General features: G+C 39.7%; 15 protein-coding genes across 38 annotated transcripts; 6 read left to right on the top strand and 9 right to left on the bottom strand.

The window, feature by feature from the left end:
• The first annotated feature begins 3,387 nt into the window (after positions 1–3,387).
• On the top strand, positions 3,388–11,804 carry gprc6a (G protein-coupled receptor, class C, group 6, member A). Of its 2 annotated transcripts, none has more exons than XM_086154869.1 (5): positions 3,388–3,654; positions 4,651–5,457; positions 6,997–7,212; positions 7,550–7,673; positions 8,295–11,804. In XM_086154869.1, the coding sequence occupies exons 1-5, from the start codon at positions 3,394–3,396 to the stop codon at positions 9,404–9,406; spliced, it is 2,520 nt and encodes an 839-aa protein (XP_086010995.1). In that variant the 5' UTR covers positions 3,388–3,393; the 3' UTR covers positions 9,407–11,804. The 2 variants fall into 2 exon arrangements, with proteins under 2 accessions (XP_086010995.1, XP_086010996.1); XM_086154870.1 differs by having other exon boundaries at positions 3,545–3,654; positions 4,713–5,457.
• Positions 11,805–16,098: 4,294 nt separating this feature from the next.
• Positions 16,099–27,569, bottom strand: kpna5 (karyopherin alpha 5 (importin alpha 6)). 4 transcript variants are annotated; one of them, XM_086154867.1, is made up of 14 exons: positions 27,481–27,569; positions 25,033–25,166; positions 24,363–24,464; positions 24,136–24,235; positions 22,668–22,762; positions 21,400–21,531; positions 20,731–20,819; positions 20,555–20,654; positions 20,304–20,467; positions 19,565–19,643; positions 19,341–19,466; positions 19,125–19,252; positions 18,761–18,939; positions 16,099–18,095 (listed from the first exon to the last, which is right to left on the bottom strand). In XM_086154867.1, the coding sequence occupies exons 2-14, from the start codon at positions 25,159–25,161 to the stop codon at positions 17,908–17,910; spliced, it is 1,611 nt and encodes a 536-aa protein (XP_086010993.1). In that variant the 5' UTR covers positions 25,162–25,166; positions 27,481–27,569; the 3' UTR covers positions 16,099–17,907. The 4 variants fall into 4 exon arrangements, with proteins under 4 accessions (XP_086010993.1, XP_086010991.1, XP_086010992.1 ...); XM_086154865.1 differs by having other exon boundaries at positions 27,461–27,567; XM_086154866.1 differs by having other exon boundaries at positions 27,451–27,552.
• Positions 27,570–28,021: 452 nt separating this feature from the next.
• On the top strand, positions 28,022–58,467 carry zup1 (zinc finger containing ubiquitin peptidase 1). Of its 4 annotated transcripts, none has more exons than XM_086154863.1 (11): positions 28,022–28,111; positions 33,623–34,070; positions 34,154–34,258; positions 35,557–35,652; positions 35,769–35,878; positions 38,580–38,748; positions 47,267–47,455; positions 48,759–48,924; positions 49,508–49,668; positions 55,933–56,153; positions 58,287–58,467. In XM_086154863.1, exons 2-11 carry the CDS (start codon positions 33,632–33,634, stop codon positions 58,332–58,334), a joined length of 1,704 nt encoding a protein of 567 aa, XP_086010989.1. In that variant the 5' UTR covers positions 28,022–28,111; positions 33,623–33,631; the 3' UTR covers positions 58,335–58,467. The 4 variants fall into 4 exon arrangements, with proteins under 4 accessions (XP_086010989.1, XP_086010988.1, XP_086010986.1 ...); XM_086154862.1 differs by lacking the exon at positions 58,287–58,467 and having other exon boundaries at positions 33,623–33,875; positions 33,984–34,070; positions 55,933–58,270; XM_086154860.1 differs by lacking the exon at positions 58,287–58,467 and having other exon boundaries at positions 55,933–58,270.
• Positions 58,468–61,230: 2,763 nt separating this feature from the next.
• Positions 61,231–69,513, top strand: LOC147229402 (amine sulfotransferase-like). 9 transcript variants are annotated; one of them, XR_015106786.1, is made up of 9 exons: positions 61,233–61,457; positions 61,629–61,790; positions 62,148–62,365; positions 64,306–64,432; positions 64,505–64,599; positions 64,689–64,869; positions 67,824–67,993; positions 68,675–68,748; positions 69,292–69,513. XR_015106786.1 is itself a non-coding variant. In XM_086154856.1 (8 exons), exons 2-7 carry the CDS (start codon positions 61,634–61,636, stop codon positions 67,946–67,948), a joined length of 903 nt encoding a protein of 300 aa, XP_086010982.1. In that variant the 5' UTR covers positions 61,233–61,457; positions 61,629–61,633; the 3' UTR covers positions 67,949–67,993; positions 69,270–69,513. The 9 variants fall into 9 exon arrangements, 5 of the variants coding, with proteins under 5 accessions (XP_086010983.1, XP_086010982.1, XP_086010981.1 ...); XR_015106785.1 differs by having other exon boundaries at positions 69,270–69,513; XM_086154856.1 differs by lacking the exon at positions 68,675–68,748 and having other exon boundaries at positions 69,270–69,513.
• Positions 69,514–71,382: 1,869 nt separating this feature from the next.
• On the bottom strand, positions 71,383–77,460 carry rwdd1 (RWD domain containing 1). Its single transcript, XM_086154858.1, has 7 exons — positions 77,271–77,460; positions 76,801–76,866; positions 74,041–74,171; positions 72,772–72,915; positions 72,514–72,646; positions 72,364–72,426; positions 71,383–72,206 (listed from the first exon to the last, which is right to left on the bottom strand). The coding sequence occupies exons 1-7, from the start codon at positions 77,341–77,343 to the stop codon at positions 72,097–72,099; spliced, it is 720 nt and encodes a 239-aa protein (XP_086010984.1). The 5' UTR covers positions 77,344–77,460; the 3' UTR covers positions 71,383–72,096.
• A 2,087-nt stretch (positions 77,461–79,547) lies between these two features.
• On the bottom strand, positions 79,548–92,375 carry LOC147229400 (WD repeat-containing protein 26-like). Its single transcript, XM_086154852.1, has 14 exons — positions 91,847–92,375; positions 91,166–91,265; positions 90,957–91,013; positions 89,247–89,383; positions 88,930–89,027; positions 86,844–87,000; positions 86,533–86,671; positions 86,291–86,431; positions 85,473–85,592; positions 83,485–83,630; positions 83,098–83,176; positions 82,848–82,977; positions 82,534–82,728; positions 79,548–81,503 (listed from the first exon to the last, which is right to left on the bottom strand). Exons 1-14 carry the CDS (start codon positions 92,179–92,181, stop codon positions 81,481–81,483), a joined length of 1,857 nt encoding a protein of 618 aa, XP_086010978.1. The 5' UTR covers positions 92,182–92,375; the 3' UTR covers positions 79,548–81,480.
• A 2,821-nt stretch (positions 92,376–95,196) lies between these two features.
• adcy3a (adenylate cyclase 3a) lies at positions 95,197–126,658 on the bottom strand. Of its 2 annotated transcripts, none has more exons than XM_086154849.1 (21): positions 126,498–126,658; positions 124,001–125,184; positions 121,695–121,844; positions 117,781–117,911; positions 112,352–112,463; positions 111,697–111,824; positions 111,139–111,297; positions 110,557–110,722; positions 110,295–110,414; positions 109,643–109,785; positions 109,193–109,354; positions 108,344–108,431; positions 106,953–107,069; positions 106,390–106,667; positions 104,872–104,953; positions 103,636–103,794; positions 103,252–103,398; positions 102,499–102,612; positions 102,160–102,286; positions 101,079–101,203; positions 95,197–100,482 (listed from the first exon to the last, which is right to left on the bottom strand). In XM_086154849.1, exons 2-21 carry the CDS (start codon positions 124,673–124,675, stop codon positions 100,303–100,305), a joined length of 3,363 nt encoding a protein of 1,120 aa, XP_086010975.1. In that variant the 5' UTR covers positions 124,676–125,184; positions 126,498–126,658; the 3' UTR covers positions 95,197–100,302. The 2 variants fall into 2 exon arrangements, with proteins under 2 accessions (XP_086010975.1, XP_086010976.1); XM_086154850.1 differs by lacking the exon at positions 126,498–126,658 and adding an exon at positions 126,353–126,443.
• A 10,529-nt stretch (positions 126,659–137,187) lies between these two features.
• Positions 137,188–165,897, top strand: LOC147229398 (IgGFc-binding protein-like). Its single transcript, XM_086154848.1, has 35 exons — positions 137,188–137,321; positions 137,410–137,537; positions 138,391–139,049; positions 139,387–139,820; positions 140,566–140,729; positions 141,541–141,717; positions 143,703–143,922; positions 144,582–144,827; positions 145,104–145,205; positions 145,893–146,040; positions 146,861–146,981; positions 147,107–147,430; positions 148,319–148,490; positions 149,238–149,335; positions 150,445–150,575; positions 151,256–151,425; positions 151,708–151,922; positions 152,016–152,210; positions 153,218–153,406; positions 153,904–154,337; positions 154,838–154,956; positions 155,601–155,797; positions 156,707–156,845; positions 157,360–157,542; positions 157,735–157,880; positions 158,387–158,730; positions 159,988–160,211; positions 160,779–160,920; positions 162,310–162,646; positions 163,319–163,435; positions 163,544–163,645; positions 164,074–164,269; positions 164,536–164,799; positions 164,896–165,044; positions 165,421–165,897. The coding sequence occupies exons 1-35, from the start codon at positions 137,276–137,278 to the stop codon at positions 165,613–165,615; spliced, it is 7,227 nt and encodes a 2,408-aa protein (XP_086010974.1). The 5' UTR covers positions 137,188–137,275; the 3' UTR covers positions 165,616–165,897.
• A 687-nt stretch (positions 165,898–166,584) lies between these two features.
• LOC147229397 (dysbindin-A-like) lies at positions 166,585–173,014 on the bottom strand. The gene is made up of 10 exons (XM_086154847.1): positions 172,824–173,014; positions 172,026–172,079; positions 171,600–171,650; positions 171,454–171,514; positions 170,228–170,360; positions 169,811–169,943; positions 169,651–169,673; positions 169,155–169,301; positions 168,436–168,564; positions 166,585–167,773 (listed from the first exon to the last, which is right to left on the bottom strand). The coding sequence occupies exons 1-10, from the start codon at positions 172,877–172,879 to the stop codon at positions 167,514–167,516; spliced, it is 1,047 nt and encodes a 348-aa protein (XP_086010973.1). The 5' UTR covers positions 172,880–173,014; the 3' UTR covers positions 166,585–167,513.
• A 1,289-nt stretch (positions 173,015–174,303) lies between these two features.
• On the bottom strand, positions 174,304–183,421 carry LOC147229396 (uncharacterized). 2 transcript variants are annotated; one of them, XM_086155868.1, is made up of 8 exons: positions 183,325–183,421; positions 181,698–181,859; positions 180,704–181,331; positions 180,115–180,253; positions 179,300–179,472; positions 178,168–178,317; positions 177,684–177,922; positions 174,304–177,056 (listed from the first exon to the last, which is right to left on the bottom strand). In XM_086155868.1, exons 2-8 carry the CDS (start codon positions 181,740–181,742, stop codon positions 175,812–175,814), a joined length of 2,619 nt encoding a protein of 872 aa, XP_086011994.1. In that variant the 5' UTR covers positions 181,743–181,859; positions 183,325–183,421; the 3' UTR covers positions 174,304–175,811. The 2 variants fall into 2 exon arrangements, with proteins under 2 accessions (XP_086011994.1, XP_086011995.1); XM_086155869.1 differs by having other exon boundaries at positions 177,702–177,922.
• Positions 183,422–185,403: 1,982 nt separating this feature from the next.
• On the top strand, positions 185,404–193,232 carry LOC147229395 (uncharacterized). Its single transcript, XM_086155865.1, has 8 exons — positions 185,404–185,942; positions 187,851–187,963; positions 189,161–189,264; positions 189,654–189,828; positions 189,904–190,012; positions 190,412–190,497; positions 191,093–191,163; positions 191,343–193,232. The coding sequence occupies exons 1-8, from the start codon at positions 185,475–185,477 to the stop codon at positions 192,692–192,694; spliced, it is 2,478 nt and encodes an 825-aa protein (XP_086011991.1). The 5' UTR covers positions 185,404–185,474; the 3' UTR covers positions 192,695–193,232.
• Positions 193,233–196,813: 3,581 nt separating this feature from the next.
• On the bottom strand, positions 196,814–200,409 carry LOC147229394 (calcium homeostasis modulator protein 5-like). Its single transcript, XM_086154846.1, has 2 exons — positions 199,744–200,409; positions 196,814–198,480 (listed from the first exon to the last, which is right to left on the bottom strand). The coding sequence occupies exons 1-2, from the start codon at positions 200,284–200,286 to the stop codon at positions 198,061–198,063; spliced, it is 963 nt and encodes a 320-aa protein (XP_086010972.1). The 5' UTR covers positions 200,287–200,409; the 3' UTR covers positions 196,814–198,060.
• A 326-nt stretch (positions 200,410–200,735) lies between these two features.
• Positions 200,736–203,777, bottom strand: calhm6 (calcium homeostasis modulator family member 6). The gene is made up of 2 exons (XM_086154845.1): positions 203,184–203,777; positions 200,736–202,580 (listed from the first exon to the last, which is right to left on the bottom strand). Exons 1-2 carry the CDS (start codon positions 203,727–203,729, stop codon positions 202,146–202,148), a joined length of 981 nt encoding a protein of 326 aa, XP_086010971.1. The 5' UTR covers positions 203,730–203,777; the 3' UTR covers positions 200,736–202,145.
• A 1,924-nt stretch (positions 203,778–205,701) lies between these two features.
• On the top strand, positions 205,702–214,984 carry cnot10 (CCR4-NOT transcription complex, subunit 10). Of its 4 annotated transcripts, XM_086154839.1 has the most exons (20): positions 205,702–205,885; positions 206,459–206,550; positions 206,927–207,088; positions 207,163–207,313; positions 207,895–208,034; positions 208,783–208,866; positions 208,943–209,026; positions 209,539–209,656; positions 209,765–209,914; positions 210,493–210,695; positions 210,883–211,004; positions 211,459–211,638; positions 212,473–212,553; positions 212,645–212,758; positions 212,845–212,975; positions 213,392–213,424; positions 213,597–213,632; positions 213,675–213,724; positions 214,236–214,311; positions 214,632–214,984. In XM_086154839.1, exons 1-20 carry the CDS (start codon positions 205,870–205,872, stop codon positions 214,772–214,774), a joined length of 2,166 nt encoding a protein of 721 aa, XP_086010965.1. In that variant the 5' UTR covers positions 205,702–205,869; the 3' UTR covers positions 214,775–214,984. The 4 variants fall into 4 exon arrangements, with proteins under 4 accessions (XP_086010965.1, XP_086010963.1, XP_086010964.1 ...); XM_086154837.1 differs by having other exon boundaries at positions 207,898–208,034; positions 213,389–213,424; positions 213,597–213,724; XM_086154838.1 differs by having other exon boundaries at positions 213,597–213,724.
• A 326-nt stretch (positions 214,985–215,310) lies between these two features.
• Positions 215,311–225,112, bottom strand: tcaim (T cell activation inhibitor, mitochondrial). 4 transcript variants are annotated; one of them, XM_086154840.1, is made up of 11 exons: positions 224,607–225,112; positions 224,412–224,514; positions 222,428–222,560; positions 221,619–221,769; positions 221,291–221,540; positions 220,458–220,580; positions 219,636–219,733; positions 219,389–219,480; positions 219,094–219,326; positions 218,745–218,876; positions 215,311–216,086 (listed from the first exon to the last, which is right to left on the bottom strand). In XM_086154840.1, exons 2-11 carry the CDS (start codon positions 224,444–224,446, stop codon positions 215,861–215,863), a joined length of 1,473 nt encoding a protein of 490 aa, XP_086010966.1. In that variant the 5' UTR covers positions 224,447–224,514; positions 224,607–225,112; the 3' UTR covers positions 215,311–215,860. The 4 variants fall into 4 exon arrangements, with proteins under 4 accessions (XP_086010966.1, XP_086010968.1, XP_086010970.1 ...); XM_086154842.1 differs by having other exon boundaries at positions 218,745–218,858; positions 224,607–225,111; XM_086154844.1 differs by having other exon boundaries at positions 222,448–222,560; positions 224,607–225,104.
• Between the last annotated feature and the right edge of the window lie 3,601 nt (positions 225,113–228,713).

Genomic DNA, 228,713 nt, shown 5'->3' with positions numbered 1-228,713 from the left:
CATTTACATACTTCTTAAGTACACGGGGATAAAACAAGTACTCTGATATGTGGTGTATAATAATTGACTTTGCTATGCTGGTAATTGTATTAAATTCAGGCGATGCAGCTCCATTTTGTCCACCACAATACTTCACATAAATCTCACTTTGTCTTCTGAGTAGAATGAATTTCAATTAGCTGTTATATGGACACACGGACACTTTCAAAGATAATGATTTCTAAATGCATTATTGACTATTTTTGAGGTTTCAGGGAACATATTTATGATCCAACAAAAAGGATTCAATTAATATTCTGAACACCTCCTTGTAGGTGTCCCTTGTTGCACAGCTTAACATTAACATGAACATAAAATGCCCAAATTTGAATAGTCCTTTGTAGTAAAGAGGTATTTATTCCTTGTGCATTGTGAGAATTTTTTTAACACAAGTAAATATCAAAGGTGAAGGAAAATGGCATTTCTTTTTGAATTACCGAACACAACAGTCTCACAGTTAACACTAACCCAACCTGTCAGAGAAGGATGTCGTAAAAGCCTCCAGACTATAAATGCCAGAACTCACAAAAGCATTTGGCACGATGCCTTAAAGTTGGATTTTTTTTTGGATTGTCTTTAACAGGACATCAGTGTTTGACCCTCTTACTGAAACACCAGAGACAATGAAAGCATTACATGCTTGCAGGAGGGTTGAACAGGAGTAGAAACGTGACCATAGGCTTTATCTCTCAGCTTAAAAAGAGTCTGGCCCCAGACTTTGGACTGTGATCAGCTGAAACGTGACCTTCTTACAATGTTGGAGGGTTTCAGAGCAAGGCCCAAATCATGTAGATGTCAGTGTTAGGGGCCACCCTCAGCACCATGAATGTGGCGCACATTTGCGCTTTTAAGTAATGAGCTGTTCCCCTACTTGATTTGTCAAGATTTTGACAATTTTCCTCTCCAAACCTTTTTGTGTCCACGCCCTTCGTCACCGGTCTATAAGAACCATGGCTCAAAACATGCTTGGCTGCTTATATTTGCTCTCTAATCATGGATTAAGCATTGAGTGTTACATCCGACCAATCACATTGCTCCCCAAATGATCAAATCACAGTGTGCGAATGCCACCAACTTGTCTTCTCCCCAGTGGGTGCAATTAATTTTATTGTCAAGTCATTGATTATTAATTTAATATTGATATAAGAGGAATGGTGATTAATTTGTTCTTTTTTTTTTTTTTCTTTTTCAAAAGAAAAAGTTGACACATATCTCAAAAGTGCAGGCCATGCCTGCAGGGGTACATTGCATATGATGGTCAAAGATTCTTATACATGAGAACTATCTTATAGATTGCCAAATGAAGATGTAACTCAGGCATGCAAGGGAAAAAACACCTTTTGCAATCGAGGATTTTGTTTACCAGAGAAAGATGTGCCACCTCATCGTCATGTAAATACCTTTACAAGGAAGAACCAATAAGTTGATGAGCAGGGACTCTGCCTCCTATCATTCATAAGAGGGCAGGGCAGCAGGACAGAATGCTATAGTAGTTAACAGTGAATGAGGAAGCAGGCGGACTTTTTTGTCGCCAAATAAATATACTTAAAAGGGTATCACTTTACCAGGAGTGAGGAGGAGTAGAATAAAGTGAGGCAAGGAAAAAAAGATCTGGAGAAACATACAGTAGCCAACAACATGGACTTGCTTTCTTGTGTTCTCTGCATCACACTTGTCTTCTTTCCACAAATGGGATGTCCCTTTACAAATTTGAGCAAGGAACCCATAGCTACAGCTCCAGGAAACATCATTGTTGGAGGAATTTTTCCAATTCATCAAGATGTAGACAAAAAGAATGCATCGTTTGCGCCTCACCGGTACTCCTGTATCAGGTAGGTTGTTTTTTGAGTCCTTACCACAGATCTCTTCAGCTGCAGTAACCAACCAGCTTGAAGCCAAGAAAAGAAAATAAGAAATTAAAACAGCTAATTATGCATTTATGAATGAACTTAAGTTTCTTGTATGAGGAGTTACTCTACCTCAGACACAGCTAAGAATAATTTAATACAACAAAAATATAATCTTATGTGAAATTTTTCAAATCAAGAAATAGTAATTGAAATATTAATTTAGAAAGACTTTTGTCAAAAAGGATCTGATGAAAATTTCCTGTCAATATTTTGAATTATTAATTTGCTCAGGGAGACATAATTTCAAAGAAAGAAATCTTCATAATCTTGAACAGTTCAAGGGCAAAACAATGTTTGAAACAAAAACAAATAAGATGGTGCAGTGACCTGTGTTAAATCCATGTCAGTTATCTCAGGTTTCAGTCACATCGCACCTCTCCCAGAACAGGGGAACATACCATAGTTCTATTTAAACGCCAGATGTCTTTCTACCCATACAGTTAAATACATGCTTGTTCACATACTCATAGACAAATTACCTTAAAAATGAGTCAAGTCTTTTTCTTCTTCTCCTTTCGGCTTTTCCCCCTCAGGGGTCGCCACAGCAGTGTCCACCTCTCACACCAACTACCTTCATATCTGCTCTCACTATGTCCATAAATCTTCTCCTTGGTCTTCCTCTAGACCTCCTGCCTGGCAGCTCCAATTCCAGCATCCTTTTACCAATATTTTCACTATCCCTCCTCTTTACATGACAGAACCATCTCAGTCTGACTTCTCTGACCTTCTCTCTAAATCATCTAACATGTGCTGTTCCTCTTATAGACTCATTCCTTATCCTATCCATCCTCATCATTCCCAGAGAGAACCTTAGGATCTTCATGTCTGCGACCTCTAGCTCTGCCTCCTGTCTTTTTTTTCATTGTTACTGTTTCTGCCTACTGTCTTTTCTTCATTGTTAGTTTCTTTTCGTCATGGTTACTGTTAAAAACGGGTCAACAGTGTGGCTGTAAAAAAAACAATATAAATAATGGTAAATACATTCCTGCATTTAATTTAATACTAGAATATGGATATTTACAAATACAATGAGAGAAATTATTGACCTGGAAAGGATAACACAGAACACATTTTGATACAGAACATAGCAATCCATTTCACATTGTGTTGATTGGTATGTGCCGTATATGTTACTAATAATTTGCTAAACATTTTATATCTATTTAAAAAACAAACAACCGATAATATATGTCATCAGTGATAGAATGTTGTGCTGGATTGCAAAATATCAAAGTCTGCACTAATAATGAGAAAATTACAATCCAACAAAAATTTATTTTGATGTCTACTTATTGAGATCAATGTTATAATCCACCAGCTATATGGGCTAAAAAAATTTGAGCCATTAGTGCACAAGACATTCATAACACACTGGATATGATCATATTTTAATTGATAATGTTCCCATAGGTATCAAGAGACAGGTCTTGCTCATTCTTTGGCTATGATCAATGCCATAGAGGTGATGAATAAATCCCCTCCTCTGGCTGATATCAATATCACTCTGGGCTACTGGATCAAGGACTCCTGCTCTGATGTCAGCACCGCTCTGAGGGTCACGGCAGAATTCACCAAGCAGGGCCACTGTGGCACAGGGGCCAGTGCCTCCTCGTGTAGCCAGCCGGTCATGGCCATCATCGGAGCCTCCTCCTCCGAACTGTCCATCACCATTGCCAGGCAACTGACCCTTGAGATGATTCCACAAGTACGTTTTCAAAATCTGCCTGTCCTTTCACAAATGAAAAAAGGGGACTCCAGCAGCAAGAGTTTGATTGACGCAGGTTTATCTCTTGAAGGGTACGGAACAACAGGACAGTGTTGGATTGGCAGCCTTGAATTTGACCTTATTTGATCATAGGTTTTCTGCTGATGCATCACTGACCGCAGTGACATGAATCTTGTTAAATAACACACATAGCTTTGGTATCAAACACTTTTTCAGGTTCTTGCATTCAGACACCAGGAATGTATAAGACTTACATTGAATATCAATATTTTGAATTTTCTAGTTATTTTATGACAACAACAAGAAATAAGGGCTGCATAAGCTAGAGCTTTTTGTGGCTTCCCAAGTGTCTCCTTGACTTTGGACATATTGTGTTAAAGGGTAGTAGTTTCATTAACTTTTGTTTCATCCATTTGACATTTTGCCATAGTACTGTTTTAAAAAGGCATTGCGAATAAAATGGATGATAGGAAACATGTCAAGAACTGCAAAAGTGCTGAAAAAGCAAGTAAGATAAGAGTCTCAAAGATAGATGATTTTACTATTTTATAATTTTTTCGGTGAAAATAATGAATGAATAGAGTGAGGAGCTTAATTTTGTTTGCATCTTCACAATTACTTAGTTGTTAATACCAGAAGCATCAACTTTAGGTGCAGTGCACAAGGTTTTAGTATGCCTCTTATTTGTTTTGGTCTTTTTGTAAGTTGTGTTTGACTGCGTCACAGGACTCAACTATACAGTTGAATGCAATCAGTCCAAAAGTATGACCTATCCAAATTGTAAATTCTGATAATGGTGTTTATTAATCCAGGCCCAATCAACATTATTTGATTTTACCAAATATTGGTCCTTTGGACCAGACCTATTTACTGTTATAGTTCAGACCAAACTAAGAATTCTGAAGTTCTGGATAATCAGAAATCAAAGGTGTAACTCCCATGAAAAATAAACGTCATTACTTTTTGTTCCTTCAGATCAGTTATTCATCGTCAGCTGTGATTCTGAGTGATAAGAACCGCTTCCCTGCCTTCCTTAGGACGGTTCCAAATGATGAGCATCAGACAGCTGCCATGGTCAGTCTACTCAACATCTACAGGTGGAACTGGGTTGGAATACTGACCACAGATGGAGATTATGGACGTTCAGCTCTTGACAACTTTGTGTCTCACGCCTCTGAAAAGGGAATCTGTGTCGCCTTCAAGTCAATCCTTCCTCAGTCTGTAACCGGTCAGGGTGTGTTCTCTGCCATCAGTCAGGCAGCTGAAACAATCTCCCTGAATCCCAAGGTAAAGGTCATCTTATCTTTTGTTAAGCCCACTCACATGGCATACCTTTACACAGAGCTCAAGAATAAAACATTAAGCATGGGTCTAAAGATGGAGTCGATGAGAAGAGTTTGGGTGGCCAGCGATAGCTGGTCATCATCCTCAAGCTCTATCCAGGGAAACGTAACTCTCCATGATATTGGACACATTGTCGGCTTCACTTTCAAAAGTGGAAATCTTTCATCACTGAATAAGTATCTGGACAGGTTGGGGAAGGCCAGACCTGAGGACATCAGGAACAACTCCTTCCTGCAGGAATTCTACATGCAATTCAATGACAGTGCTGCATCTGGAGCCAGTGAAGTAGCATCTCAAGCCATGAGGACTCTCAGGCAACATGTTTTTGCTGACAGGGCCTTAAGTATTGAAATGGCTGTGAGTGCCATCGCTGGGGCGGTGGCCTCCATCTGTAGGACCAGAGACTGCAAAACACCAGGCGCTCTGCATCCCTGGGAGGTATGCTCTTAGTGTGAGAGAGCAAGTGAGTGAGTGTCTGAGTTTTAATAGAAACCAAAAAATGATTAATACCTGAATTCATAATAGGGTGAGGATAAGGGCTTACTATTGCAGACAATTTGGGATTATTCTGAAGTTAAATGTCACGCTTAATACCACGCCTCAGCATAATTGCAAACCATACATGTTTTAGTAAATGGGTAGTTCTTCCCATTTTTTTCTCAGGAAATAATTTTCTGGCAAGAACTTAAAAATCTTCCACAAAAATGGTCTTAAGAATCTAAAACAGATAGTCATGTCATTTTATCAGTGGTCGCTGATTGCATTAGAATTTCCATAAAACTGGATGAACATAATTGTTATTCATCGACAAGTGTAAACTATTTGGGAAACTTTGCTTTTTGCACTCGTAAAATTGTTTGTTTACGTTCTAAAATTATTCCGCATTTGGATTTGTCCTGACTGGCCATCGATTGCTGGTCTGAAAATGCAAGCAGCTTAATGTTAGGCCTGTTTTTTTGCCAACATCGACATTAACATTACTGTGATTGCAGCAAAACACACTTTGTTGAAAATCTGGCAAATAAATCACTGTCAATTTCTTAATAGCTATTTTCACTCTGTCATTACCTCCATTGTAACAGCTCATTTAAACACAAACTAATGGGAGCATTAGTCAGCCATAGTCATTAATTTCTATAGAAACTAAAGCCTTTGCGTGGTGAGCAGTAAAGCACTCTGACAGGCATCAGAATTAATTCTAGTCACATTTTGTAACAAAATATGACACAGACTAATACCAGCTAATTAGAACACACAATTGGTCTAATCAAATTGATCAGATACAACAACTCTGTAACGTAGTTACCCTATTTCATCTATTAAGAGTGTCAGTCATTTTGGGAGGCAGTGCCAGTGAGACTACATGGTAATAGTCTTCCTGCACCTTCTGTCAGAGTACAGTAACTTATTTTATGATTGGGAGGGGTTTAACTTAACTGTTAAACTTAAACAGCGATGTAGAGATGAAATGTCTGTTAACAATCAAAGAAGTGCAAGATCTATATCGATAAATATGCTGTTAAATACAATCATTATTGAGATAGATGTCAAAGTATTGTTTGAAAGAATATTAACATTCAATAATATCAACAAGCATAATTACCATGTGCTTATTTAAACATAGCATATGTAAAAAATGACGCTAAAACTGAGAGGAGTGAAAACATTTTTTTTTTACTGGCATTTCACATATACATTCAGTGTACCAGCATGTTGGTTTTTTTTTTAAATCCAAGGCACCTCCATCTTTACCATTTTAGTTGACCACTTTTATAATTGTCAAATCTTATCATGGCAACTAGACAATAATTTTAAAAAAGGCTCTCAGATGAGAGTTGAAACATCTTCAGGGAGAGAAAGTACGTCCAGCTGCTATGATAAGAATTATCAACAATTGACTATGACTTGGATTACTCAGAGCCTTCCTAGACAGACTGCTTTTGGAGTTTGAAGATAAATATTTGATTTCCGTTGCAGGTGCTAGAAGCTCTGAGATTGCAGAAGTATAAACTTGGAGACAACAGCTACATGTTTGACCAAAAAGGAGACCTCAATTCAGGTTATGATGTCACCATGTGGAGGTCATGTGATGGGACGATTTGTATCAACGATGTTGTGGCTGAGTACAATCCACACAGCAATAGCTTCACCAGCACAAAGTCTAGTACCACCAAACAGTTTCAGGATCTGTGGGTGGGTTCTTATTCTGCTATTGCTGAGTTGTTTTGTTATATGTACACATAAAACACACACACACACACACACACACACACAAAGGTGATACATACAATGTTGGGTCCTTTTTTGACAAATTATTCAGTGAAAAGTTCTCAAGGATTGTTTTAAATTGCATGTCAAAGGCCTTAGATGAATATGCAAAGAATGTTATTCAATTGCTAACTCAGCCACCTGAATTATTTTTTTTTGTTTCCCAAAGACACACTCCTAACAAACCCATTCAACCCAAAAGAAAAAAATGAAAATAAATAATAATGATATATTTAATGTGGTCTCGTTTTGCCTTCAACAGCTAGTAAAGTCAAAATGTTCCAGGAGCTGTAACCCTGGAGAGTTCAAGAAAACAGTTGAAGGTCAACACACCTGCTGTTATGAGTGTAGCAACTGTACTGAGAACTACTACTCCAACCATTCAGGCAAGACCCTGTCCTACACACACACCCACCCTTACACACACCTTATATTGTAATTACATGCTATGAGAAGCGCTGGTATGCAAGAAAAATGCTATGCTAAAAAAGTACAAATGCTGTCTAAAGGCCATCATTGGCTAACTTTCAGATCCTTGATTTTATTAATTTTCTTATTAAAAAAGTCTGGCTTAAGAGAAGTTTTTATTTATTTGGCAGATAGCACATCTTGAAGTATGTGATATCACAGACTCTGCATTTAATGCTACTTGGTTGAAACTAGACAAATATTCCTGTTTATTTGAAGCACTAGTTACCGAATTACATAAGAAAACATCAAACCCAAGTTAAACCTGCAACATGAAATCATTATTTTCAGTGATTATATCATGGTTCGTCAAGATCCATCAATCTCTCTTTGAAGATTCTCAGTCATCCAGATCAAGACCTAACTTCTTTTCTTGAAGATAGCCCCTCACTAGAGGGGGTCTTACAATTTCTAATTAAAGCAAGAATTACTTATGTTTATGAACCAATGGTCTTGAGAATTGTCTTTTAGATTCTTCAACTTTGAGCTGTACACACCTGTGAGACAAAACTTTGCTCTATTGCCCATTGTTCTTCTAGATATGGACCAGTGTTTGAGCTGTAACTTGGACACAGAGTGGTCTCCTGAGCGAAGCTCCTACTGCAGACCAAAAATGCTGACCTTTTTCTCCTGGCAGGATAGCTTTGCCATAGTGCTTGTAACGCTCTCAGCGCTGGGCATCCTCCTGGTTTTTCTGGTATCGATATTGTTTCTACTTCGACGAGACACCCCTGTGGTGAAAGCAGCCGGGGGCCCACTGAGCCAGGTCATCTTGTTCTCACTTGTGGTCAGTTTCATCAGTGCTATACTATTTGTCGGCCGTCCCAGCAGCCTTCAGTGCAAGACCCAGCAAGTACTCTTTGGCATTAGCTTCACTCTGTGCGTGTCTTGTATTCTGTGCAAAACTTTGAAGATCCTGCTGGCGTTTCAGTTTAACCCAGAGTTGCAGCATGTTCTGCGGAGACTCTGTCACCCTTGTGTTATTGTCACTGTATGTATGGCCTTACAGACTGTGACATGCATCTGCTGGCTGGTCCTCAAAAGCCCATACAGGGAAATTATCAGAAAACAAACCACTCTACTGGAAAGGTGCCATGAGGGGTCGCATTTGGCATTTGGGGTGATGCTAGGCTACATAGCTCTTTTGGCCTTTGTGTGCTTCATTTGTGCCTTCAAGGGCCGTAAATTACCACAGAAATACAACGACGCCAAATTCATCACCTTCAGCATGCTGCTCTACCTCATTTCTTGGGTTCTCTTTGTGCCTGTCTACATCAATGCCTCAAGACTGTACCGGCCTGCTGTGGAGATGGTTATCATTCTCATCTCCAATTATGGCATCTTCAGCTGTCATTTCCTTCCGAAATGTTACATAATCCTTTTCAAGAAAGAAGAAAACACACAGGCTGCCTTCAGAAATAATCTGTACGAATATTCCACCAAAACAGGACTTTCAGCCTCTGTGTCAGGCAGCTTAGAGACCAGCAACAGCCAGCAGGACATTGTCCCATCCCTATCCTCCTCCATTTCTGCTGCTTATCCCCTCTCTGCTGCTGGACTGAATGACAACAGAAACAGCACCACTTTTACAGTTTTCCACAGAGGTTCACACACACGACAAAACTATCGCAGGAGAACCAGCAGTATATAGGCACTTTAAATCCGCAGTGAACAGCTCATTTCTGCTTTGCTTGATTTTCGTTCCGGGAGCTTTTGTCTCAGCGGCATGTTTGCTATGTTTTTTGTGGGGCTGATCGCAACGCAGGCAGGAAGTGGAATGAGTGTAGCTTGTATTTTTAAGAGAAAATCCACAGAGATCTCAAAATATTCCAATTTTGTTTCTGGTTTATTCCCACGGACAAAAAAAAGACACAGTAAGCTAATTGAAAGTAGCTTATCATTAATGGCAGCGGTTTGCAACTGATCTGTTCTGCATTTAAAAATAAAGATTGGGTCGCTGAAGACTTCTTTGTTTCAAGTGAATATTCAAAAATCCAATCTGTAGCACTGAATGTAAGTGAAATTTAGTGTCTTTCTGCACTAGTCCTCAACAGTCTGGCTCAAACCCTGGACCCCTCTGTCTCTCCAGTGGACCCTGGAGTACATTAACACACCAGAAAATGGGAGCTAAGTGGGCTGCTGTTATTACATATATTTAATGTGGCTGTTCCCAAAGGACTTAGACACTTAAATGGGTACTGTTTTTAACCTCACAGCGTACAGTGTATAGAATTAATCCTGTTTAGTGTAGTGAGGTCCAGGACCTCTTAAAAGTGAAGGCTTTAAGGCACCAAAAAAACCAAAACAATTTCAGCTGCTCTTTAATCAGAAGTACATCGCCCCATTAACTACATCATAATAAAAGTATCCTCTTCTCCTTTCCTTGGCATCTTCATCTCAATATAATTTCTTTATTGATTTTTTGTTAATCAACCATTTAACATTTGCATAGTTTGAAAGCTTAAGAGCCCATCTGCCTCTCATAGTAATGTTGATCAAAGCCAAACCTTGGGATAAATAGTCTAGCTCAGGGGTGGGCAAACTATGGCCCGCAGGCCACATCCGGCCCGTTGGTATTTTTAATTTGGCCTGCCAAAGACTGGTACAAAATTCATACTTGATGTGAATGATTGGATCAGTGAATGTGGTAGCTAAAACAGGAGATTATTTATTTTTGGAGCTACTTGAGAACACTTGAAAATTTCCTGAGCTGAATGACACAGTTTGGCTTTGTGGTTTAGCCTTAACTGAGGACATACTGATACACATGAATGAGCTGGATGGGAAACTGCAAGGGAAAAACCAGTTTGTGCATGAAATGCATGCAAACGTCAGAGGCTTCAAAACCAAGCTGGTATATTTTCAAAACAAATGTCAGATGAGTCTGATATGTACTGTTAACAAATGCAGGTTCTTTTATATGTATCGTAAGTCAATGCGGCCCCTGAGCCAAAAGGTTTGCCCACCCCTGGTCTCGTTGGACTGGATTGTACCATTTGAAAGTGGGGGGGATGAATGTCGTGGCTAAATGTTGTATTGTGTTGCTTTATCAATGTAAGCGGTTTTAATCCCTTACTTCTTTGACCACAATGGTGAAAGATGGTCTTTCTCATTATTCTAAATGGGGGAATGACTCAATTGACTTTTGGAGCATTTCTGGAATGTGTGACTTCCTCAAAACGTAACATCAGGGTCAAATTTTCTAAATATTTTATAAACAGGGCCAAAGAAATCCATAGAAGAAGGGTTAGCTATGTATTTCAAGTTTGAGTTTAGCCGCAAGTATAAATCTTGAAAGACTGGACTTTGCACAATTATTAGGTGACACAGATGCACTGTAGGAGTGCTCACTCTGTGAACCATTTTAGTTTTTTGCCTTTTTTTGCACTAACAAAGAAGTATCACACCGGTCCGTCAGACGGCGGAGATCACATCTTCAGATAAATTGCCAACATTCAGCAGAAAAATTATACTGTACTATACAGTTATATTAGATTGTCTCTATGTAAGTGGGATTTTGAGCAGATTAAAACCAAAATAAATCAAGCCAAAATTCAAGTTTTTGCAGCATATGAACTGACCATTATTGTAGTGATCACAACATGACAACTGGAAAGGACTTGTTGTTTAAACCCTCCTTAAACAAGTGTCTGTAAAGTAAATCCATCACAATAAGCTGAATGGTGTGATGTATCCAAAAAGAGTAAGACTCCCTCCACTGAAAAAAACCTTGAATAGATTACGTAAAGATAGTGTAAATACTGTTTGTTTGTGTGTAAAAATGGTTTCTTCTGTCAAAACAGACCACTCAATTTTATTTTATATTAACACCTTAAAATGTATGTATGGAAACCTAAAGAGTATTCTAACACTGGAAAGAGAAATATTTATGATTCTGTTTCTGGTTATTGTTTGATTGCCAAATATTTTTACATATTCTGTTACTCTGTTATTATGCTCATGGCATTGTGTAAAGTTTCTCCTCTTCTGGTTCTCAGGGCTAATTCCTTCCCCCTGCCCAAACCACTTATTGTGTTTATTTAAATGACATGAAGGATGCAGTTTAATCCCTGTCCTCAGATGGGCTTGTTTTATGAACACAGTGATAATAAAATTTCAAAAAATTGTTTTATTTTGTCTACTGTAGTGACTGTGAGTGACACCATGGAGGTAGAAAAATTCCGTAGAAAGATCACAAAGCACTCGGTTCCTATTGATCAGTCAAAGGTTTGTCGAGACTGCTGTTAAATTAGAGAAGCTCGTCTTTATTTCCTTACACTTTCCTGGTGAAGTGCGCATCACTCAACTTCCTTGCTGGTCGGAAAAGGGCCAGTTTCCATGCACTGGTGCACGCAGCACCAGTACGCAGTCCATCTCCCCTGTTTTTGTTGTCTTTCAATGGTCAACTTATCCGAGGTGAACATGCTAATTTTTTGTGTGATTTCTTCGTAAATTAGTTTCTTGAAACCTACCCTAATTATTCAACCGATCCAAAGCCAGGATTTTATTGTACCTCATTCTTTTTGCCCTTTTCCCTGCACTAAAGGTGTTTCACATTCCAAACAGCATTGCCTCTGGGCTCAACATATGTTGTATATGGATAGTAATTCTTCATCTTTTGTGGTGCTAATTTTTCAGACAGGAATCTGTTGTTCTGTTTGAGAGTGAGACACAAGACTAATCTCACCTAAATGCTTTGTGCAATGACTTCTATCTGGAGGGATAAGTAAAAATGAGGCAAGAGCAAACAATATGTTTCCTGGTCTGCTTGACACAATCTGTGTTGTCACACAAATACTGAAGTGATACCTGATTTCTTCCATCATTTAAACAAACAGTGCGGTCAGTTGTTTTTTTAGTCTCATCTTCAGATTGTTTAATCACTCCTGAATTATTCCTTTTACAACAGAATAAAACAAATATATGTTCAATATTCATAAATTGGAAAATGTCATTACTTCCTTCCCTTGTGGATTTCAAACATCATGTGTTATGTGGAAATAAGGGGCTAACATAAAACTATTCTGTTTTTATTTTAAGCAGTCAGTAGATATTAATATCACAGTTGCTGTTGCTGCCGACAGTTTGACCTACTTTAATCTAATAATAGCTTCTTAATTCTGTTGCTTTTAATCAGACTGACATTTCTTGTTATCTGTGATGGGAGGAAACAAAAGTGAGCACTGCAGGTTCTTGTCAATGTGTGTGAGAGATGTGTGTGTGCGTATGTTTAGGATTGTCTTTGACTCTGGGTTAAGGGTTGAAAATTTGTGGTACCTGATGGTTTGTTGATTTACTGTCGAGTGTGTCACAGGCAGCGGGCCTGAAGGGGTTCAAGAAGCCTGAGCCTATATTTGTCAAAAGGGAGGCTTCAAGTCTATTTTAAGTGTGGATAGAGTATCTACCTCCTGGACCCAAATGGGAAGGTGATTCCTCAGGAGAGAAGCCTGATGGCTGGAAGCTCTGCCTCCTGCTCCAAACTTTAGTCAAACATCAGCTGGCCTGAAAAGGTGGAAACAGATACCTGAGCTTCTCTATAACAATGCAATAGTGTCTAGCTGTAGATATAAGTTCAGAACTTCAGGCGAGAAAAGTATCAGGATGATGGGGAACTTTTTTTTCCTTTGACTGAACTGCATCCCGAACCATCGAGACGAAACTGCAATTTGAGCATCTTGAGAGGAATTTGTTTAGGTTGATGCGAAGTAACTTCTCTCAGAGCGTTTATTTTCCTTTTTTGGGTGACATTAAATAAGTCAGCAAATGGCTTTGAAAACCCCGACTAGTCTCCTCATCTGAAGTGAATGTTCTCACGTTTGGTTCTGAATCCAGTCAGCCCTTTCCTTTAGGCACAATGAAATTTCCAACTCATGTTCAATGACTTCATCTGTTCATTCAAATGTTAAAGTCAAAGAGCATTCTCCTCATATCTATGTTGGTATTTGCCAACAGGTGTCACACCAGTGAGACAACACAAGACACTTTATTCAGGCTAAAATAGCATTTGACACAATCAAAAGACTGCAGTCAGCGTGTTTGTGCGCGTTAGTAAACAGCCCAGGGCACGACCTGTCGTCGGGTTTCAGCTTCACTGAAAAATTCCCAGCCTTCAACTCGTCGATCTGGTTGAGCTACTGAATGAGAAGATCACAAAAAAGGGAAAGGGGACCTCACAACTATTATCAAATATTACATAGCTGCAGAAAAGAAAAGTTTCGAATGGATCGTTATCTGCTCTTTTCTTCAATCGGGTGAATGTGTGTTGTGTGCCGCTCAATGCAGAGTCAATGAAAGGGTTGACCAGGAGCCAGAGCTCAACAGAAACTTGACTTTCTGTAATGCTTACCAGGAATGTTAACTGCAGCTAAGCTGTAACTGGATATAAGAGGGGAAAGTCCAGAGTCTCCTCATGTTTTGCAATAGATGCTTGCAGATATTTTTATGTTAAATAATAAGCACCCCAATGGCATTTTCTAATGCATCATTTAACCTGTCAACAGATGACATGATTTTGCATCAAAACATCCCAGTGTTTTTATTTAATTTTAGATTACAAAAGTTGCCACAACAATAAAGCAAATTTCATAAGTCAAGAGGCGATGATTATTAACGGTGGTAAAGTAAGTAATGACTCAGTTATAATAGAGTAATGATTATGTAAGCGTTAAAAGTGCAAAACCTTTAAGCAGAAAGATGATTTGAACATTTTGACCATTTCTGACCATGAGGAAAAAAAAAAAGACTTATTTCTGTAATTGCTGAGTTGCTGATTTTATGTCCATAATTTAGCACTTTCAACATATAAATGCTGAATTATTTTACACCTACCCCTCTTAACTTATAAATGATTATTCTATCAAGATGTTAATAGTAAGAGGGAGCCTCTCAGTCATGCATACAGTTCATTAACTATTGTAAGAAATGCAAGTAATATTTGGTCAAGTAAAATCTTCAAAAGGGCTCCAATACCACCATCATGAAAACCCTCTTTCAGTCCATGAAAATGCAAAACTCTTTTCATTTCAGATGCTTCTTACTTCTCTATGAAGTCCAGTTTCAGTGTTTCTGGCACAGGAAATTGACCTGCTAAATGCAAGACCAGGGTTGGCTTCAAAATGTTTGTGACATCACAAATCTCAAATGTAAGTTGGCATTTCAAATCAGATTCCAAATCAGGCTCAGATTATCATAAAAGTAACTTTGCCCGGGATTCCCTGTAAACGATGATGCTGGATATCGCTAAAAACCACAATTGGTATTTTTTGCATTTCATATGATGTCAAATTCAGGTCTTTATTTGGCATTGTCTGTAGAGCTAGAAAATGAATATGACAGGGTTCTGAGATAAGAACTGTGGTACTCTATGATGTCCAGAGTGGCAGAGAAGTATGTAAGTCAGGTGCAGGACATGTATGCTTGCTGTGAGACAGCGGTGAGATGTGCTTTAGGTGTGACAGAATCAGGAATCAGCTCAGAGCCCCTTCTTGTTTGCAATGGTGATGGAAAGGCTGACAGATTAATTTAGACATGAATCTCCATGGACCATGATGTTTGCAGATGACATTGGGATTTATAGTGAGAGCAGGGAATAGGTGGAGGAAATTCTTGAGAGGTGTTATCTGGAAGGAGAGGAATTAAGGTTAGCTGCAGCAAGACTGAACACATGTAAATGACAGGGACCCAAGTGGAACCATGAGATAGCAGGGAGTGTAGATGAAGAAGGTGGCGGATTTCAGGTACCGAAGGTCAACAGACCAGAACAACGCAGTGTGGAAGATAATTTGAGAAATAGGTGGAGGTTGGAACAAATGGAGAAAAGTGTCAGGCTGTAATAAAAGAGTATCAGTGAGAATGAATGGTAAGACATTGTGAGACCAGTGATACTCTATGGTTTGGAGACAGTGGCATTCAAGAGAAGACAGGAAAGTTTTCTTTCGGAGTAACAGGGATAGAAAGAATCAGGAATGAGTGCATCAAAGGGACTGCGCATGTTAGATGTTTTGGAGAGAAGGTCAGACTGAGATGGTTTGGACATGTACAGTGGAGGGACAGTAAATATATTGGTAGAACGATGGTGAGGATGGAACTGCCAGCCAAAAGGCCTAGAGGATGACGTAACAGAAGACTTATGTCGTGAAAGAGCACATGAAGTTAGTTGATGTGAGAGAAGAGGATGCAAAGGATAGGGGGGATAGTCACTGTCGCGACTCCTGAAATAAAGGAGTAAAAAAGCAAATAGTAGAAAGTAAAAACAGAAAACTGTCACACATCTGTGACTAAACTGTAGTCAAAGTGCTGTTTAAGATCAGGCACAGAATGCCAAAAGTTCCCACAGACAGACACTAGTGTTTAAGGTCTGTACCCAACAGATTAATTTAATAGTTCTTGTTACACAATATCAAGTGTGCATCCCCCACACAGAGGGCAGGCAGCAGTACAAGCAGCCAAAGCCAGCGTCGCTTCCAGTCCTGTGTGATCCAGTCGCGGTTGCACAGACTGCGGTTAGAGGCGGGAATTTACCACCTCTGTACATGGCCTGCTGGAGTTCTAACATTGGATTTCTACTGAGAGCCACAAGAACACAGCAAATTAATTCCCAAACAGGAGAAAACCGTCACACTACCGAAACCTAAAAAAAAAAAAAAAAAAAAAAAAAAAATTAAAAAAATCATATACAATCATACAAACCAGAAATATTAGAAAACTATACACAATTGAATGTGCTTGATGTAATTTCTGCATTACAAATTTTTTTCCCATTTCTTTGTAAATATAGATCAATTTGCTGTTCGGTTCTCCACCAATTAACGTTGCTGTACTCAAATGTGCACGCATGAAAAAACTGTTATATTCATGTTTTGAAGATAAAGCCTTCCAGTAGGAAAATAAACACTGTGCTTCCATCGAACCACTTCCACTGAACCACAAAGTCAGAACATGGAAAAAAATAAAATAAAAGCTCAGGAGGAGACAAACCTCATTGAAATGAAACAAAAATTATCAAGGAGAAGCAGTAATGAGACAAAACTGCGAATCACACCTTTCCATGGTTTCCACTTAAATACTTTCTTTACACTTACATGTATATATTATATACAAAACCCCCCAAATCATTCGACTACTCCCACCAGATCAAGAGAAACAATTGCAGGCGGCAAATATAATTTAATCATGTGCTAGTTCAGACTGGAGAGCTAGAAAACAAAGCAAATATCTGGTTTGCTAGTATAACTGATGCTCAAACTGCACTGTAATGGCGAGCATCGCTCTTGCCCTGATACTGCTGTCTGAAATCAAGGACATTTAAAATAAGTAGCAAGAACACAAGCCAATCCTTATGCAGAAACTAACTCATGCCAGTTGTCCGTTTACAGAAGTCAAGAAGCCATCTGTTGGAGCTTAGAGCTGGAGAAGACAAAGAGGAGCGACTCGACGGCTCTCAGGTGATGAAAAAAAAAAAAAAATCACCAGTTTCCAAGTGGCTTACAAGTCAAATAAATACAAGAGAAGATGACGAAGCCTTCGAGGGCAGTCGCTTCGGAGCTAGAAGTATGACATATGACAATACCAGAAAGTACAGTAGAACTGCTTTTACATCCACCAACTGCTTTCGGGCTTCTGACAGCTCATCCTCTCCACTCATTCCTATGCCAGGGGTTTGACTTTAATTTGAGCCGTGATCAAGTCTCTTCATTGAGGCTTTTCCTTCCTTTATTTTCTCTTTGAGGACTGAAGAGGTAGTTTCACATTCAAATAGGGATATGGATTCTGATTTGGAGTCTAGATTCTAACAGTAACATAAATTTATATCATTTGCATGACAAAAATGATATCACAGGACTTCAAAAGAAAGCCAGACTGAAGAAGACTTCGCTCTGAACATGAGTAGTCCTTTCACAGCGACAGACAGGCGTCAGCACTCTTAAACCGCATTGATGAGCCTGTCTTTCTCTCACATGTCATCTCATTATTCACAATTCTCTATGTCTCTCCAGAGTGGGTGGTGCTGCGAAGGCATAGTAGAGGTGAAGGTCTGGCGGGGAGCTGGTGGAGCTGGCCCAGGAGAGACAAGGTGAGGACCCAGCAGGGTGCGATATCTGCCGGGGGTTTCCAGACCAGGAAAAGGGGAGGGGCAGTGAAGGTGAGTGTAGGTTAGAGCTGGAAACCTTCCATGGGTCCTTCCTGCTGCTGGAAGATAAACTGGCCCTGGTTCTGATCCACCTGTGGGGCCAGGCTGGCGTCTTCCTCCTCCACACCAAAGTAGTGTTCAATCAGGTCAAAGGCCTTCTGATAGATCTCCTGGTTTTCGTGACTCTGCAAGAACTCGATCTTGTCTAGGCCTAAAGGAAGGAAGGAAAGTACACACACGTCTGGCAGATTAGACAGTCTGCTGTTTTTATACCTAAACCAAATTTTGTAGCCACATCCCTGTATAAAAGCCTTACCAAAATGATACCACTTGATAGTGATTTATGTTGTGCAATATTTGAATCTCTTGTCACTGGTGTAATGATGTATGACTTCTTAAGGGACGAAGCATATAAATCTGCACGATATAAGTTGGTCGCATTTTAGCAGAATGTGAAAGGGATTCACTGTTTGTGCTGATCACAGTGGTTTCAAAGGCCTAATTGAGTTTGAAATACAATGAGATACTGACCAGTGTTGAATTTAGAATGCCTTGCTTGCTTGAGCTGCAGTACTCTATATAATAACATCCTATTAAGATCAATGTGGCTGAATTTGCTTGCTAGATTATTGGAGTGATAAGCTTATCCTGTAAACTTGTTCACTTCTTTCAGTTATTCCATCTACACAGCGTTGCAATGCCACATGTCTCAAAAGCACCAGTTTACAAATACAGTTTAACACATTAATACTAGAAAGTAGCTCAAAATAGGTGAGAGAAAGTTTTTCTGATAAGCATTCAGTCCAAATATTGATTCAGAAAACAACAACAGTACAGTATGCAGAAAGGCTGGGTGTGGAGAGTTGAAGGATTTACCGTAAGCCTCTTCGATAAGGGCACAGTAAGGGTTGATGCCTGTTCCATTCTGTTTGGCATCTTGCTCTCCCAGTCGGAGGATATTTTCCAGGCCGTTCAGAGACACCTGAACAATCTTAGAGTCCATTACCGTCAGTAGGTCACACATTGGCTTGATGGTATTTAGAGCAACCAGGTACCTGTTCACACAAAACAAATGCAACACAAAACTTTACACTTGAAACACCAGGCAGTCAAATTTGAGGAGACGGTTTTCAAGTGCTGTGAATGTATGTTATATTTTTGTTGTTGGAACCGATGTTATCCCTTGTTTACGGGCCATTAGTCGAAAGAAAATCAATGCAGTTCAGCTTGGCAAAGATACCTAATCTGCACAGGAGTACCGCCAGAGGTGGCATTAGTGATGGCCCATGCCGCCTCCTTCCTCGTGCGAAACTCCGCCTTCTGTAGGATCTCAATCAGCACTGGGAAAATGTTGGCATCGATCACATTCTAACAAGAGAAGAGATTCTGTCAGCCCAACAGAAAAGCCATGAGTGACCAGACATGACACGATTAATCCACGCAAAGTGGCTGTTACCTGAATCTGGGCTCGGTTCCCCGCTGTGATGTTGGAAACGGTCCAGCACGCCTCCTTCTTGATGGACTCCTTGGGACTGCTCAGCAGGTGTAGTAAACAAGGCAAAGCTGAACAGTTTAAGATCACCTGTAAAAAGTAAGAGAAATATTTATTTGTAACAATTCTTAACGTAATCAAATGTATGCAGTTTACTACAAAGCAGCTAGGAGACTATGATTCTTTACCTGGGTCTGAATATCATCTCCTGTCACAATGTTGCCCACAGCACGCAAAGCAGGGGAAACTACCTTGTAGTCACTGTGCCTGGAAAAAAATACACATGTTGAGGGAAAAGCTTCAGTTTAGCTTTAAGTTAATTGTTTTGCTATAAAAAAACAGACAACACTTGTTCTGGATACAGAACTTTGCCTTGGTCATAATGAATACCAAAACATAATCTTATATTTCTGCCCTAAATGTTGAGTTAACCAAGAACAGGCAAAACCTTTAATAAAACCATCTGATACTGCCGTGATTGACAACAGGAAGAAGAAACCGAAACAGTATTGTTCCCAGAGACAGTTAAATGTTGGTGTATCTGCACGGATTGGATATCTTGTCTGAGATAAAAAAGTGACACTGTGCTGTAACTAATGCCAACATGATGCCCCTCCACCCCAAATAATGAAGTGACAAATAAAAAAAAAAATGTTTTCACTTTTTAGAGAACATGGTGACATTACATTTATGGACTATTGTCAGGGTTGTTTTGTTATTAATGTGTCTCTAGTGATGTGGGGCTGCCACTTTTACTGTTGTTGTTTCCAGTAATAATTAGTTATGAGGTATTATTTTAAGGGCCCAATGTGTGGTTTTTGGACGAAATAAAATGCCTTGGTCTATTACTGCTTATGTCTTGCAGGGTAATATGTTTGTTCCTCCACTGAAGCGTCTCCTGAAATGCGTTTTTATCAAACTTCTCACATGAGCAGCTCCACCAGCCTGCGGCAGACTCCAGAGTCAATGACGGTCTGTATTTTTTCATTGGGGCCATCGGACAGGTAGGACAGAGCCCAGCAAGCATCAGCCAAAACATCCGGATCGCTGCTGAACAGCAGCCTGGACAGTACACTGAGACAAGGGGACACCTGAAACAAATGTGATTCACAACAAAGAACTGAAGCATAAGCAGCATATAGAAAAAGGGACACCCTTTCAGTTTTATTTAGACGAACCTTGGAGAAGTCAGGTGGTGGGTTTTTCCCCCGGCACAGGTTGGAAAGAGCCCACACTGCATTACGTGTAGTTGTGAGACGGTTGGATTTAGCAAGCAGCCTGGAAATGAAACAAAAACACATGCTATATCAAGTGTATCAAATTTCAACTTAAACAGAAAAGAAAGAACACTTACTGCTGTAGGGATGGCAGGATGCCGCAGTTGAGCACATAGTCTCTGCATTCCGCATTATCTCCAGCTATGTTACCCAATGCCCACACTGCCTGAAATGTACCCCACAGACAGCAAATGCAGATCAGCATATAAGTCTAAGATGGATAATTTATGGATGCAGTTAGCGTTTCTTAAAACTCCTAATTCTAAATTTGAGACTTACACTGACAGGTATCTGTAGCCAAGCACACTGATTCTTGCAAAAGATATGTTCACAGTATTTGTAATTCAGGCAAAAAGTCAACAGCATGTTTGGGAAAGTCCCTGTATTTTCAGTTCAAGCCAAACCGCCAGGTGCGTGTTGTTAAGACTGGGCAAGAACAATGAACTATTTACAAAGGTGTGTACACAGCACACTGTTTATAGATGAGCCAAGAGATGGAGTCTACAATGCTGATTGATTTAAAGGTTTGAATAGTTGAGTGAAGTGAATAAGTGTCTAAACAGTGCTTAAGTTATAGACAAGTTACCCAGGAATTACCTGCATCTATTGGCTATGATAGTCTTAATTCAGCAACCTTACTTTTTTTTTCTTGTCGAAATCTTCTTGTCTTGGCAACTGGCCATGAATTTCTTGATATAGGTAGCTAATATTTGCTACAACATGTAGTTATCTTGCGGGGTTCTCACCTGCTCCTGGACATCCTCGTACTCAGAATTCAGCAGCTCAATGAAGATCGGCACAGCTCCTGTTTCAATCACCACCTTGGTGTGCAGAAAGGTACCTGAGGCAATGTTGGTTAGTGCCCAGGCTGCCTCGAACTGATGGAAACACATATGGCAATTTAGTCATTCCAGTGTGAGACATTTACTGGTAACATTGGTGCACAGATGGTGCTTTGGATAAACTTAAAACAAAAATAGAACAAGTTCAGTTTGAGTGACAAAGCTGTAACATGCCAATAACTTGTGTAATTAAGCACAAGCTTGCATTCCACCATGTGTAAATGTGGGCAAATGTCAGTGTGGAACTTACACAATGCTAAAATTTAGGATAAGATAGTCTTTTATGAGTTCTGCAGTGGGGAAATTCACAAGGCACAAGGGTTGTGCCGACTGAAAACATTCCAAAGCGGCGGATTTAGGTTCCAAGTTCTCTGTAAGCTAGTTAACAGAGTGCATTGTTTTTGGAGGACAAGGGGCAAACAGTCGCCCCTCCTCCCCCTGCCCTGTAATCTGGTTACCTCTTTACAGGGGCAGAGAATTTCTTTCTCCCTTTCCAATTATTTAAAAGTATGTGCTAGCGTCAAACATCTTTTCCTGACAAGGAAATGGTCTAGATATTTCTAATATTTCTAATCCAGTGGAACAGATGCGGTTTGTGTTTAAAATCATTTTGGAAGAGCATTGCTGTTAAAAGTCATTCTTGCGGAACTTTAATCAAACAAATAACAATCTACTACTAACCCAAACAACTACGTATTTGTCAGAGTAAGGAAGTCAGAGATTGACAGACATCAAAAACAAATGACTGCGTTACAGACTACATTTAATTTTTGCAAGATTAGCGCATTATATTGATTTGCATTACTAGAAATCATTTAATCTGTTTTGGGTACATATGCTTGTTAAAATAACCAAATAGTTTGAAGGTTATTATTGCATAAAATGAGGAAGTACCATCCTATCACTCCATCAGTCACATTTAATATTTGCAGTTCAATTTTCCAATGCATTTAATTTTATAGTGAAATAAAACCGGTCATTTAAATTCCAAAAAAATACAAAGTGATACATTTTTAAAGGCAAAGTAGCAGTTCTAGGCAACATCACAAGAGCCATTATGTCTCTCCTACTTCGACCCTGTGTGATTTATCTGACACAGAAAATCTCTGATGAGATACATCAGACTTTAAATGACAGATGTCTAATATGAATAATATAAGTTAAACTCTTACCTGCAGAGTGCAGTTTTCACCCCTCTTCAGGAACTCCACAAAGCGGGTAACAACACCAGGGGTAGAAATCACCTCATCTATGGGAGGGTTGGGCTCTATACAAACCAACACAGCCGTTCATTGAAAGTCATGTCAATTTTGGGGTAAATAAATAAATAAATAGAAAAATCTGGCGACACTTGCTTTCTGCAAAAACTATGACTATTTTCCTCGCATTCTGTTATTTCATTCGAAAAACTCCATACAATCAACATTATGATGGGCAGTGTAATTTGCTCTGTCAAGCATCTACCATGACAGGGTTCACAAGAGAAGCCTCCTCTACAACCCTATTCAGCCCCAAAATGGACTGTTCACACTACCCTCAGGTTGGAGGTACTCCTGAGGAGCTGACAGTAGTTAACAACCATGGACTACCTCAGAACAATCAGTTGTACTTGACTACGGTAATTACATTTTTGATTTGCACATATGTAAATTGCACAGTCATTCATCAAATTAGCACATAGTTCTTTCTACATGATATATTTTTAATGGGCTGCCTTTTTAAAAAGGGTTTTATTTTGTATTATTATTATTATTATTATTATTATATATTTTACACGTCTATTTATACTGTTTGGCATTCACTATAGACAGAACAAAGACATTTCAGTGTGCAGGGAAACGTGTTTCCTTACTGTGCACATGGCAACAAACACAGAATCTGTCTATAGTACAAGGGCACCCCATATCAACATTACTGTGCTGCTACAGTCTAATGTTTTCATTCAGGGGGTTACACTGTGAATCCTGTGTAATCTGTTTGCATTCTTCCTAGAATTAGTGTCCCATGATGGTGCGGATTTAGAGTTTGAAATGCCCCTCGCACCAAACCTGCAGTTGATTTAGGAGTGTGCCAAATCACTTTCACAGTGCTCATGGTACACATCTTCCAACAGATCAATTACTTAATCTATACCAAGACTATCGTTCCTACCCCTATTTAGACCTAAATATCTGTATAAATTTTCCAAACTATCTGTATAACTCACGCAATCGTCTAGGTAAAATGCCGTAATAATAAGATAAAATGTATTGATAGGGGAAAATGATTTTGTCACAGCAGCGTGATGTATCAGTTGTGTGTCAATAAATATGAATATAAATATAGAGAGACAATTAGAAAATAACAAAAGAGACAATAACAAAAGAAAAAAACATCAACAAATAGACAGCAGAGAGAACAACAACAGCATAACATATTTAAGGTATATTGTCAATATATTTCTAATTCCTTTAATTTTTGAGGGTCTGACGCAGAAGCCAACAAGCTATCCTTGGTTTCTACCCTTCAGCAAAGGAAATAAGACTGATCACTTCATTTATAAATATTGATGTATTGATTTACTCTATCATACTTTATTCATCAAGACTTCATATTGACCATATTGTATAAATATTAAAATTCCTCAAATGCAAAACAAACCTTTGGAGAGTAATTTCCGGAATTTCTGTGTAGCTATTAGCTGCTGGTCTGGATCTTCAGAGAAAATCATCTGTATCATATCTGGAGTTATGACTCCGTCCTGCAAAGGTAAGTACTGACAATTAACTTTCTGATACAGGGTTAGAACACAAATTAGAAAATACAGTAGAAACTTGTTCAAGATGTAAGACTAGATGAACACTGGAAAAAAAAGAAAGAAAAAGTACCCCCGAAACTGGCACTGTAGAGCTGACATCTGGGTCCTGGATTGGACATTCTAGCATTGATTCATCACTTGAAGGTACACATACATTTCTCCTCTTGAATAGCTGTGAAGAGAAGAGGGAAGGGCAAACATCATATGATTGATCTATAATATGTATTTAATGGTCAAGAGCAGGTGGCTGTATCCCAGTCACAGTTTTGTCAAAGTTAGTGCAATTTAGAATGAAAACATTTTAGGTAGTATCAAGAAAATGTGTCGTGGAAAGCTTACTATCTTTGGGTATGGTGGTTGTGATGTTCTACTGTATCTTGACATTGTGTAACTGTATTCTGGAAACTTTGTTTTTTGGTTACAGATTAAGAGGTTTAAGAAAATATCAGTTAAGGCACAATGTAATCACCACTGCTTCTTTTTTTGTTTTGGGGTCTCAGTTTAATTAACAGGACATTGTGATCCTTTTCAAGTTAATGGTACAAATAAATACCACAAATTGCAATAGCATACTGCAAGGTGCAGCACTGCACCCTGGTGTTACTAGCTTGAAATGTTTGCAGAAAAATTTGGGCATGGAGCTTCAGATGGAAGTTGGTGGGACAAGAAATGGATAGGTATTCCTTGTTAGAGCCACGTTCTACACACATAAGACAGTAATTGAGTGTTTCACTGCTTACCTGCTCCTCCCTTTTCTGTTTGCGTAGCTGGATGCCTTCTTCCTCTCTTCTACGACGCATCTCCTGAGGGTTCAGTGCTTTGTTCTTATAGCTCTTCATCCTGTAGTTGTCTTTTCCTGGGCTTGCCATCTTTTCTGAAGACATCAGGGAGAGGGAGATACTGCTGTGATGTAGATGAACTTGTGTATCAAAACCAAAAATAGACAAAACTCATTTGTCTGTTCACATACAGTGCTTCATGTGATTGCAAAGATAAAAGATCTAGCTATATTTGTTGATGTTTATTGGACAAAAATGCGGTTTCATATCACTCACTATAATCTCAAACACTAGAAATGACAGGTTTCACTGTATACCTAAAACCACCAACAGTGTAAAGTTTACCTGCTAATAAAATGTGTTAATTTTCAAGGTGCTTTGTCATTAACACACAGACACATATAGTTGGTCAGAATGTTGTCTCCCCGTGTCAATCGCATTCCAAACTGTGCCACGCTTTCCTGACTGAATGACGCTAATTGAGAGAGAAGAGGGAGGGGCAGCCACAGAATAATCCATTTCACAAACCTTTATATAGAATGAAGTATTCATCTACATGTTTACATTTTATTTATAACTTAGCTAAAGCTTTGGAAGACATGACTGCAGTTTATAAACTTTCACAATCAGGTGTGTTTATGCACAGGAGAATAGCCTGGAAGTCAGCTAGGAGTTTTATCTATCTATCGCAGTTAGTTTTGATGATCACAATACTAAAATGAATGCAAGGCTTTGGGCTATATCGCCAGAAGGAGAGCTGGATAGCTTCCCTTTGTGAGGAGGCCCTGGATCTCCTTCAGCTATGGTGGGGCTCCATACCAACACTTGCCTGCATTCATTGAAATCACCAAATGCACTGCCTGATTTCCATCCCTGCATTGCATTTTTTCTCTCCATACTGGAGTGCAGTTTATGGTTATGGAGGAGCTCTATCACAAACAGTAACAGAGAAAAATGTGTTGCCATAGCAACAGACTTTTCAACCCTGAAGTGCGAAACAAATCGTGTATTCAAATTACTGTATTCTCAGCACTGGTAAATTGTACCATTATGTTGACAATTTTTTGTCTGATACACTTACAGGAACAAAAGACAGGATGATTCCAAGATTTTATCAACAAAAAGTTGCATACACTTAAAGACAGCTGCGGGGCAATTTTTAACACAGAACAGCAAAATTAAAAACAAGTTTTTGATAAAAATCTAAATTGTACCTTAATCTTACTGTATTATTTCCTGAAAATTCAAATAGAGGGATGACTCCAGTAAGAGGCCACCAACACAGCTTAATTACTCACTTTAAACATCTGCACTTAGGTGGGAAGTGGTTGACAATGTAAAGTATGTTATGCATTTGAAATGACATTTCCTAAGTAACTCCAGTGTGTATTTGCCTCGCTAAATTGTAACTTACGGAAGACATGAAAATAATTATGATCGTAAAGTAATCAATCTTTCATTATTTATTGGGAAAAATCTTTGTATCCCAGTCTTTCTTTTAAAATCAACTGATCTCTAGGTTTACCCATGATAAAGGACTGGCGCTTCTAAATAACCTTAATGTAATCTGTAGTCAGAGGAGCAATTTCTTAACTGTTTATGTCAGCATATAGTTTGATGCTGTATTAAGGGGCCGTTTTGTATGAATTTAAATAAAACTGCCATTACTACACAGATGGTCCCTGCTTATAACAAGTGCATCTCAAAAATAAAAAATATGTCAGTACTTATATTTGCACCATATGAGTATTCCCCTGTTTATTCTAACACGAGTTCCTTACCCACAACACGCATTACAGGATCAGATTGGTTTGACCCAAGTCCACTGCGTAGATCTCGAGTGGAATAGAAGCACGTCTATGACCAATGAGTATGTGATTCTCGGTATGAAGCCATACAGCGCGTTGCAACATAAGAGTCTTTCAAGGCAAATTTGATGGAAGGACATGTCAATCGCATGCTGTCATTATATAATTTGCTGACAAGCGCTCTCTCCGCAGTCAACGGGGAATACGGTTCCCACCTCGTCAAACAGGAAGGAGGTCATGCTTCTTTCCATAGAGAAGCTAATGGTACATGCTAACGATGTGCTATTGACAGTTACAGGCAGAAAAAAAAACTGCACAACGTAACTGGTCTTTGACATATTAAACCAAACCCGAACTAAAGGCAATTTAGTAAGTCCCCCCCAGCAGCTTGAAGATGCTTTTATCATATTTCTAAATATAACCCCACAAAAGGGTTTTAGGGCTATTCCTAGACTGTTTCCAAACTAGCATCACGTCTGCCACCGCTGTTAATGCTGCGTTTGGTCGGATATTTTGAGTATTTTAAGATACAATAACGAATAACATCACACTGAACAACACACATACGCACCGATGCTTACCCAACGAAGATCTAATGTACCTGAAAACCGCGTATGGTTGTTTAAAAACTACAACCTCTGGTGCTCCCCCTCTGCTGCCCGTGAGAGCAAAATGGCGTCTTGTTAAAACTTTCCCATCAAACCCTTCGCGTCAACAACATTCACGCCACCTCCTTCAGCTGGGTGAAATTGAAAAAGAAACTGTCGCTTTGAGTTCCGTTTTCTGTGAAACAAATCAAGGCGTTTCAGTCAAAACGAACCGGCCCCGGATAATGTATATTCAAAATAAAGAGAGAGCCTGTCAAATATCGTTTTTTTTTCACACACTCAAGCCTGTGAGTATAGACAGCAGATGAATGTATGGATCCGAGTCATAACTGGATTTAGAAACGCTGTTTAAATGTTGTCTCTGTTTGCATTTCAGACGGTAGAGCGACGTTACCAACGTTGGAAAATATACTAAGCAACGCGATTCAATGACACGCAATCCTGAGACGAAACCCATATAATAGAATTGGATTTTATAATTATTTTACTTTGAAAGGGCAAGCCGGAAGTTGTGCCGTTCCTGTTAGCGGTAACTTTTTATATAGTTACTTTACTGGAGCCGAAGCTTGGCGGTTCATCAGGACTAAAATACGCCCATTTCTTCCTCCTAAATGATAAGTGGACGTAAGTATTTGCGGGATGGGATCAATGAATACCTGTCTCAGACTGCTTGTCATGACGAGATAAACTCTTGCTTCATCAATTGTAGAATGATTGATTCGATGTCGCGGGCGAACACTGTTTCAAAGGTGACCCCCCCCATTCACCGGCTATTCAGTTCAGCTCTTGTAAATATTGACATGGGTGTCACCACTAACAATCCAAACAGTTACATTTAAAGAAAGTTTCACATTAAAATCGATGTCACGTAAATGTCCTGCGTTTCCTGAACTCTGAGTAGTGACTGTCGTATTTCGGTTCTGCATTGAAATACACGGTTTGAAAGAATGAGTGAGAGAACAGAATCTGAACAGGAGTGAGAGAAGTATGGAGATATAAAGACAGCCTTTTGGAAGCGTCTTCTCAGGTTGTTATTTGCAGTTGTGCAATCATTTTAGAGGATCTATGTGTTGTGTATCGCCCCCACTGAGTGCTTCTTGTGTGTGTGTGTGTGTGTGTGTGTGTGTGTGTGTGTGTGTGTGTGTGTGTGTGTGTGTGTCAGCCAGCCAGTGGTTGAACCGAGGTCACAGCTTCTGGGTGGAATTCGTTTTCCCAATTCCGTTTGGCTCCTTATTCTGTTGGAATGGGTGGCATTGGGGCCACAGATGGGACGATTCTCTTATGATTGTGGGCTTTCTTATTTAGTTGGCTTCCTCCAGAGGTGGTAGTGTGTTTTTCCAAATCATCTCTTGGTGTTTGACCCCCCAAGGCCCCATCCTGCCTTCTATTGTGCAGCTGCTCTCCCGCAACACACAGCAGATATCTTAAAAAGAGTCTCCATGGAGTTAAACTGCATCCAGCTGCTGGGGTGAGGGGGGGCTTTTTTCCTTCCCATGTATCTTATTTATATATATTTTTTTTTAAATAGATATTTTTCTTTCCAATGAGGTCTCAAGATGGCTCGCGATGGTGCAACCCACAGTGATACAAATACAGTCAGAAGTTTTCATGGCTGAGCCATGATAATGATAATTTCCCCTTAATGTAATCAAATTATGAACATTATCATATATAAATATATATATGTGTGTGTGTGTGTGTGTGTGTGTGTGTGTGTGTGTGTGTGTGTGTGTATCTATCAGACACAAGTATCAAAAAATCATTGCTAAAACTGAGAATGGTATGGAAGATATTCTTTTCGTTTCGGCTTTTCCCTTTAGGGGTTGTCACAGCGAATCAACCTCCTCCAACTAACCCCCTTCTCTGTATCCTCTTATCTCACACCAATTTCATGTCCTCTTTCACTACAACCATAAATCTTCTCTTCAGTCTTACTAGGCCTCCTGCCTGCCTGGCAGTTCCATCCTCAGCATCAATCTACCATATATTCAGTATCCCTCCTCCGTACTTGAATAAACCATTTCAGTCTAGCATCTGACCTTTTCGCCAAAACATCTACCATGTGCCGTTCTTTCTATGGTATCATTCCTGATCCTATCCATCCTCATCAATCCCAAAAAGAATCTCAACATCATCTTCTTCTTCTTCTTCTTCTTCTTCTTCTTCTTCTTCGTCCTCTTCTTCTTCTTCTTCTCTTGGCTTTTCCCTTCAGGGGTCGCCACAGCGAATCAACTTTCTCTATCTAACCCTATTCTCTTTGTCCTCCTCTCTCACTCCGTCCATAAGTCTTCTCTTTGGTCTTCCTCAAGACCTCTTGCCTGGCAGCTCCAATTCAAGCATCTGTCTACCAATACATTCACTATCCCTCTTCCGTATATCACCGAACCATCTCAGTCTGACTTCTCTGACCTTCTCTCCAAAACATCTGACATGTGCTTTTCCTCTGATAGACTCATTCCCGATCCTATCCATCCTGGTCAATCCCAAAGAGAACCTCAACATCATCATGTCTGCAACCTCTAGTTCTGCCTCCTGTCTTTTCGTCATTGTAGCTACTTCAAGGCCATACAGCATCGCTGGTCTCACCGCTGTCTTGTACACCTTTCCTTTCATCCTGGCCGATAATAATCTGCCAGGATGAACCATACAACAGTCCCCCCTTTTCAGCTTCCACCACTTTGTCCTCTGCCCTGTCTTTGTCCTCTTGATCTTCCTTGTCACCAGAGTCATCCTACAAACCACCACCCTATGCTGGATCTTATGCTACTTTGCAGTCACTGATGTCTTTCAGATTACCTCGTCTACACAAGATGTTGTGTACCTGCATGCTCCTACTTCCGCTCTTATAATTTACCCCAAGTTCCTGTCTTTTCTGGGAAAATAGTGTTCACTAAAGCCATTTCCATCCTTTTTGCAAAGTCTACCACCATCTGTCCCTCTGCGGTCTTATCCTGTATACCAAATCTGCCAATAACTTCTTCATTACCTCCATTGCCTGCACCAACATGCCCAATGAAGTCTGCACCGATTACCACTCTCTCATCTCTGGGGGTATCCTGCATCACTTCATCTAGCTCATTCCAGAATTTCTCTTGTCCTCTAACTCACATCCCTCCTGTGGGGCGTAGCCACTAACAACATTGAGCATCACACCTTCATTTTCCAGTTTCAGACTCATAAGTCTATCTGACATTCTTTTCACTTCCAGAACATTCCTAACAAACTCCTCCTTCAAGATAACTCCTACTCCATTTCTCTTCTTGTCAGTACCATAATAGTACAACTTAAAGCCTGCTCCTAAGCTCCTAGCCTAACTACCTTTCCACCTGGTCTCCTGGACACACAGAATATCCACCTTCCTTCTCTGCATCATGTTGACCAACTCTCTACCTTTTCCTGTCATAGTCCCGATATTCAAAGTCCCTACTCTCATTCCCAGGCTCTTTCCTTTCCTCCTCTCTCTCTGCTTCCTAACACGCCTTCCTCCTCTTCTTCTTGTTCTTGTTCTTTGACCCACAGTAGCCCAATTTCCACTGGTACCCTGAAGGTCATCAGTACGAATGGCGGTCGTTGTTAACCTGGTCCTCGACAGATCCGGTATGATATGGTTATGGTTGACTCGCATGTTTGGTTTAGGTTTAGTCTTACGCCGGATGCCATTCCTGACGCAACCCTCTGCATTTATCTGGGATTGGGACTCGCTCAGGGAGACGCTGCTTCTTGCCCCTCCAGGGCAGGCTTGGGGAAACAGTGCCAGTGCCGCCCTGAGGCTGCATTGATCTCAGCATCTTCATTTAGGCTATTTCGACCTCTGCCTCCCATCTTCTCTTCAATGCCACTACCTCTAAACCACGCATTGCTTTGTATACCTTTCCTTTTATTCTGGCTGAAACAGTTTTATTTTACATTACCCCTGACTTTTCTCCAGGTGTTCCAACCTATTTGAACCTGTTTTGTCGCCTCGTTTCCACACTACCCATTGCTCTAAAGCAGGGGTCGGAAACCTTTTTGACGGGGAGAGCCTTAAAAGCCAAATATTTCTAAATATATTTCATTGCTAGCCATATAGTATTTTTAACGTATAATAAATATGTTTAATGTGACTTCTGGTGCTGCATGGATTTGTTCGAAGTGTCGCATTATATTTGACCGTTTCATTGATGCAATTTTATCAATGCATGTTAGACATACCGCAGAGCCAAATGCTTATTCCATTGTTCACACAGCCTGGAATGCACGGTAGTCATTGTCTTTTTTTTTTTTTTCCTTTCACCATCTTTTCTGCTACAAGGATAAAGTACTTGGCTATCTGATAAAATTGATTTCTTCACCTTTACAATGACACGAACATGCTCTGAAGCCATTGGTTCCCGATCTGACCAGCAGGTGTCCTGTGAAATTTATCCTCAAATCTAATTCCTGTTTACTTTAAAATGACAGTATTATGAAGAAATATCAGAAGTATTTTAAAATCAGTTCCAAACTGTTTTTTGTTTTTTTTTCCATCTCAAAATTGTCTGGGAGCCATATGTTGTCACTGGAAGAGCCATGTATGGCTCGCGAGCATAGGTTCCCGACCGTTGCTCTTAACTGCTGACCATAAGCACTCAAAATCCTCCCTAGCCTCCCTCTCTAGCTCTCACTCATACACACATAAGATACACAGATTGAATTTAATTGTCTATAAGAATAAAAAAACAAGTTTGCACAGCAGTCCTTGTCATTGGTTGATTTATACAATGACCACAGTGCGCTGGGCCAGGTCACTGTGCGTAGGTTACTAGACCAACCAGTAGGCGGCACTGTTTACAAGGACAAGATTTCATGCTTCAAAGTCCCTAAAAAAAGCTAAATTAAATACGTCCGAGGTTCCTAGGCTTTATTGGCCAAACTTAATTTTAACACACACACAAAGGTGCAGTATTATAGCTAATTCGGAGCTACGCACCGGGATTGATGTTCAATTACACACTAACCAGTGAATAATGGGAACCGTCAAAATAGTGTTTTGGAAAACAACACCATATTCATGATTCGATTTTTTCTCTGACCTGTGATCCTTTTACAGGCTGCCTCTCCAGCTCATTCGCAGTCTCATCTCTTGGCACTGAATTCTTAATCTGTTACATTCTTTGTTCTTGCGTACCCATGCGGTTGATTTGCCACTTTCTGGCCCACATAAACAATCTGCAGTCTCCCTCAAAGTAGCTTAGATTTGTTCATGCTTTGTGCTTGATGCCGGGATTTGTTCATGCTCCAAGGATTTATAACAAACCACAGGTAGAAAGTTAATATACTCTCACGATCAAGTCATGTAACACAGAAGAGCCTGCCATATAATAAAATGCAGAAATCAGAATCAGCCTTACTGACCAAGTTTGTTCACACATACAAGAAATTTTGGCTCCAGTTAACAGCCACACCTTGAATGAGGAGTGGGCAAACTACGGCCTGTGGGCCACATCTAGCCCGTTGGTCTTTTTAATGCGGCTCGCCAAAGATTGGTACAGAAATCATACTTGATGTGAATGAATGATCAATGAATATAGGAGCTCAAACAGGAGATTGTTTCATTTTTGGAGCTACTTGAGAATTTTTACTGAGCTGAATGACACCGATTGGCTTTGTGATTTAGCCTTTACTGTGGACATACTGACACACATGAACGAGCTGGACGTGAAGCTACAAGGGTAATGCATGAAATGCAAGCAAACATTAGAGCCTTCAAAGCCAAGCTGGTTTTATTTTCAAAGCAAATGTCAGACAATGTTCAGACAAATATCCGGCGAGTCTGATATGTACTGTTAACAAATGCGTTCTTTTTTATTTATATGTATCATATCTTGTGCTAACCTGGCCCGTCTGTCAAATTTCAAAAGTCAATGTGGCCCCTGTGCCAAAAAGTTTGCCCACCCCTCCCTTTAACCGACATGAAGGTCAACGATGTCTAGACAAGAACATTGTAAACAACACAAAATGTAAAGTGCAACGTGCAAGTACAGTAAAAGGTGACAATTCACATGAGTAATATTATCAATGAGGTAGGACAAAAGTTTTCTGAAAGGATAGACCACTGAATATTTATCTTGTCTCAAATGGCTAATACCCAACTAAACACCTCCTCTTTGTGTATAGCTTGCAGTCATGCTGACTTGTGAGATCTGTGGCGAAGAGATCATGTGGGAGGAGGATATGAAGTCTCATCTTCTCCTCAGCCACCTGGAAAATGAGTTGAACTGCCCACTGTGCTCTCTGTCTGGCGTATCCTACGATGAACTTTGCTTCCACATAAGCTCTGCGCACCCAGAGAACCAAGCTGGAGCCCAGGGTCGAACCCAGCTCTCAGCCAGCTGTTCTGCTGGAGTGGGCACCTCCTCAGCTATCAACAGTAAGCCCCCAACATCTCAGTTCTGTGTGACTGCTCGCAGCTGCGCTCCTGCTGTCGATGTAACAGCGGACTCTGTGCGACCTGAGGATAATGTCAACTCAATGTCAGCCAGGGGTCTTCGAACATCAGTGTACGATGCAGCCATTACCGCTACAGAGTTATGCTCTAAAGTTACACGTTCTTCACCAGAAAAGGGTAATTGACTTTTTTTCCACCTTTAACTCAACCTCTAAAATCCTCGCTTGAACTATAAGGTAAAGGTGCTTTGTTTTCAACAGCCCCAGAGCAGTTTTCCTGTCCCATGTGCGATTTGGTCTGCAGCAGCAGCTCCATCTTGCAGGAGCACGTTGAGCTGCATCTGCAAGAGCAACACCCCACTGAAGGTATCTGTGCTGACGTACAGATCTAAACACTATAAAATACCTCCATTCACAAACACACATTCTATGGAATGTAGTAAAAAAGGTCAGATGACACGAACATAGTCAGATGATACAAACATGTTCCAAAAACGTCAATGCTCAAAACATCATCAGAGATGAAAAGATTTGCAATGATTCTATAGAGAGGGCAGTCTGTGCAACAGGGAACCTGGGGTAATGGCATATTGTTTGTTTTCTCAGAACCAGATGTTGTTATTTTGATGCTAATCAGCAAATTTTTGCACACAGTCATTCTAAATGAAGATGACTCCAAATGTAATCTCTGTTTGTTATCTTGTTTCATTTCCACATTTCCCATGCCTGTGTGTGCCAGTGATTGGTGTATCGCAACCAAATAGAGGAACATAGAGATGATAACATAATTTTGCAACTGGCACACTGTGGCCCTGATAGTGTTCGGATTATTGCTGAAAAACAAGTTTGTCAGATGAGATACTTACTTCTGGAAACAAGTAGAGCTATGAGTAGAATGGAATGCACACCCTCTACACGTGTTCAGTCCAGGAGTTAAGATCTGTCCATGTACAACGGGGTAAAGAGTGACATACTTTGAGCAAAACATGTTATATCTGCTTTAACCCCTCGCTGTTTTGAAAAACAAATCCCACGCTTATCAGATCAGCTTTCCAAAGGCCGCTCCAACCAAATGTGAGGTAGTTATTGTTACCTGCGTAGGAGCAGTATAAAAACATAGGGGAAAAAATTTCTTTTGTCAAAGCCTGCAGACGATGCTTGGATGACACACTGCACCGACTTTTAGTCCAGTCCAGGCCCACTCTCCTATCATTCGGCTGAAATCTGGAGAAGATCCGACAACGTGGAGCCAAGCTACAAATGACTTGTTTTTCATGGTAGAACATCAGGATTCGCTGCCTGGCCGCGTTCATCCCATGGGACAGTGAGGCATTTGTCCATGTGTTTTGCCTTCAAAATGTAATTCATTTGGCAGAAAAAAGGAAAATGATTATAATTCCTTCAGTTTTAGCTGGAGGACCACGTTATCATTTTGGATCTCCGTTCATTCGTACAAGAAGTGTAGTTGTCAGTCACGATCACATCCTTCCATCATTTCTGACAGTGACAATACTCCTCCTGTCAAGACATAAAAGCAAACACAGACATGTCTTGATTAAAGTTGTTCTAATAACTTGACGATTTTCGCATGACAATCATCCAACCCGGGATATTTTTAACTTTTTTATAGCCAATGAGATTCATGAAAGCAAACTGTTTCATAGGAGAGAAGAGGCTTGAGTGCCCCCTTTGTTCTGTGGTCTTCAGCAACAGTTTCACTCTGCAGGAACATGTGGACCTTCATTTAGACTGTGGACCAGGTAGGAATGTTGTCACGCCGTCCTGCAACGCAAATAATTAAGATCTCACACTTTTCATTGCCTTTTTTCCTCATCCAATGAACACTCGGCCTTGTGGTTTGTCTGCACTGCTGCAGGGAGTCCTGGTTCGGACTTGAAGCTGGCCAGAGAGCTTCAGCAAGAGATGGATGAGAGGAGAAGGGAAGATGAAGCCCGGAAAGAAAAAGAGGAGTTTACAAAGCTTCAGGTCAGCTGCCTCCTAATGAGAGTGGATGAGTCGTTGCAGGAAGAACAGATTTCTCACACATCTTGCATAGTCATAAGGGGTTTACACTGCTCTTGAGTAAATAAATCCAAATTGGTGCGTTGTCACTAAACTTACTGTTTAGTCAGTATTAATGTGAACCACTTGGAACCAGAAGTCTGTTATTAATCATCTCTCTAAACACACACACACACACACACACATACGGAAACTAATTTTTAAGTTTTCCAGCAATCAAGAGTTGTTTTTTCAGTGTTCCAGAATTATCTGAAGAATATTCCCTGCAAACATTATTATGTTATTATCACTATCACTACTATACTTTGTTCCTCATTCAATATGTTTTAGTGCATTTTGTGCTTTGTGTCAGAACAATATGAAGCAATTGTGGTGACAGTATATAAAAAGAAAACAAAATAGCTGATGAATATTTTAAGAATTTTCATGTCAAAAAGTCATGTAAGGTTAATTCAGTTTCAGGTTTTTGATGCGACTGTTTACAAAAAGTTCATTTAAAAAAAAAAATTCACACAATGTTACAGAAGAGAAGTCTATCCTCAATTAAACATTCTTGAAATGGTTGTGTATTTTGAATAGATGAACTGCTTCAACCTCCCAAATGTAATGTGATGTGTTAACAAAGGTAGAACATAATCCCTGTGACATTCCAAGAATGTTCTGAGAATGTAGTCGATGGAGAAAATTGGTATGTACTGGAGCCTCAGATGATGGTGCAACTGCAACTTCTTCTCCAACAACTGCAACTGCAACAGTACACACTTACTGAAAGAGAATTTCTGATGACAAATTACAGATTGAAATGGGTTTGCTTGTTCATCGTGAATGTTTTATCAGAGTGCGTATGGGATGTTAGCAAATGCTCTGTGAATGACCCTCTGGGATTCAATGATTTATGAAGAAGCCATTTTCCCCTGGTATAATCAGGAGAAAATGTATGATGTCTAATAGTATGTTTTACTGCCATCTAAATGTTGGGTTTTCAGATAGAGTACCTATCTTTATACTTTTTTTATACTTTATACTTTTGTCGTAAAAACATCAATAATTTTGATTAATTTTCTTCTCTAAAGGGGAACTTGACTTTTATCGTCTAAAAGTGGCCGCCCCCCCAAACATACACACATTTTGGCCAATTCTAATGACAAAAAACAATAACTAATTAAAAACAGATTTATATCAATCTCGCCTCTCAGTCAGTCTAATAAGTTCTTTTGACGGGAAAGGGAGTTTTGTTTAAACATTTTACATAACCATTCTTCAAAAAAATTGGCACACTGTATAAAAAATGAAAGCTGAAAGCAGAGATTCATGGACCTATTACACACAACATAATTAATGTACAAAGTGATAGACTGCTGCTTTTGTAAATATACTCTCCTCTGAAACGGCTCCAGCAAGATGTTTCAGTTCACCTGAGACAGGGGCCTGCTCACCATTGCCTTGCATCATCTGTTCCTAGAATAATAGCTTATTGAAACTGAGCCCACAAATTGGTCAAGCTTTGAAAGTGGAATTCTTTCTTCCTCCTGTGTCTTGTATGACTTCAGTTAGCAGCCCCAAGTTGTCCATAGCTGTATTTTATAAATTCTATATGTGCCCCACTTTGTCCATGAGGGGCACATCTGGACTCTAGGCAGTCTTGTCTTGTATCTGCAGTCTTTATGATAGTGCTGTGTCGGGCTTTGCGTTGAATGGGAGGACAGGTTGTTCTCAAATCATCTCTTAAGGATTAATGATGCTTTCAGAGAAGTGCATGTTGCACCACCATTGACCAGTAACACACCCTCATACATTACAAACAGCTGGAGCAGTTGTGGTGGATCTATTATTTTTTTATCTACATGACATTGATGACTTCCAAAAACAGTTTCAAATATGTCACCCACAATTTCAAGTTCTTTTGACTCCAAACTTTGGTGGTATATTTGAGCACTGTTGATATAAAGGTTGTGAACAATGTTAAGAATAAGCCCTCCTGATGGAAAATGATTACATTTAGTTCAGGTAAAACATGAATTGTATTATCTATATACACACAAAGTATTCATGTCTTTTTTTTATATAGTTTTTCAATTTTTTGGATATCAGACTTGTACATACCAGAAGTGGACAATTCCTCAAAACAATAAACAGGTTGTTGTGCAGATGTTAAAAAATAGCTTATTTATGGCCACATATTTTGTTTGCATAGGCTGGTGAAACAATGTCACGTGAGTACCTCACTCATGCACTCTAAATATACTTTGAGAAACAAAATAAATCACCAGCAGGGTGAGTTGGTAACACCACAAAATATCCTGCTTTTATTAATACACAGTGAAGGTATATTTCATAACATAAGGAAGAGCGTAACTCTTACAAATACATGAAGCAAAGAATGCAAGTACTTGATCTTCCTTTTAGTCCTGAGTATCAGATTTGGCAACCATTACAGGAACTGGTTTCGTGATGGGCTATATATTTAAAGAGTTTAATATTCTGGAGATGAGCATTGAGATTTGACTTGCATAATGAACGTATTGTGAAGACTAGAGCTGATTTGTTTCTTTTCCTCTGTTCATGTGATGCAGGACCGCATGTAGTGTTATTTGAACAATTGGAGTCTTGTGTTTTCATGAGACTCCATCACATCAACCTGACCTTTGATGCATTTCATGTGCAGACACAGTTTGGCCTGGATGGCAGCGGGGGCTACCGCAGGCAGATGGAGAGAACCTTCGAGCTGGAGGTTGCAAGAGGCCTCTTGGCCCCCACAGAGTATCATAATAAGAGAGCAGAAATGATGGAGTCTCTGTCCTCTGGCATTGACGATGGAAAGAGCAGAACTCAAGGTCAGTATGTGTTGTGTACATCTACAACTAAACAAATAAGACAGCCCTTTATTGAATGAATACCATCTTTTCTGTATGTGCAGTTGTCATTTTTTTAATGAACTGGCTGCAGGAAGTTATTTCTTCCGGTTCTCATAACATTCGTTTTGTGTTATTTTACAACCTCGATTGTTTATGGATTGGCAGACACTCAGAATAAATTATGTAAACTAATCGTATATAAATCTGGTTGCGACTTCCAACCAAAGCACAGAAAATTAGCCGAAGGACCACTTTAAAGATAAATGTTGCAGATATAAGATATATCTTTTAAGATAGATAACGCTGCCAAAAAGTAAAAATCTATGGTCACATCGTAAATAATGGAAACAATATTTAAGACATAATTACCTACAGATAATAAATCGAAAAATAAAATATTATAAGAACATATGAAAATCAGGTGCGGTCATTTTTGGCGTGCCTACTATACAGTACCATGAATAATGGGGTGATTATTTTATTAGTAACTGCTTTAATTGTTACATATAGGACAGTAATAGAAGAAGAAAGCACTTCATTCTCACATTCAGTTCTACATACAGCACATCAATAAAATTCCATCACTGCATTTAACCCATCATGGATGAACCCCGAGTACAAGGCAGCCTCGTGAGCAGTACCAGGGGAGTAGTTAGGGGTTCACCGTCTTGCCCAACAGCACTTCGACTGGCTAAGAGGAGCACTGGAATCGAACCAGGAATGTTCGATTCCAGCTCAGGTGCCAGCAGGTTTGAGTCAATGTAAACCTTGAGTAAGATTTAATGTTGGACAGTGAGTGTCTTCTGAGTGCCAAAGGCACTTGGATGCCTTAGAGCAAGTGAACACAATCGGAAATTCATCTCAGAAATCGGACCAGATGACTGCTTTTCCCGAGCCTCTGACCTGAAGAAGGGCACTGAGTTTTTCAACCCAAGTGTTTGTTGAACTCACTGCTCATTGCTCACGTCTGTCAGACAGCTCATACTCTCCACCCCCCCTCGAAACTTTTGGAGCTGAAAAAGGACAATAAATCCATTGATACTGTTTTCTTTAATGATGAAGAAAAATGGGGTGGTTTGGTGTATTACCACACTAGTGTTTATTTATTCATTTTTAACATTTTCATTTGTACACTTTCTCCTTTAGTTGATTCAGATTATCCAGAAAATAGCAACTTTGAATTGAACCAAGCAGACACATTTGATGGCCAGTACTATTGTCGAATATCAGTCTTTCATGTTTTTTGTTTTTCCCATTTTTATTTTCATGTGTAGCTCAGCATGCTATGCCACTTACTTGCTTCTTGCAGATTTTCAAAATGTTGTTACCTGAAGTCTTAAAGACAATGACATTTTTCTTATGCTAGATATTTTCAATAGATTTTATTATACCTACTTTCTACATAGTCAAGAGGCACACCTGGAATGAGACAGTTCTTGTTGCTTGTTTTTCATGCAGCTGCAAGTATTCCAAGCAGTTATTTTGCTCAAACATTTATAGATGCTTAGTGTGGGAGTCTGATAAGGAAACCTGCCCCAATTAAATTGTAAATGTTGGTCCAGAATGGTGTCACTAATTCGGCAAGCACCCGATGCCAAAATGGAGCCACTTTTGGAACGTGCCAGAACAGATGATCCGCCCTATGGGAGCCACAGTTCATCCTGCAGCTGTAAGAGCCTGAGTGCTGACAAGTTTGAACAGGTGTAATCGCATATCTGCTAAGACTTTTCCAGCTAAACACTCGAGGTTTAGCTTGAAAAAGCCCTATCCAAACTTCCGTTCGATTACTTTTTTTTTTTTTTCTGGCAGTTCTAATTTTTAGACCTACTTGAGTCGAGAAACCTTCTCATCTTGAGGTCACGGATCTTTTTCCCCTGTATTTTGCAGGTAAATTATATAATTGACATTTACACAACATTGAATAATTTTATCTGCCTCTAAACGCCCTTAACTGAGTACGTAATTAGTTTTTCAGAATCAGAATCAATTTTATTTTTTTCCTGAGGGGCACGGGGTAGCAGCATCAAATTATTAACATCAAAATAAACTATGATAAATTACTGTACAGAAATTGTGCACATTGTGACATTGGTAAGGGACATGCGAGGTAAGCTGCGCTCTTCATTTATATAATAAGTAAATCACGAGCGGCATTACACTCGGCGGGGGGAAGTCTGGTATGGCGATGAGGGGTTTGCATGGTTGCTGGGAATTGAGGAGTTGGATGGCTCTGGGGACAAAGGTTGCCCTTCTCTTCTGGGTTTTGCAGGCAGGGTAGCAAAGTGTGTGAGCTGAGGGGAGCCACTCGAAGGCCGGGTGTGAGATGTGGGACTTGTCTGTGAGGATCTCTTTGGTTGTTGCGGTCTTGTTTAGACCAGATGCTGTGGAGACCCTAGTTCTCCAAAGTTCACCATATCCTCAGAGTCAAAGACCAGGGCAGGGCAGTCCGGTTTGAAAGTGGAGACTCAGGTCTCTATTTGAGATCTGTTGTCACTCTCAAAGCGGGTGAAGAAGGAGTTGAGGTCGCCTGGGGAGTGATGTTGGGTTGCTCCTCGGGATTGGAATGGGTGAACGACTGGGGGAAGAAGTGTTCACCGAGACCATATTTTTGATCCCCTTCCAAGCTGAGTGGAGGCCCCCTTGTGCAAAGGTTTGCTCCTCCTTGTTCTTAAAACTCAGCTTGGCAGTTCTTATGGCTTGTTTGATCATCTTATTTACCTCCTTCCTCTCATCACACTTTTCATCTCCTAGCTATCTCCATCTCACATCTTAATTAAGATCAAACTAGTTATTTTTCCTACCAGAGGACAGGGCAAGTTCTCCCTCATTATTTGGTAGTGAAAAAGTTGTAATGGTGATCCTTGCTTAAAAAAAAAGTTTTTAAATCACTGAATCTTGACAATTCCATTTTGAAATGCGTGTAAGAAGGCATATCACACTTGTGATTTTGACCCAATATTTCCTTTCAAATCAATGTTATTTTCCCATAGTGACCACTGATTTAACACCTTGAAGTAATATTGAAGCAAGGGGTTAGCATGCTATTTTCTTTCTCTTTGAATCTGTTGTGTTTAAAATTATCACAGTTTATTTTTTTCCATTGGGGAGCGAAACAGCATCTAATTCTTTTTGAGTAAAGTCTCAAATAAGGCCATTACAGCATTTATAAGAGCTAAACAAAAGTCTTATATGCTTCAAGGCTCACAAGCCATGCCTGGTGGTTATTTTGAACTGTATATTGAATCACATGTAGTTTTCAGCAATATTGTTTTGTTCCCACCTCTACTGAATAAAGCCACTCTGATCAAGACTCATTATGCAGAAAGGGTTTTATATTGTATTTGTATCTACCAAAATGTGGCTGGAGATTTTGTTGTCCAGATGCGCTGACCTTATTGGCCAAAAAGTCTTTAGTTTTCCTTGATTTTAAAGGTAATCATAACTACAATCCAGCTATGAAGGCCGGGGTCGTACACAATGATCGTTTTCATCAACAAAATATGTTACTGAATGGTATCTTTCCTCCCTCACAATTCAAAGTCGATAGAAACTGGGATAAGACCTAACAAGACAATGTTCCTGCCGATTCAATTTTTCGTGCTTTAAAGGTTAAAGAAATAGTCCAGTCATGAAAAAAACACCATTGGCATTTTAAAAAGACCAGAAAGTCCCAGCTTGACAACTTTTTTTTCTTATGGTTTTCTGATTTTCTTCCATATGTTTTGGTTTGCAGATGTCTGTAGTAGATACAAATGCCCCTGGGTCTCCCAAGATTAATAAATCAAAGATTTCTTTATCAAAATGTAATTATGATCCAGATAAGCATAATCACCAGAAATGTTACCAAAATATCCCTGAAGATTTTCCTGGACCATTTCTGAGCTCTCTGTTTTTTGACATAAGTACACTAAAAATTGAATTTTCCACAAATAAAGACTGCCATCTTGATTTCATCTGTTATTAGTTATGTTATTTTTACTCCCTAACCCTTCAATTTGGATAAAACCTTACTCTGCTCATCAGGTATTTCCTCAGTACTTACAATGTAAGTAGTTGGTCTAATTGACTTGTTGCTGTTCCTTGTGGTTTATTTTGGGTGTTTGTGAGTGGAAGTTCATTCCCCCGAGTCTTTTAAGAGGGAGATCGTCAGCCATTTATGCAGATTTATTGATCCACAATGGACAGCAGATATGATCCCTGCTCTGTATTTGTGTCCCATACGCCTAAATAGTTATCATGTTGGGAAATTGGTTGTTCTCATTACCATTTTGTAAAGATTCTGAGCTGATGTTCGAGATAAGATGTTGCATGTTGTAGGTTGTTGTCACACACCAGTTGTCTTACTTTGCCCCTAGGCAGTATCTTTTTAATGTGTTACTCAGAAAAATCCAATTCCTTCCAAATTTTGACGTACACGCTGCTTAAAAGAAAATCTTTTGCTGTTTATGATTTGTATACGCATGATCAGTTTAGTTGAGATTACTTGGCAGATTTGGGCTTTGAGGCGCCATAACATACGAGCAACTGTAAAATAGCTTTCAAAATAGGCTTAGGGTCATTACCTGTCCCAACTGTGAAGAACCTTTCTGAGAGTTTCACCGCTTCCATCAGCAGGTCATATTGATAAACCCTCTGATTATTTATTCTTATTTAAACCACATTCAGATGCATCATCGTATTACAAAGTGAAGATGCTTCTTTCTCAAAGTATCCTCGAATTGGTTTCACTATAACTGAACTTACCAGGATGTCTGTGTATATAATGTGTGTTAGGTGGTTTCTTTGATATATATACTGCTCAAAAAACATAAAGGGAACACTTGAACAACACAATGTAACTCCAAGTCAATCACACTTCTGTGAAATCATAGTGTCCACTCAGGAAGCAACACAGATTCATTTTGACTTGTTTTAAGGACATTACATCAAAGTTGGATTAGCCTGGAGTGTGTTTTTACACTTTAATTTTGAGTGTGATTCCTAATCCAGACCTCCATGGGTTAATACATTTAATTTCCATTGATCATTTATGTGTGATTTTGTTGTCAGCACATTCCACTGTGAAAAGAGCAAAGTATTTCATAAGAATATTTCATTCATTTAGATCTAGGATGTGTTTTTTAAGTGTTCCCTTTATTTTTTTGAGCAGTGTATAAATACACCTTAATAAAAAGTGTTGCCACTGTTCATGCCCATTTTTCAGATCCTCATTATTATCAACCTCTTTCTAAAGCCGCAGACCAGTTCCTCAGCATTCCCCCAGCTTTTACAAGATGTTCTCTTCTTTTAATCCCTCATGAGGGCAGGATGTTTGCGTGTATAATTACACCTAATCACATGCCACATATCCAGATGCTTATACAAACTTCTGTCAGCCGTGCAAATCAAATGACGTAACAGTTTTACATGTGATTCATTTATAGGGCAAGATGTATAGTTCAGTGTCACATACAAGGTCGAGCAGAGTTAAACACTTGTCATAGCTGTCATGCAATGAATGGGCTTTAGAGTGAGTAGTGAAAGGAAAGTGTGTCAGAGATATTTCATCCTAAGATTAGATAAGATAATACTTTACTGATCGCCTAGGGGGAAATTTTAAAATATTAAGTCTTTTTTCCTTTACAGTTTGTTGTTTAAGCTTTAACAGAGGTGTTAACATTTGGTTTAAAAGGGCAATGAAGTTACCAATAATGAATTTACACAAACATAATGTTTAAAAATCAGAATTAAATAAAAATTGACATTGTTTGGCCCTTAACATTAAGACATTTAAGTTTGATTTGGTTTATGCTGACTTTGAACGTTGTGCGATATCAAACGCAACGTCCAGTCGAAACATCCTAGAAATCACAGCGTGTTGAAGTTAAGGTGGTTGTCTGACAGACTTGGTTGTCCCATCAACCATTATTCTGTGACTTGGCCAGGGCCTCTTTGTCGGCAGCAGAATAAAATTAGCAGTTCAGACATCCCTTTCCCCTATCAACTTGTGTTCTCCTTGCCAGACAAGACGTAAAACCCTCTGGCTTGTTCTGTCTGAGACATGCCTGTGACGCCTCCTACATAAGGCGCCCAGGAGCCATTCTTATCAGATGCCCAAACCACTTCAGCTGACTCCTCTCAATGTAAAGGAATGGTTCTTCACAAAGCTCAAAACATTTCCGCCCTTCTGTCTGTGATATAATTGCCGTTGGAATTATGCAAGGCTTTCAACCACAGGTGAAGAGTTAAACAGTAATTCAGTCAGCTCTTTTTCATGCTATATTTAGCCAGTACTTTCTTTACTGCAGACCCATATGTATCTGATAATCGCTCTTGTCATAAGTTAGTATGTATTTTTATTATTTAAGATTCTTGTATTGAGATTTGATCAAGCAATGATATTAAATCCTTCTGATCGCCTTTAAAATTGCATATGAAACACACTGAGAATATATGTTGAGGGTATTTTTTTTCCCAAATATCATTGCAGACCAACATGTTAACATATAGCAATATACTGTAGGTCTGACAGTCTCCCATATTTATTCATCTTTTATTGAAATTCTTCCCTCCACATCTCCTTGGAAGGAGCTACAGCTGGCTTTACTTCTGCAACACTTACACAAAAGTGTATTTGCAGTTTACATTTTTACAGTTACCCAGTTATATTGTTTCAGAGTTGTCATTTGGTGAGTAGAAGCTAATAATGTTAAAGACTTCAACAGGCTATATTCAAACTAAAAAATGCTTAAACCCCCCTTTATTCCATCTTCATTGGAAAGGAAATAGTTAAAGACAGATAGTCTTAATGTATCTCATAAAAATATATTAAGTGTGACAAATAATCAGAAAATAAGTTTCATACATCCAAGCTGCAGATTTCACAGTGTGTAACAACACAAGGCTTTGGCACTGTTGCTGGAAAAAAAAATAAAGATAAAATAAAAAACGAGATCATTGTCGATATTAAAAGTGGAGCTTTTATAAGTATCCATGCGAGAAGTCTCATCCATTGAGCTTTTTTGCCAGAGATGATTTGGTGAATTATGCCCAGATCTCCCCAGGACAATACAGTCAAATGCTTTACACAGTTCTTCATCACATAACTCCTGAGAGTCAACACTGAGGCCGCAGGGGATGAATCATGTGCCATTACATGGACAGAGTTTACAACCATTTCATTTAGCAACTGTATTCTTTGCTTCATCCTCAAAACTTCGGTGTGGTTTTCTTGGCTTAGCAGAGCAGTTTTCTATTTCAAGACCACGCCTTCTTTTCCCTGCCTTTTGCTGCCGTGCTGAAAGAGAACATATGCCAGATTAAAGTTCAGATCTGCGACTTAACTGAACATTTACAAAAAATAAGGTGAAGAACAAGCACTTTGATGTTTTGTATTTGTAGTTCATGCCAGGCAAAAATGTTGAAAAGTGTTAAACTGATATTTTGTGCACCATTATAACCTTATTGGCTTAAATCAATATTTAGTTTTTTACTGTTCTTTCAGTAGATGCATAGCCACGCTAAGAAATCATACTTGGGCAAATGTCCACAGAAATGTGCACGTCGTATGTTGTGTAGGTTGCACCGCATGTACAGCAGTTCATTGTACCTCCTGCTCCGGGACCAGTCTCTATGTGGACCCGGAGAGCTTATCTGTTTTCCAGACCATAGTGGTCTTTATTAAAGAGATTTAACTCAGTTAAACCTAGATTTGATCATTTGACTATGCATTACAGGGGTATCAACAGAAACTCAGTAGGCTATCCTGCACTCTGTGATTAAACAACCTTTCCTTGCTCTGCTGTAAAAAACTATTTTATGTAGAAGATCCCCAAGATATTTAAGAGATTATATGGCTGCTGCAAGTTGTTAAGTGAAAAATAATTGGAATCTTGCAAGAACTTAAGGCTTCATGACATAAGAAGCCATGAGGCCTGTGGAAACAAAAACACTGATACACCGTATTCATATCTGTTTAAATCAGATAATTAACTTGAAAAATTTGAAGAGGAAAAGGCTGCAAAAGAATTACCCAGTCAGCTATCAAACTTCAGCCCAGTAGTGAAAGAATGTTTCTTGCTTTTCTCCTCAGATTTAAAAGATTTGTATTGTGAAAAACAGGCAAATTCAGTGATTCTGGAAATATTGCAAATTAGTGAGTCCATTTCTTGGTGAAGCTAGTCTATGGGGAGGCTTGAGTTTGATCCTGCCACTTGGAAGATCAAGAAGCAAAACGTGTCAGCCTTTCATATTGACAATTCACATTAAAAAAAAAAGGACGTTCTGGTAAAAAAATTGAAGACTTCTATAATGAGCAGAAATTCAGAGCACTTTTATACTTTTGTTGACAAAGAAGACAACTTTTGTGTTCGTGGTGATGAATTAATTTTTAAATATCGAACAGACATTTTGTGGTGTAGGATATGACATATTAACCTTAATTTATCATTATTAAAAGTCCACCGTTGACTGTAGTTGAAGTTCAGTTGACTTCTGATTTCCTTCCTTCTCTGTTCAGGTGTGATGGAAGCCCTGTATGAGTACTATCAAACTGAAGGCAAAGACTGTGTGCATGTGTGGCTGAGCACTGACACTGACCACTACTCCTCCTCAGCGGGGGACAAAGGCTGGGGCTGTGGATACAGAAACTTCCAGATGATGTTGTCCGCTTTGCACAAAATAGATTCCTATGCTTCCTTCTTGCAAGGTACGTGACATTTTCTCGACTCAACTCTCTACGATTACATGTAGTGATGGAATATATGAATGTGCTGACTAATGAGGTTTTTACACACTGTCCTTCAAAATACTTTCAATTTAGTTTTTGCTGCAGGCAGAGAAGGGTAGCCAGTGCTTCTTTTCACGTGCTTGTGATCACAAAAGAATTGCAGCGAGTCAGACAGGTTTCTGTTAAGCCAAGAAGGTCAGGGTGTGTCAATGAAGGAAACTCAGCTGTTTGCCCAAAGCACATTGTGTCTCATTCTGCTTCCTAGTCTAGTGATGCTGTTATTGTTGGAGAGATAAGCATCTGTCTGTTCTCTCTGTTCTGTTCGGTGGTTTTTCTTGTTTAGCATTGTAAACGAAAGAGCAATACTTTTCATTTTGATGACTAAAACACTTTCTGTTACCAAGCTCTGTTGCAATTGTGTTGTCAGTTTGACCTCACCTCACCTCATGTCACCTCACCTCACCTCACCTCACCCGTCAGCCAAGAACGTTCAGCACCTTGCCACAACATGTATTCAGAAATGCAACAGTGTCCAAATATGTTAAAATATTTCTCAGCGTACCTCTACGTCAAAACTTATGGATGCCGCAGAACTTAACTGTCGGAGAGCAAACTTCGAAAAAGCAAGTCAAAGACAGGACACAGCATGGTTATTCCTAGGTGGACTTTTGGCATTTTGCAAGGCCGTCCAGTGCAGCACATGTGCACTGAAAAGGCTTTAGTAAAGAAAAAAAAAATTTTTTTAACCAAATGAAATAAATTACACTCAGCAGAACAATTCCACAATGACAAGCGCACACAAATAAAGTAACACAAAGTACAAACAGTTATTGCCAAGCCTTTTTTGCAGCTCGTTTCACACTTGGTAATAAAACACTTCAGTGGGTGACCTAAAAGCTGCATGGTGTGAGTGCAAAACATATGGCCTCAGTGCTCTGTGTGTCGTGTCCTTGGTTCAACTCCCACCCTGCCTGGACCCTCAGTGCATGCCATTTCCCTGCATCTTTGCTTCCCACGTTCGTTTCCTCTCTCTCTTTGTCTCTTTCTCTGTTTCTGTCCCTCCCCTGGCAACAAAAAGGCAACAAAATCCCCTTTGAAATATATTTTATAAACCAATATGCACCCCAAAAACTTGAAGCATGCTAACATATACAGTATTAATGACATTGTTACTTCTAAATTAAGAATAAGTGAATATGAATGGATGAATGAACCAAATGTGTTTAGTCCTACTTTTTTTATTTTTTATTTTCTCCATTTACATGATGCTCACCCTCTTCAGAGAAAGCAGTGCCTAGTATTCCCAGGCTGCAGAGTATGATGGAGGAAGCATGGAAAGAAGGCCTAGATCCACAGGGTGCGTCCCACTTTAACCAGCGACTACAGGGAACAAGAGCATGGATTGGGGCCACAGAGATCTATGTCCTCCTCACTTCTCTGGGTATCAAGTGAGTAATAGCACAGCTGAATTGCTACTTAGGGACATTTCACTCCAAAATCAAAAATCGCCTCTTCTTCTATATTTCCCTTTTAGACAACTTGTCCCTCTCGATTCCTCCGCGAGCCGTGTGGATTTCTGCTTTATCTGTCGTGCAAGCAAATCGAAATGGCAGTGTTGTTTTAAAAAGTACATTTGGCAAAGAAATTCTCAGGAAAACAGTTGGATAATACTCACACCTTATCCTGCAGTTTAATGCAGATGGCTAAAGCCGAATCAGACAATCAGAACAAAACAAGTGGATTATGCTGAATATAACTAGATAACGAGAAGGGAAAAATGAAAAGAACACCAAACGCACAAAACAATCTGACTTAACATAAATTTGTCTCACAGCATATATGTGTATTAGTCATGGATGACTGTACTTACTGACTGTGCTGTCTGTGTTCATGTGAATGTCCTAAAACTTTTTTTACTGAGGCCTCTGTATTGTTAGAAGTTATTTTCTCCAACTCCCAGCTTTTTTCCCCACCACCCAACAATCTTTTGTTATATGTATACCTATATTTATGTGTCATATATGTTTTCAGAGCCCGCATCATTGACTTTCACCAACCAACAGGACCAGGAGGCACCCACTCCCAGCTGTTTGACTGGGTTAAGCAGTACTTCTGTCAGTCCTGTCAGAGCAGCAGACTGCCCCCCAGACTCATCCAGACCTGCCTGCCCCCACTTTACCTTCAGCATCAAGGTAAACCAGCACCAACTGCCTCATCCACCTCAGTACACTCAAGATAGCTGGTTGATTATATCTTTGCACTCATGGATGCAAAGTTCTCGGCACTCCTCACTAAGTTGCAAAATACATGGGAAATGATCAACGCACACCTTTGCTCCAAAAACAACTTTCTTGTTTTCAAGTGGTTTCATCTGTGTCAATATCAGAAGTGAGAGAAAACGAGTCATTGAAAGGCAAATATCCTTGCTCAACAATGAGTAAATCACAGTAGTGCTTTCCACAGATACATCCTTGGTTAAAAAAGATAAAACAATGTACATCTGAAGGAAGTATTGCAATAATATACAACAAAAAATTGTTTGGCAACTCGTTGTAAAAACATAAATCATAAATGTCTTTCTCGGGTCTTGCTGAGCTAGTGAAACAGCATATAAGATAGTGGATGTAAATATATTCAAATTAGCCACTGAAGCCCAAGCGGACTTGATATGGAAGTGCTCAAAGTGTACCAGAAACTCATCACCTTCAGGCAGCAGATATCTTCATCAATCCAAGTCTTTCCCAATTTCTTAACCTTGTAAAAGCCAATTGTTCAGTAGAAAAGAGGTTAATCACATCCCTTTAAGCAGATTGTACCTATGTCACATCCCTTTAACATAAACACAGTTATCCTTCAATTGCCACAAAGCGATGCTTTCAGGCTTAATGTAACACATATGCATTAATTTCTTATCAGTATCTGGTTTTGGGAGTGCAGCACCACTTGCTGAATAAAAGAGCTTTGTTACTGAAAAACATTGTAACCCCCCCCCACTCCCCGCCCCAAAAAAAAAAAAGGAAAGCAACACTACCGGCACAGCTTTGCAACGCTACGTTCATAGCTGGAATGTTACTATGAACTTCCTTTCCAATGTCGAACACACACACACACACACACACACTCATCCTCTCAGTTCAACTCAAATGAACTTTACTGGCACAGGATACATTGGATCAAATTGCCTGACCATAGATCAAATTAATTCCAAATCCAACAGAAAAATAAAACTTTTGCAGTTTCAAGGAAAATATATACAGTCTATTTATAAAATTGTAGACAGAGCTGTGTAACATTGCAGTATATTTCACCCCCCCTTTTAAAAATGTATACACAAATATCTCTATATTGACTATTTTGAATTAAATCATTTAAAATATAATTATAAACATGCAGAATTTGGGGGTCATATAGATACACAGGGAACTGTGTAACAGAGCAAATGTTGTCAACATACAAATTTAATTTCCAAAATTAATAGAAATACTTTAAGTTATCTGTAGTACTCAAAAGGGACAACATATAATTGGCCAGAGATGTGCGGAGGGTTGGTTGTTTTCCATTGGATGCCCTTTTTCTGTCATAACACCTCACAAAGGTACGAGTCTTTTTGTTGTTGTTTTTTTTTCACTATTAGTCACATTTTCGGATTTTTTGGAGCATTTGTATTCTGTGGAAAGTATCCCAGATGTCTTGGCTCTCTCGGGAGGGTCGTTAGGAATGAATGCTCAATTTCCAACTTATTCTGTGTGAAGAAGCAGCAGCAGCAGTGGGTGCAGAGTCTGTCTTTTCTCAGGAGCCAGAGCTGTCTGTGTCAGCCTTCCGTCGCTATATCAAGGGTTTCCTTAGTTTTGAAATGGTCACAGTGCTTGCGTGTTATGCCATTGCAAGTTCAATTTCAAAGGTCAAGATTTTTGGTTGTGCTCCATTTCTCTTTTTCTTCTGATAATTCTGGCTTAGTCTAACTGGGTTACTGTAAGGTTACTCAGCATGCATTTATGAACAGTGTCCATGAACCAGCTGGCTGAAGGGGCATTTCTCCACCTCCCTTATGTTGGGTAGCAGGGCAGCATTCTGTCATGTTGACATGAAACTTGAACACTCATTAATTAATTTTTGATATTTTGTAGGCAATGTCCTGATTCTGCTTTGCCAGAATTTTGATTGTGGTGTTTTTGTATATTCAGACATATCAGGAAGAATTATATTTTTCATTATGGAGGGTGACATGGAAGGAATTTTGTTCCTTCTTGGAACATAATATTTTTTCTTGGCTATATTTACCATCAGGACATGGGTCTTTGGAGAATCAGTGCAGAAGGTCAAGCCACTCTTGTGGTCCTTTTTTACTCCACCAAAACAAAGGAGCACCAGATATGCTGTAAAATGTGGGGATTTTTTATTCTCTGCCTGCTATAATGACACCAAATCACAGATGGAAACCTCGATGGTTCCAGACAATTCTTTGATGTACATATTGAATAGGACTGCAAAAGTCTTGTATCCCTGTCTTAGTACCCTGTTGTTGTTTCTTTTGTTTTGCTTTGTCTTTGTTGCACATTTAAGTTTAAAGTGCCATGTTTTTTTCTTCTGCTACCACATCAGCTACATTTTTGAGATCAACAAAACATTATTCTTATTTATGTGTGTTATTAATTAGGGTGCTGTAGGGGAAAATTTAATCTTAAATAACTAGCAGGACATAAATTTAGGACACAATATACATAAACTCTTGATGTACATCAAGTAAGATGAACATTAGTATCAGTCTGTCATCAGTGTGGCGTACTATTAAGTAAGACCTACATACATGTTTTTTTTCTTTCTGTTCTAAAGCTCACTGAGTCCCCAAATATCAATGATTTTTGTGATCTTGAGCTGTTTTGGGTCACACTGCAAAAGTACACGTTACCTGTTACAGTGGAGGGAAGAAACCGACAATATGACATGGTCACCTTCTCATGTTGAAACCTTGCTCACAGCTTGTTTTTGTCACTCTCTGGCAATGATGTGGTATTGCAAAACAGGTGTTGAAGTTCAGAGAGGTAACTGTTTTAGGCTTGCCACTATCTTTAGAAGTAACAAAAATTGCATGCTCTGAATTGCAAAATTTTTCGATCCATAAAAGTGTATTTGCTGTAGTTCATTATAAGCTCATGAAGAACAAGTGTGACATTTTCAATTACATGTAGCTGCTGCTGTTTGCCCGTGACACTGAGCTAGTTGTTTGGCCATCAGGAGTCCATTTGTTCTTCTCATGGTTTATGAGTACCATGCATTGGCATTAGTCTGAGTTTGTTGATAGATGTCTAGGTGATGAGCATCTTAAGGTAGACACAGGAATTCAGTGTGTGATAAGAGCAAACAGGCTTTGTCCACATGGCACAGACACGCCATTGCTGTCATCGTCAAGATTTATCTCACCTGATTATTTCTTGCCAAACTGGCACAAGGTGCAGCTTTCTATCAGCCGTGTTCTCAATAAGAGGCAGCCGTACTGTTGAATTAAATGAGTGTTATGAAAAAGCTTGGCAAACTTGTTGATATTTGCAGTCCACGGTTTTCAGTTTTCTCTTTTGGCAATGGAAGTAACCCTAAACCCACTCTGCTCAAATGTGGTAATTTCCTCAAATGGTGGGACTGAATGTTTATACTACATGCAAACACACACAAGCCCTACCATCTGTATTTATTGATGGATGCAGAATTGAATTATTTCACTCCATGTCAGCTGGTTGTGCTCAAAATAATTGAGTCTGCCTCTGCAGACCATGTGCAGTTACATACAAAAGTATGTGAACTATGATAAAACCATGATATAACTATGATACTATGATATACACCTGTCCAGTGGATTTGAAATGAAGCAATGGAGATTTGATTTAATACATAGGTGTAAAACTCTGGCCTGCGGGTCAAAGTTGGCCCCCAAAGCCATACCAAATGACTATTAGAGCTGGCCCGTAGGTATAGTCTATAGTGCATGTATCGCTAATTCTACAAATCCCAGAATTTTTTCTGCTGGTGTTTTTGGCACGAAAATCACAACAGGACCCATAAACACTGATATGTTCATGTGGTAATACTCGCACCCTGCTACTTAGGCAGAAAACAGCATTTTGCATGCGCCCAATATTAAGTTATATATTGTATAGTATTAAGCTATGCTTTTTCCATATTTAGTTTTTAAGCAAAACTTGTTTGGGTCCATATGAAAAGGTTCATTGTTATATCTGGAGGAAGATTTTTTTTCAATAAATATCAATGTTGAGCCGCAACTTTGTCCCAGTTTTGAATTTTGGCCCACTGTGTATTTGAGTTTGACACCCCTGATTTAATAGATACTTTTAATTGAAGTGGGTTTCTTGAAAAGTAATATCACCATGGAACAATTTAGGACTATTCACACAGTTTCTCATTTTCAGAAGCCTGTAAGTGAATGGATAATTGATCAATGGTCAATGGTTTGCTGAAAAAAAGCAGTTGACTAAAGGTCTTGTGTTCATGTTCACATTGCGATGGGTAACATCACTTGCAGATGGTACCTGAGAGTTGCTAGTGCAGATAAAGGAAGCCATTTTAAGGCAAAACTTATGGGTAACTCCATAAAATGAGAAATTCACTGAGAGCTCTGCAACACCAGAGACCTGAAAGACTACTGAAGACAGCTAAAACTGATGACCACTGAGATTCCTCTCAACTTTTATCCAACTGAAGAACACTTTTATTCTAGGAGGCTCTAAAATCTATGCTCAAAACAAGTACCGTATTCATGAATTTAAGTACAGATGGTTTGCAACGAGATGCCAATCAGTGATAGTACTTGATAGCAGGACAGCCAGATTAGATAGCAACCGAAAACATTATGCCAAGGACACTCAATGGGTTTTTGACTGATTTTACCCACAATTCACTGTTTGGCAGAGCCTGCCTGAGTTGGGGACATTTGGCATGGCCAGCTGGTGCTTAAATCTGGTAGTGTATAAGAGGTACAGAAATGACCCGACCTCAGTTGCACTCAAACACATGTTTGAGTTTTTCAGTTGACTCAATAAGGCTGTATGTGCTGATTACTGACCGAATTGCAAATATATGTTGCCAGCAGCCAATGAAAAAGAGTTGACGGGACGCAGGGAATAGTGTCAGAAGACAAAGATGACATGAAATAGCGAGAATAGCAAAAATACCCAAATACCAGAGGAGGGAGAGGGCCAAAGAAGAAAAACTGAACTTTAACAATGGGAGAAAGATTGGTAAAGCTGTGGCAGGAGCATGATTACCTTGATAATGTTGGTTGCAATGCATGCCATAGCAGGACAGATAAGTCTCCTGCAAGATTTTGATGTATTCAGCCAGCTTAAATTGTTTTGACAAATCATGTACTCTGTGATCCCTCAGGCACAGTCACTTAATGTGCAATCCCGAATCTTTTAGTCTTCTTTTAGTCTTCATGAAAAAAGCTGCTGTAACCAGTTGGTTAGTGTGTACTCCCAAGTCTTTTTAGAATCTGTAAGGAATGTTAAAGTTGTATAGCGTGTTCCCAGCTCAGGACACCTGTCCAGTTCCGGAACAGCATTTTTTAGAAAATAATTTTAACTTGACAGTCTGGTAAAGCAACTGGAAGATCATGCAGATCATTCTAAATTAGCCACCAAATAAGGTAGTGGTAAGTGTTATTCATGTAGGGGCACAAATGAAACATGTTATTGGTGTTTTTTTGTGATGGTGTGAAAGGCCAGAGTCTCTGCTCAGATTTCAGGGAAACAGCAAAACTAAGAATCCATGGCCCAGATGGATAATTATATGAACATCAACTTGTGAGTTGCTGAATGGAAGGAAATGAGATATACTTCATTGCCAAGTCAGTCACTTGATATAAATCCATGAGAGCCTGCTGTTCATTTACAAAAATGATGATAGTATATCATTATACAAGCAGGAACTTTAGCTGGCAGCATTAAAGGTCTGGCAGAGTATTTCATTGGAGGGACACCTACCTTTTATAGACGGCCATGGGACCCAGAACTCAGGCAGTCACTGACTACCAATCCTTTTCCACTAAGTAGTAAAAATGAAATGTTATTTTCTGTAGTTTATATGCAACTGCAGTATAATTGACCTACTATCCTCCTTTGCTATATATAGATTACCAAGATTTTATTCACAGGATTGCAGAGCAAGATATGAAGTTGTTAATTTAATTCACTTAGAAAGGAACATTCACTTCTGGAGATATTTTATGACAGTCCATCCAATGGATATGAATATGTGCTTTGGGATAACTACTTAGCCCATGCTGACGCATAATTTCCTCTATGATAAACTGTTCAATTCATCAAGAAATGTACTTTTGTAGATCATTTTTGGTTGAGACTAAACTGAAACCGGAGCCAAGAGTATGGCCAAAATGAGGAACCTTTTACTGTCCACATCTCCTCTTCACTCTGTGTCTTCCTCAGGTCACAGCCGCTCCGTAGTGGGCTTGGAGCAGAGGAAGAACGGAAGCCTGTGCATCCTGCTTTTTGATCCTGCTGCTTCCACATTAAACACTAGAAGTTTGATGAGCAGAGACACGGTCTCCTCAGCTGTCCGACACCTCCGAAAATTCCCGAGCAGTCTGAAGCAAAAACAGTACCAGGTGGTGGCTGTGAAAGGTGTATTATCTGCAGAAGAGAAACAGGTCAGTCTGTTATTCAGATCCATTTACACTCACTGGTCTCTTTATTACTCTCTCGTAAATACTGGGTTGGACGCTCCTCAAATTAGAAGTGCCCTAATCTTTGTAGTATGGTGGATGTATTATCACCAGTTATGTTCACACTGTCATCAGTTTGAAAGTAGGTCATGGGTCAGTCTGCTGATTATCTTGAGTACCAATACATTCAATTTTCTGTCAAGAGATGTGATATTCCTTTCTAAATGTAATTGTTTTTTTGTTCTTTGGGAATCTCAGCAGAAGCTTGATGCAATATTACTGTGCAGAAAGAGGAAGGTACTATAGTGGTTGATGTGTTCCAATGGATAAAATAGCTCTACAGGCAAGAGGAAGAATGTTTTGTGGTGGTTAACCTGCAATTATTTTGGTGAAAAGGTGGGTTTATGAGCACTGATTAACCATGGAATATATATATATACATTACATATTCGTATAGTATTTTTAATGGAAAATGTGAAGTTAACAACAGGCCAAGTTGAATGTTTGGGGTTACAGCGCCATCTTGTGAGTATGTTTGTAACCTGGCGTCTTGAGATGGTTGCTGTTTTTTTTGTCATGATGTTGGAAAAATGCCATATTCTTAAACACCTACTTACCAAGCAAACGCCCAAAGAACACATTGATTAGAATTCAACATGTGGGTTCCCGCCAAAGTGCCAGCCCAAGTTGATTTCAAAATCATGCACAAACGGGATTTACAGAGCAGTTAATCTCAACAGCAAACTTCATTACCGAGCAAAAATATACTTACCGAACTCTTCACCAGTGGAAGTCCATCCTCCTTTTTTTCCTAATGAGTTCAATGACACAGTGTTGTACAGAAGTTACATTGTTTTTTTTTTCAGTTCCAAACTCGGTTCCCAGCCAGCCAGGGAAATGATTTATGCTTTAATAAATCCTTTCCCTGGCTGGTTGGTCAAGCCTTTCCATCCTTCACAATTTCCAGCTCTTTCTCAAAAAAGGCTTTCCCACTTAATCATGACCAGCTTAGCGACTGGCTTGAAAATGTCCATTCACACATGTTATCATTGCATTTGTCTTTGTTTTGTTGACATTTTCTCTCATCCTCTATCTTTCTTGTCTTCTCCAGCCACAGACTTTTTAGGAGATTTTGTATGGATGGGCTCGGCTTTCTTCTATTGAGTTTAGCTGTATTTGCACACTGGCCTCTTGTATTTTTTGCCCACATGGAAAGGTGTTCAACCATGTCTTTCCTACCTCAGACAAACCACATCCCCCGCACATTGCAAAAAGTGAAAGGAGCCAAAGGAAATATTGATCAAGAATACAGAACTTAGAGGCACCTCTTTATTTTATTGTTTATATTCTCATGTAAACCTCAATCTTGGGGCCCTGAAGAATGACAGTGATAATAAAGTGGGCACATAAAGTACAGTATTACCAATATTTAGTCATGATAGTCATGATACTTGCATTTTTAAATACATATCCTTATATTGTACTTTATTATCTTTTTGAAAGCTAATTATTTCTCCAAAACCACATGGCTTCTCATTCTTTGAGCTCTCATATTTGGTACCTGAATCCAAAACTTCACTGTATATCAGTCACATCAAGGATTTTTCTTTTTTCCCCAATCATCACAATATATAGTGGTGTGGAGTTTGGAAAAAATCCACACACTGCAGACTTTTCCCAAATTCTACCAAGTCAATTTTTCTTTTAATCCAGCACCCATCCCTAACTGGACAGCGGATGTGCATGTGCTTTTCTTTTCTAACTAATACATAGAAGTGTCCCAAAAAGCACAACATAACTTCATGTACTCTTTTTGTACATAGACCGCCTGGTCGAGGGTTACAATGTTGGAAATAATTTCTTAGTTTAGTACAAAGTACTAACAGTACAAATGTAAAGTACCTACGTCAACATTTCAACTGAGCAATATACAGTAAGTTATAAGTGGGTGTAGCTCTTCTGTGACAACATAAATACTTACCTAAAAAAAAAAAGCTTGTTTGCAAAAAGAAGTAGAAGTTTGTCTAGGGGACTTTTCTGTTCTTGAGAATGTGCCAAGATTGTTAAATAAAAAGCACTTTTTATCTGTATATCAGCACTTTGTTTTTGTTTTAACAGATTAGCATCGCAACCTCCAGGACGTTATGTGCTGAAAGGATCCCTTGAAACCGGAATGTGAATCCTTATCCTTATAAGTGTTTCTCAGTAAATTTGTCAAATCTGACTTCATGATGTATTTAATGAATTTTCTAATTTTTTAATAAACTTTTCACTTAATCATTTTACATTTCCAAATGAACTGTGGTCTTTGCGTATTTCATGTGAATCATGAGTGAAGTGAGCAGAATGGATGTTTTTATATATACACCTGACATTGAGACAGGTTCTATTTTTCAGAAAAATGACTAGACTGTGTCACACCAATATTATACCTCTGAAGCCCCATTATTAATTGAATAGAGGTCATCTGAACATAGCAAGGGTGTTACTGGACTTTAGATTCAATACAGTAGGAGGTCCAGCTGCTCACGATTTCCAGATGTATTTTATAGAAAATATGAAAACCATGCCATAACATAAACAATTGTTCCCAAGTGTAAAATCTTCTATGAAAAAAGGCTATTTTTAGTTTTCATTCTCATTTTAATTGTAATTTTCATCCCAAAGTTTTATAAAAAAATTAGAAAAAGGTTAATAAAAGTTTTTACTACTTCCATCAGCAAAGAATCAGGTTGGTCAATTTTAAATGAAAACGCAGGCACCGAAGGTTTATCATATTATTCATTGTTTGTTTTTTTTCAATGAATATTGAAAGAGGGTAGAAATTCAAGTTCAGTTAACACAAAAAAGATTTCAACAAAAAATAACCATGACCTGAATGACTAGGAAGCCCCATAGACAAGTTTAGGTCTGTTTTAAAGTAATATCTACAAGCAATATCTAACCAAGAGCAATAAATTTTAACTGATCAGAGGCTGAAAGCAAAGCTTGTTTCTACATGATAAATAACTAAACAATGAATCAATTTTCTGAAATGTGAAAAATCTTTCAATGGCTTAATATCATTATAAATTTATTGATTTTAAAGCAATGAGCCAAAAAACTACCAAGAACAATTGTCTATATTTAAAACAACGTGTGGAAATTCGCTGAAACCTATTAACGCAGACGGATCCCGATTGCCGAATAAACCTCTGGCATTAAATCATCACAACTGCGAAAAGTCACGGTTGTTAATCAGAGCTGACCAAATGGTCTCCAACAGCTACGGGTCACCAGTGTGGGGAGTTAAAGCTGGAGCTGACGCATTGCAGCTGGAGCCACACAGGGCGATTCCTTTAAAAAAAAGGCGTAAAGATGTCCAGATGTGCAGGCACTGCTGCCACAGTTTTACAAACCCTGGCTCTTGAGATGACGCCTCACTGAGTCAAAATCATAATCCTTGAGGAGTCAGTAATTGTAAATCAATTATCCTTTTAAGTTGTATTAGATCTGCTGCTGGTACATTTAGTGTTTATAATCTGGATGACATCTGCTACAAAAGACCCTTTTCACATCAGCTATTTTGACATTTCATGGCTTTTAAACAGGTGCAACTGATAAATTGATTACAATCCAGTTGTAATAAAAGACCCAGCCATCCCCGTTGTGTGAAAAGACCAACAAGAACCCTGGGCCACCAAAGCTGAACTGGTTGGTTATCTGACGTGAACAGAGCCTTCAGCTTCCATATGGAGACATCCGTTTTCACAAGAAGCACAGCCAAGACCAGTGACACGACAAGTGTCTACCATTGCATAAAAGCACATTTTCTCCACCTGGCTCAACAGCCATATAATTCTATAATTTCCAACCTAAATTTCATTTCCGTGTATTTCAAATACACAATGATTAAAAGGATGGATTGCTTCAGTGTGATCTATGAAGGTCTAGAATCTACTAAGAATTTCGAACACTCATAAATGTCGCTTTTATCACGGTGTTTACCTAAAAAGATACATTTTTAATTGTTTGGGTTTTTTTAGATAAAAGAGTATCAAACCTTAATTAATCATTTCTGATTACCTAATGTTTCAGCTTCTAATATGCAGAAGCAACATCTCACCCTTCTGTTCTTTTTTTGTGTACATAAACTAAGTAAATAATTTGCCTTGGTGGATATTACAATTATTACATTTGCACACACGCACAATTTAATTAATGAGGGAGAAATGAAACCTTTCCAGTCTCGAGAACACTTTGAGAATGGAACGCCTACCTTGCAACATGGACTAACTTTTTGTCAATGGCATTAGCAAGTCTCTGCAACAGATGAGCTTGTGTCTGTCCCTTAGTGCCGTGTATATTTTAGGAAAAAGGACAATGAACTTTTCCGTTTTCTTTCTTTTTTGGTCATTAGTTCCTGTGACTTTATGCTAAAGTTTAGCAGCTAAACTTTGGCACTGCTTGAAAGGTATCCTATTGTTAATTAGCCCCAAATTTCTTGGCAGTTGCCATCTATTTAGCTGCTTTACTACCAAATTTATGTAAAGTCAATACCACCAAGGAGAGCATTTTGATTAACTTTATCCCCCCAGGAAAGGTAAATATGAGTTAGTATCACTTGTGCTTAGCAATGACACTCAAGTGGTGCCAACGAGAAGCCGCCATTTTGAGAGCGGCTTGTCGAGGTCACGGGGCCTCCAGCGACACCTTGGAGCTCCAGGGGTCCAAAACGGAGGATGGAATTGCTTTTCCAAATTTCACAAGTGGGATTCCCTTTACTTGTCAACATTTCAGACTCCGCTCCGTCAGTTTGGTCTCTTCAGGGGACTCTTCAGAGTTGAGCCCGCCACCCTGAGCCGAAAAACCCGGCACTCCGCGTCGCTCCACGCGTTTGTTTTGCTATTGCATAAGCAGCTGGAGGTATTTCCTGCATCAGCCTCCTGTGGCGGCTCCCGCTGGGACGCTGCGTTTCCCCGGCTTATCGGTTCACACACCCGCCGCTGGCCGAAGGGCTTCTCTAACCTCCTCCCGTGTCATCACTTTATTTGCCGAGGTGCTGTGAGAACAGGAAGCTCTGTTTGTACCCTGGCACGACCTTCTCCCCCTCTCCCACCTCCTCCCAGCCCCCTCGAAACGCCTGCTGGAGGCGCATCTCCGGGCTTCAGATCGCAAGAAGAGGTGGGACCAACAAAACGTATTTATAGCAATAAACCGGTTCATTTACTAATTGTTACAGTGACGGAGGCACCAGGCACACCGAGGACTGCGTTTCTTCAGCATCGGTCCGAAGAGTCGGTCGAATAGGTACACGCCAAACTTTACACAACTGCCATCTCATTTCCCCAGTGCTCTTTTTAAATAGGAATATTAGTTAAGAAGTATCCCAGGTGTTTATCCGCTCCGTTCCTGAGGATGAAAATGCACGTCCTTTTTTTTTTTTTTTTTTTTGTTAAATCTATTTATTCTCCTTCGCAGTGAACATGGATATAAAGGATGCGAATAGGAACAACCACGAACTGGTGTCACATAAAGGCTTCAACATTATCAGCGGGCATCACGACCCGCAGGATGTCGAGGGCATCCGCAACCTGGAACTCCGAGACTCCGACCTCTTTGTCGTCACATACCCGAAATCAGGTGAGGATTCGCGGGGGGAATGGAGGTTCCTTCGGGGCTTGCCTGTGTGTCCTGCGGCAGGAGTGCATTTGAGGTCAGTGTGATGTTTGGATTCCCGGCAGCGCAGAAGCAGGAACAGGGCTGATTAGTATGTGCAGCGTTTCCACATGAATGTCCTGCTCTTTTGTGCGTTGTAAATTGATTTCAGCAGAGAGCCGGCTATCAAGTGACTGACTAAACAAGCGCGTATTGTGAAAACATTGAAACTGGCTCAAACTTGAGGCTGACCCAATTGCTTGTCATTGCGCCCACACACACACACACACAAACACACACAGTGGGATATTTGGATTTATGTTGCCAATCTTTGCTTGACAGGGACGATCTGGATGCAGCAAATTCTGCTGCTGTTGGAGGCGAAGGGAGATTTGACCGCCGTCGCAACTGTCAACAGCTACTCCAATGCTGATCTTATCCCCTGGATTGAGCTGAATGGCAACAGACAGGCATTCATAACGGCTCCATCACCCAGGATAAGGGTCTCCCATCTACCCTATTGGTTCATGCCGTCTGCCCTGAGCCAGAAGAAGGGTAAGGTCAGTTCTCACGTCACTGGTCAAGCTGAAAGTTTTTGCATCTCTTATCTGAATCTTCTGAAGTGTTGTTTTTTTTTTTTCCCTCCTCTCATCCAAGAGGTTTCCTCAGATCTAATGAACCGGGGAGTTCAAGGAATGATCCGTCCTGATCCCAGCTTTTTTACATGTAATACAAGCCTAGACCAAAGTTGCGCTTGTAAATTGTACTACCCAATGCTGCAAGTAATTTTTCTGCGATGAATGAATATTGTTTGTGTGAATTAACAAGTATTCCTTTCAAAATGATTTGCTGCTGAGGTACTATGCTGTGAGTAAAAGTCTTGAGAATATTTTGGTTTTACGGGAATTTACGTGCTTGACGAAGCTCAAATGTGTTTCTGTATTACCTTTTAGTTTTTTTTGTTTTATAAATTAACACTTTTTGTATGGACCAATTCAGGTTTAATTAGATACTATGGGCCAATCTTTGTCCAGAAGTATTTATTGCTTTATTTGCCCAACATTCACATCAGCTAGTGGCCTCTCTACTCTGTGTGCCACACGTGCTCATACTTGGGGAAAACGGAAGCCCTGCCAAGTTTAACCGTCTGTCGAAGCATACCATTACGCTCCGTATTGGACAGAATCTCTTAAGAAAAAATTTAGTAAGGGAATAAAATGTTTCTTTTTAAACAATGACTTGAGTACATTTTTGAAATGACCCAAAAATACGTATTTTTTCCTGAATGGATACCACTCTTCGTTAAGAGGCAGATCATTTGAATAATATACCGATGGATATAAAATTATTTTAGTCTTTTTTTTATTTTAATAATTGCAACCTGTGATTCACCAGTTTGTTCACTGCCTTCGTACAATTTTCTGTCTGTTAAGGGGGGATGTTAGTGGGCTATGCTGAGGGATGGAGTCATTGGATAGCTTGTCTATTATCCTCTTCTGCCTGAACCACCTCCACAGGGTCAAGGGGGCACCTGAGGACAGAGCTGACCTTCACTTCATTATCAGCTTGTCTCGTCTCTTGTTAGCAGCTACCACATAGAAAGTGTCTGAATAGTGGCCATCATATTATTGAAGCGCTTTGCCATGCACTCGCCAAGATCTGTCTCCTCTAAAGCACAGATACATTTTGAGTCCACTTTGTTTTAGTTGAATATCTTGGTTTGGCCTTTTCATTATCTATTGACTGGATGTTTCTCTTGTTTGGGAATGATCAACTACCCTGCAAAAATCCACAACCCGCTCTTTCTGCACGATCCTGCCTAAGTCTGTGTACTTTATTTTAATTCATGATTAGACCAAAAACCACAGAACTTCTGCAGGTGATCGGTGACGGAGTTGTGGGTAGAGCTTTTGGAAGGGTGCTGGCCCACTACAGAATTTTCTGAATCGTCCCTCAAAATAGCAGGTCCCCTCCATTATGACATTTCTGTTTTAATAGAATCATGAATGGAGAATTTTAAACTCATATGATCTACCTCATACCCATTGGAGATAGTCAAAGTCTTGAATTTAGATTTTATCTATTGGCGGAAATGGCTTTCAGTGTTCTCAGTGGATATGACACTTCTTGAATTTTTGACCTTAATGGCTTCATTTTTAACCCTTCCATGCTCCATCTTCTACATTTCAAAGTTCCACACAATCAACTTTGTGGAAGGTGCTAGAAATGTTGGCCTGAATCCTCAAAAGTCATCACAGTGCTAGGATCTGTGATTGTGATTTAAATACCATCAGTATGCTTATTACCCTATCAAAATTGATTTAGATGTTTTTATTTTGTTTGCTGGATCTGTTTTTTCCGCCCTCCAGCTCGGTTGTGGCTCTGCCAATTTATTCTGTCAATACTGTGATGCCACTCTCAGATGCTGAGAAGGGGAATCATTAGAACAAAAATAAAACATTTCAGTCAATTAAGTAATGTTATTTACACTTCTCTTCAGGTGATCTACGTGGCAAGGAATCCCAAAGATGTCCTGGTGTCATACTTCCACTTCCACAAACTTGCAAACATGCTGGAAACCCCGAATAGTTTTGAGGAATTCTTTGAAAAATTCATGCAAGGAGATGGTAAAAGTTTCTCTGTGTGGTGGTTCCTAAGTAGTGGACCTCAAGGTTGAACGTCTGTGTTATTTATTGCAGTGTTTGGCTCCAGATGGTTTGATCATGTAAAGACATGGTACTCTCACAAGGATGACATAAACATGCTATTCATCACATATGAAGAAATGATTCAAGTAGGAGATACATTTACTTCACTATACATTTGTACATTTAACGGCAGTAAAAATACACAAATTAAATGATAGAAGTTGCTGTTGTCCAGGACCTGCTGTCTGCAGTGAAGAGGATCTCTACATTCCTGGGCCAAGAGCTGACCGAGGAGCAACTGGCCAATGTTGTGACGCACAGCACTTTCAACAACATGAGAAAGATCCCTCAGGCCAACTACGAGAAGGTGCCTGTTAACCTGCTCAACCACCACCAAGGACGATTCATGAGGAAGGGTAGGTTCTGGCCAGAACTCTGCGTATTGCTCAAGCTGAATAAGACAGGGCCAGCGTCTGTAATTTCTGATGAGACCGACTAAATGTATTATCATTTGATGTGGGTGACTCCCCCTGTGCAAATTTGGAAAACAGTACACATTTTGCAATATTTCCGATTTCACCAGTCAAATGTTTAAAAATAAGACCAATGATGGCATGTGGGGGGGGAAATACCTAATCAGCTAGAATTCCCCCTTAAGTCAATTAGGAAATGGGCACTAGAATAGTGGAGACAATATGACCAGAAAAGTAGAATGCACCCTAAGTGGCGCTCATGGGACATTCTGTTTCACATATGCCAACAGTGTACATAACTTGTGTCTGTGTGTGTGTGTGTGTGTGTGTGTGTGTGTGTGTGAGTCTTGTTTCCAAATTTTCATTGTGCTCAACTAAAGGGGCCTCCTCAATTTATTTCTGTTAATTAAGTGCCAGCTTGGAAGCCTTATTAAGCTTGACTTTGCGCTAACATCAATCAGCCATAACGTAAACACCAGGATGAAATTGTGGGGATGCCCCTTTGCCACCAAACAGTGGGCCATTGAGGGATGGACTCCATAAGAGCTCAGATGCTGTTCTGTCATATCTGGTTCCACGACGTTAGCGGCTGAACCCTTAAGTCCTTTAAGTAGTGAGATGGGGCTCCATTGATCAGACATGTTTGTCCAGCACATTATTAAATGCTTAATTGTGCTGAGATCTGGAGAATTTAAAGGCAGACAACTTGAACCCGTTTAATAATGCTCAAACTATCTCTAATCAATTTCCCTATCATTTTGGAAGGTAAACATTGAAAGCCCATTTCCAAGCTTGCCCATTTCCAAAGTCCAGTACATCATATTGAGACCAACAGTCCTATATATCCCTTATATTGATCATAATGCTATGTTTGTATATGTAATCTATCAAGCTCAGAATACAGAATATTTGAAGAGTCAGACTGAAAACTAGACAGACGTCTTCTTTTGGCTTCTCCCTTATAAGGGGCCACTACAGTGACTAGAAACAAATCTAAAGGTAAGTAGTGTGATGCACTACGGTGCCACACAGAAATCTGTGGGTCTCTCTTGTTGCACTCTAATTGAATAGTTTATCAAGATAGTGTACTTAGGAATGGTAACACTCAATTTTAAAATATTGTACAGTATAAGGTTGGACCAGTTTGAGTTGTTTATTGATGGCTTGCGTACCTTTTTGCTGAAGTTGCTGTTGAATGCAGTACCTGAATTTGGTATTGACTGTTCATTGTGGTTTTTCTACAATTTGTCTGTTTTTTTTATCTGAGTTTGTTGCTCTGGGTGGAACAATCCAGCACAGCCAGCTTGCTAGATTTATGTCATTACAGCACCAATCATGTTATTAATTATTAGCTTCCCTAGTAAATTATATAATTTTCACATGCCATGCCAAGAAATTATCCAGGTGGGGGGTTATGGCCCCTGGCATTATATAGATTTACGTGTAATATATGGAACCTAGAAATCTAACTTTACAAAGCTTGAGTGTGAGCATCCTTATCTTTTTGTAAGTTCTTGGACAGACCAAAGGTTTAAGTTGGCTCCGATGTAATTACTATTATCGATTTTAAACTCCCTGTCGACCAGAATGTTCAAAGTTATCATTGATATATTGAGTTATTTTTCAAGCCATGTCATGGGGTCTCATGTGCCTTTTGTTTATTTGAAAATTCTTGTTCATCACTTCAATAGGTGACATCAGACTGACCTCCAAAAACCAAGAACTCATTTCTTATCTTAATTTCAAATTTAATGACCACCTTAAGAGAGAGTCCTAATCTAATGAATGATGTCTGACATCCAAATCTGGTTAAAAGTCCCCGACTTAAGACAAAATAGGATCACACATTTTGTTGGTGGTTGAAACAAAATCTACAAAGCCAAATCAACTTTTTTTTTGTCTATGGAGCTTGAAAATCCATCAGCACAGTTTTTCATCTTTGTAACTTACTTTCTCTGATGAGGAAGCACTGTGTTTACAATCTTTAGTCAGTCAATGAGTTTATGGATGGATTTTCACAGAACTCAAGCGAGACTAACTGTCCTGGCACGCCTCGGTCTATCCTTCAGCAATTAAATGATTTTTAAGTCCTCAGATTCTCTTAGGTCTCTAGGCATATATGATTTATTCCCTGCCAGATTAGCATATTTTCACCAATTACTTTGGTGGTTGTTTTTGAGTTCCCTCTGAGATCAGCTTTCTTCTCAGACAAAATTCTTTCCACAAAGTGGTCCCTTTTTTTAATATGAAGCCACCAAGTAACTTGTCTTGTTCAGAGATGCATTTGGAAGTTTTATTTCTGAATTGACCCACATGGTCTGGATATAGTAGTTTGGTTAATCCATCCACCTTCAATGCTCAGTAATCAGAGGGATGTAGGATTTTAGTTAACACTAGTTTCTGTCTAGATTGGTTCACGTTTCAAGTAGACACACTGTCTCTGAGTACTTGGGCGGTCGAACTATAGGATGTCTGGCCGTGTCCCACATTGTTCATTGAACAATAGCACATATGCAGTTGATAATATTGTATTTAAGCGTAGAGATGATTACATCAATGAAATTCACTGACAGGTGGAAAGAAGATGCTTCACTCTAAACCAAAATGAAGCAGGTTGTGGTCAATGGGGTCAGTGTTTGGTTTCAAGATTCCATGACTTTTTTTTTACTTTGTAAACCAACCACTGACCTTGATTGCTTCCATCAAAATGAAATTTGATACAGAAATGGGCATTTTAACAGTTTGAAAAAACATAACTTCGATGTCTTCTGACTTCTAAAATCCTGGTTATTAGTCTTGTTTGAGTCATTTCTATGATTGTGCTTCTTTTCAGGGATTCTTTGCTGATTTTGGGTACATTTTTTGAATTGTCATTTCCTTCTTTCGTGTTTGACCAGGTACCATCGGTGACTGGAAGAACCACTTCACTGTGGTTCAGAATGAAATCTTTGACAAGGTCTTCCAGAGTGAGATGAAGGACTTTCCTCTGTCTTTTATCTGGGACTCTGAAACCATTGCATGATCAGCTGTCTGCCTCATGACCACCTGGCGAGCAAAGAGATGTACAGTATGTTTCCACAGCTTCTTCAACAATATGCTATTCAGAAAAGCACATGTCGATTTCTCTGCCAAACCAGCGTCTGTACGTTTCGACCTCACTCTTCACTTTACTGTGACTTCCCAAAGCATTTTGCCATGAAATCTATGCAACCCTACACTAAGGCAAATTGGTATGATTAGTTATTTTTATGAAGAAACATGTAATCTTCTAAACAGTTTCCTTCCCATTAGATTGCTTTTTGGTGGTCGTAAAATAAACATTTTAATGCAGCCTCACTGAAAAGCCAACTACTAGATACTCTGTAGGATAGGAAGGGAGTTAGAAATGTTCTTTTAGTTGGACCTCTTGCATTTGGATATTCAGGTTGTTTTGGATACATGTTATTTTTTCACAACTCATAATTTGCTCTTCACATTTTCCCAGCAAATTCTTTTGATGGGGAAAAAAATCCATCAGTGTATATATATATATATAAACTGACAAACATCACCTTTTGTAATGTAATCCTCGAGGAGCTGTTGTTAAGACTTTTTATATAAAAGTTCAACTAGTTTCCTACCCTGTACGTTGCAGAGTATTCAGTCTATTTTAATTGTCAGCACAATCTTACTTTCATTAAGCTTTATTCATATTCATCTACATTTCTGTAGAGAGATCAGGTAAACACGCTGTATTATGGCTATTCAGATACATAACCAGATCGCCGGGGGAGCCAAGACCCAAGTTAAAGTTTAAGATTGGATGTGAATAAAACACAGAAGGTAAAATAAGAATTGAACATATGATACATTCCATATCCTCCCCTACTTGTTGCGTGCATTGCTCAGGTGTGATTTAGGCATCCTCTTCAACACAGCCTTCAAATCAAACCTTTTCTTTGAACTTGCATCTGTTTAGTACCTTCCAATGGATTCAAGTCAGGTGATTGGCTATGCCATTTTGACAGCTTTATTTCCTTTCTCTGAAACCAGTTGAAAGTTTCCTTGGGTATGTGTTTGGGATTATTGTCTTGCCGAGATGTCCACCTTCTTGTCATCTTCATCCTGGTGGAGGGCAGCAGATTTTTTTTTCTTTTATGACGAACGTCTCTACATTTTTCCAATTCTCCTTCCTTCAATTATATGAAGTTCGCTAGTATTGTTTACTAATGTTGACCCCGCCCCCCCTTTTGTTTTACAATATTTTACAGTACATAATTGCCTTGGTAACTTGTGTATATGTTTGTATCAAATCTGTCTCCTCCCCTCTGTGTTGTTCTAAATACTACCCTGTTTTTGCTTAGTATTTATGTCTTCTGCTGCCAGGGGCCTGATCAAGACTTCAGATCCCAAACAAACTGTGCATCTGGTGCCAGCCTGGGTTAACTACACTCCCTCTTGATGTTTTAAAACACAACACACAACATTCAGCTCCCAAATGACAAGTGATTGTAACTTCCGCCGCCTCAGAAATGGACACAGCCCATGTCAGAACTGTCTGTTAAACAGCTGCCGTGTATTCATAAAGAACCTATTTAACAATTTGCACCAATGTCTTGTGTAAGTGTTTGGATAATGAAAATGACTGTTTGGGTTTTTCTATTGTTTTTTCCCATGGAACTGGAAAAACTGGTGATTTGATGACAGCTGTGAGTCTGACACTACCATTTTTTTGGTGATTTATTTTATACATTTCATTTGCACAAATTGCATCATTTGATTTCTATTTTTAGACATGATAACACATGACGAATCTAAGGGCAAGAAGCCACAGGCTTTCATAACAGACCACCCCTTAGTTTCAGGAGACAACAAAACATCCCAAAGGAACAGAAAGGGAAGAAAAAAAAAAGTCAGTTGACATGTTCTTCAACAACCAGCAGAGGTACAAAGCAGCACATATTCACACATGAAGAAAGTATATTTCAAAAAATGTTGTAGGCTAATATATGCACACAGTGTGTAGAAAGTACTGGTACACCTTTTTCCACTGTCTAAAACTACAGTCAATGGTATGACTAGCAGTCTTTCTTTCCCTTGCAGTTCCGACAGCCTCCTCTGGGAAGGCTTTTCACAAGATTTATGATTTTGTCTGTGGGAAAGTTTACGAGGTAGGGTGCTGATGTTGGTCGGAAAGGCCTGGCTTGCGATCCCCCCGATCTGTTTCATCCTGGGACTGAGGTGGGAGATCTGTGTGGTCCAGCTGAGTACGATTTCCAAAATCACCCAAACATGTGTTGAATATCCTCGTTTTGTGCAAGGACCTCCATATCTGTTCCCACAAAACTGTAAGCAAAACATTGTCCAAAAAAGATAAAAGAAACCCCCGTATCATTATCACTCCTTAGGTTGTCAAGATTGCGGCCAGGTATGTTGTCATGTCCTCCTGATAGCCACCAAAGTCTGAATTCCAGATATTTCACATACTGACTTGCAGCAAACGGTGTCTTCCTGCCACAAATCGGGCCATATTTGGATTTGCTGAACCACTTCAATGTCATGGCTGTTACTTGTGTGAGTGAATCACTCTCCTTTTAAAGCCAGTCAGCCACTATTCATTTCATACAGTAATCCAAGTTACCTGCGTTCCAGCCAGAGTTCAGTTAACCAACCGGTTAACCCCTGCATGACCGAGGGTCACGACAGGTCAGAGATGGAGCGGGAAAGGAAATGAGTGCTGGCTTTTTCTTTTCTTGAAGAGAATGCATTTCAGTTTAAGTCTGGTGACAAGATTGGCAAGGATTCATCCATCCTTATGCCTGATTGTGATAAACCCACCCAATATGACTCTGACCTGCAGCAGTCACATCCCTCAGAATTCCTTTTTATCCTTCATCCTATTTCAGTCGCCTGGATTATGTTGTTCCTTGGAGTCTGTATGACTGAAAATTTGAGCAAGTTCTGTTTAACATTAGCAGTGGGCTGATAGATAAAAGTCATTGACCCTGATAAGTTTCTTGATGGTGATTTTTAGATTTGAGTAAAGCAAAATAAAGGCAAGGTTCTTCATAGATCTGGAATGTAAAAGGATTATTTGAGACTCTTAACTTTAGATTTGGTGACTAGAAGCAAAATACAAAGTTGCGTGAAAACGAATTGCCCCGGAAAATACCCGCAGTACATTTGTCATGATTCTAGACTATTAACCGTGAAGGTGTCGCTTCTGCTCTTTCGTCCCGATTTTCAAACATAAAAACCATTTCAGTGATAGTTTTCCCATTAAGACAGTCTGAATGAAGCCTTACATCAAAGTTGCCAATGATTAATCGGATATCACTTTATCCCCAAACAGCACTTTCACTGTGTTTGACTCTAGGCTTCCAAGCAATCTGAATCTTCTTGTCCTTTATAGGAGCTGCAGCTTCAAACTTGAAAAAGATGATTCAAAAGCAAATGATTGAACACACTGAACAACAATAGTTTCCCAAGTTAATACTTTAATTTGGTTAATTCTCAAATTTTACTTTAAGCATTTAAACCTTATCAACGCATCAATCTGACTTACAATTGAGATTTTTGTGCCATGAATTTCTTGGATTGCGGCACAGCAGTTAGCCTCACAGCATGAAGGACCCTGGTTCAAGTCCCGCAACTTTTCTGTGTGGAGTTTGCATGTTTTCCCTGTGTCCGCGTGAGTTTCCTCCGGGTGCCTCCCACAATCCAAATACATACGGGAGGTTAATTGGGAAAATCGCTCTGTGTGAGTTGTTTGTCTGTATATGCGTCCCTGCGATTGGCTGGCGACCAGTCTAGGGTATAATGCCCAATGACAGTTGGGATAGGTTCCAGCTTCCCCCACGGTGCTAAGTGTAGGATAATGGAAGGCATTGGATGGATGGACTTTCTTATGTTTGCCTGCAGGCCGAACCTGACACTTTACTTCCCTCTAGTGGAACTATGACATAATTACCAGTCATCCAGTCCAGCATGACAAAGAGCAGCAAAGTCCAATCACACATTTGTCAGGATTTGTTATTTAGTTGTCGCTGGAGATAAACAGTCACAGCTGGAAATTAATGTTGCATTCACAAGGGTCCCAGCTCCAACTGTGGATAATATCTTAAAAAAACGCAGCACTTGTCTTCTCTGCAGTCAAATGATCCAAATCCAACGGATTGGTCCGCTGCTGCTTCAGTCCTCATCACTGCCCAACTCTAGAGGGTCGAAGTCGGGGTCGTCCTCTAAATCCAGGTCTTCAATGTCCTGGAACAGTGACTCGTCCACTTCCACATTGTTTCCAGCTGCGTACGGAGAAAACAGACATGTTATGAGATTAAAATTAATTTAAAAAAATGTAATCCTTTAAATCACAGTGGGTACAAAAGAAAAAGAGAATATCCACGTTGTGATAGTAGTGTCTCTGAAGATACAAACAATTTATAATTATCAATTCTTTACCGTCTTCGAGGAACTGAATATCTGATGTGTCAAGGTTGTGATCTCTCTCAAACAGCTGTTTTCCTGGGAGAACAGATGACATTTTCTGAAGTCAGTAGACCTGCATTATTGAATTTTGGCAGGCAAACGTCACCTGGGAGCAGAGTTTACCTGTGAGCTTGGGTTTTCCTGTTTGCTCCTCCTCTTTCTGCTTTTTTCTCCTCAGCTCAGCCATCTCTAGCTCAAACTTGGCTTTCCACGCTAGAAAGTTCTCAATGGTTACCACGGTGCCCTGGAACGCCACCTGTCAATCACAGGCACGTTTTTCATCACAAGACTAGGGAGAACCGCTTTTATTAAAACTTAAGATATCATGACTGTGTCATGACATTTAATGGAAGTATGAAAGATGCTAGGTCTTTCTTGGACCTTCTCTGCCTCCTCTGCCTCCCTCTCCTTCCGCTGCTTTTCCTCTTCGCGTCTGGTCTTCATCAGGTCCACGATTTCATTGAGCTTCTCCTGCACGGCCGTCACCAGAGTGAAAATCATCACCATGCCTAGGTTTTCTTCCGCCTGCCAAAAAGATAAATCATTAAAACCAACCGCCGTTTCAAACCGGAACTGTTTATCATCACTCCCAGGCTCTTTATGTGAATTCTGGAATTCACAGTCAGTATTTAAGTGGGTTGCGCTGGTCCCTGGGATGCATCGACAAATGACTTTCCGCTGACCATTTCATAACTTTGTTGTGAAACCTGCTTAAATGTGTCTCACTGGTTAGAAATAATGTGGTCTGCCATCGTGACTCAGGTGTGTTACCTCCTGAATTCGGTACAGTTGATTTGCGTTCAGATTTTTACGTATCCATTTTCAAAATACAAGGGATCAATTTTTTTTACACAAATCAATTATTATACCATGTGGCAAAAATTCTGGGATTTCTCATGTCAACCGACAGGACATCATCTCCTAGATGCTCATTTTGTTTGTAACATAAAAACAGGACATTTCAACATAAATTGTCATGTTGATATTTTCTTGAGTTGTTGAGTGTTGGATTTTAATATCAACCTGACTTAAATTTGTAACAAAGATATTAAGCTTAAGAAGTCCCATATCTAATTATTTTATCCGCTGAGCGTAGTTATGCTAGTTCTTTAAATGATATTTTTCATAACCTGGTTTAGATCTGAATTTGGTTACATACAAAAACCCAATACATTTCACTTTTAGCTCAAATTCACTTACAAAATATTGCAATTTAGGCATTTGAAGATCATTCTAATTGATAATATCCATTGATACTTTGGTCCGAGTAATCTAGATTTATTATAACACCGTGTGACTGAGAACCTACTTGGTTCCAGCTGTAAAAGTGTTTGAATTAAAATCAAGACCATATTTGTTGTGTTAGGATCAATATATCAAAACACAATCAAGTACAGATTCTGTACTCTTCCTGAAGCTTTTGTGTGCATTGAAAACAAAAACTAATTAATGTTTGTATTAAATTATAAACTTGAAGTTGTGATACCTGACTGAGGTGACAAATTACAATTGATAAAGGATGCACAGGGATATAACATTTCAAATGGAGTTCTCTTTTGGCAAATAAAAGCTACATCAGTAAATAAATTCCAACGGAGGGTCAACAATAGATATCTGAAAGATGGTTCTGCAGAGCCCAGCCGGACAGACCTGTTGCTGAAGCAGGTTGAGGATATCCTCAGCATCGCTGTCCTCCAGGTTCTCCTGCGAGTGGATCTCCCACAGTGGTGCCTCATCTGGGTATTTTTCTACATATGTGAACTTTAACGTTGCTTCTACAGCTGCAAGGGGAAAACAAAAACAAAAACTGAAAATCTACAATCACACTCTGATGTTTATTGGGAAAACCAGTTATATAGATCCACCTGTGTCCTTTAATAGTTTGTCAGGAACAAAAGCTGAGACACACGTTGTTGTGAAAATGTATGTGCTCATGTGCTCTTCTGTTTTTTGTCACAGATGAGAGGGCTTAAACAAATTTTTATAGCGAAATCTAAAGAAAATACAACAGGTGATTTTAAGTGATAATTACTTTTACTGAGGGTAAAAAGTTTTCATAACCAATCTGGCACTGCATGAAAAATTCTCCCGTGAACCCGATGGTTGAGCTGGTTGAGCTATGCGCTTATGATAACTTGCATTGAGTCTATCACATATTCCAAATAATGTAATTTATGATAAGCTGTAGTTTTGGCCTTAGACCTCTCCTATAGCTCCTATTTTTCCCAGGACTTTCTTACTGTAGAATCATGAACACTTATCTTAGCCAGGACAAATGCTGCCTGCAGTACTATAGATGTTATGTTGGGTTCTTTTATGGACTTTTAGGAGTCCTTTAGGTAGTCTGAACACTGATGATATCTTTCTGCAAACTTCACGACAAGTTAGACTTAAGTCTTTTCTTGATTCTTCAGGCCTGGCAGAAGACAAAGTGCAATTAATTAAATTGAACTAAGCGTCCCAAAAATGCAGCCTTAGGGGGCTCAGGCCAGTATCTCCCTGAGCTGGTCCCAAGCCCGGACAAAGGCAGAGGGTGATGTCAGGAAGGGCATCTGGTGTAGAACTTGTGCCCAAACCCATCCATCCATCTATCTATCCTTCCGCTGCTCATCTGGAATCAGGTGGGGGCAGCAGGCCAGAGCAGTGACACCCAGATCCCCTCTCCTCTGCGACATGGCCTAGATGTTCTGGGGGACCCCAAGGTGTTCCCAGGTCAGCCTAGACTATTATGCCTGAACATAGTGTTTGTTATGGACACGAGCACAGACGTCCACAGTTGGGTCCAGGAAGGGCCCCGGTGACCTGCGTCCAGCCAAGGGAAATTAGGTCCAAAGTCTTTATTCTTCATCGGTGGTCTTCTGAGCCACGCTTTGTCTGGTCCCTCACCTGGGACCTGTTTGCCTTGGGTAACCCTTCTGAGGACATAAAGCCCCGAACAACATAGCTCCCAGGATCACTGAGACGTGCAAACCCCTCCACCACGGTAAGGTGGCAGCTCAAGGGGGGGCATGTCAAAACCAAATATGGGAATCAAACCTAAGACTCTCATACCTGATTGGTTGAGGCCCGGGTTAACAACCACCGCCATTGGTGGTGATAACCAACAGGGTACCAGTGGAAATTGGGCTACTGTGGGTCACAGAAGGAGAGGAGGAAGGTGTGTTTGAAAGCAGAGAGAGAAGAGGAGAGGCAAGAGTCTGGGACTGAGAGTAGGGACTTCGAATATTGGGACGATAACAGGAAAAGGCAGAGAGTTGGTTGACATGATGCAGAGAAGGATGTCCAGGAGACCAGGTGGAAAGGTGTAAGGCTAGAAGCAGGTTTTAGGTGGTACTATCATGGTACTGACAGGATGAGAAATGTAGTAGGACTTGTCTTAAAGTAGGATTTGGGGAGTAATGTTCTGGAGTTGAAAAGAATGTGAGATAGACTTATGAGTCTGAAATTGGAAATTGAGAAGATTGAGAGACAGTGAGAAGGTGCCTGAAGAATGGAGAAGTGTGATGGTGTCCATTTTCAAGAGTAAGGGGGATCTGCAGAATTGCGGCAACTATAGAGGGATAAAGTTGATGAGCCATACAATGAAGTTATGGGTAAGAGCAGTGGAAACTAGACAGAGCAGAAGTCAGCATTTGTGAGCAGCAGCATGGCTTCATGCCTAGAAAGAGTACTAAAGATGCAGTACTTGCTTTGGGAATGCTAATAGAGAAGTACAGAGAAGGTCAGAGGGAGCTGCATTGCACTTTTGTAGACGCAGAAAAAGCATACATAGTGAATATATTGGTAGACGGATGCTGGAATTGGAGTTGCCTGGCAGGAGGTCTAAAGAAAGACCAAAAAGAAGATTTACAGATGTAGTGAGAGAGGATATGAAGTTACTTGGTGTGAGAGAGGAGGATACAGAGAATCGGATTAGATGGAGAAGGTCGATTCGCTGTGGTGACCCCTGAAGGGAAAAACCAAAAGGAATAGAGGACGAAGCTTCCCCAAAAATGTGGTTAATCACAGTTGATTAATGATCAGGTGGTTAGATTGGTTGTCATGGAACCAAAGCATTCCTGGTTTAATTCCCAAACCCCTTGCCTGTCAAAGGGTTGTTGAGTGAGACACTGAACCATTACATTTCACTGATGTTGTGCTGCATGCATAAATGAATGTGACAAAATAAAGGGCTTTCTTGTTTTTCTTATAAGACTGATTAATCACACTTTTTCCCCTCAATGAATGAAAATTCCATTTAAAACCTGCCTCTTGTATCTATGTGTTATCTTTGTGAGATATTAACATTTTTCTGGTTATATTAACTATCTGAGGGTGATAAAAAAAAGCAAAAACAGAATAAATCTCTGAGGGAGCACTGACTTTTTTCACAGGACTGTAGTTACAGCACATTATAATCATCATACTCACTTTCACCATTTTCTCCTGCATCTGATGTCACAGTGATGCTGAAACAGATGGGATCTTCTGAAAGCACTGGAGACACAGAGAGTTTCATAACATTAACTAACTATGAATCACTTTATCATCATTATATTACAATTATATCTAATTGAAAGTCAAAGGTCAGATCTAATAACGAAGATGCTAACAGTTTAGCACAGTGGTAAACTGTGCTAAACTGAGCAGTGAACAGCAGTGTACAGAAACCCAACTGTACAATGGGATTTTTAGTATCTATATTTCCTTTTTTTTGTTTTTAAGCAGGATTTGATACTGACAATAGCCTGAACTGACAGTGAGACAGAAAAAAAGCCAAAGTTGCAAATGTCACCTCAACTTTAGCCTTAACGTCACATAAATAGCAGCCGTCAGCTAACTAACGTGTGTTTGCTAGCAAGCTACTGCGCTCCGAGCGCACAGATACTATCAAGTCTCACCTGTGAAGGAGTCCGGATATATGGATTCTATAGCTTCTAGTTCATTCCTTTGCTCTTCTGCGTAGTCCGTCATTTTTTTTATTTTTTGTTTTTTTTTTTATAGAGGAGCAGGTTACCTGGTTAGAAAACTCATACCCGCTACACCGGCGCTAACACACACATAGTCACACACAGAGGCGGTTCCGCGCTGCGGCTTCGCTAGCGCGATGAACGATCACATCGTCGCTCGAACAGACTCGGACACTAACGTTTTTCATATGTTTTAAACAATCAATACATTGATTTATACACGTAAATGTTATCACTTCTGAAAATATAAAACCTTAAATATTTCTGTATTGATAATAACCGCTCCCGGTCAACGTGATCCGAGTGTCAGAGAAATGTCTTCATTTTTCTGATATCCATTATTTCTGCCTGCAAACATTTTTTCCTCTCTTAAACTTTATTGTATAAAATAAGAACACGCTAAAAATTTAGAACTATCATACAATGTACGGGCAAGATCTCTCTCTCTCACTCACACACACACATATATCTACAGATATAGATATATATACATGCACACACACACATATGTATGCATATATATATACTATATACTTTTTACTTTGACCTGAGCTATTATAATAATTGCTAATGTCACTGACAGGCTGACAGATGAGGTTAGATAGGAATCATCTGACACTGTGATCTGTAGCAGGAGCAGGTGGAGGAGCATCAAGATCAGGGGCCACAAACTCGCGGTCCGCGGGCCGATTGCAGCCCACAGGATGATAGTTTGTGGCCCTTGCCTTTACATACATACATATCAAACTCCGCACTAACATTAAACTTTCATATTAAGGCGGGAAGCAACAAACTATAGTCCCATGGGTCGTGAGTTGGAGACCCCTGATCTAGGGAGTTGGGGGTATGCCCTGGAAAGGGGAATGAAGATCAGCTGTAGCAAGATAGAATTCACGTGTATGTATGAGAGGGAGTCAACTGGAACGATGAGGATGCAGAGAGTAGTGAAGAAGGTGAAGGATTTTAAGTAGCTAGGGTCAACAGTCCAGAGCAATGGAGAGGGCAGGAAAGAGCTGATGAAATGTGTGCAAACAGGTTGTAATAGCTGGAGAAAAGTGTCAATAAGTGCTGTCTGGTTTAGAGTCAGTGGCATGGAGGAAAACACAGGAGGCAGAGCCGGAGGTAGCAAAGCTGAGGATGTTGAGGTTCTCCATGCGAGTGACAGTTAGGGTAAAGACAAGACCATTTGTTCACTTTTCCTTTTTTTTCCACGATGAGCACAAATATTGTACATTCGCGTAAACACTACATTCAATTTCAATCGAGGTCTCAACCCCAGTTAGTTTAAAGATGCCAGACACAAGTACGCCCCCACTAGACCCCGTTCGCAAACACTGTCCCAATCTTAAATGCGTCTATTGTTATCATTTTAAATTTTAGAGTTGAACAGCTCTGAAAAGTGTTTGAAATGTTTTGATCTGCACAAAACTGGTTGTTACCATCTACTCACTCAAGCTATTGTCATGATCACTGGCTCCTTCATGTTAATAGCAAAAACAAACATAAACAAAAAAATAATAATTTTGCTGACTTTATGGTTAAACATTTGTAAAATGACTAAAGTCTAAAGGATGATGTTGCTGTGTCTACAGAGAAACGATGAGTGTGTTAAGGCAAGGACTGTGAAATGGCATTTTAAAACCCTGAATACTTTATTTAAAATATGCATACATAACATTTCTCCTACAGAACAATACAGAACGGTACAGTCACTTTCGAAATAACATTTAAAATGTCAAAAGGTTTCTGGCAGAAATTACCCGCAAGCAAACAAAGTTCCTACTTTGGCTTCGTACAGCAACAAGAGAACAGAAAAGAAGCCTGAAATACTGAAGAAGCAAAGAAATTTGCAGTAGCAGAAAACTACATCAGCACATCTGTGGTCGACACAAGTGTGGGTGACATCTAAAGAGTGTGTGTGTGTGTGTGTGTGTGTGTGTAGTATCGATGGAGGAGCTGAAGCTGGTGGTGGCTGCATCAGTGCTGCTTGTTCAGAGACCCGGGCATCCCACACTCAGGAGAGTGAGGGAATTTTTGTTTCTCCATTCTTAAGAAACCGAATCTGTAAAAGCATTTAGGGGAAAAAAGAAATATCACATAGGAAGAAGGCTGCAATGCAATTTCAGCCACACTGCAAGTATTTTAACACTACTTCAGAGGGAACGGATATAAACTTTATATATTTTACAACAAAAGTGCAGCCAGGAGGAACGGATACTTTTATCTTCTTTTACATTTTGGGAAGTTAAAAAACAAAAAAACCCTGAAACACTCCTGCTATTCCCACATAGCCTCATAATACATGCCGTGACATACAATTATGCAGCACATATTACATAGAACATCATAACCTTTTGGAAACACTGTGTACAAGGTATTAATATCTTTGTTACACTGTACAAATGCTTTGTACACTGTCCTCTCAGCTCAATGATGTGTGTGTCAAACTTAAAATTCCAGGTCTGGTTGATATGCTTTCAGTTTTGTGTTGTTTTTTAAAACCATCATCATATGCCATAAGGGGACCCCATTCGACAATAGACCAACCTAAAAAGTATTGCGCGTATCCTCTGTTGTGTGATTTAGACACATTGATACACTGAATGGTGTGTGTTCCTGTGTGTCAATACATTTCCAAAAACACAGGCACTCTTTTGCCAGTTCAGGTGCTGAAGTCTTCAATAGAAATCAAAACCTTCAATGGGGCTGGAGTCTGACATTCTCCCCTCACAGTAGTTGAGTTTCCACCCAGTGGTTTCCATTGTCATTATCAATTTGAAGTTTAAAAAAAAAAAAAAAAGGCTTTAACACTTGGAGGCTTTAACACCTGCCTTATATTAAAAAAAAAAGAGTTAATGCACTTCAGTGAATAAGGAGGGAAGCAGTGAGTGTTTTACCCATAAAATGCAAAAAGCTCACGGTCACAAGTGATTTAAATGTGAGCTGATGTGGATCATTTAAATCTGAGGCCAAAAAGGGTTAGAAGAAATTATTATTTCAGTAACCCAAGATCATCTTTGAGTATTATCTTAATACAAAAATAGGACATCAACACCTCAATTGGTAACATTTCAAAACATATACATATGGTTAACAAAAATGACTAGAAATATGTTTGAAGATATTCTTGAATTAAGGCTGAATGATGGAAAACATTTGGATGGAAACCCGACTAAAATGAAACGGTGTAAAAATAAAAACATTTTAAAATGCATATTTTTGTTTACTTTGTTTTTTAGGGCACCACATGGCATAAAGACATGGGAGTATCTCTTTCAAAAATACAGCTGGTTTTGTAAAAGATAAAAAAAAAGCAAATAGGTAAATATTAAACCATAAGCATGTTACAGCTGAAGCAGAAATCACAAAAATGCAGGATGTAATAGCAAGAGGGCTACGGTCAAACAATAACACAGGCTTAAGAGCCAAGAAAGGGAAAAAAAATGAAGGCATGAAAGAATCTGGACACATGAAAAAGGGGGCGCTAGTTCTAGGAAATCTGAAGGTTTGAATTCATCAACCGCTTGATGTCAGAAGGCAGCTGAACATCCAAGTGGCAGCAAGTCTGACAACGAGTTTCCAACATAAACCATCATGTGTAATCCCGTGCAACGGTTTCATTGAATACTTTTCTTATTGTTATCATAAGCAAGGGAAATTGAACTATAAAATCTATTTTGTATTTAAAAAAAAAACCAAAACAATAGAACATGGAATTAAAATTGTAGTTAAAAGACCTGACCAGGTGTTACATCCATTAAGCTTCCTGCAGTTAGAATCTCTTTCAAAGGTTGCGGAAGTAAAAGAAAGAAAGAAAAGAACATGAGCGGCACGGACTTGGGACTGAGGAACACTAGCACACACTCACACATAAATCGGCCAGACGCCGCTCCATTACAAATCAATAAATTATGTTGCTGACGATAAATAAGAGGATGTGGGTGGTCCTGGACGGTGGTGATGGATCCGGACGTGAGGAGGTCCTGGGGCCCGGTGTCACCTGTTCGAGTCTCAAATCTCTGTGACGGGATGTCCCTTCCCCAAGGTAACAGCTGCCCATTCACCAAAGCTTTCCTCCCCTCACCCTTTCAAGTGTCAACAGATTCTCAGTGCTCCTCCACTTCATGGCAGCAGCGGATCATCAGCTATCCATGCTGGAACATTCTGTAAACACGAGCAAGATTGGGGGGGTCAGCACATGCTTCTTGACTTGCAGTCAAAGTTGCAAAGACTGCACGCTGGACACATACATGCACGCATGCACGCACACCATATGGCGAATACTTGTTTTAGGGTAATCCCCACATTTCACAAATGTTTAGTTACTTGTATTTGTGCGAAATGTTTTCTGAAATGTTGGCCTCTGTATGAATACTATAAAATCACAAGGCTTCAAAACACCACTCAAGTGTTAGTGAATCTTAGTTCAATTACTTTGATTTAACGCCAGTTATGTTCAGAAGTTTAATATTGATGAAGTTCAATCCTCCCAATTAAAGTACAACATTTTCAGGGTTTACACCATACAATTTTGAGAAACACATCAACACCTCAGTAATTATGGAGGCTCTGAAGACATGTGACAAAGCCACTGTGGCTAAGAAAACGGCACATGTTAACTCTGAAACTACTATTACAAACAACAATTTCTTTTTTGATATGTAATGATGAGGTTTCACGACTGATTCATCTCTTACCAACAACTTTATGTGAGAAGTTCTTAGAGATTGTTTTTTTGAACATAAATGTTTTAAAGGTTTTCACGTTTCTTGTGTGTTCATTTTCGGTTAAGGTTTTACCATAACTATAGGTTTATTATACACATTTTACCATAGAAATGATATATCTTCTCTATTTAACACACTAACATTAAAAATAATCCTAATTCCACCTCACATATTCCAGTGGTGTAGCTACAACTCTCCTGTCTCCCTCTACGGTTTATTTTGTTTCAGTAATTCACAATTCTCGTTGGTAGTAAAGTCTCAAAGACAAATATAGCTTTTGACTTTTCCCTAACCCCCTAAGAGATACATCAGTAGAGGCAAAGAAAATTATTCAGTTATTAGAAACTGCCACAGGTATGCATTGAGTAGTCTTGCTGTAAATTGAATATACCGGTACTCACACTAGTGACCAGCAGATTTATACCTCTCAGTACTAAAAAGACAGCGCTATGCACAATTCTTCTTACCATTGAGCCCCTCTGCCTCCTGAACATCCAGGAAAGGGGCTGGTCCCCATATTCGGACGGTGCCGTCGTCTGACGCACTTGCCAGCAGCCCGGGAAGGACGGGGTTCCAACTCACACAATTAACTGTGCGGGTGTGACCAGTCAGCTCTGCGATGGGCAGCTCACTGCGACGGTGCCAGATGTAAACTTTGTGGTCTGCTTGGAAACACAGGAAGTTCAGGCAGCTCTGATTCAAAGGGAATCTTCTTCTATTATACATGTGAAATCGTGTATTTTAATTCTTCAGTGATCATGAAAAAAGAAATGGAGCTTGCCTTCACTGCCACTAGCAATAAAGTCTTCATTGTGGCCTCCAAAGCAGGAGTGGATGGTGTAGAAGCCTTGTGTCACCCCTTGGTACTTCCTCACCAGAACCCTATCCTGCAAATCCCAAAGGTGCACTCCCTGCACACAGGTTTGAAAACACATAGACTGAGAGTTAAAAAATAAATATGATATAAGCAAACCGGAGTTCAAATCAGCATGTGTTGTGATGTGAAATAATGGAAAGAACAAAACACTCACCTGAGTTGCAACATTGAGCAGGGCTAACCTTCCATTCTTAGACACAGTGAAAGACATGATGGGATGGTCCTCCTGCACTCTGTAACAGATAATAGATGAGCATTGCCAGTACTTCAAAAAACAAACCAACCAACAAACAAGCAAACAAAAAAAGAGGAATGGCACTCACTGTTTAAACAGAAAACTTAATACTACATAATGTACACTTGATTTTGTCCTTTTTGCTGTTCAACCAGGCCGGGTGGTCAAAAAGCATTTTTACCTAATTGGATCAATGATCGGTCAAAAGTGGACCATGAGTGCATTCTAATTGGCCAACAGGGACATTCAGTGGCTAACAATGTCTATTAGAGGTCAGTATAGGCTGTAGGATGTTTTGTGACTTACATATTTCTATCTGTCAGGTCCTCAAAGTTGTATCCTCGAATGCGTTGGTGGGTGTCAGATGCGAGGACGGTCCGGCTGTCACTCAAGCACCACAGGCACTGCACCCGAACTCCTTCCCATGAGTCCAGTAGGTTACCGTCCAAGTCCTAACAGACAGTGAAACATCACTAATATTTTTCGAAAAATTCAATGGTATTTTTTCCTTACTATTTCCTTCTTTGTAACTTATTTAATTCTATCAGTTGAAAAGCTGAGGCAAACTGGGTTATTACACTTGAGTGCGGTGGTGGTTCTGATTCTTTACTTGCCAGCAGAACATTTGTGAGAGATCAAGACTTGAATTTGACAAGGTACAATGGGACGATTAAGATGAGGTTCTGTGAACACACCTCTCGAAGAATCACACAAGTGTGTTAGTGAAATTAGCTGTCTAGACTGAGGTAATGGTATATGAGAAGGTTCTGGAGTAGATAGGCCTGTGCAGAGAGAAGTGATTGAGGTTATTGTACGTGGCTTTGTGGTGAGGGCACTTTTGGTTGGCATAGAAAATTTACCAAGGGATGTCAAAGTTACACCTTCTTGACTAACATGACACAGGAGTTTATAGGCGGGCTGAGCCCTGTCAAAAGGACACTTTAGCTCGTAAAAGTTAAGCGTTATTCTGACTAAAAGACTGAAAAGAAATAGGTATTTTAATGAAAATACCCATAATACCACATAGTTACTATTGGCAGATAACCCTTTCTTTATTGACATGACGTTCTGGGCCTTGTGGCCTTTATTTCTAAAACCAGTTATGTGGACTTTGTTAAATGCAGTAAAAAAACAAGATGCGTGACTCATAAGTTATAAAGAAGTCTCCTGACTAAGAATTGGAACATTGTGTACAGTTTAGGTAATGTTGTGATGTAATCTATATTTATATTAATATTTGGGTCAAAGGATATGGTGGTGCATTTTCCCTTTAAGTATTTAAAAGTAAATAAAATAATTCTAAAAGTCATTCACGTGTTTGGGTATTTATAAATCAAGGCTTTCTGTACAAGAGAAAGGTATTTGAATTGTTGCTATATGGTCAGGATCCTGTAACAACCAGAATGCACTGGGCTTGTTGTCTTCCAATGCCATAAATAGTTTGCCATTTTTGGTAACTTACCCCAGGCCGAATCCTCCCCTCTCCGATTTAGCTCTCAGTAGAAAAAAGGAGACTGGCTGACTGGAAAAAGATAGTATGGATGTTCTAGCATCTTAAGGGGAAGGTAAGTGGCCTTGGTTATTTTTTGTGTCACCTGAATCTGACAGGCAAGAGAAAAGCTCTGGGTGCAGGCCGTGCCTGTATTTTCTCATGCTTCTACCCAAATTGTACTGATATTTGAAGAAGAGCCATGATAATTTTACTCAATGAAATATGGGTCTGTGGCTGGTTAATATGGTAAGATACATGGCAGCCTTTAATTACTAGAGAAGATGACAAAGTTAAGCCCTTTCTGAACATTAAAGTTTAATAATTGGTGGTCTGCTTGAGAACTATTAAGGAAAACTAATATTTGAAATATGAGACTCTTTTCCACAAGTACATGAATACAAACGAAAAATAGCCACCACTTGAACGATTATTTTTTCCTTTTTTCTGCTGTTAAAAGAGTTCAATTCCCTTATTCGACTGAATCAAACCTAGAAACACTGACGGCCGTTGTATGTTGATTTGAGCAAAACAACCTGCTTGGTATGTTGATATAGCTTACAAGTTTAAGACTAGACTTGTTCTACTTACAGTAAAATAGCCTAACTGCTCTACAACTTTGATTAGCTTGCCATTTTAATGTCTCTTCTCTGCATTTATTTGTGAATAAAGTCATCGTAGGACAGTTTGACTGGCAGAACTGACAGCCCAGCCCTTCCAATAAGTACGGCCTGTGTGTTATGTAAATGTGGGCTGAGTGTGTGGGCATTGACAGCACAGAGTGTTTGTTGAGAAAGATACTCACACACTGGTAAAACTGGCCCCTCTGGCCACCTGTGATGAAGCGTTTACCATCTGGATTCCAGGCCACACTGGTCAGGCTATCCTCATGAGACTGACTCATTTTTGTTCGCAGCTCTCCCGTCTACGCAGTGGAGATGACAACGGAGCATCAAACACTGCAACAAACTGACTTCAAGGTCTCAGTGGCTCATACAAGTGTGATTGAGACTAAATGTAATGAGAACACACTGTCTGCACTGACACATGGGTTGCTGCTGTTGAGGCATGAAGCTGCACCTGTCATTTCTCAATGGGGGTCAAACATTGTGACTCATCTAATGCTCACCATGTGAACCCTACCATTGTGGGTTTTTTCTTGAGCGCTTAAATAATGATTTGATTAATTGCTGACTATATAATCTATTGGCAACTGGTGTCGTGGTTATAAGAATAAACAGTTTCAATTTTCAAGACTTTGGAATGAAGTCTCACAGTGGTGGTCAAGAGGAAAATCTCCATTCCATGGAGGGAAAAAAAAATTCTATCTATAAAATGATATACCCTAATTATGAGAGCAGAAAGGTTGACGTAATTAAATAATGCTGAAACCTTTGATTGTTTAAACTGAGTTACGATGATAAAATCATTATTTCTTTTTTTTTTTTTCTTTACATTTATGACTTCAAATGGGATTATTTTTTTAGTCTGGGCTAAATATTTTTTTGTTTTACGATCTTTCTTGATTAGGACTCCCACAAAAGTTAATTAAAATTCAGACTACTTTAAGAATGCAGCATAATTAGCTAACATGCATGTGTTTTTTAGTCTTTTGGCAAGCACCTGCACATTCCACAACCACAGTTCAGAGCAGTCATCAGGACCACAGGCTATCAGGTAGGCATCGTCAGGGCTCCATGCCAAATAAGACACGCCATATGCATGCCCCTCCAGAGTCTTCATCAGCTTCAAGTGGCGGGTTTCCTGGCAACCAACAGAGAACACATGGATTGCAATTTGGACATGAAAATACAAACATTTTACTAACTGTAAAATGCGATTGGTTGTCATAAATTATTAGCTACCGTGTCAACGTGCCACAAAATGACTGTGGTGTCTTTGGAGCCAGTTGCTAATTTGGTGCCGTCGTTTGAGAACTTGCAGAACCAGACTTCATTGCAGTGCTCAGTAAGAATCTGCTGAGTATAGCAGGGGAACTGTTTCCTGTGAGTTAAACACAAAGATTCAAAGTTGCTTCATAAAACCTGACTGGATATACTGGTTTAAGAAAAAAAAAAGTTGGCTGATTATTGTATGAATGGTTACATATTAAAATATCAGATTTTCTGGTGGTGACTTAAGTAAATCATTTGCATTTCATCCAGTGAAGGGTTACCGGCTGCAGGCATGGTCTAGCAGCAGGGACACCGAGTCGAGTCCACTGTCTAACTTTGTGTTGTGGTAAAGGCAGCGCTCCCTCTGCAGCTCCACTGCCTGCTTCAGCAGAGTCTGGAGACGACGAGGGGGGAGCATCACAGATGGGGGCAGGTATGCTGCAGAGACACAGGACTAAAGTGACCAAGTAGTAAAAAAAATACTGTGTGAATCAACAAACATGGCGGTAAAGAAGGTAATTTTCCTTAAATATACCGTATATTCCGGACTATAGAGCGCACCTTTATATAGGCCGTACCAACTAATTTTTAAAAGAAAAAAGAAATTGGACATAAATAAGCCACACTTGTCTATAAGCTGTCGGTGCCCCCGTTGAAACATGAGATATCAACGGACCAAGATGTTACGGGAAAGATTTTTTTGAAAACTTTAAATTAAATAAATGACAGTAACATCTACCGGTTTATAATGCAAATGCTTTTTTTCAGAACAGATGCCAAACTTGGATACAACAACTCTAATTCTTTCTTTGACAGCCAGACTGATCACTTTCATTAGCCGCATCAAATGCATTTCTGCACATCTTTTTCATAATGGGAATGTGTGCAGTAAGTGCAAAATGGCTCATCTTAATCTAAACCCGAGCTGTGTTTTGTTATTGGACTCCTGTGCTCATCACGGATTGTCCATATCAACACCATGATCAGGCATAAAGGTGTCCATATGTGCACTTAACACCAAAACACAGTTCTCTGATTGACCTTGTAGTTATAGTTCTGGAATTGCGGCCGCAAGGCGGTCGGCGCCTGTCCCGCGGGAACCCTCGAGCCCGCTGGTGGACTCCAGTGGTGAAGGGTGCCGTCAAACTCAAGGAGTCCTATTGCGCCTTTCTGGCCTGTGGGGCTCAGAAGGCAGCTGACAGGTACCGACTGGCCAAGCGGCATGCTTCCTATGAGGAAGCAGAGCCGTGGGACTCTGGAGCAGACACACCTATATCCGGTGCTGAAGTTGCTGAAGCAGTCAAAAAGCCGCTGGACTGCCGCTGGACTGGCACACCGAGGTGGCGATCCCCCTTTTTAAAAAGGGTGTGCTCCAACTACAGGGGGAATCACGCTCCTCAGCCCCCCTGGTAAGGTCTATTTGGTGGTGCTGGAGAAGAGGATCCGCCAGCTTGTGGAACCCCGGATTCAGGAGGAGCAGTGTGGTTTTCGCCCTGGTCATGGAGCACTGGACCAGCTCTATACCCTTGGCAGGGTCCTTGAGGGGGCATGGGAGTTTGCCCAACCATTCTACATGTGTTTTATGGACCTAGAGAAGGCATTCGACCGTGTACCGCGGGAAACCCTGGGGGGGGTTCTCCACAGAAGACCCTGGACATGGTGGAGAGACTATGTCTCAGGCTAGCCTGGGAAACACCTCGGGGTCTGAGAATAAAAATGCCCACATAGCCCCGTGGATAACTGAGTCCCTTTATTGGCTATGAAAGGATAAGGAAGACTAGATGGACTCTCTTGTTGCCAACTATTGTAAAACCACCACAGAGAAATGAAGTAAAAAAAACTTTTTTTACACAGTTGGTAAATGAAGACCCTGAGTTTTGCTAAATAAATGTGACAGATTGCTGGAGGATATTTTCTCTCACATTGTGTTAAAGGTGAGTGGTCAATTTGACATGCGGCATGGGATTACAATTAAAATCAATTATGCTAACTTCTTAATCCATTTGTCAAAGCCTATCCCCATGCTGCCCCTACAATTTAATGGTATTTGTTATTTGTCTTTTGAGATTTTGCTTTTGTTCTTAAACTGTTGACTCAGACACCTGACATGTATCCGGTGTTAAATTGTGTAACTGAGTAACTCCGGATTAATAAACTCTGCTTGTGGTGAAAACAGTTGTCTGATTTGAGAGCTAAAAATGGTTATGCCATGTAGGGAACTACTGCAGTATTGCAACACTAACACAATATGTAAACAGGAATCACCCACTGTGGTAATGCTTACATGTCAATACAAGGATACACGGTACAGCCTGAGGGGGAGTGTGAAGTGTGGGGGTCGTTGGGTATGAGTCAGGCAGCACTCACTCTGCAGCTTGTCCAACAGCTTTGTTCGGGAAGAGGTGCCTTTGCCTTCCCAGTCAGCTTTGGCTCGCAGATCCTCTGCATGGCTGCACATCAGATACCTTCAAAGCACAAACAAAAGTATGTAACAGTTTTACACGCAGGCTTGTCCACAAAGGCTGATTTAACACTTTGCCAGTGTTTAGCTGGCCCATTGAACTACTGGCCCATACAAAGGAAAAACAGCATTTCCTTTATATGGAAGGTTCCAGACAAACCAGTAGCTAATCACTTCAGCCTAAGTTCTGTGAATTCAGTTTCTAGTCACATGAATTACAGACCCGCTGAGAATGTGGATGCGCTCCGTGTTGTACTTCAATGGAGTGAGCTCGGCTCGGAGAACCTGCAGTGCCTCCAAGACCTTCCCATCCTCAAGGAACTCCAGGTATTTCTGCTGCAGTAGCAAGAACTTCATGCGCTGCAGATGTGGAAATAAGAGTGAAGACATAATGTATGATCTGCTATTTTTAACTCTCCAATACCCTATTAGCTCACATTGTTTGAATATATGGCTTCATGGCAAACAGCAACGCAAGAATTTCATTCAAAAGGGACACATTTCCTTATTGCGTGTATGTCATTAAACAAGAAGATTTCAACAAGAATTCCCCATGACCTGGATGACAGAGAACCTCCTCAGACATGTCAACAAATACTTTGAATCCTTGAAATAAGTGAGTCCTGTCAGTTACTTGCATTGAGTACAGATGGACCAATATAGAGCAGCCAGTTACTTCTTCCTAACGTCACTGTCTATTAAGTGTATGTAGTTGTACATGGTACTGAAGACAGTTTAATTTCTCAAGTCAAAAGTCACTGTGAATAGCATCGCTAAGTGCAAACACAGAAAAAATATATTTAGAATGACATAATATGGGCCTTCTAAATGTCTAAAAGTCACTTTACTTGTTTCTAAGCAAGTGTTTCATAAAACATGAAACACAATTTCAGGAATGTAGCAATGTCATGTTGCAAAATGTATGTAATACTAGTATGTATTGTAAGAGAAATGGCCATTATGTGTTCATATCCCTTTTCTTCTTAATCAAAGAAAACTGGTCAGACGAGGAAAAGTTGTGAGCTGAATTATATATTTATGATACAAAAAAGGATATGTATGATATACTTTTTATTTGTTATGTAAATGCAGAGCCAGCCTACCTACAATTTGCACAATTTTGTTGTAATTTACTCACACACACACACACACACACACACACACACACACACACACACACACACAATCTGATTCTGTAAAAAGCAGGATGTTAGACTTCTCAGAGCCACCTGAGCTTCTCTTCTGCTTTTAAAGAGGCACAGTTGTTTTGATTGTACAACTTCTGCTGGAAAAAAAAAATTGAATTCAACAATTCAACAGCCATGATTATGAAGTATGACAAAATCTTGAAATAAAATCAAATCTTTGTAGTTACAGTTAACAGTTAAGACAATTTATATTTCATTGTATTTCTTATTCTTCCTCCTTTCTACTATTATCTATTACTGTTATGTTTTTACTTGAAACTTTGGCACAACAATTTCCTTCGGGATAAATAAAATTGTTCTCATCTCTCATCTCATCTCATCTCAAAAGGGTGCTCAGAAAGACCAGACCTTGGTTGTAATGAAAAAAGTAATGGTCCTGAAGTACTTGGCCATCTACTAAGAAATAAAAATGTTACTCTGCAAAATGTTTTGAATTCATTAAATCTGAAAAGAAGGAACTGTAACTTTCATTGTGTTTAACAGATTTGGTCCCAGATGTCAAGGCTTCCTTATTGTCTGGTGTTTCATTATTGACAAAGATTCATGAGAACAGAGGTCGTTTCCACACGAAGAAATGCAGATGTTCAGCAACGGCCATATTAGAACGGAGGCTTTGGCTCCATTCATCTGTCTAAAGTCTTTGTGGGTCTGTGGTAATGATCTATAATGTAAATTGGTCAAAGTGTGTGTGTGTGTGTGTGTGTGTGCAGATATGTAACACTTACCACTATAGCACTTGGAGAATGCATCAATGCCTTCAGCTCATTCAAATCACTCTCAGCCTAAATCAGGATAGAAAGAGAAAAAGCTTTAAACCTTATAAATATTCCAGCAGTCATTTCAAACACTGAAACAGCTGTTCTTTTTTCCTCATTTGGCCTAAAAAAAACAAAATTCAAAACAGAGTGCTACTACAGAGGACTCCTGATCCAACCTTGTCCCATTCCCCTTCCATGACGTGATTGCGAAACTTGGTGGCAGAGGGATGCTCCAATCTGCAGCCCGACTCTTGCATCAGGAGGTCCACTGTCTGACTGTAAACAATGCACACAGGGGAGAGGGAAAATGATCAATTCACGTCCCAAGTGCTGACCGGGGAAGGCACTCATGATCAATTCATCGTGCGGCCAATGGGACGTGAACGCCTTGTCATGTGACCAACTGATCATTAACACGATTGTTTAAAATGATGATGATGAGGTTTCTTTCAACATGTAAAAAAAAGGTTGTCTCCTGTTGGGGTGATAGGTGATGCGTTCATGTTGTCGCACTTTAAAAAAAACAAATCAACCAAAGCAAAACAAGCCAAATCACGCCAACATCACGATCAAGGAAAGCGATGACATGTGAAAGTGACATCGTGATATTAATCGAGTTAAAAAGGCCCCCCTCTCCGGATAAATGTCAGTTTTGTGTGGATAAATATAGATTGCATTCACCTGCGGGGCCTGCAGCTGCCTAATATGTACTCATGGCGAATGACGTAAGAGCGCTGCTGGTAAACAAGAGGGCAACATCACCGGTTCTCTCGAGATTTGGAAACCCCAATAAATATGACGCTGTCATCACGACCCCGACGACCGCGGGGTGTTTGGGGGGAGTCAAACTGACTTACTTCAGTCCCAAATCGTTTAAATGTTGTCCTATGAGCCGGATGACATCCTCCTCGGACTGAGACAGACGCTTCTTCTTCTTCACGCCAGAGTTGGCGTCAGGGGAGCTGCTGCCGCTGCCGCCGCCGCCGCTGTTGTTGTTGTTGTTGTTGGACACCGGCTGGGCCGGAACTCCGTTGTTGTTGCTGCTGCTGCTACTGACAGTGTTTCCATTGTTGGTGACCGGGAGCAGTCCGTTGGAGTGGGGCACACCGGCGGAGGACGACTCGCCGTTCTGCGCGCCGTTTCGGCAGGACAGTTCCGACTCCAGGTCCTGTCCCGCGCCGTTAGCCTGCATGTTATCTACGGTCGGAAGGGCGACGTGACGCGATGGGGGTGGGGAGGAGGTGAAAAACACGCTGACAACAAAAACACGGGTGGACTTCGAAAGCACCGGTGCGGTCGCCGACAGGCCCACTGACCCAGATGCAGCCCCGAACTACCCCGTCCGTTCGTCCGTCCGTCCGTCCCCCCAACCTCCCTCCCCCTGCGGCCGAGTCGCTCGCTTCGCTTCGACCGTGACACAAACCGCGGGGTACGACTCGGAGGACGAAGAGCCGTCGGCCGGGGTTATGTCGACAACCGCATTTTGTCGAATTCGTCGTCTGTTGTCGGAGCCATACCGAGTGAGCAGTTGAGGTGTCGTTCGGAGCTTGTTATTGTTGCTCTCAGACAGCTGCAGCCCTGTTATGGACTTACGCAGTGACGTTGGCGGAAATTCCTTCACGTTGTCTCCCGCGCTGTGCGTCACCACTAGGGGGCGCACAGGAGCGTCTTCCAATCCAGTCTATTTAACTTCTTTTTTCCTCTACACATCCTGTATGGCCTGGAAACTGTTACAATGACCAAAAGACAGGAGGTGGAGCTAGAGGTCGCAGAGATGAAGACGTCGAGGGTCTCGTTGGGAGTGATCAGGATGGATAGGATCAGGAATTAGTCCATCAGAGGAACAGCATATGTTATTAGATGTTTTGGAGAGAGAGAGTTAGTTAGACAGATGCTGGAATTGGAGATGCCAGGCAGGAGGTTTCGAGGAAGACAAAAGAGAGGATTTATGGATGTCGTGAGAGAGGATATGAAGGTAGTTGGTGTGAGAGAGGAAGATACAGAGAATAGGGTTAGATGGAGAAAGTTGATTCGCTGTGGTGACCCCTGAAGGGAAAAGCTAAAAGGAGAAGAAGAAGAGGTGAAAACATACCTTTTCACCAAGCACTACCCCACTAATTGCACTTAGCCCTCAACCCCCACGGAAAAAAAAACGACAAAATGAATGTACATATATATATGGTTCTGAGATGGCTATTTGGTGGAGTGGTCAATTCTGACCTCCCACTACTTGGTACTTTGGATCTTCGGTGACTGAATTTCACTTTTTGTAAGTCGCTTTGGATAAAAGCATCTGCCAAATGACTGTAATGTAATGTAAAAAGATCCTCCAACACGATCATAATTTCGTCGTTGATTCATTCCATTTAGTCAAGAAATGTGAATATATGTTTGATGCATGCAGTTCATTTCATAAACGGAGTCTCAGTTCTTGAAATTGCAGTTTCTCTAGCTCCATCTTCTATTTTAGAGTTTGCTTTTCTGTTCTTCAGCAAGTTTTACTCTAACAATCAGCGCAAAATAGAAAACTCCACAGCTATAACCCTTCACGACACATATGCCTTGGTTACTCATGTTAATCCGTAGACTGTACATCAGCAGTGAGTAGATTATCTTGAACAACTGAGCATTCATTTCTAGTGGGCTGTGTTGCTAAGATCTTTTAATCATGCTAATAGAAAGAAGGCCATACTTAGCAACTCACTTACAGAATTTCAAGTTTTACACAATAAATGCTTTTTTAATCAAGACTTAACAGAAACCATTTAAAGCTGACCATCTGCACACAAACACACACACACACACACACACACACACACACACACACACACACACACACACACACACACACACACACACACACACACCAGGAGGAGATGCATTATCAGGTGCAAGTAAGTACAACTACCCTATGAAAGACTTGAATCACTGACTCAGGCACAAGTGCGTCTGAATTTATGATAAGAAAGCTTTATAAATCATCAGAAACAGTTAGATGTATAGGGTTTTGATACAGTATAAATAGATTCATGTACATGACATTCAGAGTAACTTTTTACAACCCAAAATCTGATACTGTAGAGCTGGGGTCTCACACTCGCAGTCCACAGGCCAATTGCAGTCCTCGCAACAATATTTTGTGTTCCCCTGCCTGAAATCAAAGCTTTGTGTTATTGTTGTCCGCGTGTTTTTTCTCACATGCATCTGGGGGTTTTATGTTGTGGGTTTAAAAAAAAAAAAAAAAAACGTAAAGGAAAAGAATGAAAAAGTAACATTGCAATGTATTTTTTGCTTCAAAATTTGAAGAAAAATGTTTTTTTCATGAAAAACATCAAGTGATATTGTTAAAACAATCTTTCCTTTTCTAATTTTCATAAAAAACAAAAAAATAGCAAAAAAAAAAAAAAAAAAAAAAAAGGGCAACATTAAAAAGATTTATTTAATAACCGGAATAGCCACCATTAGCCTTTGTAAACATTATACCTCCTCTTATACATGCTACCAATCAATTTTCTAATAAATTCTAGTGGCAAATTTTCCCACTGTGACAAGTTTTTATCTTTTAACTCATCAATATTTATAGGATGTAATTACATCAATAATGTTTAAATATTCATATTTAATATTAATTCATCATGTATTTTTTAGAAGAACAGTTCATTTCAATTAACCTGTTTACCTCCTTTACATTAAAACAAAGGAAAAATTTGGACTTAGCGTTACTTCAAGGTAATGATTTTACTGGTTCGGCGCCCTTGACATCAAATTAGGCCGTATGTGGCACCTGGACCAAAATGAGTTTGACACCCCTGCTGTAGAGTGATGGCCTGTTCCCCCTCTGGAATGAGTGCATATCAACCTTTTAAATGGAAATCCTACTCCTCCTGACCCGACACAACACTTTATCTTATTGAAAATAAGATAATAATAATTGTCTGATGCACATTAAACAATAACAAAAGCACTAATTGTATGACCAGTAAAATATTCTCCAGTCAAAACAATGCAACATATGGAATAGATACCATAGAATGCCTTTCTATATTAATTTTTATTGATATAGCTGACTATCAATAAAAGGCATCAGGAATGACCAAGCCTGACTGAAACATGCTAGCTTAGCTACATTACACTCTACGGTAAATTCTGAGTTTGTAATCAGTGCACTGTTGTCCTGGAGTCGGAAATAATGACACTGAGGCAAATCTTTCATAGATGTTTTTTTTTAATCAACTGTTCTTATTATGACAAACAACTGAAATGGAAGAGGAAACATTGACTGAGAAATTCTTCACAACTTAAGATCCAGGATTAGAATTAACTGCTCAGAAAAACTAAGTTCAAGAGTATCTCTAGCTCAATCCACAGCATCTGTGAATAGGAGTCAATGTCAAGTCAAATTAATTCAAAGAAAAACATAACGCTAACAACAGCTAGAACCACAAGGGCAGATCATTTTGTCATTTGATGTCATCTGCTGGCCCTTCCGGTGAGAGCAAGATGGCATTTCAGACATCGTGTATTAAGGTTAAAAATTTTCTTGCAACCAAAACCTGGAATCAAACACAGAGTCGACGCATTATCCAAAGTGCTATTTTGTTCCCGAGCCTGAGATTTTCTTAGAAATGCAAATAAGGAAACAACCTTGGTTCACTTTTGGCTTTAACATCCAAAGCCTTTACCTCGAGCATTGGCACTTTCACACATGGACAGTATATGAAAACATAAGTGTCCTTATCGTTTCCAATAAATTAATCTGACTAACAAACACTTCATTAACTCTGTACAACAAGGACACATTCAGCCATCTTTCCCTTTTCATTAAATAGAACTAAACCTTTACATTATAACATTATAAAAATATGACTTAAAGGGGAAGGCATGATCACGAACATTTCCTTGAAAGAGGACTCTAAGTTTTGTAGGAGAAGAAACTATTGCACTTTGATTCCATTCTACTGAGACGCGAATGAATTTCATAATCAGCCGAGGCTACACTTACTTCACAAATATCACTGCTTAATTCAACGGCATGTAACTGCAGCTGAATCAAAGACTCATACATTTGACAAAAAAACTCAATGGGCAATCAAAGTAAGTGTGTGTCCTGTGTCTGCTGGCGGGCTGCTCAGTTTTGCAGGCTTATTCATCAGTTTTAGCTTGCCTTCAGCTGGTCCGTGTACTTTAACTTGCTGGTAGAAAAAGTACTTAACAGTTTTACTGAAGTACATTTAAGCGTAAGAGTACCATTACATTACTTCATCACAATGAAAAGCCCCATATTTACAGCACTTTCAAGCACTTCTGGTTTAGCAGCATAAACAAATGAGTAACCAATCAAATTAGTTAAGATGTTTGAGACTGTAGTTTTGACAGAAATGCACTGTAAATAGTTTTTTGAAGCTGCTGGAGGTTAAGGGAGGTTAAACAGATTTATACAGGGTTAGCTATTTCAATATATTAAAATCTAGATTTAATTTTGTTTTCCAAATTTGAGTGGTTTTGTCAGGAAAAAATTAAATGCACACAAACCTGTTTTTTTCAAAATGTTGTGCTTTTTTTCCTGCAATTTCTCTGGAATAAAACCTGAGAACTTCAGTTTGGAAGTCATGGAACAGCTGCAATTTGATTGATACAACAGTACACCAGCTGAAAGGCAAAAAAATATACTAGTTTAATATTTTGCAGTATGATTTACTTGCGTGTACGACTGTGGCCTGAGAAGTAACGAAGTCTTTTAGGTTTATAGGTGTATACAGTCACATAAAACTGACGTAAAGTTTAATTACTTTAAAACTTTGGAGAAATAATAGTATTTAGTTCTAACACACCACTGCTTCAAATGGCAGTTTCCTCTTTTGCCTGTTGTCTGAGGCAGGAAACGGTCATTCACAAGCAAATGACCTGACAATTTAAGAAAAAGTACATTTGACAGACAAGTATATGAGTGAGATCCAGTTTCCAACTGGTATTTACAGATTTGGACACCCAGTAAGGGACACACAATAGAATAGACAATGGTGAAGTTTGCCAGAACACCAGGGAACCTGTGGTAACACAGTTTAACATTGAGAAAAACTGCAGTGTTTTCTCAACCCTCAAAAGGCTTAAATAGAAAAAAAAGAGGACAAAGACTAAGTTATAATTGGCTAGGTGTGAATTGTCATTTTGCTTAAAGATTTTTGAACGCCTCATTTCAAGGTCATCTGCCTGATAGAAAATTTCTTGCATAAATGAAATCTTTTCAGTCACAAGTTTTTCTTCTTAGTATAGTTGTCTAATTTTAATTAAAAAAAAATCCTCTGTCTCACCTAAGATAGAGCCAATAAAAAGGCTTGTTTAATACACACATTTGATCCAGATTTTTCGGTCATTACAGATTGTGTAAGATATAATTTGAGAAAGTCAAGTGAAACAAGAAAGCTTTCTGGCCCAAAATAAACTGTTCCAAAAGACTGACATTGGTGGCGAATTTCTCCCAAAAGTAGTGCTTGTTTAGGAAAGGTTTGCTTTGAATGTGGTCTGTGAGAAAGCCAACCTGACAGACTGGCAGCCAGAAGGCCTTGATAAGCTGTTAGTAGGACAGCAAAGGCTCCAAATGATGTTTTCTTAAAAAACAAACAAACAAACAACAACTCGGAAGTCTCGGAAGTTATGCGAACTTCGCCCGCCAAGATATAATGAATGAGAAAAGAAAAAAGAAAATGTAATTCTAAAGACCAGATGGGGATTCAGTTGTTATAAAAAGGAAAACGATTAAAGCTCATATTCATTCAACGCATATTTCATTCCCCCTGGATAAGAAGAACTAAGAATCAAGATAAAATGTTATTAGGAGATGCATGGCACTCATTTGTTAAGTACAGGGGAAAAACATTCCCTTATAGTATCAGTAGACAGAAAACACAGGAAGTCATTTCAATTCTACCTGTTTGACCTGTGTTTTTAGATCTGATTACTATGCAAATAAAAAGTGCAATTAATCAGCTAATTCCAGGTAATCAAATACATAATCAGATACATTTATCTAGAGTAATATTCTATGGTAACACCAGGTGGGAATGAGGTCAATCAAAATTATGTGCAAATTACTTCAATACAGAGGAAGTTCAATTATGGCTCCTTTTGGTTGCAATATTTGAACTCACATAGTGACAATTTAAAAAAAAAAAAAAAAGTTTTTTCCAAATGGAACTCAGTAGACTAATGAAGAGGAAAATGGCAGTTCCAGCTTATCTCCTTTTTGCTTAACTGCTGTGATCTTATTACAGCACTAAAGTTGAACCCTTGAGGTTTGTGTAAACAGCAATGTGAGCCGGAGACTTGAGTTCTTAGTCTTAATTGCTACAAACAATCACTTCCTGTGCAAGGAAACCAGAAAAAGTAAAAGTTGAGAGGGACTCTGTGAGCTTTGAAAAACTTAATGTAGAGTTTGATAATTTCATGACCATAATAGTCGTACAGCTTAATCCCCTGAAAGTTGGACTCAGGACCGTCTGTCTCCTATGTTAGTGATGTTACAGTCATCCTTGACTGCACTTACTAATCTGTTGGTTATAAGATTGTTGGAACAGATGACTAGAACTAGAAAAATAAACAGGAATTATATTAAGAAGCACAGTCATAGGACAAAACAGAGATTTTCCTGCTCAGAGAATCATCAAATCCTTCAACTAAATAAAAATACAATGATCACAGCTGTGATAGGCACTTCAATCTGACCACAATCGGTAGGGAAAAAAATTGTGTTCACCACCTTTCTGTCCCTTTCCTTAAGTTTAGTTACACATACAGTACGGATGCATGTTTTCCTTCAGGGCCAATTCTCTTCTAGAAGCCAGTGGTACAGCCTGAGGTCCAGGAGCAGAGGACAGCACAGCTCTGGGCTTATTCCCAGATCAGAATCAAGGAGAAAAAAAATACTAAAAGAGTGTGGAAAAAATACACTATGAGCAACACACATCCACTCTCATATACACCCACAGACATGGTGGACAACAGGTGGCAGAGCAGTCAGAATTGTCGAGCTCCAGCCTTTCATTGTCCAGACTCTCCTCCATCTGGGCTCAGTCCATCAAGTCATCAAACAACTATTACAGAAATTGGAAATCAGTTCCAAAATTTAGGCCAGACAAAAGTCATAGTCAATATGTGGAGGAGGTGACCAGCGGCAATGTTTGTGCATGTGAGGCCAGTGTTCTGTTCTTATCAGAGAGGCATTTATGAAAATAGAGAACAGCTGTCAGTGTATCTAAAGTATACCAGTTTGGATTCCACATCTTCATATGGAGGGAGGAGTTTAATTAGTTGTCTACCCAGCTGTAAAATGTAATTTCATTCAAATGTAGTGTCTCAACCATGACCTCTATATCAGCCAGCTAGTAATGGCCTGAAAATGTATTACTGAATAATTGAAAAAAACAAACGATTAGACATTTAAAGATAAAGTTGTTTATGACATCATGTGACCATTATTTAATGTTAGGACCTCTCAAATTATAACAGCGACAACTGATGCTTTTTGGTTCCTATGTTGTATTGCTTGTTAAATAAAACTCAATGTCTTCCTTTCACTCAAATGTTAAAATATCCTAACAACATGAAAAATGTATCATCCTTAAAGGATGCCCTCAAACCAATGCTGGATTTAAAATTAAATGACCTTTGACTCAAATTAACATCTGTTCAACATTCTTTGAATTTCAAAATAACATCTGTTGCAGCTGGATGTTACAGAAAATTTGTTTAAATTGGTTCTCATATAAACACTGCTCAAATGTTAAAACAATAAATATGTTATAATTAAACACTGATCTGACTCTTACTTTTGATATTTTTGCTAAATTGTGCAGAGTACTTATGTACTTTTAACTAATACATAACAATCATACACTAATACAAGTTTAATTTGGTCCTGAATATCAGAATCTGCCACAAAGGCCAAGTTTTGGTTTGCGCTATCAACTTTATTTATTTTTTTAACTCCCAACTATTCAAGTTGATAAGGCTGGGCAAATTCAAACATCAAAACTCGTCAGTGGATCCCCAAGACACTAGAAATGTTTGTAAGTATAAGGCCTGCTGACACAGGTGTATGTGTGGTGTGTAGGCATATCAGACCTGTCAACCTTTTGGAGTGAAGTCAAAGATGAGACTTGCTGACAGGCTGTCTCAAGTGTGAGGGTATTTTATGGTTTCTATGTAATAACTTCATAGTCCAGAATCTCTATCCAATGCACCTCTCTGTATTTATCTCACATGAGATGTGATTACTGGGAGGTGATGGGTGTGTGTGTGTGTGTGATTTTGGTCCTTAACTGTCCACCACCTGGTGTGGCAGCGTGACAGAGGAGCCATTGATAAATGAACCTTGTTTGTCTCTTCCTTTCAAAAAGTATGTCAGTAGCTCGCCTTTCCCCTTCACAAAAATTGGCCCCCTCCTCACAAAACGGAAGCCGTACTCCTTGAGGATGTTATAGCAGTCTTCAACCACCTGAGGGCAACACACACACACACACACACACACACACACACACACACACACACACACACACACACACACACACACACACACACACACACACACACACACACACACACACACACACACACACACACAGAAAATGATCAAATCTAGATGTTCAAGTAGTTGTATCTTAAAAAAAGACAAATCAGTAATGGTTCAGCTTTCTGGTCTTTAAGAGTTTCTGAATGTCATAAATTATTCTGTTGCTCACTTTGCCAAGAACATCCATTCCCCTACAACGCCAGGAGACGAATGTCCATTAAATCTTTCATGGCATGACAACAATAACGGGAGAGTTTTCTGAAGCTAAAATTTAAAAGGTGTATATTAACATAAAGGACAAAGCATTATCACACTTGTAATTTTTTTTAAGATGTAATCTCCAATTTGATTTCTACTTCAATACAAAGACATCACAACTAATTCACAGTAACTACTTCAAAGGGGAACATGTGCAGAATAAAGAAAGATGACACCTTGTTGTGATCATACAAAGATCCACAAGATCTTTAAGGTCAAATGGTGGGAGAAGGGGAGGCCTATGCAGAAACTGGCAGTCTTACCTGAATATTACCCATTACCCCAGTAGACTCCATGCGACTGGCCACATTCACAGTATTTCCCCAGATGTCATAGTGGGGTTTGCGGGCACCGATCACTCCAGCCAACACCCCACCCTTATTCAGACCTGAAGTAGCAATTTGACATATCTAATATCAATGTTCCTCATTGAAGTTTATGTCAGATATTTATTTTATTGAGACGTTTCACAGCGGGGAACTCAGATAAAGCTGATTATATCAAAAACATACACAGAGCTCATAAAAATCCAAATCATTTACCTTAAATATATACTGTATAATCTCTCACACACAAACACACACACACAACGTGCGCACGCACACACGCCAAGTAAAGGCCAATTACAAATATTGTGAAGAAGACTTCGGTGTGCATTTAAATCACAAAAACATACATTCCAAGTTAACTAAGGGCATCTAGATGTAACACAGGTACATGTAAACCAAGAAGTCAGTACCACAAATTTGCTTGTAAAATGAACTGGCAAATACATACAATTAGGCCTTGTTATTGACATCGGACATTTACGACTTTTATTCAAATGCTGTTCAATGATAGGCATCATCATGGTATTTTACAGTGTCCGTTTAAAAATGGTTGGAAAGGATAGATAAGATTTGATTTCAGATATATGCGCTTTTAATAACATTGGCACATTTGGAACACGTGTAAAATTACATTATCATTGTAAAACAGCATTTTCATATAAATACTGCAAGTGCAAATTTTAATAGGAATTTGCGTGAAAAAGAGCTAAAACGATTCCAAATATACTCAGTTAAATCATTATCTGGTTGAAATGTTTTGAAAAAAAACTTCCTTGTCTCGACTAAACATTTCATTAAAGCTATTGCTCAGCTGTGCAAGGACTGTCCACTATTTTATTTGTTGTTGCAGTGTTAACATTTGGTCTTATTCAAGTTTCTAATTAATTTATGAACATTAAACCAGCCCCCCAACCAGTGATTACCAGTAAATCTGGAATAACTAGACCTAATTTTGGCCTATAAAAATGTTATTTTGCGACATCATAACAGAACTAGGACGAGGTATGACACATACCGATACGTAGCATGAAGTTGTTGAATGACTGGTAGTTGATGTTCATGAGTGTGACCTTCATAGCCAGAGCAAAGTTTGCCAGGTCCGCTAGATGCTGCCAGCGCTCTCTATCCGATTGTTCCTCCTTCTGTCAAATGAAATCCCAAATAGCTCTGAGGCAACCTTGGAACCAATACTGGCTGGATAATACAATCACACCTAACACAATAAAAATAATCTTCAAAGAAACTCTAGTTGTTATTCTGACATAACATTCAATCGTCTGAACTATATTAGTGCTGGTAGAACTGGTTTCATTTACGGTTTAGAGGAATATAAAATGAGAGAAGAATTGCTGACCTTCATCCAGTTGTAGCCATTGCTGGCATCTGGGGTGACACCTGATGCTGCCATGTAGGTGCTTCCGATGGTCTTGATTTTAGTGATGCAGCGAAACTGAGGCTCATCCAGCAGCTATAATGGACACAGACTGAAGTCAAAGTTCAATCTCATAAAAAAAAGAACAGCTGTAGAGAAGGGTACCTAGATGGTCTTCAGTGTGTCTTGTGTCTTTAGTGTAATTTATGCAGTTTGATTCAGTACTAAAATCAGTGTTAATCTGTTTGAGAACTAGCTTCTTGGTAATTATCAAAAGATACCAAAATAAACTGCAAAGGCAATATTACATTTGTTCTCCAAACCTTACAATTTGATTTGTAATATTAGACTAACGGTCAGTGCCATCATGATCTGCAAACTTTCTGCATTCTAATCATTCTGAGTGAAACTGCTAAAATTATTTTATTTGGTGGAGATGGTTTTACTCTATGAAAACAGTGGATGCACTTTATTACAAAATGGAAACATCTTTTACAAATAACTTCAGAGAATGACTGAACAATTGTAGTTATGATTGGTTGTGACGATCAATAAAAGTTCTCCACACAACCATAGGTTTAAGGTTTGAGCTGGAATGAGGGGACAAGGAATTGAAACAACAAAGACGACAGATAATCCCCCCATACAGCATTTTTTATTAATATAGTGCAGGATGCGTATTCCTGAGCACTGGTGCTTAAGCAGACAATAAAAAAAAATTGCAGAACAGCTTACACTATCGAAGTCAGAGATTATTTCATTAAGGAATCGTAGACATTCAATGCCTCCATTGTTGATGCTCTCTTCAGTGTAAAAGTCAGAAAAGTTGGGGATGGAGGCAAACATGACTCCAATCTCATCATAGGATTGGCTGTACAATTCCTGGAATGTAAGCGTAAAATTGACAGGTTGTTGAATGAACCAAAACTGAATGCAGATGAAACGATGCAAATTGGTAACTTAAAAGACTAACATGCATTTTAATGAACTGCAATTACTTTGAGAAAATAAGAGATTAACACATCAAGTAAACGAATAAGTAGAAAAACATAATGTTGTGTGAGAAATACATGGGTTTTGCAGAGAATTAAAAAAAAGCTTTGAACCTGAGACCCCCACCTCATCTCTTTTCTTTGACCCAAGGAAATGTCGAGCAACGTGTTCAGGCAGCATGTTTGTCACCAGCGCTTCGTTCCAGCGCCTCATCTCGTACACTTTCTCCTTCTGCTCATGGACTTCAATTTTCCACAGAAACAGGGTGCGGGCCAATTTCTCCACCTAGAGGTATCATTGGAGAAGGATGCGAGTGTTTGACCATTTCTAACTGGATGCTGCATCAATTAGAAACAACATTAAATACAACTTCATCACTTTACACTTAATTTTCTTTGGTGTTTTTTGGGTGTATAAGGAATTATTCTATTCAACAACACAGGAGATCCATTAAATTATAAATAATGTTGAGTGAGCAAGTAATACAAGAGGTTGGGTCTGCAACAGATCAATGACAATTACACTTTCCTCTGAGATAATCAATGGATTAATTGATGAAAACTACTTTTTTTTCCTGCTCACACAAAAAGTCAATCACATGATTAGTCAGTTGATGTTCCTCAAAGTGATCAGACTTTCATAGATATGTATAATATAATTGATACGTTGTGCTGTGTGCGGTTTTCTTTCCTACTGTGGTCTTCAGATCACTATTTTATTAGTAAAATATGCAATCATTTTCAGATAAGTGTATTTAACCAGCACATAGCTGTACAATTTTAATCTTTAATGCAAACTATTAGATTTACTGAAAACTTTAAAACTGAAGTACAGTACTGTTATTTGTCCCAAATCCCCACTATCTATGAACCATCTACATGCCATCTTACAATACCTCAGACATAACCTTGAGTTGAAATTAGCTCTAAGAAACACATAAATATTGAACAAATATCACTGAGTCGTAAATGACTATCATAAATAAACCCAATCTGTTATTTTAAATGTATTGTTCATAGAGAGTACTTCAGTTACTATTCCCAATTTCTCTGAGAGTAAGTTTTTGGATTTATACTTATTATATTAAGACAATATGCTAATAAACAATGATTTTAAAACATCTCGAGTGACGGGACTGGTTTAAAAATTAAATATCTTTTATGCTTCTAATACAATGTAGCTCCAATACATTCTAGCATTTAAAGGCAAAGAAACAAGAAGAACTAAAACAGTATAACAAAAGAATGTATAAAGGTTTACTGTGTACAAAAATACAGTAAAAACAGGAGAATGACACATGGACATGAAGTGTTTTCTTATACAGTTCAAGTGAGGCACAGTAAAGATGAGCTGAAAACTTACATGTCTAGAGAAATAATAGAAGCTGACCATCATAATGAATATCATAACTGTCATTGTGAATTTGGAGGGAACCTGGTATGACCTGGAAAAAACAAAAACATTGAGAAGGCTCATTAAGAGACAATGAAAATAGCACAGTGCGCAAACACATGGACAATACTGCACTGTTTTTAACTATTCTTAAATATTATAAATGTGATACTTTTGAACAGAATCTTTAAAAAGATATTCAGACTTATGCCTTGTCCTAAATTAAGCATTATGTTGGTAAGACAACAAGACTATCCTGATAGCAATCAGGCTTTGCAGGATTTTTCAGACCTGTAATCTTTGCCAGTCCCTGCAATCTGAATATTCTTGTCCCCTTCTCCAAGCTGTGCATCGTGTAAACCAACCACACCAATGAGCTAAACTGCAGTTACTTTACAATTGCATAACCAAATGATAAACTCACTTTACTTGCTCTGAAATCTTGTTCGGCATAAGCCCTTTGATACTTTGATGGGTTAATTTGACAGGCAGCTTAAACCATGTTATTGCACAAGGTAAGTAAATGTCTTCCCTGTGCAATTATCCATTACATAGGACTGGGCAGTGCCATGGAATTTTATACTATCAACCAATAGTACTGTTCTATTGCCTGAAGGATCTCCTGTTGTACAGGAACATTCAGAGTGATGTCCAAGTGATCCATTGTTTAATCCCATCATTACACACATATATGGGTATACAGACTTGCTTGCCATTCAGACTATTACTCTCCACACCCCTTCACTCCAACACTTCAAAAATGACTCTCTCTAGCCTGCCATTGCTCTGCACTCTCATCCCAAGAGCCTGTGTGGTCTGTGGAAATATCTAATACATTGCTAATCATGATCACTTCTTCCACCTGTTGCATTCTTTTGCAAAGCTATCTACAGAATAGTTTGGAGAAGTTACAAATGATAACAATGGCAGAAGGTAGAGCAATTGTCTTTGGAACCAAACATTCCTGGTTCGATTCCCAGCTACCCCTAGCGTGTTGAAGTGTTGTTGAGCAAGACATTGAACCCCTAACTGCACCCCTGATGCTGGTCGATGGCAGCCTACTGCTCATGGTTCATCCATGATGGATTAATTGCAGAGAACAAATTAATAGGGATTAATAAAGGATAGATTGTTATTATTATCAAATCCTTTAAAAAGAAACACTGAAAATCTTCATTCACTTTTGCAGAAATAGAAAAATACGCAGGTGTTTCTATAGACAAAATTATGGTATATTCAGCTATAAACAGCTAGATTGTTACTGATACGGCCTATAGTTTCCAGCAAAAACAAAATACTGTGCTTGACTAAAGTCACTTACAGTCATGGCCAAAAGTTTTGAGAATAGCACTTTCACTAAGTCTGTTCCTTCAGGGTTTTTAGGTGTTTGCCAGATGTTTCTATGGTTGTGTCATCCTCAAAACTTTTGGCCATGACTGTACATTTCTACAAGGTGTGTAATGACCTCTGCCTCATATCGAACCTCACCTATAATCCTGAAAGCGGGCCATGTCATAGCTGTCGAAGATGTCCCTCCAGCTGTAGATGTTGACAATGCCTGTAGCCACTGTGATAATCAGCATCAGAGTGAGCTTGACCATGTGACTGACTTGAACCAGCATGGTTGTGGCCATGAGTGCCAGTACAGCAATGTAGCTATAGTACTTGGGATTATTCAGGCAACCCTCAGGGCTGGACCCGGTGGAGGAGGATGGTGGAGACATTGTCGTGCTGACTGATATATGGGCCCGTGGCAGACAGCTCAGCTTGAGAAGAAACAGACATGTTATCATTAGCTTGGTACTTATGATCACTCCTATAAGTTGAATAAATGGTCCTTGCTAAACTGTTCTTAAGAGCCATGATTCTGATTTCTTTCCGATGTACTGGCATAAGGATTACCTGCGGATCCCTCAAAAGACAGGCATTTGTTGTAGTAAATTTTATAGTCCTCACAATTGTTCCTCCCATAGCAAATGTGACTCTTCATGCTTGAGTTTGAACACTCATATTTTTAGAATTATATATTTAGACTCAAAGACAAAGCTCACCATATCCATTATGTCAGCGATGGTAAGGATGAAGATGGCTGCCATAGCCCAAGTGTTGCGAGCCCAGCGAGTGTGGTCAATCCAGGTGGAGAAGCCCACAAGCTTTTTGGGAAAGACCTGACATGAATAAAATTTCAATTAGAAATCTATACCATTGTGCATCAATCATTGCTCTAAAAATGGAGGAATCTGTAGGTGCCTGTTAAATTTCTTGACCTCTGCTCATTTAAACATGATGTGTATTGCTGGAGATCTAAGAATGTCCAGTGCAGAGTTTTTGGGGAGGTCAGTGTAGTTTTTATGGACCCATTTCATGGGTTTCAATTTCATGTGACAATGACGGCCGTAGTAAATTTAAATGAGAATAACCCAGGGGTTTGGATAGTTTGCATTGTTTCCGACTGATATACAGTACTTGACTTTAACAACTGTGGAATGGAGCAACAGTCCATGCTAGGGTTTACAAAAATACTTTAGTATATCAAAATGTCTGTGAGAAAATTGATGAACATTTAAGTTAGTTACACTTGTTTCTAATGTTATGACAAGTCAGTATGTGGTGAAAGAAGCCATTTGGTGTTATCTGGTAGCCATTGGTGTCATGCTGGGACACGGCGAATGGTCTACAGCTGCTACCAGTTAAAAGTCAAACTAAGCGCATTACTGTGCATGTGGTTCTGTTGGCAAGTGTGTTAGGTTCTCACATTGTGATGTTTGATGTAATATTGATAGACACCAAAGAGCCTAAAGCATTAGTTATTTTGACTTTGTCACAGGCAATTTGATTGACTGACTATCCAGTATGCTACTGATGAAATGGTCTATGAGTTGCCCATGAGATGGAAGGGGGCGATCAATACTGCCTATCAGTGCATCTAAATTTCCATAACAATGTTTAATCAAAAAGTTGTGCACTGTGCCAAAATTCCAAACAGGTTCATTGTTTATAGCTTGAAATGGCCTTCTGCAATCATTTAACCTCTAGGACATACAGTGATTTGTTTTTGTCATCTAATTCTGGGAAATGGAGAAAATGTGATTCCTGAAAAACATGATGTCATTGGGGAGATTTCATACAACCACAATTTACTGTAGCAGTGAAAGTTTGTATGACTTTGTGAATACAGTCAGTCTATTTGTAAGAGAGACACATTTCCAGAACATCTGAAGACACATTTCCAGAACATCTGAAGAAACCCTCCAGCAAAATACTTTGTGCAGGGTTTTAAAGTGAACGATGAAAAAATGTTTTTTCTGATGGACAAGGTGCTCCTAACTATAGACATAAATATTCGTGATACATGTTTCAGATATATTGCATGAAGAGTACAGCAAGTAAAAATACAGGATTCCACAGATGTATTCAAGTAAAAAAATTAAATGTTACTCACTCTGGGAAATATGGCAGCCAGAGAGCAGATTGTCAGGATTAGTAGCAGGACTTCTCCTACCGCAAAAGTGATGTAGTTCGCTATCAGCCTGGTTGTTCAGAATTAAACACAAAGAATAAAAAAACCTGAGAGAAGACAGAGCCCACATTATCTAAATCCTGTATTAAGACCTGTATTAATAGGTTTTTGCAGGAATACCATGCCCTGAGGAATTAAATGTTCCCATTTCACAAGGAGCATATACTTTCATTACTTTCACATTTGTATTAGGATTTCAGTGACCGAAAAGGTATGTTTAAGAACCAAGTCATTTCTATTACTTTAGTAATATCTGTTTCAACTAGCCTGAAATTTGAAATCTCAGTGGGGACAGGACATAAATGTTGCTACTCGCTCCAATAAAAAATCAATTTAAGACTGGGGAAAGTTTCCATTTATTTGGATGGAAAAAAAATTAAATAATACAAAAGTTAATCCAAGTCCTTGAACCATTTCCAATTGAACATGTTATCCAAGTATTTATAATGAGGCAAGATGCTTCAATTTGACAACTTTTTTCTTATCTTGTTGGTGTGAAACTGACCCATTTGTCCTGAAATGATTTGAAAAGCATAAAAATGAAATATAAATGCCATAAAAGACAATTTGCACCCAATCAAATAGCAAGCATTTTTAGTTTGGCATGAGATTACTCAGCGTACTATCTAACAATTAAAAAAAAAAAAGTGTGGTTATGGAAAAAAGTTGGTACTGTACACATGCTAAATCATTTACATCTACAAGTGGATGGTGCATCAGGAAATCAGAAGTGATGTTGGAGGATCTTCCCTACTGTCCATGAGAACTGACCAGGGGTCAATAAGGGTCTCCATAGCTGCAGTGAAGAGCAGGACCACACAAGAGCAACAGAAAGCAGCACCGCTTTGCTTCTCCTTCTCCACAGAATAACGGGTTTCCAAATCTGGATCAACAAACCTCAGGGAAAGTTTGTTTGTGTGTTTCCCCTTCAGACTGATAAGACATGAAAATATCAGTATTAATAACAAGGACAAACTTGTTACAGTATCTGACTCTAAACATGCACCAACAAATGTTTTTTTTATTTGGAATTCCAAATTTCACTGTATGCTACAATTTAGAAGAAAATTCTTCTTAAATTCATGGGAAGTCCACTGACTATCAATAAAAGTAAATACAAGCAGTAACAGCTGAAATTTCCTGACAAAATAATCCCGTAAGAAATAAGAGTGTGCTTTGCAGAGGAGTGAGATGAGCAATGTCTTATTGTTCTTCACTTACGCTTGGACTGTCTCTCTCTCCAACAGAGCTTCGTTGAGCAGTTTGTTAAGCTCTTGCTCATTTTCCTGAGCATCAATTACTCTTTCAGCCAAGTCCCGTAGCCGCAGTCTTCGCCGAGGGTTCGGAAAAGAGGGGTTCACCACCTGCAATCATCAACATCATCAATAAGTGATAACTCAGCTGGTTTGCACATCTCCATAAAATCTAATGATTATGTAATCAAGAATACATAGATCTATAGAGATGGTTGTGATTAGGGAGGCATAAAATATATAGCAATTATTAATACCAATAATTACAAATTGTTGTCAAACCTGACTTAAACAGACCTGCCCATAATTCTTATCCCATTTAATAGACTTGACTTCTTTACAAATATTGTCAGGGATCTTCGGAAAAAAAAAAGCATTTTGTATTATGCTAACTTTTGACTTTTTGAAATTCTAAGAGGTGCCAAGGGGTGAAATGATTTTTTATTTAAAGTGCTGATTAATAACTTTAAATGAGACACCTATAATCAGGACATAACAGTTTTAGATTCTATACTTGGGTAAATATGAATACATCAGAAGAGAAATTATCCATATGAAGCCAGTCTCCTTTCTCCTTTCTCCTCTATTCTAATTTAGGAAATGAGAGCAGGCTGGGTTACCCTGGTGTCCAGCTCCTCAGGTTCCTCTGGTGTGGTGCAGGCAGTGTTAACACTGCCGTTACACTCTGTGGTGTTGATTAACAGTGGAGAGTTTCCATTGGAAGAGGTTACTGATAGTTTCTGTTGTGAAACAAAGACAAAAAAAATGATCACAATGAAAAATTAGTCATTGAAATTTGTAGTTCTCTTATTTTAAAAATTTGGACCACACTGTAGCATATATTTTGCATATGATAACATTTCCACACTTTGCATGACTTACAACACCGTTGATGCCATTCTTTCCCACAGGACTCTTAGGAACGACCACCAGATACGTCTCAATGCCACGCTCCCTCAGATAGTCGCAACGGTCACCTCCATTTCCTGGCTCCACATCAAACTCACCATGAAGACATTCCATGGTACTCTGGGAGATGTGGACACGGCTGGTGCACATATTCAAAGAGATCAAATGTCAGGCATGTTATTACTCTGTTAAATATTGAGATATAACCCCTGAGCTGCAATAAGGCTTTTTACGTCATTAACTGATTATTAATAACTCAATAAGACTGATATTAAGTAGAAGCTTAAACCACAAGACTGCCATCAAATTAATATTTTGATATCATATAGGTCCTATCAAACTCATTACTAAATGTCAAAATCAGTGTGCAACAAAGTGCTTTATGCCCTTTGCCCCAAACCGCTTGGATCTAGAGAAGAACAGGTGCCCAAGAGAACCTGTACAAACCCTTAGGTTATAAATGGACAAAGATAACATTTTTTAAGAGATGCTATATTGACAGAAGCCTTGAAACAACCAACAAACACACTGAACTGAGTTTGTGCAAATTCTTACCCTGGTATCCCTCCAGCCTCCATTTTGTTGGCAACAGTAACATCTGTAGACCAGACATCATACTGCCACCTTTTCTGACCTAAGACTCCGCCGAGGACTGTCCCACTATGTACTCCAACCCGCATATCAACATCTGTCTGGGTTTTTTCACGTACATACCTGGGATTCATTAACAAATTAAGAAAAAACAAACCAGCTTCAGTTATAATCAACAGTTAAGTTGGTTGTTCTGATTTGAAACCTTTATAACTATGACAACATGAATACATGCTCAGAATATGATACATCTGAGTTGGAGTGACCTGAGCTGAAGTAACCCCATTCATGCATGCGTGCATGTGTGGAATCAAATCAAATCAGCACCTAACATCAGAATCAATCAGAGGTTAATGACCTCTCAGTTGTTCTTTTCACTTTGTTTCGCAGCTGCAAGAAATCAATGGTAGTCCATCTCGCTGATCAATTCCACACTGACCACGTGACCGAGACTAGTGTATCACATAAAAATGTGTCTGACAATGACGGATCTTTAGAATGGACAGGCATGAATGCACTCACGAGATGGCCTCCACCATGGCCAGGCCCATCATGATGGAACAAGCAGCGTGGTCATCCCTGTAGTCTGGAAGCCCGCAGATACAGTAGTAGCAGTCTCCCAGGATTTTGATCCGCAGCTGGTGATATTTCTGACAAAATGGGGTAGGTACTGTCAGGACAGACTGAAAGAGGGCTGAGGCTTCTTAAGTGCTCTGCAACTGTGAGCAATGCCAAAGTATGCATAATGGCGGAAATATGATTTATAATTCACAGAAGAAATCTGCTTTAATTGATTGCTTAAAGTATCAATCCACAGCAATTGCTCTAATCTGACTGGATGTCTAGAAATCTTAGCAATAGAGTATACATATGTAATAAGTCTTATTGTCACTGCAAGACTTTTAAAAGGTGCTGTAAACTTGTTCCTCTGGTTGAAAGGGTGAGGTTTTTGCAACACAACGGTTATCTCTTGACTACTTTTAAAATATTAAATACTGATTAAATTTGTCTCTGCTTGGTGGCCACTCATACATTAGGGATCTAATCAAACCCTTTTATTTAATAATAAAAATATGATCCCATTTTACAGAAAATCACAGGATCCATAAAGAACCAGATAGGAGAAAAGGTAAAAAAGTAGTGGAATATAACTATGAAATAATATTGAGAAACTTACAGCTGCCAATTTGTCAAATCGAGCAAACAGTTCATTCAGCAGTTTGACCAGCTCTTGAGCGCTGCATGATGATGACAGTTGGGTGAAGCCCACAATGTCTGCAAACAAAATACTGAAACAGACACACATGCAAAAACATTAAATATTGCGGTGTCAAAAAGGGATGCCATCAGTTATGTGCATTGGTTTTCAATCCAAAGAATAAATTCTTTGCAGAGACATTGACACAATCGCATTGATGTTAAGCCAGAGCTCTACTGTGAGATAGCAAGCTATGTGAATAGAAATAAAAGCTTCTTCTTAGATTGTAAAACAGTTTTTGGTGAAAGGAGATATTCTATGTTTTGGATAATGTATACTTCTTCTCCTTTCAGCTATTCCCTTCAGAGGTCGCCACAGCGAATAAACTTTCTACATCTAACCCTATTCTCTGTATCCTCCTCTCTCACACCAAATAACTTCATATCCTCTCTCACTATGTCGATAAATCTTCTCTTTGGTCTTCCTCAAGACCTCCTGCCTGGTAGCTCCAATTCCAGCATCTGTCTACCAATATATTTACCATCCCTCCTCTCTACATGACCAAACCATCTCCGTCTGGCTTCTCTGACCTTCTCTCCAAAAGAGGAATGAGTCCTCTGATAGACTCATTCCTGATCCTATCCATCCTGGTCACTCCCAAAGAGAGCCGTAGCATCTTCATCTCTGCCACCTCCAGCTCTGCCTCCTGTCTTTTTGTCATCGTAACAGTCTCTAGGCCATACAGCATTGCTGGTCTCACCACTGTCTTGTACACCTTTCCTTTCATTCTGGCTGATAGTCTTCTATCACATAGTACCCCTGGCACTTTTCTCCACCCATTCCAACCTGCTTGAACCCGTCTCTTCACCTCTTTTCCCCATTCTCCGCTGCTCTGGACTGTTGATCTCAAGTACCTGAAATCCTCCAACTTCTTGATCTCCACTCTGTATAGCCTCACCGTTCCACCTGGGTTCCTCTCATTCACACACATATACTCTGTCTTGCTGCGACAAACCTACATTCCTCGCCTTTCCTGCGCATACCTCCACCTCTAGATTTTCTTCAACCTGTTCTCTGCTCTCACTACAAATCCCAATGTCATCTGCAAACATCATGGTCCATGGAGATTCCTGTCTAACCACATCTGTCAGCTTGTCCATCATCACTGCATACAAGAAGGGGCTCAAAGCTGATCCCTGATGGAGTCCCACCTCCACCATGAACTTCTGTTACCCCTACAGCACACTACACCACTGTCTCACAGCTAGCACACATGTCCTGCACCAACATACTTCTCTGCCACTCCAGCCTTCCTCATACAATACAGAGTTCCTCTTTAGGCACCCTGTCATATGCTTTTTCTAGGTCTACAAAAACACGATGCAGTTCCCTCTGGCCTTCCCTGTACTTCTCTATTAGCATTTTTAAAGCAAATACTGCATTTGTACTACTCTTTCTAGGCATGAAGCCATACTGCTATTCACAAATGCTGACTTCTGCTCTTGGTCTAGTTTCCCCAACTCCTGCCCATAACTTCATTGTATGGCTCATCAACTTTATCCCTCTATAGTTGCTGCAATTCTGCATATCCCCCTTATTCTAAAAAATGGGGACCATCACACTTCTCCATTCTTCGGGCATCTTCTCACTCTCTAAGATCCTGTTTAATAATCTAGTCAGAAACTCTACCACTACTTCTCCCAGACTCTTCCACACCCACTACCTTTCCCCTCCTCATCCTCAATGCCTTCCTCACTTCATTTTTACTAATCTCTGCTACTACAATAATCACCTCTTCTGCCCTTGCTTCTCTTTCAATTTCCACATTCATCAGCTCTTCAAAGTACTCTTTCCATCTTCCCATCACTCTTCTAGCGTCTGTCAATTAATTTCTCTCTCTATCCTTCATCACCCAGACCTGTTGTGCATCCTTTCCATCTTTATCTCTGTTTCGCCAACCTGCATAGATCATTCCCTCTTTCCTTACCGTCCATCCGCGCAAACAAGTCATCGTACTCCCTTTGTTTTGCCCTTTTTACCTCTATCTTTACCTTACGCTGCATCTCCCTGTACTCCTGTCTGTTCTCTTCAGTACTCTAAACGTCCCACTTCTTCTTTGCTTTCTCTGTATATACTCCTGCACCTCCTCATACCACCACCAAGTCTCCTTATCTACTTTCCTTCCAGACAACACACCAAGTTCTGTCCTACCTGGCGCCCTGATAACATTAGCTGTAGTTGTCCAATCATCTGGAAGCTCTCCCTGACTGCCCAGAGCCTTTCTCAACTCCTCCCTGAAAACCATACAACACTCCTCCCTTTTCAGCTTCCACCTCTTTGTCCTCTGCTCTGCCTTTGTCCTCTTGATCTCCCTTGTCACCAGAGTCATCCAACAAACCACCATCCAATGCTGTCTGGCTACACTCTCACCTACAACTACTTTGCAGTGACTGATCTCTTTCAGGTTACCTAATCTATACAAGAGTAGTCTACTTGCATGCTCCTACCTCCGCTCCTGTAAGTTACCCTATGTTCCTGTCTTTTGGAAAAAAGTGTTCACTATAGCCATTTCCATCCTTTTTGCAAAGTCTACCACTATCTGTCCCTCTATACTAAAAGGGCCCCATCACTTCTTCATCCCCTCTATTGCCTGCACCAACATGCCCATTGAAGTCTGCACCAATTACCACCCTCTCATCTCTGGGGATATTCTGCATCACTTCATCTAGCTCATTCCAGGTCCTCTCCTTCTCCTTAAACTTACATCCCACCGATATAATCCCACCAAATAACATTTGGCATCACACCTTCAATTTCCAGTTTCAAACTCATAAGTTTATCTGACAATCTTTTCTCCTCTAGAACATTCCTAACAAACTCCTCCTTCAAGATAACTCCTCTATTTCTCTCCCTGTCAGTGCCATGTTAGTACAACTTAAAGCCAGCTGCTAAACTTCTAGCCTTCCACCTGGTCTCCTGGACACATAGTATATCCACCTTCCTTCTCTGCATCATGTAAACCAACTCTCTACCTTTACCTGTCAATATCCCAATATCCAAAGTCCCTACTCTCAGTCCCAGACTCTTGCCTGTCCTCATCTCTCTCTGCTTACGAACACGCCTGCCTTCTCTCCTTCTTCGATTCACTTCAATTTTATTTGAAATGTGTTATGAAGAAATAGATTGACATGATGAAAAAACAATATACGAAGCAGGGAAAGGATTGTTTGCCAGTCTTCAGGTTGGGGCCTACCTTGACAATATTTAGGCAGAAATGTTTGTTGCCTAATGATCACATGTGTTTAGACTTGAAACTGTCTTTCAATTACATGCATGACAGGTTGAAGAGAGCAGCAAAGACAGAGAAAAGGAATTGTGGAGATTTATGCAAACTTTAAGCTAAACGTTTTCCAAAACAGGGCGGAGCAAGCATCAGGGTGAAAGAAAGAAAAAAAAGACAGAAAACTCAATGTATAGCACAATGAGAGACATCTAAAGAAATATATAAGAGCAGAAAGTAGATAAGTGATAAATAATACAATTTACATTAAATGAGGTATACTCAAATAGAAAAAAAGGATAAATCATTTTATCTCAAATGTTATTTCAGCATGTTCTACAATGCTAGTTTAGTATAATACTACAACAAACACTGCTTGGAATGCTATGGAACTTCCAAATGACCATTTGACATCCAGATAATTCTTACAGACTGCATAATTTACTTTCTTTTAACAAAAATGGCAAATGTTATGGAGAAATGTTTGTTCAAGCTATGGCAGAGAGCAGGGTATGCATAACATAATGTTTACCAAGTTACATTGTGGATAACCACTATATGTAAAATTCCTGGAATATTTCTTTGAATTTGTCTGCCTTTAATATAAAGGATATAAGTAATCTTGTGGCATCTATTATTGAATATTTGGTGGCCTGTAATAAAAATTATCAATAAATAAAATCAGTGTCTTGAGTCTTGACTGTCATGAATCACTTTGCATAGCTGACATACAATTATTTTTTAACAAGGCTTTTTATTGGTCTGAAGGTAAACACTGTGAAAACAATATGCAGTGTTTATAGTGGCATATGTAATTTATTGATATGAGTGATGAATGTATGATTTTTTTTTTTTATGTTTACTTGTGATTAATATCCCATGCTCTGCCAGGTTTCTGCAGAAGTTACCGTATTTATTTGTTTATGAAGCAATAATAATAAAATTGTGATGATGTTACATGGTCCTAGAATGAAAGAGGACCTGTGACAACTGATGAGACTATTAAAATAATTGTTTTTTCGTGTTAAACTATCATATGATCCTTGTCAATATTTCTAATGGATTATTGATCCAGCACACACGCATAGATCATTCCCGAAAGTGTAAAAATAGAGTCCTTGAATGATATTTGAGTGGGCTGTATAACTAGGCCTGGTGAAGTGGCAATCAGTTACTGATTTGCATTATTACTCGTGTTATGGTGCTTATTTTAATCTTCTGCACCATATTTTTATGCTTTTATGTCAAATCTGGGACAGTTAAAGAAATATGGCTTCTGTCAATGTGAAGATTATGATGTAGTTATGATGTTAAGATTCATCCACTGAGCAGGACAAATCTTTGTTGGTGCCAATGAATACATCAATGATGCAGTCAAATCTTAACACTTATTGGACCTGAAAAAAATCCCATTGATTTCTCCATGCCAAATAAGACATTCCACAAACATATTTTCCATTTAGGACAAACCCAGTGATTGCTTAATGTGAAAGCTTTGAAAGGAGGGGTCTCTGCCCACTATGATCAAAAACCACTGAAGAACTCTGTGTAATTTAAAGATTTCATCTCATTGCATAAGGCGCAGTAAAGCCAAGGTATCAAGTGAGCCCAAGGTTATCGAAGGGAATTCAGCCTATAAAACATGGCTCAATCTCGTTAATTTCATCTTAATCTAAATCTTATGAATAACATTTTCCAAAAGTCTTGTTTTTGTGCGCGTGGGAAGCTACAAACACTACTTTTTTTTTTCTCCATTCTGTTGTCCATTCTTATCCTTGATGTTGCTCCTGTTGTTCTCTCTGCTGTCTATCTATTTGTGGATGTCTTTTGTTTTTTTTCTAATTGCCTCTCTATTTGCATTCATATTTATTTGACACTTATAACTGTTACACTACTGTGACAAAAGAATTTTCCCTATGGGGATCAATAAAGTTTATCTTATCTTATCCTCTCGAATAATGGTTCAGAATGCACATTCTCATAGGCAACAAGATATCCAGAGTGACACATGAAAATCTAATTACCTTGCTCAACAGGCAGGTATGATGCCTCAAATATGGTGAATTAAGCTGCTGGCTTCTGAAAATTAGATTCTTTAAAGTCGAAATCTATTGTACTTGCTCATTACCTGACATTCTCGTGTCTGTACATGTACATGGTGTTGAACTGCTGCATCTCTTTTTGACTTGGCTCCTTCTTCATGTCCTGTAGCATCTCATCTGCTATGTGCTTTGGGAGAATGGACAGCAGCAATCGTTCCTGTGAAAGACATTACCAATCACACAACACTTGCATCAGAATGATCCAAAACTTGAAAAAAGAATGATAAGCAAAAACATTTAAAGATGAGTTAAACATTGCCAGTTTGCTTTAATGGCAAAGGTCAAATAGCTAAGTAAAATTATGCCTGTGAAAGTCCTGTTTGGCATCTGGATTACACGTACAGTATGTGCCGCAATGGAGTTTTACGAAATGCAACACTGAACACAAAATCCCTGCATGGAATTACACAATCTTTGAATGTTTATAAAAATGACACTTTACTTCTTTTTTAAATTTTGACTCAAACAGACAGTGAGCAGATTTAAACTAATCTCAAAAGCAGTTTTACCACTGCTGCGGGGTGGCTCTGAATGCAAAATCAGAAAATATTTCACAAGAATAAACTTACTTGATGTTTATAAAAACCAGACACTTATCAAAAGATTTTTATATAATCAGCCTGGAGGAGAGTAAGCAGTACCTGGAAGCCAACCACATGCTATACTGCCAAAGGCAGTGATACTCCAAAAAAACCACAATTCCTAATTATTCCATAAAAATAGATCTAAAACACAATTCTTGATTGTAATTCCTGTGAGCTTGATATGCCCATATAAGAATTAACATTGTCAGTCATTTTCAACATAAACAAAAAAAAACAAACAACCGACAAATTAACAACCAATGCAGCTGTTATTAACAGGTGCAGTGACAGACATTGATGCCTTCACACGCACGCACGCACGCACGCACGCACGCACGCACGCACGCACGCACATAGAGTTCATTTTAATGTCATATGTCAAGACACTACTGGTTAAGATGTGGGATGGGGGCATGTAGTAGGCTTTAATATTACCGTAACCTGCCTCTCAGAGGCAGAGAGGCAACAAACAGCTGAGCAGGCTGGCTCTGTGATTACAGCTGACATCATCTCAGGAGGCTGGTTGCCATGGTAACTAGCCATGACCGGATGCTCCACTCCTTGATTGGTTGGTGGCTCTTGTCTTGCAGCTAGCCTCTCTTTCCCTTTAGTATTCTGCAAATTTCTTCCTGCTAATGGTTTTATCAGCCCATTGGTTGGCTTGTCTTTATCATCTACGCCTCTCCTCATGGAACCTCAGTACCATTTTTCTATTTCCTGATCACCCCAGCAACTCACTTCATTCCTCCGCATTTACTCTGCAAACCCAACAAAACAAAACAAAATAAGATATTTACGTTTCATTCCACTTTTCAAATCTATCTAGAGTGCTAGCTGTTCAAAGAACATTACTGAAGCTTAGCTACCTAAAAATATTTTGGAGGGTAAGGGTTACTTTATGAAAAGATTGACCAATAACTACTGAAGAATGAGAATACACAATGCCACTGTGGCAGTGGTCTGGGTGACATGTGGAGTACAATTTCTTTATGTATAAACAAATAAGCACCATTTGAAGCTACGAAGAATGATGTACCTATGGATTTAGAATGCAACATGTAGTGTAACAACAGTATCTGTATCTGCAATATTTCATTCATTCCATCACTCAAATTGGTTGTTTGAGGTGTTGTAGGTTTTGCTATTTTCATCTGGTAGGTGTTGAGACCCCCTTGAAATATAAAAGGAACTGAAGGACAACAGATTTATTGACCTTGAAAATTTGTGAAAGTGATGCCATACCATTTCTAACTAATCTGTATTGTGCAAGTGATCAGTTCCATGAATACCGTACTAACACACCATGTATAAATTGCAAAGGGCTATGAACCAAAGAGAACAGGCATGCTACTGTAAATATGTGAAGACAAAGTTTGCGCAACAAATGACTAGTAATAGGTGGTTAATGGATGATTATCGGGGAACAGAAGCCCGATTTAATAAAGCAAGCTTATTTTTAGATAATTCCAATCAATTTGATGAAGACAGTTTGAATGAAATTGACATAATCAGCCAAGGAAATGCATACATCCACATGCTCTGCTCTCAGTAAGGCTTGTTTTCAGGATTCTCTACAGCTGAAGCAGTGTTACAAATCAATTCCCTGCTTTGAGGCACATGCCAACATGTGACACATCACAATGATGATGATTATTGCAGGCTAACATTTAGCATATGACATTTACAATGTGTATCTCTCAATTTAGTATGCCAAAGCTTTAACAAATGCAATATTACATACAGCTAAGTCAGGAGTTAATGCATGGATCTCGATAGCTTTGTAGATGTTTAATCATAAACCTGTGTTACCATTACAAAAAATATGACCTGGTGATAGCTAGCAAAAATTAAAAAGTATGAAGATATAAAAAAATACAGGCCATTTTGTGAGGAACATCAACAACAATGTACAACCATGAATCCTATTCTATCCAGCTAAGTAGAAGAAAGGTGCCTGTTTGCTTTTAGCCATAATTCTTAAGTGATAATACTCAAATAAGGGATTTTCACTCCTATAAATTTATCTTAAAAAATAAAACAAAAAAATATCTTTGTCTAATTGGTGACGTCAACAATATTACTATATAATCAACTGAATTTCACACTATGTTTTTATTATCTGATTCCTCCCCTCCTTGTAGATATATGGTTATCAAATTCAACAGCTGTATTTCACAATTTCACTCTGAATATTTGGCATCTTGAAATAAAGATTATCAGCACAGTACCTGAAAAAGGCATGATTCACTTTGCATCAAATAATAAATGTTTAAGTGATACTTAACATGGTAGGATATGACATTTAAGTGTTAACTCCTAAAAATAATGTGGCTGAAAACATTCACTTTGTGGGGCATACCTAAATGTCTTTGAGAAACTTTGTTATGACACCAATACAAGTATTGAAAACTGTGGAAAAACTCACTACAGCCATCACTTCTGTATTACATTCAAGAAGATGATAAATAAAAGGGATGGGTTGTGCTGTTTGACCAAAAAAATTACATATTAAGTAAATCAGTACCGATAATCATATTTTTTCCATGTGGAATTTCCATGTGGAAATGTTACACAAGTTGATATTTATATAGTAATAACAAAGACAATAGACGTGGCAGCAGAGACCAGACCAAAGAAGGCAAACTTAGTAGTGGTACATTTCCTTTCAACCACTAGTTTAAGACCTCATGTTACAGAGTAGTCTTGTGTAAATGGTCTAGATGACAAAATTATAAAACAGGGTCGGCGTTGATTTTTCCCCTGTTCTCAGCTGAGATTGACGGCACAGAGATGCGGCATGTATCTGACTAATCGATAGATTTACTTGGGCGACCTGCCAAAATTTACAGTGTAAAATGTTAGTTCATCCCAAACCATTTCATTTGATGAAACATCATTTCAACAGGAGTTGGACCAAGGCAGAATACCAATCTAGTATAAAGATATTTAGATAAGCACAGTCCATACATAAGAACATTAAGTAGATTGCGTTTAACCAATTCAAAAGAATAACACAAATTTTCCTGTAAATGAATACTAGTATGTATAAATTTCCACTGCGTCTGTTTCGAGTGAGAAGGACCTCAACAGTTACATTGTATAAAGAGTGACATGTCAATAAGGAAATTTGCAGCTGGAATTTTAAGAAACAGTTTAAACTCTAAGTTTAAAGCACTAAAGAAGCATGATGGATATGAGGGACCTCGATATTAAGTTTATCTGGGGGTTCACAACTGTAAGCAATTGTTCTTTCAATCTAAAATTAATTTTTATACAAGGCAAAAAAAAAGAAAAATACTGATAATGGGTGATCAGAATTCCCATGCAAACAAGTCTTTTATTGTTTGACCTCTGACCTGTTGCTGGCTCTGTTCCTCCAGATTCAGTTTGACCTCCAGTGACTGTCTCGCCTCCAGAAAGGCCTTGCGATGCTTCCGGTCAGCCATGTAATATGACATGACACCAACCATGATGGCACACACATAGATCACAATGTTGGCCAGGAGCTACAAAAAAACAAAAAAAATTTTACACAAGTAGAACAGGGACAACTGAATGTTAGATAGGTCAGGGGAGGACTGCAGGGATACTATCATAATCTTAGTAGTTTTGGGTTACTTTGCTTTTCTGATGATTGAAATATTAAAGTTCTACAGTAATAAGTAAGACAGGTGACTAACAACCAACAGTGTCAGGCGTGACAGACAACCAGTGTCAGTTAGGGGACACTCGAGATTTGTTGGACAATGGAATTTGATGCATCTGTGCTTTGAGGTAACAAAGTTCATTTGGAATTTTCAGCACTCATCATACATCTATCTGAGAAGCTCTTGGGAAAATTCCTCATATGCACAAGTTTGGAGATAACAATTAGACTCAGACCTTTTCATTTGTGTTTAATGATAAGTTGTAACACTACATTTTTTTTCTATGGTCAGAAAAAGAGCTCCCCAAAAGACCTATTCTACATAATGGCTTACCTCAAGATATAATTTGGTAAAAATGGGTCGCATTAAAAACTGCAGTCAATTACGCGTTTTGTTACCATATTGTTTATCCAGCAGAGTGCACTCCTCCCTTACTCTTTATTGGCAGTTTCCTCCACCCCTCAATTATGTCTCAAGTAAAAATCTACTCAAAAGTAATGTGATATAAATGGAAGAGTCATCCTCGGTTTATATAGTATTAGTTTTTGTACTCAAACTAATCTTTGATCATTTAGCTGATGAGCTGGAAAATAATTACGAGGACTTGGAATCCAGATCACAATGCAAATGTATTTGACTATTTCAGCAGAGCCAACTCACTCTGCTGGAATAGTGGCTACCTTCAGTTATTAAATCTCTTGGACCTTTAACACAAATGTAATTGGACCAGAGGGATCAAATTATAGAAGATAAAAAGTCCATTTTTGGAGAGTCTTTGATTCACTGAGTAGCTCAGATGAGGGCTAGTGCAGAACTCCAGAGGCTGAGGAATCAGCCTGGCTCTGCAACCATGATCGACTTTGCAAAAGTTTAAATGTGTTTAATTACAACAAGGTCTCGCCACATTGTGGATGAACGTATATCTTTTGCATATATTACTTTAATTACATAGGTCTTCGCTGAATATTCCTTCCAGTTTTATATGGTCAGTCGCTTACTCTGCCCCAATGACAAATACGAGAAAGGAAATTAAAATGTTTATAAAATTTGATGCATGGAACATTTCCTGATTTGACTCTGACTATGCTTGAAGTTGCATTTTGTCAACATGCTGGTTCTGGCTGGCAAAACTGAGAAAGGCTGTAGTAAAAGAGTAAAGTATGATGAAATCTTACAGAGGTTAACCTACGAGACATTTTAATAACTCAGGTGGAAACGATCCTCCATGTCTTAGGTTTTTTACTGGTAATAGATAATCATGTGTCACTTAAACAGCAGTTTCAGGACCAATTCACCACTTCAATAAAAACAACATGTTATCAATACAATGAAGGCAATTATCAAAATTATTATATTGGCCATCATTAAATGGCTTTCCAAAGGCATCGAGTCAGAGACTGTATTTCAAGATTAAGCATTGTGTGGCATGTTGGTAAAATGTAGCCAAATGTAAGATTTACATTCAATGCTTTTACTGAACAAGGAATGCGTGAACAGCTAATCCTTGCAAGTGAACGTGGTGCTGGATTTTTCCTCCAGCTGCTTTTCCTTCATCAGTAAGTAGGCTAAATTTTTATGTTAAAATGGAGAGGTGATTACAATCACATGAAATCTATATTTGCAGAAAAAAAATCTTTGCGTTGTGTGTGATATATTCTGTGGCCTTACTACAAGCAGGAAAGGGGGTGGCTAAAATGAGATTATCTAGTCATTTGCTGCTATATTTTTAAGTATTTTATATGAATTGGGAAAAAAATCTCATCAACCAACATGATAATTCAATATCATTATTCTATGTGAGGACAGCCTTTGGCACATGATGTGTCATTCAGGCTTTTGCTGCTTTTACTAATCCTAATTCTGAGATTTAGGTGTAATATATTTAGGGAACCATGACAAACCATAGTTCAGGACCCTCTATATCATTCAGTCTGGCAGATATAAAGAATATTGGAATAGACATGTACCTGTAGTTCAAGCTAACTGTCAACCCTCTTCTCAATAGTCAGGCTCACCTGTCTGCCAAGTGCTGCCCCCTGAATGTCCTCCTGCTGCTGCTGGGCAATGGTTACACCCAGAACCAAGGTGTGGACTCCGCAGGTTACGGTGGTGATGAGCACGATTGGTGTCAACCTCAGAGGCAGAGTTAGGAAAAAGGAAAAGCTAAAGAAAGCTTGCCAGCCCACCGTGTCACTGGCCTGGTGGAAGCGAGCATAGTTCAGACCCAAGTAGCAGAATATCTGAGCTGCTATCATCACCCACAGGGCGTACGGTACCACTCTCCGCGAGACACGATCCGGTAGGAGCCCGAAGCGGCACAACAAATAGAGGACAATGTCTGCAAGAAGTCCCACAGAGGCCACCAAGACAGAGGCGAGTTTGTCAGTTGTGTAGACCACTGCACACATAACGATGACATAGCTGTCAAAGAGGGCAGCAAACACAACCAGCACCAGCAGGGTTTCATGTCTCTGCCTCCTGAAGTAGGTCTGGTAAAGGTTCTCCAGGGACTCCGGTGCGAAGGTGAGGCGCATGAATCTGGGCAGGCACAGGCAACATCCCGAGCTGCGAACCGTGACCTCATGTGTTCGGCCCACTGCCTGCCCTGGGTCAGAGGGCAGAGTCACGGAGCAGTCCGCCGAATACTCTGCAGAGAACTCTGGCTCAGAGAAGGTCCGGTTCCGAGGCATTGTTAAGGCTCAGAGCTTTACCTGCTGTCAAAATAAATGTTGTCTGAGTTGAGGCCAAATGCTGAGAAAACGCCTAAAGTTCCATCATCTGGTTGTATCCTCTCTGCTCAGTGACTGACTTTGTCCCCTGAGAGGCCACATATGTGGCATGAATCGCAGCCATATGTTGATTGTCAGGGACTGGACAGCAAGGACATGTGGTCTTACATAGCGACGCCTCTTGTTCCTTCCTCTAATGGTCTCATTGCCCTCAGTAAGTTCTGTGTCACATGCACAAATGGTACACGCCTACTCCTCCCCAGCAATGTCAACGAGGGACGTTCTGGTTAGCTCATTCAGCATAGCCAGTTTAACTGTTTCACCAGCTCCTTTTCATCGTTGCTCGCCACACTTCTTGGAGTGTTATCATTCTTCTAGTACAGGTCACAATCATTAGCAAGTCGTCCTCGCTCTTCATCATCACTCTGGGCTGGATGGCTTTTGGTAGCCTGGCAAACCATAGTCGTCGGCTGAATGAAGACAGACACACAAGGAGGATTATAAGACATCGTGTCATCAACTGAACAACTGAGTAAAAGCATTTGCAAAAACAAATGTTCTTGGCATTCATAATTAAGCAGTGACGAAGTTAAAATGTTGCTCACATGCATATGATGAGTATTAGAGGCCGACTGTTGCATCAGGAGCCATATTCTGAACAGCCAATATCAGCCTTCTAAAATTTATTGGACTCTGAGCAGCAATATGAATTTATATCAACACTATGTGCTGAATACATATATTACCAGGTGGTGGTGTGCATACACACATACACACCTCAGCTGATTTTTTATGTTGGATTAATTTTTCAAGCTGCTTTAAAAATTCAAGTGAACAGAATGGTTGACATCCAGACAGTGTGAAGTCCAGCCTAACACCCGCCTGTCGAACTGACACCTGGTGAAGATGCTTGTTGCAAACTAATCAACAGTCGGACGGTAATAAAACTGCGGCACAATAGACATTTTGGCATTTCTCAACGACAACAGCATTCAATATACTGTACATGATAGGCATTTTAATTAGAGGGTATTTCCAATTTTGATGAATAGAGTACATTTTCTGCCTGCTTTGTCATTTACATACACACACACACACACACACACACACACACACACAGATATACGTACTAAATATGTACATCTACATATTTGGAGGTTAGACATCCCATTACTAGGTCTAGATTGTGTCTGAGAAGAGTCAATCACAAGACTATCTGAATTGAAGTGGCGGCAGTTATTCACATTCTATTGCACTGGATTGGAAACACAACTCTATACTTCTTTTTCATTCACCTATACAATTTTTAATTCTTATACGGGGGGCAATGAAGCAACACCAGGTGAAACGGTCAGATTTCGGCTTCGGTCTCTCCACGCAGGCCCCTTGCTAAATGGGCCTCTCGGGCTACGTGTTGCCCGTAGCCAAAAACACCGATTGTGGTGGTGGTGGTGGTAGTGGTGGAGGTGGGGGGATAGATAAATGAATAAAATAAGATTCAGAAAAAAAACATGTTCCTAGAAAAGATTGCAACAAAATTGGATGCATCCGATGCTAATCAAATATACAAAATCCCGGTGCGCAAACAGTGAGATGTCAGCGTCTCATCCGCAGCTGCTATCCTATCATCACACACACCTGTGTCTGATTTAGCAGTCGGCGTTCAAACCCCGGCTGGCCGGTTAGCCTTCGGCCGCGACGCCGGCGGGACGAACGCCGTGACCCCCCCTTCTTCTCCCAGATGCGGCGAAAAGAAAATCTCCGAACGTTCTGTCCCGCTTACCGTGTGTGAAAGTCAAAATTCTTGTCCGTCGGCGCCCACGTTCGCGAAGGTGGATTTGAATCCGTACCCGTCAGGAGTGTTTCCGACCCCGCGGCTCTCAAAGTAACGCCGGGGAAGGAGAACCGCCGGTTTTTTCGGTCTTGGGTGTTTTCCGCAAGAATAGTTACACTATCGAGTTACGTCTGTTAAAAAATCCACTTCCGGTTACTTTACACAATAATGCACGTATTCGCGCCAAAAAAAACCCGCCCCCCTAAACTCGCTTGGCGTTTTAGTCAGAATTATTTGGTAATTGTAAAATAAAAATAAAAAAATAAATTAAAAAATATATATATTTTAAGTAGAATAGAATGAAATTGTCATCGTCCCACAGTGGTGAAATTTTAATTTACACTACAGAAAGCGGACAGCGCGCTAGAGGTTAAATATAAAAGATAGGACATAAATACAAGTTGAAACAGTAGGATACACAATATAAGGAAAAAAATGTTAACACTCGTGCACAAATGGAATTTTGACAGCAGACAACAGCTGCTGATGATGAAACCTGTGTTTTCAACCTCATTTCCACCAGCTGAAGTGGCAGTGTATGGAGATTTAGCAGGTTCAACTATTTGGGAAGTATATGTATCTAATCCATATCAGAAGTATAAAATGTGTAATGATTTGTGCTTTATAGTCTAAAAAAAACTGTATTGAAACTGGCGCAAGTAATGTTATTCTCAAATACTGAAATTAGTGATATTGACTTTTTGATAAGTCACTTTTCCGATTAGAAATATAACAGAATGCAGTAACACTGACTCAAAGGAAATAAACAGTTATGTATGTCAATAATGGACTAATGTACATATTGATATGCGATTAACAGATCAGAAAATTTCCATATATATAAAAAGGAATACGAACGGACTGTTAGACTACTACTGTCAGATTGACAAAGGATTATTTTAATATACAAAAAATACCAGATACTGTGATATTCATTTTTTGAGAAGTTTTTAACGACTAGTTATTTGATATAGTAATGTCAACTTTATTATTCATTAACTTCTAACTTTTACACATACTTAATGAGTCATAATCGTTACATAATCTAATATTATCAAATTCATGATTTGTTCAGTGGCATTTTATAGTACTGTGATGCATTCACGAAGCCATAACTAAGAAATACACGCTAGGAGCTTTACAATAAGGGTCCCAATTGCTAATCAGTAAAGATAAAGTAGCAATTGAATTACTTACACAACGATTTTAATGTTAAGCTGTTGATCTTGAGCCATCTAACGATCTGGTTCACATCCTTTCCATTTGTATATGTTGTACATATTTTCATCAAGGTACTTTAATAGAAAATTAAATCATGAGAAAAACTTCAAATCGTTTATAACAATTCGGTTGATCCTGAAAATGACTGTTATGACAATTCAGACATTATTAAAGCCAGAAAAAAAAGTCCTCGTATGTGTGGATTTTAGAAAGCTTTTATTTTGAAAGTGATGTAAAGCCTTTCCCACTGTTTGGGACTTTTCTCTGTCAAACTTGATGCATCTCCATTTCCAATCTCCACACTTTCTCCTCCGTTTCCCCGCCTCCTCAGACCACCGACCTCCTCCTCTGGACCCCTCTGGAGGACACGTCCAGAATTGAGATCTTCAAGACCCGTAGCCACACAAGGACACATCTTGTCCTATCAATGTTGCTTTAACTGAACAAAAGGTGTGCGCACTTGTTAAACTTATTTTAATTATAAGAAGTCACTTCAATTGTTATTTTTTTGTAACAGCCTAAATTCAGGTCCAGCTGGCATCTTTTCAGAGATTAAACACGGGTTTATTGTTTAGAAACTTGTTTAATTATGTGTACAACAGCATTTCATTTATAGCCTATGACTATACATAAGGACATACATCAATCCATCTTTGCATATATCCATACAGACAGACGAACTTATCAGCCGGTTTAGGTGACCAATCTGTTGATTGTCAACCCTGAATTAACACAGCATTATTGTTTGCTGCTCTTTGTGTGTTGTTTTGGAATCTGTTTATTTTTTTTTTCAATGTAATTAGTGAAGTGTAAATATCTGAAGGGGCAGGACTTTTAAAGCTTATTGATCATCTTTTTTGAGACCTGGAGATGGATCCAATAAAAGCGGTGCTTTCTGCAAGTCTATGGAGTATCAGGGGTTGTGTCTCTTTTATTTCACCAACATCCTTGTTTTTAAAGTAACAAAAGCAAGTTGATATATCAGCTTAATACCCACTGTATCAAGCAACTCCCTCTATTGAATGCAACACTCAAAAGCTCTTGATCAATAACACTGAAAGGTGGAGACTCCATATGTTTGCAAGGGAGCCCCACCCTCTTAATACACACATAAGCTTCATTTGGTATTAATGGAGCACAAAATATTGTGTAATTGTGTATTGTGTAATTCAATTCTATCTTTTAACACTAGACATAATAACGTGACAAGACATAATAAATGAATAAACAGCAGGAAATGGTGGATGTGGGAGTAGGAATTAGAAGGAAGAGATTCATTAATATTTTCATTAAAATGCACCTTAAGACTTAAGATTTTGTTAAGAGTCTGTTGTACTGAAGTGACAAATCAACCACTAAACCAAATGTTGACATTATATTCAGCATACAAGTGCCAGTGTGTGTGTTGGCTGATGTAAACGCCTATTATATATGTGTGTGAAAATATATATATGTATATATAGTTCTGGCACAAGCTTTACACTGGATGCCCATCCCGACACTGTCCTCTGCATTTACCCAGGCTCAGGACCAGCTCAAAAAGACGCTGACTTGAGCCTCTCCTGCGGCTACATAGAGGGAAAGGATGCCTTAGGAATGGGGGAGAGGTGTGATGGTGCCCATTTTTAAGAGTAAGCAAAATGCAGGAATAAAATTGATGAGCCATACAATGAATTTCTGGGAAAAGTAGTGGAAACTAGCCTGAGAGCAGAAGTCAGCATTTAGGAGAGGAGGAATGAAGGTTGGCTGCAGCAAGACATAATAAATGCGTGTGAATGAGAGGGACCCAAGTGGAACAGTGAGGTTTCGGGGAGTGGAAATGAAGAAGGTAGAGGATTTTAAGTAGCTAACAGTCCAGAGTAATGCAGATTGTGGAAAAAAAATGAAACATGTGCAAGCAGGGTTAGAACAGGTGAAGAAAAGTTTCAGGGGTAATGCATTATAATATAGTGTCACCTGGGTGATGGTTAATCCCTGTCAAAATCCTATTGTGGTGACTGAACGTGATTTCTTCCCTTGAAGACGTTTAATTCCTCCTCCGAGAAGCTTCTTCAGTTCTAATGGACAGTGGAGAGTTTTCGGTTTGTAAATACCAGAGTTGGAGGCTGGTCTAAATTGAGATGGCTTGCTATGTGAATGAGAGAGTTGCTTTGCAGAAACTTGGTTGAATGGGGTTGTTGTGTTACTCCAGGTAGGGAACAAAAGGTTGAACTTCTGGGGATTCACATGATTTTGAATTTGAGTAGGTAAGGCTACTTGATATCTGAAGTTTGCATCGTGTGAAACAACAGAAAACTCACGGAATAAGGTTCAGGAGGCAGTCTTCGGAGCCTAGTTGTGTTAGCGGTTTTACCCGGATGGTTTTGAGGATGCAGATCGACCAGGAGTTGAAAGCAAGGGAAAAAATAGCAGATTGTTAAAATGCAAAAGTTAAATATGTTTGCCTGAGTCAAAGGAATGAGACTTTATTGAAGAAAGAATCATAAGGAGAATCACAATTTGTGCTTAACATTAAACAGCCTGGGTGTACGGAATATGATTAATTCAACACGTTTTTTAACTTTTTTTACTATAGTTTAAAACCATGCATACAGAAAGGTATCCCTTTTTTTTTTTAAATAATCCCCTTATAACACCAAGAATATCTTGCAATATGCCATGCAATTTCTTAAAGAATGTAGTTCTAATGTAACAGGAGATATTAAAAAAGGCAGTTGATTTGGACTTTCATCCTCACAAAAAAAAAAAAAAAAAGTTTTTTTGCTTGTTAAACAGCCATGGATCAAATAAGACCAGGGCAAGATTTGATCCTACAGCAGACCGTTTTCAGCACAGACATGATATCGCTATAGAAGCGTGTCATGTACTTCTTTCAGCCTGTTTGTTTTGATATGAAGGGTATTGTTTGAGAATCATTCATGTGGTGCAGACAAGTATTGCTATTAAAACGTACTTGTCATTAAGTATATTTAGGTAACACATTTTTGACATGCAAAGGGCTGACCCATCTCCACCCTAAGTACATGTTAGTTTAAGAATCCAGCAATGCTGTACAGCAACAAAGCTAGAGAGGCATTGATGTGCAAAGGCTGGTATTTATGTGCAAAGGCTGGTATAACCACAGAAAAAGACCCTTGACCTTTGCCATCAAGAGTTACTGAAATACATAAATATAGTATTAAATGGATGCTGCCTGTACACTGTAACTGGTCAAATTCCTGTGAAATACTTCCTGTGAGGGTCAAGATGCCACTCCTCTGCGATGATCGGTGAGGACCAATGAAGATCCTCGTCTCAGACTGCACCGACATCCGACTGAAGCTACAACTAAGCCAGATGAATGATTTTGAGTTTGACGAGATGTTAAAATCCTTCTCTCTCCCATAGCAGACCCCCCAATAGAACACAAGTAAACAAACTAAGGCGTTAGAATATCTTTTAAAATAGATAATTTCAGAATTTGCCATCCACAGCCTGTTAGCCCTAGACATCACTGTAGAATAGGAATAACTAAATGATAACTGTTTTCAACTGATTCATGATCAAAACAACTTATCCTGTACCCAGGGCCATGTGGGTGCTGGAGCCTGTCCCAGCTGTCATGGGGGGAAATCTTCTTCAAGACCTTCTTGCTGGGAAGCGGAAGTGCTAACCACTGTGCCACCATGCTACCTAATGTAATAAATCATTTACTGAAAAGTTCAATGAATGAATTAATCATCTATACTTATTCTGCACTCATGGTTGTGGAAGTGCTGGAACCTTTCCCAGGTGTCACTGGGCAAGGGGTTCACCCTGGCGGCAGTTGATCACGGGGCCACATACAGGACTGTCTCAGTAGATTAGAATATTGTGATAAAGTTCTTTAGCTTCTGTAATGCAATTAAAAAAGCAAAAATTACTTTTTCATGATATTCTAATATTTTGAGGTAGGATTTTTGAGTTTGCTTAAGATGTAAGCCATAATCAGCAATATTAAAATAATAAAAGGCTTGCAATATTTCAGTTGATTTGTAATGAATCCAGAATGTATGACATTTTATTTTTTGTAATTGCATTACAGAAGATAAAGAACTTTATCACAACATCCTAATTTTCTGAGACAGTCCTGTATAGAGACAAACAATCATTCACTTTCTCATTCATTCATCTGGGTCAATTTAAGGTCTCCAATCAATTGTCTTTCTGGATTGTGGAAGAAACCAAAGCCCCATGCAAACACGCGAGAAAATGCAAACTCCAATGGAAAAACCCTCTATGGGAATGATCCTTCTTGCTGCGAGGCAGAATCGCTAACCACTGTCTTGAAAACATAGAAAAAAATGTATAAATAGAACGTATACACTGTAAGGCACTTTGAAATGAAATAACATTCAAAGGCAAAATAACAATAATAAGTTGATATGAATGGGTTCCAAGTTAGCAAGTAATGTGGAAAACACCTTATAGCGTTTCACAGGCAAACATCAGGGAAGGGGGGAATTATTTTGATGGATTCTGACCCTCACGTCTTTCTTTACTTAGAGTTCTCGTCAAAGTCTTCTTCTCATGGCAACCTTACTTGATTTTCTTCCCTTGAAGACATTTCCTTCAACATTTTGCTTCAGTTCAAATGGACTGTGGGGAGTTTTCCCGAATTAACCATGACCTTGACAGATGTTTACTCAGACTACTCACACACACACAAACACACACACAAACACACACACAAACACACACACACACACATGCACGCACACTGTGACTGTCACGGTGAAGAGTGATTTCAGTTCAAGTGGGCTATGGCTGCATTTTGCAGGAGCATGACAGAAATGTTTAAGCAGGAGCTAGAAAGTCACCTGAGTTCAGGCACTTTATTGTTGCAGAAACAGTTCAGAAAGACTAACGTGGTACAGAGCATTTACTCTTTGGCTTTATTTCCATGGAGTTCAAGTGATCAGCATGAAGTAGATGCAGATCAGGGTTGTGTTCAGACAACCTCTTAAAACAAAAGAAAATGGTAATGAAGGGCATGTATCCTAAAAATCAATCAGCATAATTTAACTGCATTGTAGCCAAAATGCTACAAGAACACATTTCTTCAACATAGATCATTTTTTAATTATTTGCTCCCATAGTCACATTTATCATTCCCATCTCAATGTCTGAGAGGAAAACTTACAGCCTTTTTACTCATATTATTTTGAATATGAGTAGATATTAGTTAATCCTCTTTCTCAGGGGTGTCAAACTCATTTTGGTCTGGGTGCCACATACGGCCTGATTTGATGTCAAGGGGGCCGGAACAGTAAAATCATTACCTAGAAGTAACACTAAGTCTAAATGTTTCCTTTGTTTTAGTGTAAAGGAGGTAAACAGGTAAGTTATAAAAATCTTTATATGTAATGAACATTCCTCTAAAAAATACATAAGGAATTAATATTAAATATGAATATCTAAAAAGAATTGATGAATTGATCTGTTTTTTATAGAAATATGAAAAGAAAAGATTGTTTTAACAATGTCGCTACACATTTTTTTCATCAAAAAGTCATTTATTTTTCAAATTTTGAAGCAAAAATACATTGCAAAGTTACTTTTTCATATTTTCTATGCCCGTTTTTTTTTTTTAAACTCACTGTGTAAACCCCCCAGATGCATTTGAGAAAAAAACGCATGGTCTGCACTAATGCAAAGATTTGATTTCAGGCAGGGGGTCACAAAATATTGTTCTGAGGGCCACAATTGGCCGCTGGGGCCACTCCTCTTTAGTAATAACGCATATTTATGTTTTGTCTTCAGTTTCATATCAAATTAAACAGCCCGCTGAAGTTTTGTCATTATTTATGAAGAGTTGTCAAACACCAGTTGTTAACCTAAAAAACCCTGTAGTGACTCACAAATATTGGGGTTTATGTTGTTGCTTGTTTTCTGTGTGATTTTGGGAGTTGTTAGGAATTTTGTGGGTGTGGTTTGGGGTGCAATGAATTCCGTTTTTTATTTTTTTTACCTTGAGTTGAGCGGGAATAGTTAGTTGTATTGCAGGCTTGTATGTATTGCAGGCTTGTCTCATTAAACAGATGTTTTACCATCACATGGGTGTTTCCCTGAATAAAACGCTCCAATACATTGCCTAAATCCTACCGGTTGTATAAAGATGTTTTAAATGTGCTAAGAATAAATGTCGGGCGCTGCATTGAGAATAGAATAGAAGGCGCCTTTAATCGTCCCACAATGGGGAAATTTCAAGGTTAATTTATCATTAATCTCAGCTAGATGTAGCTTCAGTTGGATTTCAGTGCAGGGTGAGGCAGGATTCTCCTCTTTGAGACTGCGACTCTCACCGGAGGTACTTTGCTGGAATTTATTAAATGTGTGGGGTTGCTGGTTATTACCACACTTTTTTTTTTAATGGCACCTTATCTAATAGGAGAAATGTATAAACTGATTTATAAAAACTGAGAATAGGAAATAGCATCAACCAGGGTGCAGTTGTGCATGGTTCTTATGTGAGTCACGCTTATTTAGATGTTCCAGCAATTGACTGCATCTGTATCGTCCAGTCCTAAAGTTGCCTATGCTTTAAACAAAGTATGCATCAATTTGAAACGGCGTGGTGGAATCTATGATAACTGAGCAACTAACCTGGTCTTTGTTAACAAGAAAAAGCTTGCATCAGTTGCATAATATATTATCTGAACTCTAGCATTGGGGGATGAGTTCACCTTTTTTGACTTCAGAGAGACTTGGTTAAATCTTTTGCAAATCATAAATCCTCTTTTTTCATACATCCGCATGGGGCCTCCACCCACTTATAACAATTTTTAATGTGTGGACACCACAAAAATCACAAACACACCAACATTCAATATGCTTTTCAGTCAGCCATAACATTGCATATGTGTTTTTTTCCTTGGAACATGTTTCTGCCCTACTCCCTCACACACACACACACACACACACACACACACACACACACACACACACACACACACACACACACACACACACACACTTACACACACACACAGACACACACACATACACACACACGCACTTACACGAACACACACCCACCCTGATATAAGTCTCCTTTCTTCCTGTACCAATTTCATGCAGCGTTCATGGTCCACTACAGGTAAAGTAAGGATGCATGTGGTGATAGTGGTGGTTTGGGAGCTACAAAAAGAGATTACATTGAGTAATTTCTTTTTTGCTTATATCATGGTCTATTGGCTAATAGATTTGAGGACGTCATCATTTAAATCCAGTTCTAGTTCAATTTTTAATCATGTAATTTTAAGGATGGTGCAGCGGTTATTGCTTCTGCCTCACAGTGCGAAGAATCCTGGCTTGATTCCTACACAAGACTTTTCTGTGTGGAGTTTGTATGTTCTTCAGAGATGTGTGAATTAGAGAGTTAATGCCTGTTTGTCTCCATAATTTAGAGCCAACAGTTTTTTCTTTGCAAATTTAGTCTGTTTTTTAATAGCCAATAGACAGTGTTGGCTATTAAAAAGATAGTAATGATGTACTACTTAACAGACAATTTTTGGTCCCTGCTGTCATTCTGACATTGCACAAGTGTTTATTTTTTATTCACTTGTTTGCAAAATCCAAATTTCACTTTATTTGGTATCAGTACATGTTGTGTAGTATCATCTCAAATGTTTGCAATTTTTCTTGTTTAATTCACTGTCAAAACAAAGACTTTTGCAGAGAAATTCCAGATTACTTCTCACCTTAGCATCACGCCCCTAAAAATATAAAAGCCAAGCAAGAAACACTGATTTCATCCTTAATTTAACAATCACATCAATTTATCTCAAGTCTGCTGTGAACTGGGTGAATATTGATTTGACAAGACCATCAAAATATAGTGTGAAACATGTAAACGTGTAAATATTTTGATCAGCAGTGGAAACTTCAGCTGAAAGGTTGCATCCCAGAATCGGCAGTGCAAACCTGTTATTTTGTCTGGGGTTCAATTTATTGTGATGGTGCTGTTTTTGATAGCTTTTTGAACCAAATGGCCAAAACCTCAAATGTAAATGTACTGATATTCTGCACTAACAAGATAATTTCCCCATTGGTTTGAAGGAATTCTCTGTCTTGCTTGCTGAGAGCATGCTAACACAGTATTTGTCATTCATTTTTTTATTGTGCCATTTGTCTTTAAGGACTAGTAGAATTTGAATAGTAAATATGTTGGTAGACGGATGCAGGAATTGGAGCTGCCAGGCAGGAGATCTAGAGGACGAACAAAGAGAAGAATTACGGACATAGTGAGAGAGGATATGAAGGTAGTTGGTGTGAGAGAGGAGGATACAGAGGATAGGGTTAGATGGCAAAAGTTGATTCGTCGTGGCGACACGTGACGGGAAAAGCCGAAAGGAGAAGAAGAAGACTGATGGAATTTAAGATCCAGCTTTCTACATAGTCTTCATATCTTTGAATAAGGTGTAATCAACTGCTCCTTAGAATATTAAAAAATTCCAAGCAAAAATGCAAACTTCTTTCTCAGTGCAGGAAAGACAGAGTATCTTTGAAAAATTAATTTAACACAATTTTATATGGTTGAATTGAAATGAAAGTGTTTTTATCTATCATCAGCAAACCTCCTCATTAACCTCCTAATTAAATAAGTTAAGTATTAGAAAAAGTCCAGTGCATTGTGGATTTCCCGGGCAAAAAGCAGACTGCAGATTTTTGAATACAACAAACCTCTTGAAAATATAATTTAATTCAAACTTTAATACAAGGCATTCTTCGAGGAAATTTAAATGAAATCATGTCTATTTACCTCCCATATATTCTATTATGTTGTTGCGAAGGCTACAACAGTTTTCGGAGTCCAGTTGTGCTCAAGGCAGTCCTGTGTCTTTTTATATCGGGCATAAAGATATACCAATGCCATAACTTGAAATGTGATTCATCCCAACTGTACACGAAAATTAAACAATATCAACCTTTTAAATATTCCTGAAAATTCGTCCTCTTCTTGTACTCAATTTGTCATTACAAACAATTAGCCACAGTTCAAGCAGAAAAGAATTAGTTCCACTACCTCAGTGGTGGAACAAACTTCCAGAAGCAACAAGACTAGCATCATCTATCTCAACGTTCAAGAAACAGGTAAAAACTGTTCTCTTTCAGGACTTTTTACTGCGCTGATGCCCCAGATCAGGTTAGGCAGCAAGTTAGGCTATGAAGTGTGTGTGTGTGTGTGTGTGTGTGTGTGTATGTTTGTGTATGTCTTTGTCCAAAAAAACAACAACAAAAAACTCACTAACCCAAGCTTACTGTTCTGTATATTTCCTGTGCATCGTGTATTTGCAAGTGTATTTGCAGTCCCTATGTCCTCTATTGTAAGTCGCTTTGGATAAAAGTGTCTGACAAATGCAATGTAATATAATGTAATTAGCCGGAAAAAAAAGCAGAGACTACCCCTTTTTAGTAAGAAAAATCTGGAGTTTCCACCTTGATTCAGAAGATTCTTGACTGGGCTGTACATCTTTCTCTCAGGAATGGATGTAAAGCCGCTGCTGTTACTGGCTGCTGCTCTTTTGGCAGGTAAGACAGTAGGAGTTGAGCACTATAAATAGAAAGAAACACCAACTGTAAACAGTAAGTAATGAAACTCATCTCTCCTCCTCTCCAGTATGTCATGGGTGTATGACAGGAACTAATTTCCTCACAACGTTCCTTCCAAACTATGAGTCCGCAGGGGGAAAAACTCTCAGGGTAGTTCTGACCGCTCAGAGCTGCAAAGCTGATGTTCAAATAGAGGTGAGATATCTTGAAAATTGATTCCTTGCTAATTCCAACTTGCTCCGCCAGGAAAGTGACACCTTTATTCACATACAGAATGGCACACGTTTTGCATTTGAGTTGACTATTTCATCAAAACATTGAATTTTCGTACACCTCTTCAAATTAATTTCGTGCCAAAGTTACATTGTGCCTGTTGATAAACGCATATATTGCTTTTAAATGACCACATTCCTGCCCATTCAATCTAACACTTAAAAGAAAAGAGGAGGGATATCAGACTTATCACCTATTTACATAGAATAAAGTCTAATTTAAAAAAGCCAGAAAAACAACTTGGATTGGCAAATTTAAACTGAAAGAGTGCTCAAACATTTGCGAAGAATGTCTTCCTCTATCACTTTAAGAATTTCTGCATTGACAACATGCTCTCCTGTTTACTTAATGTATGTATTTGTTTCAAAGGTATACATAGATAACACTACATTTAATTCAGTTATTTACCATGTATCTGTTTGACACCTTTAATGGTCGAGTTTTTCTCAAGAGGAAAAAATAATGTCATGTTTTACTTTCCCAAAAAAACTCAAATGAAGCCATGAATGACAATATTTTGAAGATTTGCAAAAAAAAACACAAAATTCTTACTTGTGTCCCTGCAGAAAAGACCAAGACATGCAATCTACAAGTACTATGATAAAATAGTGAGGCTACGAAAAGTAATAAATTTTACATTTAGGTCGATTATCTGTTGAAGCTTCCAACTGAAGCTTCAGTTTCACTCACTTTGCATCCGCATGATTTTTATCTTTATCTTTGTTTTGACTCTGGCTCTGACCGCTTGACAAATCTGGGTATTTGTGATCTGCAGATAGCGTCAGTGGGATTCTCCCAAAAGTTAACCCTCTCCGCATATGAAAGCCGCTGGGTTTCCCTGCCTTCGGACGCTGATCTGAAGGAGATGTTCATCACAGAAAATTCAGCAGTTCGAATCTCCTCAAGCGCTGCCATTGCTGTGGTCTCTTTCAACAATCGCTACGCCACAGGAGACGGTGCGGTGGTAATGCCCACGGAGCAGCTGGGTACTGACTACATCGCGTATACACCGGCAGGAGGCTTAAATTACCTGGACAAGCTGGTGGCCATTGTAAATGGCAACAGCGAAAACCAGATAACCATCATACCTCATTCTGATGTACATCTGAGAGGTGGGACCCAGTGGTCGGGTGGGAAAGCAGAGCAAATTACCCTCAAACCTTATGCGTCCTACCTCATACGAAGTCATTCCACTTTAACTGGCTTGCGGATTAAGTCCACGAAACCCGTGGCTGTCCTGGCAGGCCACCAGTGTCTCACCATGAGTGTCAAATGCGAACACATTTATGAACAGATGCCCCCGATCACAAGGTTGGGCAAAAACTACATTATACCCTCAACTGCAAACTGCCAGGCTATAGACAACGCGATAATAGTGGCTGCCGAAGACAACACCGAGTTGATTCTTTACAGGGGCAAGACATCACAGAAACAGTTGAGTTCAATTTTAAGTTGTTCTTTGAATTATTTGACTCTGCTGAAGCTCAATAATGACGATCGAGCCTAGTGAAAAGCCTTGAAAATAAAGAAAACAGAGGTGGCAGATGGTTCTGTGCGACAAAGCCTTCAAGTTAAGCAGGGAAAAAAAAAATGTACTCTGGATTTTCAAAAAAAACTTCTTCAGATCTGAACAGGCCTCTCAGGAGATGATGCTTGAAATGTCCAGTGTAGAAGCCAAGATGTAATGTAAACCATTGCTAGATAGTTTTGCTCCTTACATATAGTCCTGAAATCAGTTATCTAACAAAACATCTTCTCCCCCCTCAAACAGGATACTATCGAGAGCTGGGGATTCCATTCGGGAAATCGTGCACAAGAACCGTCCACTTATTTTGAGAAGTGACAAGAAAGTAATGGCGTTCCTCCTTAGTAACAACAAACCAAAAGACCCATTTCTCTTAACAATTACGCCCACATGCCAAATGGCCAACGAGTGGGCAGTGGACACGGTGGGGGGGATCCCCTCGGCTCTGCTGGTTGTGTCGGAGAAGGAGGGCGCAGAAAGCGTGAGGTTGTGTTTCAAGGACGCGTGCTCAGTACCAAAATGGCAAATCCTTCAGTCAAATAATAAGTGGGTGTGGTCAAGTATCCAGGTGGGGACGGTGCAGAGGCATCTGAAAATTAAAGGCGACTCTCAAATGGCTGTCTACGTCTATGGTGGGAAATATCGAAATGCATATGGCACCACGGGAGTTTGCTCCAAAGGTACAGAAACAACACAAAAACACGTGCAATTTGATTGCGATATTTTCTTGTTAGCCTTTCACAAATGTGATGTCAACTCAGATCAGACTAAGCTGTGATGGAAATGACTTTTCTTTAACTTTTGTACGACTGTTCCCACCCGCATGTACACACATGGCAAATGTATTTATTTAAACTGTATATTCCAAAGACTAATGTACAGGAAAGCAATAGCTGAAAGGTTGGGACAGTTGAAAAGGAATAGTAAAAATTGATTGAAAAAATTCAAAACTAAACGATTTAAAGAAAAGTGAACCAAAATAAGATAAGATAAGAACAACTTTATTTATCCTGAAGGAAATTGTTGTGCCAGAGTTTCAAGCAAAAACATAACCATAATAGATAATAGTAGGAAGGAGGGAGAATAAGAAATACAATAAAATATAAATTGTCATGGTTAAGGCTATCAAGTGTTTTAAGGCCTTAAGTACAGAGATTTGAAGATTCCCTGCGGCTGAGGGAAGAAAAAATTGATTATTAATTATTATTAATGCATTTCAAAATATGTGAAAAATTGCACTTTGCATTCTCAAAACAGATTATCCTTTCACTTGCCTGCATAAATAATGCAGCTAAATATGTTCAGATAGCAAAAAGGAAGATCTGGATTTATTGCACCATTCGGGCTCAGACGGCTTTACCACAGCACATTTCAACCACAGTGACTTCACAGCGTGCCCTGATAAAATATTTGGGTGTCTTCCAGGTCCTGCTCCCCCAAAACCTCCTGCAGATCCCTGCGAAAATGTGCAATGCAGAGTAAAGGAACGCTGTGTAAATGGCGAGTGCATCCATGTGTCCACCGCAACCTGCCATGCACTCGGTGACCCCCATTACCTGACGTTTGACGGTCAGAATTATGACTTCCAGGTAGGGATTGGAAACAGCCGAAGTTCTGGCTCATATTTCTGACTTCTAGGAAAAACAGTGGCAGAGATTTAGTTTAGTTTGGACTTTACTTGGTATGGCATACAAACGAAAACCCTGCAGGTTTCATGACACAGGAAAACTGTTTATCAAGACAGTCAGTCACGTCTTATTTAATTTCAGGAAGCTGGATTTCTCCTTTGGTGTATAAAACTGGCTGGCGTGTAACTCACTCTATCATTTTTAACTGATGAGATAAACTTATTGGCAACAGTTCTACTAATTTTCTTTTTGGCATTGGATGGAACATTGTGTATTACAATTGTTGACTCTTTGATCGCCTGGCCCAACATAAACCCTCAGCTAAATTTAAGGAATAAGCTTCTCTTTGCAGATTTTTTTTGCACTTAAAAATAAACTGACTCATTCATGACGAAGAAAAGGGAGGGGGGGTATGGTAAGAAAAGCAAGTGACACATATTTTGGAACAGATTGGGTTGACAAGAACTCATAAACCAGATTATGGTGGGGAGGTCAGACAAAGAAGGATGGCAACAGTGAAGAATGGAACAAACGGGACAACTCTTTCAAAAAAGCAGGAAATAATCGCAGAAAATAGAACATATGTAAAACAAAGTTAGTGAATATGTGTGAAAACTCAAGAATACAGCAGTTGAAAAGTAAATAATTATAATAATTGCACATTGATAACATATTGTTATATGTTTTGTCCTATCAGCTTTTCCTGTCTTCACCTACTGCCTTTGTGAGCGGGAATATTCCATCCTAATGATTATGAGGGCTTTTGTTTCAGGGTTCCTGCACTTACATTATGGCAAAGGTTGTAAAACAGGCATCGGACCTTGTGCCTTTCACCGTGACGACCAAGAATAATCATCGAGGTAACAAATGGGTTTCCTATGTGAGGACAGTGTCGATCAGTGTTTATGAGCAGACCATCGTCATGGGCAGATACAGAGGACAGGTGGAGGTAAGTTGTCTTCTTATCTTAATAGTTTCATATGAATTTAATCATCTCTGTTGTCATAGGCAGTGAAAAATAACCATGGAATAATAATTTCATTTTAAGAAAAACAATTATTTATTGAAAATACATTTTTCTTTAGAACAAACCAAAATTCAATTATTGTTATGTGCTAATGGGATCCATAAAGAATGTTTGAATTTGTTTCTCCATCTACAGTAAAGGCTTATTATTTCCCTCCTAGCTTTATAAGAATAATGTTTGTTTTGCAAAACATGATTCTTGTTATAACAGTGACAGGTATAAGGGGCAGGCCTGCATCATATCTACTGAAACACACAATGTGCTCTCCATGTTCCAAATGGACCCATACATAAATACATGTATATATAATTAAATGTCTCCCTTTCCATAGGTCTTGAACTGGTATAACAAATGATTTAAAAGATCATGTTTGTTTGATCAGAATTTCAAGTAATGCACTTAAATCTGAATTAAAATGATTCAGGGGACTTTTCCGATTTTAGCCTAATGGCAGGGATTATCTGGATAACGAAGTTTCTCTGCACATGACATCATCTTTTGACTCACTAACTCCGCATCAATAAATCAAAAGCATCTCCTTCTACCACATTTGTTGGTAATGGTGGATATTTTGATAAGGTTTTGCAAAAATTCAATGTTAACTCATGCAATTTAGTCATTACTTGCCATTAGTTTCTTTTGGCAGCCTCCTCTGTGAGTGGATGCGTACCACCTTTTCCACGAGGACGGGATGATAATTTACAGGCTTTACAATATGCATGGTTTCATTTTTGTAAAAATACAAAACACTGAATTTAATGACATTCATACAAGCAGCAGATAGTTACCTTGTAGCCTAGTTTCTAATCTCCTAATATCAGATCCACAATGCTTTATCTACAGCAGGGGTCCCCAAACTTTTTCCTGCAAGGGCCAAATAATTATTCCCTTCTCTGACGGGGGCCGGGCCAGTTTGTAACATTAAGCGTGACGATTGCAGATGTGTCTAAACTTAAATATTTATTGTTTTCCAGAAAGCCACATATAACCAAAAATTAACCCTGATTGGGATCTTGAAAATAAATAATACTATTTATGAAATAAATGATAACCAAATACCCTTTTCAAGTTTTTCACAAATATTCTCCCCACTCGTAGTCCCTTTGAGACTTTGGTTCCTCAGACATTTCAAAGTTAGCGCTAAATCCACGAATAAAAATTAGCAGCTGCGCTGTGTCCTGCACATCCGTGGTCTCATCCAGTGCTAATGAAAAAAAGTCAAATTCTTTCGTCTTCTGCTGCAGCTGGGCATATACATTACCCCCGATTTCTTTAACGTGTCTTGTGATTATAGTCGCCGACAGACTCACAACTGTGTCTCGGGACACACTTTCTCCGCGACAGCATTCAAACATTTCTTGACAAATTCTCCATCAGTGAAAGGTTTACCGCTGCTCGCTATCAGTTCATTAACCCGAAAGCTCGCTAGAACAGAGGACCGGCTCAGCTGAGCTTGGCGTACAAATGTACTTCTCTGAGCTAATAGTCCACTTTTTAGATTTGAGAGTCTGTCTAATCGCATTTTGTCTTGCAAGCTATCGTGCTTGTCTTTCTGATTGGATTCATAGTGTCGACGGAGATTGTATTCTTTGAACAAAAGAATAATCGTTTGTCCACTGCAGGTTTAATACCCTGCATCATAATGCTGGTATTGTTCAGGGGCCGGGCAAAATGTGGAAGCGGGCCGTATCCGGCCCCCGGGCCGTAGTTTTGGGACCACTGAGCTACAGATTAGCTCTACAAAAACATCAACAACAGTTGTACAACTAACACACGTCCCCCACACACTGATGATATAGACTTCCATGGAATCAATAAAATTTAAATGCCTGTACTGTGTATATGAGAAGTTAAAGACATGATTTGATTAAATAGTTAGTTGTTGAATGACTCTTTTATTCCATCAGGTGAATGGAGAACTGCAGTACTTGCCGGTTAAGCTGTTGGATGGAAAGATCAGGGTGCATCAGATTGGAACTTTTGCTGTCCTCAGCACCGACTTCAGCCTAACGGTCAAATATGACTGGAACACAAAGCTTTACGTCACCGTACCATCCTCATACTATCAACAACTCGGAGGTCTCTGTGGAAACTACAATGGAGACAGGGCAGATGACGTGCCAGCAGGTGACAAAGTTCACCTTCATGTACTACATAGATGTGATACATTATAAGATATCCTGACAGGTATATTTGGCTCGTCTTACCAGCTCAGGCATTACACAATTGGTCCGTATGTTGGTCAATATCCCCCCTCTCCAAATACTAACTTAACAACCATTGCTTTATGCATAAATCAATAAAAGGTGTAATTAACCATTCACAATTACAACTATTTTTAGGGCATTTTAAGAACATTTTGTCGTTAAAGTAACTGAACAAAATTCAAGGTCTTTCAAAAATTCAAGAGGATATGTTTTTAAGATTTTATTGTCATTTATTTTATTTGATTTTTTTTTTTGTTTATGCTCTGGTGTTTGTTTTTCTATAAAGCTCATTGTTAATTCTCAGTTGAAATCTTAGGTTCTTCAGAAAGGAAGGCCTGAATTGGCTGAATTGTAGTAATATTGTATCTTGTGCTTATAATAGCAATTTCTAAAATGTCAATAAGGTAATGAATTTGAAAAGGCAAATGAAGACTCTAGCAAATGTTGAAATTAAAAAAATCAAATTTGTTATCTTAAATTCTGTGCTCAGCTAGAAATCCCCTGATAAGTTCCTTCTTAACCAAGTAGTTCAGTGCTGCTACTTTATTTAAACAGTCGGCTTGTCCTTGGCTCTTGCAGGCAAACACATTGAGGGTGTCCTGGAGATGATCAAAGAATGGAAAGTGAAAGATTCTGACCTGTTCTGTCATGATAACTGTGCCGGAAGCTGTCCGTCATGTAAAATGGAGCAGCAGGACTACTTTCGCCAGCCAGAACGATGTGGGATATTGGCACTTCCAGATGGGCCATTTTCCTCCTGCCACAAGAAAATCAACCCCACATTGTATCTGGAAAACTGCATCTATGATGTCTGTATCAATAAAGGTGAGCAAAAGATTTAATAACATCTGGATTTTAGTTCATGTTGGTCACTTAATTGAGGCACTTAAAAAGAAACAGACACATGCCTGAATATGATCTTGTAAACAGAATTTCCACTGTGACCTCAGTGATATTGAGGGGCAATATTGACATTGATTTTCAATACCTTATTTCTTTAAATGTTAAAGCTCAATATTGTCATACACTGGTATCACAGATCTGATGACACAGTGTTTTTCAAAAATAACAATGTCTTCACTTGTTCGTGTGTTCTTCCAGGTGCAAAATCCATTCTTTGTGATAGCCTGAAGAGTTACAGTGACTCATGCCAATCTGAGGGAGTGAAGGTCGACCCCAAATGGAGGATGATCACCGGTTGTCGTGAGTATCTCGACCAAAAATACCCTTTGTACCATTGTTTTAAACAGTCAAAGGCAAAAACTACAATTTCTAACAACACAGCGAACCATCGGTATGGTGCGACAGAAATATTAATGGAAGTGGGTGTTTAGACTTGTAGCCTGGTTCCAGCTATATCTGCAGAAATAGCTGCAGCCAGGCTCTGAAATCACTGAAATCACAGTAGCAGAGCACCAATAGTGGTGTAGAGATTTTACCCACAGGGACCAGATGCACAAAGACTGCATGGAAAAGTGAAAAAAATAATAAATCAGGTTGTTTTCTGCATACAAATTAATATTTTAGGTGCAGTGAGTGTGTGTCTCCATAAATCTGTTTCTTCACTTGATCATATAGAAAACAGCTTGGAAGTAGAAAAGTGTGTGGTATTAAAATTGTTTGTAAAATCGGTATAGAAGTCAATTGAATTTCTGTCAACTGCACGCTTGTATTAAATAAGAATAACTTTATTTATTCCGAGGGAAATTGTCACGTCAGAGTTACAAATATAAAATAACAATACTAAATAATAGTAGAAAATTGTATAAGCAGTAAAAAAAAAAAAAAAAAAAAAAAAAAAAGTAAAAAAAAAGTAATGACCAGTAAATTAAAACTGATATTATTCAATAATTCTGATGATAATCACCCCTCCCTACTAATCTCTTTCAGCCCTTCCCTGTCCGGCCGGTAGCCATTATGAAGCGTGTGGTCCATCCTGCGCCCCCTCCTGCCTGGCCCCAGATCAGTCTGATCTGTGCAAGGCTTCCTGTGTGGAGGGATGTCAGTGTGACAAAGGGCTGGTTCTTAGTGGAGACAGGTAACACAGCATAGCATGGCTACATCAATACGTCAATGTTCAGCAGCTGAATAGCGTCACAGACACTCACACACTTTGGACACTGTGACTCTGAAAATGTGCACTTTCATTAGATAGTCTTTGCTATGTACCCCTGCCCCATTATTTCAATTTTGCAGCATTTTTACACAACACTGACTGTTATCATGCTCCTAAAATGCAGGAACTAACAAGGTTTCAGTATTTTATTTCACACACATATAAAACACACACACACACACAAACGATGTAAATACAAACTGGTTAAAATAAAATAAAATAAAAGCTCCCGGTAACTGCCGACTGTACCACCCAAGGGTCTGGTATAAAAGGCAAAGACCGCTCTAGGTTTTTTTGCAGCTATAAGCCAGTTTCACTGTGTGTTCTAGAGTATCATTATTACAAAGCAAAATAGAACTGATCATCAGCAAAATAAATCCGAGGTGGCCCTGTTACATGAATTGTTGATGGATTTGAACTTAAACTTGCAAGTTATATAATTACTTCCCTCTTACTTCCCTGTAAGCGGTTTCACAGGTGTTTCTGTCGATCATTTCTGATTCTTAACCTCTGATTCTGATTAAGCTGCTAAGCTTGCATAACAAGTAAACAAAGTTTTAATCTAACAAATTTCCAACAGATTTTGGTGGGCATTGAGTCATCTGTGTTGTCTTGGTGCACGTTCTAATATGATTGCTTTCCTTTTAAATGCGCATCAGCCACAAAACATGCACAGAGAGACGTATACAACAATCTAAAGAAAGAAATTTCATATTTATTCTCTCTTTGTTTGTGTCTGCAGATGTGTTCCCCTGTCGAATTGTGGGTGTCAATATAATTTGAAATATTACCAACCAGGCTCTACTTTCTGGGGGGACAACGCTTGTACCAACTGGTGTAATTGTGCTAATGGAAAAGCCCAGGTATTTTGTTTTTTTGTGTGTCTCACTCTGTTGTTGCCAGTAGCAAACAATGTCATAGTGAGGATTGTTAATCGTGTATTCTTCTGTGACGTCTCTTCTTTTTCTGTTAACCTGTCCTGCTCAAGTGTAAATCAGTTTCCTGCAAAAAGACCGAGCAGTGCAGCGTGAAAAACGGCGTCAGGGGATGCCACCCGGTGTCCTACTCAACATGCAAGGGCACCGGAGACCCACATTACCTGACCTTTGACAACCAGCGATTTGACTTCCAAGGAACCTGCACCTATGTTCTGTCTAAGTCCGTCAAGGGCAATGACCTGGAGCCATTCGAGGTGCTGGTCCAGAATGAAAATAGGGGACGCAACACAGCTGTGTCCTACACTAAGGCAGTTTCCATTTCTGTGTTCAACACAGTAATCAGTATGAGCCGTGCCGAACCTGGGAAAGTATTGGTAAGATCGGTGTTCAACACCTATATTCTCTCTTCGCTAAATGACCACTCTATTACAAGAAGCAGACTCTTTTCACATAGTTTATTCAGTCCTATGTGAGATCACAGAAAACATTGTTTTCTGTGATCAATCTTAGATCTTAGATCAACATTTGTCAGACATCTTTACACAAAATGTCATATTTCATTCAAGTAATGGCAATATCCAACATGTATACTCAAGCAAAACAAATAAATTACTGTAATATGTAGAAGTTGTACTGTGAAACTGCTAAATACGTCCTGAATATTACCAGATCAGTTGTCTAGAAAATAAGAAATTTAGATATTGGTCAGGGAGAACATTTTTTTTAAAAATCAACAAATGAACGTGAAATTCAGAAGACTTGTATAGTATAAAACATTCCCCTCTTTTATAATTATTTATTGTGGCAATTTTAGGGGATTTTAAAGATTTTTTGAGAGCCATTTTTCATTAACAAGCAATTGAATAAAAGTTAAATCACTTTAGAAACGTTTTAACATTTCTTCTAATATATATAATTTCATGGTATTTATCAAACTTCCTTTTCTTTTTTTTCGGAACCAACATCATTTTTACTGTTCCTATGATTCAATCCCATAAATTTGGCATATTACCGTATATAATACTGATATCTAATGTATGCTGGATAACAGTAATCATGTGGCTGGTAATTTATTATAAACACACATAACAAGCTCTCTAAATATAGCTTACATATGTAAAATATTATGATACTTTTACTATTTATCACCAAACAGGCAGATTTTCATATATGAAAACAAGACAATGAAATGATTAAATTAGTGTCTCAAGCAAACAGAAGTTGATTCAACTGTAGAATCACTAATACATCTTGTTTCCCAGGTAAATGGTAAATCGGTCAACCTGCCCGCCATCATGTTGGATCGCAAGCTTACCATATTCCGGCAGGGCTATTTCTGCATCGTGAAAACAAATTTCGGTTTGAGATTCAGATTCAACTGGAATGCCTATGTCAGCCTGACTCTGCCAAGTTCATATTCTGGTGCGACATCAGGTAAGGTGTCAACACATTAAATTTGAAGTTGCTGTATTATCTTGTTGTAAGATTTTCTGAAGTAATCAAGTATTAAAACATCATGGTAACACTGTCATTATAAATCATGCGTGCGCTACCTACCAGACTGAGTCATTTCCTGTATTCCATATGGGCGTGTGACAAAATTCATCCTTAAAAATTCTCATTTCTGCTTGATGGTTCCCTGGCTGTCCAATCCCATTCAGCCATGATCTAAAGTCTAGTATAAATTGGTACCTAATATCGACTAAGTTCTGATCCAACTTTTATTTCTGACACAAACACTCTATTTATAGTACACTGCTCAAAAAAATAAAGGGAACACTTAAAAAACACATCCTAGCTCTAAATGAATGAAATATTCTTATGAAATACTTTGCTCTTTACACAGTTGAATGTGCTGACAACAAAATCACACAAAAATGATCAATGGAAATCAATTGTATCAACCCATAGAGGTCTGGATTAGGAATCACACTCAAAATTAAAGTGTAAAAACAAACTCCAGGCTGATCCAACTTTGATGTAATGTCCTTAAAACAAGTCAAAATGAATCTGTATTGCTTCCTGAGTGGACACTATGATTTCACAGAATTGTGATTGACTTGGAGTTACATTGTGTTGTTTAAGTGTTCCCTTTATTTTTTTGAGCAGTATATATACAATAATAAGAACTCGATGGTATAATAACTTGTGTGACGGTTGTTGCCTTTTTCTCTTTTTCAGGCTTATGTGGAAATTATAATGGGAAACCCAATGATGATTTCAAAAAACCCGATGGCGTCATTGTCAGCCAGGTCAACATTTTCGGACATAGCTGGAAGGTGTGTATCATCCGAGACTGGAAATCTTCCATCTATCTATCCATCCATCTTCTACTGCTTATCCGAGATCGGTTGCCGAGGGCAGCAGCCGAAGCCACTTGGCCCAGCTCCTCTGGGGGAAACCCAAAGCGTTCCCAGGCCAGCCTATAGTCTCTCCGGCATGTTCTTGCGCCCCTAAAGTCCCCGCTTGAGAGGAAACATTCAATGCTCTTAGAGCCGGCTTCTGTAACTGCTGATCAGACCACACAGGTCCACCGCTCACTCCAGCCACCACCCTACTTACATTGCACCCAACCTCTGTGGCTCCTCTCATTGGATAGGGACATCTTAAATAGTCTTAAACCTAAAACATGCATTTTCCAAACCTGAAATAAAAGGCTAGGTTGCAATGTGGGCTGATAGGTAAGAATCTAATAAATAAATATTTAACACACACACACACACACACACACACACACACACACCACACACACACACGATATGTAATCATTTTTGAAGCTCTGTTCAGCTGCTCTCTTTCTCTGTTGTTCCTTCAATTTTGGCTCTTTTTCTGGATTTTCAAACAGGTACTACAGACATACACTGCAAGCCTTTTTTTGGTAGAAAAAGTTTTATTCAAAAGCAGGTAAACATCTGTGTCATATGTTAGGGATTTAAATCTTGATCAATGGCCTTTTGTCTGGAAAATTTTAAAATAGCCCGAATGACATCTAGAGTCAGGCGGAATAAATAAACATATATGTTTATAAATATAAACATATATTTCGCAAGTGAATATAAACTTTCAATGTGCAGACCATAAAAGTTGACAATGTTTAGGTTGAAATGAATGGAGTTAAATTTGAACCTGCAGATTCTCAGTCCTTCATGTTCAACAGCTTCACCTATCCTAATTTGAAAATCAACTAATATAAAATGCACTAAATCATATAATTAGATCAATCATTTTCAATGTAATGATGCTTGTTAAAGCCATACTTTAAAACTGTAGGTATAAGATAATTCCATCAATTCTAAATGAAAGCCAATCATTTATTAAGCGTCTTCTCGTTCAGATATCCTGCGGCTTTGGATTGTTTCGGTTATACATATTTTGTTACTGAATGCAGGTGGGAGGAAGCCCTGGCTGCACGAGTGACTGCGCTGGTGGTAAATGTCCCGAGTGTGAACCTGCGCTACTTCTCCGTTACCAGCAGGAATCCTACTGCGGTATCATCGCCGACAAGGCTGGTCCTTTTAGGTAAAAGCTCATGTTTCTTTGCCGATCTTCAGTTATGGAATACGGTATTGCTGAAATCTAAAGGATCAGTGTGAAAAAGATTCAGATGGTAATCAATTCCTCACATTCTGCACAAACAAATATTTGGGCAATCAGTAAGGGATTAGAGTCAAGTTTCTTCCCCTTGTAGTCATTTGTTAGGATAAAATTGTTCCCAATGCAGGAATGTCAAATAAGACAATAGGAGTTTGTACACACTGCCTGACAAAAACAAAAACAACATTTTCCAGCGTGAACCCTGCCTCTCGCCCAATGACAGCAAGGGATAGGATCCAGCATCCCCAGTGATCCTGGAGTGCAGGATAAGCGATAAAGACAATGAATGGACAAATGAGTCGACAACAACAATCGTAATGACAACAATACCTCACTTTGCGTCACATTGAAGCATTCAAAGATTGTGGCGGTACCTTAGTCGGTCAGGCAACCTTTGTACCTACACTTTAAAAATTGAATTCCGCAAGCCCAGAGATGACACCTCCGTCGCTAGGCAGGCTGACTTCTGGTTCGGCTCACGGCTAACCCGCTAACCCAAATAAGATTAGAAATCTAAAACTCTCGACTCTTACCCTCTCCCAATTGACCATTCACTCAAATTGAATGTCACCTCTTTCCCTCTCGCTGTCTCTCTGTTCGTGCAGAGACTGTCACAGCAAACTGGACCTCAACGGCTTCCTCAAAGATTGCGTCTTTGACATGTGCATGTACAAAGGCCATGCATCAGCCCTTTGCGGCAGTCTGACAGATTTCAGCACCGCTTGTCAGGATGCAGGAGCAAAAGTGGATCCTTGGAGGACAGACCAGTTTTGCCGTAAGACATTTGACTGTCATTAAAATGTATATATAATGTGACCCCTCGGCCTCCAGTTCATTGCTGTGAATGGCCCATCATTTAAGTTACCCCTTAACATAATAAATGATCATTTAATTTTGTACTTGTATTAGTTTGTAGGTATTGTGTTCTGCTGGAGTCTTGAGCAAGCCTTAAACAATACTGTATCCGAAAAATATTATAAGTTATTCCTTTTTACGCATAACTAGTTAAAAAATTATGCACACTAATGGTGGAAATGTTTACATCTCCCGCTGCCAGCTCCATCTTGTGGTGCCAACAGTCACTATGAGTTGTGCGCTGCCCCTTGCCAAATGACCTGCAGTGGTTTGGCTCCCCCTGAGGATTGCGATGAGGATGTCCCCTGCGTGGAAGGCTGTGTGTGTGACGAAGGCTACATGCTTAGTCATGAAAAGTGTGTTCCTGTAGCAGAATGTGGCTGTGTGCACGAAGGACTGTATTATCAGTTCGGACAGGTATCTATACAAACAGAGAGAGTAAATGTACTTCTTCTACTTGAACTATTCATGCGATTGCCACTTACTGCATGTGCTGTTCCCTCCTCACAGGTGTTTTACCCCGGAACATCGTGTGACACTCAGTGCACCTGTACAGACAGCGGAGTTGCTCAGTGCAATCTTAAATTCAAGTGTTCAGATAATGAGGAGTGTATTGTCGAAAACGGCGAGGCCACCTGTTCACCCAAAAGTTTTGGTTCCTGTTCCCTCTACGGCGTGCGAAGTCTTCGAACCTTTGATGGAAAGGTAAAGCGCTTTGTTTTTCCTTTGTGTGCAAGGTCAACCGACACGTTTTAATTACTAAATTAACTTAGAAAACGCACACTATTCCCGTCTCTCTGCTTTTTCCATTAAAAAAATTATTCTCACATGTAGTTCGTTAACTGTTTGCAAACCTTCGCCCCTCAGCATCCTTGTTTGATACCAAACTGATGTCTTTTATTGTTATAGAGATAGCACATCACCTTCCACAGGACAGACTTGATGTAAACAAATGACTTTAAAAAATGCAAATATAGCTGTGCACCGTTCCAACCCAATATTTATTTGTGATATGAATATGCACCATTGATGTGTGAAACAGTCCAAATTAAAAATCTTGTATGAATGAACACTTAATTAAGTAAATTAATTAATTAAAATAATTTAATTTAGATAAGTTCCCCCAAATTGGAGCCTGGCTTACTGAACATGTTATAGTTTTACTAGTTAAATTTCCTGAATGCAATACCAGTCCGAAAAATCAGAGATTACTTGAAAAGGAACCGGATGCCATTTAAGGGGCAAATAAACTTGTGGTCTGAGATTGGTGGTGCAGGGACAAAAAAAGTAAATATTTATTACATGATATCCTGATCACGTTATCTATCCACAGATAGAGACCTTATTGGATGTGAAAATTATCCAAAAACCCTTTACACTTTTTAATATAATTTCCTTTCCTGTATTTACCCACTGAGACTATACATTACTTTTCTGCAATAGAAATTCAACCTCCTACATTTTGTTTCATTCTCGTTGAAGGAAAAACAGAACATTTTAAAAAAACTGCAAGAAAATGTAATTGGTGTCTCTTGGCCCTTATATCATTTTCAGCCTATATTCAATAGACTCTTCCTAGTAGTTTTTGTCTGAGGGGACGGAGAAAACTTGTTGTGTATAAACTATGAATGCTTAAACAGGTACGCATCATTTCAATTCTCTTTATCTGATGTAAGGGTTAATGCAGCCTGACCCCTCTCTCCATGCTCCAGGAAAATTCTCTGTGGGGAGACTGTTTGTTCAAGCTCTCCGAGGTGGCGGACGGGGAAGGTCGGATGGAAGAATTTTCCGTGTTCGTACAGCAACAGACCAACAAAGCTGGAAGTGTCTCCCGCCGCGTGCTGCTCAGACTCTATGAAATTGAGATCACCCTGGAGTCTGGGGTCATTTGGCAGATCAAGGTATGAATATTATGTTGGTGATACATACTGGGTGTAAAACTGGTTATTTAGGTTAGGTAGTAATATTACTGAATATTATACTTTTAACTGTCAAATATCATTTAACAGTTTTTGGAATAATGACCTCCCACACTAGATATAATATGTACAGATAGAGGAGAAGAGTTTTGAGCGACTCAAAACATCATGGGAGCCATGTGGCAGCATAACTCAGACTCAAAGCTACAACTGCAGAATTACAAAAAAAAAATTCAACTTTTGATAGTGTTGTAGTTGGTACTAAAGACCAAATAATTCAACAACCAACTGTGGGCAGTGATCAAGGGGTGGGCGTTGAGTCCTTTTTTAAATGATTCATGGTGACTTTTAATTGATAGCAAGTGGAAGTATATTCAACAATCGCAGGTGCATTGCATATTTTTCAGCATAACTATGAGTGTGTGTGTGTGTGTGTGTGTGTGTGTGTGTGTGTGTGTGTGTGTGTGTGTGTGTCTCAGGTCGATGATATCCGAGTCTTCCTTCCTGCATCACTGGCTGGTGGAAAGGTGCAAGCTTATCAAAATGGCATCAGCATAGTCATAACAGCTGATTTCGATCTGAAGCTGACCTATGACACAGTGGCGGGTATCATCCTACAAATCCCATCCACCTATCGGGGCTTACCGGATGGACTTTGTGGCAACTATAATGGCGAGAAATCTGACGACCCAGAATTAGGTGATGATCAGCAGTCAGACCTCTCAGGCTGGGTTGTTGAAGAGGAGGATGTTCCCTGCGACACCAGCTGTAAGGGCTCTTCCTGCTCCAAGCCTTCAAAGGATAAAGATCCTGATGCTATAAAGGCCTGCAATATAATCAGGGATACTCATGGGCCGTTTGCAGGATGCCATGCTACGATCTCCCCTTCACCCAGCTTTGATGCTTGTGTTAAGTAAGTAAATGTGTTCTGCACTGTCAGACTGAAGCTTGACATCTAAAAGTTCTGACTTTAGTTTGCAACCTTCCAAAAACTTCTGTACTTTTCCCATGACTTTTGATGCTCATGTTATATACATCTAATGTTTACTTTTTATGATCTATGTGGCTGAAGTGTTTGGGTGGCAGACGGTAATTCAAAAAGCAGGACAGGTCATTGCCAGGTTTTAATGCAAGGGGGTTCAGTGGATTGACATAATTTATGTACATCAAATTTTCTTTTAAACTTTCTTGGCCTTGACTTGAAATAGCACACAGCTTCGAGTCACCCAGGAATTACTGAGCTAAATGGCGCACATGAAACAAAACGAATATAGAAAAAAGAGATTTTTTCCACCTTTTATATTCCTGCAATGCCAAAAAACCCTTGTATATCTATTTTCCCAGTACCTGGTGCCGTTATATTCAAACCTGACCATTTGTGTTCCCGCCAACTAATATTTAATTTGTTTAAAGGGAGATGTCCAACCACAAAGATAGTCAGGATGTTCTGTGCCGTCACATTCAGACCTACGTCGCTGCCTGTCAGCTTGCCGGTGCCAAAATTAACCAGTGGAGGAGAGGAGACTTCTGTCGTAAGTTCAGCTGCTGTAGCTTGTGGCCTCATGTTATCTCTCTATTTTTTTCAGTCAAAAGTTGCAGAGAAATATTATAACTGCGACCACTTTGTTGAACCTGTTGTGTTCTGAGAATAAGCTACTTATAATCTAAACAGTTGATTTGGGATTTAATATAAATTGTAGATCACCCACTCTTCCGCAACCATCAGTGAAATTATGACGTGACATGGCAGTCAACCAATATGTCTGCAAGTTAATATTTGATATCATATAAGTTAATATTTCAGACAACCATAACTGTATTAAATGTTATCGAACAATTCAGCTCAATAATCTAAAATCCATTGTAGGTTTTTAGGATCTACATTGACATGGCAGTCAACCAATATGTCTGCAAGTTAATATTTCATATTATATAAGTTAATATTTCAGACAACCATAACTGTATTAAATGTTATCGAACAATTCAGCTCAATAATCTAGAATCCATTATAGCTTTTTAGTATCTGCATTGTCTTCTTATAAATGATCATATTATTATAAATAGAAGGTGCTTGCAATTTCTAAAAATGACAACTTGTTAAACTGTCTGTCATTTCAAGGGAAAAAACAACCAAAAAAAAACCCTCCCCGATATTCTTTTGTGTTTGGTCTTGCAGCCATGAAGTGTCCCGCAGGGAGTCACTACGAGTTGTGCTACTCCTCCTGCTCGTCCACCTGCTTCTCTCTGGAGTGGGCAGACGTCTGCCCTGTTTGCCAGGAGGGCTGCCAGTGTGACGACGGCCTCCTGTCCGATGGCCTCAACTGCGTTCAGGTGGACAGATGTGGCTGTGTCGTGGATGGTCAATATTACAAGGTAAGTCTGTTCTGTCTGCCTTCTTTAACATGAAGCTTATGAGATAGAGAATATAAATCTTTAAGGTTCAGTCTGTGGCGGTCGCTTAAAATAAATGTCCCTTCCTTCAGGAATTTTTTTTTTCATTGAGTTTTGGTGAATTATTTGGTTTTCACAAAAATTACAATTTTTGGCCAATATTGCAAGGGAATTCTGTTCTGTTCACCTTCTTTAACATGAAGCTTATGAAATAGAGAATATAAATCTTTAAGGTTCAATCTGTGGTGGTTGCTTAAAATAAATGTCCCTTCCTCCAGATTTTTTTTTTCATAGAGGTTTGGAGAAGTATTTTGTTTTGACAAAAATTGCAATTTTCGGCTTATATTACAAACAAGGCCAATATTACAAGGCAAGTCAGTTCTGTCAGCCTTCTTTAACATGAAGCTTATGACATAGAGGATATAAATCTTCAGGTTAAAATAATTGTCTCTTTCTCTAGGATTTTTTTTTCATTGAGTTTTGGTGAAGTATTTGGTTGAGAAAAAAAAATACAATGCAATATGATGTTTTTTACAATTCTAAAATATAATTGTGAAGCTGTCATGTGACTTACAGACATCATTTTCAAAGCAATAATAAATCTGCGCAATTTAATGCTCAATCTACTAAGTAATCATAACTATATTAAGTATAAAGGTTGTTACTCCATTCTCACATTATACTAGGCTGAGTACCTACTACTCAAGAATTGGGCAACACCCATGTTTTGATCCTGCCTTAATTTTAAGCTCTATAAAACACTCCAAAATACAATTGCAAAGTGTTTTTCACTTAAAAAAAAGCGTGCATATTAAAAACAACTGCTATCACTGCACAAATAGATTGGTAAAAATGCAAAATATGAAATTTTTTTGTTATGTTTGGTTGTAGAGTGGCTCTCAAGTGACAAAGGAGGATTGTTCTGAGATCTGTGTCTGCCAAGCTGGACATTTCAGCTGTATTGCCAATACTTGCAAGAAAGGAGAGGAGTGTACAATCAAGAACGGAATCACAGGCTGCTACTCCACAGGTCAGGAACTTATCCAGTCACACACTGACATGAGAACCCAGAGAGAATTATTGTCACGCAATTATGGTACGCTCAATGTTTGACAGTCGCGTTTGAAATCCAAAAAATCTCACGTAACTGTTCTTTTATGTCTTTTCATAGACAGAATCAAAGAATCTGAATGTGGTCTGACACAATTCAGGAAGAAAGGAAGAAATTCAGAGAAAAAAATTGATCTGAATGGATTTCCTTTATATATACAGTAGCTTATCTACCATGGCAGTGCTCAAAGCACTTTACACTTTACATATGATCATAAAGCGTTTATGTACATTTCAGACTTAATCACAAATTCTTACTGTAGCCCCAGCCCCAGCATCTACAAATCTAACCTTCTCATTATGCAGCTGTCACACATGCTAATGTGTCAGTTACTAAAAAAAAAATCTCCAACAAAATGGCGATGGAAAGTATTATTTTATACGTTATTAGTAACTGACTAACCCTGTGGTTTTGCATTTTATTTTTTCTGCAGACCCGTGTGCTTATGTAAAGTGCAGGATCAAGGAACGCTGCGAATTATCAGAGGGCGAGGCGGTGTGTGTGCCTGTGTCTGAAGCGTTGTGCTGGGCCTTCGGTGACCCACACTACAGCACGTTTGATGGCTTGTCTTATTCATTCCAAGGAACCTGCACTTACGTCCTTGTTCAAACTACAGGTTTGTCACTTAATCTTAATCCAGATTTCACAAAATCATGAATCTGTAGATTCACCTGAACAAATTAAAATTTCCCTGCATGGAAAATATCATAACAAAACACAGAGGTGTCTGAGCCGTATCTTTGAAATTTGTTTTTATCGTGGAGAACTGTTTGAAAATTGAACGCTAAAATCGCTGTCACTTCCTCAGGCATCGACTCCTCCCTGCCACAAGTAACCGTCTCCACTAAGAATGAGCTCCGTGGAAACTCAGATGGCTCCTTTGTCCGCTCAGCCACCGTGGAGCTATTGGGCCATAAAATATTCATCCCGAGGGATGACAGAGGCACTGTGTTTGTAGGTTTGAGTATTCATAATGTCGGCTGTGGAAACATTAATAAACCAAAAATATTCTGCTCTACAGAACAACAGGAAAATGTGTTTCTGTTCGATCATCAGAACATCTGCAAAAACCTGAAAAGTTAAAAAACCTTTGTATTATACATTGGATTAGGACACATGGGTATATAGCTACTATTTTTTTTTTTTTTCACCAAAATTATGTTTTTTTTTTATGTGGGTGGGCGTTTTTCTTGCTTTCCAAAAAACACGCAATGTGTTGACAGAAAAGCCACAAACTCACCTGGGTGACAATGAAACATCTACCTTGAATCTGGATATATGATCAACTTTACCATTAAGTTCAATGCATTTCAGTTTAATTCACCACTCACTACAACAAAACGGGCAAATCTGCCAGAGCTTTTGTATTGCATTCAGTAAACCTTTTTACTGATGGACTGAAGGTCAATAAGTTTTAATAGTTCTCTAAGATTTCTGCTTGTCTGCCTTTCACTCTCCAGGTGGATGACAGAAAGAGAAGTCTTCCAGTCTTGCTCGAGGGTGGGAGTATCTCCATCGTAGCGTCCGGAATCCGAGGCATTCTACAGAGTGACATTGGTGTCACTGTCACTTTTGACTGGTCCACGCTGGTTATGGTTTCCTTGAGCAGCAGTTACTATGGCAATGTGGGCGGGCTGTGTGGCAACTACAACGGAAACAAGGATGATGAGTTCCTGACGGTCGCAGGCCAGGCTGCAAATGTGACCAGCTGGGCAGAGCTGTGGAGCGTGGAAGATCACGACCCCTTCTGTTATCATTACTGTGAGGGGGTGTGTCCTCAGTGCTCTGATGAGAACCGCAAAAAGTGATTATTTCTAAAATTACTTAAATTACCTAGAATTTGTATCTTACTGTTCAGACTGATGGCCCCCTGTCTAAAACCAAATCTTTGTGTTAGTGCCGTCCGCGTGTTTTTTTGTAACATGCATCTGGGGACTTCATACAGTGGGTTTAAAAAAAAAAAAAAAACGGGGAAGGAAAAACTGAAAAGTAACTTTGCAATGTACTTTTTGCTTCAAAATTTGAAAGAATGTCTAATGTCTAATGACATTGTTAAAATTATCTTTTCTTTTCATATTACTATAAAAAAAAACACAAAAACGTTAGCCAAAAAAAAAAAAAAAAAAAACAACTAAAAAATGGGCAGCATCAAAAAGATTGATTTCATAACCAGAACAGCCACCATTAGCCTTGTAAACATTATACCTCCTCTTATACATGCTACCAATCAATTGTCTAATAAATTCTAGTGGAAAATTTTCCCATAGTGACAAGATTTTCTCTTTTAACGCAACAATATTTTTAGGATGTAATTTCATCAATTCCTTTTTTAATATTCATATTTAATAGTAATTCCTCATGTATTTTTTGGAGGAACAGTTCATTACATATAAAAATTTTATAATTTACCTGTTTACCTCCTTTACTCAAAACAAAGGAAAAATTTGGACCTAGTGTTACTTCTAGGTAATAGTTTTACTGGTCCGGCCCCCTTGATCAAATTAGGCCGAATGTGGCCCCAGGACCAAAATGAGTTTGACACCCCTGCTTTATATTTTACTGTGATTTGGGAAATTAATGTCATGCCTGAATTTAAGGTAAAATCAGGGCTTGCATCTTTAGCTTGAATACAGTTACATTTCTAAACCAAAACAAGCCAGTTGGGGTTTGGAGGTCCCTAGCGTAAAAAAGTCTTCAAAGGAAGACAAACAAATTTTATTCTAGTACTTATAAAAATGTATGTCCCTTTTCGAAAAAGCCCTTTTCGCTTCGCATTTTACATTTAGACAATTCCCAGAAATCCACCCACTGAGTAACTATGGTACACAGACGGACACATTTTATCTATAGTATAATGATGACACCCGAATTGATTGGCTGGAAACATGTCAAATGAAAATAGATTGAGAAAGAGGGCTTTTATATTATAGGTCATTTTTAACATTGTTGTTATTAAGCTTTAAATTTCATGAACTTTTGGCAAAGTGAACCTCCACAGATATTAAGACGTATATCGATACTGAATCATTAATATCTAAATTCATTATCATTCCTATGTCAGGTTCACTGGTCAAGAATATTGTGGGATCCTGAGTGACAAGAAAGGACCTTTCGCTGGTTGCCACGGTGCCGTGCCAGTGGAAGAATTTGTGTTAGACTGTCTGTACGATGTCTGTGTCAACGATGGGCGATATGAAGTTCTGTGCGAGTCCCTGAGCAGCTACTTGGCCGAGTGTCAGGAAGCCGGAGCTTCTGTGAAACCATGGAGACAACTGACTAAATGCGGTGAGTACATTAACAGAATCTTTACACACATGGAGATACTGCCTCGAGAAGGTGGGAATTCACTTGAACTACATCACTCATGCACATTCCTTGTATACAGTAAATGTGCTTATAATGCATGTAGTGTAATCCAGCCTAAAGTGAGTCCAAGAGAAAATAAACCTATTATACAATGATATCAATTTAACCCTCATATTATGTTAAAGGTCAATTTGACCCATTTCACCCATTGACCCAATGGGTCAAATTGACCCTTAACATAATATGAGGGTTAAGGGCATGAATTCCAACAGTTTAGAGATTGAGATGAAAAACTGAGTTGGAAGGATAAACTAATTATTTATTTTAATTAATTGAAATATTATCAGATAATGATATTAATTATTGTTATGTTTTGGAAAAAAAAACTGATTATGCAGTAAATTTTTGTAGCCGTCAGGAGTATTTTTTTCCACAAACTGGTCATAATGGGCTTTTTTCTCAGAGGTGTGTACATCACACACACACACACACACACATATGGCCACCAGTACAATGACATCCCCTCCATTTATCTGTTTTCTCCAGCAATTCAATGTCCGGCCAACAGCCACTATGAGGTGTGCGGGAGTGCCTGTCAATCCAGCTGCGGAATCCAGCCGGAGTTTTGCCATAAGGCCTGCGCGGAGGGCTGCTTCTGTGACAAAGGATATGTTCTCAGTGGAGAGGAGTGAGTGCAAACTTTTTTTTTTTAGTGTCACTTTCCCGATGTGAGGCTGTAAACACACACCATATTATATAACTTCATGAAAGTAATAGGTACATGCCTGTATTTAGTAAAAACATGTATGTATTCACTAAATGCAGTCAGTTGGTGAATATATGTTTATGTATTTACTATGACTGCATTTAAATGACAGCTGGGATAGGCTCAAGCAAACCTACAATCATATGTGCAAGATAAGTGGTAGACCAGGGGCCCTTGGAACAATATTTTGTGGCCCCCTGCCTGAAATCAAATCTTTGTTGTCGTGTGGCCCATGTGTTTTTTTCTCACATGCATCTAAGGGTTTTATACAGTGGGTTTCAAAAAAAAAAGGGCCGGGGAAAAAAGGAAACGGTAACTTTGCTATTTTTTTTTTTGCTTCAAAATTTGAAAACAAAATGATTTTTTGATGAAAAAATGTCTGGTGACATTGTTAAAAAAGGCAAAATTAAAATAATTGATTTAATGACCAGAATAGCCACCACTAGCCTTGTAAACGTTATACCTCCTCTTATACATACTACCAATGAATTTTCTAATAAATTCTAGTGGCAAATTTTCCCACTGTGAAAAGATTTTCTCTCAACAATATTTTTAGGATGAAATTTCATCAATTCTTTTTTAATATTCATTTTTAATATTAATTAGTCACATATTTGTTAGAGGAACATTTTATTCCATATAAAGATTTTTATAATTTACCTGTGCACCTCCTTTACACTAAAACAAAGGAAAAATTTGGACTTAGTGTTACTTCTAGGTATTCATTTTACTGGTCCGGCCCCCTTGACATCAAATTAGGCCGTATGTGGCCCCCAGACCAAGATGAGTTTGACACCCGTGTGGTAGACAATGTACAGGATGGATATACATATGTGCATATGCATTTGCGTGTGTGTAAAAATGCATGTATGTATATATATCGATGTTGTTCTGCTCAAATTAAGTAAACAGTAAGTTTCAGTAAAAGTAAAGTGAGTTTTTAAAAGTGAAGAGTAGAAAGTACATCTGTTATTTTGCACGCATTTTCGTGTGTACATGTACACGTATAAACAGAAGGCGTAAAAGTAACCTATTGATAAAGGCATAAATACTAAAATTAAGATTCAGGTTTCACAATTCACAACTCACTACAGGTGTGTTTATTGTCATGTGTATAGTCTGGACACATGTACAATGAAATTCTTACTCTGCTGTCCGCAGTGCATCCAGGTGAGTATTGATAAGTAAATAATAATACACATACCGTTGTAACCAGATACAGATATCTAAAAACTTTACTTGCTTACTCTACTCAACATTTTCCAGGCTTTTTAATAGTTATATGTCACCCCGATGTCTCGTGTGTGTCAGGTGTGTTGACAGGGAGAAGGGCTGCGGCTGCACCTACAACGGCTTCTACTACACACCAGGAGAGGTGTTCTGGGCAGATACCCAATGTAAGGAGAAGTGTATTTGCGATCCAGCGACACAGCAAGTGCAGTGTCAGGCCAAGGGGTGCCGTACTGGTGAGAAATGCGCTGTTGTGGACGGAGTCCAGGACTGTTACCCATCCGACTACAAAAGTTGCTCGGCACTCGGAGACCCTCACTTTTACACCTTTGATGGACTGAAGTTCGACTTCCAGGGCAACTGCGTGTATCGGATGGCAAGTTTGTGTGGAGATGCCGATGGGCTGGAACACTTTGAAGTAAGATCATGAATTTTGCATAAACTTAATTCTTTCAAAATCAGGTCTACGTACATTGAATTCTGGGAATTTTTGCAAGGTATTATTTCTATGTCATTCCACTATGATATAACACCCGGAAAGAGGGCCGAGTGCATGATTCACATCTAATTTCCCAATGTATGAAACACAAACCAGCTTAGATCATTTATTACCACACCATTTTTGACTAAGGCTTATACTCTAGATTCTTTAACAACAGCGAGTGTGCCTCAGTTGCCATGGATACACTTCAGTCACATCATCATTTAATGCTACTTGCAAGACCTAACGGAATTTATCACGAGAATCTCCAAAACCATCCGGAAATAACAATAGCAGACATTATGATTATAATGAGTCGAGGCGGATTCAATGTTGCCTCATAGACACAAACTTTTTTCAAAATTAAAAAAATCCTTTATTATCAGGCCAATGAACAATCAAAAGTGGTTTAAAGGATGAAAATGACTTGATAGTTGTTTGGTGCTCCAGGTCCGTTCCAATCCAGGAACACATCATAGATTGTAGGGCAAAGGACTACAACTCTCAAGCCAAGTGTGAATGCAATTTTTGTTTTTTGATGTTATATTTCTAATAATGTGTTCTTGACTTCTTCTTGCTTCCTCACTTCTCCTCTCTGTTCCATTTTAGGTAAACCTTGAGAATAATAACCGCGGAAACAAAAGAGTGTCTTTTGCAAAGGTGGTGACTGTTAAAATATATGGCAGCACTTACACGCTCTCCCTAGAGTACCCTGGTAAAGTACTGGTGGGTAACACACACACACACACACACACACACAGATGCACGGAGCCTGGCAACAGACAAGATTCAGAGCGCAGATCTTGTATGCACATCTTGTGTTTCTTTTTGCAGGTGAATGACCTGGTTACATCGCTACCCTTCACATCCCAAAAGTCCCAAGTCCAAGTCTATCGCAGAAACAGACTGGCTGTCATTGAAACACACTTTCTAAAGGTATAACTAGATGCTTGTTGCCAATTTTAAACAATCCATGTCATGCAATACGACATCTGTCGTATGTCCGACACCAGCCTCATTTTTACCTCCGAATCTTAAGTTAATTGAAATTTCAAGATGATGTAAACATTGAATTGTCGTCAAAGTTGTTGTGAGTGCACCACTAAATCATACAGACAATGATGATGCCAAAAACCCACTCACCCAAAAAATAGATAAAAATAAACCACTATTTTCTCATGATAAACACACACACACATACAATACAGCATTTTGTACACAAGTCCACACTAGTTGTAGTCATTGGGGATAACTTTCACTGAGTTTGAAAGGTTCAGAGTGAAAGCGTTGAACATGCTGAAAATTTCAAATCAGCAATGAAACTAGAAGACTAACTCTTTATTTTATATTTTGTATGGTCAAAGGTCTCCTTTGACTTTGTGAGCTCAGTAAAAGTGCTGTTGGCCACCAGCTATCATGGCAAGGTCTGTGGTCTTTGTGGAAACCTCAATGGCAACGCAAATGATGATATGAAGATGCCCAATGGAGAGCTGACACAGAATCCCAATGAGTTTGGAACGAGCCACTGGGTCGCTGATGTGCCTGGTTGTTCTAAAGAGTGTAAGCAAAATAAACATATCATTTCCTTTTTTCTCTTCAACACACCTTTTCAAGAAACGTGAGAGATTATTTATTGGTTTATATTTGGGCATGAAAGTGGTGAGGGTGGCAAAGGTAATTCAAGAAAGCAGGGGGCCAGGAGGAGGGGGTCTTTCTGGAAGACTTTGGCAGATTGAGTTAACAGGAATATCAGAATTCAAAATATTCAAAAACCTCACATGTTGCTTCCCACAACTGCAAGTTATGGTGTTCTCTCCTGTTTCCAGGCCAGGACTGCGCTAAGCCTCTCCCCCCTGACTTTAAACGCCCTGACTACACATCGGTGTGTGATGTGATTACGGCAAAAGATGGGCCGATGGCAGACTGTTTAAGCAGAGTTGATGCCAAACAATATCATGAGGACTGTATCTACGACATGGTGCTCAATGACGGCAGACAGGAATCGGCCTGCGATATTATCACCGCCTATGTTGAGGAGTGCCAGGTGAAAGGAGGCTGTGTGAAGGCATGGAGGACAAGACGTTTCTGCTGTAAGTGCTCTGCCGTGCATGTCCCTCACGAAAAACTATAGGGAACCCAAATGCATTGGTAAATTCCTTTTAAACAACGTTCTCTGTGTTTATCAGGGATGGCGTGTCCGGACAACAGTTTATACAACATCGCAGCTCCTGGCTGTCCAGCCTCCTGCTCTGTTTTGAGTCCATCTCCACCCCCGATCTGTAAAACTCCTTCCACCGAAGGCTGCGTGTGTAACCCTGGTTTTGTACTGAGCCAGGTAAGAAAAACTACTTTTTTCACATCTGTTTGTGTTTCGGTCGTCCCTTGTGAGTTCAAATTATCATTCAAGTCCATTTACTGCCTTAAAGCTAATATTATCAATTCTGCATGGGTTTCCCTCGGTGAACTTTAACCTCAGGCAACATCATCCAGTATGTAACATTACAAATCCCACATGTAAAAAACTTTTCTGCTTCATCAATTGCACTTATTATGGTGTACTCACGCAGCATTTGCTCTTTAATAGAAAAGACAGGGTTTTGCAAGGTTATTGGGAGGACAAATATTTAAAGGGTCAAGTCCTTCAATATGGATATTCAGCAGTGAAGTTCCAATGCCATGTCTTACTGACAAACTGAACTTGAACTTTTCAGGACCACTGTGTGCCCATCACCCAATGTGGCTGCACCTTCAAAGGTCAGTACATCCTGTCTGGAGAACAGTTCTACCCGGATGCCGACTGCAAGCAGCTCTGCATGTGTCAGGAGGGGATGGTCTCCTGCCAGGAGAAACCCTGCTCAGGCACAAAGAAATGCGGAGTTGTGAAGGGACTGCGAGGCTGTTACTAAACACTTTCCCCCAAGAGAAGCAACAGGCAGCACACCTAAAATCAAGAGTCTATCATTCTTTAGGTCTCACAAGCTAGAATGGATTTTGTACCATTATTCTTGAGTGTCCTTCTTGTTGAATTACTGGCTTGTTCTTGTTTTTTTTCTTATATTGCCAATAAAACAATTCCTTCTTTTGTCATCTAAATGGTTTACAAGCTAAAATGATTTCCATTTCGTAAAGCTATACATTATGTCCTTGATACCATGTTACAGGATCATTAAACATCATTTCTGCAGCAATTGTTCGTGTTATTTAAAGTGATTTACATTCCTGTTCATGAACCATGTTTTTTTTTTGTGCTTTTGTTAATCGTCTGAGGGAGATCTTTAAATCTGAAGAGTGAGATTATACACTTTATTTTATTCAACATGAAAGATGAATCTTCATGACTAATATGGCACTTGGACCCAAATCATCGTGGATTAATTCATACATTCATTCATTATCTACCGCTTATCCTGCAATATCCCAGCTATCCTTTGCTAAGAGACTTTGGACTGGCTGCCAATTGATTGCACGGCCACATATAGACAAAGAACCGTTCACACATCCGGGCAATATTTTTTCAAATTTTTCTGATGAATCTCCAACATGCTTTTGGTCTGTGGGGGGAAAACCTAGAACCCTTGGGAAACCCACAGGAACACGGGGAGAACATGCAAATTCCACACAAAAAAAAGGCCTCAAGTGGGTGTCAAACCAGGGTGCTTCTTGCTGTGAGGTGGAAGTGCTACCACACCCGTCCCAATTGAAGATCAATTTTCATAATAAAAGCACAATCAAACGTTGCTCGAAAATACAGTTAAGAGGCACCACTTGTCCTAAAGCTTTAACCAGTTGTCTCTCATCTTCAGAAGACCAAGGCAGGCGAGAAGCTGTTTAAAAGAAAAAAAAAAAAAATCAGCCCGAGCAGACTAAGAGACTAAGATTGCAATATGATTTGTTATTTAATGAGTAGAACAACAGTAAGACAAAAACAGCCATGTTGAAAAAATAATTTAACAGGGGAACTTTTCCATGTCTTTCTGTTGCTGGTAGACTAAATATAATGGAAGCACTTCAAGTAAAATTTCAATCCCCTTGATTAAACATTTAGAATCTGCTTCTACTCAATAAATTAAAGGGATGCAATTTAGCGAACTTACAATAGTGATGTACGTTTTATGTGTTTACAAAGGTGCTGCTTTCATCAGTCTATCAAGCCTTTAAATTAACAGAGCTTTGGTTGACTAGGAGGGCTTACACAAAAACATTCATACATGCGTATATTCGCAGTTACAGATGAAATCAAATGTATATCCGATATATGTCATGATAGATGTGATAGTTCACCTTATCAAAAAAATCTCTACAGTGTTTTTGTGTCTTGAAATTCTTAGGACTTGGAATGACTGTCGAGGTCGCGGGCTTTGTCAAGACCTTCACAAACAAAATCGACGCCAGTTGGCAATAAAATGAGGTCACTTTGAAAATCCCACAGTTGATCTCAATGATTCAAGTGCCTAAACTTCTTCTTGGGTATAAACGCAGAGGTTTCAATTTTCTACTGCCCAAGATGCTTCTCACACACACACACAGACGTGAAGCACTTATTGGATTCAACTTTGATGTGTCTCTGTACGCCAGGAAGAGTTTCTAGCAGTGATCACTTAGCAACTTATCTATGTCACGTGAGTAAATCAACAATCATCTCAAAGACACGGACTACAGCATTTCTGTCAGAGTTCGGTTTTCATGCCTGCTCCTCAGACTTCGCACTCGGACTCGGGCTGCTGGAACGGAGTCAGGTCAAGGCAGGGAGAGTGAGAGGAGGAGCAGCAGCTAGTCTTCTCCTGATATTTAAGGGCCGTTGAGGTTACCCAGAGGGCAGTTCTCCAGAGGAGTCACTCTCTTCAGACCCCTTCGGTGGTTCAACTTCCTGTAGACCGACCAACGACGTGTCTGGCAGGATGTCTTCCTCATCCGATTGCACCAGGGGCTCGTCACTCTCCTCACTGGCCGCTTCCTCGTCCCTCGACCACGCTGTGTCCTGATTGGACACTTGGCCTTTTGTGGGAGGAGCCTGGGTCATTGGGCTCCTTGAGGATTCTGAGGAGCTATATTCCGGGTCCGGCCCTGGCAGAGAGGACAGCTTGAAAGTCACATTTGTTTTGTATGAATGACTGAATGAGCAAGACAGACACCCTGCATCCACTGATCCCATTTACAGCAATACTACTAGTACTAATAATAACCAACTGTGTGCCTATTGGAATCATCTGTTATGCCGTATAGCTACAAATAAACCTTCTGGGGACATTTGATCAATATATCACAGATGCACCTCATGTGTAACTTAATTTGGTGCAATATACATTCGAGATCCGGATCATAATTTCATGTGTTACCCTAAAATTATGGATGGGATAAAAAGATGCAAGCACAACTTTTATGATCAATGTGTGGAGTATTACAAAATTATGAGTGTTATTTCCAACTGGTACATCTTAAGAATAATACAAAAACTTCAATAAGTAAAATGCATAGCACTTGCACAGTATAAACTTGTCCCCTCTTCTTCTTTATGAGGGCTTCTCTGAGTCTCAAAAAAATAGATAAACTTGACTGCTCTGGGTTTTAGTGACTGGAATATGAGAGGTATTCATCTGGAGGCTGGCCGCAGGTGTGGGCCCCCATGATAAGAATGCTCTTATGTTGGTTTCACTACATTGGAGACTCCTTGTGCTTTTCAGATTACGTAATTTAAGAACTGACCACAGCGGGATGGACGTCTGTACCTGAAGTCAGCGATGAGCCGGTGCTGATGTCGTCACCAGTAGAGTTAAGGAAGTCATCAAGAGCCTCCTGGTCTGATGTGTTTGTTACCGTCATATGTTCCAGGACGCAATCATCAGCTGCAGTTGGTGCTACATGCAAACACACAAACAAGCTCTTAATTGGTATTAAAATAAAAGTTCACTATTTGTTGTCTGAAGATGATTTAGCCTTGATTTATAAATTATTGCAGGGTTTAAACAGGTAGAAGTAAAGGCATATCTGTTTGGGTTGCTGGGAATCATAAATTATTCAAAATACTTTCCATTTTGTCTTTGAAATATTTTACATTAACTGATCATTTTAGAAATTTACCGAAACAAAGTAGGCGCAGGTTTTCATAAAAAAAAAATTGATTCTGCCCATCATTTTCAAATTAAGAAATCTTTTTTGAAATGTATCTATTTTAATTTTTACAGTGAGACTGGTCCACAGAGATGATTTGCGTCAGCGAGTCCTGAAGGGGACAGCAAAAATGATGCACTTCAAGTGTAACGAAAAGAAAAGTAGTAGAGAAGTACCAACTCTCTCTAGGTTTAGGAGATGAGCTTAATCTACACATCTTATTCATTTCGACACTCATCATACTCAAAACTGCCCACAGGCATTGTGGGCAGTTGTGGAAACAAATTCCTGAAAGGTATTATTTGTCTGAGGAGGAGAGCCAGCGACCGTGACTTACATCTGTGATGTATGTATCCAGTGGTGCGGTACTGCTCCATGTCTTGATTAAAGGCCTCTTCGTAGACTTTCTGCCGCTCTCTCAGTTTCTGCTGTACGGCCTGCTCCAGTTGGGCCACCTTCTGAGTGTGCTCAGAAATCAGTTCCACTGCAAACAAAATAATTTCATGCCCTTCACCATCTCACAGCAGATAAAGTATTTCTTACTCAAATCAACAAGTCTACAATAACACACGCACCTACATACTCTCATCCCGTTACAATATGGTCATTCAGGAGATTGAAGATACAAGTGCTCTTATAGGAACATGACAAATTCGCTGCTAAAAATAAATGACTGATGTGAGCCCGAGCAGTAACTCCAGTTAATCTTTAACTAAACACACAAACGCACACACAGCACATGCACACTAAAAGGTAATAATGTAGTCAATAGAGTGCAGTGATTACAATGGAGGATTATAAATGTAATTCCGGATGACAGGAGAGCAGCTCACCCTCTAGCGCCTCCAACTCCTTCCTGTAAAAAGACAATCAGACAATATCTGTCAGCATCAGCCTGACATTTGACAAACCTCATCCTGTCTTGACTTGGTCAACATCTTAGTCTTTTTCATGGAAACTTAAAGATACAAGTCTGAAATGCAAATGTCATACCGCTTCTTCTTCTTATAGACCTCCAGCTGGTCCATATAATGTTGTTTGAACGTCTGTTGTTCGCACTGACAGCACAGTGTCTCCAGGTACATCAGTCTGCTCTCCATCTCTTCAAAGTCCCCTTCTAAATGCGCTGGACGCACACACGTGCAAGCACATGTACTGTGTCAATGTTATTTCCCACATGAGTGGGAACTCAAGGCAACAGAATCCGTTGCATTTCAATAGATAGCCATGATTTGATTAGAAAAAGACATTTTCATTTATGAATATCACACATTACTTTTTTTGACACCATCTGTTACCTATTAAACATGGAGTTTATAACAGAAACCACAATATTGCTTCTTTGTGTAAATGGCCCCTTAACTACCCTGTCAGAATGAAGAAATTGGAGTGAAGGTGTCACTGTTGTACCTATTGTGGCGGTGATGCCATCAAGTTCATTGATAAAAGATGGCAAGCTTTGCAGTTGTTCCTGGAGTTGAGTCAAAGCTGCTTTTCTTCTCTCCCAATGAGCCGAGAGCATCACCATGTCCCCATCCACTGACTTACACACAAATACACACAAATTAGCTGATATGATCTGGCACAAGAGTACTCTCGCAGGCTTGCCTGCAAAGTCAGTGCAGACTATCCAATACAGAGAGCCTGAGATCCGGATGAATTTGTGGAGAAAGCATTTTGATCAGTTTGTGGTTCTGTCTGCCCCCACTACTACCTGTAGCTATGTATAAGGTTACCAAACATATGTTTTTAATAGTTTGAATGGCAATCGAAGGTATACATAAGTATGGAAAGTGAATGACTACTACAAAAACAAAATTCCAGATTGTCAAAAATTAAATAAACGTGCCAACATACAGTCACAAGGTATTTATGGATTATTTGATTTGCATAGTACTAGCCTTGGTGCCAGTAGCTGACATTTGTGATTACATTGTAAATGGTCACATTGTATTATTCTAATATTAAAATTTGCATTATTGTCATTAGGAAAGTTTTCTGGATATCTGAAATTAAAAATTTGTATTAGTAAAAATTTGATGCATTAAGGTTGTTGGTGAGGGACATTGAAATGGGAAATCCCACACTGGGACACACTATGGGTCTCTGACCTTGGAGGGAGACGTGGGTTTCATCTAAATAATAAATTTGAAATGGCCAGAGAGAAACCACACCACTAGTTCCAAATGATTTGGTGGGGTGCGGCCAGACTACCAGGCTGGTAGGAAGCTGGATGAAAATGTAAGGTGTGGTTGCAGTGTTTCTGATATGGGAAATAGATTTGTCTCTACTTGTTCAAGAACAGGCAAGACATGTTTACAACTTTGTGCCAGAGAGGAAGTCAAAACTGTCCATACTTTGTCACCTGCTAATCAAGCTGATGAATACAGGACTATTATAACACCCGAAACCAACACATACAATAACATGAAATAAAACATTACTTTGTTATTTTAAAACACCAATATTTTGTAACAACCTGCCATATTATTAAAATCCACTGCTTGACTACATATAAAAAAAAAATTGCCAACTTTTTAATAACAAATAACAAAAATATTCAACATGCAGGAGTTGTACTCCTTTATATAATGTTGCCGGTCGATTGTTGAGGAAAAGAGAAGTTGTTCACCAACCTCTGCAGCCTGAGCATAGTCTTTAGTTCTTTTATGGAGCAGGAACCAACTCTCTTCATACCTGCAAAAAACATTTCAAGTCTAAAATATACCTTCCATGTACATCAAACACATCCTCAATTGTGTTTGTGTGTGTTTGCTGAGACCTGCTGAGGATTTCCAGCCCTGCACTGAAATGAGGAAGGCTTTCTTCAACCCTGGACAACAAGCAGAAGTAGAATGATAATTGAGTATGTGTTCGGTTGGTCGTTTCTATGACCACATGAAGACAATTGTCACAGGACTGATATTTAAAGAGAGCATTGGTTGAAAAAAAGAAAAACAGAGGTGGCTTTTTGGTGCAAATAAGCCAAAAAATTGAAAAAGGATTGTCAATATCTATGTATAACTTTTATTTGTATGTCATAAAAATATAGGTTTAAGTAGCTTGTGTAAATATCCAATTCTAATTTAATCTAGTGTTACTTAAGAATATTACTGTAACTAAGCTCACCACGTTTTCTCTGTCACTCTCAGACCCAGAGGGACTGCAGTTATTCTGGTGGGAAAAAATGTGAAAGCCTCCTACTTACCTGGGCCTCCTCTTAAGTTTGGTGTCTTTGGATTTGTCCCCAAGGGTTTTGATCCTGTCATTGGGGAAAAGGAGGAAAACAATAACACATACAAACACACACAATTCATAATGCATGGATCTCAGGTGGGGTGAATTTGGCATATCTCGCTACAAAATTGTAATATGTGTCTTGGAATGGGACCGGTGTTGGTGAGAGAAGTTACAGTTTGGTTCAATGTTAACCTTTAAACAAATTAAAACTTGTTAACTTTGTGAAGATGTGACTTCGCACAGACGTCGCAAACGAGTCGGACTTAATATAATAGCAATTTCTAAAATGAAACCAGCAAAAATAATGAACTCGGTTGAATTAGCAGTCTTTTTAGCAGTAGGCTGATCCCCACTGAATACCGATCATCACATGATGGTCAGCTGAAAGCAATATGCACGGTTGGCTAACCACATAGAAATCAAAAAACAGAAGGTTTACATAAAACATTGATTTCGAGTTTACAACAACTATAAATATCCGCATGTGATGTTTCCCTGGTGAGTGACAATGCTAAGTGCACCCGAGGGTTCCATAAAACCAAAATATAAGCATACAGCGGCTTCTAACATCTAAGCTAAGTGCTAACTAGGACTGAATAGCAGCAGTCATTTTATTAGTTAACTATTACTTATGACACTCCTGCTACCTTTTAAAACGTGGAAATGTGTGCTATTTGATGAAGACACTTCTAATATATTTACTGTTATTATAATTAAAAAGCCTGGAGACAGAGAGCTAGCAAGAGCTTCCAAAAAGCACACCGACCCAGTGGTCAAATCCTGCTGGACCATGTGAAGTCTTTCCCTGAAGTTTTCGAACATGGTTCCTCTTGTTTTTTTGTTTTGTTTTGTACCGAGAAGCTCTTCTTTAAGAAATGCCACAGCTCTTAGTCGTCGATAGTGGAGACATTGCTTACTATCCTGCGGCCAACGACATTCGTTGTTGGCTTCACTCCTTTTCGCTTTCCATTTGTTGAATGAAAACACCCACTAATGTTGTTATAGTGCCGTCTATCGTACCGGAGGATGTACTGGAAATCCCATTGAACGCCACATACCACAGTGACAGAATATACATTATATGTAAAATATATGTCCAAACATCATTATTTTTGTCCAGCACCTGTATTTCCCTGCCTCCCTTTTCTATTCACTAATTCTGACAGAGAGCAGCGTGTCGCCACGTTTCTTCAATGCACACATAGACACTTCATCCTCTTTTACTTCTTCCACTCAGTTTGCTCCGACAGCCCTTTCTTACTTCTGCAAATGCACTTAACATTGTAACTATTGATTTTTTTTAAATAAAATAATATAAAATAACAATAATTATTTACATTAACTATTGATTTTTTTTAAATAAAATAATATAAAATAACAATAATTATTTATAATAATAATACAATATTCATTTTATCATTTTTTTATTATTTTAATTAATGCAGCATCAGAGCGGCACAGAGCAGTGTCTCCCTGTGCTGGTCCCAAGCCTGGATAAATGCAGAGGCTTGTGTCAGGAAGGGCATCCGGCGTAAAACTTTTGCCAAAACCAAACATGCAAGTCAACCATAACCATATCATACCGGATCGGTCGTGGACCGGGTTAACAACGACCGCCATTGGTACTGATGACCTACAGGGTACTAATGGAAATTGGGCTACTGTGGGTCGAAGAACAAGCACAAGAAGAATAGGTTTAGATGGAGAAAGTTGATTCGCTGTGGCGACCCCTGAAGGGAAAAGCCGAAAGAAGATTTTTTATTATTTTAATTTTTTTTTTTTTTTTTTTATGGTGTTGCTCCGCGCCTATGAAATGGCTGATGATAGTGCACCGTCCAAATTATCTCACTTGGTGAAGTCGTGCCTGGTGCTCCCAGGGTTCTATAATTTTGTGTGTCTACCAAAAAAGACTGCTGGTGAGAGGGCCTCTTGTCTTGCATCAACATTGTAGAGGGGACTGCCTCTTGACATCAGGAAGGCCTGTTCTGTTGACGTATTTAAAGCAAAGCTGAAGCCCCACTTGTTTGTTGTTGCATATGAGTCCCAAGTAGTGTTGTTGAGTTTTTTTACTGTGTTGCGTTTTTTTTTTTAGGGGTTGGAGCGGTGGCCAGCACTTCTGCCTCAAAGAAATAAGGTTCCTCATTTGATCCTAACAGGCGGGCATTCTGTGTGGAGTTTGCATGTAAAGCATTGTGAACATTAGGAGGGAGGGTATTTCCAAACGCTTTTAATTTGTCAAAACACATTTCAGGACACAGAAAATTGTCATTGAAAACTATGTAAAATCAGGTAAATAACAAAGTTCTTTTGTAATTTTCCCTGTAATGGAAGTGCAGTTGAAATATTGCAGCAACAATGTTCCTATAATTTCCAAATTTTAATGAAATACAACCAGCACAAGGTACTTGACTCTTAAATGTCTCCAGTAATATGACGTGTCGAGTTTTACATTATTGGTCACTTGAAGTCTCAAGATTGATAATATTTATCAAAAAATGAATTTTCATAAGTTATTTATTAATCTGTTTTGTAACATAAAAGGCATTTTTTTAAACTTAAATAGGTCCCAGCCAATGTCATGCTGATAAAAGAAAGACTTGAGCTGACCTCCTGACCTCTACATAAACACGTTTCAAAAAGAAAAGGCGCTTTTGTGTTCAATTTCTTCTTTTGCTTGTCCTAACCCCAGTCAGACTGGTCATGGTTGGAAACAATGTACCGTTAGTTTGACTTTTTTCCTCAAATGTAATCTTCAAATTTTGTGGAACAAATCAGAAAGGACCAAACACAAATCATTGTTTATTTGTAATCATTTTGATCAGTGGTTCCCAAGGTAAAATGTATGCAAAGTTACAGACTCTTTCTTTTGGACTGGACAAAGCATGCCAGACAGACCCCTGCATTAACTCACTCAGAAGCTTATGGTTATGTTGATAGTCATTACAGAATTTGGGTCTCAGACAAAAAGAAACTTTTAAGGACATCGTCTTGGGTTTGGGAAACAGTCACAGACATATTCAACCATTCTGCTAAACAACAGAGCCTAAGCAGGCTAATATCACTGGGTGACAACTTCTGACTACATCAAATAATAATAAAAAAAATATTTGCCTTGAGGCATTTAATTATTTCTGAGTCTGGGAAAGAGAAAAGCAGTAAAAATCCCAATATTGACATTATTCTCTAATATATATTTAACTAATGCACATACATTTAGTTGGCCCTATGGTTTTGATAGCTGATATAATATCCTTTTACTTCTATTGACTGATCCTCCCCTGGAACTGTATTGAGGCCTACCTTCCACTTTGAAAACCTCTACTTTACAACAAAACACATGAAAAAACAGGAGCCAGGTTGAAAAACCAGAATCCTTTTACCGAGCTTGTCAAGCAATACTGGTAAAGATAGAAGACGAGAAGCACCATTCAACTTCTATGTTGAAAACCTTGAGCAGATTACGGCTGCTAAAAAGAAATGGCAGTCGTTTAGGTAGGTTGAATCTTAAGTTAAAAAACAAGAAACAAGAAACAAGAAACAAACAAACAAAAATACACACCTTAAATCCATCTTGATGTTATTGACATTACATTGCTGTGATGCAATGATTTAACTTGTGTAGTAGGAATTGATATAATCTATAAAACAAAACAAAGTCACTATCCAGGAGTGGTTTGTCTGAAATATTTAAGTGATAGATTATGAATACCGCACATCGTGATTCTGATCATTTCAGACATGCTTTGTGTGTTGGTTAGCGCTTCAGAAGGATTCTTGGGCTGGTCCTGGTCTTAATGGCTGAGGTAGAAGACTTGGTCTGGCTAAGACGCTTCATAGAGCCCTTGGAAGTGCTAGTGTAGCTACTGTCCTTTGCAGAGTCCTTGGAGGAGTCCTCTGCAGCAAATTTGGAGTTCTGGACGGAGTAGCTGCTGGCTGGTGAAGTAAACTTGGAAATGTCCTTGCTAGTGCATTTTCTGATACCCTTAGGAGTGTGCTTGGCAGAGTTAGTGGCTGGTGGGTCACGGTGTGTGTGTGTAGTGTTCACTGAGTTGATAGCAGCTTTAGTTGCCATGCTGGCAGCTCTGGTAACAGTCCTCGAAACTACGGTAGTCCTGGTAATTGTCTTGATGGGTGCTGATGAAGCTGGCAGAGTTCTTTGAAGTCGTTTTTCCCTCATTTGTCTGCATATTACCTCGTGGACTGGGCTTAGGTCACATTTGTATTTGAGCTTTTCTCCGCTGGGATCCAATCCCGTGCCTGCCACACTCAACTCACACACGCTGAACTTGTCTTTAAACTCATCGGTAACACAACTGTCCCTTGCTTGACTCATCCCTTCATTGTGGCCACTTCTGTCTCGTGTAAGTTCTTCATCATGGCTGCCAGTGGTCGTATTCATATGGCTCAGGCTTTCTAGTGTCACATCTTTAGCACTGTTGGTCTCCTCTGGGGTCTCACTAGCAGTGCAGTTACTTTCAGCTTGGACCCCATCATCATCATCGCAGTGCACCGTCCTGCACTTCTTTGAAGAGTTGCTTATGAGAGACGGGTTCAGAGGGACGGGGTTGGAGTCTGGCGGGAGGCCCCTCCTCCTTCTCGACAGCCTCACAACCCCAGGGTTTTCATTTAGCTGTTTGATGGCTGAACCATTACTACACTGCATCGGGGCTGAAGTTCTGCCTGGATTTCTTCCTGAGTTCTGAAGACTTCGGAGAGTCTTGGGGTTGCTATAGTACCTAGGAACTGTTTGGTGGTTGAGAGGAAGGCGCTGATTTTGAGGCAGCTGGTGGTTACTGTGCCGGGAGAGGTGTTTGCTGTTGGTTTCCTGGGCTCTGCTTTGGAGGTGACCTCTTGGTTTGCAGGTATTGCCAGGCCTTGTGCAATTCCCTGGGGCTCGTCTGCTCGTTGGCTCGTCACCAACCCCTGTCCTCGAACTTAAAGATGGGACTGACCTGACAAAGGAGGTTCTGTGTTCAGAGAGTCTGGACACCACAGCCACCTGGAACACACAGACAGATCACGGTACCAGCTGAGCGACTGCACGAGAGATATACCGAGGTGCTTGGGTAGATTTTACCGGTTAATTAAGACAGAAGTAGAGGGTTTCGATAAGGCCAACAAATCTTGATATAGAGGTTTTAGCTTAACCACAAACATCCTTCTAAGGACATTTAATGAGCCTTATCTGACCGGTAGAGCACACAGAGGGATGAGGAACAAGCGTTTTAAAGTAATTTATGAAGGTCTTCGAGGGGACCTAGTCATAGGTTTAAGAGAGTAATGCCTCTTATTTATCTTATAACAGACAGCTTTCAAATGAGAAGAAAAGAAGGGGCTAGTCTTGGAGTATAATTAATTCAACCAGGTAAATATATGATAAAGTTAAGTGTAACAATATCAAATAACATTCAGTTCAAGTGATTTGCTTGTGCATATTGTCCATAAACTGTTAACAGCCATATGTTTTTCTATAACTTTGTATTTGCTTTCCCTGCTGATCATAAAGCCAAGTGAGATAAAGACAGTGACACGTCCTGTTCTTGCACAGTAATTATTGAATGAATATTAGACTAAACTGATGATACAGTATGTCAAATTGTGAAGAATGTAAAGAAGATGAACAGACCTTGTCAGTCCTCCTAACCTGTAGGGAGAGCTGTCGGGGTCTCAGGTGGTGCCTCTTCGCCCCATCTCTACTGTTCTCCCCATTCCCCTCTCTCTTTCTCCTTTCCTCCCCCTCCGCCTCCTCCCTCCTCTCTCGCTCCTTCCTTCTCTGAGCACGGGCAGTTAGAGGGCAGAAGGAGCCGATAGCAGCAGGCTCAGAGCCCCCGAGTTTCCCCGTCAGAGACCTGTCACCTCGCTCTACTGTGGGAAAGATGAGAGAGAGGAGCACATCACTGAATCTGGAGTGCTAGACACACAGTCAATGTCATAAATTTATCATACAATTTATATGATATTACACATCCCACCACCAATGTGCCTATCCTGACTGCCAAGCCCTATTTATGTTGCACCAGTATATGTACCCGAGGTAAAATACAATAAAGAACCATGATCCCTAAAAGGTGAAATCCAGACATGAACACAAAGTGGGTCATCAGATGCACCTGTTTTTTTCCTGAATATGCTCATGTTTTTTCCCTCCAGTGCAGTCCTGTGATTGGTGGAAACACGTGGAGAAAGATGCTGAGTGCTGGCTAGTTCCTTCTCTCGTCCGCTCACTAAGAAGGCCATGTTGCTAGGCAACGCTGCTGAACCTGAGGCGACAGAGGAAACACCTTCATTAATGTAGTTGTAATTAATTCCAGATGTACCGACCTGAAGGTACAGATATTATTTTGTCTGGGTTATCTTTCTTTACCCCTGGACATTTCATGGGCCATTTAATAGTTGTTGATATTCGAATTATTCAAGCACATCTTTTTGTTTTCTCAAAGCACTGCTGAATAAAGTGACAGGCTTTCCATCCATCAAATCCAAACCCGGCTATTCAAAGCACATTTTACTTGTGCACTCTATATTTAGCGCCACTATAAATCCCCTTTGATATATCTGCAAACTTAAGCTCTTAGTAATGATATAAAGTTCATCTGAAAGCACAATAGATGTAAATAAATCATAATAATATATGCCATTTGTATTTGTTTATGTATTTTTCCAAAGAAAGTTAGTTTGCCAGTTTGAAATAAAACAAAATCAAAGAAAATAACAAACAAAAACAAGTAGACACAAAATATTTCATCACGCAAAATGAATAAGAAAAGTACAACATCTCACCCACACGGTGAAACAAAATACTTAATACGAAAACAAGTAGGAGGTGATGGCTATAGGACTGTTTGCTAAAGATAAAATGGATCTTGCAAGGCGTGCGAAAGGAAGTTATTTGGAAGATGTCAGTGAACCTCGAATCCACTGGGGCACGATTTACGATTCGAAGCCAACCTGTGTATCACCACCAGCCACCCCTTTATCCTCTGAGGCTACATTTGGATAATAAAGAGTGGTATAGTGCCAATGGTAGTGCTCACTATTCTAATTATTGTTGTTGGTGAGGAAAAGCTCTCTTCAACGGGGCTTTGAAAGTCTATTCAGTGACTGTGGAATACACCAGGAGCAACAAGAATTGAGGAAGAAATTCTGTGTCACTTCCTTCTCTTCATATGACAGCGCTCCATTGTATGACACAGGGTGCAGTGAAAGACCTCAGTTCAGATCTTGCTATTCAGGCAGTTTTACCTCTCAAGCACAGAAAAGACAGGAAGTCCTCAGTCTTGGGTCGCCGCCTGGTCAGACAGGTGACTACAGCCAAATTATGACTGTGATTACATTGAGGTGACGTCATCATCACTGGGGGACCTGGAGAGCTGGGGGGGGACTGGGCAAATTTCCTCTGTGCTTGAAGCCTCGGCCTGCATGTGTGTGCAGAAACAGACACATACATGCAAACACTTGTTATAGACATTCTACAACAATTTTTTTTTATTCTTCATCAACCAATCTAAACCCCTGTGGACCTGTGTAATAACCCACAGACCCCTGTTGGAAGTCTTTCTTTTTTAAGTGAATGCCCAAGTATAAGAATGCTAATATCACCAATGGCTTATGTTTGTCACATATCAATAAAAGAGATAGGCCTTTAATTCCTTTCTAATATGGTATGAATATCACTTGTATTAAAGATTTACAAGCAATCATTCTGAATCATGAGAGTTGATGGGGCTAGTAATCAAATCTCTGGTCTCCATCGGAGAAAGAAAGCAGGACAATCATCTGGGGGGGAGACATACTCCTCCCTTAACTTAAGTCTAATTCCAAAAATAATGAAGAATGTGAGAAAAAAACTAATGAAACTTATGATATAGTTGAGAGTTTGGTATTCTATTAGACCTCCTTTGACTTTAGTATATAAGTGTTCCATAACATGGATGAAATGTTCTCGCGCAAACACACTACAACTGATAAAAGATCACAATAGCTATTGTACAGGTACATGCATTAACAAAGATTATACTATTTGTATAAAGCTTAATAAAAGTGTAAGAGTAGCTGACCTCTTGCTTGCTGGGTCATCCTTGTCACAATTGATGCTGGCAGGTCTGCGCTGTTGAGATCGTGTCTGTAAGGACCATCTCCAGCTGGGATTGGCTGAAAGTAGCGAGTGACGCTGGGTGACGCCATTAACTACCGGGCCTGCGAGAAGAGTTTGAAATGAAGTTATTTACCTTTTCCTTGAAATCATGAACTGATCTTTAAATAGAATGTCATGTAATGAATGAATTTCAGGAGGCAAACAAAATGCTGTCAGTCTGTCACTGATGTTTTTAATCATCGAGGCTTCAGAAGGCTGTAGCAGAAATTTTTGGCTTTATGGCAAAATGGTAGGCTTATTAAAAAGTTTACCATTTTGACAAGCTTATAAAAGGACAGAGTAATGTAAAGAATAACATTTTTGCTTCAAACAAGCCACTTTTTTTGAGCAGATTTTATATTATATACACTGGATATATACACAAGTGAATATTTTGTGGATGTCCAAGTTGGTTCTATTTATCAAAAAAATTATGCTTGAGAAAAAAGAAACCTCTGGAGTAGCTGTACACAGTTACAGTTGGCTCTGAGCAGAAAAAGGCTGGCACTCACCGCTGAGGTTTTTAGGCGAGCGGGACCTCAGCGTCCTGGTTGGGCTCAGCAGTGCCGGAGTATGTTCAGGTGAGCAGGTGTTTTTCGCTGAGGTTTTGTGCTGAATGCCAAGTGTGTTTTTAGCAGATTTAGTGTCGAGCAGTGTGACTGTGTTTTGTGTCTTGTGAGATCTTAGTGTTCTGGTGGATTCTGTATTATTCTGTAATATGTGTGCATTGTCTTGTGTAGGTTGCGATGTTCTTCCTCCACACATCTTAGATTGTGCCTGCACGTTCAGTAGTGAGTGTGTACATTTATATTTTGGTGTATGTGAGTCCTGAGGCAAGTTTGTTTTTTGCACTTTGTTGCTGTGTTCATGGGGGTGCAGGTGCTTGGAAATGTGGATCTTCTGTGAGCTGTGTGTTGATTTCCGTGTGTTCTGTGGTCTGTGTGTAGTTCTTTGTTGGTGCGCCTTTGTCTTTCGTTGCGCATGCGAGAGTGTATTTTTTGACGCCAGTTTGTGTTTGTGTGTGCGTATGTGTGAGTGTTTGTGTTTGGCACGGTGTGTGTCTCTGAATTCCCTGAGGGAGAGGAAAAGAACTTTGCGGACCAAACGTTCTTCACACCATGGCATCCCATCACTAATGTCCTGCAGAGTCACAGACACGCAGAACACTTCATATTAATCCTCTTTTGATTAGTATTACTTAACAGGATAATACAGGCCTAATAGGACCTTTCAATACGATTGTCAACAAGGCATCATAAAAAATGCTGTAACAATTCATAGTTAGCTTAAGAATATGAATAATCACTTCGGTTTTTAACTATAGTCTTTTGCTTTATTAATTATGTAATTTTACCCTCTTTATACACACACAAACACAAACACACACACACACACACACACACACACACACACACACACACACACACACACACACACACACACACATATATGGAGAGACAGAACGAGTCCAATCATAGTCATAGAGAGAAAATTACTCCTGCTTACATATTTTTTCTTGATGATATTCCGTTTGGGTCTGTCTGCACTCATCTTGTACGTCTGACACTAAGGGGCACATGAATTACAGCGGCCTCTTCTATCTTCCTTTTGTCTAAGGAGCTTCTTCTCTCTCTATAGGTGTGGAAATATAAAGTCCCCCACTGTGTCCTGGAGTGGAGTCAGGAAAATATATCATAAAAAAATGTGTTAAGACAAAGGCAGATACAATACAGAAAACTCACATACATTTTATCTGATTATCCAAATGGGCAGTGTAACTTTCAGGGCTTTATGATCCATATATAGTGTGATATAGTGAGATGCCCTCTTCCCCCTGACACCCCTAAAAAAAAAATTCCAAAACATCCAGTACACACGATCTATGTGCGAGATCAACTGTAAATAGTGTGCAGAAAATGTATTCATTAATGAATTAAAGTTTTTCCAACTACAATCTCTTTCTGATTATATCCTTATTCCTACTTTTACTTTGAAAATGCCTCGTTTGAGCGTTAGTGTTTCAAGCATCAAAATACTCATCAATACACTTTTTAGAAATCTGTGATGTTGATTTTCAAACAGTTTTCAGAATGCTTTTATTAAATATTTAACAGGTATACAGGAATTTAGCTATATTTTTAACCAACAGACTGGGTGTGAAATGGTGCACATTTGACCCGGGTTACCATTTTCTTTTTGAAATAATTTCTTGGTACTCACTGCCTTGGGGTCTGGACTATTTTATTTTTTATGTTACAGTTTATTCTAGATTTTGACTTAAATTTAAGTTGAGAAAAACACAGTTTATATTAATTGATGATCTGGGAGGGATGTAACAGTGGTGCAGATGTCATTAGAGTGTCTGTACTTCTGCGCCTTTGACTCTCACATACATTTATTTGACCACACTGTTGTGAGCATGTCCTTGAAACTGCTGCCATTAAAAGTAGCGGAAACTGAATTGCCAAACATTAAGATACACTGTTTGAGCCCGGTTATCCAATTTTGCACACACCAAAAGACATTCATAGTCTGCACCATGTTCAAAGCATAGCTTGCTCAAAGGCACCACGATAGAGGGTTGATATTATGGAACAATACAACACTGGATCTCGGTCAATATTGATGTACTCTCAATAGACAACTGCTACTAGGTGATTTCATTGATTTGAAGTATGCGGTGGAATTTGGCAAGAATCACAGAAAATGTCCCACACATCAAAAAGGGTTTTAAAAGATGGTTGCGCGTACATTTTCAAGTGATTATGCTTAAAGGAGCAACGAGCGTGTGCAGACTGGGGTCTAACATTAGGCCTAATATACAAGTCTTGCACCAATGAACATTGCAGCAAATTAAAGTGGACATTTTCACACAGTAGGCACATGAATGCACTACAATACATCACGTTTCGCCTTGAGTCGGTTTGCTATTACCAGCTGTACATTTACATCGGTGTCTATCATTTATAACAGTGAGTGTGGATGACAGCCAACATTTCTGTCTGTCTAATCCCGAACAGTCAGACATCACGCGTTATAAGCAGGTGGCTACATCACAGCGGACATTTCTATTCTAGTCATAATAGTCGTTAACAAAGAATTGATGAGACAATAGATCGAATTGATCACCCACCTCCAGCACGATAACCGGCCTTACGCTACATCCTGGGCACACTGACAGGACGTTGATCAGACCTGCCAACATGAACCTGGAACAAGTCACATTAAAGATGTGTCCTTATTATTGAGCCGAGAGGCTCGGTGTGCCGCTAGGAGCGCAGGCAGGCTACATTTCAAGGCGCGTCTAAAACCGTAACTACGGTCGCGCCGGCCAACGGTAGAAACAGCTCGAACACGTGACCCGGAAGTAGGTGTCGGTCCGCCATCACCGTGGATCCGGTGGGTGTAAGTTCAAGTAACTCGAATTCATCGCCGGCCGCGATCTAGCTCGGTTTCCACGTCAAATTGAGGCGCGCTTTGTAGATTTCAGTACCCTCTCCCACGGCCATGTAAGCGAACGTTTATTTTTTCTATTGCGCGTTTATTGTTTTTATTACGGCGTGGGAGCTGCCAGCCGCCAAAAATCACTTTAGGTGGGCGTGGCATGCGCTGACAATTGAAGATATACATTTACATATGACCCCACCTCTAACGCTCTAATAACTAGAAATGTCGAATCATTTGCAAAGCTTTTAAGTTATCTCGTGTGAAAAAAATGAAAATAATAAATTGCATTTACTTTTATTTCGTACATTTGCCCACAAGATATCTGTGGCTCTAGGTTTCTAATTTGAATTGGGAAACATAGCTGTTGTTCACTGTCAAGATTACAAATGGACACTTTTTTTTCTTTAAAGCTAACTTCAACAATATTTATTGTAGTACAAATTTCATGACAGCTGTATCATTAAGCAGTTAGACAAAATCGTGTATTTCAAAGTTATCTCTATTATTCCATTTCTACGAGGGTAAAAGGGACATGGTTTTCATGTGTGGATTTGAAGAAGGTCAAATTAAAATACCCTATGGACTTGAAAAAGGCCAAAACCAAAATGCCCAATTTTCTGTTTTCCAGAGTCATCGGTTGGCTTTTTCGTGAGTCGTTTCTTGGGGGACTGCGACACAACCAATGGATTGATTTCACAGAATCCATTATCTAAAAGGTGTTTCAAGTAGTCGAGATATAATTGGCCTGCAACATCCACAAGTGTAGCAATGCCTATTAAGAACCTTAGATGAAAAAAGGTTCTCATTTATTTTAGATTCCCAAGTTACGCTTTAAACCAGTGGTTCTTAACCTGGGTTCGATCGAACCCCAGGGGTTCGGCGGCGGTCAAGACACACACCTGACTCAAAATTCATGTCATCACTGGCTGCAGGTGATCACGCTACATTGCTTGGCTTATCTGTGCCGCAGGGATTTTGGTACGCTCAGTAGTCAACATGTTACTGTCGTGTCATGTGATTTCTTACTTAATATTTCAATCCCATTATACTAATTATGATCCAGCAAACAAAGAAAGTGGTCGGACGAATATGTACAATATGGATTCAAATGTATGACGGAACACTTGCCGAATTTAAGGTGAAGAGAGGCACATTCGATGAAAATGCTACCCTGGCTGCTCCCGGCTTTGTACCCATCAACAAACCGAATCTCACAGCACCGTACGAAGATGCTTTTACCTGATCGCAAAGGGCAAACCACACTCCATCGTTGAAACACTCATAAAACCGGCTGTATAGAAGAAGGCGAATATCATGCAAGGAAAAGCGTCTGAAGTTGAATTATTCCAAATTCCTTTTTCCAATGACACCATCAGCGATAGAATAGAGGACATGGGCAAAGATATCTTGGCTCAAGTAGTTGCAGATCTGATTTCAAGCCGTGATGTTGCTGCACGGTTCATTTTGCGCGCCAATAAAACACATACCTGTGTCTTGAATTTGAAAATACATATTTTTCCAATAAAGAAGGGTTCAACGCATGTGCATATGAAACCGGTGGGATTCAGTACCTCAAACAAGGTTAAGTACCACTGCGATTGGGGGGTTGAAAGTAGTACTTTAACTTGCGTTGGGGTTATTTTCTCAACTGTGTAGAAGTACTTTGGATGAGTTTAATGAAGGAATGGCAAACACTGAGAGTCTTGTCTCTGCGTCCAGGGCAGCACATTGGAATCAGCTGATAGGTTTCCAATCAGCAGGCCAGCAGGTGTGTTAATAAGGTCCCACGGGGCACATGAGTTGCGGCCCACTCGTGTGGCTCATATTCTTCTCGTCATGTTGACTGTTGCCGGGCTCTTTTGGACCGCGTGTTGCGGTTTAGCCGTGGCGGGTCCGGCCCAGCTCCTGACGTGGTCTAAGAGGGTGAATCCGGGAGTCGCCGCAGGTGGAGCCGCCTATTATCAACTGCCCATGTACCGGGACGTGCCGGAGCCGCTGCTAGCTAAAGAGCTATTTCAACCGCTCCTTCGAGAACCGGGCCAAGACGCGTGGACGCTTCCCGCTGACATAACCGCGCTGCTGCTACCGCTAAACCTACCGGGCCGCGCCACGCAAATCGTAGGTACAACCGCCGTGGACACCTGGTGCGGGTCGGACCAGGTCGACGTACGTGCGGACCGACTGCAGCTGCGTGCCTGGACCGTTCCATCCCTGTTCAGACTGGGAACCTGCCCGGTCTTCGGCGTCACCCCGCGTTATCTGTACTTCCGCAGCGGACTGAACGAGTGCGGCGCGACGTCCAAGGTAGGCTACGCCCGGAGCCACATTGGCCAACTTGGAAAATAAAGAAAAATATATTGAATAGACTTGATTTCACAGAGGTAAACCAGGGAATTGTTTACAGAATGACATCCTTAATTTTTTTTTTTTTTTTTTGCTATAAATCCTTGATACTTTATTTTCCTCAATTCCCATTGATTCAGTATTTTGGTCAATCTGGATGCCTCTCAAGCAACTGGTTTATAAAAAAAAAAAGTTCATAGACCTATTACAGTAAAAGTAATAACTCCAATCTGACAAAATGATCAGATATTTGAAGTTTCATATTAAACAGACAATTTTATCCTTACTTGTGATGACCACAGAAGGGGTAAAACTCCAGGAAGTCCCTGGTCCTCCATTTGAAAACTATTTTCTCTACCATATGTGTTGGTCATTAAGCAATCATTCTTGTAGACTTAGAAAAGGCATATGACAGGGTGCTGAGAGAGGAACTCTGTATTGTATGAGGATATCTGGGGTGGCAGAAGTATGTTGGTGCAGGACATGTATGCTAGCTGTGAAACAGTGGTACGGTGGGCTGTAGGGGTAATTGGAGGTGGGACTCCATCAGGGATCAGCTTTGAGCCCCTTCTTGTTTGCAGTGATGACGGACAGGCTGACAGATGAGGTTGGACAGGAATCTCCATGGACCATGAGGTTTGCACATGGCATTGTGATCTGTAGTGAGAGCAGAGAACAGGTTGAGGAAAATCTAGTGGTGGAGGTATGCTCTAGAAAGAAGAGAAATGGAAGTTAGTCGCAGCAAGACCGAATATGTGTGTGAATGAGAGGAATTTGGATGGAACGTTGAGGCTACAGGGAGTGGCGATCAAGAAGTTGGAGGATTTCAGATACTTGGGGTCAACCGTCCAGAGCAACGGAGAGTGTGGAAAAGAGATGAAGAGATGAGTCCAAGCAGGTTGGAATGGGTAGAGAGAAGTGTCAGGGGTACTGTGTGATAAAAGACTGAGCCAGAATGAAAGGAAAGGTGCACAAGACAGTGGTGAGACTAGTGATGCTGTATGGCCTGGAAACAGTTACAATGATGATAAGGCAGAACTAGAGGTTGCAGAGATGAAGATGTTGAGGTTCTCTCTGGTAGTGACCAGGATGGATAGGATCAGGAATGAGTCTATCAGAGGAACAGCACATGTTAGATGTTTTCGAGAAGACCAGAGAGGCCAGAATCAGATGGTCCGGTCATGTACAAAGGAAGGATAGTGAATATGTTGGTAGACGGATGCTGGAATTGGAGCTGCCAGGAAAGAGGTCCCGAAGATCAAAGAAGATTTATGGATGTGGTGAGAGAGGATATGAAGGTAGTTTTTGTGTGAGGAGGATACAGAGAATAGGGTTAGATGGAGAAAGTTGATTTGCTGTGGCAACCGCTGAAGGGAAAAGCCAGAGGAAGAATTAAACCATCATTCTGTTGACACCTGACTCTTTCTTTTGCTTGTCACGTCAAGGATGGTACCCAAGGGAGTTTCTCATTTAATCCCCACCAGAGCCTTTTATATGTGGCGTTTGCGTACACATCCTCTGCCAGCATGAGCTTCCTCCACAATCCGAAACATTGCAGAGTGTATTGCCCAGACATGTGACTGGTTGCCTTTTTGTGGCCCTGTGATTGGCTACAGTCCAGGGCGTACCCTGCTTGTCACCCCAAAGACAGCTGGGTTTGCCCAGCCTAATTGTGACCTTGAATCCCGGCTAATTGGTAACGACAAGTGTCTTCAATGTGAGAAATGAGGATTATATTTAATTTGGAGTACCACTGACATACATTCTTTTTTTCAATAAATAAGAATCTGACTTGGATTATTGTTCCTGAGATTTTTTTTTTTTATGAACTGGGCTGAAATAATGACTCTGTAACTCCTGTCCTTCCAGGTTGTTGATGGTCAACTTGTGTACACCTTCATTCTGAGTTACACTCCCCTCTCAGAGGGATACATCACCCGAACAGTACCCCTCTTCCTTCCTATCCATTGCCATTACAACAGGTATTTTGTTTCAAAGTAAAACTTAAATTTGTTTGGAAAACTATCAAGGAACCTCAGTTCATGGCAGACCTGCATACATCTTGTATTTTCAAGCTAATGTTTTGATGAATTCAAGCCTAAGCACGGTCAGTGCTAGTATGAGTTTTTGATTTTTCTGGAAACAATTGGTCATATTCTTTATCATTGTAGCTTGCCTGAGGTTTTACTGTACTTAAATACCTGGATATCACAACTGTCTTGCTCTAGTGCTAAATCCTGTACTATATTATCCTTTAACATTTATTTGGAAATTAAATGCATTGTTCTGAAATGCCCACCCCCTCAAATAGGCACAAGCTGTCTTTTCAGCTTCCTTTTTTTTTTTGTTTTTACTGGTTAGTGTAAGCCCCTAGAGAACCACACTATTTGACTTTGCATTATAAAGCAAATATACACACCTCTTGTGTGCAATAATTGAAGAACCATCTAAACCTTGCTCCCTCAGACAGGATTTTTTGGAACTCAAGGAATAGGTAGACTTATTAATCCTGTAGATTGGTTAAGATACATTTTCATAGCTGATCTTGTGTTCTAACTCAACTTCCTGTTTTGTTTTTACAAAAAAAATACTAGAATGAGGCTGCAGTTATCTACAGTACTGCTTTGCTTCAAAAGGTGCTCCTGAAATAACTCATTCCTGGCAGCAGAAACAGGATTCTACACACTGGGCCTCTGCACCAACTGCCATCTGTTTATACCATAGTCAGGTGGCCTGGTAAATCAGATGGAACAGTCAGTGCCCTCTTTGCCCTTTTCCTCTGCCCACACCACATCTCCCAGCTGACCATGTAAATAATTGTATTGGATGTGAACCCCTAGTCTCATCTTTCCTACCCTTCTTGAATTATCCTGATTTTAAGGTTGTTGGAGCCAAAGGGCACTTCATGATTTGGGCTTGTTTTTACACCGTTAAAAAAATTGCGTTGCATCAAGGCTGGAAATTCAGTACACTAGTAAATTTTCTCTTTTTAAAATTCTGATCTCTGTTACCGATGTGCTTTTTTAAAACCCGCTGGAAATTCTCGATGGACAGGCTTGAGTGTTAATTGTAAGCCAATAGGACTTAAGCAAAGGCAGTGGAATGGACTTGTCCGTGCACTGATAGTAATGTTACTCAAAGTGATTTGCTGATGTGTGGAAAACAAAAAACCCTTGCAGATTCCATTACTCCTTCAAAGTTGGCTTCAGACCTCTCGTTCACCCCACAAGCTTTCTGAAGAGTCTGAGGAGTAAACTCCACTTCAACCTCAATGTCTGCGACGGTAATTATCTTTTTAAGCTTGTAGTGTGGCTAATGTTTTTGCACAAGATGACTTCCTAAAGAGTGCTATTTAAAATATTGCTAGTACAGTTTTTTAATCAAGCCACTTTCCCTTGTACCGTTATACTTGGAGGTCAGACATGCCATTAAAAAATTAGACTTATTCATATATTTTGGCCCGCATTCTTCTGAAACTTCCATTAATGTGGCCCCCCTGCAGATATGCTAATATAAGGTCAATTAGCTTCATATAGTATTTGTTTCGAGCATCTTAGCTTCATTTTGCAAGCACATTCTATCCTTGGATTACTATGAAATTTACACACTTTCAAAACTTGAACTACATGTGGTTTGTACTCTTGAACTGATTTTTGTTTCTTGTTTCAAAAGAAACGTGGGAGCCCCTCCCCCCAGGCCACTGGTTCTCTCTTGGAGAGCCAATCTATTTTATGGCCTGGTCCGGATCCCTGTTGAAAGGAGAGAGGCTTAATGTAGATTCTTGCTATGTCACAAACTCAGAAGATTCTACCAGCATGCCCAGAGTGGACATTATCGCTAATTATGGGTTGGTCACTAGTGGTACTTGTACGCAATTCTTCTGTCCATTTGTTTGTTTGACTTTTGTGCTGTTTGATTGCAGCTGCATGACAGACAGCCAGAGAGAAGGCAGCAGCTCTCGCTTCTGGTCAAGAATGGACAATGTGATAAAGTTTACAATGGACTCCTTTCTCTTTGGGCAAATCTCTCAGGTGAGGTGGAAATCTTGAATGGTGCGCTCCATGCAAAAAATTTTTTACCCCCTGTCAAACCTATGATTGTTCTATTATCTTACTGCTATAAACATTCCTCAGATTTAGTGAGGCCTAAATGTTTTTTTTTTTTCTTTAAATGAAAACTTCATAGGTTCCCCTAAAACACTTTGCCATGTAAAGAATAGTCTCACACTGATTAGACTTTATTGTTGAACACCAGACTTTCCTAACTCATTTAGGCTTCCCTTTTCCTCACTAAAAAAATCCTGTCCTGAACCCACATGAAGTAACAGCTACCTATGTCCAATTTCTCCTCACCCGTAGGGTATTTAATGGTGTGAAAATGAACAAAATATTGGCACAGTTCATCATAACCTTTTTTTTCACCTTATGCAGATGCTATACCTCCACTGTTCAGTTTCAATCAGTATGAGCACCTCCCACATTGCAAAGTCCTGCAGCTACAACAAGACAACTGGCAGGTAAAACCCTTGGGTTATCAAAAGACCCTTTATTAGTAGCATGTTGACCCATAACAAAGACTATTTAAGGGTGGTTTGGTTTTTGAAGTGAACAGTATGCAGGACCACAGTCAATGTTCAACTATAGGTCCTTGTTAGCAAGGTGGTTATGGTCTGAAACTTCCTTCACTGTGCTGAAACCCTGCTGAATTGACATTTCTCCAATGTAATTCCTCAGCATCAAAGCAAGTATGTGGGGGCATGCAACAGATTATGAAGTAACATGACAATTAAAGTTAGTCATACTGAATTTACTTCAGGTTATTTGTACTTCTTAAAATGGTAATGTACACCTGAATAGCTGCTTCAAAGAGTGATTCACTGTACCTACAGTAGCAGGTTTGTGCAGTTCTTTTACTGGTCAAGAATGCTTTGCAAGCGATCATAAGAGCTTTAGTGTCAGACTTGGCAACCAGAAAGGTTGCCTTCTTTCTCCTCTTACAATTTTTCCTATTTCATTTGTAAAGAAAATGCACTTGCTTATCACACAATATTCCTTACACCACCTGCTTTATTTGTATTTATGCTCAGACAAGATTGCTTAATTTCTTTTCAGCTGGGAGGATCTGGAAGCACCACCTTCAGTGTGTTCCTGCTGTGATTCCATATGTGCTGAGCAGCAGGGGTGTAAGTTGTGACTTTGAAATGAGAGAATATGCAAGTGGATCATGTCTCATTGTGCTTTGACGACAGCATGTTAATGCAATCTATAGACATCTTGAATCAGGGAAGTCTCTTCGCACGGTCATGGACTTTGACCAGTATTTTGCCATTCCTTGAATTCCCTCTTGCCATTGTCCCGTCAGCCATGAAGACCACAGTCAGCAGTCCCGGCTGGCTCTCTCAAGAGTCTGAGGCTAAACCAAGGATGAGGGTGACCTCATCTGAAGAGGAGGAAGAGGACTGGTTGGATTTGGATGAGGACGATAATGGTAGAAACCGCATGGAGGAACTGCTCGAAAAATTTGTCTTTCATCAAGGGGATGAGCTTGACAATGCGGAGACAGACGAAACCATTGCTGGAAAGAGCTCAATACGCCCTGCTGAAGAAGAGGAGCAGAGACTTGATACAATAGTCCATCAGAATGAAATGACTGAGGAAATAGAAGGCAGCCTACCAACTGTGTTTCAACCAGATGCAATCATTGAGCCATCCGAGACCAGACCAGAAGAGAGGGAGATGTTTAAGGACTCTGAGTCTCTTGATTCAGAATATGAGTCTCTTGATTCAGAATATGAGTCTCTTGATTCAGAATATGAGTCTCTTGATTCAGAATATGAGTCTCTTGATTCAGAATATGAGTCTCTTGATTCAGAATATGAGTCTCTTGATTCAGAATATGAGTCTCTTGATTCAGAATATGAGTCCCTTGATCCAGAATTTGAGTCACTCAGTGATCAATCTACTGTTGCTTCAGCAGAAGTTTCTGACCGCATCAGTGGAATAAATTCCAACCTTGCAAGTGATAGTGAAAATATTTGGCCAGCTAAAATTTCTGCAACAGAAAATTCTGACGGTGCTCTAATCGGCTCCAGTGCCACGAACGATACACTCGGGGATGAAATGGTCAACAATATTAGACAAGATGCCATGCACCCTTCCAGTTACGCAGAGGCTTTGTCCCCTGATGTTCGAGCTTCCCGATACCACAGCAGCGTTAATGACAGTCTAGAGTGGTTTCCTGAAAGCATCTCTGACAGCAGTAACTTGGAAACTGACTCCTTTGCCTTTTCTGGTGGAAGAAACTCTGTGAGCAACCTTAGTTCAGATAATCCAGAACCCCCTGATAGGTCAGCAAATGAATCCTTGAGCATAGAGTTTAATCTGATACCAGAGCAAACCAGTGACCCTGCAACCACAAAATCTCCTGATGGACTTCCCAGTCTACAGATCAGAGAATCAGAATCCGCTCACCCAGTTGTGATCTGTGACGCTGGCTCAACCGATTGTGATTCTGGAACTGAAGGTGAAGCTGTCCTTGAGCAATTATCGGGAGAAGTGGAAACCACTAATGAAGTACTTGAAATGACTGGTGTTGGATCAGATATCACTTTTGCTTCTAGCTTAGTGACGTACCCGAACAAACTCAGTGATTCTGTCGTGGGAACCAACACAACCACCCTTCAAGTCCCTGATAGCAGCCTCATGGTTGAATAGAAGTGGGCTAAGAGTTGGCTTTATCAAAGCCAGCTGAGACTGAGGGGAGCCTCTGGAATTGTGGGACTTCATGGCTGTGTTACATTGAGAAGTGAAAATACAAGAAACTTGTAAAATCTGATCAAGTGGTTGTCAGCACTTTTTTTATTCCTACCCCCTCTTCATGGAGTCTTGCTTTTCCTGACAGTGATAAACCTAAAGTTGCTTGGATTTGCTAGCCCTCTCTTTTGGCACAGGGGTGGTTATGTGTAGACTTTAGAGGGGGAATTTTATCAGAATGAGAAGTGAGGTTAAGGAGCGGCAATGGGGTGAATGACCAGACAACCAGGAGGAAACTGTTTCTATTAGCAGTTGATTTAAACTGTCTGGTACTTCAGTTTGATTTAAAACTGATTTCCAAGAGTCATGGTACTTTTCAGAAACTTAACTTCCAGAAGTCTCATTGACCACCAACACTTTAGAGTGTTGCAACTTGTTTCATTGTTAATGAAGTGTTTTTAGTGTATGCCTGGCTGTGCACTTGCTAATGTATAATAAATTCAAAGCTTTTCCATGCCTTTAGTAAAAAATTACTGCGTTCAAAGGTTTAACTTTTTAAACCTGTACTGTTTTCAGGGTGGTTCCCCTTTTGTATCATGAGTTAGCTGACCCAAAATGATTTATAGATGGTTCTCTAGCTAAAAGATTAAAAGTTCAAATACAAGGATAAAACTTACAAAAGAATTTTCAATGTTTCAGTTTTGTAACCATTTTGAAACAGATTAAGTGTTCTATTGGACATACCTCAATTGCAGCTCCATGATAGAAGTGCCCTAGGAATTACCATGATTAGTGCGCATTTTGGTCACAATGTAGGTTTTAAATCTCAAAAATGGACTGTCTCCTTGAACCAATAGCTCCAAAACTTTTAGTGAGCACAACCTGTAAACCTTGACAGTGTAAAGTTGCAAATGTTTTAACTTCCAAGTCTGACCTCAAAGAGCAAATCTGAGTCAGCCAACGACGAGTCCAATCAATGAGCGGTTTATTAAAGCTTTCCTGTTAAGCACAGTTTTGAGTTTGTTGTTCTCAAGAAGCATTGCCAGATATAAACCATGCATTGCTCTAAAGGGGTCTCAGAAGACCTTTGATTAAGAAATGGCTGCTATAAAGCTTGAAAGGGTCACAGAAGCATCAAAGTCTTGATGGTCAGTAGTCCATGGTAAGATAAGAAACTTTAGTGATTCCCCATTGGGGAAATTCCTCTGTCACAGCAGTGAAACAGGTATGTTGAATATAAATTGAGACAAAAGACAACATAATGAAACAGGCTGGAAAAATAGCCAACCAGAACTAAATGACAATAGCGATGACAAAAATAAACAAATAGGCAGGATGTGTGCGGGCTGTGACCAACAAGGATGAGAGAGCAGAGGTGGGGTATGACATTTGAATGGGTGAGGTTGTGGAAGCAGCACAGATGCACCTTGGGCTGGCCAGAGTTGTAGAACAGCAATGTTGACAGTGTACAGTCTGATGGCTGTGGACACAAAGGAGCATCTGAAGCGTTCACTTCTGCACCAGGGTGAGATCAACCGTTGGTTGAAGGAGCTGCCTGTCGTGCAAGGGGGTAGGAAGGATTGTCCAGGATCGCTCTCAGTTTGTCCTTCACCCGGCCCACTGCTGCTGGTTGAAGATGGTCCATGTTCTGTCCCACCACCGACCGGGCTTTCCTCATCTTGTTGAGCCTGTTGACCTCACCAGTCCTGGCACTGCCCCACCAGCACACTATACCGAAGAAGAGTGCGCTTGCTACCATAGAGTGTTTGAAGGTTTTTTTAGAGGCCTTCTACAGATGCCAATGACCTCAGTCTCCTCAGGGAGAACATCATGCTCTGACCCTTCCTGTAGAGTGCATCTGCGTTGTATGACCAATCCAATTTATTATTAATGTGCACCCCAAGGTACTTGTAGGAGACGGGTCTTCTCCGATTCTTACGGAAATCCACAACCACCTCCTTGGACTGCATCCAACGATGGGAGTGTCATCTGAGAACTTCTGGAAGTGGCAGGAACCGGAGCTGTGCCGGAAGTCGTAAGTGAAGAGGGTGAAGAGAAATGGAGACAAGACAGTACCTTGGGGCACTCCTGCGCTGCACGACACGGCCTCTGAAACACAGCCATCTACCCTGACATACTGCAGCCATCCTGTGAGGCAGACCAGGATCCAGGCAGTGATTTCAGGGTGAAGTTGCGTACTCAGCACTTTGTCCTTGAGGAGGGTGGGTTGGACACTGTTGAAGGCACTGAAGAAGTCAACGAAGGTGACTCTCACAGTGCTTCCTGCACCCTACAGATGGGATAGGGCCCTATGAGTGAGGAAGATGATTGCATCCTCCACACCCATGTGCCGCCTGTATGCAAACTGCAGAGGGTCCAGGGAAGCAGATAGCCGGTCTTTCAGGTGCTGGAGTACAAGCCTCTCGAACGACTTCATGACATGTGATGTTAGTACCACCGGCCTGTAGTCATTGGGAGCACTTGGACGTCCCTTCTTGGGTACTGGGACAATGTAGGAGGTTTTCCAGAGGTCAGGCACCTTCAGCAATCTCAGAGTGAGATTGAAGAGGTGCTGGAAGACTCCAGCAAGCTGCCTAGCACACCTTGAGGACCCTGGGGCTGATATTGTCCAGCTCACTAGCTTTGCTCTGAGAGGGAGGGTGGGAAGTGGTTGTGTATTTGTTAATGTTCCCATTGATGTAGTAAGGGGCTAGGGTGCTGTCTGTGGAAGCTTGTTGGGGGGGGGGGGCAGGTAGTGGTGACATCCAGGTTTGAAGAGATGTTGAGGCAGGATGTGGGGGGGCTGTCTTTAGAAGCTGCTGCTGGTGTGCAGGGGAGGGGAATGGGGGGTTGTTGATGGACAGCAGAGGTGTGAGGGGGATGGGAGCTTAGAGCTCACTAGGGTGTGAAACCTATTGAAGAAAAGGTTTAGCTCCACAACAAACTCAGGGCCACCTTTGGCTCCAGGCATGGTTTTCCCATCACCTGTCATCTTCCTCACCTCCCTCCAAACCTCCCTTGTTTTACTTTGACCATCGTGGTCTCAGCTTTCTCCTTACAGTTGAGTTTTGCCTCCTTCAGTTTCCTCCTCAGCTCCTTCTGGGTGGCCCTGGGGATCCGGTGGTCTTTAGTCAGGAAGGCTTTCTTCTTCCTTCTAAGAAGGCCTTGGGCTTTAGAAGTCCTTGTTGATTCATGGCTTGTTGTTATTGAAACAATGGATCTTTTTTGATGGGACTATGTTGTCCTTGCAGAATTTGATGTAGTCTGTTACACAACGGGAGAGGCCCTGGACGTAGTCACTGAAGTCCTTTTCAAAAAGACTCCAGTGGGTGTCATCGAAGCTCTCCTGCAATGCCTCCTCTGTGGCTTTGGACCAGACTTTCACAGACCTGGTGGTGGCCGCCTGCCGCTTCACCACCGGTGTGTAGGCAGTGTCCAGGAGTACTAGGTTATGGTACGAGTAGCTCATTTGGAGGAGAGGGGAAGAGTTGTATGCGTCCCTCACATTGGCATACAGGAGGCCCAGGGCAAAATGTTAGAATTAGAAGTGATACTCTTGGCTGAGAGTCATTGTCTTGATTAGTATGTCTTGTATTGTTAGAAGCCCCTGCGATTGACAAGCGACCAGTCCAGGATGTACTCTTCCTCTTGCCTGATGACAGCTGGGATGGAGTCCAGCATCCCCTGCGACCCTGAGTGCAGGACAAGCGGCTGACGATGGATGGATGGCTATTGTTAAAATATATAATATAAAGTTATGTGATAACAAAGCTAGCAAAACTAGTTTAAACCATTTGACAGCTTAAAATTCCCAAAGGTTGGTAATGTAATTTATCCCCATGCTCCTAAAAACATTTCAGCATCTGGTATTTATATTTAAGAGTTTAAACTCTCTTCAGCCAAATAGTACTTTTATGTAGAATGATTTTTTTTTGCAACAGAGTGCTAGTTAAAAGCATTGCTTAGATGGACCTACAAACATTACTTTGTAGCTCATAAATATTTGGAAGTTATTTTTGGTCCAGTGCTAAACAGGCGCAAGTTTGGTATGGAAACATGAGGCCTCTCAGTCACATATGCTGTAAATGGAGTTTATATAAAGAAGTTGGAGACATGTTGTATCGTCCCCCTCTAACCACACAGTGCATTGCTTGTAAAATCTCAAGCCCCGGTTCAAGTACCTATTCTGTAAACACATTGTGGTGCAGTGGTTATCGCTCCCTTCTTACAGCAAGCGGCTTCCTGATTTGGTTGTGAATGGCTACTTTCTTTGTGGTGTTTGCATGTTCTCCGTTAACTCCTGCTCATCTGTTACATTTTCCTCCAAGGGTAATGATAGTGATTGGTTGTATGCCTGTCTGTGTGTGGCACTGTGATTGACAGGTGACCAGTCCAGGTTAAACCATGCGTCTTTTCCATCATCAGCTGGAATTGGCTTCACACTCAGGATTCCCAGCACAGACAATGAAAGAATGAACTGATGTACATGTGCTGTGTTTTCTCTCCTAAAAAGTTGAAATTGTTGAAATAAGTTTGCCCAGAGCACAAGTGAAAGCTCCACTACCTCTCCAACGCTAGACTCAGTCAACAACGAAAACAAACACAATTTTGCTGTTTGCTGGTAAATGTAATGCAGGTATTCTTTTGCATATGGACCAAGGACTTCAAACCTAGAAGGGGTTTACTATGCAGTGTGTGTGTGTACGTTTGTGTATGTCTTTGTCAAAAAAAAAAAGAAACCTCACTAACCCAAGATTACTGTTCTGTATGTTTCCTGTGCATCTTGTATTTGCAAGTGTTATTTGCAGTCCCTATGTCCTCTATTGTAAGTCGCTTTGGATAAAAGCGTCTGCCAAATGTAATGTAATGTTTACTATAAGGCAAGTGCAGACACTATTTTGCCCTCAATGATTGTTGATCAACTGTTAACTGATGACTGTCTCTCAAAATGAAACAGTTAATCCCAGGTCAGAGATCATTGTTTTATCAACACTTTTCCATAATCAGTTAAAATATTTCAATAGCTACCGTAGTTGTTTTTAGGTTTTAAAACATGCAGGTCTATGTGCTATAATATGTGGAAGTTGAAATTGATGTATCATCTTGAACAATACAACACAGAGAAGAAGTAAAAAATATGAATGATACGTAAACAAATAGAAAACACAATCCTCAGTCATAACAGATGGCTGAGTAGTTTGTTAAAATTACCTTGAAAAGCACGATAAATGTAATCGACAGTTTTAGTAAGAGAAGCTTCCCATTCCGCAAGGTGACGAGGTAGTGAGAACCGTTATGCATAGAACATTGGTCGTGCCCGGCATTATTCATCTCTCTGTCTCTCCATACTTCTCACTGAGCTCCATCCCATGCTCTGGATCCATGACAGGTCTTTTCTCCGGGTGTCCCTGAGAGTCTTTGTCTGTCTTCTCCACATACCGCTGCAGAGCGCTGTAATACTGCTCACTCCCTGAAAATGTGTAGAGGGCAGAAATGTCCTCCCAGGCCTTGTGGTTGGGGAGTTGGAATTTAGCCGGATCCTTGCTCTCGAAGAAGCTTTGCAAGTTCCTTTCGGCCAGCTTAGTTGCGTATTCCACAGCGTATGTGTCGAAGCGTTCCTTCTCTTTCTCCATGTAGTGTTTCCAGAATGTGAGCTTCATAAAGCTTACTTTAGAGCGGCAGTTTGTGTAGCAGGTACCCAGGAGGCTCATTACAGCAGCGATGATGATGATGCACCAGCCCAGGATCTGCAGATGTGCATATACAAGAAGCATACAAATTTGTCACGAGGGCCATACTGGGACCATATGTTTCAATAAAGCCGTGTGATAAATGACTGATTAAGTCATTAGTCATGGTAAGATTCTGGATCCAACAATTATTTTCTCTTTCAGTGGCTGTGAAGGAGGAAACACAACATAAAGCTAAGCCCAACCTAATTTTTTAAGTGTACAATTCTGAAAGCAGGGTTTAAAAACTAAGGATGTGGAGTTTTTGAGATGCAATGGTGTATCAGACAAGCTTGAATAAAGAAATACCTCCATCAAGTCGGTTAGTTAATTCATGGATTGATAGGATTAAGTGTTTTGGGGCTCCACCTACATCAGGAATTCAACATGAAGTCACGTGAACCTTTCTCTTTACTTGCATGCTAAATCACAAAACTAGAATCTTTTTATTACTTGTTTCACTTATGCAGATGTTTTATACTTTCTGGCATTTACTAGTCATGTGACACACATGAGTCACACACCAGTCATGATCTCAGACATTCCAGCGGGATCCTCAGTAGTCGTTACTGTATGATATATATATAATCTGAGCTCATGGGTTAGAAAACAAACAGTATCTTCACTCAATTCACTCAAATAGATATTTGAGTGAAGATAGATTTTTTTTTTTAATTTAACAGGTTTAACAATCTTTATAATCTTTTCTGGTAAATAATAATAAATAATTGATAAAAAATGGCAAAGTTAACCTGGAATATAAAACAGTGGGAGAGTGGGTCAGGACCAGGGCCATGTTTTGCCATGATGACACTCACTCAGAAACATGTGGTGTACACAGTGTTGCCATGATGCTGTTGCAGATGATAACAATTGTGTCTTTCTGTCTCTGCCTTGTAGCCTGAAAAGTGACACTACAGCCTTTGATCAGTGATTTTAGATTCACTCTAACAGATTCACTCTACTATTTGAATCTTGAAGGTGCTTTGATTGAATTGTTTTTTCTTCAAAGAACAGGGTCAGCACAGGTTTTGTTGTTCAGGTCATGCATCAAACTGAGCCAAGATTTCCTTTCACGCCTGTTGATAATATCACCTTACAATGCCATTCACTAGAATCTCCCTCTGCAATGCATAATGTGTGATACTGTTCTCATTAAAACTTTTTACCACAAATTTGTTGCCCCTCAGGTCCAGAAAAGAATGAATCATAGCAATGTCAAAAGTGCAATGTACTTCTCATGCATTAAATGTTAGATGTGAATAAGTCAAATGTACTTACCTGAGACTGGGCTCTTAACATCAGCAACAGCTCCATACGCTCATCGGTGGATAGTTTGGATTTGTCGCATGGAACTCGGGCCAGCTCCTCTCGGCACTTCATGGTCTTATTTTTACAGAAAAGATCCACCACCACGTTATCGTCGAGACCGCTGACAGCACACTCGTAAAAGGTCCCATTGAGCAAGGCCACTGACAGCCACATTATGGGAGCCACACAAGCCCTTGTGAAAATGCTCGCGAAGACCTTGCAGCAGCCGAAGCAGTTTCCATGAGGGCAGAGCTTCACTGGATTGTTACAGCAGCCAGTGTAAAGCCTCCAAAGTCTGGCGCTGTAGAACAAGCCAAGGACCAGCAACACCACAGCAGGACCCAGCAGGAACACCAGCCCGTAGGTAAAGTTCTGGTCATGATTACAGGGGCACTGAAAGGAGACCATGGAGAAGACTCGTTCCCCGCCAATAGTAAGGAGAGCCATGAAACCATAAGAAATTGTAGTCTTCTTGTTCAAGAAGGATCGCAGGACAGTCTGGAAATTATCCATGTTGTCAGCAGGGAAGCTTCGGACACGCTACACAACCAATAAACAGGAAATTCAAAGACAGTGGGAAGAAAAAGGGCAGTGGCTGCCCGCAGTGATTTTTCCTTGCTTAGGACAAAAGCCATCTCCCAAGCCTGTTCCCTCCCCTTGGCTGCAGCTCCGATCAGTCCTCCCATAGTATGTCATCGTAACAACGCTGATTACTTTCTCATGCTTCATATCTTCTACTTTCCTCGAGAAAAGCTCCTGAACTGTTTCCATTACAAATGAAAACTTGCATCCCTTAACCCTTAATATATTTGAAGAGGAAATTTTATGTTTTATGGCAAGGATTTCAGAATCACTGACTACGCCCATGGACTTTGTGGTGAAGTATGAAGCAATTTCATACTGGCTAAAACGGAATAGAAAAATACCAACTAGAAACAAAAAATAACACCAAATAATGAGTGGAATGCTTTTATTTCTCATTTTCATGCCAAGCTCTTATTCAGTTCAATGAAATAAGAACAAAGTTGACTTTGTTCATTTACATACACATGCATTGAGATTGAATAAAGAATAATGCATACATGAAATAAATCACTTTTTGGTTAAAAAAAAAAACATGCAGCACGGAAAACTATCATTCAACCAGTCATGCAGAGAGAGAGCATTCAGTTTTTATGAATGCTGTCATAGAGAACATACCATTGTTACAGAGACAGAGAGGCAGTCAGCGTCGACAGACACAGTGGAATGGAGACCAAAACACTTTAAGTGGGTTTTCTGTTCCACTCCCACATGATCTGACCACTCAGACTCTGAGTGCCTCAGACAGGAAGCTGTTTTTGCGAAATGCAGCTGACATTCATTATGTTCAGCTGAAATAGCTTTAATATCCTGTCCTGAATCAAGTTTTTTTCAGATTTGTTTGAAGGCACTGATTTCGCTGTCAAAAAGTAAAAACTAAATCAAAAGTATTCAATAAACCTTACAAATATGCCTATTAAAGCATTCTAAATGACACTAAATTTGATTATGAATATGTTGTGATTTTGTTACTGACATGGAAGATGATGCAACATTAGTGTGTAACATTGAGGTGTAACCCTGTCCCAGGCTCGCTTCAGGGGCAGCATAGCTCATGTTGTTGGAACAATCATCTTGGAACCAAAACTCCTGGTTTGATTCCCGAGCTCCTCCAAGCCTGCTGAAGTGTTGTTGAGCAAGACACTAACTGCTCCCCTGGTGCTGCTGAGTGGGTGTCTGTTGCTCAAAATAAAAAATAAAATAAAAAGTGGTTTAGAAGAACAGAATTTTGTATAATCTTCGAACGTCCATTACAGTAGAGCAAGTATGGGTTTGTAAATAAGTGCCACAGGCACATTTTACATTTAACAAGCGCTACCCGGGAAAGGAAATGGTTAGCTGTGAAGCATAACCGCCCACTTCCATTCAAAACCAAACAGACTTGCAAACAACATTTCAGCGCACAGGAACCCTGTGTGAAACTCCGAATACTCGTCTTTTCGCCAGAGTTCCTCTGCACCATACAATGTCTTTTCTGGGTGTCAATGTTACATATTAAATTTATTTGTACAAGAATATTTAAAAAAAAAAGTCAATTTCCTTTTTTTGTTGCAAAAAAAGACTCCCTAACGGTACATTCATAATTTTAAAATCCCTGTCTTACTGGCTTACTGTGTGAAGACACTTCAAATTTTTGCAGCATCATCTGTGGCAATTGCACCCCAAATCAACCTTAAACCTGCCTTGCCCTGCACTGTCCAAAGTTTGTCATTTGCATTGCAATTGGTAATAATGCAGAACCAGATATCCACTGAGTGCATTTGAATGAATTTTCATATTCTCAGCCAACCTTAGAGCACCATTCTACCCTCATCCACAAATGTAAGAACAGCAGGATTGTCAATGGCCGTGTCAGCGGACCTGACCGAGGCCATTCTGTCTGACACAATGTCACCGCCTTGACACTTCTCCACATACTTGTGCAATGTACTGTAGTAGGAATTTTTGGTGCTAAACTTGTAGAGAGAGGAAATCCTCTCCCAGGCCTTGTTGGAGGGTGTGATCAAATCTGCGGGTGGCGTCTGGCTAAAGAAGCTTGTGAGGTTTCTATCGGCGAGCTCCTTGGCGTGTTTACTTGTGTACAGGTCTATTAGACTGTCTTCCTCAGCAGCATACGCTCGCCAGAACTTCAGCTGAAAGTAGCTGATGGGAGACGTGCACCGAGCCACACAGGACAGCAACAGGTTGGACAGCATGATGGAGGCAATAAGCAGCCAACCAAGAATCTGCAGTCAACATGTGGAAACAGCGGAAATTTATAAGCAAACACAGCTAAAACATGTGGAATACTCCAAATACTGATGTCATAAAAAAGAGGGGAGAGAGACAGGGGAAGATTAGTCCTTACAATGTTCTAGATAAAACACATAACAGGAAATGAAAGTATGGCTGCAATCACAGTCCTTTCCGAAATGTCCAAACGATGTAGATCGAACTGATATCAGTTTTAACAGCCTCTACATTATGCTCCAAAACACTGAAAATGTGTCTGAAAATGACTTTAAAAATGTGCTTGTTGATTATTTTCTATCAGAAAGTTTCAATTAACTTATTTCATGTACCTTTTACTTATACCTGAAGTATTGAAAGAACAAAAGCAACAATGGTAGTAATGGCAAACACATTTACATTTATATCTTTGACCCTTGTGTTCAAAGCTGGAGGGCTTATTGTAACACCACACAAGACACAAACTAGATGCTACTGTTTTTCTATGGATGAAAGCATTTCCCAAAGATGTGTCAAAATTCATGATAAAGTCCAAAACTAAAATGTATTGATTACTGATATACTTTGACATGTTTGTGTGGTAATGCAGGAGCACTGACCTGAGATTGAGCCTGGAGAGTGAGCAGAACGTCCTCTTTGTCAGCCGTAGGGACATTACCACCTCTGCTGCAGGGGAATTTTTTTATCTCCTTCAAACATTCAGCCTCGGAAACTTTATCTTTGCACAGATGCATGTTGTAAACATTCATGTTGGTACCGGTCATGGCACATTCAAAGTATTTCCCATTGAGCAGAGCCACTGCAACCCAGGTGGTCGGTGCAACCAGTGCTGTGGTGCTGATCTGGAAGAAGGTCTTGGAGCATGAAAACAGTTTCCTCCACCGACAGAGCGTACTTCTGTCCAGCCGTACACCTGTGATCATCTTCCACATCTTCTTGCTCAAGATGTAACCCAGCAGCAGCAAAGCCATTGCAGGAACCAACAGGAACACTGTACCATACATGAAGTTCAGCTCATTGCATGGACACTTGAAGAGTACAGAGGAGAATATCTGCTCCCCCCCAGCTGTTAGAAGAGAGACCAACCCAAATCCAAGATTAGTCTGCTTATTAGCAATGTTCAGGAACGTCTTAAATTTATCCATCTGTCACTGTGTACGATCACTTCTGGGCTGTCACGCTTTCACTTCCTCCCTTTTTATATGCCAACCTGTTGTAAACCGGCTCCCACATTTCCCCTTCCTGAAACAACAGCTTTGAGTGGTGTCAGATGTTGAGCATGGTTTATTTATGGTATCATTTTAACTAGCAGCATGACTTGCTCCTTTTGACGAGCAGGAGCAAGTTACAAAGCAGGTTCAGACTGAGTGGGCTATAATGTACTCATTTTATCTACGAATACACACAAGTTCTTGTGCACTGGAAGCACTATTTTGATGCACTTTGTGATGACTTCAAAAACTGGCAAAAAGGAGTCTATTCTTTTTATATCGCCTGGCCTTGTGACCATTCATCTGGCCAAGCTTTGTATTTTGTCTTGGCAATTTTTTTTAAATATAAAATGAGGAGAATAATTATGTAACAATATTCTTGAAAAGGGGTTGCTTGATAGATGCAAGTTCTGATGGTAAAGGCCGACACCTCACAGATTTAAAATGTATATCCTTTGCGCCTTTATCAATAGTACAAAATACGTTTTTTGTCAGGCCAGCTGGCAAGCCAGAGGCCTTATGTTTTTGTATCTCTGACAGAAATGTGTATAGAGAACTATTTGCCTGACACGTTTGTATATTTGAAAAACATTCAAGCAATTCTGGCAGGAGTAACAACTTATTTGCATCCTGCAAATTTTGAAGAAACTTCAATGGTTTTCATGTCTTTGAGAAGTATGTTTACATGATAACAGTTACTTCTTTCATCAAAAACAAAACAATCTGTATTTAGATAATTAATTCTTTTTCATCTTCTAATATTTTAGCTGCAATACTAGTTTTAATTATTATTTACACGGAAGTACATGTATTCCAGTGACATCTGAAAAATCCCATTATTACAGTTTTTTTTTTCCTTCTGACGGCATTTTTCCTTACTTTGTACATTTGTTCATGTTCCAGAATTTCACAATTTCATCTGACACTAATACAGAACAAAATATCAGAATTATCATTATTATTATGTTATGAGCTTCCTTTTTTTAATTAAGTATTATTTGTTGGCTCCCTTGTGCTATAACCTGTTGTAGATATTCAATGAATGCTTCTGCTCATGTGTACTGCTGCAGACTATGGCAAGTTTGTTCAAAGACATTAGTTTACTTGATTGGTGTAATGCTGTGACATCTAATGCTGGAGTGTTAGATATTAAAATGAAAATATGAATGGCATGCTTTTGTAGACACTAAACATACTTCCAGTCCCTGCTGTATTACAAACTGAGGTAATTGTATGTTAAATTAAATTGTATGCAGTGTGTGTACGTTTGTGTATGTCTTTGGCAAAAAAAAAAAAAAAAAAAAAAAAAAAAAAAAACTCACTAACCCAAGCTTACTGTTCTGTATATTTCCTGTGCATCTTGTATTTGCAAGTGTTATTTGTAGTCCCTATGTCCTCTATTGTAAGTCGCTTTGGATAAAAGCGTCTGCCAAATGTAATGTAATGTAATTAAAGTATGTCAAACGCTCCCCTTTACTTTGATTTTATTGGTCTCAATAAATAACAGCTCAACATATATTCAGACTTTAAAATGAATTCAGCAAGAATTCTGGCCACCAATGCCAAAATTGTTGCAGAGTCTCCCTGGTGTACAAAGTTGTGCAGTTGTTCAGTAGACCAGCTTATTTCTCTCTCAGGATCCGGCAACAGCTTTTAAATTTATTTTTGCACAATGATATTACCAAAAATTCTCGACGCTGGGGAACTTGTGAGAAATATGATGAAGTATTGTATTTTTTTCTTCCAAAAACCTTTATCAGAATTATGTTTTGTGTGTAAATCATGAACGTGTGTGTGCATGTTTGGAGGGATCTTTATTAATAAGCACGTTCATCTGTCCAGATTGGCATCCAGGCCGATAGGGGGCGCTGTTTTTTTAAAACCCCTCTAATCGCGCAGAGTCGCCCAACCTCAAACAAGCATCTGTTTAGAGCGAGACCGTCAGATTCAGACTAGCTAGCTGTTTCAAGCGGCGTGACACAATTGAAACATTTCCCTTCTCGGTAAAAAGGACGTCACGTTTCATTTTCTCCAAACTGCAAATTTCTGACAATATTTTTAAAAAGACCTTGACATGGCAGAAACCACAGGTGAGGCTGTCAGCTAACGCTAGCTGGATAGCTAATAAGGTTCAAGCTGGGCTAGCAGCAACTCATTGATGAGTTATACAATAAAATGTGATTTTGGAGCATATTTTATCGTTACTACAGTACTTACAAAATGCGCAGATAATATTTGGTCGATCGCGACATCCCGTGGCAGCATTCAATCTAGCCGTCAATGTCAAAAACGCCTCATCCAAGGAACTGAGAGATAGCCTAGCCCAGGTGCTGTCTTGACACCGAGGCTAAACTCCATTCAAAAATTGCGCTTCTTCATTTGTCGGGACCAGAGTAAAACTGTTGTTCTCTGCAGCTTAAAATCAACAAGATCTCCGGCGTCCAATCGGATGTTATAATTTTTCGATCCTTCGTCAGTATGGATTAAATAGGTATCAGTAAAGCATGTGAATCAGTTTTCAGGAAAGCTGTATTTGCCCAGGTTGTTTTGGAACAACAATCTCTGTAGTAACAAACCTCAAACCTACTATTAATGTTTTCAATCAAAACACACTGTTGACATCAAACTTACTTAAAATGGATTATTCTTTTCCCTTGAAACAGAGCAAAAAGAAGCAAAACATGACAATTCATCATCCCCAGGAATGACAGACCAAGAGAAAGAAATGGCTGCAAGTGCATATGAAGCGTTTTTGGTAAGCTTTTCTTCTTTAATTTGTTACCTCCACTGTCATGAGTTGAACATGTAGATCATACAGGGGTAGCTACATTCATAATTATGGAGTTGTATTGTACAATGTTGGAACTTCTACAACAGGGTCATACAGAAGTCTTTATATAATATGTCCAATAAAAAGTTCAGTGTCAAAATTTTGTCCAGCTGGGTTGCCACTGAAAATTCAAATTTAAAAAATAAATCATATATATTACTTACACATATTTATCGGTTAATTTTTTTTTATTGAGATACACTATGTACATCAGAGTTAAATGGAGATATTGGCCATTGCAATTAGTCAGTCAGTATTGACTGTATTTTGAACAGAGAATTGTCCTTAATGCTCCTCCCAGGCTGGAAAGTATGAGGAGTCTCTCAAACACCTCGAAGCTCTGCTGGAAATGAACAAGGAGAATTTCAAAATCGCCATGAATAAAGCAGTTGTGGAGTTTTACAAAAGTGGCCAAACAACCACAGGGGCTCTTAAGCAAACCCTGATGGCAATGAAGAACCAGGTAATTGGCTTTCAGCTCAAGTGGTGTAAGTGTAACAAAAAAAAACCTTTAATCACACTGATGGTGTTCTTCAGGTTCACACAACAACAGAGGATGTTGATGGGCTAGATGATGTTGAAAATAGTTTGCTGTACTACAATCAAGCCATTATTCACTATCATATGCGACAGTACTCTGAAGCCATTTCAATCGGAGAGAAACTCTACCAGTTTCTGGAACCATTTGGTATGTCTTGTTTACATGATTATTTGTCATAAATACTATAAAGTTGCTTCTAAGGGGGTCAACTTGCAGATAAACTGTTTGGTGAACCTTTAGAGGAATCTGAATTATGGATAAATAACTAACTTTCCTCAGCCTCTGTTACTATTACATACCAGATGTTGGGATCGACATCTACTGACTTTGGCTCACATAACAAAATCAAACATACAAGATACGAAGTAAACAAAGTTACAGCAAAAGCTTTACAATAATTTTCACAAAATCATTTTAGTAAATGAAAGACAGAATGTGAATTGAATTAATAAAAATCTAAATTTGTTTTATTTCCCCTCTTTGATAATTTGATAGGAACAAAATGCATATGAATACAAATATCAGTAATGAATTATTTTAACTAACTGTATCTATTTTTAAAGTTGGCTCATCAGTCACTATACAGTGTATCAGTTTATATACATGGAAGAAGAAAGACACTGATATAATCTGACTCTTCCATGTTTCTGCCTCTGATCCATATTGTCAACTGTCTTTCTGTGGTGATGAAGCAACTTGGCATGGAGTCATTTTGTTATTTGTCCTAGAAGAGAAGTTTGCTCAGGCTGTGTGTTTCCTATTGGTGGACCTCTACCTGCTCACCTTCCAGCCAGAGAAGGCCCTCCATCTGTTAGCTGTGCTGGACAAACTGTCTGTGCAAGGAAGCAATAAGAACGGCAAAGGAGAGGTACTTCAGTTCAAATGCAGAGTTAACGCTGGGAAACCTTTTTACACATCATATTCCCCTTTCTAGTCATTTTGCAAACCTGAGAATCAATTGATGAGATCTGTGTTAGCTTAATCTATGCCATTCCCTGGTAATCTCAAGCCTCAACTTCATAGCTCTCACTACAAGCCAGTAGGTGGCAGTATATAATTCAGACTGCAGATCTGTCCGATAGAACGTGATTCATTGACAACTTGGGGACATCCATTAGACTTTCTCTGTTCTGGCATGAATGATTATCTCCGGGAAAATAGATAGTAATTAATATTTCTAGTGCAAAACCTACTCTCACAACAGAGGAGCCACTCTACGAAACATTCTCACTCAAAGCATATGTGCATTGAGTGAACTTTAAAATTGTGTCTTAAAAAGCATCCAGCCCCTAGCCCTGATTGAATTGGGTGCATAAGGACTTCAGGGGCAGTAAGTGAAACACCAATGATCACAACTCTGATTAGAATTAACTCCTCTTGTCATCTCAAAATTTTAATTGGATTACCGAATCACTTTTGTTCCTACAACCTTTTTATATTCCAGTAAGATGCTTTGACTGTTTGAAGGTACATTTTGTTGAGATGTGTGCATAGGAGTGTAACTCATTTATGTAAAGCATTGCTTCTGAAACTAACCAAAGACCATTCCTCTCAAGAAATATATCAACTCTTGCATAATTCCAATCCCTTTAACTCATAACTGTGTTGAACTTCAGAATAGCAACTCCAACAAAGATGGTACAAACCAGAAGGCGGAGTTCACAGCCATGATCGAGGCAGCAAAGTCTAAGATGCACCAGGTATGAGACCCCCTTGAGATAATGTTGTGGCAGGCTCTGTATCTAGGATTCCTACATGCTGTTGTTTCTGTTTTAGTACAAAGTGAGAGCCTACATTCAGATGAAATCCTCCAAGGCATGTAAAAGGGAGATCAAGTCAGTGATGAACACAGCTGGAAACGTGAGTGTCATTGCCTGATGTCATTGTTATACATGAGAAAACACTTTGTGTTGAACAAAGGATATTTATTTCAGCAAACTCATATATTCTACAATTTCTTTCCTATATGCAGTACACACATAAAACAATGTCTGATAAATAATAAAGGAAGTCTAAGCCAATTAGGGTTTTTACTAGAACCAAATAGGCCATTAAGTTTTGGGAAAGTAATGGAAATTAATTTCACAAATGCCTGTAAATTCTTGCATAGAGAAGTTCATTTGTCCTTGAAAAATAAATAATTAAGTGAGTTAAACTTACACATACGTTTCGAATCAAAGAAGGTATGGTTTGTAAAGAATTGGACTGAAGGAATAGAAAAACCAGTTCCCGACTTTGTTGGCAGAAATGCCAATTTCTATCGATCCTACCAGGCTGCATGATCCCTGAGGTTGTGCGTTGAAATTCTGGCTAAGACAAAGGTGATTTGATGAAGAGAATACCGAATCAATGATTTCTCCCCTCTCCTTCAGTCTGCCCCCTCATTATTCCTCAAGAGTAATTTTGAGTACTTGAGAGGAAACTACCGCAAAGCAGTGAAGCTGCTCAACAGTTCCAACATAGCTGAACACCCTGGACCCATCAAAACCGGTGAGAATGTCTTCTGACTCTACAAGTTGATGTCTGCCTATTAGAACCTACTCATTCCAAGCGTGAATGATGTAATACAGCTTCAGCTATGACTCTCGTCACTTTCAGGTGAATGTGTTCGATGTATGTTCTGGAATAATCTTGGCTGCATCCACTTTGCAATGGGGAAACACAACCTCGGCATTTTCTACTTCAAGAAGGCGTTGCAAGAGAACGACCATACTTGTGCGCAGTTGGGCGATGGTGGCAATGGACAAGGTGAGTCCCAGTGTGCACTACTTACCGGCTTTATGTACGAATGCAAACTCCAAACTTCACAGCAGGTCTTCACTTTTACCAACCTTAGTGTTCCTTTGTGGCTTTGGCCCAAGTCCTTGCTGTATCCTCTGCACATTCAAATCTGATGATGACTTTTTTAACACTTTAAATTGACTGCGGAGGCTGCTGATTAGGGAGACCAGCCTGATAAACCTGATGCGAATAAACATTCAACATCATACACAGGAGCAAAACTCATCACAAATGACAAAAACTCAGTGTATCAGTTCATCAAATGGTTATTAAAATGCTATTCAAATAATTTTGTTTGAGCTGCAGGGACCTGTAATACAGGCTGTAAACAATATTTTAAAAATTCTTTTAATCCATTTGTTTACCACTACAATTATTTAATGTTTCTGGATTACAGCAGTATGTTTATCACTGCCATTATTTATTATTGATACAGCTAAATGCACTGCGGACAGTAAAGTAAGAATTTCATTCTACAGGAAAACATGTTTCCACACTGTACACATGACAATAAATACTTTGAATCTTGTGTTTCGATTGTCCAGCTAAGAAGTTCACAGGCATCCCCATGTGCGCTCTACTCGCCAACAAGCGCTATGAACTGCTATACAATTGCGGCATTCAGCTGCTGCATATCGGCAGGCCTCTGGCTGCTTTTGAGTGTCTAATGGAGGCAGTGCAGGTTTACCATTCCAACCCACGGCTATGGTTGCGGCTTGCGGAGTGCTGTATCTCTGCAAATAAGGGGGTATGATTAATACTTCAGCTTCTATCCATCTTCTGTTTCACAGTTTAAGACTTATCTTTATTTGACTTGGTTATACACATTTCTAGAATTCTCATAAGCAAAGTAGTTTCTATTGTCAGGCTTGAATTTCAAATGGGTTGTAGGTGAACAGATAATTATTTTTCTTGTTGTCTGCGTTTGTTTCCAGGGTTCAGAGCAAGAGAGCAAAGGTTTACCTTGTAAAAAAGGCATCGTTCAGTCGATTGTTGGGCAGGGTTACCACCGCAAGATAGTCTTAGCGTCGCAATCGACGCAGAACACCATCTACAGGTTAGTCTCCAAATATAACCTCATCCTCCTACACCACAACACATTTCCTCGCTGGCAAGTGTTTTTTTTTAATTAAAGTGAATGTGTACCATCTATACTGTTGCAAAGTGACATCCTTAACCATTGATGGAGAGACAGTATTGCCAGGATTTTGGCATTCAATTAATCATTGCATGTGACTAATTAGGCCTCGACATAATCATATTCCATGTTTTATGTGTTTAGGAAGATTAGTAGGTGCTAAATTTCATCAAATGTCTTACAAATGAATTTGTGTTTTCGGTAACATGGCATAGTACTTAGATAAGAACGCTCTTGTGTCTAATTAAAATGGCAGTATATTAAAATATCTATAGATACTTCAATTTAAAATCAGATCCTTTCCAGTTTAATTACCATTCATCACACAGTTTTGTAGGCCTACAGCTGATTCACTGACTCTTTGTTTCTATAGCGAGGGCCAGTCAGCAGCAATCCCAGTAGCCAGTATGGAATTTGCAGCCATCTGCCTGAGGAACGCCCTGCTGCTACTCCCTGAACACCAGCAGCAGGACAACAAGACAGAGAACGGCTCCAAGAGCTCCAGTCAATCGGGAAGCACTGAAAGTGGCAGTGAGAACAGCGATGCCTGCAGGTCAGATGGACACACTGTAATGCATGTGCATTTGGCAGGTTTTGATATAAGATGCAGAAACAACTTTTAAGTTCTATGATTTAGCACTGTATGCCTTTTGGGTCAAACTTCATTTTAACAAATGCATTCACTGTAAAATTTATGTATTTCAACTTTGTGTCCACCAGTGTCAATGAAATACATTGTCACATTAAATTAGACACATCCATTAGAAAATGGAGTCATTGACAAGACGAAAGGAAGTCAATATTTTCCTGAACAAATTCGTCACTTTTAAGAAATGTGTTTGGCACATAGCAAGCAGAACCATGTCTGTAGCAGTTGATGAATAATAATTAAATCAGACATATGAAAATGTGGAAATTACATCTTCACAAAAACTGCAGACATAAAACACAAGAAAAATATCTTTGTTATGGAGCTTTGTACAGTTGCCACATGGAAACACATCCTAACTGCAGAAGCTTAAGTTAGGTTTTACCGAGTGTATGATGTGAACCCAAGCAGTCAAAACAGGTAAGGCTGACTCAAAGAAATGTATGTCAAAATTGTTGGGGGGATGGTTGAAGGTACGTCTGGTGAGCAATCCCAGCACTGACACCAACAACAGCTGCCAAGTTGGCTGAATAAAGCACTGTCAGAATATATCAAGATTCCAAGCTTTTCTGTTTGGATTCAATATTACCTAATGTGAGGACTTTGTACTACTACATACTGTCACTCTTCACAGATAGAGCGGCACTGTTCCAAAGTTATAATCACCCGATCAGTCTGTGCTGGTACTTTGTAATTCAAACTTATGTTCTGATGCATTTTGCGTGCGTTTATTTGCAGTGGGAAAGGTCAGGAGGCAGATAAGTTATTGTATGCGGCTCCATCATCTCCTCTCAGAAAGCAGGAGGTGGAAAATCTCAGGTATAAATCTGTCTCTTATCTCTCAGTATTCAGGAACGTAAATGTCCCTTGGACACTACAGCTGATCAGTGGCGCTGTGTATGTTGTGCAGGTGTTCCATCTTGGCTTGCAGTGCCTATGTGGCATTAGCACTGGGGGACAACCTGATGGCTCTGAACCACGCTGAGAAACTGCTCCATCAGACCAAGGTGTCTGGATCCCTGAAGTAAGTTTGGTCTTTTTATCACCTCTTGGAACTCAGCTGTTGCTCTTTCACAACGGTCTTACTTTGAATCACTGTGTTGTGTTCAGGTTCCTTGGTCACCTCTATGCTGCAGAGGCGCTCATCTCTTTGGACAGGATCTCAGATGCCATCACACATCTAAACCCAGAGAATATCACTGATGTGTCGATGGGGGTGCTGACCAGCGAGCAAGACCAAGGTCTGGTTCTTTAACGGATAATTCCAGTTGCTCCCAATGGTCTGGTTAGCGACGAACATGTCTGCTCTGCTGCAATCGTGTTTGATTTTATGTGAATGTAATCCTGTATAGAGAGCTTTGAAACCGCAAAGAGATGAATGTGCTTGATTATTGTCATCATTAGTTGTCAGTGTCAGTCTGGTCATATTATTATTTCTTTCTCTTTTTAATGGACATTAGACAGATATATTGTAATTAAACTTCAAAGACCCATACAAGCAAAACAGCCTATATTTACTGTATGATGGCCAGAACCAAAAACCTGGAAAGAAAGTGTCCAGGAAACCTGTGTATATCTTTCTGCATTTCTCTGTATATCAAATTACGTTCCTCTCTCCTCCATGTGATGGTCCTTTCTACTTTGTTTTTCTCAGCAGGATGTGAGAAAGGAGATGAGCCCGGTGAATCCTGTAAGTCTTAAAATCTGATTTCAATCTAATTTGTGAACCCAAATAATTCAAGGACGTAGACAGAAGAGTCAAAATTGAATAACGTATCTGATTAATATTAGTAAAAAGCGTAGTGTCATGTTCAACCAAAGCGTTTATCTTTGTTTGTTTGTTTGTTTGTATGTTTTCTCAGCGGGAAAGCAGACCCCTCTGTGTTACCCCAGCAGCGTCACGTCAGCCCGGGCAATGATGCTTTTCAACCTGGGCAGCGCTTACTGCTTAAGAAGCGAGTATGACAAAGCCAGGAAGTGCCTGCACCAGGTAACTGCAGCAACTGTCATGTTGCAGGACATCAGCGTTGCACATTAATTTATTTTTTAATTTTTTTTTGCATGCAGAAGCTCTTACAGTGCAAATTTCACATATACCTGTTAATTTGAAGAATACTTACCCCAATGGAGAAAAATACAAAATGGAGTTCAGGAACATGTCACTGCCAGAATCCCCATGTTGATTCAATGAGTAGCTATAATCAAACAAAAGATACTGTATGTTGTAAACAATGTTCTTGAGAGTGAAGGGAGCCCAAAGCTGGAAGATGGACATTTACACAAAACCTTCTGTAATATTTCTCTTAAAAGAGATTGAAACGAGTTAACCTACAGTGTTATCTGTTAATATCCAATGTCAAACAGGATTTTGAGGAGTAAAGCTTCTCTGATAAAATGCTGTCATTGAGCAGGGGAATCAAGGTCATCTTGAAAAGGCTCTCTGTCGAACACCTTGGTGTCATTCATGTAGAATCAATAACAGCTATGTGTTTATTGATCAGGCTGCGTCCATGGTGAACACCAAGGAGATCCCTCCTGAAGCCATCCTTTTGGGAGTCTACTTAGAGCTACAGAACGGTCAGCACTCCTTTACACTCCTTACGTCTCTTACAGCATGCTCGAGCCCCATAAAGAGGAAGCTTCTGCTTGGTTATTCTTGTTGGCGCCAGCATTTAACAGATGAATTCAATGTGTGAAGTTTATGTTTTACGCAAAGTGGCTTCTGTGTTGTAGCAGCGATGGTTCTTATTTCATGTTGATTATGTAAAGACGACCCATCCAATATAGCTGTTGCGCCTATAGATAACAAGCACCCTCGCAGCTACTTGTTGTGTTGTGTATATATATGTTTGTGTGTGTGTGAGGTTTTAAGACAGGGTATGTGTACATCCCCTCAGGGAACACCCAGCTGGCCCTGCAGATCATCAAACGCAACCAGCTGCTTCCCCTATCAGTCCAGAGGGTCTCCCCCGACTCACGCAAGAAACCCGTCCAGCCCATCCAGCTGCCCTCGTCCTTCACACAAGTTCAACGCAAATGAATCAAACCTCTAACACACATAAACAAGAGGAGCCTCGCTATTTATCAGACTTCCTCCCTCAGCATCAGTTTTTTGTTATTGTTTGAAATGCCTTTGTGGCCGCTGACTGAGACAGAGCGAACTGATGGACTGAGACCAGCCGGGATCACTAAGCTTTTTATTCCTGTCGAATCGGGTTTGTGTTTGATCAAAAGAAAAAAGTGTGTCATTCCATCTGCGACCCATGGTTTATCGAAAAACCTTTTTGCTCAAGCTTAGAGAGTACACTGCACTCGGGCCCCTCTTACCACCGAAATGCAGAGAGGGTAGACCCCAAATATATCTTGGAAAACTTCCATTCCTCCTCCTACTACCACTACTACTACAGAAATGCTTGAGAGGAAACAGAAGATGAGGAGAACATAAAAGAAAAGCAGCTGTGATTCTTCTGATACGGACAACAGAGAGCCAGTGACCATCTTAGTCAGGGAGTTTGATAATTATCTGAAATCCTCAGTCCAGGTTTTTCCACATTAATACTGGTCTTTGTAAGTCAGTTCGGTCCTAAAAGGGGTTTATTGTTAAGTGTTTCACAGTTTACAGCGAATTCCATGAATTACACAACTCAACACCCGTGTTCTACAATGCATCAACCATAAAACTGTTGTCAGCAATTAAGTAACACTGCTGAATCTGAAATGCAAAACACACACTAAAGCCTTGAACTTTATCTCCAAAATACCTGGAGACATATTGCACCTCTGCTGTTCCTTCCCATGTCCACGCTCCTGAACTAAGATTCCACCTTGATATTGGGGTTCTCTGTCTCATTAAACACTAGTTTGGGACAGCATATTTAAAAAAGAGAACCAGAAAAGGTTCACTATTGGGTACATACACAGTCCTACTTAATTTCTTCAACTGAATATAAAGTGCTTCCTGCTGGTTGACCCCAAACTGTTAAACAAAAAAATATCTCACTTCAAAGTTCTGGACCAAAATTTAAAGGTGAATCAAGTCCTTCCTATGTGATTGAAACCTCCTCATGTCCAAAGTGATAAAGCTGCTACGATGTGGACTTCGCGAAGTCCAGCTATGTGGGCAGGCTCAGCTCTTCCAGTCCCAGGGGACACACAGGTCCCCGTCCTGCATGACGGAGTAGAAGTGAGACACGCAAACGTGGAGGCCCTGCATGAGAGGCGAGCGCTGCTCCAGCAGACGTCTGCAGCATGTGATCATCTGGCTGGAGCTGACACTGGGCTCCTTGGACAGACTCTTCAGGGACAGACTCTGCAGACACAGTTTTACCAAAGCCGCCTCCTCAGCTTGCAGTCTGGAAATACACAAACAAACATGGACTGCACTTGAACAATATGAGCTGTGAAGGATTCATTACACATCATCGGGGCGATGAAGAGCAGTGATTGCAGTGCAGTCTTTTCTAAGATGCAGCACTTTTTCATTGTCCCTTTCGTGTTGTCTGAAACATTGAAGTTACTGTCGTTCAATCATTTGCCCTCAAGAGGATCCACCAGCAATTAAATCCCAAGCACTTCTGGATTTTCGGAATTTAAGAAAAAATTCTAATCCATTTGTCATTTGATATTCTGTAAATATCAAGCAAACGGTAAGTAACTCAACAAAATGTACTGAAAGCATCAAAATTAAAAACACTGCAACATCACGACTAAGGCTTCAGTGTATTTATCCTGTAACTTAATTGCTGGACTGATATTTTAGCCGCTGTAATGGGAAATTTTGTATGTACCTGGTAGTCTCCATATATGGCAAACTTTAATGACAGCTTCATAACCTTGACAGAGACCGGACCTGTTATCTACTTGCCTTCCAACTGCCCCTCCTTTGTACATCTGCTGTTTTCTCAATTTCTTGGTTTCTAACTAACCCATTGTCTAGAAAACGTGTATGTTACACATTGACAGAGCCAACTTAGAGGAACTCCGCTGCCATGCCGGCCTAACAGAAGGGAAAAACTATTGCCTAGTAATGGTTGACAAGTGGTCGAAATGGGTGAAAGCATTTCCAGAATCAAAACAAACAGCAAGTGTAGTCACTAAAGCACTTCTTACAGAAATTTTTCCTTATTCCCCACCAAAAAATTAACGGATAATGTCAGACATTTTGCTAACGATGCCCTTGACGAACTAAGCAAATACTTAGGCATAGATATGAGAAAACAATACGCTTTATACCCCGTGAGTGGAGGCGCAGTAGAGAAAATATTGAACTCTAAAAGAAAAGCTTGCAAAATGTCACGCAGACACAGGTTTATCCTGAACAAAGGCCCTACCTATGGTGCTAATGTACATGAGAATGAGAAAACGAACACGCACAAACCTCAGCCCATTCAAAATCCTATTCACTGTTCCTCCACAGATTGGTGTTGAAGCCCCAAATGCCTCACTCCCCTCCACACATCTATGCCAGGATGTAGTGCTATCATACTGTACTAACCTATCATCCCAACTAGCAGACATCTGGCGCCCAACCAACCCCAGCCTCAGACCCACTCCATAATCTCCAGCCCAGGGACCACGTGTTGGTGAAGGATTTCAGACGGAAACACAGAAGTCCAAACACTGGTAAGGCCCGTTTCAGATTCTCCTCATTACCCACACCGTTGTAAAAGTCACCGAATGAGCCACCTGGATCCACGCCAATCACTACAAGTGAGTGACTAAAGGGACACTAGTTCAAGAATAAAACTTATCAAGCAGGAAAAAAAGAAAAAAAAAATCAACATGGAAGGAGCAAAAACCTGGCATCCATTCAGATGTACTGGATTATGCGGACCCAGAGGAGTGATCTGCATCCTCGTCCTACTGACCGTAGTAATAGGACCCCCCACCTACCAACCCCCTCTTTATCAATGTGTCACAAAGAAATCCACACCTCAGAATCTGAAGAAAACACTGATATACAGACTCCTTTTTTCTGACAATATGCTTTATATGTTAGGAGACTGTCCTCAGGAAAAACAGCCTAATTTCCAACAGTAAATTAGTGAAGTGAACACTCAAACCCCAAAAGGGATTGTATTTGCTGGAAAAAAAAAAGCTCACATCAAAGAATGATCAAAAGGGTGGATTGAGAAGGGGGTGTTGTGAAAATATTTGATGTAACTGTAACTTTACTGTTCTGTGTGAAACAAGGTTTATTATCTGAACCCATGTCTATGCTGTAGAAAATATCTTGCTCTCAGAGGAAAAGTACTGAGCGTGTGCAACTACATGGGGGGACGGATAAGTCAAAATTGTAGCATGTACTCGGCCTTGATGATTAAGCTGTCCGTTGCTTAATCAGCTATCGATCTTCCAAACAATGTGTTCTTGCGTCATCTCATGCATAAAACCAAGTTATCACACAAGCACACCTCCTAAAGGATGTTGACCTCCAAAATGGCGCCTCCTTTTGTATAAAAACCCAGCCTACCTTGGGGTCTTTGTACTCTCCTGCAGACTCCTCTGTGCTCTGCATGACTTGTACCTTTAGGGGTCTCAAAGTAAACATTCAAAGACCATTCTGGCCATTCTTTGTTTTTCACCAATGTTCTTAAAGAAGCCTCCAAAAAAATTTCTACAACTCTACCGTTCTAAATAATAATGTAACCTATCAGTTTTCTATATCAAACACTTGCATTAGATGCCCTGATGGTGATTTGTAGCTACCTCGCATCACATCTTACATTTAACCAAACAGCATCATCATTCAGCTGGACAGCTGAGTGTGCTCTTCTTCTGAGTTTTCAAAATCTATTTGGCTCAGCCACACACACCCACCCATTGTTGTTGAACATGATGTGTAAAATATCTGCAGTACTTTAAGGAAAAATGAAAACGTGTTTCCTTAATGTTCCTTCAATGTCCGCTCAACCTCGTCAGACCATTTAACGATGAGTCCCAGGAGAATGAAGGTTTGAATGATCAGTTTTGTATAAGACAAGGTGTGTGTGTGTGTACGTGAGACTCACTGGTTTGTACGCTTGGTATATTGCCGTGCTTTAGCTGCATGGTTCTGAAGGAAGGCCTGCAGCTTGTGAGGGTCGCAGTTTGCAGGGATGATGAAATGGCCCATCTCATGAAGCCTAGGGGTGGAGCGGTCTCTAATCAACACAGAAGACTAATCAGGCCCCACTCGATTCACAATCGTTGTAAAACCCCAGTCTAAGACTAGGCTGAGAGTTAAAACTAAAAACTAGTCTTTAGAGCACATGTGAGATGCTAGTTTTCCACAAGTTTTTTCTAAATCATATCAAAGTCTTCTGATGTATGGGTAGCTTGAAAGGGAACGGCAGGGGGTGGAGGTCTGAGACAAGATACCTCTCCAGCATCATGGACAGCCCCTGCAGGCTGCGGGGGTGCAGACGCAGCCGTCGTGACATGAGGGTCTTGTGGAAGATGTTTAGGCTGCTGTAGTGCTCGGTGATGGGCTGCACTGGCCCGTGCCGCTCAACGTGGACCACCTGAGTACCCCCCAGCAGGAGGCTGATCCTCTCCTTCAGCCACTCTGTTTGCTGCTGTAGCCACTGATAGCGGGGCAGTTGCTCGAACAGCTGGGAGACAGACAGGCAGAAGAGGTCAGGGTAGACACACAGCGCGTCGACACAGTCATTACCTTCGTCCACTGATGATGAACGTCCATGGTTCCCAACATCATGTGTCCAGAGGCGTTCATCCCTGACTGGTCAGCAAACACAACTGTATGTCCTGGAGTAAAAGGTAGATAGGAGGTTCAGAAATATAGAAAGAAATATTTGGTTTACTTTTTGCTTCTAAAAGTTTAGAAAATGAAAAAAAAAGGTGCAACGTCATGCAGACTAAAGGGCAAATCTTTGATGGGATGTGGTTCAGGCAGACTTCACCTCTCAGGTTGATCATGGCCTCTGGGTTTTGTTGAGACAGGCGGCTTAAACTCTGAAGCTGACAGCACCTGTGGGCGACTCCCCAGCTGCGCTGCCATCTGCACAACACCAGCAACGTCACCATCGTATTGGCACACACACATGCGCAAACACACACACACACACACACACACACACACACACACACACTGTAGGCTCCCTGTAGATTAAGTGCACATGATTGTGAGGTTGCAGTGTTTTTTGGGAACGTTCAAGGGGCCTGACTCCGGGTTCCCTAAGCTCCCAGCCAGACCAGAGGGCTTAAGTCTAGTTTGTTCAGAGCAATGTTTGAAGAAGTAACTGCAGCGTTTCTCAGGTTACAAACTATAGGGCAACCTGTGCTGAATTGTTGCAAGCCAAAAGAAACATTTGGAAGTAAAAATATTCAGAATAACACATATTCTTTGCTATTCTTTTTATAAAAATAATATAAAAATAACAAAGTTTAAAAGAGAGGGATGATGGACATCAGTTACATTTTAGTGGAGGATGAAAATCTATTTGATAGAAGTTGGGCAACAAACTAAGACAAATCTACTTTGTTACAAAACAACTTGAAAACAACAGAATGTCTGACAATCATAATCGCATTGCAAAATTAGTCCAATATTGGGATAATCAGTCACCTCAGCACAGGAGTGCTAAGGAGCAAATGGTTGTAGAAACCTGTTCAATCATACCTGGCTGAGGGGTTGGTTCCTCTAATGCCAGTGACCAATAAAAGTATGTTTTGTCCAACGCAAGTTTCAAGAGATTCTTCCACGGCGGATGTACAGATGGTACCTGATGTCAGCCAACTCAAATCTGTGGCACAGCTCTTTCTTCAACCTGCTCAACTCTTCTCTCCGAGGGAGACTAGCAACATGCTTCTTTGTGGCCTTGGGCTCGTTTTTACTCAGCCAAATGCTATGAAGGAGAGAGAAACCAGTCAGAAAAAAACATCAGGCTTGGCTCTTAACATTTTTGCTATGTCATATTTCAATGTTCATCTGGCATTTAGGAAAATAAGACAAATGCTATGTTGAACGTCTCAACTAGCATTTGAAAATTATCCATGGAATGTCCATAGGATTATTTTTTTTTCATTCGTCTCAATACACTTCATACAAAATCTATGAATTTGTTGGAGAAGCCACAATAACTTTATTTTGGCAAATATGACCTAATACATTTATTTATATCTAATATAATTTTACTCATTAATACCAATAAACACACTGATGTCTTTTTTTTCCTCTTGATAAGTAAATAAATATTCAGATGTTCTGAAAAATAAAAATAGCAAGAATTATTGAACTACTTTATGTCATTAAGATTCAGATTGTTGGATTATTTGATCTAATATTAAATGTAATAATATTCTTTGATGAGATCATCATGGATCTTTTTTATTTTATTATTTCTTTTAAGATTGAAATTGAATTAGGTTTAAAGTTCAAGAAAGCGATCAAATGGTCATGACTATTATTTGTAGCTTTCTTGAGCAGCACCAAATAAAAAAAAACACCTCTCAGTATATCTATTCTGTTTATAATACAAACAGCTTTCGTTTTAGGGGAGTTTATAATTGTGTTTATGAGACAACATCTCTGTGGCTCTAGAGTCATCTCACTGACCTGAGTGTGGGCTCCACCCTGGCTGTCTGCTGAAGCTCCTCCTCGGGGTCTCTGAAGCCGGTGAAGGTGTAATAGCTCTTGTCCCATTTGATGGGCCGGTAGAACGGAGCCCTCTTCTCGGGGGGACTTTGAGAGGCGGCCGCTTTCAGCTCCTTCATGTGCTCCAAAGGCAGGCTGCAGGACTTCAGCACATTTGTCACGGTGCTCAGAACGTCTTGCGTCTGCAGGATGAAACTCACTGAACGGAACCCTGGAAACCGGGAGGGAACTTTAAATCCCTAAAACGAGACCTTGGGAATATTATGGGCCACTGAATCAGAAACTGTACCCGAGGGGAGGAGGTCCTGGTGCACATCACTGCCGTCCTTTGTGTCTCTCACGTAAAATGTGAGCTTCATTGGCTGAACTGAGTGCGACCCGGGCCTCTGCAGGTTTTCCAAATAGCCATTCAGCCTCTTTAGGGAATTTTCATTCACTTCCTGCCAAAAACAAAATGTCATTTGCAAAGCGTGATGATGATGCCACTTTCTCACTGAGTCACAGTGACAGCAGGTCTAATCCTTTGTATTGTTGTAAGATGTTGCAAAATGCATTCAAACCCCAGCTGTGCGGGATTTTAGAAATCGTTGCATATAAAAATTGAGAAACTTTTAAAGTAATTGTACATCACTCCTCCCCCAACAGCAGAACATAATCCAAGATTCTTATTTTGATCTGTTTTGCATTTTTTAAAATGGGGCACATTTTCTTCTTATTTTCTGGTATTTTTCAAAATTTTTTCCAACGTACTAACTTTTATAATAATAAAACTCAAAAATGAATTATGAAACAAGGGTTTAAAACCATGTGCTTAGATAAAACCTTCTAAAGTCGGAACTGGCAATTTTAGCCGTTGTGTCAGTTAGGTTAAGATGATCCGGATTCTGTCACAAGATAATCTCTTGTTGAATATTTGATGACTTTGGTATAAATCACTGCAAAACAATGCACAAGACTTCGTGTCCTGAAAACTTAGTCAGCCGTCCAGCTTTCCAAGTTTGGCTGCTGTCAAAGTCAGCTGCGAAATGCACTGCACTAGCAAACACTTTGCCCTCTGCAGGTTTTACCCCACGTATCACTTTCACTACAGAAACCTACCCGTTCCTTGGGGAACTGACCGAAGAAATCTGGATGGACAGCAAAGTAAAAAGGTCTGAGCGCGTTGACGGCGTCCGCCCCCGACAGAGCTCTCTGATGGACGAGATGTGTGGCCACATGCTTCCTCTCCAGCCTGAGGAGAAAAACAATTGTGCAAATGGTGTCTGGAATTAACTGTTTGAAACCACCTGGTACCTTGAAGGTGAGTGGATCCATTACCCAGACCCTGTCTGGGGCAGCCAACATAAAACATTACCTGTTAGTGCAAGTGTTAAAACTATTTTAATTGGGATCAGGAGGTAGCATACAAACAGAGAATATGGAGGAGCTAAATGGAATTTGGCAGAATCTCTGATGAGTCTTCAGGAGTATTACATTTCATAAAGTTTTGTTGCTTTGTCTTTGCTAATATTGCATTTCCAGAAGGAATAATAAAGTGTAAAAAATGACAGGGATATTCCATAATATGTAACATGACCACGTGTACAGCAACATCCGTGGCGCATACATGACCGCATCCCACCCCCGCTTTGGACAGTCAGACCACATCTCTCTGTTTCTGTACCCAGAGTGCAGACAGAGACTGAAACAGACAAACGCCTTAACCAGAGAAATCAAACTCTGGACCACGCATCCTGCAGGACTGTTTTGTTACAACCGATTGAGATGATGAGATGAGAACAACTTTATTAATCCCGAAGGAAATTGTTGTGCCAGAGTTTCAAGTAAAAACATAACAGTAATAGACAATAGTGGAAAGGAAAGGAGTGGAAAGGATTGGGATGTGTTCAAGACTGCAGCCACTCACGAGACTCTTCTGTCAGTGTACAGGAGTATGCTGAGTATGTGACTGGGTACATTGGCACTTGTGATGACAACATCCTGCTCACCATACGAGTCAAGATCCCCAACCAGAAGCCTTGGCTGAAAGCCAGGCCATTGGAACAGCCAAGAGGCAGTACAGAGAGAAGCTGGATGGCTTCAACTCCACTGCTGACCCTGGGCGGATGTGGCAAGGCCTGAAGCACATCACGGACAACAAGTCCACCGCCAGCATCGGCATCACCGCAGACAACCTGCCGGACGACCTCAACAACTTCTACGCCGACTTCAAGAACACCAACCAAAACACACAGGTGAGTCACACACACGACAGGACCGCCGACCCCCCCTCTCACTCCTCATAACATTATGGAGGAAAGCTAAAGAATGGGCAAAAGAAGCAAAAAAGAAGCAAACTGGATGTGTTTCTACAAAAGAAAATATAAAGAAAATTTGCCATTTTAGACAGTTCTCTAAGCCACTTAATTGCGGTTTGAATCAAGTGTTTGTGTGTGTGTATGTAAAGCATCCTCCTCTTCATCATCTGTTAAGACCCAATACAAAGTCTGTTTTCTCTCTCACTGACACTTTGTCTACTTCCCGTGCACAAAAGCTGTACTAGTGATTGAAGCCCCCTTCTCCCTCTATGATCTGTCCACTCCATTTCTCCAATATATTCCTGGCCATTTTTGTGTTAGATTAGATTACATTACATTCAACTTTATAGTCATTACACATTTACAAGTACTTGGCAACGAAATGCAATTCAGCATCTAACCAGATGTGCAAAAGAGAAGCAGGTGCAGATATGAAAAATAAATTAACAGTATGTACATGGTGTCATAGTGTCTATAACTTACAGGGGTTTTACAGATAAGATACTGTGAACAGATTATGTAGAATGCATTATTTAAAAGTAGAAATGTACAGGTGATAACATCAGTGTGGCAATGCAGTGGATTTTAAACCCAAAGTGCAAGTGCCAAAAATGCAAGTAAAAAAGACATCTACCAGAATGAGTTACACGGATCCAAATTAATGTTTATCAAATAGTTATTCAGTCTGATAAGTGATGGCAGGGGTCTAGCTAACGCTTGGATGCAAAATATCTCACATAGATGGGATAAAGTGGCTCATATTGACAGCGACAAAGCCGTATTACCTGAAGGAGCAGCGCAGGAGGGAGTTGACGGCCATGTTTGCTGCTCCGGGTCAACAGTGGATGAGCATCGCACTCCGATCTCTGAAGTACCGTGACAGCGATTCTGGCGATAAAACCAGGGAATATTCAGGGATGTCCCCAGGATCACACCGACTACGTATTCTGAGTTAGAAGAAGTGACGAGCAGGAGTTTACCTATAACATGTCACACGGTCAGGAAAACCAGCGTTAGCGACCTGTCTTTTTAGTCAATCGGAAGACGTTATAAACTTCATTCGGTGAACGATAATGCGCTTCACATCACCTGCCCTCCGTCAAGGTGGCAACTACTACCAACACTCCAACGGAACAGCCCCGCTAATAATTTCCAGTTTTCTTCCAGTCATGTAGTATAAAACGCCCCCCCCCCCCCAACACTACCCCCCAAAAAGGTCTATTTGGTGTTTGCTGACTTAAATGTGCTCCAGCAGCGCCAAAGACATGGCTCACCTTAGCTGCTATGGCTAGCATGCTCAAAGCTACATTCTACGAGTTCTGCTCGATAATGTGCATTTGTTCGAGCTATTCTTTAACTTAAGACGTCACAAGAACGGAGGTGAGTGAATTCAACAGTGCCTGATAAGAGCAGGGGAACTCTGCACTTCCAAACATACGGCCGCAACCAGGTCATTCTTGTTATTCCAATGAGTCTTTTCTTCCTCTTTGGTGTTAATTACGTGCCGGTAAACGAACAAATGTCATGGGAGGTTTTACCGCCATCTAGTGGAGTGGAGCACAGGAGACGCTCCCATGTGCAAAAGCCCTATGGAATAATTTCGTCTCTGGAATGCTGTTTCCAGAAACACAGAGCACTGGAGGGGGTTTTATATTTCTTAGTAACTGAATTTGGGTCTTTTTGTTTTCTGCAATGAAGAAATGCAAACAACAGCTGGCTTTGAGCATTTCCTTTAAAGCAAGTAGTTTCTTTTCTTCTTCTTCTTCTTCTTCTTCTTTTGGCTTTTCCCTTCAGGGGTCACCACAGCGAATCAACTTTATCCATCTAACTCTGTATCCTCCTCTCTCACACCAACTACCTTCATATCCTCTCTCTTTACGTCAATAAATCTTCTCTTTGGGCTTCCTCGAGACCTCTTGCCTGGCAGCTCCAATTCCAGCATCCGTCTGTCAATATATTCTCTATTCCTCCTCTGTACATGACCGAACCATCTCAGTCTGGCTTCTCTGACCTTCTCTCCAAAATATCTAACATGTGCTTTTCCTCTGATAGACTCATTCCCTTTCCTATTCATCCTGGTCACTCCCAAAGAGAACCTCAACATCTACATCTCTGCAACCTCTAATTTTGCCTCCTGTCTTCCTCATTTTAACAGTTTCTAGGCCATACATCAGCGCTGGTCTAACCACTGTCTTGTACACTTGTCCTTTTATTCTGGCCGATAGTCTTATATCACATAGTACCCCTGACACTTTTCTCCACCCATTCCAACCTGCTTTCTTCACCTCTTTTCCCCTCTCTCCAAGGTACTTCTCAGTCTGGTGATATAAGCCCAGTGTTTTGATTGTACAGACAAAAACTGCATCTCAAGCGATTAAATTTATTGTAAAATGTTTTTTTTTCTTTCTGTTTTTACTATACCAATTGCCAAACTTCTCTAATTTCTTTCTGTCAGTTTTTATTGCTCCATTTCACAAGCGGTCCATTTCCTAATTTCCAGCAAATGCCACGTGTGCTGACATTAATAAAAACCCACTTCATACTCCTAGGGTGGACCAAGAGTCTCTCGGTTGCTGCACGTTTGTCTTTTGCGTAGCTGTTTACACATCCCCCCGGGTCCTCCAAGAAAATCAAATTTCAATGGCTGCTCAAAATTAAATACCATGCCATCTGTCATACTTTCCCCAGAAATGGGAACAAGTACCTCATCAGGTTATGACTTGAAATAATAATAATGATATAAAAATAATAATACATTTTATTTGATGGTACCTTGGTCGACACCATACAGTCATACATATACACAAAGTACACTTAAAAAAAACCAATATAAAACTGTAAAAGTGACAAAGTTTTCTTCTTCTTTCTTCTTTTTTTTCAAACAAGTAGTAAAAATAAAACAATAAAAGTGACAGCAATTGGTCTCAGATGGCATTGGATGCTTTAAACAGAAGTGTTTTGAGTTGGGATTTGAAGGGGCTAAGAGTCAATGTTTCAGAGTTTGGGTGGTAATGAATTCCAGAGACAGGGTACAGAGGGGCTGAATGCATTGCAACTATGTTTTCTCCAGGTGGTGCTTGCCAGTGAACCAAAGTCACATGATTTACATTTGTCCCTGGTTAATGTTGCTATTTTATTTTGTTCTCCTGAAAGTTTCATTCCTACCGAAACGAGCCCACTTGGGGGATATTCAAATATTACTTCCACGCCGTCCTCACTCTGTATCAGAACTTCTCCTTTCCCCCCTTTGGCACTTCTGACATGACCCTCCCCTATTGACAGTGCAGCCCCCCCAACACATACACAACACACCTGTACATGGAGAGATTTTCCCTATAGTTTAGTAAGATTCCCTGTAAGGTGTAAGTGTTTCAGGAATACTATTGGGGCCTCAGAGCAATTTATAGTGTATATTTACTTTTATTTGATTTATTAATGAAGGAGGAGTCTTGAGGGTGCTGTTAAAATGAAGATGTGAGAGAGTTCCCTGCCATCAGGTTTTTGTGTTGGGGGTGACAAAGGTAAGGGAGCAATGTGAGCTGTTCCGTTTTTAATTAAAAAATAAGGAATCAAAATAAACATTTCACTGTCACTTCTCCCACTATCAACACTCGTTGTTTCCCTTTGACATGGTTTCACCAATCCACCTAATCATTTCTGAAAAAATTCTCTGCATCTTTGCCATCGATGTCTATACATTTGAATTTTTTTTCTCAACTTGATTGTTCGCTCTTTCACTCAGAAACTGCCCTTCCTCTTCATTCACCCTTCACCCTAAGAAACTGAATTTTGAAGACCTCACTGTGCTTTGCAATTTCTTTTAGATTTATTTTATCTGACAAGAATTATTCCTTTCCTTGCTCCTCCTCAATTAATCTTGTATGTTTTACATCCGTAAAAGCCCTGGAGGTAACTGTCTTCTGCAGTTTTCCTGCAAAGGTCTGAGGGATGCTTCACCTTCACACAGTTTTATATGCACACTAAATATTAATTTCAGAATGTCTAATAAACCTTTTTAGAGAAATGTGAAATTATTGCTCATCCCTCTGCAGGAAAAGGAAAAGTTCTGCTTTAAACAATCTGTAGTTAAAATGAAATCCCCAGAGCGAGAAAGTTATATTTATCTGGCAAACATTCCTGGTGCTTTGTTTGCAGGCGACATTTTATTCAAAACAATTACCTCACATCGTGCCTTTTATTTATTTATTTATTTATTTATTTATTTATTTATTTATTTATTTATTATCACCGCGAGTTGCAAACAAAGTTGACGTAAAGTAAGAATTAAAGGAGACAAGCAAAAACAACAGCATAAGGGTACATACATATACACACTAAGTCCAGTGATCAGTCACAGATCAATAGATATTTGTTCATCATCAGCCGTTTATAAGTGAAAAGTCCAAGGACTTTACGGTGTCCTGAATCAGTTGCAGAGACCACATTGGCGCTAAGCACATTCTCAGGGAAGGAAGAATTAACCATGATGAATTTAAAAGGGAGAGTAAAGGAGTGATCAGAAAATACCATCCTTTAACTCTCAGTGACAACTCATTGGTCAGCACTCTTGCCCAACATCAAGAAGGTTCTTGGTTCAATTCTAAAGGCTGACTATGGCCTTTCTGATTGGATTTTACAGTTCGTCCCTCTGCTTAGGTTCTCTCTGCTACCTCCCTACAATTCAAAAACATGCAATAGGGTAACAGGTTGTACATTTTCTAGTGTGAATGAGAGTGAATGGTCGTATGACTAAATGATTGCCCTGTAATTGACATGTGACCAGTCAAGGCCAAAGTATTTGAAATCATCAATTAAATATTTCCATTGGATTCTGCTAGGTAAAACTGGTCAACAAAACCAAATGTTACTTTCTGGTCTTGTTGGTCATCGTCCTTTGACAGTGAGCAGAAATTTTCATGGACCAGTTCATGAACTACTGTTATAAAGGGTAGAATGGGTTCACTGTCCCAATATCATTGCAAATTTTTGGTTGATTCATACAATTACTGTTCTTTCCACATTTTCAGACTGTTGTGGGGAAATTTTCAGCAGCCCTTGGGGGCCCTCAAACAGCTTGCTTTAAGCCA

The sequence above is a fragment of the Fistularia commersonii genome, chromosome 11 (assembly GCF_037954325.1).
Source record: "Fistularia commersonii isolate RoL2024-O1a breed Wild chromosome 11, RoL_Fcom_v1.0, whole genome shotgun sequence".
In the NCBI taxonomy this organism is placed as follows: Eukaryota; Metazoa; Chordata; class Actinopteri; order Syngnathiformes; family Fistulariidae; genus Fistularia; species Fistularia commersonii.
Note: the sequence above shows the minus strand (reverse complement) of the source record. Positions and strands in the feature narration are given on the sequence as shown.

Bases quoted from the DNA above. Each gene is read 5' to 3' on its own strand.
- gprc6a (XM_086154869.1), top strand. From the start codon at position 3,394: ATGATCAATGCCATAGAGGTGATGAATAAATCCCCTCCTCTGGCTGAT. The intron at 5,458-6,996 runs GTATGCTCTTAG...TTTCCGTTGCAG, and splicing joins GCGCTCTGCATCCCTGGGAG to GTGCTAGAAGCTCTGAGATT. The intron at 7,213-7,549 runs GTGGGTTCTTAT...TGCCTTCAACAG, and splicing joins AACAGTTTCAGGATCTGTGG to CTAGTAAAGTCAAAATGTTC.
- kpna5 (XM_086154867.1), bottom strand. From the start codon at position 25,161: ATGGCAAGCCCAGGAAAAGACAACTACAGGATGAAGAGCTATAAGAAC. The intron at 20,655-20,730 runs GTAAGTGTTCTT...TTTCATTTCCAG, and splicing joins ATCCTGCCATCCCTACAGCA to GCTGCTTGCTAAATCCAACC. The intron at 18,096-18,760 runs GTAAATCCTTCA...TCCTTCCTTTAG, and splicing joins CCTTATCGAAGAGGCTTACG to GCCTAGACAAGATCGAGTTC.
- zup1 (XM_086154860.1), top strand. From the start codon at position 33,632: ATGCTGACTTGTGAGATCTGTGGCGAAGAGATCATGTGGGAGGAGGAT. The intron at 35,653-35,768 runs GTAGGAATGTTG...GCACTGCTGCAG, and splicing joins TCATTTAGACTGTGGACCAG to GGAGTCCTGGTTCGGACTTG. The intron at 47,456-48,758 runs GTACGTGACATT...CACCCTCTTCAG, and splicing joins CTATGCTTCCTTCTTGCAAG to AGAAAGCAGTGCCTAGTATT.
- LOC147229402 (XM_086154856.1), top strand. From the start codon at position 61,634: ATGGATATAAAGGATGCGAATAGGAACAACCACGAACTGGTGTCACAT. The intron at 64,600-64,688 runs GTAGGAGATACA...GCTGTTGTCCAG, and splicing joins CATATGAAGAAATGATTCAA to GACCTGCTGTCTGCAGTGAA. The intron at 64,870-67,823 runs GTAGGTTCTGGC...GTGTTTGACCAG, and splicing joins AGGACGATTCATGAGGAAGG to GTACCATCGGTGACTGGAAG.
- rwdd1 (XM_086154858.1), bottom strand. From the start codon at position 77,343: ATGACGGACTACGCAGAAGAGCAAAGGAATGAACTAGAAGCTATAGAA. The intron at 74,172-76,800 runs GTGAGTATGATG...TTCCCCTTGCAG, and splicing joins TGCAGGAGAAAATGGTGAAA to CTGTAGAAGCAACGTTAAAG. The intron at 72,427-72,513 runs GTAAACTCTGCT...CTGTTCTCCCAG, and splicing joins AGGAAAACCCAAGCTCACAG to GAAAACAGCTGTTTGAGAGA.
- LOC147229400 (XM_086154852.1), bottom strand. From the start codon at position 92,181: ATGCAGGCTAACGGCGCGGGACAGGACCTGGAGTCGGAACTGTCCTGC. The intron at 86,432-86,532 runs GTAGCTAATAAT...GTTGGTTGCCAG, and splicing joins TTTTGTGGCACGTTGACACG to GAAACCCGCCACTTGAAGCT. The intron at 81,504-82,533 runs GTAAGAAGAATT...TCGTGTTTACAG, and splicing joins GGAGGCAGAGGGGCTCAATG to AATGTTCCAGCATGGATAGC.
- adcy3a (XM_086154849.1), bottom strand. From the start codon at position 124,675: ATGCCTCGGAACCGGACCTTCTCTGAGCCAGAGTTCTCTGCAGAGTAT. The intron at 117,912-121,694 runs GTCAGAGGTCAA...TGTCTTTCACAG, and splicing joins AGGAACAGAGCCAGCAACAG to GAACGATTGCTGCTGTCCAT. The intron at 112,464-117,780 runs GTAATGAGCAAG...TGTCTGTTTCAG, and splicing joins TACAGACACGAGAATGTCAG to TATTTTGTTTGCAGACATTG.
- LOC147229398 (XM_086154848.1), top strand. From the start codon at position 137,276: ATGGATGTAAAGCCGCTGCTGTTACTGGCTGCTGCTCTTTTGGCAG. The intron at 144,828-145,103 runs GTGAGCAAAAGA...GTGTTCTTCCAG, and splicing joins TGATGTCTGTATCAATAAAG to GTGCAAAATCCATTCTTTGT. The intron at 146,982-147,106 runs GTATTTTGTTTT...GTCCTGCTCAAG, and splicing joins GTGCTAATGGAAAAGCCCAG to TGTAAATCAGTTTCCTGCAA.
- LOC147229397 (XM_086154847.1), bottom strand. From the start codon at position 172,879: ATGTTCGAAAACTTCAGGGAAAGACTTCACATGGTCCAGCAGGATTTG. The intron at 171,651-172,025 runs GTAAGTAGGAGG...CTTGTTGTCCAG, and splicing joins AAACTTAAGAGGAGGCCCAG to GGTTGAAGAAAGCCTTCCTC. The intron at 168,565-169,154 runs GTAAGTCACGGT...GTTTGCATGTAG, and splicing joins TGGATACATACATCACAGAT to CACCAACTGCAGCTGATGAT.
- LOC147229396 (XM_086155868.1), bottom strand. From the start codon at position 181,742: ATGAGTGCAGACAGACCCAAACGGAATATCATCAAGAAAAAATAT. The intron at 179,473-180,114 runs GTCAGCTACTCT...ACACACATGCAG, and splicing joins GATGACCCAGCAAGCAAGAG to GCCGAGGCTTCAAGCACAGA. The intron at 178,318-179,299 runs GTAAAACTGCCT...CTGTCGCCTCAG, and splicing joins GTCTTTTCTGTGCTTGAGAG to GTTCAGCAGCGTTGCCTAGC.
- LOC147229395 (XM_086155865.1), top strand. From the start codon at position 185,475: ATGTTGACTGTTGCCGGGCTCTTTTGGACCGCGTGTTGCGGTTTAGCC. The intron at 189,265-189,653 runs GTAATTATCTTT...TTGTTTCAAAAG, and splicing joins CAACCTCAATGTCTGCGACG to AAACGTGGGAGCCCCTCCCC. The intron at 190,498-191,092 runs GTAAAACCCTTG...ATTTCTTTTCAG, and splicing joins TACAACAAGACAACTGGCAG to CTGGGAGGATCTGGAAGCAC.
- LOC147229394 (XM_086154846.1), bottom strand. From the start codon at position 200,286: ATGGATAATTTCCAGACTGTCCTGCGATCCTTCTTGAACAAGAAGACT. The intron at 198,481-199,743 runs GTAAGTACATTT...GCACATCTGCAG, and splicing joins TGTTAAGAGCCCAGTCTCAG to ATCCTGGGCTGGTGCATCAT.
- calhm6 (XM_086154845.1), bottom strand. From the start codon at position 203,729: ATGGATAAATTTAAGACGTTCCTGAACATTGCTAATAAGCAGACTAAT. The intron at 202,581-203,183 runs GTCAGTGCTCCT...TGTTGACTGCAG, and splicing joins CTCTCCAGGCTCAATCTCAG to ATTCTTGGTTGGCTGCTTAT.
- cnot10 (XM_086154836.1), top strand. The intron at 209,657-209,764 runs GTGAGAATGTCT...CGTCACTTTCAG, and splicing joins CCCTGGACCCATCAAAACCG to GTGAATGTGTTCGATGTATG. The intron at 212,759-212,844 runs GTAAGTTTGGTC...TGTTGTGTTCAG, and splicing joins AAGGTGTCTGGATCCCTGAA to GTTCCTTGGTCACCTCTATG.
- tcaim (XM_086154840.1), bottom strand. From the start codon at position 224,446: ATGGCCGTCAACTCCCTCCTGCGCTGCTCCTTCAG. The intron at 219,481-219,635 runs GTGAAGTCTGCC...CTTTTACTCCAG, and splicing joins GGCCATGATCAACCTGAGAG to GACATACAGTTGTGTTTGCT. The intron at 218,877-219,093 runs GTATCTTGTCTC...TGTGTTGATTAG, and splicing joins CTGTCCATGATGCTGGAGAG to AGACCGCTCCACCCCTAGGC.